The following is a 249256-nucleotide window of genomic DNA, read 5'->3' as shown; positions in this document are numbered from 1 at the left end:
TTGTTTATTTTCTACAGAGTTTTTGCTTGCCTTTGAAACAAACAAACAATCAACATTATCATATAACAAAAAGGACAATCTATAAAGCCTACACATGTCTCCGCTCAAGAATAAAAACTGATAAACGCGAATATCACAAGACCACATGATGCATTTCCCTAAGAAAAAATGACTCACTCAACTCACCTCATCAATGCAAGAACTTGACATTCTTCCCAACTTCAAAACTGTTTTCTCTAAAAAAAAACACTTCAAAACTCTTTAACCAGCGCTGAAATCATGTACATTACCCAAGTATATCAAGTCAGAAAGTATAAAAAGAGAACATAATTTCAAAGACCATAATAATCTGATTGTTCTTAAAAACAAAGTTAATGACTGTAAACAAAAAAATGGTGAATAAAAATATTTTCTTTGAATTCCAAAATTTAGAAGTATATAAATCAATAATCATCCAATATTCATTACAGAAAATTACAAAAAAAAAACAGACGTAATAACAAACGTAATAGCTCAATGTAAATCATCCACATTAACAAACGTAATAGCTCAATGTCTCTAACTGCTCTATAAAAAACAGCTCACGTACGTTCGAACTTATATATCTAACGACGTAAATTCCACCATCTCTTTCAAATATCCCATAATGTAAAATAATCAATACAACATGAAACTAAACAGTCCTTTTTTACAATACTATTCATATGTTAACCTCATCCAACCACGCTACTGAGCAAACCTTTCACGACTTATGTCTTTGTTATGTGCTTTTGTATAAAGGGGTGGTGATCGTTGGTGATTTCTCAATCATAAACTCATTCTATAACTATGGCTGTCGCCTTTTTATAAGACCACCAATATAGTAAAATAGAACATATATCCTTTTTAACAACAATAGAACATATATCTATACGATAAAATTTAGTAAACAAATTGCACTTGGTGAAATATTAATCAATAATTAAAATACACAATTTAATCTAAACTATATAATTTTAAAAAATAAAGATATAAATTATCAAAAACAGAGGAAATCCCACTTACTATGTTGTTTAGTTACATTTAAACTCAAGTCAACAAAAAGAAATAGAGAGAATTTCACAGAAATGTTTTCTATATTTTATCACCACACTCAAATTTAGGCCAGGTAAAAAAGTACCAACACATTCAAAGACAAATATATAAGAATGAAAAATAATTCATAATTTATGTATTGAATTTAAATTGTAGTGTCAAATATTTTTATTTTACTTACTTTTATAATAAAAATATAACAAACGCTAAAAATGTAAAAGAATCACATTAGTGAGATTTTTATTAATTTATCAAACCTTTGATTTCTAATAAGAACAACAGAAAAATAGTTAAAATTAAAATTATTTTTATTTTTGAGTAAACTGCATATTTTTACACATATATGAAAATACAATGTATCTTTTAATTGATCTTCACTGGTTTAACAAAGATTAATATAGACAAAGATAAGTTAATAACAACATCAATTACAATAACTGATGTTAAAACGATATTTTGTATCATTTATTAATAAGTGTCTCAAATTGATACCATTTGTTTTTCTGATACTATTTTTTTTTTGATAAATATAGTGTGATCCCAAAGGCTTTCTATGCCCAATGACTAATCACTACGAGATCCACGAAAATCTGTATTTTCTTGCTACTAAAGGCGTCCATGAGTTACCAAGAGGAATCGAAGCCAGGGCGGAAGCTCTAGCCGGATGACACGCACAGATCGACAAATGGTCCAAATTTTCACCATTTTATTTTAATTTTATGGAGCCATGTAGTGAGCACAAAGCAAGCTATTCTTTCGTCTTTTTATACTATTTATGTGATGTAATGTGATTTTTTTTTAGTAATATATCATATACATCTCTTGCAAATGGAAACCTAAAACACAAACCGAAAAATCATATAAAAATAATAACTTAGATCACAAGTAAAATATATCCCGCCCGTAGGACGGGCCGACCCTAGTTGTTTATATTTAGATTCATCTTTTGTTCTTATAGCGAGTGAAACTATTGAACTGAAAGATTTCTTTGAGTCCCGATAAAATTTGCGGCTATTGTTGATTAAATGTATAAGAGCAATTCCAACAATAGGAAACCACGTAAGTTTCTAGAAAAATAATATTAGTATTATAATTATTAAACTATGTTTAATTTTTTCTAAGCCAACAAAATCACTAATTTTTTCGTACATGGTGACATGTTTCTAGTTTTGTAAAACTTCTAGGACTAAAATTTTTGGTCTTTTTCCTCTTTATTTCATTATTTTCTTTTTTTTTTCTTAAATACTTAGAACTCTTCTTAATATTCATTGTTGGACCTCCTCTAAAAAGACTGATGAGGCAGTGGGTATATATTGAAACATATCCACTATATATTAATCATGGAGAATTACAACATGTTTTCATAGACATGTGTCATCATTATAAAGATTCTAAAAATCCGTAGAACATCAGATTGGTCTATATACAAAAAAATATTCATAATTATTTTCTTAAATAAAAACTACAGAATTACATAATATAATTAATATATATATGACAATTAATGATTATGAATAATACATATTTGATAACAGTTTTTGAATCCTTTTTTTTGTTTAATTTTATATTATTAAAAGAAATTAAAAAATCATATTAAGCATAGAATAATAAAATAGATTTTTTATATGTTATATTTTAATTTTTTAAACGACTATAAATTATAAAAATGGCAAAATTCCCACATTGAAAATTTTGTGATCAATGGTTTATTTTTTACTGTTCAAGTAAGATACAAATGATTATAAATCGTATGAATATGAAGTCTCATTAATAAATATTTATATTATATATATATATATTAATACCATTTAAATTAAATTATAAAAATATGTTAATTTCAAAATTTGCATTGAAAAATTATTGAGATCTTAATATTAGATGATAACTTATCGAGAGTCAATAGTAAACAAATCGTGAGCAGAAAACCTAGCCCCTTTAGTCACTATACAATCGATGTTGCCTATCTGGTTTTGGGGATTTGTGTCAAGCCACAAAACATGTTTTCTTTTGTGCATATGAAGTCCTAAAAATAATTACAATGAGCTGTAATACGTTAACTCTTCAGCAACGGTTGTACATTTAAGAGACCAACATTTGTAATCGTCATTTGCAATCGATAAAGATTGTAGTGTTCCAAAATATTAAAACAATTTAATGAACAAACATTAGTATAAAAAACTCATTCCGCGCATGTGTTCGAGTTATCATCTAGTATGCGTTATTGTGTTGAAAATGTATGTGGTTTGTCAATACTATTGTAATATAAGTTTGAACTTGTAACTACATACTATAACACTAAAACGGCCACTCAAGCGAGCCATTAAACGGCCACCCATGCGAGCCATTACATACTATACATTGTAAAATATCGTTTTATATTATTTAAAACATCCATAAAATAACAATTGTACAGACCTGCAGTATGTAAATGCCAATCAAATGTGTCTTTAAAAGTTTAAACTTCAAATCTAAAATATAACTTGAGTTTGATCCGCGCATCCGTGAAGCTTTTGATTCTTTTTTTATAAGTTGTTTAATGATATTTTTAAACACATAGTTTATTTGAATATTAAGATTTTGATTTTTACTTTTTTTTTATAAGTTGTTTAATGATATTTTTAAACTCTTACGAACCTACCAGGATCCGGAAGGATCTGACTCGAATCCCGTCTGAAAATTTATAATATTCGAATAGAGTTTAATTTTTAATTTTAAAACTCAAAAAACTCGATATAAAAAAATTTATACTTGAATGGTTACATGGATGCCCATACTAACTAATTCTATAAACAAATAAAAATTTATTTGTTAATCGGTTTGAATTCTTGTCACTAATAAATCAATTTCATTCAAACATCTTATATATTAAAACAGAAGTCACAACCTTAATTCATGTGTGATATTTTAAAAAATAGACTATTTACTAGAATTGGTCACATTACATTTTTCAATCATTAGTAATCTTGGTATTAAATAAGAAACGTTACTAATATAATCTGTTTTATTCCCCTAAAGATCGGAACCAACTTATCTCACAGTTATGTTTTAAGAAAACTACTATTCCTTTTGGTTTAACGCCAATTTGAATGATTAACATATATTACTCTTTCTTTTTTCTTGGACGACACATATATTACTTTTATCATACCCATATCAATGATAAAATAAAATCATTCTACGAAAACATATGAAAAAATCAAGATTACTTTTGTTTTTCAGTATGAATACTTTTGTTTTTTCAGTCAAAGACTATATAACTCTTTAACTCGTATTTGGACCGGGTTTATGATTGTAAGCGACACAAACAAAGATTATATGATTGTAAGCTTTGACCTTCTCAAATGTTTCCTATATTTTTCGAAACAGAATCAACTATAAGCGAATGAGGCATGAGGAGGTATGTGATTTAAATAAATACCTTAACGTATATTACTATATGCTATGATTGTTTTTTGAAAAGTTCTAAAACGTCAGAAGTATTTTCATTTTCCAGAAACTCCAACCGATATTCACTTCTGGAGGAGAGGAGAATTGGTTATTATGGTACCTGAATTTCGTCAAGCTGTTTTTTTTTTTTGCTTACTTATGGATTGGAGTTATTTTTATAAGTTCTTATGTTAATTTTGGACTTACCAGAAATTTTTATTAGGCTATCATAATTGGATTTAAATAATAGATGATCCATTGGATTTATAGATTGTATAAATTAAATAGATATAATTTAATGTTGTAATAGTATACCTTCATATGTTAATTATTTAAATATTTCTCGATGTTAACTTTTAAAATTATAAAGATTTTTTTAAATAACAAAAATCATCATTATCTAACAATAATTAATCTATACTACCTTAAACTAATGAAAACAAATTTAAAACAATATAGTTTATTTTAAAAATTAACAAAAACTAAATGTTTAATTATTTACTCGATAATATAAATCTATGAAGCTAAAAGTTTAATTTTTAAAAAAGTTTCTAAATTTGTGAAATGTTACAATATCTTTGAAGATGACAATAAAACAATATTTTACCAATCTTTATATATATAGTTATGATTTCAATAATGAAATAATAATCCAAAAAATATATATATAAGAAGATACAAATACATGTGAAAGTTTCAAACAATCTATTCAATAAAAAATATACAGTAAAATTATTATACTTTAAAAATTGATAGACAACTTTATATATATCATAATATATACCAATTTAGAATTAAAAACAAAATGTTTATAAAAAAAATAAATGAAAAATAAATCCGCGCTATTGCGCGGGTCGAGATCTAGTCTTATATATTAAAACTTGATTCATGTGTGATATTTTAAAAAATTGACCCTTTAGATATTTCATTTATTTTTTAATAACATTTCTTAATCATTAATGGATCATTTAATATAATATCAATCGAATATCATAACAACTCTATCCTATATATCAGCTCAATTTATGAAATGATACACGTATCACATAAAAGAAATTAAAATATGTCATCATATCATGAGTGAACTCCTAACTATGTCAAAACTATGTAGCACATATGAACATGTCGTGCTCTCTAATGACCATAGTTCATCACCTTAAGAAAATATTATAACAGAAATATTAAATCACCTAATAAATACATACAGAAGCATTATTAAAATGAATCACCTTAATTTTTTAAAAATCTCTGTTATCTTAAAATGAACTCCTTATGGTGTCACGACCTTCTAACAGATAAGAAGTTGTTGTGATCTCTAATTTGGATCTATCGTTCTTCACAAACGAATGAGGATTCAAATTTGTTTTTCAATACTTTCCAGTCCAATTACTAATGTACCTCAAATCAATGTAATATGAATTTTTTGTTTAATTAGTCTATCATAACATTGAAGTGTTGGATTTCCTAATACATGATTCATATTGATCATAACTTCATATAAGTTCATTTAAAAAAAACCCAATCGTACCTAACCGGTTCATAATAATGTTGACTATACGACCGATTCTAAATATATATATATATAACCTAAGCCACCAATTTTGAAAAACAAAAATCTGTTACAGTATAAGAATATACCTAAACAAAACGATTTATATGCCATAAACTTTTTATATTTGTTTATAAGTCAGCCATAAAATCCTCATAATGTATCTTAAATATATATTTTAACAGTAAATGATGAGCATAACTAAATCAAGTAAATCTTACCTATTAAAACATATCCATAAACGTGTTCTATTTTATTTTAAATTCACAAATCAGTTATTCTCAAATTCACATAATCAATCTATGCTTATTTACTTTTAATAAATCAAACCTACGGCAACTAAATTATTATGTTGTTACCATAAAATCCTCATTTTCATTTCCTTTTCTTTTTAAAGCATTCAAGCCTATGGTATTAGTTTTTATATTTGACACAAAAACCCAAATCCAAAGAAACAAACAGAATCCGATCAAAAAAAAGTAGTACTAAACCCGATTTTTTTTATTAAACATCCAAACTGGTTCAGATTTTTGGTATTTATAAAATCGAAATTAAACACGATCCAAAATATTTTAGATATCCGAAATAGATTTTTATATTTAAATATATTAATTATTTTTAGATTTAGTATATAAAACCGGTTTACTATATGGCTAACTAATCCACGCAATACTAAAACCGTACCCTTTTAATTACAGTTTACATAACCACCATAATTTATCTTTAAATTAAATTATCTTTTATATTTTGGTTAAGCACATGATGTTTGCAATATGGTTTGATTAGAATTATTTTCATATTTTGGTTTTGGTGTGTCTATACTACCGGTTAACCAGTTATACCAACATTAAACATATCTTAATCCTTACCCATTCTAATTTTCAAACCACTTACAAGTTGTGTGATCTAATTCAAAATTAATATGTTCTTCATTATAAATCCATATCAATCGTAAGTTTGATTCAAATTATATATTTTTTTCTTTTGGTTTTGATGTGACTATACTGTCGGTTAACCAGTTAAACCAACATTATACATATCTTAATCCTTACCCATACTAGATTTAAAACCATCTATAAGTTTTGTGATAAAATTCATTTTTTTCTTCTAAATAAACCTATACCGTTTTGAAACAGCTACAAAATTTGTGATCAAAGTCAAAAATATATGTTTCTCGAAAAGCAAGTATAATCATAAAATCAAATTAGTTGTAATATCTTTTAACTTGAAAAGCAAGTATATAGGAGCAAAATATCTCAATAGATACGATTTTTCTAGATTTCTTGCTTGAGACTTGCAACTTCTAATATTCTAACGATATATATCAAACATATGTGTTAGATTTCACTAATTGCCGTTATCTACTCAACAAATCTACTATATTTTCCATAACAACTAATACATAATATCGTACTATTTAATGTCTATTAATTATAGATTTCAAAGAATATACTCTCTACAATACCCTAACTATTTAATTTAACCATCTATAAATAACGATGCTAAGAATCATACTTTGAAATATTACAATATTTTCGAGGTAACAATAAAAAATATTTACCAATCTTTTTATATAGTTACGAGTTAAATAATGAAATAACAATCCAAAAAAATAAAATAAAAAAACCTGACGCATGTGACAGTTTGAAACATTTTATTCAATAAAAAACATATATGGTAAAATTATTATGTTTTAAAAAGTGATAAACACACTTTATATATATTATAATATATTTCAATTTAGAATTGTAAACAAAATGTTTATATAAAAAAAAATAGAAACAAACACCCGCGCGGTTGCGCGGGTCGAGATCTAGTGTAATATTAAACCATAAAATAAATGATGTCTAATTACTATAGTAAATAAAATTAATGAAGTAGCTAAAGAGAGTGAAAAAAATGAAAATGTGATAGAATACTTAAAATATGTAAATTATGTTTTATACTTTGTAATAAATATGTCGAATTAATTAGATAAACAATAAATGAAGTGATTAGAATTAGTTAAAAAATAAAAATTCTGTAAAAAACTAATTAAAAATAGATATATATTATTTTGTACTTCTTTTTTTATAAAATAGATTGTATTTGAAAATTGGTGATTCAAACTAAAGGCCTGAAAGTGTACTGGGCTAAGTAATTTTTCCTGGTCTTCAAAATTTATAGATACCTCCGAAACCAAATATCAAACACCGCATCCGAGATGTCATTGGCGTTTATAGGAGTATATATATTGCTAATTATTAAGTGCCCATATTCTACAAAATATAAACTCGAAGAAGACACTAATAAAATAAAAATAAACAAGTGACGTGTAATCTCCAACTCCCCACAATGGGAATCTGATAAAAGTAACTGTCAAAGATCTATGTTTCGTTTTTTTCTCATCTATACTTTTCCAGGAGTATCCAGCTTGATTTTGATGTGTATCGTAACGATGTTATCGAACAACGTGGGCCGTCCTTAACTCCTTTGTCAGCTCAACGCTGCTATTGTTCTCACCACATGGCTTACACATATCAGTAAACATGAGATTTCGTTGCTTCACAGCCTTCACTATTTGTATAACCAATAATAATATAGATAATGTTATTGAAAGACCTATCTCTTTCTTTTTGAAAGACATCGTTGCCCGACAAAACAAATTCGCATTATATAATAGGTTTACTAATGATTTTTAAAATCACCATCATTTCCCTACAAATTCGTTAGTGAAAACTGATATAAACGTTTGTATATTTTTTTTCTTACCAAAAACTATTATTTTAAATCACATTTTATATAAGATAATGTTGTTTTTTTTGATAAAATGTTAAATAATAATATTAAAGACAGAAAAGATATATGCTCTCGTTGAGATACCTAATATTCATCTTCATCTTCATCTTCATCTTCGAATTCCTTTTTTCGTTTTTATTCTCTTTTAAGAATATGAAAAGACGTATAATATGCACAAGTTGGTACTCATTATGATAGATGTATCTCCAAATTGATCAGATTATTAATTAGCTTTTTAGGGCATAGAATATTCTATTGATGCTCTTATCGGAGGACTACCTTTTCTATATATATAGATGAAAATTTTGATTAATCTTTGTTGTTTGTTATCACAGGCTAATAATCTGAATTCATGCGTACTGCACTAGTTTTTAATTCTGTTTTTTTTAAACAAAGGCTTGCTATTAAAATGCAGAAACCAAAATGCATAGCTATTGCTCTTTCAAGTCATACAGGTTAGTAAAGAATAAACATACAAGTTTAAGGTTACATTGTAAATAGCCTTAGCCTAGAAAGAGCATAACATGCTAAAGAGAAATAATATCAGATATATATGGACTGAGATAGAAGTATAATATTTCCGCTTTTGTAACCTTATAAATTTATTTTAGATTACAATTTTCATAAATCGGTCCAGCTCCAAAACATTTTCGTCAAATCATATTTAGCGTTTTAAATGATAGTAGAAAAGTATTATGGAACATTTTACAGGTTGTTTTAATCTTGTAATCTTACGAAATTCTTTGTTTAACTTAACTAGACTATATAATAAATAGTAAACTATTTTCTGGAGAAAAAATGTGAAAGTTTTGGTGACCACACACTTGGAAATCTAGTGTGGTGCGGATTCGAATTCAGATTAATTGGGAATCCACAGAAACCCTAACCATCCGACCACAGACGCGTGATTAAACTGTTTTGAATAATTTTTTCATAATGACTAGACCCCACCGCAAACAGTGCTCCAAATCCAAAAAAATTCCTTAGGATTTTTTCGGAGAGTTATAGTACCACCGCGCCGACAGATTAGGTTGTATATACTCGCTTTTATCATCAGGGATTCGTCATCTATTGTACAACATGGATTGTGATGATAGACAGGGCCGGGCCTGAGAAATTTTGGCCCAGAAGCAAACAAATTTTTTTGGACCATTATCTTTAAAAATCAGAAAAAGTGGCTAAAAAAGAGGTCTAGTTAATCGAACTCTGCACCTCTCATGCGCATCCCGGCGCTCTTACCAGTAGAACTAGTGTAACATTTACATAATTGTTGGCCTTTTAATTATATAGATCTTGTACGGCCCCAAGCACATGCTTTATGTGCCTCTACTCAGGCCCGGCCCTGATTATAGAAGTAGCTCATAAATCATGTTCCAGATAAGCTAGTTCTATATGGTAGAAAAAAAATCGTAAAGTAGCATCACAGATTCAACTCTGTGAAACTCAATCGCGCTCCACTTGATTGCCGGTCACTATCGAACTTAAAGGATCACACAGGCGAGTGTTCACCCGGTGTTCACCGCACCACTCCGTTAACGAGGAGTGGCCGCTATACCTCACCGGGGCCGGGATTGAACCGGCAATAGACTATGCCTTCAACGGATGAACTCACAAGCCGAGCCACCGTCTTTACAACGCGATCACCTAGCTTCTCTCTCACTGCGATACGTCTGAGTACTGATCTAACAAGATCCTAATCAGCTCAGCTCATTCTTATCCTAGTCTAACCGTCACACGTGCGTACACTCCACACGTGAAACTAACTAACTAGAGAGAGAACCGGTTCTAATTGATTACAAGCTTAACCGACTAAACCAACTTTAATCTAGCTATACAATTAGACATTAAACCAATCGATAGAAGCTTGACTATATCCAACAAATCTCCTCCTTAGGCAAGTCTTCACTCATCACACGCTTAGATGAATCCATGTTCATGACTCTGAACATAATGCTTTCAACAATCACATACCTGATCATTGTGCAGCTGTAACTGCTCCTCCTAGAAACTCTTCACCGAGCTCTTCCTTGAACTCTTTACCGAGCTCCTCCTTGAGTCCTTGACCGGACTCAATGCCTTATTGCTTCAGTCTTTAGTAACACGAAGCATCTTCAATGCTTCCATCATCTTGTACACGGGTAACACCTTTGTGAAGATGTCAGCAGGATTGTAAGCCGTTGCAATCTTCAAAACTTGTACTTCTCCCACTTTAATCAAGTCTCTGATAAAGTGATACTTCGTAGCCATGTGTTTGGTCCTCTCGTGAAACACTGCATTCTTGGATAATGCAATTGCGCTTTGGCTATCACAGTAAATCTCTACTGAGTTCTGAGGAAATCCCAACTCTTCTGCAAACCTCTTCAGCCATACACCTTCTTTCACTGCTTCTGACAACGCAATATATTCAGCTTCGGTTGTTGATAGTGCCACTACCTTCTGTAGGGACGATCTCCAGCTCACGGGGTTACCACCCGCAGTAAACACCATTCCTGTTGTTGATTTCGCATTATCCATGTCGCCGCCATAATCGGAATCACAATAACCGGTAACCACAAAATCTCCCTTTCGTATGAAGTTCAGATAAGTATCTGTGGAGCCTTTAATGTATCTCAGTACCCATTTAACAGCCTGCCAATGATCTTTGAGAGGTCGTGACATGAATCTACTGACCACTCCTACTACATATGCCAAGTCAGGACGTGTTCCTACCATCGAGTACATAATACTTCCCACTGCATTCTGATATGGCACTTTCTTCATACGCTCCTCCTGATCTCGCAACTCCTCATCTGTAGCTGCTTTTAGCGCAAAATGAGCTCCTAACGGTGTAGCTACCGTTTTACACTCCTCCATATTGAATTTACCCAATACTTTGCGCAAGTAATCTTCTTGAGAAACACTGAGCTTCCTGTTAACCCGATCTCGAGTGATCTCCATCCCTAAAATCTTTTTGGCGTCTCCCAAATCCTTCATTTCAAATTCCGCGCCCAAAACAGACTTTAACTTCTGAACTTCAGCTTTGTTGACGGAAGCTATGAGAATATCGTCCACATAAAGCAACATATAGACATATTCTCCCTGCTTGTTCTTCTGAAAGTAGACACATGAATCGTACTCACTTCTAGTATATCCCTTTGATCGTACGAAGTCATCAAACCTCTTGTTCCATTGTCTTGGACTCTGCTTTAGACCATATAACGATCTCTTTAGCTTACAGACTCTGTTCGGATATCTTTTGTCGACGAAACCCTCTGGTTGATCCATAACTATGAACTCATCCAAATTACCATGTAAAAATGCGGTTTTTACATCCATCTGCTGTAGCTCCATATCAAAGTGAGTGACAGCCGAGAGTATGAACCGTATAGAAACATGCTTAACCACCGGAGCAAAGATTTCTTGATAGTCTATTCCCTCTGTTTGGGAGTAGCCCTTTGCTACCAATCTAGCTTTATGTCTTGGCGGTTCCACTCCAGCTATTCCCGCCTTTCTCTTGAAGAGCCATCTGCAGCCAATTGTCCTCTGACCCTTAGGTCTATCTATGAGATCCCATGTCTCATTTGCTTCAAGAGACATCATCTCATCTTGAGCTGCTCCAGTCCATTTATCACTATCCGCATCCATCATGGCCTCTTTCCATGAACTTGGTTCTGTTAATGTATCTTCGGACATTAGACAGACTAAGCCAGCAAACTGATCCTCGCCATCAGTGATGTCACACTCATAGTCCATCAGTCTCGGTGGAGGTCTAGTTGATCTTCTGTCTCTATCTCTGGCCAGTTGGTACTGGTTTATGTCGGGTTCCTCTGGATCTTCCGCTCCAGCGGTGGTAGTCTCTGTTTCAACTTCTGTACTGTTATACTCCTTCTCAGTCTTCAGTACGTCGAAGTCTACTACTTGAGGAGCTGTTCTGGCATTCTCGATCTCAGCTGCCTCATTCTTAATGTCTTTGTAGACCTCTTCCTCTCTGAACACAACGTTTCTACTGATAACTACCTTTTTCTCTTCGAGTAGCCACACCTTAAAACCTTTAACTCCTTCAGGATAGCCAGTAAATATCCCTTTCTTGGCTCTTGGCAGGAGTTTTCCTTCAGAGGAATGAACATAAGCCAGACACCCAAACCTTCTCAAGTTACTAAGGTCAGGAACTTGAGACGTCCATTGTTCTTCAGGTATTCTGAACTCCAAAGCCGACGATGGGGATCTGTTGATTAGGTATACAGCAGTAGCTGCTGCTTCTGCCCAAAACTTCAACTCCATTCCGCTCTCGTTCAACATGCTTCGAACCTTGTTCATTATCGTCCTGTTAAGTCTTTCAGCAACACCATTTTGCTGCGGTGTGTATGTGCATGTACGATGTCTAACAATCCCATGCTCCTTACAAAACCCGTCGAATTGCTTGTTGCAGAATTCCAACCCATTGTCAGTTCTGAGTCTCTTGATCTTTCTCTCGCTTTGCGTTTCTACCATCTGCTTCCATGCTACAAAACTCTGAAACGCTTCATCTTTGAACCTTAGGAAGTATAGCCACACCTTTCTTGTACAATCGTCTGTGAATGAGACGAAGTACTGGCTCTTGCTTAGGCTCAATGGGACATTTGGTGATCCCCAGAGGTCAGAGTGTACGTAATCCAACTTATCTTTGGTTACGTGCTTCGCCTGGCTGAAGCTTACCTTGTGTGTTTTCCCAATCACACATGCTTCACAGAACTTCAAGCTCTCCACTTTGCTTTTACCAAATGATCCTTTCTTGTTAAGTATCTCCATACCCTTCTGCCCGAGGTGGCCAAGTCTGCTATGCCACATCTGAGTGTCACTGATCAGCTTGTCTGTAGTTGAAGCTGAACTGGTTTCACCTACGTACGATGACGATGTTCTGGCCTTAGAGGTGAGGATGTAGAGAGACTGTCTTCTTAGTCCTTTCATAAAGACTGTACACCCTTTGACAACTTTCAGGACTCCGTTTGCTGCCTTGAACTCGCAACCTTTTTCTTCAAGGGTTCCCATTGATATCAGATTCCTTGAAATCCCTGGCATGTATCTGACTTCGGTGAGTAGAAAAGTAGTTCCATCGTCATTTTGGAAGCGCACAGCTCCCACACCTTTGACTTCTACTACCGTATCATTCGCCATTCTCACTCTGCCTTGTCGCACTTCTTGTAGGTCAAGAAACACATCTCGTCTCGGTGTCATGTGAAACGAGCAACCCGTGTCAAGCACCCATTCATCGTAGTCTGCTACCACTGCATTAGCTTCATCCACTATCAGCCCTACCAAGTCCTTTGCGTCATCTTTTGCTAACGAAGCTTCCCCACTGTCTTGATCAGACTTCTGATTCTTGTTCCTTTCAAGCCATTTATGACACTGTCGCTTGAAATGTCCTTCTTTTCCGCATGACCAACACAGACGCTTCCCATCTTTGCTTTTTGATCTTGGCCTGAACTTGCTTTTACCTGCAAAACCATTTCTATTCCTACTCTCTGACCTGCCTCTAACATAGTTTCCTTCCCCATTCAACTTAGCTGTAGATGAGTCCTTATACTCCAATTCCTTAGACTTAGCAGCGCTAGCTATCTCATCTACACTAATAGCCTCTCTACTATACTTTAAGGTCTCTCTAAGGGAGTCATACCTGCTTGGCAGAGCGTTGAGTAGCAATATTGCTTGTACCTCTTCAGGTACTTCTATGTTGAGGTTGTTCAGGTCTGTGACAAGTTTGAGGAAGTCATCGACGTTCTGGTCAATAGTCTTTGCTTCTTGCATCTTGAATGAGTAGACTTTGAGTTGCGCGTGCACTCTGTTGGGAAGAGTCTTTGACATATACAGCTTGTCAAGAAGTTCCCATGCCTCCAGTGCTGTATTGCACTTATCGAGTTTCCTGAGAACATGATCTCCAACACTCATGAAGATGATGTTTAACGCCTTCTCATCTCGATCCAATCTTGCCGTTTCTTCAAGATCTTTCTTCTTCTTGGATTCTTCATCATCCTCATCTGTCTTCGTCGTCACTAAGTCTTGTGACTGTGGTGACAGAACGTCCTTTAAACCTTGGACACTTAGGTTAGCTAGCATCCTCTTCTTCCAGATCCCGAAGTCACCAGTCCCGTCGAACATCGTGATCTGGATCTGCATCTTCATCTTGTGAGTCGCCATCACAAGATTCGTCTACAACGCAGATTCACACTCCGCTCGCGATGTCGAAGCTCGCCGTTCTTGATCTTTGTAATCTTCAGCTCGATCTTCTTAACCTCCGGCTCTGATACCAATTTGTGAAACTCAATCGCGCTCCACTTGATTGCCGGTCACTATCGAACTTAAAGGATCACACAGGCGAGTGTTCACCCGGTGTTCACCGCACCACTCCGTTAACGAGGAGTGGCCGCTATACCTCACCGGGGCCGGGATTGAACCGGCAATAGACTATGCCTTCAACGGATGAACTCACAAGCCGAGCCACCGTCTTTACAACGCGATCACCTAGCTTCTCTCTCACTGCGATACGTCTGAGTACTGATCTAACAAGATCCTAATCAGCTCAGCTCATTCTTATCCTAGTCTAACCGTCACACGTGCGTACACTCCACACGTGAAACTAACTAACTAGAGAGAGAACCGGTTCTAATTGATTACAAGCTTAACCGACTAAACCAACTTTAATCTAGCTATACAATTAGACATTAAACCAATCGATAGAAGCTTGACTATATCCAACAAACTCATATTTCACTGGAGCACTGTAAAAAGTAAGTACACTTTTGACAAATTCATGAACAAAATTTTGGTGTTGTCATTGTTTATCCAACCAAACATAACTTAAACCCACATGTAAAAGGTTGAAATTGGTTATCAAAAAAAAAAGGGGTTGAAATCCACGTCACCAAATTCTTTTATACAACTCTCTCTCTCTTTGAGCCTAATTTTCCGGGTGTACCCATTAAGATATATCCATGACACACACGTTATGATGTATGCATGACTTCATCGCGAAAAGGAGAAGAACAAAGTCTAAAAACAACTTTGACCAACCCATTGGACGTTTATTCGAAGAGCAACTATACAATGTAGTTAATTAACACTAGACGCCCCGTGACACGAAAGCTATTGAGTGAAAGAAACCCCAGTTTCTTAATTCTTTATTAGTCTAGAATCATTTACAGCATCATGTACGTGTGAATACAAAATATCAAATAAAATAAAACCTTCATAGTTACAAGTTTATGTTTCAACTTCCACATACACATATTAAAATATCTTAGAACTGATCAAAGTGTTCTTAAACCACGTGCGAAGAAAATCAGAGAGAGAGGTGAGTTTGGATCCTATATTTTCATTTCTCAACCACAAAAGCATATACTATTTTCTTATATGATAATTGCTGCAGACTTTTTTTGTTTTGACTGATTTTGCTGCAGACTTGCAGTATATATATTCTCGTGTTGAATATACACAAACTGATCTGTTGTTCAAGCCTATCAAACTTTACAGTCTGGTTAATTAATCTAGAAAAAATCGAGATTATGCATTATCATCAGCTCGTGTTTGTTCCTGTCTTTCTCTCATTTGTAACGCTTTTTGACAAGGAAAATGTCCCGCCTAACTTATCTCATAAACAATGGACACGTGCCTTTTTGTCATAGTTTTCACTGAAAAACGCTTTACCGTGAAGTTGTGAACTTACCCATCATTCACTTACACGTGTCTTTTCTTTTTGATAAAAAAATTTGCATGCACCCATTGAAAACGAATAATATTTTCTTATTTACAGATATTATTTAACTAGGTGTTTTGTCCGCGATGCGGACTTAAACATTTTCATAATTTTTGAAAAGTTTTTTGTACACTATATTCATTATACTAAAATAAATTTTAAAATAACTTAATATTTTATTTTTAATTATATAACTAAAAAATTTTATTTGATTGATATTTAATTATGTAATTTGTGTTTTTAAATTTTTATTAAAATATTTTTTCAAATAACAATACAATATATATATATATATAAATTATCTTTTTTTTTAAATTGTATTTTTAGATTTTGGGTAATTCAATATTCTATTTTTAATTATATAATTAAGAATTTTATTTGATTAATATTTAGTTATATAATTCATGTTTTTAACTTTTTACTGAAAGACTTTTTCAGATAACAATACAATATATACATAAATTATCTCTTTTTTAAATTATATTTTCAGATTTTGGGTAATTCTTACTATTATTAATTTTAATAAATTATCTAATCAAATAAATTAAAATTTCGTTTTTATTTTTTTAATTTAGTTATACATTTTATTTGATTAATATTTAGTTATATAATTCATGTTTTTAACTTTTTACTAAAAAACTTTTTCAAATAACAATACAATATATATAGAAATTATCTCTCTTTTTAAATTATATTTTTAGATTTTGGATAATTCTTACTATTATTAATTTTAATCAATTATCTAATCAAATAAATTAAAATTTTATTTTTATTTTTTTAATTTAGTTATATATTTTATTCATTAAGGGTATAAACGTTATTAACCACTCTAACTTTTAACGTGAGAGGTCGATTCCAAAAATTTACTTCGCAAATAATAGTATAGATACTTTTCATATATTGACATATTGATGCAACTCACACAAGAAATTTACCGCGTAAAATAACAGGAAAATTAGAAGAGTCCTAATTTTGATTTTTTGAACGTATAAATAACTTGGAGTTTGTGTAAATAGTGATATCCTTAAGAGCATTTCTAATCCAAAACCTCATTTTAAGGAGAACAAAACTTTAAAATGAATATTCGAGGATTGGTTATTCCAACCATGAATCCTCAAAAAAATCTTTAAAAGTTTATTTATTTGCATTATATTTTTTGATATTAATAAAAGTTACTAATATTTATGAAAAAAATAACTATAAAAAAAGATAGTTTTGAGGTTGTGAATAGTGAAACTTTAAATTTAAAGTTTTACTATTCACAACCTTAAAATTTAAAGATTTGAGATTAGGTTAAAATGATACAAAACTTCAAATTTTGAGGATTTGAAGTTGAGTTGGAGATGTTCCGGTAATCGGAAACCTTTGACAAAACATTTTCAGAAACAGTAAATAACTAAATATCAAAGGCGCTATACAGTCACAGAAAGTATTAACTTAAGTTACCAATATTATATATCAACTTTCTTGCATAGGTTCAACGAACCCAAGTGATCGCATAAATCACAACGCTCTTATTGATCCACGTGTCTTGATAAGCTCAAAGGTGGGACCCATATTGAGGCCGCACGTTAACGAAGATTGGGCGGCGATGTTGGACTCTTCTGTATCTCTATGTCTATATAATACATGCGCAGACACAAGTAGCAGAGGTTCAAAAGTTCAACAAAATATCAAGAAATTGAAGATATTTTATTTATCGTTAAGAAAAGATAAATAAAAGAATGGGTATTCAAGAACTTGACCCGTTAGCCCAGCTAAGCTTACCACCGGGCTTCCGGTTTTACCCGACCGACGAAGAGTTGATGGTTGATTATCTGTGCAGAAAAGCCGCCGGTCACGACTTCTCTCTCCAGCTCATCGCCGAGATTGATCTCTACAAATTCGACGCGTGGGTTTTACCAAGTAAGTTACCTTAGCCGGCCCGGTTATGTTATAAAACCAGAGATAGTTTCCGTAGATGTATTATAAGTTATAACTAAGCTGTGTTGTTTGGTTTTCGTAGGTAAGGCGTTATTCGGAGAAAAAGAATGGTATTTCTTCAGCCCAAGGGACAGGAAGTATCCGAACGGGTCCAGACCCAACCGGGTTGCTGGATCCGGTTATTGGAAAGCAACCGGTACCGATAAGGTTATCTCGACCGAGGGAAGAAGAGTTGGTATAAAGAAAGCTTTGGTGTTTTACGTTGGAAAAGCACCAAAAGGTACCAAAACTAATTGGATCATGCATGAGTACCGTCTCATCGAACCCTCTCGCAGAAATGGAAGCACCAAGGTAAATTAAATAAAAGTATAATATTAATTGTTTTTATTGTATTTTTGTTTAATTTCAAATTTAAAACGTTTTTTATAATGATCATTTTCTAACTGTCCAGCTTGATGATTGGGTCCTTTGTCGAATATACAAGAAGCAATCAAGCGCGCAAAAACAAGCTTACGGTAATCTAATGACAAGTGCAAGTGAATACAGCAACAATGGTTCGTCCACGTCAACTTCATCGCACCAATACGACGACGTTCTTGAGTCCTTGCATGAAATAGACAACAGAAGTTTGGGTTATGCTGCCGGTTCATCACACACGATTCCTCATTATAATCGTAGACCGGGTTTAACCGAACAGAAAACCGGGTTTCTTGATTTAGCAAGGGAACAGAGTTATAATTGGACGAATTTTGGTGGACACAACTCGGTCCAGGAGCTAGGACGGAATCTTAACGTTCCAAGTCTCCGTTACGGCGACGGTGGTGGCTATTTACACGGTTTGAAGACAAACGAAGAAGACGATAAGACGCAGCAACAACAAGCTGAGGGGATTCCTCAGTTTAATAACTCGGGCGTGTTGGCTCATGATCAAAGTTTCAGTGTTGACCCGGTTAACGGGTTCGGGTACTCGGGTCAACAACCTAGTGGTTTCGGGTTTATGTGATTGTGTGTAATGGTAACGTAATCACAAAAAGAAAAATTATTATATTATTTTTGTGCGAATCAGACTAATTAGTTAATAGTGTGTAATTGGAATTCTTGGGGGTTAGCTTAGGTTCCACTTGTATATTCGTCTTCATTTGTCCTCAAAAATACAGTTTTGCAAACTTGTTACCTTGATTCTCATCATTTGTATTAATTAATTGATATTTTTATATAAAAAATTAGGATATTGATACATTTCGCTTCGTATTCATGAATTGATGACAAACAACAACAACAATATTCCTCCAGCTATATATAGCAACAATAGCATATTAACAACAAACATGGTTTAGATCGAAGTCGTTCATCGTTTATTATATCGTCGACAACATCAACTATAGAGTTTCAGTTTGTAAGCTTTCAGCCTTTCGCTGACGCGATTACGCAAAATATCCAAGTACATGACCAAATGTCTATGTTCACCAATGATGATGTTTTTCTAGCCTAAAGTCCACTGGTATAGTTTCTGAATATAAACATTTGGCAGAATGCAATTTCGCACGAGATAGTTGTGCATATATTCGTTTATGTATGATGACATATACCATGACGCAATGCTTGAAACAGTCATGTTACAGCTGTAGCCTGTAGGTCGAAAAGATTAAAAAGTGTTCAAAATTTGTTAGATAAACTGAATAATATCTAAATGGATGTGTATTGTTTAATGGGAATAGGAAAGTGATGGTTACAGATTATTAGATGACCAAATCCTAAAAGACCAATTGAATTATGGAGATAAGATTGGAACGGTTGGGGTTTCCCAAAGTAGCATGTGCCGATCAACATGTGCAGCTTATTTTGACCAGTTTGGGATCATTTCTTTCCTAAAATAGTAACAGTTCATACCGTACAAGTTTCAAACACAGCAACGCTTTTTACTCGTCTGAGCAGACGATTTCTCATTTTCATAATAAATTATCTATTTATTTACATAACTTAAAGAAATAGGGTAAATAATCCATTAAAAGGTATTGAATATTTTTCCTTAATATAAAATATATTTTTGGTTTAAGAATAGTGGACATTTAGTGAAAGATGAAAAATATTATTCAACAGAACCAGTTGCTTATAATAAATATCCAGTAAGTTGACTCTTGAATAGTTCATGGACTTTGAATAGAGGAATACAATTTCTTTCAATACTTCTCTAAATCTAATAACTATTGTATATTGTATAGTAGAAACTCCATAAATTAATATTCCATTAATTAATAAACATAGTAAAATATGAAACAGTTCAATAAGATAATAGTTTTTTAAAAAATTATATAAATATGTAATTCCAATATAAGGGTAAAATTAATAAGTAATGTATAAAAAGTTATATAAATATATAAAATATGTTTTATAATTATTTTTTTTATTCATGGTGAATTTTTTCTTTAACTTTTCTATTTTTCTAAATATATTGATATTATTTAATTATTTCGCACCTAAAAGTACATTGATATTTACCGTGCATATTTTCTATACATCAAATAAACGATGATAGATATATAAAATTTGTATCTATAAAATTTAATCAATACATATAACATATTTCAAAATATATAAATATAAATAAATAATATTTGTAAATTAATAATTTTACAAATTGATAAAATATCAATGTCTCAACATGATTAATTTATAGTTTTTACTATATATATATATATATATATATATTTGAGTAATATGTTTGAAAATTTCACTAACTCATTTAATATCCACGAATTCGTTATCAAGATGGTAAATCAATACAATATATATAGTTAACATGATAATAATTAAGATTGGTATATAGTAGTCCTCATATACAGTTAATTTATCAAAATTCATTGGCATTAATTTGAGGATTAAGGTATCTATTACTATTTTGGAAGTGGTTTATTTTCAGATCTGAAGGAAAAATTATATAAAAAAAAAACCATATGACTGTTGTTGGACGAAGCTCTACGCAACCCATTGGAAGAGCATATTCTATCGTATAGATACCTGAAAACGAAAGTTTTGAGTATAAATACTTTGTATCTAATTTGCTTAGAAAAGACTTCTGGTCCAAATTCAAGATTTTTTCGTCCGTTCAACCAACCATTCGTTCGACCATGCCACATAAAATTACAAGTTATAGATATGTATTTAGTTGTTTGAAAAAATATATGTATTTAGTTGGACCAAAAAAGTTATATGCAATTTAGTATGTTTATATAAGTATTAGGCCATGGGCCAAAACTTGGACCAGTTCGGCCTTTACATTAGTAATAATCTCATTAGTAATATGCTTTCTTGGGCCCTATGAATCGAAGCTCTGACAAACGCAAATTCTCTTATTTACCTGACTAGTTCGAACAGCGGTTGCGGTTGCGGCCGGTTGCACTTTTAAGAGATTTGTATAACTGGTACTATGGTTAAAAATTGGTGGGTTTGCGGGTGACTTATGATTTGTTAATTATCAAATGCGGTAACAGTCAAATAATAAATTAACAATATTTATATTTAATATAATTATAAAAATATCAAAAATCATAAAATTATAATAAATATAAAATTTATATTTAGAAAGTTATAATTTTAATTTTTAAAAAATTATTGAAATTGTTTCTATTATAAAATTTTATAATATTAATTAAAATATAATAGACATATTTTAATATTTTCATAATTTCAATTTTAATTTTTTTATTAAATATTTTTACTTTTGTATATATATTTTTTTTAAAAAAGAAATTTTTTTTACCATCCTGCAACCGCCCGCAACCGCAAACGCTAGCTAGAGCGAGCTTTTGAATTTATGAGATTCAGAACGATTTGAAGCGGTTTAGAGCGATTTAAGTGATTGTTGCAAACCGCCGATAACCGCTACCAACCGCAAAAGCTACGTTTGCGGGTGGTAGCGGGAAGAATGCAAAACATCTTGACGCCGAATATTTTCTTGAGAAATGGTTAGAAATACCATGTGTTAAGTACCACTTTTCAACAGTACCATCAATCAAAAAATATATTAACATTTGGGTTTAGACTTTAGTGATTATTGTTTAAGATTTAAGTTTTAGTAATTATTGTTTAGGGTTGGGATTGAGTTTATAAATACTTTAAAAATAAGCTTAGTGTTATTTTATCATAAATTTAAGGTATTTATGAAAATAATCATTTATTAATGGTAAATTTAAAAAGTGGTACCAAACTTATAATAAAATAAAAAATTTGCCTATTTTTTTATTGTCTCTCCTTGAGAGAGAGACTAGATTATTTTATTCAACTTATATTATAATTAAAAAAACATCCATATTGCAATTTTATCAGTGAGAATCAGTTTAGAGCACTGTTTTGAAACCGACACAGACACTCAACGGAACAATTTACTAGGACACTGGGTTATTGGGTCGACCTTAGGCGAAGAGCGGGTTAATAAATAAATTAATTTTGCTATATAATAATATATTAGCTATTGAAAAATATAAGAAATGTTTTAAGTTTTAAAAAACATTTGTAGAAATACTAACTTTAGTTTTCTTTATTTTTATTTTTATTTCACATACAAAATATCAAAAAAGAAAATTTAGACTATTTAACAATTTTGTAAGTTAAGAATTATGACATAGAGTAAAATGTATCAAGACTTAAATTCTATAAGTATTTAAATGTCAAATGGGAATAATAAAATAAAATTATAAATCCAAAATAAGCTAAAAATAAAACATAAAATTATAATTAGTTATCGATAACAAAATAAGATAATGTCAAATCACATTAACTAATTTTGTTAATAGATTTATAATCTACATGATCATATGATCTTTTTTATTTTTGAAAAAACAAAAAACCTAATTATTAATTATAATACAAAATAGATTCTAATAATGTAACCGAAAAATTCAAGAAAAAGTAATTAAAAGTTACATATTGGTTCAACCGATAGAAGGGTTCCTGATTTTAATGGGTATTTGTAGGTTTTTCTAGGTTTTTAAATAATAGATTTTTTCTAAAACGCAAACCGGATTACATATCGGGTCACCGAATTTACCGGTTCAACCGGGGTCTGGTCGGTTTCAAAACACTGCTTTAGATAGTGATAAATCAAAAAGGTTAAAAGACATGATAAAATTATTTGAGACACCTACAAGATTTCCAGGGTTCACTTGTTATTTTACATATTTCGTACACTAGTTTATATAATTGTCAGATAAGTCTATTTATATAAGTTAAAAGATATACAGTAGAACTTCTATAAAGTAATACTCGATAAATTAATAATTTCTATAAATTAATAAATTTCAACGGTCCTAACTTGGACCAGTTCAAAATTTGACACAAATTGATAAAATAATAATATAATATATTTTTAGAAAATTCTATGTAAATATATGACTCCATTAAAATTATAAATTAATAATTCATATGTATACATATTTTATATAAATAAAAACCTATTATTACATTGTTTATTTATATTCACAATGAAATTATCTTTATATTGTCTTAATATTTAATATATTTTTGATGAGATTTAGTAATATTATATCTAAAACTACATTTAAGTTGAGAAATTTCTTTAGATAGTCATTTTTAGTTTATTTTCACAAAAATAGACTTTCAAAGAGGAAAATGACCAAAAGAGATTTTATTGAAGGGTAAATATGCATTTATAACTTTGGGGTTAACTAATCTAAAACTTAGGGTTTAGAGTTAAAGAGTTGGATTTTGGGGATATGTTCAAATTTTAAAATTTTAAAAATAAATATTTAAATTTTCAAAATAAAAAAAAAGTTATTTTGGTCATTTTATTTTGAGACCTTTCTTGTGACAAAAACTTAAAAAGACTATACGAGAGAATTGCCTTTAAGTTCTATGCAATATATATTATATACAATAAATAATATAATAAAATTAATATAATTGTCAAATTTCAAAAACTAACAATTAATGTCTATACACTAAAATCAAATATTTTTCTTATCTTAGAATAAATATATATCTTAAAATAAAAATTTTAAATAAGGAAACTTTTGTAAATTATAATATTTTTATAAATTAATAAAATTTTAAAGTCATGATATTATTAATTTATAGAGGTTTTACTGTACGTACTTACTGAAATAAACTTATGATTCCCCCAGTTTGGGGAATATGTATATACATGCTTCTGAAGAAAGAACTTAATTATAAATTAAATATTCTCAAATATATGGAATATCTACATACATGCTTTAAAATATAATTTCAGACTATGTGCGACATCATTTTTCTAGCAAAGTTTTTTCTTTGACAAATGGCTTATTTTCTAGCAAAGTTTATAGAAGTTGTTATAAAAATGGAATTATATAATTAAATATTTAATCTAAATATGTTTTTACTTAACCTTAAAGTTATTTGACTATTTAAATTTCTTAAACATTTGTTCAAAATATCATCACTTCAGAGTAATCGCGCTCGTGCAATTTTGTAATGCAATATCTTATATATTTAACAATGACATTTGCGATAATATACATCAGTCCTAGACAACTTTTTAAAGTGTTTCAACCGTTGATTTTGTGACCTTCCGGTGTGTTGAGAAGGTCATTAATATTATTTAACAAAACATAAAATTGTGGAGGTCCTTAATCACTTTCCAGATTGAGCTTACAAACAAAAGCATAGAAAGAAGAAATTAAAGCAAAGTCTCATCAGAATCATGTCTTAATCTACTTGATTGATTCTTTCATTAGGTGTAATTAATCATAGCCATTAATATATATATATATATATATATAAAATCTAGATTCTAGACTATCTTCAACCAATGTTTACGTATGACTAGATTCTCTATCCGCGCTACGCGCGGAAAATGCTTTTACATATTATTTCGGTCAATTAATAGACTAAGAAATAGTTTATCTATAATATTTATAGATTTTTGTGTATTTTTAAAACAATTTAATGAATTTAGAATTTATAAATCAGAAAACTTCTAAAAGAATAAAACAAATGTATATAGATTGAGTTTTTTTAAGGTACATGTTGTTGCTTTTTGAACGTGACATTAGTCTTCTATGTAATATATGTTTGAGTATTTGTACTCCCTACACACAACTTCTCACCTATTTGCATTCTATACCCTATTTCCCTTCAATTTTTTTCCCCCCAATACTACCATTTTCCCCCAATTCAATGGTATCCCACTCTTTTTAGGGTATTGAGCTAATTTGCTCTATATGTTTTTATTAGCTTCTGAGTGGATTAATGTGACTATCTTAAGTAAAGTAAGAATAATATTTTATTTTAAATGTTGAGGTGAATAATAATTTCTGTAATGTTTTAAAAAATCAAACATGATAATGAAATTTATTTTCCATTCAGCTTTATATATGTTTAATTTGGATTAGTGATTGTTATCAAGTTAATTTATATTTCCTATTATATGCTTTGAAATTGTCAAAATTTATTATTTGGCCATTTCATATTAAGAAATGTATAAAAGTTCGATGTGAGATATTTCAAGATTAAAACATTTTTTGTAATTTTTCTTTCTATTTATATATTTTTTTTGTACTTCTAGAAAAGCAAACCTATAACGAAATATGTTTTTGTAATTAGTTTTTTTTTGTGTTAAATGTTTTTTTGTTATGTGTATTTTCTCAATAATATTAGGATGGACCTTTAAAATCAAAAACATTTTCTATTTTTAAATTTAAATAAGTAAACACAAAATTTATTTATAAAACAATCTAATAGGAATGTGTTTGTAAGTGGCTAGACATAACAGTTGATTGCAAGTTTCACCATAAGATGTATGAATGTATTTTGGGTATATTTTCTTAATAGAATTATTGTGGTTTCTTGGGTGATTTGAATGTTATGTGAAGATGATGTTAGAATGTATTACCATTTGTAAAAAAAATACTATAATGGGAATGCATGATATATACATCAAAAATCCTTAATATATGTTCTTAATTATATATATATACGTATATTATGTTTAGTTTTAAATTTTATATAAATTAAAAATATAATTAATAATTTATTTTTTTAATTTGATAGATTTATTGTTTACTATTTGCTTGAAAACAATTTTGGTAGCAAAAAAGTAGACTCATCTTGGTTCAAACTTATTCACGTATACATTGAAGTAATAAATTTGTGTGTTTATTTCCTCTTTATTTTTTCATTTTATAATCCTTATTTTTTTATTTTTTTCTTACTTCGTTGCAAATTGAAATTAGTTTTTTTTTATTTTATTTATTAATTATTACTATTTTATAGCTATACTTGGTAAATTTCTGAATATTTTATGTTTTATTTAATTGCATCATCAAAGATTAATACAATTCCTTATACTGCTTTATCACTAATTTTTTGCTTTTTTTTGATAATTTATATAGAAAAGGATATTATATATAATTTGTTAGAAATGTGTAAATTTAGAATTGGGCATGAGTTTGAAACAATGACATTATCTTGGCCAAATAAATCAATTTAATTTATCAATTTTCGTCTACAATTTTATTTGAATTGATCACATGTCAAAATAGAAATATGAGATCACAAATTTATAAAATAAGAATCTAAATTATGTAGGGAATAAAACATTTTGTGAAGTTTTAAAACAAAGAGAATAATAAAGAAAAACACTCTCTTTTAATCATTCCCATAACAATTTTACGAAAACATAAAGAAGACAAAGAGATCAACCATCTGTACTTATGCTACAAATTTCAACCTTGGTCACCGTTCTCATCATGAATTTGATTATACACAATGAAACGTAATTTAAAATGATCAACTACAAACCTATTCACTACCATCCTCACTCTCAATTTCATTATTAACCTCCGACACTGACTTGTTAGATTCTATCTTCATTTAAACATCCCTACTGAAAATCACAATGACTCAAATAACAACCAATCATTAGAATCTGAAAGAAGAAGAACAAATTATAATTTTGTGATTGTTGGCACTGGTGAAGCAAATTAAGAAACTATACCTTCAGTATTGGTATTAGGATTCAGCCACCTAAGCAAATTACAAACTATGAACCTTATCGGCTGATGGAGAAAGTTCCTTTATGATCAAGTAAACCGTTCTCTCCCAAACCAGTGTCTTTAGATTGGGAAAGCTTTGTAACAGAAAAGAAAACTTCTTTTGCTTCAACCTGCACATGAAGCAATATGAGGAACCATGTAAAATGTTTAATTCACTAATATATACAAATGTCGCTATACATTATTTTGTTCGGTAAGCATGTATCAGAGTTTCAAATGAATAAAACTGGAATCCGTGTAACGATAAAACATCATGGGTGAATGACTCCCCTTTGTCAATGAAATAGAGAAGTTTTGTGATGAACTACCAAATTTCATTTGGAAACATCTAATAAGATTCCATTTAAAGAAAGGGAGAATAACAAAAACAACAAAGAAGACGTAATACAAAGGATGTAGTGTTTACATGCGAGTACCTTGTAGTGTCTACTATGATTTGCTGCAGTTTCCACCCCCAGCGATAGAGGCTGGCTTCAAGTTGTCATGTTCATCTTCCTCCTTTTTGGCTTTGTAGATATGGCGTTGGTGGAATCTGTAGTATATCGACAGTAGCATAAGGCCACTGATCCCACTGGAGACAGTTATGTAAGACCATTCGAAAATACGGAGTTGGGTATTTTTTTTATTCAGTGAGCTGTGATTCACCCTATCCATAAAAACAAAAACAATGTGAGGCACATAATCATCAAAACACCAGTTTTATAAACATTTACAGAGCTTAGAAGACAACAAAACGTTAAAACAGTCACTGGCTTCTTCTTTTCTTCGGTGTAGAAAATGAATTTTCAAAGCCAAAATTAGCTGCAGGGAAAATAAATAAGACAAAGTAACATATATACACCATTGAGAGCAGTAACAATCAAATTTTATAAATCATATATATATTCTTATTTGAACTATTATATCACGTAAGCATATTATACCCAATTATAAAAAAGTAATATATAATAATATTAGTCTTACTGTATGTGCAACAACAAAAAAAAAAATAAGAAGCTTCAATAGTGAGAGTGAAATGATTAACGTACATACACTCAGGACAATGTAAGGCCCTTTGCTCCTTATCCTCCCTGCAAGCTTCTTCCCCATTTCCATAACCCTGAGAAAAATTCAGTGCTTCATATGCTACATGAAACACATTTTGTTAGTTGAGGAGAATAACAGACGTGGGTTTAGGGAAGCCACCATTGTTAACACTGGGCCACTGGCAAGTGGCAACACAAATATTGGAGAGGAGAACAGGTAAAAGGAATGTCTACAGAGTATATTCGAAAAGCTACCCATTGATCCGCCTTCTTGCTAGCATTTGAAGGTCAAACCTCTTTTAACTTCTCTTGATCTTCAAATGTTTTGAGAATTTCATTGTATTCCATGAATTTCTTGCACAGAACAGGAAGACAAAACAATGTATCAGTTGAGGCCAATACTTTATTCCGGAAAATGATACAGTTTTCATACTTTTTTATTCTAAAAAATCAAAAGGGAAAGTACTTTGCACACACACAACACAAACAATAGATTGGTCAGAACCAAGATTCACAGGATAGACAATCCACTAACCTCAATCCAATTCATCCTACGTAGTATCGATATCAGATCCACTCCCAGAATCCTAATTTGTATCATGTCTCTTGAGTGGCCATGGATATGATAAACTAAACCTCCTCGGAGTCGGCGAACTCTCAACCGTTTGTTGTCTGTCTTCCCCACTGGTCTGACCTCCATGAGTCATGAACTCGTATGACAAACATGGCACGAGTTATGAAGCTGCAACCATGTAAGCAAGCAAACTTGGTGGTAAACGATCACATCCTTATAAAATTAAGTCGGGGCTGTGGCGGTGGATTTCGCCGTTCCTATAGCTATGAATACTGTGGGGTTTGATTACCGGGTACGAAGAGTAGAGGAAGAGCAAGAGACTCTGAATTATTTATTTCTCATGGCCGTAGCTTTCAATTTTGGTTGAATTAAAGTTTGGAAGAAACGATTTTTATAGGAGAAGATAATAGGGAGGTGAAATGAGACCATAAAGAAAAGAGTAAAAGATAATTGATTGATAAAGGTGTTGCGTGTAACGGAGATTTCCAAGGATCCGAAACTGAGAAGAGAAAGTTTGTGAGCCATTTCCAGAAGTGGGTTTGACTGGGCCAAATATCATAAGCCCACACGAAAGTCTCGATAATTATCATTTTCGAACAAAGCTCATATGACATGGTAAAATAACTCTTTTCTATTGGTTGATTTTTTAGTCATATGTGGACAGTTTAGATGTTTATCTTATTCAACTTTTAGTATTGTATTGATTTACATCAGTTATACGTTTAATCCGTGTGTCCTCTCTGAGAAAATATATCATAGATGAAATACAATGATATATATATATATATATATATATATATATATATATATATATATATATATATATATATATATTGTTGACAGAACATAAACCATAATTATGTTTGTTCAAAATTAAGTGATTTGTAAATTGGTATTGATGATACAGCATAAAATTGTAAAAATGATGATTTAAACTATAAGAAATAGTGAAGAACTGTATTTGTCTTTTTAATAAAAATATCTTAATAAATACTTTGGATATATGCTGGAAAATGTACTTTATATATTGATTATAAGAACTAGATGCATATGTTTATTAGGAGAAAATGATGTAAGTATTGATAACATTAAGGTATTGGGCTTTCCTGTAAAACCTAAAAAATCTTTATAATTTAAAATTTGGGCAGACTAATGGGTTTATTGGGCCGATTAGTTGGTTTTTGCGCCGATTAACTGGATGCCGATTTTATTATCCGATTCGAAAAAAATCATGACGGATGATGTCCGAGTAGCATTTAGAAAAGCGCCTAGCCGGCGTTTTAAAACTGTGATATATATATATACTAGGGATAGCCCGCTTTACGGGCGGTTAGTAATTTAAAAAGTAACAGAATACATATAATTATTTGGTCAAAAAAAAGTATTGATAACATTTGTTATATGTATGCATGAGACGATAAAACATTTAACAAAAAAAGGACGATAAGACAGAACCGTGTTGGGATTTTGGGTGAAACCTTTAAAGGGGACGCCGGGAATCACTTCTATCTAATAACACATTGGGTTTACACTATATCTCCTTCTTTTTTTTTTGCGTTTACACTATATCTCTTTTCTCTTGCGTTTAATTCATATTGGTTTATTTAATGATGAGCAAATTAGCTCAATATACTGAAAAGAATGGGATACCATTGAATTGGGGAAAAATGGTAGTGATGAGGGAAAAAAATTGAAGGGAAATAAGATAGGAAGTGCAAATAAGGGGAAAGCTGTGTGTAGGGAGTACAAATACTCTTTAATGATTCAATTTGTTTTTTAAACTAAAACTAATCAGAGACTGATCAATGATCGTTACTTCAATGGAAAGTACAGAGTGGTCATGTGTTGTGTGGGTGATGAAGAACTTTAGCCTTCTCCATTGGAAGTTGATTACATAAATTTATCCCAGTTTTTAGTAAATTCTTCATTTAATCTCCAACTTTAGTCTAGTATATTCTTTTTTTTTCTACACGTTATAATTTATTATTGTGAACTTACAAACGAATAAAAATAAACGTTTAAAACTTTGAAATAAAGAAGAAAACAAGTAAAGAGAATATCATATTTTCTAGAGAAGCTGAATTAGGAACCCTAACCCGGCCCGCTTTTAGAACATACTTTTGGCACAGCTTAATCACTTTGGTGAACACAACACGTTGAAAATAATATACCGGAAAACTATATATATATATATATATATATATATAATATACCGGAAAATTATATATGATATATGCCTCGTTATATATATCTTTGAAGATTCTCATTTACCAGACTAATTGTCCTCATAAATTAGAACATCCAGCAAAGATCCAAATAAGATCGAGAGTATGTGAATGGATGCAGAGTTACCACCTTGGTTTACAGAGTCAATATGAATATGTAAATATTTGCTGTAAAAAAAAAAAGATCGAGAGTATATATATAGAGACATATATATATCCTTCCGATTTTTGAAATAGGATCCAAATTAAACAACAAGTTGAAAATAAAAACATTTAAATCATCTAAACTATTAAAACATAAGTACAAATTTGAATTGACCCCTTATTTTCTCTAAATATTCACAGTCAAATGTCACTGATAATTTTCTACACTTTTTCTAATTATTAAAACATCTCTAACCCAACTCTATTTTCCATTCTAAAATAGAGTTTATAGTAAAAATGCCCTAATAGTACTCTATTTTTCCATCTATAATAGAGTAAAAAATAGATTTACTCTATATATAGAGTAAAAAAAAAATTTCATCGCTCTATTTTTCATTTTAAAATAGAGTACCATTAAAGTATATTACAACACTATTACAAAGTTATTATATTTTAGAGTGAAAAATAGAATGAACCACTGAAGATAGTCAGTAAACTTTCACGCCATATTACAATAGGAAATAAATAACAAGCCCATTAATGTTTGGTTACCCACTAATATAATTTGTATTTTTTAAGACCATAAAATAGATTTCATCTTCATTGCGCCACAATCCTAGTCTCTGCATAAAATCATTTGTCTATATTAGTAAACCAAAAGTTTTAAATCAAGTGTCAACATCTAATTGAATTAACATTAAAATTCATTAGAAAAAAACTTTAGTAAATGTAATTGATGAGAACATCACTAAACCAGATTATATATGTAACATGAATTAGATACAATTTAAAAAACATTTGGTTTAAGTTTGTATTAATTGTAAATTTATTCAATTTCTTTTCAAACAAAAAAATCAACGATTTGATATATTTCCTATGGATTTAGTTGGACATAGAATTAAAACAAGAATTAATAATTTCCTATAGATAAGAAATCAACTATGTATTCCTAAAATAATTGAATATCTGACTAACTTAACATAACAAACCCCTAAATTAAGCTATCACATTAATAACAATAATATATATATACTTCAAAATCACACTTTACTATATTATACATTGTATATCTTTATCATATTCTTAAAATTTAAAATGCTATAGAATCTAATTAATTAATTAGATTGTCTACTGAATTCGCTACAAATTTTTTGTGTTCAAAATACATTAAACAAATATTTAATAGTGGCAATTTTTTTAAATAAATAAATAAATAAGTATATATAAATATATATATATATATTCAATCCTATTAAAAAAATTAAATTAGATAAATATTAAATTAAACATCCATGCGGGTTTACGGGTTAAAATCTAGTTCTAGTTAAGTTCTAAGGACCATGCATGTCTCTAAGATATATACTACGTGACCATCGACTAGCTAGAAACCTAATTCGTAACTAAAAATATAACTCAAAAGGTGTTGTGAACGATTGAGAGTCTAGATATCGTCTTGGCTGGCTCCGTAAGGAACTTTGGATGGCATCATATAGATCTATGTAATTACAATACAAGACATCATCACATACTAGAACCTTATAGTTTGAATGACTGTGAAACAAATAGAGGACAGTAAATACAATACAAAACTACAAATAGTTTTTTCTATGTTTAGGGAAGTGAAACCATCGGCAGAGTTCCAGATAATGCTTACAATCATATGACATAATATGTTTTTAAGCTAGGTAAAATAGTATCAAAATGTTTGATAATTGTCCGATGTTTGTGCTTGTCACGTAACATAAGACCGTGTAAATATGGAATTTAAGTTGGTTTAGATATTTTTGTAACTGGCATAAAAGTATTGTATCACATGGTGAACTGAAAGCTATTTTTACAAAAGCTTACACATTGGATCATTTGAAAGTAGGTCGTTTTTCTACGTATAGTTTTTCTTAATGGGGAAAGCATAAGATATAGTATAAAATTTTAAGTTAGGTTTACCCATATTATATACCTTATAGAAGGGTGAAATTTACCAACCTACATATGTTCTTGAAATAATCTCGTTTGTTCGAATCATCCTAGCATCTCGCTTATTAAGGGGTTTGAACATGTGTTTTCGCCCTATCCATGTTTCAGTCTATGCCTATCATATATAGTTTTGAGTATTGTGCTTGGACGATAAAATCGTTATAAATCTGGCTTATTTATCATTCCAAATTTTTATATGTTGATAACACTTGGAAATAGTTTCGCGTATTTGTTAAAGGTAACAGACAACATATTACAGTTTTCTTATGACTATGGGTTCGATAGTAAATAGATCGGGCGGGATGTGTGTGGGTTGTGTTGAGATTCTGAAAGTTAGAAAGAAAAAGGAGATGGTGTGCACCCATGTAAAGCACTAGAAATCTCTGTGAATGCAAATAGGATGTCTCTCGAGTATTGAATAATGATCTTGACTAAGAAATAATGTAATTAGATTAACTAATTAGAGGCAAGCATTTATTTGAGTTGGTACCGTGTGTAAAATATGGGCCACATTTCTCGTTTTTTTTAATGAGCATTTTTCGTTCTTTATTTTTTTCATTTTAAATCTAAGTGCTCCAAAAGACAAAAGTGGGGATATATGATTGTCTTTGTTTGATTATGAAAAAAGAAACAATTTCAGTTCATTGATAGTTTGTTGTAAAACACTTCATATATAATACAGAAATTAAAATGTATGAGGGACAAATTATAAATTAATTTGTATCAAAAGAACCAATACCACCATTTAATGTTATCAATTATTTTTTTAAAAAATATAACAGATTTTTTGAATATAACTATATATTTTAACTTTTTCAAAAAAATATTAATATTTTATTTTGTTTAGAAAATTATTTAACAATTTTTCTAGAAAATATATAAAATAATTTATTTTTGAGGATTTTGAAAACTCATGACATTTGTACTTTACTTTGGGACTCTTTAAGTTTTAAATTTTTGATTTAGAAAAAAAGGTAATGTAATACTTGTGATATTAAAGGTGGCCTCATTGGCTCATTTGTAAATTAAAAATTTAAATCTAAATCTTCACTTGATATATGTAAATTAGAACATAAATAAAATGTAAACTAGATTAACAAAAACAAAGGAAGTAAATTTTCAAAGAAATAAAAAACAGAGGAAGTAAATCAATTTTGAGGAACCGAGGACGTGGAAACCGAGGGGCAAGCGGATATAAGTGCTATTTCTTAACCTCTAAACTCGAAGTGAATGATCTGATTGTTTCTGGTTGATTAGTGTTCCCTTCTCTTTTGTAATCACTTGCTGAGATTGTATATGATTAAGTTCATAGCAAAAAAAAGATGTTAAATAAAATAATATTGCTATTAGTATTTACCAAACAAAACTATCTAATATTTTGAACTTGTAAGAATCTGAAGGTCCGATATCAAAACTGAAAAGTCATACGAAAACCCTTCCTAGAAAAATGATAAATCAAAATAAGTATGAAAAGTAATAAATATGTGCACACCATAAGTATTTTAGACTGTTGACAAACAAAAAAAATTTTAGACTTTTAGTGGTCGAGAAATATGCATGGTTATCTATAAACTATGCAGTCATAATTATTTTATGTGACGTTGGAAAATCAAGAAATATTGTTAGAATAAAGTAACAATAAAGTAATCGACCTAAAACTCACATGAAATGGGTCGATTTGTTTGTTTCCTAAAATTTAATTTTTATTAATTTTTTTCTGGTGGAGCGATTATCTCAATATCAAAAGCGTGACATATGACATCTGAAACGTAAAGCTTTTTTTTCCACACCCACCCGGCCATCTATTTCCACGTCATAAATTTGTTACCTTCTGTGGCGATAATATGGGTCCCATGTCTCGATTGCCACGTGTGAATATTTCTTCCACTAGGAATCATACGTGTCGAATTTTCATTGGAACAAAGGAGGCCACAGAAAAATTAATAAACTAACCTAATTTTGTTACAACTTGAAATTAGAAAATTCCTCAAACTTTTCTTCATTTTTCTTATATACTTTATCGTTAATAACTACTTATTATTATTACAGCAAGATATATCGATTATTGGACTTTGATGTGTTAATTGTAATTTGTCATCAACTAACGAAGAAAGCGATATATCTTACTATTTTTTGTATATCAATATATTTTTATTGCCCACGGTTTCGACGTTAATTACAGCTTCTTCTCCATTGCCGTAGTTCAGCCTATATTTTAACACAACCAAAATATCTAGTTCAATGGATACATTATAGTTATCATATAGTCGAATGACTAATATGTCCTCAGTATTTGGTTAATCTTGTAATTACACAGATTCGACATGATTAGTCAGGCTTTGTATATGTGTCGCATTGTCGCACATTAAGATTCTTTAGTGCCACCAAAGCACACTAAAATCGGCTGAAATATGGGGGAATATTGTACTTTTTGATTATCGCTAACATGAATTATGTGACTCTAAATTATTTCAGTATAACGTTAAAAAGCTTTTTTCCTGCCATTGTGTTAATACAATTGCCTTGATTATGTTTATTAACTAAGTTGTATTGTATATGCCTTTCTATGAAATCATTGTTGCTTTTTCATACTTCTTATCTACATTAACACAAATTGTAACAGTATTTTAAATTTCTAATATATCATTAAAAAGTTACACAATGTTTGCATGGGCTATAAATCTTTATACTCAAACCTTTGATGAATTTTGTAACTAATAACTAAATTTAGGTACATGCATCGTGTTAATAATAGTGAATTAAAATATATATGAAGTAAACATTAGGGTTTTTAGTGTGAAACTCTTTAACATAATTCAGACAAACTTTTTAACTAAAAATATAATAACAAAATTATCTGTTAATTTTTTAATCAATTAATTTTGTTTGTCGTTAAATCAAAACATGCATTTTAAATGATATGATGGTATATTTCAAATATTTTAAAAATAAAATATAAAATATTTTGGATTAAAAAAATTTCACCTAATAATCAATGTAAAACAACTCTTCAAAAGATCACAAAAAAAAACTCATACATTTCGAAAGCCAGTTCAAGAAAAAAAAAACTCTTCAAAATATATGTTTACTTTGCATTTTTACCCTAATCTCCGCGGGTGTATGTAAGAAAAAACATACGATTAGAACCCACAAATAAGCGTTTTATGTGGCCATTTAAAAGAATGGTAACGCTGACTCGGTGAAGCATTTTTCAGCACACCTTTCAGAAAGAAATATCTAGCAAAAAAAGAGAGAGAGGAAGAATCTCAGAGTAAATATTATATGAGCTTCTCCTACCATCATAACCAAATCATCCGACCACAGTGCTAGATTCTAAACGTAGAAGGAACTCGCCATGGAGAGCACCGATTCTTCCGGTGGTCCTCCACCGCCGCCGCAGCCTAACCTTCCTCCAGGATTCCGGTTTCACCCAACCGACGAAGAACTAGTCGTTCACTACCTTAAACGCAAAGCCGCCTCCGCTCCTTTACCTGTCGCCATCATCGCAGAAGTCGATCTCTACAAATTTGATCCATGGGAACTTCCAGGTACGTATAATCATCATCATCATTTCTTTTTTTTCTTGAATACCAGGAGCATCTGGGTCAAGGCCCATGCATAACCTCGCTACACCCGAAACCATAGCAGATAATATTAATTTCATTTAAAGCGTCACACAATCATGAGTCATCGTATCATGATCCAATTTTTACATCTTTTATTTTAAAACTTTTTTCTTCCTTCCTCCAGATATAATTTATTTGTGACGTGTGATCTAACTTTTTTTGTTTTGTTCTATAGCCAAGGCATCGTTTGGTGAGCAAGAATGGTACTTCTTCAGTCCTAGAGATCGGAAGTATCCGAACGGAGCTAGGCCGAACAGAGCGGCAACGTCAGGGTACTGGAAAGCGACGGGTACTGACAAACCGGTGCTAGCCTCTGACGGTAACCAAAAGGTCGGCGTGAAGAAGGCACTGGTCTTCTACAGTGGCAAACCTCCAAAAGGTATTAAAAGTGATTGGATCATGCATGAGTATCGTCTCATAGACAACAAACCAAACAACAGACCACCAGGCTGTGACTTCGGCAACAAGAAAAACTCCCTCCGGGTATGTAATAACATACTAGTAACTTAAAATAAAATAAAATTACTAGTAACTTCTTGATATTTCTTGATGATCTGATTATTAATTTAATATTTTTGGAATATTCTTATGTTAGCTTGATGATTGGGTGCTATGTCGCATCTACAAGAAGAACAACGCAGGTCGACATGTGGATAACGATAAGGATCATGACATGATCGATTACATCTTTAGAAAGATCCCTCCGTCATTATCAATGACGGCTGCTACCACCGGACTTCACCATAACGTCTCTAGGTCAATGAACTTTTTCCCCGGCGGCTACGGGATATTCCCCGACGGTGATCCGGGGCTTTACAACGGTAGTGGCATGATCAACAACAACATAGCAGTCTGCACCAACGGTGACGTCGTCGGTAACGGTTTGAATCATGCTTCTTCCTCTGGGCCGATGATGATGGCGAACCTGAAACGAGCTCTTCCGGTGCCGTTTTGGCCTGTAGCGGAGGAAGAGCAGGATGTATCTCCGAACAAACGTTTTCACGGCGGGGAAGGAGGAGGAGACTGTTCAAACATGTCTTCTTCCATGATGGAAGAGACACCACCGTTGATGCAACAACAAGGTGGTGTGTTAGGGGATGGGTTAACGACGTCGTATCAGTTAACTGGTTTAAACTGGTACTCCTCTTAAATCGATCTGTGTGTTCGCCGCCGGTGTGAAAAAAATTTCCGGTGACAGTGACGAATTGCAGAGTACAAATTTTATGATTGGTGGGGTCATTTGCATTGTGTAATTTGAGATTTTGTGTATGTATTTTGGGTTAATTAATTAATCATAGGGGATTTAGAGAGGGGGAGATGTGAGGCAAAGATCATATACAAACATAGGATTATGGAAAGAGTATACTGTTTTCTCAATTTAAATGTTGAAATGTAAAAATACACATACTTAGGTGTTTAAATATAGATCGTGTAGATGCATATAGTAATCTCAATGATATTTTGACCTTGTATTCTCTTTGTAAAAAGAAACAATAAAAATAAATAAAAGATAGTTGTGTTGTACCTTGTATTTTTCACGTTTGGAGTGTGTTTTGTAAATTTAATTGATGAAAAATAGTCTACATTTTATGTCAAACTATAAATTAAGCCATTGAATGAAGACTCTTATTACTTACTAATCACACTCTAAAAATTACTAAAATTTAATTATTTAGAAAACACACTCAACTATTATTAAATCATATTTTACAAAAAATAGCACGCTATATAAAAAATATAAATAATATTATTAAAAATAAAAATGTATTTATTTTATATCTGAGTTTATAATTTACTGATTATGATTTAGAATTTGGTATTTAAGGGATATAAATCAAAGTAGAATTTACCAATTTGTGTAATTTAACTTTTTGGTCACATGAATGCTATTTTGAAAAATTTATCATTCTATTTTGGATATTTTAAAATACTATTTTTGGAGTTTTACCTAATTATATATCTCTATTTAAATCGGTCATTGATTTATTGGTCAGTTTTATTAAAATGCTGGTGATAAATAAATATAAGGGTTGTATATTAATTTACCAAACAAAGTGAAAAAAAAAACTTAAATATATATTATTTAAAATTATAAGGTACTACATGTAGATTCTGAAAATGATACTTTTTCAGCACTTGTGATTTTTTTTTTTTTTAAATAGACTAGTTATCAGCACTTGTGATTATAGACTTATCTATGTCAAGCCCATCTGCCCATGACTTGCTTTATAAATTATATCCAAACTCTTTTGAAACGACGCAGGGGCCATGAATGTATATAGGCATTTATATAGACATTTTATTATTAAAAATAGTGAGGACCAATCTTATTTGGAAACATCCTGAACTAATAAAAAGTAATGATAAGTATCAACTACATAGTCTACATTGTGTAGATAAGGAATTTCAATAATTTATTGTAAAGCTATAAATACAATATAGTTTAATACGATGGCCATCTCACGTTGATTGTGATTTTTCTTTTTCTTTTCTATATATATTTTGTGTATCAATAAATTCATACCAAACAAATACTCAATTTTGTAAGAAATTATATCATCAACCCACAAAAAAGTATATTGTTTTAAACATAAAAAATTGCTTATGTTTTATGTAATAGTGTAGCTAGCAAGTAACCTACATATTTTTCCTTGGGATGCTTGTCATTAATTCTTAAAAAGGTCTCCAATAACGTCTAAAACGCAAATAAAAACAACCTATAACTAAATGATAGCTAGCTTATTATATTCATCTTACATTAACAGTAGTATTTTTTTTTACTGAATCATAATTAGTAATATGACTTTGAACAAACAACCACCTAGTTAAGAGTGTTTCCAAATATGTTCAGGTGCGAGTGTCATTTTTTTAAACATTATGGGTGTCATTTTCTTTTGTTCACAACTTTTTATTTTATCAACCAAGACTTAAATTTTGATCAGACATCTCCAAATATATTCTACTAACCATAGGTCATACAAGAAAGGTCGTGACTGATCAAAGATTTTGGTTGAAAGCTTTTGTGTGTGTTTGTAAATGAATTTATAAGCGCTAATTAATAGGAAGTAAGCATTCTTTGGACATGATTTTTGACATCCTTATTTAGCGATTATGTTTTGAATTCTTGTAAACCTTTTTGATATTCTTTGGACATATGACTTTACGGCAGGATACATGTAAAATGTTTTAAAGATATTTCAACGTTTAAGGATTTTGAAACACTTAGATAAAATTAGTATAAAAGATTATATAATAGGGATTTATGAATGCCTTTTTCAAAAAGAAAAAATATTATATAATAGGGGTTATTGGACAAGCCCTCTCCTTTGAATTTGAAATCCGAATATAATTAGACGTAAGCTAGCAAGCCTATGGAAAATTGGCTAGGATTATAATTCTGACGTGGCTAGCAAACCTAATGCACACGTTATGTGGGTTGGTGCATACCGCGGCTAGGTTTGATGTTTGAGAGCATGAGAGCAATGGTGTCTTTCTCTCATGCTATGCTACTCAAGCGCTGCACCTCATGACTCATGTGGTCCTTGTAAAGTATTTCATGGCACGCGTACCAAACGATAGAAAACTATAAGGCAAGGCCACCAACAGAGAAATAAGCTTCTAAGCATTGAACACAAAGTAAGCCAATCTGAAGAATATACTGTCCAAATCGTTTGTCTTCATGTTGTGACCTGAGTCGTCAACATCCATTGAACGAAAATTATATTTTGGTTTTCATTAGCTAGCCTCAATCACGTTAGACAGTATTCACAATTAACAAAAAAAATTGTAACTATACATAAAAAATTATATTTTTGTAAGATGCAAGCATGACCGGCTTAACATTGTTATGAGTCTTAGGACAAAATTTTTTTTTATCTTCTACGATTTATATTCAGTTAATGTTTAAAATATTTTTAAAATTTAATCATTAATATTTTGTATATTTTGTGATGAAAATATAACTATATACATATCAAATATTTTGGACCCTTTTTAATTTTATTTATTATATTATAATTTTTTATATAAAAATATAGATTTATAAAAAAAATTGAACCCCTTAACTATTAACATACCGGAGGGAAGGGGAGAAACAGTGGCTTGGACCCGGGGCGGTCACACCGCTTGTTCCCCTTTGTCAGCCGCCCTTGGATGCAAGTATTAGTGCCAATTTGAGAGATTTATTTACAAAATATAAATTCACAATAAACCATCCAGAAACTTATATATACATACATTTATAAAAGAGTTCGAAAAAAACTTACACTTATAAAATTAATTTTAATAGAGTAAGAACATCTCCAATGATCTTTTAAAATTTTCTCTATAATTTTCTCTAAAATAAAGTAATTTTAGTATAGAACAACTTTTGCTCTAATGGTGTAACTATAAAATAGAGTTACTGTATAATAGAGTGAAATATAGAGTAATGTTATTCTTTATTCCACTCTATTATAGAGTAACTCTATTATATAGTTACACCATTAGAGCATCCACAATGGATAACTTCATTTTCATCTTCAAATATTCATTTTCTTCAAAATGAAAAAAAATATGAAGTGACATATCTTCCAATAGTCTACTTCATTTTCTTTTTCAAAAAAGAATTTTTCAATTATATTCTTTCTCTAGTTTATCATTAATTATTAAAAGCACCTTATATTTTTTCATATTTAGTAATGTTTATTTGTTTTAATACTAATCCAACACAATAACTAATTAATATAAAGTAAATATTATCATAAAAGAAAATTAGCACACATACCATAAATAAATATGCAAAGAACACCAGATTTATGAAGAAGCACTAGATATATTTCTCCCTCGAGTGATCAATTAAAGAGTTTTGAAGTGAGAAATAAACTTTTTGATCCTTGATTCTTTGAAACCGAGCCAAAAAATCTTTGAATATACTATATGTTTTAGTATATTTAATGTTGTAATTAATTAAATGAAAATAAAAATGAATTTTAGAAATTAACAAGGATCATATTAATAAATATAGTTTATTTTATCAAAAAGTATGAACAAATAAAAGTTGAGGACCAGTTTACAAATTAAAATTTTCATCTTTAAAAAGTGAAGATGTAAATAGTATATCTTCAAATTTAAAGCAATCATGTGCATGCCTTTATTTTGAAGTAAGAAATTAAGTACTATTGAAACAATTTTTTATTCAAAATGAAACAAAAAAATTAAAAAAAAAGCACCATTTAAAATTGTCTTAGAGCAAAAGTTACTCTATAACAGAGTTGTTCTATTTTAAAGTAGATTATAGAAACAATTATAAAGGACCATTGGAAATGTCCTAACTTCTGGATCTTAATTCCACAACTCAAATTCGAAATGTTTTTAGATATTCTCATTAAAAAAATAGTACCAAAAGTAAATTGTATCGAAGATAAAAAAAAACACATTTATTAAATTGTTATATGCTATATACTTAAAAACCAAACAACGGTCGTATTGATTAGAAGATAACAGTCGTTAAATTGTTATATGCTATATGGTTAAAAACCAAACGACGATCGTATTGATTAGAAGGTAACAGTTGTTACATTTCCTTTTCATAGAACTAGTCGTCCACGAACTTTCAGAAAGTATGTAATTTTAAAAAATCAAAAAATTGTGTATTTAAGAAAAAGAGAACGAAAAGAGCATACGCTGTATGCATAAAAGAATACTAGAAGAAAGGGCCACCGATGGACCATATGCTTCTACATCAGCAAAAGGAATCATTATCTATAAACCAAGAAATTAAAAACGCCTTTAATTACATTCTCTTCTAGATAATAAGTAGTTAAGTACAAACCGCCTTTCAGATATTTTGACATCATTAGCACTTAATTTTGGAAAACATACAGTACAATATTTATTTCAGGTTACACTTGCCATACATTTTCCATACCCTTTTCTGTTTTTCTTAAGTATATCCTTCATGCTCAGTTGAAACGTTGAAATGTCTATTTTTTAATCTTATGAACAATATCTTGTTGCTTTCACATCATATGGGTTCTTAAAGAAAAACGATTGTGTAAGAGACTGAAAAAAAAAAGAAAGAAAGATGGTAAAGAGGCAAGAAAAATGCACAATGAAGATCGAAGACAGCTATCCATAGAAAAGCAAAACAGTCGTTATATATGTGGAGAAGATTAACTCAAATCCAATAAAAACATTTTGTCATAATGCGTTTACAATAGGATAAAATATTGCACCAAAAGAAAACACAACTAAAATACTTTGAAAACATTTGTAAACGGTAGAAAAGGTGAAGACAAAAGAGTAAAAGACAAGTAGACAACTAATTAAAGTAGCAGCATTAACTTTTAGTGTAATTGATTTCATAAACACAAATGTGATTTTTTAAAGATTTCATAAACACAAATGTGATTTTTTATAAATGAATGTTAAATTGTATTCATCAAAAAACATTTTATACATCAAGTACTACTTTTGAGTTTATGGTGTGAAAAACATAAATATAAAGAAAAATCTTCTAAACCTTTTTTTTATCTTCTAAAACCAAACTAAATGTTCATGTCCTCGCCGTATTTCCGATCATCTTGTCTTTGGAAGGTGGAGAGCCTATTCCTTACTGTTTTGTCGATGGTTTTAATGATCTGTGTTGCTGGTAATAGGCTTTTTCCATGCCTTCTACTATTCCTTTCTCTCTATATCATGTGTGTGGCTGTTTGAAATGTGTATCTCATGAGAAACAGTCGGACTTGATCTTGATGGTGGCTCAGCAGAAGTGTGATAATATCTTCCCAAGTCTCTGTGTAGTCAGCCTGCAGCAGCCCTTTCATAAGAGGATCTCAAACTTGACTTGAGAAAGGGCATGAGAAAAAAAGATAGGTTTCTTGTCTCCGTGTATTGACGACAAAGAACTCAAACTTGATCGAATTCTAATTTTTCATTCTATCACACGTGAATAGTCTATCTCAAATAGCTGTCCAGACATGAAAGGATTGCTTCGGAGTTGCGTACTTGAACCACACCACTTTACTCCAGCTTTGTAAGGGGAAGTCATCACGTATCTGAAGCCAAGTGTTTTTTGAAGAGAAAGAGTTCTTGAACTTGTCAACTCTACTACGCCATAAAGAAATGTCGTAACCTTGGTGATTGCCTAACCTGAGTTTGTCCAGTTCGTCCTCCAATTTGTTGAGCAAGCCTGTTCGATGATGGCGACAACGGTGAGTTGAGATCGCCTCTGCGACTGTCGCAGTTGCAGGAATACCAAGATCAATGTGGCCTCCAGTGCCAGTCAATTTCAAGAGTCTCCCCAAGTTACACCAATGGTCATGCCAAAATGAAGTAGAGACGTCAATTTTAACCTCAACCTGATGGAAATCCTTCGCTGCTTCTTGACTTTTTAGAATTTTTCTCCACATCCAAAAGTCTGTTGTTGAGCTTTCCTTTGCTGACCGTCATTTTGTGTGCGAACAGTGACAGCCCGAGATACCTTATAGGTAGTTGTCCTGCTGCAAATGGGAAGTTGGCTAGAATCGCTTGTTGGTTCTCTGTAGTGATGCCTGCCATATACAATGTATACTTCTCTACACTAATCTTCAGACTATATAACTTAGTAAACTCAATAAAAACTGAAAGGATTCCTTCAACTGACCTCTTATGTCCATCTGTAAATACCATTATGTCATTAGTCAAGCATAGGTGAGTCAAAGGAACATTCTTACATCTCGGGTGGTATCCAACTGTTCTATATGCTGCATCTTTATCAATCATTTGAGAGAGTACATTCATACAAATCACAAACAAGGAGGGAGATAGCACACATCCTTGCTTCAGACCTCTGTTACTGTTAAAGTATCCCGGCAACTCCCTATTTACCTGAACCCAAAAGGATGTTGTGGACACACATAAGCGAATCCAATGCACAAATTTCTCATGGAATCCGAGTGCCTCTAAAGAAGCGAACAAGAATGGCCATTGTACTGAATCAAAAGCTTCAGATACGTCTATCTTCATAGCACATCGTGGAGAGATCTCAGATTTATGATAATCTTTGACTAATTCAGTAGCTAAAAGAAAGTTCTCCATCAACAACCTATCTTTTACAAATGCTGACAGATTAGGGGCAATAAATTTTGGCATGATACTTTTAAGTCGATTAGCTAACAGCTCTGAAATCACTTTGTATAGAATATTGGAGCAGAAGATTGGTCAGTAGTCTTTCATTTTTTCGCCTTATCTATTTTTGGGATTAACCCGAGAATAGTGGAGTTGATACTTTTCGGTAAGAAGCCTCTAATAAAGAAGGATTGTACTGCCACTACAATATCTTCTCCGATGATTGGCCAAACTGCTTTGAAGAATTTTGTGATGTATCCATCATGTCCAGGAGATTTGTTTGATGGCATTTTAAACACTAATACAGTTGTGATATTTTTACTACTGCCACACACATATATGTGTGAATTAGAAGTTTATACGTGGATTAGTTCAATTAAATTCATAGATAAAAGTAAGGATAAGATATTAATGAAGGTAAATAAGTGTTGGTTGGTGGAGATGAATGGAAGGATGAAATACAGACAGATCGGGGAATATGAACTAACGCTGTCTTCAACTCTTTATTGGATACACATGGCCATCTTTTGACTACGATTGGAGTGAATTTTTAGAAACCTTTCATAATCCTATTTAATACAGTCATTTATTATTGTATAGAAGGATAACAAAACACTTATATTCACAATCTCAGAGATATTGAAGTCATCATCAGTCATTACAACAAAATGAGATTCATGGACGTCTTGCTTCAAAAATTTGAATATAAAACTAATATTACATTCGAATATGCCAGTATGCATTAAGTTTATGTTTTCTTTCTCTCTTTATTTTGTATTAAAATTAGCATTTATCCAAATTTGCAAATTATATTTATACAGTTGCATTCTGCTTCTGCCCCTACCACTGTCCTGGACGGAGGGACGGATGCAAATACCTTAAATCAGAATGACCCACAAAATGGTACAATTTGGAAGAAAACAAAAACTAGAGAGAAATCCAAAGATCAAAGTTGTGCAAAAAGCCCATTGTGTATCCATTAATGATGGAAGTGACAATACAAAGTATCAAAAACTACATGGACCCTCTTGTGGGAGTTTGGAAACTTTATGGACCTCACAAAACTTCTAAGTATGGTCGAGAATAGAATGGACCCAACAAAATCAAATTGCAAAGCTTTTTGGCGTTTGTGAGAGTATGTAAGTTAAGGACTTAGGAGTAACAAATAATTAAATAAGTAGAATTAGGCAAAAAAGCATGTTTCTATTGAGCATTGAATTTTCTCCAAGTATTCTTCCGTTGACCTGTTGGGGAAATTGATTTGGTCAAACTTAGACAAATTGAGGAGCATGCAGAATTTGAAAGTAGACCAACCTCTCCATCACACAAAAATGTAACCAAGTCAATGGTGTTATAGTTTTCTCCCAACTCCACGTAAGTATATAACACACAGAAGAAACTCATTCACACACACACAATTTCATAAAAACAAAACAAAAAACAGTTTTCTGCAAGTAAAGAGAGATTATAATCATTAGTAACTGATGCAGGCTGTGAGAAGGATCCCATCAGGAGAAGGTGCAGAGATGCGTGGAAGATCCGAGACGAACCGGGTCAGACGTAAGAGTCACGGGTCAAGTCTGAGAGTTCGACAGCCTTGCACGTGTTCAGGACGGCCTGGCTCTGCCAAGTGCGTGCGTCACGGGTTTTTGGTGCCAAGCGATGAGAAGCTTATGCGGAAGGCGAGTGATGGAAGCAGAGAGGTGTTGAGGAGAGCTTTAACGCCTCCGATCCGGCGGATGAATCTCCGGTGGTTGAATTTCCGGCCAACACCTAGCCGACTCTGTAAAATGTCTTCCGTTTGAGTTGAGTTTTTTTTTGTTTTATTGTAATTTGTAAATAAAAATGAGAACTTTTTATTACAGTAATGTTGGAACTCGAATAAGATTCAGACCCAATTGGCCAATCCGGTAAAAAGAAACTTGTACTCTGTTATGGGACAAGAAAGTGTTTACAACATCTTGTAGTACGGAAGAAGAATCAAGTGGATGAGCTGTTGTTCTGAGCAGGCAAAATAAGACGATCTTGGCCTTCGATTAGTTTAGCAGATTTGATGATATCTCCTGTCTTGATCTGCCCAAGAATATCTCTTCCTGCTGTTGTGTACCTGCACAATTTGTACCAAACATAAGCAACTTCAAATGCATCTTGCAAGTCTGAAAAATTCGAATAAGAAGGTTTTTTTAAATCGGTCTAGGCATTCAAAAATTGGTCTATGCACCCGCCTAATCAATATTCCTATATAAAGTGTATAGTTACCGCCTAGCAATTTCTTGAATATAACATACCCGAAAACCGAGAACTGCCCTTCATCAAATGATAAGCCTCCTAAGCCAGACTGCACAAGAAAGTAAAGGATCAAAAGCTAGCTCCTTTAGTCTCATATGGGATTAAAGAGTTGTGATGCGTACGTTTCTTTTATCGTATAGGTAGAAGAAGAATTGGTAAGGAGAAGAGTATTCCTCTGAGTTTTCGCTGTGGGCCATTGCAACAGCTCCATAAACTGATAAAGGAAGAACTGGTAGCTCTCCATCCTTTCCAATATAAAAAAATTAAGAAAGTAAAGTCAGCTTTTCAGGTTTTGATTTGGGAATAGAAGCGGTTTTTGTGTAATACCTGGACACTCAATGGAGTTCTGTAGAGAGGTTCGAACTGTCCAGAAGGCATTACTTCCAAGGGAACACTAACACTATCCACCTTACCACTCCCATCTTCTGTAATAACAGCTTGGTTCACCGTATTGAGTTTGGTTCCATCATATGCACCACTGGTTACCTGAATAACAGCTTGTTTTCAAGATCTAAGCGTACAGAGTACAGCCTCTTAGGTAGTGCTGGGCATTCGGGTTTCTGGTTTGAGTCAGGTCGGGTTATTCGTGTTGGGGTATGTAGGATCCATTTAGGAACCAAACATGGGTCGAGTTATTCGTGTTGGGGTATATAGGACCCATTTAGGAACCAAACATTTTTTGGTTCAGATCGGTTCGTGTTTCTATTTTTTTACAAAACCCGATACATAACCCAATTATAAATAGTTCCGGTTTGGTTCAGGTTTGACACAGAAAAAAACTTTAAAAAACCCGGAAAACCTGTAAACCCCAAAAAATTGGACAATTCAGGTTTTTTAAAAATGATTATCGATTTATAAATTATATTTTTATTATATTTAGGATATTCAGATACTCGTTCGGTTCCAGTTTGGTTTATGGGTTTTGGATAATATGCCCAGGACTACTCTTAGGTTTAATATGTGCAGCTAACTAAAGATTGAAGTTAGAGTAAACTACCTTACCAGTTTAGCGAAATTCCCTGCCGTTAAGGGAGCTGAATAACCATCTATAACAACCTGAATCCATCATATAAGCATGAGCATTGCCTTGTGAAAGAACAGTACTTTTTCATTTATAAGATTTGAACTTTTAATACCTGGATTGTAGCACTCTTTCTTTGATCTCCCCCAGCTTCTGCTTGAAATGTGGAACCATCAGGTTTCTCAATAGTGATTTCCACAGTGCCTCTTCCTGCTAACCTACAGTTTCCACATAAGAACTGTTTTATTAGCAGCTCATAAGAGGGATTTTAACTCAGGGAGACAGAAAATGAGACACACCTAGGGTAGTTCAAGTATTGCTGAGGAAGCAAAAATGACAAGCCAGATGCCTGCAACAAAACTTTTCAACATAAGGAACTAGATCTTGTGCTAAATGCCGTTTCAACCTTACTCAGAAGATAAGAGATCAGAAAAATTGTATGTACTTGTAATAACTCCATCTCCGCAACAGTGTCTAGTGATGATGCCAGGCGAATGGACACTTTATCAGGATCTTGATACCTAATTGATTCTATAAGTGCTTGAAGTCCACCCTTTCAAACAAAAGAACACACGGTTTAATACTTATTTATTACAAAAAACAAACGAACCTTTAACATAAGAACAGCCTATTGTAATGAGTGGCAAACAAAGAGAACGTTTAGTCTAACACCACCAGATCACCTTTCCACCACAAATTAATGTCCATCAACTTGAGAACAAAGCTGTGGTTTACCTTGCCGTCAACCAGAGATGCATACAGCTCTGAGCCCTTGTCTCTCAAGTCTGCTGGTATACTAGCCAATATTGAATCTTTATCGTCTATAGCCACCTGAAACAAATTGAAGGAGTTCAAACTTGTGCTAACTACTCTAGCAAACGTAACTCACAACTTAAGACAATAACATGTTCACCTTTAGAGCCTTCTTCACATTGCTCTCCATGGTACCATAAGGCTTTCTTTGAGGGATCCTAAGAAGATACGATATATCTTCCAACGAAGCCTAAGGAAACCCCACACAAAACAGCGTAACAAAATCAATAACCACCACAACTAACAGAATGTAAAGAGTCTAGTAGAGTGACAAGCCTGTATAGTCTTCATATTGGGATTAGCAGGAATGGCTCTTCTTAGTGCAAGTTCCCCACTCCTTGGAACTTTCGTGTCCGGAGAGTAAAGAACCGCCTCTGCAGGTGAGATGTAGGCAGAGTCTAGACCAAACAAGGGCAACGGAGACCACACTTGAGCTAGTATCAGGATCGTTGCAACTACTTTCTCCAGATTCTTTGTTCCAGCTCCTTCCAAAGGGTTCAACTTTGAATCGATTGAAGAAGGTTTATGTTCCTGCACTGCTGAAAACGAGTATTTAGAAAGCAAAGTTTGGAACTTTATAACGAACCCATGTGTGACATCTTTCTAGAGCTATGAACCCGACCTTATCGCCATAGTTCGTGGTTTGAGAATGCAAGCGCATGCGTAGATCTCTGGAAACGGTTCGGCTGAAGGGTAATTTGGGTTTTACGAAGAGTAAGCTGCGGTTAAGAGGCGGAGGGTGGAGAGATAGGATCCGGTGAGAGACAACGGTGGAAAGAGACAACGGAGAAGCCATTGATGGAGACGTGCAAGTGATTCAGAGAAGGATAGGGAAGGAGCAACGGTGAGGTTTCTTTCTGCTTGGCGCGCCTCATCTTCCAGACGCTTACGTGGAAGTATCTGTGTGGATACACGTTGTCTAGAATGAAATTCAGGAAACGGCGTGGTGTTCTATTATTCAGAGTACAGACGGCACTGCTTGTTGCATGGTGATTGAACAACTCGGCGTGTTTATGATTGTACGCTTTGCCGTGACCTTACGGAAAGTAAAGGCTTGGCCCAAACGTGGCCCAACTGGATTTGTTGTAATTAAATTTGAAATAATATGTAGGGGACAGATGTATCACATCGACGTGAAATAAAAGGACAAGACATTTAATGCCCAACCAATATTAATAAGACGACATTCTTGATAGTCACTCAACATTCAACATGGTCGATTTTTCTTTCCTTTTTTTACATTTTACATTGATTAGTTAGGTACTTCTCCCCACGACGTTGAACTGACTACTGACCAGCGTCAGAAACGCTAACGCAGAAATTAGAGCATCACAATACATTCGATAATAATAGTACTACTTTACTAGGATTATTTATATAAATACAAGATCAAAACGCAAACGTCGTGTCAGCGTTTCTGCCTCTTCAAGAAGCAGCTGGTTCCGCTTCGCCTCCCCAGACACTTCTACATACATTTTGATTTTTGTTTTTCTAGTTTAGACTGTAATTAATATAGTGTATATCACAATTATCTGTTTCGAACTTCCGGACTTGAACTACGTGCCGTCTTCTATATAAACGAATCGACACACAGCCGTTTTAAAATATCCACGTCATCATCTCCAATCGAGGCGGACTTCCCGGGGTCCAGCAACGAGTTCACTCGGTTTCCTGAAAGTCACGATGTGGCTTCCGGCCATAAACGCCGTAACTCGCTCGGAGACTCGGATATCCTCCATCTTCAGCTCATGGAGACGCCGCACGTACTCCGGCACGTGTAAGAGATCCCAAACCACGCACAAACCTCCAGGCTTCACGACTCTCACTATCTCCCCAAGCACCCTCATCCTCTCCGCCGCCGCCTCCACGGACTTCTGACCGTGCTCTTTCCCCACCGTGTGCACGAACACCGACGAGACCACCACGTCGAAGTAGTTATCCCCAAACGGCAACGTCCTCACGTCTCCTTCCCTGCACGTCACATACTCTTGCACACCTACACACACAATTAAAAATTACACAAACGAATCAGTAAAATTATTAATTAACTTTAGGTAAAAAAAAGTAATTAATTAATTGTACCTTCGAGTTTAGCTGTGCGGAGAGTGGAGAGAGTGGTGCGTTTGGAGCGGTCTAACCCGACGACCCGACCCGAGCTACCGGTTTTCTTGAGCTGCGTCGCGACGGCATTGAGTAAGATGCCGCGGCCGCAGCCGAGATCTAACGCCGTTTTGACGCAGGACCAGTCGCTGACGGAGCTGACCATGCGCTGAGCCATCTCGTACTGGAGCGGAACGTCGGAGTAGACGAAGTTAGCGGCGGCGAAGAGGAGACAGACCGCGGAGAGAGCGGTTACTGCGCCGGTGAAGCCAGCTGTTAGTCTGGAGGCGCCGGAGAGGAAGAAGGAGTCGAGGAAGAAGCAAATCTGGTCGAAGTAGATGAGGAAGAGGAGAGAGAGGAGGGAGAAGAAGAAGGCGTGGAAGAGGAGGAAGACGAGTGTCTGCCATTGTTGAATGCCGTAGATAGCGTAGATCTGAGTCCAGTCTCTGTTCCCGGCGGTTTTACCCATTTTATTCCGATGAAAACAAGATGTTTTCTCTTTAAGGAAACAAACAGATCTCAGGAGTTTGAATCTTAAGCTTTCGTATTAAAATAAAAAGGAATATTGAAGTTCCTGTGGTAAATGAGATGGATAAATTAGATCGAGGACGATAGAAGATATGATGTAGGGTAAGTTGGAAGAGTATCGTCACAATAACATGGTGGGAGAGTGAGCTTATGTAGCTGCGCTGCGGAAGGAGAAAAAAATAGAATTATGGAAAAGATTTTTTATTTTTCAACTTTTTGGTCCTTCTTTACCATATTCACGCGCTTTCTTTTTACCCTGTGCTTGTCGGTTTCTGCATTTTCAAACCAAGATTCTCATGTTAAATTTTCAGAAACCCGATAAGTCCAACCTTTAAAAATAAAAAATAAAAAATTGGATGTTGCTAACTGAGTGTCATTATTTAATATCGACCATGGAATGCATGTAGATTTTTCAATATTCGAATGTAATGTTTATTGTTATTTACTAGTACTAGTTTAGATTGTCTCATCAAAATCATTATTTCATTAACCTTTTTCTAATAATTAATTTCATTAAGATCTTTTTTTTGGGTAGAAAATTCATAAGATATATTTTGCGTTTTTCTTTTGTAAATACCTTATGACATGAGAATTAAAAACGTTATATACAGTTGTAAGATAAATATATTGCATGCGAGTTGGTTCATGATTTTGTCAATAACTTATTTACTTATTATATAACAAACGAAAGTTTAAATAAAAGTTGCTAAAATTTCTAGAATTGCAGTATATATTAGAAATTTTTAGATGTTTTAATAGAAATATCTTGAAAACAATTAGGAGTGTGATTGTTTTTGACTTTAGAGTAAATTTTTATTTTAAAAATAAATTTAGTCTAAATCCCACTAAAATTTTACCAGTCAAATATTTCATTTGTTCAATTTTAATTGTTGTTTTATACTTGAGGACACATTAAAAAAACATTTAGTTTTGTATATTACTAAATAAAAACATCATTAATAATACATCTAACAAAATTTTAACCAATAGAAAAACAGATTATAAAATAAAGCTAATAAATTTGCTTTGAAATTATAAAACAACGTTTATTTTAAAATAAAAATGTTATTATATAACGACAATTAAAATAAAACAGAGAAAGTATAAGATATTATTTTTAGTTTACTTTACTTACTATTTAAATGGAGAAAAACAAACATTAGGGATGTGACCGGTAGATTTTAAAGTAACTAAAAGAAATAAAAGTGGAGTAACTAGGAGGAAAAATAGCAGAGTAAAATACAAAGAAAACAAAACAAAATCAGGTGTAACTTATTTTTCACTTCAGAGACAGTGAGATAATAAAGTGTACTATATACCATCAATTAAACAGTTGTGAGAGTAAGCGAGATGAAAAATAATTTTGCTTGATTGGCAAACATATATATAAGTTGAAAAGAAAATAAAAATATTAACGCTAAATTTTTTTGATGGAAGTGCTTTCCAATCAGATACTAAGTTTACTCTACATTTTGCTAAAGTAAATATGTTTATGCTTTTTTGAGCTATTTTCCATTTATTTTTCTTGTTTTCTTTTCTGCTAGTTTTGTTTTCACTCATTTCCATTTTTTTCTTTTATTCTAGTTTACTTTATTATTACTAATCAACCCATGGATCTGGGCTTTCAGAGGATTGGATATTAGTTTTATGGAGGAACATTGCAGCAGTCGATCTGGAATCTTGGAACACAAGTGCATGCATGATAAGAAACATATCTACTAGAATTCCAATCTCACGTCGTCTCTGATTGGTAGCTCCACTGGCTTATCGCAAATCTTTTTTAATTTCTGTCAGGATTCTTGCAATTTAATAAGGGTGAGATATTTCTATAATACAAAAATATATTATCTTGAAGATGTATACATACTTCAAACTTTGTCTCCTTCCCCTGATTCTCATTTTAAAGCTCGAACGCGCTTGTTCTTTACACATGGACTCTTGTTCTTTTTTTTTTGAAATTTAAATGTTCTGTCTCGGTATTAGATAGATAATAGGATCTAATAAAGTATAAATTTCATAGGTTAAAAGTCTATTCGCTAGTTAGTGATCTGTTAATATGCGTACCAAACGAAACTTCAAAACAACCAGACAGTATGTTTTGACCCGTTGATGATATTCTTTCCTTTGTTCCATTATTGACAATATATTGTAAATCAGTATAGTTGGAAAATGACAGAATTACATGTTTAATGTTTTATAGATTAATAATCGAAACTATATTATATATGTTTACATGGTATTATTTAGTCTATTGAAAATCCTTACTAATAAAAGGAACATTTTGAGGCTCCATAGAGCGTCCACATCAGCAAAAAAAAACTTCTCTCAAAAGATGACACGTGGCATAAAATATAATTTTACACTTTAATATTACTAATTTTCGCAAATTATAAATAATATGTAAACATACATCATAAAAAATAGAAAAACTATATTAAACATAAGTAAGATTACCATTTTTCACTTGAAAAAAGATGGCTTATCTCCATAATGTAACATTACCATTTTATAAAAAAAAAAACATTATATATAATTTCGAAAATAATAAATATATGTAAACATACAACATAAAAATGGAAATACTACATTAAACATATGTAAGATTACCATTTTACATTTTTAATTTAAAAAAAATAATATGTAAACATACAACATAAAAATCCTTACTAATAAAAGAAACCTTTTGAGGCTCCATAGAGCGTCCACATCAGCAAAAAAAACTTCTCTCAAAAGATGACACGTGGCATAAAATATAGTTTTACACTTTAATATTACTAATTTTGCAAATTATAAATAATATGTAAACATACATCATAAAAAATAGAAAAACTACATTAAACATATGTAAGATTACCATTTTTCACTTGAAAAAAAGACGGCTTATCTCCATAATGTAACATTACCATTTTATAAAAAAAACAAAAAACATTATATATAATTTCGAAAATAATAAATATATGTAAACATACAACATAAAAAATGGAAATACTACATTAAACATATGTAAGATTACCATTTTACATTTTTAATTTAAAAAATAATAATATGTAAGCATACAACATAAAAATAGAAAAACTACATTAAACATATGTAAGATTACCATTTTTCACTAAAAAGAGACGGTTTATCTCCATAATGTAAAATTACTATTTTGTAAAAAAAACATTATATATAATTTCGAAAAGAATAAATAATATATAAACATACAACATAAAAAAAATGAAAATACTACATTAAAAATATGTAATATTACCATTTTACATTTAAAAATAACAATAATATGTAAACATACAACATAAAAAAAATAGAAAAACTACATTAAACATATGTAAGATTTTCATTTTTCACTAAAAAAAAGCGGCTTATCTCCATAATGTAACATTACCATTTTATAAAAAAAGAAAAAAAACATAAATATAACTATTTGACTATTTGTCCAACTTCTTCTATTAAACATTGCCGTTTTACATTAAAAATGTAAAAATACATTAAGATTTAAACATCTATCTTAAAATATAAAATATAGATATTAACTAAATATAAAGTATAAGAAAGAGAAAATACTCAATATATAGAAAAATAAATAATAAGTAAATTTTATAAATATATAAATATACGAATTATATATACAATAATAAGTACATGCACAATTTTTAAAAAATGGAAAGAGTACATTAAATATTAAACATCAATCTTAAAATGTAAAATATAGATATTAAGTAAATAGAAAGTATAAGAAAAAAAAATACACAACTTAAAAACAATGGAAAAAGTATATTAAGATTTAAACATCTATCTTCAAATATAAAATATAGATATTACGCAAATAGAAAGTATAAGAAAAGGAAATACACAATTTAAAAAATGGAAAAAGTACATTAGTATTTAAACATCTATCTTAAAATGTAAATCTATCTTAAATTATAAAATTATTAGTAAATAGAAAGTATAAGAAATAGAAATACACAATATAAAGAAAAATAAATAATAAGTAAATATATAATATAAGAAAATACCCAATTTAAAAAATGGAAAATTACATTAAGATTTAAAAATATATCTTAAAATTGAAAATATAGATATTACGTAAATAGAAAGTATAACAAATGGAAATATACAATTTAAAAAAAGGGAAAACCTACATTAAGATTTAAACATCTATCTTAAAATGTAAAATAGAGATATTAAGTAAATAAAAAGTACAAGAAATGGAAATACATATACAGGAAAATAAATAATAATTAAATAATATAAATATATAATATATGAATTATATCTATAATAATAAGTAAATACACAATTTTTTAAAAAATGGAAAAAGTTCATTAAGCATTAAACATCTATCTTAAAATGTAAAATATATGATAAAAGTAAATACACAATTTAAAAAAAGGAAAAAGTACATTAAGATTTAAATATCTATTTTAAAATATAAAATATAGATATTACGTAAATAAAAAATATAAGAAATGGAAATAAACATTTTAAAAAATGGAAAAAGTACATTAAGATTTAAACATCGATCTTAAAATGTACATCTATCTTAAAATGGTAGTAAATTATATAAAAATGAAAATACCTCATTAAACAAAAAAAAATTAAAAATGTATAGTTTTACATCAAGAAAGTCCCTATAAAACTCATTATTCCATCAACCTCACACTATCAAGGAAAACTTCAAAGCACTCGAGCAAAAAAATGGTTCTACCATCAACTCTTGCCATCCCAAAAACCTTTAATGACCTTGAAAGAGATTTTTTATAACAACAAACTTTTTGTTAGGTGGATTCATTGTTGGGAAACCCGCAACTTTCAAAAACCAAACTTATTCATGGGAATTGAATTGCTTTTCATAGACTCAAAGGTATTCTTACAAATTTAAATTAATCTAATCCATAATTTTATTGTTAATATTCGTACTAGCTCTTTCATGATCAAACCATTACAGTTAATAATCATTCAAGCGTTTATCCCGAAACACTTCCTTCCTCGCTGAATCAGGTATTGGTTCATGTTGGTTTAGTATTGTTTTTGGTTTATTAACCGGTTTAGGATGGTCCTATTGTAAATATAATTTAAGTTGGTTTAGCATATATTATGCTTAAAATAACTTAAATTAAATAATAGTAATATTATGCTTAAAATATAATTTTAGAGAGTTTTCAAATATAGTTTACAGAACATATAGGGGATGAATTTAATTTATTAAATTCGTTTATTACTTAAAACTAAGTTTTTTAAAAAACATACTGAGTTATAAATATGAGTACAACATGAAGACAAAAATATAAATATTTGATTTTCAAGATAAGAAATTCAGCTTTTATTCAGTTACTCAATATATAATATCTTAAATTTTTTTTTAAATATACATAATTTATATATATAGATTAATCTTTCAAACTTAAACTAATATATTATATATGAATAATGTTTTTAAATAAAAATAATTTCTGATTTAAAAAAAATAAAAACAACAAATGGTTATTTTCAAATAATGGATGTAATTTACATTATACTATCATTTAACAAGTATTAGATACTTTTTGATATATCATTATTTTCTATTTCCGGACAACAATAAATTGTTAAACATCAATATCATCTAGGTTAAGTATACGAACAACACAAATTCAAACATCACAAAAAATATTTACATAAACATTATAATACAATAATTTAATCAAAAAATACAATTAAAAAACAATATTCAAAAGAATAGTTATATACTTAATATTTGAAAATCAAAGATATTTTGCTAAAATTTTACTTACCTGGCCAAGGAGATCGTCCATCTTTTTACGGATCGATAGATTGTTGAGCATGTGGTCGAACCGAAAATACTCTGCAGTTTAATTAAATATCTAAAACATTTATTCAAATACTCAACAGATAGTTTTGCTAAATATGATAACTAGATAGCCAACAAAATTACAAAAAATATTTAAACAGTAAAAAATATGTTACTTTAACGTGTTAAAATTTAAAAATAAATTTTAATTATGACATGCATCTTAACATTTATATAAATATATATCATAAACTAAATATAAATAATTTAACAACTTAAATTAAAAAAAAATAAAAATCCCGGGCGTAGCCCGGGTTAATCCCTAGTATGAATATACAGTCTACAGACTACAATACAAATATAGAAGGAATAATGTAACGTCCCAAAACCCAAGTCCAAAAACTTTTTTGTGGACAGGCCCGCTCTGCGGCCCATTTGGATTAAAAACTCTAGGGTTCCTTGCTTCCCCTATAAAAGCAAGCCTCCACCCTTAGCCTTCCATCACAAATTTAGAAGCGAAGCCCTGCAGAGAAGTCCCGGAGATCAGAAACCCTAGCCGTCGTCTCCTTCCTTCTCTCTCCCTGCGCCGCCTCTCCTCTCTTTCTCTCTCTTCGCCGCGACTCTTCTCTCTCTCTCCTTGCCGCGCCTCTTTCTCTCTCTCGGACGACTCTCTCTCTCCTCGCCGTGAGCAGCCGCGAGTGGTGGGGGTAACCGTGTGGCGTCGTCGATCTCAGATCTCACCTCTCTTGCATCTCAGATCCATCCAGATCTAGGCTAAGGTGAGGTGTTCTACCCAGATCTGTTCTATGTTCTTTTATATTGTTGAATGGGTTGCTAGGATTGATTAGATCATGTTTGTTGTTAGGTTGATAGATCATATTGCATTACAACTCTCATACTGATTTAAGATTCTAAATAAAGTGGGTGTTGATGATTGATTGATTGTTTGATTGGTTGAAGACCTGTGGTCGTGATTGAGAGCTAGGATGGTTATAGAGAAATGAACGTAGGATCTTAAGAGAACGGTTAACCGGTCTGTTAGATGAATGATAGAAAATCTATGAGTGATTGTTGAATGAATTGAGTGTGACACCGAGAACGGGTGGCGTCTAAAAAGGAAAGTAAGAAAGAGTCTAAGGGTTTAAGGAAAAGGAAATGATAAGGAAAAAGGAAAGGTTAAATGATTGAAATACGAACCACCGAGGAACGGGTGGGGAGTATGGGAAATGAATAGAAAAGGAATACGAACCACCGAGGGACTGGTGGGGAGTATGGGAAAACGCGGCGGTCGTAGCGTTCAAAAACGGCAAGTAAGAATAGAGGCGCCGGTAAGATTGAGTCACGCCGAGTCTTGGCGGGAAGGGGTCGTAATACACTGCAAGGGGTATGGACTACATCCAAGGGAACCGGATGCCGGGTGTACCAGGGCAGGCGACCTCACAGGAACGCAGCAAGAAAGGGGAGGGTTGGTCCGCTTGAGCTGTGTAGGTCCTAGAGTTATAGGATGAATGGAGTCTTAAATAATAAACCGAATTGTGTGAATTGAGCGATGACTGAGTTCATTGTACTGCTTGTTTTTGTGAAATGAACTTTAATAGTTGGTTAAGAAATGTGTGTAGCGACTAGTCGGTTCTCGTTTCGCATTGAGCAGTATAAAAGCTCATGGGGGAGACTGGTCTAGAATCGCTTCACTGAGTATTAATACTCACCCCTCTTTTCCCTCTTCCATTCTTGCAGAACCATAAGTGGAAATGCCGACGGTAAGGAAGGAAATGCACCTGAAACTCATGGGACCAGAAACGGGACACACGGAGATGTCGAAAAAGTAGACATGTGTGTCCTAAACCCCGCGCCCTGGAACCCCGGTTGGAAATGGGGAGGGACGGGTGTTTCAATTGGTATCAGAGCCAGGTTAAGGTCCCTTAATACTAACTTAAGGGATCAGCATTTCCGAAATTGCCCATTTTCCTTTATGGTTCTGATTGACCGTCTTAGCTCATGTTGAAGGAGAATCCGAACAACTCAGAGTCTCCGGCAAAGATCCGATCAACAAAAAGTCCTCGTACCGCGGTGTAATGGAGTCTCAGAGGTTCAGGGATGGGTAACAAGGAGTTGTAAGGCAAGTATACAGAGGGATTAGTCGCCTAGCACGTCAAGTTAAGGGGGAATGGAAAGCCGGACATTCGAGCTGGAGGGAAGCGTCTCGCGGACGACACCGCCCCACACCGGGCCGGGGAGGCCTGGGAAGGAGAGACGGATGCAAGGCCGAGGCGTGCGCAGCTTCATGGAAGGATTAAACCCTGCAAAGAAAGGGACTTCGGGCATTCAGATATCACAGTGAAGCTTGTTCCCAGTAAAAAAAAAAAAAAAAAAAAAAAAAAAAAAAAAAGAAACATGGGCGTGGGTCCCACCACCAGGGCGTGGGCCCGCCGACGCGGAAGGAGCAAACCGGGGCGGCCAAGGGCGGACGGACGAGACAGTGGGAGAAAACCGATTTCAGATTATGGGGACTAGGCTGAGGATCATCTTGGGGTAAAAAAAAAAAGACGATGGAGGATCATCCTGGGGTAAAAAGGATGATGGAGGATCATCTTGGGGTAAAAAGGATGATGAGAGTCATCATGGAACAGAATGCAGAATGCTAATAAGGATATGGGATCTTCTTAGGGAAAAAGGGGTGACTGTAAAAAAAAAGATCATCTTGGGGCAAAAAGGGATGATAAGAACCACACCGGGAATATTGTCTGTTCAAGCAGCGCTAGTTTGAGAATTGATTGAAAACTGCCATCTATGCATGACTACTACTATGTTCTGATCAGGTCTTTGTTTTTACGCTGCAGGATGTCTTCACCAGTGCATCACGAGCTCGGAGAAAGACGCATGCGCTATGGACCAAAGGGGACAAGGGCTTACGCCCGCAAGCCCTACCGTGACGCTTGGGGCGATGTGGTACCTGCATTCTTCCCAGACGAAGAGGAAGTGGAGTTCGTGGAGCCGCCGAACGCCCCCATCCAGGAGACGACCGTGAGGCGTCGGATTCTGATGCCCCATTTCCAGCGGGCAGCCGAGTACAGGCGATTGTACCAGGGTCAGGGTACTTTCCAGTTTGCACCGAAAGTGGACATGACGCCGCCCACAAGGGGCCGAGGGCGCCCCAGGAAGACGGGGTCGACCAGGGAAGGTCCGGGACCGATCCGGATGGAGGACAGTGTACCAACGAGGAAGCGGGGACGCCCAAGGAGGATTCCGAGCATTGATGCAGAGAGTCTGAGGAGAATACCCGGAATATGTCAGTGTGGAACATTGACGCAGGCCAGGCAAGGACCGCGCTCAGTCCGGGAGTACACAGAGGAATTCCTGGAGTCAGCCAAAAGATGCAAGCCCAAGTCAGCGGAGGATTGGTGCCGGTGGTATACGGCAGGACTCCGCGAGGAGATTCGGGGCAAGCTGATTGGTGTGTTGGAACCATGGGAATTCGCCTTGGTGAACCGGATGGCCGGTCAGGCAATGGAGGCGGAACGGACACTTGCTCGTCGGGTCGTCGCCATCTCGAGCTCTGAGGAGGACGTAGAGGTGGAGGAGGATCCATCGGAGGACTCAGCATGGGAAGAGGAGCCGGCGTCATCGACGGGGAGTGGCCGTGTGGCTGGTCCTAAGACGGAAGGGGAGCAGAAGTCTCCAGTTCAAAGTGGCTAGCCGTGATTCCAGAGTCAGCTAGTAGGAGTAGGACATGGTTTTTCTTCTTTGGTTTTAGCTTTTCCTTTCTTGTTATAAGGGTATTCGCGGATTTTGGCGATACCTTGAGACCTATCTTTTTATTGTAGTCCTACTCCATTTCATTTATTAAATTCATTGTTGGTTTTAAATGATCTTGAGCAAGTAGGATGTCATTTCGTGCTTCCCTTGATTGTGTTTGAAAACTCCCCTCGGGTTTTGGATGTTAAGGTTTAAAGCCTGAAGATTGGAATTCGGGGCGAATTCCGATTAACAGGGGGAGAATTGTAACACCCCAAAACCCAAGTCCAAAAACTTTTTTGTGGACAGGCCCGCTCTGCGGCCCATTTGGATCAAAAACCCTAGGGTTCCTTGCTTCCCCTATAAAAGCAAGCCTCCACCCTTAGCCTTCCATCACAAATTTAGAAGCGAAGCCCTGCAGAGAAGTCCCGGAGATCAGAAACCCTAGCCGTCGTCTCCTTCCTTCTCTCTCCTTGCGCCGCCTCTCCTCTCTTTCTCTCTCTTCGCCGCGAATCTTCTCTCTCTCTCCTCGCCGCGCCTCTTTCTCTCTCTCGGACGACTCTCTCTCTCCTCGCCGTGAGCAGCCGCGAGTGGTGGGGGTAACCGTGTGGCGTCGTCGATCTCAGATCTCACCTCTCTTGCATCTCAGATCCATCCAGATCTAGGCTAAGGTGAGGTGTTCTACCCAGATCTGTTCTGTGTTCTTTTATATTGTTGAATGGGTTGCTAGGATTGATTAGATCCTGTTTGTTGTTAGGTTGATAGATCATATTGCATTACAACTCTCATACTGATTTAAGATTCTAAATAAACTATGTGTTGATGATTGATTGATTGTTTGATTGGTTGAAGACCTGTGGTCGTGATTGAGAGCTAGGATGGTTATAGAGAAATGAACGTAGGATCTTAAGAGAACGGTTAACCGGTCTGTTAGATGAATGATAGAAAATCTATGAGTGATTGTTGAATGAATTGAGTGTGACACCGAGAATGGGTGGCGTCTAAAAAGGAAAGTAAGAAAGAGTCTAAGGGTTTAAGGAAAAGGAAATGATAAGGAAAAAGGAAAGGTTAAATGATTGAAATACGAACCACCGAGGAACGGGTGGGGAGTATGGGAAATGAATAGAAAAGGAATACGAACCACCGAGGGACTGGTGGGGAGTATGGGAAAACGCGGCGGCCGTAGCGTTCAAAAACGGCAAGTAAGAATAGAGGCGCCGGTAAGATTGAGTCACGCCGAGTCTTGGCGGGAAGGGGTCGTAATACACTGCAAGGGGTATGGACTACATCCAAGGGAACCGGATGCCGGCTGTACCAGGGCAGGCGACCTCACAGGAACGCAGCAAGAAAGGGGAGGGTTGGTCCGCTTGAGCTGTGTAGGTCCTAGAGTTATAGGATGAATGGAGTCTTAAATAATAAACCGAATTGTGTGAATTGAGCGATGACTGAGTTCATTGTACTGCTTGTTTTTGTGAAATGAACTTTAATAGTTGGTTAAGAAATGTGTGTAGTGACTAGTCGGTTCTCGTTTCGCATTGAGCAGTATAAAAGCTCATGGGGGAGACTGGTCTAGAATCGCTTCACTGAGTATTAATACTCACCCCTCTTTTCCCTCTTCCATTCTTGCAGAACCATAAGTGGAAATGCCGACGGTAAGGAAGGAAATGCACCTGAAACTCATGGGACCAGAAACGGGACACACGGAGATGTCGGAAAAGTAGACATGTGTGTCCTAAACCCCGCGCCCTGGAACCCCGGTTGGAAATGGGGAGGGACGGGTGTTTCAATTGGTATCAGAGCCAGGTTAAGGTCCCTTAATACTAACTTAAGTGATCAGCATTTCCGAAATTGCCCATTTTCCTTTATGGTTCTGATTGACCGTCTTAGCTCATGTTGAAGGAGAATCCGAACAACTCAGAGTCTCCTGCAAAGATCCGATCAACAAAAAGTCCTCGTACCGCGGTGTAATGGAGTCTCAGAGGTTCAGGGATGGGTAACAAGGAGTTGTAAGGCAAGTATACAGAGGGATTAGTCGCCTAGCACGTCAAGTTAAGGGAGAATGGAAAGCCGGACATTCGAGCTGGAGGGAAGCGTCTCGCGGACGACACCGCCCCACACCGGGCCGGGGAGGCCTGGGAAGGAGAGACGGATGCAAGGCCGAGGCGTGCGCAGCTTCATGGAAGGATTAAACCCTGCAAAAAAAGGGACTTCGGGCATTCAGATATCACAGTGAAGCTTGTTCCCAGTAAAAAAAAAAAAAAAAAAAAAAAAAAAGAAACATGGGCGTGGGTCCCACCACCAGGGCGTGGGCCCGCCGACGCGGAAGGAGCAAACCGGGGCGGCCAAGGGCGGACGGACGAGACAGTGGGAGAAAACCGATTTCAGATTATGGGGACTAGGCTGAGGATCATCTTGGGGTAAAAAAAAAAAAGACGATGGAGGATCATCCTGGGGTAAAAAGGATGATGGAGGATCATCTTGGGGTAAAAAGGATGATGGAGAGTCATCATGGAACAGAATGCAGAATGCTAATAAGGATATGGGATCTTCTTAGGGAAAAAGGGGTGACTGTAAAAAAAAAAGATCATCTTGGGGCAAAAAGGGATGATAAGAACCACACCGGGAATATTGTCTGTTCAAGCAGCGCTAGTTTGAGAATTGATTGAAAACTGCCATCTATGCATGACTACTACTATGTTCTGATCAGGTCTTTGTTTTTACGCTGCAGGATGTCTTCACCAGTGCATCACGAGCTCGGAGAAAGACGCATGCGCTATGGACCAAAGGGGACAAGGGCTTACGCCCGCAAGCCCTACCGTGACGCTTGGGGCGATGTGGTACCTGCATTCTTCCCAGACGAAGAGGAAGTGGAGTTCGTGGAGCCGCCGAACGCCCCCATCCAGGAGACGACCGTGAGGCGTCGGATTCTGATGCCCCATTTCCAGCGGGCAGCCGAGTACAGGCGATTGTACCAGGGTCAGGGTACTTTCCAGTTTGCACCGAAAGTGGACATGATGCCGCCCACAAGGGGCCGAGGGCGCCCCAGGAAGACGGGGTCGACCAGGGAAGGTCCGGGACCGATCCGGATGGAGGACAGTGTACCAACGAGGAAGCGGGGACGCCCAAGGAGGATTCCGAGCATTGATGCAGAGAGTCTAAGGAGAATACCCGGAATATGTCAGTGTGGAACATTGACGCAGGCCAGGCAAGGACCGCGCTCAGTCCGGGAGTTGATGATTGATTGATTGTTTGATTGGTTGAAGACCTGTGGTCGTGATTGAGAGCTAGGATGGTTATAGAGAAATGAACGTAGGATCTTAAGAGAACGGTTAACCGGTCTGTTAGATGAATAATAGAAAATCTATGAGTGATTGTTGAATGAATTGAGTGTGACACCGAGAACGGGTGGCGTCTAAAAAGGAAAGTAAGAAAGAGTCTAAGAGTTTAAGGAAAAGGAAATGATAAGGAAAAAGGAAAGGTTAAATGATTGAAATACGAACCACCGAGGAACGGGTGGGGAGTATGGGAAATGAATAGAAAAGGAATACGAACCACCGAGGGACTGGTGGGGAGTATGGGAAAACGCGGCGGCCGTAGCGTTCAAAAACGGCAAGTAAGAATAGAGGCGCCGGTAAGATTGAGTCACGCCGAGTCTTGGCGGGAAGGGGTCGTAATACACTGCAAGGGGTATGGACTACATCCAAGGGAACCGGATGCCGGGTGTACCAGGGCAGGCGACCTCACAGGAACGCAGCAAGAAAGGGGAGGGTTGGTCCGCTTGAGCTGTGTAGGTCATAGAGTTATAGGATGAATGGAGTCTTAAATAATAAACCGAATTGTGTGAATTGAGCGATGACTTAGTTCATTGTACTGCTTGTTTTTGTGAAATGAACTTTAATAGTTGGTTAAGAAATGTGTGTAGCGACTAGTCGGTTCTCGTTTCGCATTGAGCAGTATAAAAGCTCATGGGGGAGACTGGTCTAGAATCGCTTCACTGAGTATTAATACTCACCCCTCTTTTCCCTCTTCCATTCTTGCAGAACCATAAGTGGAAATGCCGACGGTAAGGAAGGAAATGCACCTGAAACTCATGGGACCAGAAACGGGACACACGAAGATGTCGGAAAAGTAGACATGTGTGTCCTAAACCCCGCGCCCTGGAACCCCGGTTGGAAATGGGGAGGGACGGGTGTTTCAAATAAACTCATAAGTCTAAACAGAAAACCCTAATAACAATGTTATAGATATAAATTTTTATATTTTTTGAAGTACTAAAACAGACAAAATGATACGTACTATCTTCGAACACTTTCCGCCACATGCTATTAGTATTATACATTTTGTGAAGTGATGCAATAACTTATGGAAAATGGATAATATGAGAATGTGACAGTGTTAGATAGACTGTTCACGATCTTACAAAAACTTTCTATTAGAGAACATCCATTCGTGAGATTTTGATCAGAATCAGTGGTAAGTTTCAATCATCAAAAATAACCATACATCTGGCACTCTCATCACTTACCGGTCAACACGTGTGATTTTTCAATATTTGATTCTCCGTTAATCGTGGCATTGTTACGTGAAAAGACCCCTTGTTATTACGATCAGACAGCAACAAGAGATTCTTTTTCCATTTCATCTTTTTTCCACATGCCCTTTTAATAACACAGACCAGGAAAGATCATATGATAATATCGCTGATACGACAGATTGATTCAGTTTCAGACCGGGTCATCAACGAATTTTGTACATTGAACAAACCTTATTCTCGTTTCAAATGTTTTAAAACCAAGATTACCCGAATGTAGGGTTCAAAACCAAGATTACCCAAAGGTAGGGATGGGCGTTTTATCTATTAGTTTTGATTTGATTCGTCATTTGTTTCGATCCAATCCGAAAAAATACGGATATCTGTAAGTTTTCAAAGCAAATCAAGTATTAAAGATTAATATCTAAAAACAAGACAAATCATAAATATTAAAAAAATAAAGTTGGATATCTTATTCGCTCCAAATTTAATACAAATAGATGTATATGTATAATTAAATTTAAAATTTCAAATGTATAACTTTATATAATTATTAATTAACATATATTTTATTAATAAAATACTTATAAAATTATTAAATTAAGAAAGGAATATAAAATATTTATAAAAACTACAATTTTTCTAAACTTTTTATATTTTATAAAATAATTTAATTTTTAAAAACTTATGAAATATATAGTTTCACTATTTTTATTTTTATTTTATATTATGTAAAAGATATTGTTTAAAAATAAACTTGTTTTTCTAAAATTGTTTGTATTAAATAAAGTGAATGAAATATCCATAAATATTCTCAAATATCTCTAACTTTCTTGGATATCTGTATTTTTTTCGAAACAAATCAAATCGGAAAATTAGATATCCATAAAATACGAAGCAAATTTTAAATACTGAAAATTATGGTAATATTCGATCCTTTCTTATCCAAAGGGTAAGTTGGAACCGAACTCAAAATAGACCCATCCAAAAGTATGTTTATATTTTTTTATCTTGATGTAATTATCAACAACGCACTAATTGTCTTAAAAGGATACAAAGTAGATATATCATCACTGGTGAGTGTTTTTAAACATGCTTCCCGCTGATTATTCACACATAACATATACTAATATTATGCAAAAGAAGGTATTAAACTTTTAAAATTGGGGTCCTATGGTTTGACGAAAATCATTTTGCGAGTACTTTTAAACATGCTTCCCGCTGATTATTCACACTTAGAGAATATATTATGCAAAAGAAGGGAGAAAATTAAACTTAAAATATGGGGTCCAATTGTTGGACGAATAGTAAGCAAACGTAATATGAGTATGGGAAACAGAAGGGGAAGCATTACCCCACTGGCTTTATTAAATGCTCTTTTTGAATAACAAACACTATAGTCTAAAGTTTACATTCCTACTTGCTACAGCGTTATCTTTTCATAAAAAAAAAATACAAATATAAATCAACAAAAAGGGGCAATGAAATCTACTATAAATACAATTGCGGTATGGACCTTTGTACGTACTGTTATTATCACACGTATCAGTGCCCACTATTGAAACTTTAGCTAAATATATCGTCAGCAACATGGGATGCTGCATTAGGCAAAGCCGATCATTTTACATTTACATTTGTCATTGTTTATTTAGGTGATAGCTAACGAGAGTTCAAGAGACGTTTAAGTTTCTCTAGATCATTGTCGATTACCGTGATAACTAACAAGACTAAAACTGGTATGGTTGATTTGGCGAAAACAGGTTTAAATTCTCTCAGCGATCTTCATATGAATTACAAATTATGCACGCAGACGTAGTAATCAAACTGCTATAGAGCAGCTGAGCCAAGCTAGCACAAGCGGGATAAACCAACGGAGTCCATGAAAATAAGTTTAGAAGAAGTTAATTACCGTATTATTATAAAGGTTTACGTCAAACTATAGATATCATACGTTATTAAGAGATATGTATTTCACATTGGAAAATCAGTGGGACATTAAGTAATATATAAAGGGTTAGGGCTAATTTACTAATTGCCAATTGGTTTTGAGTTGGAAACCCATAATAAACCCGAATCTAACATGGTATCAGAGTCCAGATCTTAATAAGTTAAATCCCTAATTAATATTAACTCTATCCGACCGGATATATATGGCGTAATTGACTCGCTCGACCGAGTATAACTGTCTTAAAAAAAAGTTTCCTAGATTTCTGGCCGATAAGAACCATCATCTCGAGGAGGGGAACTAAGGATATGTATCTCACATTGAAAAATCAGTGGGACATTAAGTAATATATAAAGGATTAGAGCCGATCTACTAATTGTCAATTAGTTTTGAGTTGGAAGCCCATAATAAACTCGAATCTAACGTACGTAATGCTTCATGATTCATTAAAAAATAAGTTATATTACGTGCATGATGCGTCTTTTTTCTTTTCTTTTTTGCATATTCTTGTTTTCGCCAACCAGGTTGCCAGAATAGATCGAATAATTAAAATGTTTTAGCAGTTGAAATTCAAGTTAATTTTCTGAAGAGAAAATAGTTCGGCGGTGTGTGGGGGGACTTGGGACTAATCCTGGAGTGCGGTGAAATACTAAGAATATTTAAATAAAAAGATCGACCATTGACGAAGTGTCGGTGTTCTGTGTTCACATATGCGAGATGCCTCGTATCCTAGTGAAGTTCATTTCTTAAATCTTTTTTCTTTGGTCTATTTTTTTTCTTAAATCTTTTCAAAATGTCAATGACATTTCTTTTCTCTGTAATTTTGTATATAATGTGCAGCATTATCTAGACCGAAAAGAATACTCTTTTTATATTTAGGGATAACAATTTCCAGAACTATAGTTTTCATATCGCACCATTTAACATCGACCCCAAAAAAACATGCACCTTTTTGTGCTCAAGGATAAAAAAGAATATGAAATTGGAATCGAGACTAAACCCTATTATCTTTTTGTCAAAGCGTAGGAGATTACTAAAAATTTTGTACCGGCGCTATAATATTGTAACTTTGTAAGTTTTAAATAAATAAATAATATCCGTCAATCTCTAAACAGCATTAGAAATAATCTAAAAAGTCTTCAAGAGAATAGTTAACGAAGTAGCAACCTGATTAGTTGGTAGACGCACGCAGCGCGACCTAACACGTCGTTGACTTGTAGCTTTACTATCTCTCGACTTATTTTATCATTTGTCTGTCATTTGTATATAAATTATTATTACCTAACACTTTCTTGTCTCGACGTCAGAATTATCCATAGTCAAATACAAGTATATAAGTTACCAATCTGTTTTGATTAGTCTTGCACATAAGTACATAACTACTTGTGAGTTGTGATAATTTTGCTTCAAGAGCATTATGATGTTCTGCAGAGTATAAGTGATCATTTTATTTTTATCAATCGTGCATGTTAGTACATGATTATGTTCCTAATTATTATAGTGTAGGGCAGAGCCTACAAAACATACAGATTACATATTTGTTCTGTCGTTTTATTATATGCTCAATCCGTTGACTTTGAACGATGTAACCATTCATAACCTTGAAATTACATCTTCGCCTACATCTTCGGTGAAATCTTGGAAAAATCTTCTGAAAACTAAGACTTTGGGCTTACAGTAAGCTAGCCCAACTTTTAAAGAATGCATATTGAATATATTTAGGCCCATTTATATCTTCCTCAAGACCCATATTTAATTTCCGGCAAGGAAGACAAACAAATAACATACTCAACCTCCAACTATATTTCCCCACGGCCACGTGCCAAAAATCCACTGATTCATCAGTGACGTCTAGTGCCTTCACCTTCACGTAACAACAGAAATTAATCCAGTGAGGCATTATTGAAGTATGCAACTCTTTTTATTTCAAGCTACACAATCATATGTTAAAATCGAAAACTATATATAGAGATAATTGATTACTCCTTGGAAATAGGAATTAATAATAATCTGAACAAAAACATAATAAAATAAAATTGATGAATTCGGTTAGGAGTTGGAGGTTGTACGTATGTGTACGCATGTCAAAAACTCGTTAAAATATCATACAATTCTCTATATAATATAATGTCCCGACGCGTACTCTTAATTACTAACTTCTAGGCCAAACACGTGTGCATCACTAAAGCCATATCACGTCTTTTTTTTGTACATCTCCTACCTAACTGCATCATCAAGAAACACCAACAACTTTTGTTAGGACCGATTAATCACAAACCGGTGTGATTACAAGATTCACTGTCTTTGATTTCTGTATTTGAAGAAGGATATAGAGGATGGTGTGTTTCTGTTTCTTGGTGGACCAGAAGAGAAAGATGAAAGCAAGCAAACCAGCGGCGGGAATGTGTTCTCGGTGCGGTCGTGGTGCAAGAATCGCTGACATGAAGACTTCAACGAGGTTTTGTCTAATACCTATTTATTGCAGATCTTGGAGAGCCATCGTCTGCAGCTTTTGCGGCTCTGTTCTTAAATCCTACCGTTGATATTTCATTTACACCATTTTTATATCCCTCTTTTCCAGTTTTAGTGTCGTGTATTGGCCTGGGTTTTACAATGGGCTTATATTGTCGTATAATGGTAATGTTGTATTAAAAATGAGAATTTCAAACATATTTGATTTTCACCTGTAATTTGTAAAATTTAATTATTTTTACCAACCATAACAATTTGTTGGGAACGCGCTATTTACAGTGTAGCTATTTCGCATTTGTGCAAGACTAACGATCAAACAAATTAATGGAAGTCCGCCCTTAGGCGCCCTATCGGAAATTAATTAAGTTAGGTGATCTTGCTTAATACTACTGTTATACTTAATCTATTGGCCTTAGTGTAGATGTTCTGGACTTCAATATTCTTACAATGTTATTTATCAACAATAGCTTGAGCTGATACACGAAACTGAAGCCCCTTAAAACGCGGTACGTTTCACCCCAACCATCATATGAAACCAACACTCATTTATTGCCGAATGTAAGGATCATGCTTGAATTCATATACTCCCTCTGTTTTTAATTATAAGTAGTTTTAGTTAAAAGCACAAATATTTAGAAAGTTGTTATCTAAAAAAATATATCATTTAATCAATTAATTCAACCAATTATAAAAAGTTTAATATTATTTTATTGGTCACACAATATCCAATAAATGAAAAAGGTGCATTGAAATATATAAACTACTTATATTGTGAAACAAACTATTTTTGATAAAACAACCTACATTTAAAAACAGAGGGAGTATGATATAACTAAAATTATGTGTGTTTTCTAACTGACTGAACCATACAGCAGTATTCTTTTTCATCATCACAACCATATTAAAATTTCTAGCATTCAAAAATTTAAGTGACTATTCAATAATTTAACAAGGCTTTGTAAGCTATTGAATAGTTGACGAAGACATAACATGTAGCATAATGATTTTGGGCCGGTGGCATCATAGTGACATAGTGTCAATATTTTTGTTCAAACCCAACATATTGCATATTCTTGAGAAAAAGACTATTGAATAATTTGTGATAAAAAACACTATTTAATGGTTTTGTATAGGGATGGGCGTTCAGATACCTATTCGGGTTCGGTTCGGATCTATTCGTGTTTTGAGTTTTAGGGTTTAAAAATTTCAGCCCCATTCGAGTATTTCTAAATTTCGGTTCGGGTTCGGATAACTCATTTAAATTATTTTAAATTTTTTAAATATTCATTATATACTTAATTGTTTTCAAAATATATTAAACAAAATCATGTATTACATATAAATTTGTATATTGTATGTCAAAATACATAAAATTAACATATAAATTGGTTTGATTTGAATATTTGAATAGAAAATCAATAGATATTTCAAGTATTTTGGTGTTTTGAATATATTTTAGCTCTTTTAGACATTTACTTTTGACTATTTATGTATATTTTTAAGTATTTTAGACAACTTAAAAGTATCTTATATATTTTGAATGTTTTTAATATATATTAAATCTAAACATAAGTAATATATTTAGGTATATTAACATATTTCCGTTACATTCGGGTACCCGAGATACTTCGGTTCTGGTCAGGTTCGGTTCGGTTTTTTAGATACCAAAATTTTAAATTCATTCAGATATTTAATTAATTTCGATTCGGGTTCGGTATTACTTTTTTTTTTGGATCAGGTTCGGTTTGGTTCTTTGGATCCGGGTTTTTTGCCCAGCCTTAGTTTTGTAGTTTATTGTTTTTATAGATCCTCATGAAAATGAGGAGAAAAGAAACTCAACACACATTTTTAAGAAACTGGTTTTTGGGCTCTTTCTTCATCTCTTTCCGGCCATAGAACATCTCCAACGTAAAACTTCATTTTTTTCTTCAAAATGGAGTAAAAGTAAAAATTGAGTAAAATTGCTCTAAAACCTACTCTATTTCTCACTCTATAATGGAGTGATGAACAAACAAAAAATAGATTACTCCATTTATTGAGTAAATTTCATTATGAAATGAGATATGAAATTGGATATTGGAGCATTTTTTACTTTATATTCATTTTTACTTTGTTTTAGAGGAAGAAATAGAGCAGAGATGAAGATGCATTTAGCCACACTTTTTACCCTTTTACGCTTTAACACCAATAATATGCATCTTCTACTTTTACGTTATACATTTTATTTATTTAGTTGCTTGCCTTCAAGTATACGTTATTTCTATTTATTTATTTACTCCAAGTAAAAGAGATAGTAAAAAAGAATAACAGTTTCAGTTTTTTTAAAGAAAAATCTATTCACTTCTGATTATACAACGTCAATTCGAATGTAAATTTATCTAAGAAGACCAGTTTCATGACTTCATCTAAAGTCATTCATATGACTTACAGTAGCAATCAGTTAATTATCAGTATGCTAAAATAATTTCACATTAATCTTCTTATGCATCTATCTTTCTATGTATATCGATGCCTCTCTCTCTAACGCATTGGCAGGCCGACAAGGCGACAAAGAAAACGCTATTGGTAGAAGTGAAACTGGGTCCAATGGACGAAAAACTAAATATTTTTCCAACGTGGGACCTAAGCAAGTCTCTATACAAAAAAATAAAAGTAAGTCTTTCTATCGTGTCTTGAGGGGCAAAATGTAAGGACCAAATTAGTTTTGACACGGTCGGCATCATCAATAATAATGTTGTAATTAGTGAAAGATGCCTATATAGATGTGCAAGACATATCTTCAGACTTCAGCTAATTAATGGCTAATACACTCTTGTATTTTGTATTAATGACCGTGTTTCTATTGTTCAGTGTGTAGAAAATCTGGTGGGAAACTGCTAACAAACGGCGAGCTGAGTAACAATTTTAACCACTAAATATGTAAACATTGATTTAACGACCATTCACTTTTTTTTGTGTGTGTATACAATAGAAGTCTTTAATGTGCATACTTTTTTTTGCTTTAGATTACACGACAAAGGAATGGCTCGATAAAGCTTTTGAATCAGGAACTGCGTTACTTCGTATCGGGTTCGTTGAAAATCAAGAGTACTAAAAAAAAAAAAAAAAAAGTACTTTGAATCGTATTTTCTGCTATAGAAGACTAATACGCCAAGTTCACATATATTATATATGGTCTTCTCAATGTCTATACGTAAAGATAAAACAGTTATGTAATTAAAACTATAACAGCAAAAACGGCACATGTGTCGGCATATTCAACTTTGGTTTATATTCCAAGGCTAGTCCTCCTTTTGGTTTGGTATCCTTTAAATACATTTTATATCTCCTACGCCGTTAATTGTTTTTTTTTCTGTTTATATACGCTTTGGTAAGATACTAATATGCATGGAAATTTTCGAACATATCTTAGCACTTAGCAGTACATATATCTCTTCCTTAGTATCCGACGACTATTCATATAATAAAATATAAGATTTGAGTTAATTAAATATCTGCTCGATTATAGCGGCTAAACCGTCCGCTAAACACTCGTGCTTTCCTTTTATAGCATGTTGCCCATTTGTCGGACAATGTTTATATTTTAAAAAGGTTTTCTGATCATTATATATTTTATAGTTTTCAAAAATTTACTTCATTTTTAGTGAGACTGTAAGAATGAGATTTTTTTGAAGATGAAGTCTCTTTATTAGTAATTCTTCTTTTCGTGGAAAACGAAAGTTTTATATTTTTAATGAAATTTTAAAAGCATCACTGATAGACTTGAGCGTGTATCTCACACAAATGTTTTAGTTTTTAATTGAAATTTTAAAAGTAAAAAAGTTGGATCAATAAAGAGATGAGAAAATATCTCAATTATGTTTAGATCTTTCTGTATGAGAAACGATTTTCAATCTCTTTCCTCTTTTTTAAAAAAATATTTTAATTATATAGGCTTTTTTGAGAAACTGCAACTGAAATTGCCTTAAAGCTTACTAATATAGTTCCAAAGTCTTGATAATTTTATTTAATGTCTGATGAAACTGAATAAATATATCAACATTAGCACTACTAGTATACCTACCTTTAATTTGTTCTGTCATATCTTACTTAGATTATTTCGTGAAAATTTATTATGGCAATGTTTTTTAATTCCCCTTCATGATTTCCAACCAAATATCTCCTGATCCTGAATGTAGACAAGTAATTTATATTTTGTCTGCTTTATATGAACTGAAGTATTAAAAATACTGACAATAGAAAAGCGTTTGCGGTTTCATAATTTAGGTTACGCTGCTAATCGACGTGGGAACATACTTGCAGTTTATTTTCTATTTTGGTCGTCCATTTAATCAAAACTACACCTCTCTCATTTTATTTTGTTGGAAGATACGCTATGAATGTATAAGAGATTTAGAACATAATTATGACTCTCGAGACTTGTAATATTATACTTAATTAACCGAAAACATAAGCAACATAATATTAATCGTGGAGAATGACCTAACGTATAAGAAACATGAGACAGGTCACAATCAATATAAAAGTTTTCCAATCAAAACTCGAGTAGAAGCACATGAAATTTATATTATATACTTGAATTTTTTTATATTAATAGCATTTTTGTTATTACATACTCCAAGTTGAATGACAAACTTCCAGATTGCAAGCGGTGGTGTTTCTCGAGTCCGGGGGAAATTAAAGCATCATATATCACATTGATGCTACAAAATCGCATGTTTGGCTGCGCTGTCTAACTTGTTATTTTCTCATATATATGGGCAATTGTGTGAACTCGCTACATACTTAGATTAAGAGCATGATTATTAGAGGTTCTTAAGATGAGGTTCTTAACGGAATATAAGAATATGTCTCTTAATTTTTAATTAATAAAACTAAGAACCGGTTCTTAAACGTCATATTTAAAAACCAGTTCTTAGCATTTTTAGTTAAAAATTAAGAGACAGATTCTTATATTCCGCTAAGAACTCCACCTTTAAAACCTCCGATAATCATACTCTTAGATTTTGCTGAGTGAAATTTTGCTTATGCGTCAATTGGAGTCCGAATTTGAGTGCTCCAGTGTGGTCAGCTTTGCAGAAAATTCTTTACGAAGTGGCATGTTCACCGCTGAATGATAGAACTTGGATACTCAATGCTAAATCTATAAAAATAACTTGATGATACCAATGTCGTTTGTTAGTCATTGGAAATATTAAAATTAAACTAGAAATATGGGAATATTGACTCATCTCTCTCTTTATGTGGTTGTATTTCATATAATTTCACGTGGCCCAACCTGTTGCTGTTCATCAGTCAATCAAAGTTTCTAGACAAGAGGGAACCCACACACATACACACGGTCGATCAATTCTTTTCTATGCTCGTGTCCCTACATCTCTAAACTCCATCATTACTTCTTGTGTTTTACTGGTATGGTGAGCTAAAGATAGTTAGCAACAACCCAACAATGCGGGGCTATTAAGTTTGAACTAATTTCTAAACTAGTTTACTCCGCTCAAAGTCATTGGTTTGCGACAAACTTTAGAAATTAATACGTATTGCATGAAGAACTCAAACTTAATACACATGGTCGCCGTCTTAGAATTTTTCATGCAGACGACAAACAAGATTTCCAACAGATGTTTGGAATATGTACTAAATGAACGGATCCGATCCAATAGATTCAGGGAGCGACTGATTTTCTCGCTACCACCCGCAAATGCAGCTTTTGCGGTTGGTAGCGATTGTCGGCGGTTTGCAACAATCACTCAAATCGCTCTAAACCGCTTCAAACCGCTCCGAATCTCATAAATTCAAAAACTGGCTCCAGCTAGCGTTTGCAGTTGCGGACAGTTGCGGGAGGGTAAATTTTTTTTTTAAACAATATATATACAAAAGTAAAAATATTTAATAAAAAATTTAAAATTGAAATTATGAAAATATTAAAATATATCTATTATATTTTAATTAATATTATAAAATTTTATAATAAAAACAATTTCAATAAATTTTCAAAAATTAAAATTATAACTTTCTAAATATAAATTTTATATTTATTATAATTTTATGATTTTGGATATTTTATAATTATATTAAATGTAAATATTGTTAATTTATTATTTGAGTGTTACCGCATTAGGTAGTTAACCAGTCGTAAGTCATCCGCAAACGCACCAATTTTTAATCGCAATACCAGTCGTACAAATCTCTTAAAACTGCTAGAAACCGCAACCGCCCGCATCCACAAACTTCCACAACCGTAACTGCAACCGCTGCGTTTGAACCAGTCAGACCCTCAGTTTTACTCAAGTTTAGTCTAAAAACGCATACTAAACGCGTACTATATTTGCTACTATCCATAGAAAGTATATTTGGTGTATATGCTCTCCCCATGTGAGATTTATGCGCCCGGTGAGCCAATAAAAATCATTGCTGAAATACCTTAGATTATAGTTATAAGTAACGAACATATCCCAAAATGGTAGGATTTAATTTAATATTTCTATGCTCTTATTAGAAATGTGGACAAATAGACTAAACTTTATGATTCATTTCCACTATAAAATAAACTAACTTATTTTTAAAACAATACTGTAGTTGTGATTTACTAGTTAGAACGAGAATCTTTACAAAAGGAACACACATGGGATGTTAGCACTTAGCAGAAGGAGATTCGTATTCCAATCATCCAACGGTCAGAGAAAAATCACAAGAAAATTTCACAACCGTAGGATCTGTTCCCTTTAACCACTTTGTAATGCCGGTCTTAATTAATTTTGTAGAAAATTAGAAAACAACACCAAGCTTATGTCTCTCATGTGACCGACCACCGCATCCTCAGTTGACCTGTCTTTGCCCCACTTTGTCTCCCCACACAAACTGAAAAAGAAGACTTTAGATATCAAAGGACACCACCTGTTGATCTCTGATTGGTTTCTATCGGTTTGATCGTGTGAACCAACGAAGCAACATATAAAGCACGGCTCGGTAGTATGCCATTACTACAGCAAGAGAAGTGTGTATGAGAAGAAAGTTCTCGTATATCATAGTTATATTTTGACAAATAATTAAAAAGGTAAAACATGGAGAAAGGTGGAGTTGAGCATGAGATAACTGAGCTGAGATTGGGTCTTCCGGGGAGAGATGTGACGGAGAAGATGATGAAGAAGAGAGGCTTCACGGAGATGATCATGACGTCTTCTGGAAGTAACAGTGATGAAAGTGGTGTCGTTTCAGGTGGTGACGTGGAGAAAATTAATGAGTCACCCACGGCGAAAAGTCAGGTGGTGGGATGGCCGCCGGTTTGTTCTTACCGGAGGAAGAACAACTGTAAGGAAGCTTGGACGACAAAAGTGGGGTTAGGGTATGTGAAAGTGAGCATGGATGGCGTGCCTTACTTAAGGAAGATGGATCTTGGTTCGAGCCAAGGCTATGATGACTTAGCATTTGCTCTCGATAAGCTCTTTGGTGTCCGTGGCATTGGTTAGTAAATTAATATCTCTTTTTCACTTAAAGACTTAAAGTAGAGTGGTTAGATTATGTCGAACTGGAAGGAAACAAAATTTTATTATGAGAGATCGGATTAGGAACTAAAGTGTTTTCATACGTAATGTGGGAATGAAACTATTATAACTAGGTTAAATTCATCTTTTAACTAGGTTAAATCTTTTTAAACCAAAAAACTAAAATAACTAGGTTAATTAATACGTTGTGTTACCAATGTTGTTGAACTCTTCTATACGACTATATCACGAGAGTTTCATACTAAGCTGAGAATGGTCCTAAAAAAAATGGTCCTAGAAATCTCTGATTGGTGAATTTTCAGCTTTTGATGATCTGACTCATTTTAACTCCAAAACCGTTACATATATATCATCTGAAAACCTTGCAGAAAACTAGAATCTACTATTCATTTACATTTTACATCAGTTTTGGGTTAAAACTTAAAAGCAATCTCAAACTAGAGATCTTACACCAGAAAATTGGACATACAATTGAAATTTACATATATATATATATATATATATATATATATATATATATATATATCTCTGTGTGTGTGTGCAGGAGTGGCCTTGAAAGATGGTGATAACTGCGAATACGTTACCATATACGAAGATAAAGATGGGGATTGGATGCTCGCTGGAGATGTACCATGGGGGTATATATGTTCATATCTTTTGACTTAGATTATATCCCATTATAAACTTATATATGTCACAGTTTAAATTTACATGAGTTCGGATATTTTGATGTTTGCAGAATGTTCATAGAGTCATGCAAGAGGTTGAGGATTATGAAAAGATCGGATGCTACCGGGTTTGGTCTGCAGCCTAGAGGAGTAGACGAGTGATCTGATGACTTGAACAAGAAGCAAGTACCTGATTAATTATTTATCCTTAATATCAAGATTCTCTAGAACATTTTTCCTATTCATGTTATATATGTTATGGTTTGTATAATTATATTCAGAAAGACAGCTATATATATATCTTTATATACAATACTTGTTTCTTGATTGTGGAGTTAAGACATTATTCTGTTTAAAATTCACTGTTATTCAGATCCATATATATGCAGGAAACTTTATGTTACGTTTCAGTTTCCATTATTTGGGTTTTCTTGATATATAAATAAATAAATAAATAAATATATAATATATATATATATATATATATTACCTTCTAAATATGCTTATAATTCACATTTAAAGTTAAGATTTATTAATTTTTGGTTTAAACTTGTTCTTCTTACTTGTAACTATTTTTACGGTTGATAATAAAAAACTATTAAACTATCCACTCTTTTCTTGCTTATGATAGCCAACACAGACATGTCGACCTTTTTCCTTTCTTTATTTATTGTCTTTCTGTAGAACGTAACTAAATACTCAAGACTTATAGGAACTTATGATATTTAGATTCTGATACGAACCCATATGGTTTATTACAACTATGACCTATCTGTATTTTTGATTGGTAACGCCATGTGCACTGCATACCAGAAACAGCAAAAAATCAGCCCATCCCTCCCAATTTTATCTTTTGTTTGGGCCCAAACTAGTATGTCCATCCGATTTTTTTAAGCATACTGCGACAATGATTTAACTCACTGTAAGGAAATGCGTTATTTTACCACTGATTTACTTGGCTCCAATCTGATTTCTTGGTCAGTTTAAAGGGTCTAAAAATCAAGTGGGTTTCATTTCTCCTCCGTGACCTTGACATATTTCAGAAACAAGCCACTCGACTGCAATGTGACAATCTCTCAGCTATGTATCCCAGTGTTAATCCGGCTTTCTACAATCGATCCATACATTTTAATTTTTTTATGCATAATACCTCTCTACACAACAGAACAAGTTGCATTAGGACTCATTGAGACCAAAACACATTCCAACTCACCTACAGCTCGCATACATTTTCACCAAATCATTTCATTCACTAGCGGCCACTAGCGTCTTGTGATCTTATATTTAAATTTGGTGTGTCTCACTCCAAGTTTGGGGAATATGAGCAAACACCTCAATGGAAGTCCTAATGCTCAAAATCCCTCAAGCCCAAATACAACTAGACCAACATCTTTATCGGTGCTCAGAGCTAGACAATAACGTTTAAAATGTAAATCGATTCAAAAAAACAAGGTTAAACTAGTGAGTCCCAAATATGACTAGACCACACCACTTTGTAAATCTTGACTAATTTTTAGAGTAGGTGATACCAATTTTTCGTAATCTTTGGTCGAGATCATGTTAAAATTTCTTCTTCTACCCGATGGAAAAACTAATAAAGGATTTTTGAAAATTAGGGTTTATTACAAGCACAAGAGTCAACATGGCAAAGTAAAGGTAACAACAGACAAACTCAAGAGTAAATCAACAAGTGCACTGTAACACCCCAAAACCAGCCCAATTAAAATTTTTTTTTAATGCTATTGGGTCCTCTGCAGCCCAAATTGGAAAACCCTAGGGTTTTCCCTATCTCTTCCCCTATAAAAGCAAGCCTCCACTTCTTCTTTTCTCTCATCAGAAACTTGGAAGCGAAGCCCTGCAGAGAACTCCCGGAGATCAGAAGTCCTAGCCGCCTCTCTCTCTCTCTCTCTCTCCCCCGCGCCGTCTCTCTCCTCCTTCTCTCTCTCCCTCTTCGCCGCGCCTCCTTCTCTCTCTCTCGGCCGCGTCTCTCTCTCCTTGCCGTGAACAGCCGCGAGTGGTGGTGGTGGCCGTGTGGTGTCATAGACCTCAGATCCCGTTTCTCTTACCCTCTATTCTCAGATCCAAATCCAGATCTAGGCTAAGGTGAGGTGTTCTACCCAGATCTGTTCTATGTTCTTTTATATTGTTGAATGGGTTGCTAGGATCGATTAGATCCTGTTTGTTGTTAGGTTGATAGATCATATTGCATTAGAACTCTCGTACTGATTTAAGATTCTAAATAAACTGGTGTGTTGATGAATGATTGATTGTTTGATTGGTTGAAGACCTGTGGTCGTGATTGAGAGCTAGGATGGTTAGAAAGAAATGAACGTAGAATCTTAAGAGAACGGTTAACCGGTCTGTTAGATGAATAATAGAAAATCTATGAATGATTGTTGAATGGATTGAGTGTGACACCGAGAACGGGTGGCGTCTAAAAAGGAAAGTAAGAAAGGGTCTAAGGGTTTAAGGAAAAAGGAAATGATAAGGAAAAAGGAAAGGTTAAATGATTGAAATACGAACCACCGAGGAACGGGTGGGGAGTATGGGAAATGAATAGAAACGGAATACGAACCACCGAGGGACTGGTGGGGAGTATGGGAAAACGCGGCGGCCGTAGCGTTCAAAAACGGCAAGTAAGAATAGAGGCGCCTGTAAGATTGAGTCACACCGAGTCTTGGCGGGAAGGGGTCGTAATACACTGCAAGGGGTATGGACTACATCCAAGGGAACCGGATGCCGGGTGTACCAGGGCAGGCGACCTCACAGGAACGCAGCAAGAAAGGGGAGGGTTGGTCCGCTTGAGCTGTGTAGGTCCTAGAGTTATAGGATGAATGGAGTCTTAAATAATAAACCGAATTGTGTGAATTGAGCGATAACTGAGTTCATTGCACTGCTTGTTTTTGTGAAATGAACTTTAATAGTTGGTTAAGAAATGTGTGTAGCGACTAGTCGGTTCTCGTTTCGCATTGAGCAGTATAAAAGCTCATGGGGGAGACTGGTCTAGAATCGCTTCACTGAGTATTAATACTCACCCCTCTTTTCCCTCTTCCATTCTTGCAGAACTATAAGTGGAAATGCCGACGGTAAGGAAGGAAATGCACCTGAAACTCATGGGACCAGAAACAGGACACACGGAGATGTCGGAAAAGTAGACATGTGTGTCCTAAACCCCGCGCCCTGGAACCCCGGTTGGAAATGGGGAGGGACAGGTGTTTCAATTGGTATCAGAGCCAGGTTAAGGTCCCTTAATACTAACTTAAGGGATCAGTGTTTCCGCTATTGCCCATTTCCCTTATGGTTCTGATGGACCGCCTTAGTTAATGTTGAAGGAGAATTCGAACGGCTCAGAGTCTCCGGCCAAGATCAGATCAACCAAAAAGTCCTCGAACCGCAGTGTAGTGGAGTTTCAGAAGTTCAGGAATGCGTAACTAGGAGTTATAAGGCAAGTATACAGAGGGATTAGACGCCTAGCACGTCAGGCTAAGGGGGAATGGAAAGCCGGACATTCGAGCATGGGGGAAGCGTCTCGCGGGCAACACCGCCCCACACCGAGCCGGGGAGGCCGGGGAAGGAGAGTCAGACACAAGGTCGAGGCGTGCGCAGCTTCATGGAAGGATTAAATCCTGCAAAGAAATGGACTTCTGGCATTCAAATATCACAGTGAAGCTTGTTCCCAGTAGTAAAAAAAAAAAAAAAAAAAAAAAAAAAGGGAAACATGGGCGTGGGCCCCACCCCCAGGGCGTGGGCCGCCGACGCGGAAGGAGCAAACCGGGGCGGCCAAGGGCGGACGGACGAGACAGTGGGAGAAAACCGATTTCAGATTATGGGGACTAGGCTGAAGATCTTCTTAAGGAAAAAGGGGTGTCTGTAAAAAGGATCATCTTGGGGCAAAAAGGGATGATAAGAATCACACCGGAAATACTGTCTGTTTAAGCAGCGCTAGTTTGAGAATTGATTGAAAACTGCCATCTATGCATGACTACTACTATGTTCTGATCAGGTCTTTGTTTTTACGCTGCAGGATGTCGTCACCAGTGCATCACGAGCTCGGAGAAAGACGCATGCGCTATGGACCAAAGGGGACAAGGGCTTACGCCCGCAAGCCCTACTGTGACGCTTGGGGCGTTGTGGTACCTGCACTCTTCCCAGACGAAGAGGAAGTGGAGTTCGTGGAGCCGCCGAACGCCCCCATCCAGGAGACGACCGTGAGGCGTCGGATTCTGATGCCCCATTTACAGCGAGCAGCCGAGTACAGGCGACTGTACCAGGGTCAGGGGACTTTCCAGTTTGCACCTGAAGTGGACACGACACCGGCCACAAGGGGCCGAGGGCGCCCAAGGAAGACGGGACCGACCAGGGAAGGTCCGGGACCGGTCAGGATGGAAGACAGTGTACCAACAAGGAAACGTGGACGCCCAAGGAAGATTCCGAGCATTGATGCAGCGAGTCTGAGGAGCATAACCGGAATATGTCGGTGTGGAACATTGACGCAGGCCAGGCAAGGATCGCGCTCAGTCCGGGAGTACACAGAGGAATTCCTGGAGTCAGCCAAAAGATGCAAGCCCAAGACAGCGGAGGATTGGTGCCGGTGGTATACGGTAGGACTCCGCGAGGAGATTCAGGGCAAGCTGATTGGTGTGTTGGAACCATGGGAATTCGCCTTGGTGAACCGGATGGCCGGTCAGGCAATGGAGGCTGAACGGACACTTACTCGTCGGGTCGTCGCTATCTCGAGCTCTGAGGAGGACGTAGAGGTGGAAGAGGATCCATCGGAGGACTCAGAGTGGGAAGAGGAGCCGGCGTCGTCGACCGGGAGTGGCCGTGCGGCTGGTCCTAAGCCGGAAGGGGAGCAGAAGTCTCCAGTTCGTAGTGGCTAGTTGTGACTCCTGAGTTAACTAGTAGGAGTAGGACACGGTTTCCTTCATTTCCTCTGATTTTTAGCTTTTCATTCTTGTTATGAGGTTAATCGCGGATTTTGGCGATACCTTGAGACCTATTTATTCGTTGTAGTCCTACTCCATTTCATTTATTAAATTCATTGTTGGTTTTAAATGATCTTGAGCAAGTAGGACGTCTCTTTCGTGCTTCCCTTGATTGTGTTTGGAAACTCGCCCTTGTTTTGGAATGTTAAGTTCGAACTGAAGGTTTGGAATTCGGGACGAATTCCGAATAAGAGGGGGAGAATTGTAACACCCCAAAACCAGCCCAATTAAAATTTTTTTTTAATGCTATTGGGTCCTCTGCAGCCCAAATTGGAAAACCCTAGGGTTTTCCCTATCTCTTCCCCTATAAAAGCAAGCCTCCACTTCTTCTTTTCTCTCATCAGAAACTTGGAAGCGAAGCCCTGCAGAGAACTCCCGGAGATCAGAAGCCCTAGCCGCCTCTCTCTCTCTCTCTCTCTCCCCCGCGCCGTCTCTCTCCTCCTTCTCTCTCTCCCTCTTCGCCGCGCCTCCTTCTCTCTCTCTCGGCCGCGTCTCTCTCTCCTTGCCGTGAACAGCCGCGAGTGGTGGTGGTGGCCGTGTGGTGTCATAGACCTCAGATCCCGTTTCTCTTACCCTCTATTCTCAGATCCAAATCCAGATCTAGGCTAAGGTGAGGTGTTCTACCCAGATCTGTTCTATGTTCTTTTATATTGTTGAATGGGTTGCTAGGATCGATTAGATCCTGTTTGTTGTTAGGTTGATAGATCATATTGCATTAGAACTCTCGTACTGATTTAAGATTCTAAATAAACTGGTGTGTTGATGAATGATTGATTGTTTGATTGGTTGAAGACCTGTGGTCGTGATTGAGAGCTAGGATGGTTAGAAAGAAATGAACGTAGAATCTTAAGAGAACGGTTAACCGGTCTGTTAGATGAATAATAGAAAATCTATGAATGATTGTTGAATGGATTGAGTGTGACACCGAGAACGGGTGGCGTCTAAAAAGGAAAGTAAGAAAGGGTCTAAGGGTTTAAGGAAAAAGGAAATGATAAGGAAAAAGGAAAGGTTAAATGATTGAAATACGAACCACCGAGGAACGGGTGGGGAGTATGGGAAATGAATAGAAACGGAATACGAACCACCGAGGGACTGGTGGGGAGTATGGGAAAACGCGGCGGCCGTAGCGTTCAAAAACGGCAAGTAAGAATAGAGGCGCCGGTAAGATTGAGTCACGCTGAGTCTTGGCGGGAAGGGGTCGTAATACACTGCAAGGGGTATGGACTACATCCAAGGGAACCGGATGCCGGGTGTACCAGGGCAGGCGACCTCACAGGAACGCAGCAAGAAAGGGGAGGGTTGGTCCGCTTGAGCTGTGTAGGTCCTAGAGTTATAGGATGAATGGAGTCTTAAATAATAAACCGAATTGTGTGAATTGAGCGATGACTGAGTTCATTGCACTGCTTGTTTTTGTGAAATGAACTTTAATAGTTGGTTAAGAAATGTGTGTAGCGACTAGTCGGTTCTCGTTTCGCATTGAGCAGTATAAAAGCTCATGGGGGAGACTGGTCTAGAATCGCTTCACTGAGTATTAATACTCACCCCTCTTTTCCCTCTTCCATTCTTGCAGAACTATAAGTGGAAATGCCGACGGTAAGGAAGGAAATGCACCTGAAACTCATGGGACCAGAAACGGGACACACGGAGATGTCGGAAAAGTAGACATGTGTGTCCTAAACTCCGCGCCCTGGAACCCCGGTTGGAAATGGGGAGGGACGGGTGTTTCATGCACAATGATCAAATGAATTTTTAGAGGGTACAGTAAGCCTTGAGAGCAGACAGATCTCTCTTCGTGGTGTCTACGTAGGCAAACGTAAAGTAATCCTCAAAATTAAAAGGCTTATAGAGACGGGGATGTTCATCATCGACAATCTCCTCGGGCGCATTTATGATAAGTCCTTCTATAGGACGCAAGAACAGTCCAGCCACATACCGATCTTTTTCCCCGGTTATAACCACATGGTGAAGCGGAGGATGTACCATACCATTCAACAGTACCTGCAATTCATATACGTTAATTATATACATGTTGATCACATAATAAAGACAATAACGGATGAAACTTGAGATTCAAGGAAACATTGTTTTACATGAAGAGAAGCTCCAACCAAAACAAGGAAAGAGGAGTCTTGAGATGGCTTAGCTTTGATCCAATCTTCACCGTCTTTAGTTTTTATCTCCAAGCCATCTACTACGTCATTTTGGCAAAGTATGGTGAGGAAATGTCTATCGATATGAGAGTCAATACCTATATACTCGTCTGTATTATCGTCAAGTCCTTTGTATTTGAATAATTGAAAGCGATTCTTCGCCGAGTTTAAATGCTTCTCTACATATTTCTCGAGCCCGAAACTTTCCAAGACCATTGTCCTCACCTTCACGTTTAGTTCTATTAACTTCTCCGCAAACGAATGAACAGTATTGCTGAAATATATCGCAAATTTTAGTATTTTTATGATCGATTAGATACAACTATTTTTGACAAGTTATATATTATTTAAGAAAACCACACACACATATATATATATATATATATATATATATATATATATAATATACTAGATTTTGACCCGCACGATTTTTTTATAAACAAAGTTTGATGTAAATTATAATTTTATGATGTTGTACATTATTATGTAACAAAATTTTATTATATTGAAGCAGATAATTTGTTTAAAATTAAATAATTTATATATTATTTTATATGAGATTCTGTATGAAATTATCTAATTTATACAACGTAACAACTATTTTTGTATTTTTTCGGCATTTGAATGTTTTTTCATGCTTCAGATACTTTTGAAGTTTTAGGTGCTTTGAGTATTTTTCGGGTTCTAAATACTCGAACTGAACCAGATCCACTATGTACCAAAAAATTATAGAGTACTCAAAATTATAAGTATTTTAGAGATATTTAAATTATGAATCCAAACTGGCCAGATTCAAAAAAAAATCGGCCCGAGCCTAAACCGAAAAAATTTCAGATATTTAGTTAGGTCAAAATATGTAGGACTCAAAGGATCCAAACCCAAAAGGGACTGACCCGCATCCGATCCAAAGATCCAAATTGGTGTAAATTAAGATTTATTTGGTATATTTTACCTAATTTAATAGTATTTAAACTTATCTTAAATAATTTTTTTTATATATATTCTTATAAATAATTTTTTTTATATATATTCTTATATATATATATATATTTGTTTTGACAGCTGATTTTCTTAAATGTTTTTATCAGATTTGATTTTATAAATATTTAGAACTATATAATGTAAAATGACATAGTATAATATGTTGTATGATATATGCTAACTCATTTTAATATTGATATCTAAATATTATAGGTCTATTATTGAGCATAAGATAGTGTCTATTATTATTGAATAAAAGTAATAATGATTGGTGATAAAACAATTAGAAAAAATTTCTATAGTAATTGAATAAAAATAATAACTTTTAACTATTGATGTATATTTATCATATATGTTTATAGTGATAGTCATTTATTTTTATTATAATCATTCTAAACTATATCAAAAATTGAAGTTATATTATCAATTTTTTTTTGTGTTTATCACCAAATTATATTTACCAATATACACAGACAATAAACAGTACATACCTTATAATGGTTAGTAAAACTTGTAATATTATAGTAGTGTATAAAAAGTTGTACGATGAATTGAAGTTAAGAAGTGTGCTGTGCATAACTAATAATTAGAAAAAAAATGATATAAGTTATGTAAGATTACATAGGATTTGTTGTATGTAATTTGTTAGGTTGGTGGGTCCCATTATCTGAGGTTATATTGAGGTTAGATTGTATATTTAATAATAACTAGATTTTGACCCGCGCTTGAAAGCGCGAGGTTTTTTAAAACTATATACATAGTTTTATATGAATTAGTATTTCGGATTGTTGTACATTATTATGTTACGAAATCATATTATATTGAAGCAGATAATCTTAAAAAATTATAAATTAGGTTATTTAGTTTTTTGTATATACATTTTTATGTAACTCTTTCTAAGTCTATGCATTTTATCTGATCCAAAACAACCGAGATCTACCCGAAAATATAAGTTCGGTTCGGGTCCATGGGAAATGTACCTATTGGTTATTTTATAAAACCCGTAGGTTTTGACTTTGTTCCAATCAGACATGCGACTCGATCGGATACCAAAAGTACTCAGATTATTTTTGTATATTAGGTATGTTTGGGTGTTTCATATATCTTTTGGTATTACAAATATTCTTTTAAGTTTCAGGTTTGGGTTTCCGGTTATAGTTTCAGGGTTTAGGTAGAATTTCAAAATTTTAAGAACATATTTAGGGTAATCAGATTAAATTTTAGACATTTTTGGTTTCGCGGATCAGATTTTGAGTTAAATCAGGACTTTTCGAGTATTTGAATATATTTCGAGTATTTACTGGTTTTCATGTACTTTTTGGGTTTCATATATTTTCAGGTTTACTGGTACTTGGAGTCCTAGATATCCAAACCTACCAGGATCCACTATATACCTGAAAATTATATGTATTTTACCTGGATCCACTACAAACCTACCTAGATTCACTATATACCTGAAAATTATATGTATTTTACGACTATTTAAATTATGGATCCAAACCAACTCATACCCGAAAGAAACCGATCCAAATCGAAACCAAAAAAAAATTGACATCACCAAAAAATTATTATATTTTAGATTCTCAATAAATATAGCTTAAAATATTTATAATATTTATGATGCTTAATATATGGGAGTAATGATAATAGATCCTTATTAAACGGGAAGAAATGCTATAATAGCTATCGTGATTTATCACATTTACCGTTCATGATATATATAGAAGTTAGATGAAAATATGGAACGCATAAGTTATGATCTTTTACGAATCGGGATATGTTGTTACGCAAAAGGCTTAAAAATATCTTCTAGGATATTAAAACACTAATTCTTAACTTGGCTGTATACATATTCCACAAACATTAGAATACTATGATAATTAATATACATAGCAGTACGTATAGTAAACCGGTTTGGGTATTATCAACATATACTATGTTATAAATATGTTTATTCTAAAATTAATATATGTTTGGTTTAAACATATTCGTTCGTGAATGGGGATGTTCTTATATATGGCTTGAATCTCAATTTCAAAATTAAATTGGAAGTCAGTTCGATCCAAAACGGAATTGACGTTTTATCATATGTTACAACACATCACATGTACAATTAGGAATTATATATTACAAATTTATAAGTGCTACGAAAATGTCATTTTATCATAGTATATTATGGATAATATAAACCTCAAACTATATGTAAATAGTGTTCAAGAAAGCTTTACATTCATTAAAGTATTTCATGGTGTTTTCAATTTCGTATATAGGTGTTGTGATAATATACGTATGTAATATATATGGTTTGAGTAAACCACTAAATTTGATATGTATCTCATGTTACCTTATATTGTTAGAAAAATATTAGGTAAGACCAAAAAATAATTAACTAATAAATAGGTCCAACAACCTTGTATAAGTAGATTTTTTCATAATGATTCCCTTTTAATAGTATAGATTAGTATATGATATGTCAAAAATATAGGAAATTTAAATAAATTTAATGGTTCAACCTAGACTATTTGAAAGTAGATAAAAAATGCTTATGTTTTAATAGTATTGATTAACTTACAAGTATAAACTGAAAACATTATTTAGTTTCTACACAAATATTGTATTATATATATATGTCAGTATGACATTCACATCTCCTAAACATTATTTGTGAAGTAACTTTAAAAAATTGCTTATATATGTCCTCACAACATTTATTTTCAAAAAAGATGATATGACATGAACAAGTTTTAGTGATAACTTTTTTTTGTTTTTGGTAAAATTCCTAAATAAGATAATAGCTAAATTTGGTGTATATATATTTTTGGTAAGATTCCTAAAATAAGATAATAGATCATCTGGTTACATACCGAAAATTTTAAATCGAAATACATAATTATGTTACAATAGTCAAATTAATACAATTACAAGTATAAGAAAAATTAAATTTTAACTTAGTATAAAAGTTAACAATTTTATAAAATATTTATCTATTATCAAAATTAATTCGAATTTAATTTTAACAAACATAAATTGTGATACTTTTGACTAAAATTCAATTTATGTGGAGAAAGAGACGAGACTAGAGACCATCTTTATTTTTCCTGTCCATATTCATACACAGTTTGGGAAGTGCTTGCACGCCGGCTTGTTGGAAATGGAATCAATCCAGATTGGCAGTGGACCATTACTCGACTGCAGCGTATGAGCGATAAGAGATTGGATACCATACTTGCAAGAATGTTATTCCAGAGTACAGTCTATCATGTATGGAGGGAGAGGAATGCTAGGCGCCACCAACAGCCTGGTATGAGTACTGATCAGATGAGAAGAAGGATTGACAAAGCCATGAGAAATAGGATTGTCTCCCTTCGATATAAACCGGACCACAAATACGGAGGACTATTAACGCGATGGTTCGAGGCCACTCTCTAGATCAGATCATTCTTTATTTATCATACCATAGCATAGAGGAAACTTAGTTCAATATTTTTACCTTGTACATAACATTATTTTCTGATAGATCAATAAATTTTAAATTTCATCAAAAAAAAATTCAATTTATGTATAATAAAATATTTAAAATTATATTTAGATCATTAATCATCATATAATTAAAGAAGATTAATTGAGTTTCCAGATTTGTAAATTTATTTAAATAAAAATTATAAAAAGTGCTCATATATTACCACCACATTCATTATCTTGAAAATATCATATCTTAGTGTATAAGAAAATTTATGTTTTAACTTATGATAAAATTAACAAATTTTGTATAAATATCAATATTTTCAAAATTACTTGTACGTTTATTTTTTCTATCGTTTATTATTTTATATAAAAAGACAAACTAGATAATTTTGGTTAAAATTCAAAAATTTATTTATATTTATATTTTAAAATAGAATTATATTCATATATTAGCATAGATGATTAATCGATTTTAAATTTTAAATTTAAATTAATAAAAAATTAAAACAATTTAGTTTTGAACTTTTAATATTGCGTGTACGACGTAGGAAACCATTTACTTTTAGTTTTCTATATATTGATGTACATACTCTATATATTAATTTATGTTTACTATTTCAAAAATTCCATAAATAAATGTTAAATTGTGACAAAACTTAGGAAACATACTAAACTATGTAAGAAGTGAACCTGAAGGTGCTGTTCCCTTGAGGCCAAACCTTGTGAGTCAAGTCAATGACAACGTCAGGATTATCTACACCGTCAATGCCCATGCCTTCGTATAAAGGCATACCCGGAGCTTGACCAGAGTATGAGTATCCAGTGTTACGATTAATCTCTGACTTAATTTGCACTCAGTTTGGTCTCCAATGGCAAATCAAAAACTTCCTGCGAGGCCTCGAACACAGCCTTACGTAGCTCCACTGAAGCTCCATTGAACAAGGCCTCGAAACATCCGAAGTCTTCTAGGGCTTTTCGGACTTGGGCTCTAACCGAGTCCCACTCGGGAGTTTCCGGTTTGAGGTTTGGAACCGAGAAGTCAATGACCGGGAGAGAAAGGGGAAGACATAGGGGTTTTGAACTTATCGTCATTATCTTAAGAGTTTAGGTTGTCTTTTGTGTTCTGTCCAGGTTTAAAGACTCCGCTTCGTGTTATATAGAGATTTCAAAGTCAAGTCAGTGGAGTACAATCACATTGTTCTTTAGGGGTTGACAAAGTTATCCGTTTCGATTCAATGGCCTCTTGTGCAGCCGAACTGCTGAAGATACGACGATGAACCATGTATTATACTTCAGTGTCATCCAGTGCATAAACGTGGCCACTATCCAAAAAAAATTTTATACCAAAATTGTTTCTAATATTCTTGGTTTATTCGTATTTAGGTATTATTTTTAAATGAATCTTAGTAAACTGTACCAAAATGTTTGTTTGTATGCTTTTTCAATATGTAAAAACGAGACGAGATGAAGTCCACTTTTGACAATTCTACTTTCACCATAATTTGTATAATCTAAAAGACATTTCTCCATTAATTTGTATAATCTGATTTTTCAATATTCGAAAGACCTTTTAATATATTAGCATTAATAAATATTCAGGCAAACTATCGAACTAAAGGGATTTTTGCCTTACTATAAAATAATTAAGAGTGTAGTTTGTGTTTGTGTTATGTGAAGATTTAGAAGATGTTCTTCGCTATTGTGTCGTGAGAGATTAATAAAGAGACTCTTCTTAATATTATGAACATTTTAAATATGAAAGACTATTTAGAACTCTTTACAAATTTAACAATTTTTTTACTTTTAAAATCAACTAACTCTACATAAATTATATTCACATAAGTGTAATGGGCTACACGTACAACGCCATTGTTTGTAATTGTCAGGTGCCGTGTGAACGGGTCCTATTAAATAACAATTAAGAGTTAATTAAACAGAAACAAGTGAAAAAATCAAATTAGATAAATGGCAATTGCTTAACTTATTTAAATAAAATGTTTTGCTGTCACCATTTCCACTTGATAACCAGATTTATGTTAAAAGAAAAAAATGTCTTGCTGTGTAAAGTGTGGTCTTCGTTAAAACAAGGCGACCAATTAAAAGTTGACTATATAGACGAAGTAAATAATGGTCCACCATCTCACATCGCCAGCACACCAACCTTAGTTTAATTCTAGAGACATTGCCTCGGTTAGACGGTTACCCTTTCTTGGTTTTTGTTTTTTTTTGAAACACTACCCTTTCTCGGTTAAAATGCAAACTTATGTATCTCTTCCAAACACAGTAAAACTCTATAAATTAATAATGTTAAGACGATAATATTTATTAATTTTGTAATTCATTTTTTTAGATTTTTAGATTTTAAAATATAATTTTTACAAACTAAGAAAAATATTTGATTTACCGTATATACATTAATTAAAATTTTGAAATGCAACTTTCATATCGATTTTATTATATGATTTAGTGTATATATTATAAATTTAAATGTGGTTTTATATCCAACTTTACTAAATATTATTAAAATATTTTAAATAATAAAAAATATAAAGATAATTCTATTATAAATAAAATAATGATACAGTGATTTGTTTGTATTTATATAAAATGTATATATATATATATAAATAAATTATTAATTTATGATTTTAATGAGATCATATATTACATAAGTTTTTCTAAAATATTATTATCTTATTATTGATTTGTGTCATATTTTGGATTATCCCAATTTGAAACCAAAGAAATTTAGTAATTTACTGTATTTATTAATTTAATGAATATCAATTTATAGAGTTTCTATTTATATTATGACTATCGAATTTTGTATTATAGCCACATGTGATTTGCTAGAGGGTCCATTTCATAGGTTTTTTTCTACATTACCAGAAAAAGTAAAAAATACATCTTCCAAACATAACTTTCTTAAAGCTTAATATTATGAACAGGTAAACCCAATTTAAATAAGAAAATTGGGCTTATTGACCCAAAAAACACAAATTTGATATTCAAAAAAAACTAAAAAAACAGAAATTCACTAACTACCCAAAACCGCATGTTCTCTCCTATTTTCTCCTCCTATCTCTCTCTACACTCTCTCTATAAATCTAATTTCAATTTTTTTTTTGTTATTTGGCAAATAAGCCCATTTAAATATGCATAAAAATCCACCTTTAGTACACTTACAAAAAAAAATTGTAATAACCACTTCACCTTTCTAAAACTCAAAAAGTTCTGCAAGGTAAAAAAATATCAATAAAGCTTTCACAAAATTAACATGGCAGTGGTGTGTTTTTATGCTAACTCTTGGTTGGGAGCAATCTTTCTTTTCTTATTCTTTATTGTAAGACTATTTTATTGTAAGACTATCGTATGATATATAATGATTTTGCTTTTTAGCGGTTTTTAATTTTCTTTCACAAAGTTGATTTGTGTTGGATTTCTCTGTATCTGGAAACCACGCGTCTGTGGTCGGATGGTCAAGGCGTTCCGTGGATCTCTAAAAGGATCCGAGTTCGAATCTGCACTACACCAGATTTCCACACGCGTGGCCACCGGAGCTTTCACATTCTCTCTCCGGGAAATGGTTTACCATTTTTTTTTCTCTGTATGTGGAAGATATCATTCACCATTCTACAACTCATTTATTATGATATGCAAACCGAACATTAAAAAAAAGAGCCAACAACATTTATCATTGTTCCATTAAAGAGGAGGAGAGTGGATTCAATGTCGCATATAGCTGTTATCACAAGGCGGTTTCCATGCTTACCTGACATGATTTTGTAAAATTCTCTTTTTCGGCCGTTGTTTGAGGTCATTTTTTTCTTGTCTGAAACATAATTCACATTCCCAAAAAGCTTCTATTTTTTTCTCTTAGGTCAAACACAAAAGCTAGAGAAAAACAGCTAATCTTGTTCTCTCTTTGCAACGACGGCTAATCAAGGAAGCTCAAGGACCCGATAGCTTACGCAAAGATATGTCGCGACTTTAATGTGTTTTTGTACAGAAAGGGACCTCCTTTCACCTTCATGCCTTACATTCTTCATCAACACAACGAGGTAATCTAATCAAAATTAATACATTAACCCAAAACAAAAAAAATTATATGTTATGTGAAAAAATGATCCTTATATATGATGTATGTTGCTTGTTCTGAAGAGCCCAAGACGTAGAGAAGTAGATTAGATGTTTCCAGTAATTGATCAAAAAGCAAGACCAATAACGAAACCAAAGATTTTCCTAAGTCTCATGTGGAAATAACTTAATCATCTAGGGTAAGGGCTTGTTCTATCACCACACAATGAATGAAATTGCTACACAAAAAAAAAACAGAGTGATAAACAGTGTTTTGTTGGTTTCTAACCTTTATTTTGAGATGTTTACTGAGTCATAGTATGTGGTTCCGAGTCTTTTAATTCTTTATCGATTCTTTTCAGGTATTAGGTTGATTTGGAGCATAAGATGTCGAATTGGGTGTAAATGAGCAAATAAAGATGCAGAACTATGCAGATGCATAAAAAAGTTTAGATTTGGATATGGGTGACATTCCATAGTACCAATGAGCTCAACTTTTGATACAAAATAAGAGCTTGAGTCAGCTTTCCAAAGCCGCCGGTTTGAGATCGATTCATCAAAATTTCTGTGTGTATTATTGAAGACTGCTCTGTCTGCCGCTTCAATACTAGAAAAAAGGGAAATTTCTGTTTTCTTATTTTGGTTTGGTTAACCCAAATTTCGACCAGCACGAAAATAAAATTTATATTTGCTATTTTCATCCATTTTTTAAGCAAATGCTTTTTCTACTCTTGTTATACTTTTGCTTTGGAGATTTGTAAGCTTTGGGGAGACATTCTATACTCTTTATAGAGAAGATTTCTGAACCCCCTTATTGATTTTATTGCCATGATTTTCCCAGCGATTCGTTGTGCTATGATTTATAAATCTGAGTAGTTCATTAGTTAGGTTTACGGGTTTACGGGAATTCTTGGATTGATGATTATGATTTGTTAAAATAGGGAATAATCTATTAGTTTCTTCATCTAGGTTGATCTTAAAGGTTGAACTTGACTATACACCTTAATCCTGATTCATAGGTTGTTTTATGCGCCGAATGAACGAACTTAGATGAGCAAAATATTTTTAGTCAATGGAAGTTGATGTTAGAGAGTTTCGTGAACATATCAAACTTGATCTTATTGCATGTTTAGAATCTGAAATTCAATGGAAGTTAGTCTCTAAGATTTTAACACATATGGTTTAGTACCGCATAAGTAGGCTGGTCTAATTAAGTGATTTAAGTCCTAGAACGGTTCTTAATACATTCCATGTTAACAATCATATCTTCTAATCTATGCTGAGATTTCCAAAACCTGACGTATTTTATTTATAAGCTTAAATCGTTCTTTGCTTTCTATTTTTACATTATTGCAACTGGACTACAAACAAACTTTTTTTTTATCTTTTTTTTTTAATCTTTTACTCTTTTATCTTAGTTTGACTCAATTCTTGAAGAATTGTTGTGTAACCTTGGTCTATGCGAATTCGATCCCTAAATATTATTACTTGCTTCGCACTTACAGTCTGAATTTAGTGGTTAAAACCTGATCACATCAGTTTTGTAGCAATCCGGAACTGATCTGGCTGTTATTATGATTGATCCCTATGAGAATGTTCTTTACTTCCACGCTGACTCAGCTTCTCCTCTCGCTTGGGGTTTAATTTGATCATTGCTTCCCTTGCTCAAGTAAACAACACACATCCTCAGTTTTATCTCCTTTTAAGGTTCATGTTTTGTTGTCTGATTGATTAAAAGCTTATGAATTCGTGCCATTTAATCTTTGGTACTCGAGATCATGTTTAAATTTCTTCCTCTCATGTAATCGATGTAAATAATAATACTAATGGAGCTTCTGAAAGTTAGGTTTTATTACAAGCTCAAGAGTCAACATGGCAACCTAAAGGTAACAACAGACCAACTCAAGAGCAAACCAACAAGTGCACAATGATCAAATGAGGCAAAGTTTTATTTATTTGCAAAGGCATCACGAATTTTCAAAGGGCACAATAAGCCTTGAGAGCAGGCAGATCTCTCTTCTTGGTGTCTATGTAGGTAAACTTAAAGTAATCCTCAAAATTAAAAGGCTTATAAAGACGAGGATGTTCATCATCAACAATCTCCTCAGGCGCATTAATAATAAGTCCTTCTTTAGGACGCAAGAACAGTCCAGCCACATATCGATCTTTTTTCCCGGTTATAACCACATGGTGAAGCGGAGGATGTACCCTACCGTTCAACAGTACCTGCAAAACCCATACGTATTATATATATGTCAATCACATAATCAAATTGTGTAACTTGAGACTCAAGGAAACTTGATTTTACATGAAGAGAAGCTCCAACCATAACAAGGTAAGAAGAGTCTTGAGATGGCTTAGCTTTGAACCACTCTTCACCGTCTTTGGCTCTGATCTCCAAGCCATCTACTACGTCATTCTGGCAAAGTATTGTGAGGAAATGTCTATCGATGTGAGTGTCAATACCTACATCCTCTTCTGTATTATCGTCAAGTCCTTTGTATTTGAATAAATGAAAGCGGTTCTTTGCTGAGGTAAGATGTTCCTCTACGTATTTCTCAAGCCCGAAACTTTCCATGAGCATTGTCCTCACCTTCACGTTTAGCTCTATTAACTTCTCCGCAAACGACTGAACAGTATTGCTGAAATATACCCGTAAATCTTAGTATTTTTTTTATATTTGATACGATACAACTATTTTGACGAGTTTTAAATTATTAAAGCAAATCATATATACACATATATTTTTTACATATTAAATCAAATATTACATCTTGCTATGACATATATAGGGTCTGACTGGTGACCATTCGGGAATCAATAGGAACGAATAAAAAAAAAATGTACGGAAACAAAATATCAGGAATGAAAATGAATGGTTGTTCCTTATCAAATTTAACAAGGAATAATTTTGTTCTTAAATTCTCTACAAAAAAAAGAATGAAAGGGAATGAGAAGGAATTATTATTCCTTGTAAATGATGATTTTTTTTAGGAACGTTAGGGAATGCATTATTCCTCACTGTTCCCTGATCACCATTCATAACCTCTCATAAGGTTTTTGAAAATATAATAAATGCTTTCAAAGCAAACAAAACAAAAACAGGGAGATTGCTTCTTATAAATGATTGGCTAAGAGATAAACAATATTTTGAAACATATTTATAAATATATTAAATTACAAGTAGAGAATTGAAACACATAATTTGTTTATAAACAATTATATCCCATGCTATTGACCTTACTTATTACTAAAATTTATCCATATATTATGTGCATCCACTACAAGAAAACATCGGGATACTGAGGGAAAAAATCGTCGGTATGTCGTCGGAATAACGTTATTCCGAGGACATACCGACGAAAAAAGTCCTCGGAAATAACTCCTCGGAAATTCATAATTCCTCGGAATTCCGTCGGAATTTTCCGACGGAATTCCGAGGAAACAAAATTCCGAGGAAACTCCGAGGACACAATGTTCGTCGGAAGGTTCCTCGGAAAATACCGAAGGAATTCCGATGGTCCAATCCTCGGAAGTTTCGACGAAATATTTCTCGGAATATTTATCGGAAAATTCCGAGGGAAGAAAGTTCCTCGGAAAATTCCGAGGAACATTTGTTCCTCGGAAAATTCCGAGGAACTTTCTTCCCTCGGAATTTTCCGAGGGAATTGAGTTTCTCGGAAAATTCCGAGGAATCCTTTCCCTCAGACAATTCCGAGGAACTTAATGTTCGTCGGAATTTACCGAGGGATAAAAGTTCCTCGGAATTATCCGAGGACCTCCATTCCCTCGGAATTTTGAAAAAAATTATTTTTTTAAAAAATTTATTTTTTTAAAAATTATTTTTTTTTGGAAAAAAATTAAAATTTTTAAAATTTAAAATTAAAATTGAATAAAACATAAAATAAAACATAGTAGATAATATTCAAATTTAAATAAAACATTCAGAGTTTTTGGAAAAAAAAAAACTACGGGTCTTGAATGTTCGGGAACGTCTCGTTCGGGTACATCCTCTTCATCATGTCCATCATCTGCTCGTTCAGCCTCTTCTGGGTCTCATAGCCCGCCTGTTGAGCTGCCATCTGAGCCTCCAACGCAGATATCCGATCATCCTTGTCCTTCAGCTGAGCCGTAAGAACTTCTGGATCAACATACGCATGTGGTGCAGAAGAAGGAGCAGCCGACCGGGAGCGACGACCCAAACCGACCAAACGTCCCTTTTTCTTTGGAACCGACTGAAATATAAATAAAACGAAGTTAAGATAATTTAAATTGATGATAAAATAAAAATCAAGAAATAATTAAATTGAACTTTTAAAAAAAAAAACTTACCGATTCAACGATTTCGTTGATTCGAACCCGAGACAAGTTGGTCGAGGCCGTCGAATCGTCATCATCGGTTTGAAGCTGAGACACTTCGTCATACACCTGAGTCTGGACCAGGTCGACCACGTCCCTCACAAGACCATCATCAATCTGGCCGGTCTTCTTGTTGGTATACGCCCTTTTCATAAGGGCGAGATCATCAACTGGGTGGCCTTCATTTTCTTCCGCCTTGAAAAAAAATAAATTAGACAAACATTAGAGATTTGAAAATGCAAAAAAAATAAAATTCTGAAACTTAAATAATTGAAGAAAAAGCGGTTGAGCTTACCATGCGATCCGCCAGAGTGGCAATAGATTGAGCACCCAAGTTATGCTTGTAGATGCCCTTTCCTTTACGGTCGCTCCTGCGGTTGTTGGAGTTGGTGGAAGAAGTTTCTTTCGTCTCTTCTTTATCCCAATGCGCACACAACTCCTTCCAGACCGTGCCGTTCATCGACTTTGGGACCTTTTAATTTAAAAAAAAAAGTTTAATAATTTTAAAAATAGTTTAATAAATTAAAAATTGTTAATAAATTAAAAACTACCTTGTTTACTTCCCACTTCTTCTTCCACTCGTACATCTGCTTCCCATAGTTGTCCATAACTTTATGGACAAAATGGTGATAGATAGAGAGCGTATCATCGGCATTCCAGTTGAATTCTTGCTGAAATAGTTTAAAAATAGTTTTTAAGCACAAAAATATAATAGTTTAAAAATTACAAAAATCGTCGTTTTAATAAATAAAAAATAGTTTAATAATTAAAAAAATAATTTAATAATTACAAAAATAAGTTTTAATAATATTTAAAATGTCTAATAAATATATAAATTAGTTTAATAATTACAAAAATAAGTTTTAATAATATTTAAAATGTCTAATAAATATAGAAAATAGTTTAATAATTACAAAAAATAGTTTTAATAATATAAAAAATATAATTTAAAAATTAGAATACTTACCGCAAACTGCTGAAACCACAGATGCTGCTTCTCGACAGGGAAGTGAGTGAAAGTCGGATGTCCGCTGTCGAGGGCCGAGTACATCATACGGTTGATCCATGCGCTGATCCCGTTCCCGGATCGGTTGAACCTAACAAAAAAAATAAATTATTAATAAAAAAATAGTTTAAAAATTAAAAATAGTTTAAAAAATAAAAGTTTAAATTACCATGTTTGACCATGTCCATGTGGATACTCAGTGAGATAGGGAAGATGGTCACGACCGGGCTGTCGAACCAACTCCGCAACCCTCATCACTCCCAGAGGACCAGGTGCAGCAGCGGGACCAGGAGCGGGTAATGGAGAGGGAGATGTTTGGTATGAGCTGTGGGGCGAAACGGAATCCTGAACATGGCTGGAAGAACCCCGAGACTGGCTCCCCATACCACCCCGGCTACGACGCTGGCGAGGCCGGATCTGATCATCATTAGACCTGTAAATTAAAAAAAAACATATTTAAAAATTAGTTCTAATAATTTTAATTAAAAAAAACAGTTTAAATTAAAAATAGTTTAAAAACATAGTTTTTAATCACAAAAATATAAATAGTTTAATAATTAATAAAAAAAGTTTTAATAAATAAAAAATACTTTAAAAATTTTAAAAATGTTTAATAAATATATAAATTTATATTTTACATATAAAATACAAAAAAAATGTTTTTAAATATTATATAAATGATTTTTAATCTTAAAAAAGTTTTATAGATTTTAAAAATGTTTAATAAATTTATAAATCATTTTTAATTACAAAAAAAAGTTTTAATAAATAAAAAATAGTTTAAAAATTTTAAAAATGTTTAATAAATATATAAATTTATATTTTACATATAAAATACAAAAAAATGTTTTTAAATATTATATAAATGATTTTTAATCTTAAAAAAAGTTTTATAGATTTTAAAAATGTTTAATAAATTTATAAATGAATTTAAAATGCAAAAATAGATTTTATATACAAAAAACGTTTTCAATATATAATTATATAATTTCAAATTCGATTTTTATAACCACAAAATTGATAAAAACTAAAAAAAAAATTCAAATCAAGTGAAATACATAATCAAACTCCATTTTACACAAATCTACCATTCACCCTAACAAAATCTATAAATCTCATTCCAAAATCATCAAATCTACTTAAAAACCATACAAATCTAACCTAAAAGAGTGGGATAGGGTTCTTACATGATTATGGGGGAGGATTAGGGGAGAATCGCCGGAAAAACGGGAGAGAGAACGGTGGAATCGCCGGAAATCGCCGGAATCGCGAGAGGAGATGTGCAGCGGCGCGGAGAGAAAGAGAGAAATGGGGAAGAAGATCGGGCTCGCCCTAATCTTATGAGGCGTCCGACGGAAAATATCCGTCGGAATTTCCTCGGAAATATTTTATACTTCCGTCGGAATTTCCTCGGAATTCTATGATTCAATTTTCCCGAAATATTTGGCGGCTTCGTTTACCCGGTTAGATGAAAATATTCCGACGAATCCAGTTTCCTCGGAATACCCTCGGTAATCTCCGAGGAAATTCTGAGGAACCAGGGTTTGGGGTTTTAAAACATCGATTATTTTCGCCGTATTTCATTTCTTATACAATTATAATGCATACCATTGAGGATTCTTTGTATAGATGATCATAAACCATGAAATAACACAATTTCAAAAATAATTCTAAGTATTCCCTTTACCGTTTATTAAAGTGTATAAGTGTTTCTCTTACGTTGTGTGGTTTTCGTTCATGCAATCGTAAAAGTGTTTGTTATTGGATAAAACACCAAAGTTCATAGTTCCAAACATCATAATCTGGTTATGACACTTAATGAAGGTTATATACGTGTTATTCAATCCGTAAAACGTTGTTTTCGATTTAAAACCCCCAGTTCCTCGGATTTTCCTCGGAATATACCGAGGAGATTCCGAGGAAATCCTTATGTTCGTCGGAATTTCCTCGGAATATACCGAGGAGATTCCGAGGAAAAAGAATCTATAATCAAATCCCCATCTCCTCGGAATTTCCTCGGTATTTTCCGAGGAAATTCCGACAAACATAAAGAGTTCCTCGGAATTTCCTCGGAATTTTCCGACAGAATTCCGAGGAACTTGGGGTTTTCAATCGAGAAGATCTATTCCGAGGAAATTCCGAGGAAAACCTATCTGTCCTCGGAATTTCCTCGAAATTTTCCTTTAAAAAAAAAAAAAAAAAAGGTCGAGGCTAGTCTTCTTCCGAGTCGTCATCACCAGATGAATCTGAATCTGGATCTTGGTGAAACTCTCCAATCACTGGTTCATCCTCTTCGTGAACGGCGGCTTCTTCTCCGAAGTCAGTTAAATCGACTACAAGGCCAACTCCACCTAAATCTTCTGCTGCACTTAAGTTGCCGGATGTGCTTGGTTGTAGTGGGTCTTCCAGCTCAGAACTTCCCTGAACTCGGCCTCTCGGGTTGAGTCTTGTAACAGTAACCCATGGATCATCTCTGTTCCTTACCCGGGGGTACTTGATATAACAAACCTGATCGGCCTGAGAAGCAAGAATGAAAGGATCATAATATTGCAGCTTCCGTCTTGAATTTACTGATGTAACACCAAATGCATCTGTTCTCACACCTCGATCTGGAGTGTTGTCGTGCCAGTCACAATAGAAAACAGTACAGCGCAATCCAACCATGCCCAAATACTTGATTTCCAAAATCTCATTTATGTGTCCGTAGTATACATCATCTCCTGATGCAGAACAAACACCAGCATCGTAAGTCGTACTCGAACGTCTCCTCTTCTGAGTTGTGAATGCATATCCTCGAGTACAAAATCTCGGATATGACTTCACAACAAAGTTTGGTCCAACGACCATCTCGCGTATCCAATCGTCAAATGTTTCACCTCTGGCCAAACCATCACTCACATAGGTAAACATCCATCCACCAAATTCTCTCTGCTTCATTTCTTCTAGTTCGTCCTCTGTGGCGTATCTATATTCTAACCGCTTTTCTGCCATGAAAATCCTTTCATATTGAAGAACATCTTCGCAGTTGGTGAGTAAATATGTTTGCAAATGACTGCGCTCCTGATCAGTAAGTCGACGGTCTTTTGGTTTTCCGCTAAGTCGTCCAACGTCTGTGAAAATGTCTGGAACCTTCCAATGATATGTTGCCCGTTCGCCTCTATCATCATGCCGAGCAGGTCTTCTGTTTTTGGTCTGAACTTCTGCTGGAAAGTAGTACTCGGCAAAGTTTGAAGTTTCTTCATTGATCATCTGTGCGACTATAGACCCTTCCACCCTACTTAAATTTTTCACCATCTTCTTCAAATGGAACATATACCGCTCATACAGATACATCCATCTATACTGCACAGGACCACCAAGCTCCAATTCTCTTACCAGGTGAATAACAAGATGCTCCATAACATCAAAAAATGAGGGAGGAAATATCTTCTCAAGGTTGCACTGAATCACAGCTATGTTAGTCTTCAAATTTTCAATACCTTCAAGAGTCACTGATCTTGTGCATAAATCGCGGAAGAAACCACTTATCCCTGCAATTGCTTCATGAACATTTCGTGGTAATAGTTCCTTGAAGGCAAACGGAAGGAGACGCTGCATCATTACATGGCAATCATGGCTTTTCAAGCCAGTAAACTTTCCTTCCTTTCTGTCGATACAGTTACGCAAATTAGATGCGTAACCGTCTGGAAATTCCACATCGTTTGAAATCCAATCAAAGAACGCATCCTTTCCCGCTGCATCAAGTCGGTATATGGGAAAAGGAGCCCTACCACTCTCATCAACATGAAGTTCTGAACGAGCACATATATCGACTAAATCCAGTCTTGACTTCAAATTATCCTTTGTTTTACCTTGAACATTAAGGATCGTGTTCATCAGGTTGTCAAAAAAGTTCTTCTCGATATGCATGACATCTAAATTATGCCTTAGTAGATGATCCTCCCAGTATGGCAGATCCCAAAAAATACTTTTTTTGTGCCAGTTATGTAGGTTTCCAACACCATCTACCGGAAAATGCTCATGTCCACCGACGTCTGGCGTTCTTTCTGCACCAAAATCTCTAAGTTGTGTCTTCAAATCTTTCCCACGAATTTCCGGAGGTGGACTGTCAAACACCCTCTTGTTCTTCGTAAACAAATTCCTACTTCTACGATATGGATGATCTGGTGGTAGAAATCTCCTGTGACAGTCAAACCAACACGTTTTCCTTCCGTGTTTTAGTTGGAAAGCATCAGTGTTATCTTGACAATATGGACATGATAGCCTTCCATGCGTTGTCCATCCAGATAACATACCATATGCTGGAAAATCACTTATTGTCCACATTAGTACTGCCCGCATTTGAAAGTTTTCTTTATACGAAACATCGTATGTTTCAGCACCTTGAGTCCATAGTTGTTGCAACTCATATATTAGTGGCTGAAGAAACACATCAAGTGATCTCTTAGGATGCTCTGGTCCGGGAACGAGAATCGAGAGGAACAAAAACTCTCGTCGCAAGCACAAGTTTGGGGGTAGGTTGTATGGTGTAAGAATGACTGGCCATAGAGAATACTGTCTTCCACTCTTGCCAAACGGGCTGAAACCATCAGTACATAATCCAAGGTAGACATTTCTTCTCTCATACGCAAAGTCGGGATACTTTGATTGGAAATGCTTCCACGCTTTTGCATCTGAAGGATGTCTGATCTCACCATCTGTTGAGTGCTCCGCATGCCATCTCATTGGTTGCGCTGTGCGTTCAGACAGATACAGCCTCTGCAACCTTTCCGTCAAAGGCAAATACCACATCCTTTTATATGGTACTGGAATTCTTCCACTCGTATCTTTATAACGAGGCTTCCCACAAAATTTGCATGAAACCCGCTGTTCATCCGCCCTCCAATAAATCATGCAGTTGTCTCTGCATACATCTATTACCTGATACGATAAACCAAGACCAGCTACGAGTTTCTGAACCTCGTAGTATGAGCCAGGAGCTACATTATCTTCAGGTAGAATACCTTTTACATAATCAGCAATCGCATCCACACAGTCTTCAGCCAAATTATAATCCGTCTTAATGCCCATCAATCTTGTAGCAGATGATAAAGCTGAATGACCATCTCTGCAACCTTCGTACAATGGTTGCTTTCCAGCATCCAACATATCATAAAATCTCCTAGCTTCGGCATTGGGTAAATCTTCCCCTCTAAAATGATCATTTACCATCTGCTCAGTACCTACACCGTAATCTACATCCGTTCTAATTGGATCTTCTAATCTAACCGGTGGCTGAGGTTCGCTAGTACTACCAAGTTCATAATCAGTTTCTCCATGATGATACCAAATTTTGTAACTTCGTGTAAACCCACTCAAATATAAATGAGTCCAAACATCCCATTCTTTAATAACTTTTTTATTTTTACAATTAGAGCAAGGACATCTTAACATACCTGTTTTTGCTTCCGGTTGTCGGTGAACTAACCCCATGAATTCGGTTATACCTTGTTGGTATTCTTCCGTAAGCAATCTCGTGTTCGGATCCAAATGAGGTCGATCGATCCAAGAACGAAAATAATTGGAAGAAGACATGTTTTTTATGAATCAAATTCGTGTGTAAAGAAAGTGAGAGGGAGGATGAAGATATGGTGTGAATGAAGAGGAAGAGGGGTGCTTGTATTTATAGGTGAAATCCTGCCGACGGTCCGAGGAAATTCCGACGGAATTCCGAGGCAAACGGCTAGTTCGTCGGAATTTCCTCGGAATTTTTAAAATCCCCCAACGGCTCTCCAACGGCTCTCTAACGTCTATAATATTTCCTCGGAATTCATCGGTTTTTTCCGAGGAATACTAGTTTCCTCGGTATTCCGTCGGAATATTCCGACGAAATGTGTTTTCCTCGGAATTCCGTCGGAATATTCCGACGGAATTCCGAGGAAGCAAAATTTTGTATTTCCTCGGAATTGCCTCGGAAATGCCTCGGTATATTCCGAGGAATTCATTTTCCGTCGGATCGTCCGTCAGAATACCGCTGTTTTCTTGTAGTGATCCTTTATGTATGTTAATTTAAATTTACCATTTCAAAACTATTTCCATAAATAAATGTTAAACTGTGATAAAACTTCGTTGGTCATGAACAAAACCGTATAAGAAGGGAACCTGAAGGTGATGTTCCCTTGAGGCCAAACCTTGTGAGTCAACTTATTGACAACCTCAGGATTATCTACATCGTCAAAGCCCATGCCTTCGAATAAAGGCATACCCGAAACCTGACCAGAGTATCCATTGTTACGATTCTTCTCTGACTTTGCACTCAGTTTGGTCTCCAATGGTAAATCAAAAACTTCCTGTGAGGCCTCGAACACAGCCTTACGTAGCTCCACTGAAGCTCCATCGAACAAGGCCTCGAAACATCCGAAATCTTCTAGGGCTTTTCGGACTTGGGCTCTAACCGAGTCCCACTGGGGAGTTTCCGGTTTGAGGTTTGGAACCGAGAAGTCAATGACCGGGAGAGAAAGGGGAAGACATTGGGGTTTTGAACTTATCGTCATTGTCTTTCTTCAAGAGTTAAGAATGAAGAGTGTAGTTTGTCTTTTGTGTTCTGTCAAGTTTTAAAAACTCGCTTCGTGTTATATTATAGAGACAGAAAGTCAGATCAATGGAGTACAATCGCATTGTTTTCACATGTCATGAACCACGGGTCTTGTTAAATAATAAAGTTAAGGGTACCCTACAATTCATTTCTATTTATAAGGATAACCATGAAAATATTGAAATTAGGTAAATTGACAACGATGTGAGTTAGTATCACACTATTAAATAGCGTAACCGTTTGAAAAAAAAAAATATAGCGTAAACGTTTCTACTATGCTTTTATTTTATTCTCGAGTGAAATTTAATTAGATATTTCAATATGAATGCATTTTCAGAAAATACAGCCATATAGAGATATTTGGTGCTTTTGTTTTTTTTGGTGCTTTTGTTCCAGACAAAATTTATCATTACCTCATTCCAATTAAAAGCTATGTATTTATTTTTTAATTTCTGTTTATATAATAATTTTATAATATAAGCTAATTCTTAGCCCTGAAAAGAATTTTCGCGCCGATGCGGATCAATTCTTGTTCCAATTTAAAAAAGAAATTGATAAAAGGCTTCCAAATAAATAAATAGAAAGTTATCGCGTTGTTTGTCGATTTCTATTTATTTATTGTTATTATATACTGAGCTACCTAAACTTTCTGACATGAAATAAATTTGGTTTTGTCAATAATTAAACGCTCTATTTATTTTAAGAAAAGACCCTTCATAATTTAGATTTATAATGTCTCCTTGTGTAAATTGTGGTATTGATTAGAATAAGTGGATGATTCGATCAAAGTGGAATATAGACAAAATAAACAACGGTACACCGCACATGGGACACAAGTCGTCTCACATGCCCAGCGATGGCTAACGCTATTATCAAAAACACCCGGTTCGCTCTCGATGCCGTGCAGCTAAACTGCTGATACTAGATAGGCATGATACCGAGAAAAATTGCACGATCCGCAAAGTTAAGTGACAGAATGATAATAACATGTAGTGGAAAGAAATTACACATGTTGAAATAATTAAATAAAAAGTGTCTAAATTTTATTTATAAATTTATTTTTGTTTACTTAGTTTATGTCTATTTCATTGTTATCTGGCTGACATTTCAACAAATTTTGATGCTGAACTTATTTAAGCAAAATGCCCTTTTGTAAGTGTATAACTGCCTAAGAGATAACTGTCTAAAATAAGGCACTCATGACCGGAAAGAAATTACACATGTTAAAATAATTTAAATAAACTAAAAGTGTCTTATTTTAATTTTGTTGACTTAGTTTCTGTCTATTTCATTGTTTATCTGGCTGACACCTTAACAAATTTTGATGCTTAACTTATTTAAGCAAAATGCCCTTTTATAAGTGTATAACTGCCTAAGAGATAACTGTCTAAAATAAGGCGAGCAATTAAAAGTTGTTGAAAAAAAATATATAGACGAAAGTAATTTAATGGTCCACCATCTCAGATGGCCAGCGCACTGCACACCACCCCGCTCTTTAATGCCCTATTTATGCAACTGTGGATGGCTTATTTGGAGACTTGTATAAGCTAACTTTAGAAACTTTCCAAGTTCCATAATATTTTACAGAAGCAAAACTCATATATATCTTCTAATGAATAAGCCAAGTATTGACGTCTACTAAGATTCGTATTAGCCACATAATCTTTTGCTAGAGGGTCCACCTGTTCATAAGCACTACCTAAAAACACATCTTCTAAACATGACAGTTATCTCTAAGGCAATGGATACTTAAGACTTGGAGTCTTGAATACATAAAGGGCACATCCTTGATGGACCAACTATATCAAAATTACAAGTGGCTGAATACAAAGCTGAATCCTATGACAAAGCAAGCCCAATTTACTTAATATTTTTTAAACATTCCACCTGTAATACATTTACTTAAATAATCAGTTCACCTTTCCATTTCACCTTTTTAAAAATTCAAAAAGATCCGCAGGTAAGAAAACTATTGAAGTTCTTTTTTTCACAAGAAATATCATCAACAACGTCAATAAGAGCCAACAACATATATGCTTGTTCCATTAAAGAGGAGGAGCGTGGATCCGACGTGGCATATAGCCGTTAATCACAAGCCGTTCCCATGTTTACCTGGCACGACCTTTTAAAATTTTTTTTTTTCCCACAACATAATTTTATTATTTTCGGACAAATTAACGGACAGAAAATCCGACCGTTGTTTGAGTTTATCTTCTTCTTGTCCGAAACAGAAATCACATTCCCAAAAAGCTTCTAGGAGTATTTTTTTTTTGTTTTGCTTTCTCTTAGCTCAGACACAAACCATAGAGAGAAACAGTTAATCTTGTCCTCTCTTTACAACGTCGATGTTGAGCGATTATGGTATAACGGAGGAAGACATGGTAATCGAGGAAGCTCAGGGCTACCCTATAGCTTACGCAAAGATCTGTCGCGACTTCGATTCTTCTCCGTACAAAAATGGCCCTCCTTTCACCTTCACGCCGTACATTCTGCAACACAACGAGGTAATCTAACCGAATCAATTCATTAGCCAAAACGAAATAAACTAACCTGTTATGTGAATGATGTGTGTTGTTTGTTTGTTCTGAAGATCTCAAGATGCAGAGAAGTAGATAAGATGTTCCCTGTAATTGATCCGAAAGCAAGACCAACAACGAAACCTAAGATCTTCTTAAGTCTCCTATGGAAACAACTTAATCATCTAGGGTAAGGACTTGTTTCTCTCATCACACAGTGAATGAGATTGTTATACTAAGTAACACTAGACTCATTTGGTTGTGTAGCAATGCCGGGTTCGATCCGGCTGTTATTCGGATTGATCCGTATGGGAATGTTCTCTACTTCCACGCTGACTCAGCTTCTCCTCTCGCTTGGGGTTTTGATCATTGGTTCCCTCTCTCAAGTAAACAACAACACATCCTCCTCAAGTTTTATCTCTTTTAAGGCTCATGTTTTATTGTCTGATTTATTAAAAAGCTTTTGAGTTTTTCTAGGAGGAGGTTTAACAGTACCAAGCAACTTAAGGATCGTGCAATGGCAAGCACGCAAGAACAAAAAGGACAAACTTGAGTTCTTAGTACCATGGTGGGATCTTCAAGTCGGCATTTCAGTGAATCAGTTCCTGTCTATTTTCGCTGCTTCGAGTTCTGATTTCAAGAGGAGAGCGTTTTCGTTCTTGTTCAAAGAAGGTGAAAGCGAGGAACTTAACGGCTCGCAAACCGTTGACTCACATCGTTTCCCTCAGCATTTTATTGAGTCAAAGGAGAAGTTTGGTCTTGCTTCAGCTGCAGTTGTTGTCTCTAGAAGAGATCCTTATGACCCTTCACTAGTGTTGAGGTCTCTTGATTACAATCGTCAAACACCCGGTTAGTAACTACACTCAATTCTGTTTCAAAATGATTAATTTGGTAGAAAAACATTCTTTTTTTTTCTTACATTTCTAATGCAACTTTTTTTAGGAACTATTTTTTTAATGCATTTTCAATAGTTTTATAATCAAAACTTCAAAGAAACTATTTTTTATTGAATTTTAATGGTCTAAAAATTATGGGAAATAGTTTTATAATCAAAATTTAAGATATATTTTTAATTTTTATTTTAATATGTATGAAAACTCCAAAAACATACATCATTTTGAAACGGATTGAGTAACTAGTACTACTTTGGGTTATAGATAGTTAAATACAAAGTTCTCTATTGCTATACTGCAGCAAGGAAGATGAGAGTGGGTGCAACGAAAGAGAATGAGACTCCAGACTTGATGAAGAATCCGTATCAAGCCATTGTTGCTGCTAGGGACTCACTGAGACACCGAGAGGAAGCGCAGAATATGAGAGTCGAGATGAAGAAGTTAGATGAAGAAATGAATGATTTGAAAAGAAAGAACAGCGAAGAGCAGCTTACTATACAGGAGCTGGAGAGTGAGCTGATTAAGCGGAGAAGAAGGGCTGAAAAGGGGAGGAGATTGGCAGAAGCTCAATGCTCGTATAGGAATACACTTGAGAAGATGATCCGTGATGCTATGCACCAGTAAGTGATGTTTTGATCTTCTCTATACAACTATGATATGTTTAGCTTAATGTTCTTTAACTTCTGTTTTGTTTTGGTATAGGAGTGTTGTATATAAGGAGCAAGTGAGGTTAAACCAGGCTGCAAGTAGTGCGCTTATGGCGAGATTAGAGGCGCAGAAGGCGATTTGTGATGGTTCGGAGAAAGAGCTTCACAAGAAGTTTAAAGAGAGACAGGAGCTGGAGAATCAAGTGAGGCCTGAACTGGAGAAAGCAAGGAAAAGATCAAGAACTTTGCTGAGTAATGAAGATGAACTGTTGCTAGATGATAATGATAAAGACAAGAAGTTGTCTTTGTATCTTCCTGGAACAAGTGAAGAAGAGCATAAAGCAGCACCTTCTGAGGCTGATACTCAGAAGCATGGGGAGATAGAAGAGGTGGAAGAGGAACAGAAAATTCAAGAAGTGTCTGAGAAGTCTCTGGCTGCGTTAGAAGAGAAGAAAGGCAGTAGAAGCTTCAGAGTTTTGAAGGAAGAAGAGAGTGAGGAAGATGAGGAAAGCAGGAGAGAGCGAGGGAAAGGAAACGTTGAGAAATGGCTCCACATATTACTGGAGAACAACGGCAAAACCACCAATCCACAGGATCTTCAAGCTGAAAGAAGCAAAAAGATTGATGAACTGATAGAGAAACTGGATCACAAGTTCCCTCTACTTGACAAGGTTAGTGAAGAAGATGTGTTGGACTTGCAGTTGCTGCAGGCTGTGGAGGCAAACAATAACAACAACACAAACAAGGTGGAAACAAGAGCTGAAAGCTCACGTAGAAGCAGAACGAGTTTTGATTTGAAGAACACACCAGAGAAGAGTGGGAGAGACAAAGTGGTGAAGCGATCAGAGAGTGCTAGAGCTTTCAGAAGGATTCCATCGTCTCCTTCACTCATCTTTGGAATGAAAAAGGGACTTGACTGCGTCAGGAAGAAGCCAGTGGTTTCAGGTCATGACGACGAGAGTGAATATCTCGTTAAGAACAACTTCATCAAGTCATCTCTCCAAACAATCAAACGAGCTGTCAAATTCTAGACCACATTTTCATTACATTACATGCATGTATGGAGTTTGTTGATTGATACATTGTTTGTGTACAAAAAGACTTCCTCTATGTGTAATAACAGCTTGTTGTGTTGTTTTCCCTGATACCAGTGCTGTCTCATATATTATTTATAGACCATGTTTTTTTTTTTTGAATTATACAGAGGTATCCTGGCCCCACAGAAATGATCCAGATTAGTCATGTGATGCCATGTGTCAGTCCCTGGTGATGCCGAAATATTAATTTCCCAGTGGCCGGGATTCGAACCCGGTGGCGGTACTCACAGCTGTAAGCCCTTTACCACTAGAGCTAGAAGCCCCGGTTTTTTTTTTTTGAATTATACAGAGGTATTCTGGCCTCACATAAGTGATCCAGCTAGTCACGTGATGCCATGTGTCGGTCCTCTATCCCTGGCGATGCCGAAATGTTAATTTCCCAGTGGCCGGGATTCGAACCCATGTGACGGTACTCACAACTGTAAACCCTTTACCACTAGAGCTAGAAGCCCCGGTTTATAGACCATGTTCAAGAAAATATTAACTGTAAATCTAACTATGTAATAATATCTCTAAAATATATAGTTTTAAAAGTTAAAGATCTATATATATATGTTTAACTGTTCTTTTGAAATTATAAATTCGAAATTTAGAGCTATATCTAACATTTAAAATTTTAGACTCTATTTTACATATTTATTATTTAAAAAATATATATATATATAATTTTAAAAAAAATTAACATTCAGACCATGTTTGATCGTTCCACTTGTATTTGCTATTAGACGACACTGACTAAGACATAGATTTTCTCCACCTTGAAGGTGTTCTTCCTTTGACAAGCCTCGTCTTCATATTCCCAGGAGTTTGAGGTTCAAACCCTTCACCATTCTCACAGTTAGTCATCTCTTCAACGCTAACACTTCCTCTAATAGAAGGCACTAACCCTAGCCTCTTCCACCTGAAAAACCCTTTACTCCCACCACTCTTCTTCTCCAATAGCCTCTCAACCTGCAAATGCATGGCACTGCACTCGCTCTGCAGCCTCGCCACATCTTCTCTAAGCCTCTTTATCTCTGCTTGCTGAACATTCATCTCGCGTTTAGACAAGCACCTCGCTCCTGAGCCTCCTTGCTCAAAGTAATGTGAGCCAGAAGGGTTTGTTGGACTCCTCGTCAAGCTACCACTCCAGTCAACGTGACGGCTTAGCTTTGTCTGCTCAGTGAACAACACTCTGATGATTGATCTTACTGGTAGACGATCGTTCTGAGCCGCGTGGAGAGCTGCTTCTGGTGATAGCTTTCTGCTATCGATGAGTCTGCAAAGTTCTTTCCTTTCTTGCTTCAAAACCTGAGGATGAGCCTGTAATTGAATTTCAAGATTGAGTGAGTCTCAAGAAATGAATCTCCATTCCAAAGTTTTAATACTAGACAAATCTCCAAAATAATACTTTTAAAAAGTTTTTCCTATAAATAACACCCAATGACCCAATGATAAAAATTTACAAAATAGCATCCTTTTGATTAGAAAAAAATCTAAATTACTCTAACTCTTAAACCTAATCCCACCTCCACCCTCATCATCCCATAAATACCAATGTTCATATAGAAGATTATTATTTAAATGGATGTTTTTTTTTACTGTCTAGACCAATTTTAAAAAAAAAAATTGTTTTGAAAAATCAAATATTTATCCGATTTGAGGATTAGGCGGATGTATAGGCGCCATCTAAACCGATATTTAAAGCATTGCTATATACTAAATTCTAAGTCTAAATCCACGTATAAAATATTTATTATTATTATTATTATTTAAATAAATTTTATTTTGGGTATTTGTTTTTTTGCGTGTTGATTTTATCATTAAAAACATGATTTAGTGCTATTAATTGTATTTTTCTTAATACTTTATTACCTTGAGGTATGTATCAATGGCGCGGTACAAGCCATCCTCCGTGGTACGAGCATAGCTAGGCAGAGCTTCAATAAGGGATATAAACTCCCGTAGAGTCAAGCCACCGTCAAGGGCGGCTTCAGCCAAGTATGAGTCGACAAGCTTAGCCACTTTAACCAGAGCAGCGCCGGTTTTAACACCTTCACTATCCAAGCCAACGAACTTCTTCACGAGACGAGTCACGAGCTCAACGTCAAGCAAAGTCCCAGACGTGTGGCTGAAGGAAGGTATCATAAGCTCCTTGAGCGAGGCTTGGTCCAGCTGCCACGCCACTCTGTTCTCGAGCTCCGTTAAGTAGTTCGCATTGGCTCCGACCATCTTCGCCGTCCTGAGTAGACGGAGGAGGAAGTTGCAAGGAACGGAGTCTTTCTCCGGCGGGAGGATTCCGATAAGGGTCTCGACGAAAAAACGTTTTTTCATTACAGAAGCCGTGACGCTTTCTGTCGGTGGTGGTGTCGCGATGGCGGAGACGTTGCCGGAGAGATCAGGGAGCCATTTGGAAGCGTAATGAGCGATGATGGAACCGATGAGGTCTGGTCGGATGCCTTTGGATTTGATGCCGGTGATGGTCTTGACGAAGTAGTTCATGTCTTGGATACAAGCTTCGTCGAACCAAGTGTAGTACTCCAAGTCTCCGGCGAACTTTTCTTGGTCATGATGCGGCGGTTGGTTGCCGTGGGTGGTGACGGGTTCCGGCGAAGGTGCTTTCTTCATTACGGCTCGTGTTCTGTTCCACCGTGAGCTCGAAGTTCAGTGTAGTGGTGTGGTTTTTTTATATAGAAAGAGAAGTTTATGGTCCTTTTACATTTTCCTATGTTTTTCAGCTTGAAAGGCTCTCTTCACAGAGCGTAATCATGACTTGGCGCAAGACTCCTAAATAAAGAAACAAAGTTTTGGATTAATGTACCATTAATTTTCATTTTCTTAAAATATTGATTCCACTAATCACTGTTCTATGGAGTATAATCAAATCAAACATGATTTTAAGATAATTAAAAGTCTTATTAATGTTCTTTTTCTTTTTGGTCGGCAATATAAAGTACGTACATGATCTTAATGTTAGAGGATTGAGAGCCTGTGGAGGAAGATAGAGATAAGAGAAGGATGAAGACAAAATCAACCCCTCTTGATTTGCCTCAAATATATAAAAATATGTAATATTACAAAGGGAATATAATTGAATGCACAGATGTGTCCTTATTCTCTAGTCTCTACGATGATAATGGTAATTTTATGCTAGTGATGTCGACATATATTACAAGATACAATAAACGAGTTTTACAGTATCAGATTGATTTTTCGAGTGTGGTGTCAAGTAAACTTCATGCACTTCAGTTAAGTTTGGTTTTAGTCTAAAACAAGAATTACTTAAAAATGAATAAATGATCATCGTTTGACGATTTTCTTTTCAAACAGTTACTGTTTTGGGTATGTTATGTAAAAAAGTAAAAAACTAACTCAAACAGTTTATAACACATGAAGTACATTCATGAATGACTGCAAGTTTGACTGTGAAAAGAAACTAACGAGATAAGATTATAGTATGTATGGAGCTAAAAAGGACAAATAAATCATAGTCTCTCTGTTTCGATTGTTTGTAATGTAGTATCCTTCTCTCCATGTGGTATATGAATGGTCCCGTTTTAGAATAATCGTGACAATGCAGCTTGTCCTAGCACAACCATACGTACATGGCAAAGTTAAGATTCTCTCTATCTAGCTTTTCTGTTTGTTCTCATTGCGCACTCACATTACGAGTGTGAGAACACACCGACCGATTTGTCTCATTTAAAGGTCTGGGCTTTGATATTCTTTGGGGTTTGGCCCACTTAAATTGATTTACTTGTTTAGACATATGTTCATATACAAAGTTTTTGTTCAAATGCTGCGTCTCCTGACACAGAAATATACAAGCATTAACCATGATGATAAAGTGAGACTTTAAAGGCTTGAACGGGGTGTATATATAATAATGGTGACACCTTTGTGCAGCCATCTAATGGGATACAGGGCATATCTTTGCAAGGATCAAACAAGATGTACTTGGCACTCTTTAGTGAAGATGTTCTACAGGGGCACTCAGGTATGCAATTGCTACAAGACGAGTATGCCAAAGCTAGCTAGATCCGGTAGCGATACTTACTGGGTGTGTTATCTTGGCAGCCAAACCTCAGCCATAGTTGTCAAAAATGTACTGGCTAATCATGATCATGACCATAGTTGTTGCCCCAGAAAACGTCAGAGAAATCGCCCAGGAAGGATGAGTATTTGTTCAGGTTAGGGAATTGCTGAGTGCGTGAAATCTCACAAGCATTACGGATTGATACTAATAAGGACACTTGCCTTTTTCAAAATTTAGCTCAAAGTTTTGCAAATTTTTATGACCATCTCTTGGTCTTTTACTTTACAGAGCCAAAATCTTAATTCTTATGTTTTAAATTGAACGCCTGCACAAGAATCTAATACAGATAACTTCAAAGGTAGCCAGAACTCTACCGGTGGTTTGCCACTTGGTAGTGCTCGGCGGAAAGCAAGTGCAAAGACTCTTCCCTTAGCAACACAATCAATTGTCTTTTGCTTTCTTAAGAAGATGAACAATGATGACAAAAGAGAGCGTTTTGTGGAAAATACATATTGTTGTTGGAGATGAACCAAGGGTAAAACAAGCGGTACTCAACATAAGCTTACAAGCTCTTATGAAGTAGTGAACAACAACAGCTTAGCTTATGAAGAAGTGGAATATGTACAAACATGGTGTGGTAGTATCAACCAAAGGTTTTCTCACTGCTGTAGCACATGTAAACGAATCCATCTTCGTCTTTGTAAGTCTCGTAGATGGAATCCATCAGAGCAGCTGCAGATATTTATAGAGAGAGAGAGGTTAATAAAAGAAAAAAAAACAAACAAGTTTTTGAGGCAAGCAAAGCAAGAAACGCTTACCAGTTTGAGGGAGAGTGTTGTTGACGAAGACGAATAAGGCTTTACCAGGAGACAAGTGTAATCTAGCACTCAAGATGTAGATGAATTGTCCAACCGACATATCTCGTGGAACCAGAAACCTAAAACACAACAACAACAACTTAACTCAACATCATCTCTTCCAGACACACAAATAAAAGAAAAGAAAAGATTCAGATTTGAAATTAAGTTACTTCTTTTTCTCGATTGCAGGCAGATCGGTTTTAGAATACTTCTCAGCAATTACCTGCAAAAAAACATTTGAATTCCAAAATTAATTTCAGAGAATTAATTGAATTGAATTGAATACGAAATATATGAAGAAATAAATATCGTTCGGAATAAGAGAAGAGAAGGTTAGAATAGAGTTTACAGGAATCCGAGTAGGGTACTTGGCGATGATCTCCCTCGATTCCGCGAGCCTTTCATCTGCAACGGTAAAAGAGACGAGGTGAATTCAATAAACCAGGAAGAAACCATTAGCAGATCGAAATCGAATCGTAAAATAGCCACGAACCCAACGTCAATTCTTCCTTGAATGATTTCATCTTTGATTAGTCACCACCGCTGATTTTCTCTTCGTCGTGCCGCTTCTGCGTTTTACCCTTTTTATCGGAAGAGACGAACTCAAAACGATTAAAATTATAATTGTTATTTAAGTGTAGTCACTATTGTCAATGAACAACAAGCGGGGATAGCTCAGTTGGGAGAGCGTCAGACTGAAGATCTGAAGGTCGCGTGTTCGATCCACGCTCACCGCACAATTCTTTTTTTTTTGAATTTTTCAAACCGGTTTTCTACTTTGGTTTAACTTGATTCGATTCGGTTTGCTTCTCCTAATATCGCATGTATTCGAATACAGATCAATACATTGGGCTTATTAAAATATTTAGCAGGCCAGTTTCTGACAATCCTCTTTGCAAACTAATGAACACCTTTTCCACATCTCTAATTTTCCTAAAATTACACAACCATAACTTGATAAGAAATTTTTGATTTGAATTAAAACGAATCCTCAAGTTTCTTATCCTCTAAGCTTAGCAGAAGAATTACAATAAAAACACTTAGGACAACTAAACAATGGTCATCACTCGTCAAGTAAAGCAGACACTGGACTCTTTCTAAACGGATCAACATGAGCAAGCTTCGCAGCAAGACTCTTGTTCGGGAACACATTATCCACCTTCATCCTCTCATTCATCCCATAAGCAGGCGTTTTAGCATTCACATAAGCCAAAAGCACAGTCTCATACTGCATTAGCTGAGCTGCATACCCTGCCCTCTTCATCCTCATGAAAACCTTCTCCGCGTTATGAACATTCCCTCTCTTCGCGTACTCCTCGAGTATCACCATGTAAGAAATAAACAACGGTCTCATCTTGTTATCCTTCGTCGCTTTGTTCAATATCATCTCAGCTTTTCCAACTTCCCCTGCTTTGATGTAAAGCTTCACAAGCGCGTGCCATGTCGAAGGGCCGATCTTGACCCCTGCACTAGCAATTCTTTTGACAAGGTTTTTGCCTTTCGTCAGCATCTTGTTCTCAGTGTATATCTCCATGAGAGAAAAGTACGGCAGCATGGGGACGAGTTTGTACTTCTCCACGAGTTTATCAAACACCGCCTCTGCTTCCTCGATCTCCTTCAGCTTTCCCCACGCTTTGATAGCAGCGATACTATTATCATACCTCAACGCTTGTTCAACGAACCTACTCAGCCTTCTCACGTTCTCCTTGTCTCCTATCTCTGCGTAAAGAGGGAGCAACGAACGGCACACCCATGGAGCTTGGTCCAGTCCTTCCCCTTCAATCTCCTTCATAACTTCCTCTGCTCGCTCTTTACGCCCCGCTCTTATGTAGTACCTAGCCACTGCAGCTTGTATCTCAGGATCTAGCTTAATGCCTTCCTCCTTCATCGTCTCCACTAGCTTCTCCATTCCAGCTATGTCCCCGGATAAACCTTTACTGTTGATTAGGAACTGATAGGTTCCGCGAGTGGGCTTGATGTTTTCTTTCTCCATGAGTAGCAAAACATCAGGTATCTTCTTCCTGTCGTGCTTGCTGTAGAGGAGAAGCAGCTGGTTGCAAGCGAACACGCTCGTTGGGAACTTGAGTTCTCTCATTTTGTTGAAAAGGTCTTCCGCTCTTTTCACGTGGAGCTTAAGGACACAGTTTGCAAGCAGCGTTCTGTAGACTACTTCCCCTCTGGAAGATTCTGGAATATCATTCAGAAAGGCTTCAGCTTTTTGCAAACTATGCACCTTAGCCACCAAATCCAACTGAGAGGCGTAGTTTGCTTCTGTGAACTCGAACTGTGTGTTAGCTCGCAGCCACTCCCACAGCTGCAAACACATAGCGTAGGATCTGCGTTTACGCAGGTTGTGAACAGCGAGAGAAACCTCTGCTTGACTCAAATCTTTGCCTTCTTTAACCCACTGTTCAAGAACATGCTTCACTGATTTATACGCAACAATGGAGTCATACAGCTCACATCGTCCTCTGGTCTTTTTAGCTTTCCCCTTGTTTGAATGCTCCACTTCAACTTCAAGATCATCATCACACGCTTCTGAGTCACTACCAAGCTCAGAATCGAATACAGAATCATCTTCAACTCCCTCTGCTACATCCCTAGAAACAGGAAAGGCCTCCTTCTCTTCCTCATCTCCTTTAACATCAGCTACAGAGGAGAGCTTGTTGATGCCAATGAAGCGTGAGAACACATCTCTAACGGAATAGCGTCTGACTAAACCTTGTGATTGGTTGCTAAAATTCAATCCAGATGCTCTGAAAACACTTTCTTTGGTACCAGTTGGTATCTCTAGCTTACTAACAGCACCAAACGAAGAAAGCGCAAGACTAAATCTTGAACTCCTAAAAAGACACAGTTAATAGAAAAAAAAAATTTAAATCAAAATCACACACTAAAGAAATGAACAAAGCTAAGTAAATAAGCTTTTTATACCTTCGCAGGATCTTCGAAATCGAATACATAACTTCCTTCAATCGAGGCTAATACGTTGAACGCGGAAATAGAAACGGCGTTTGAGAGAGAGAGAGAGAGAGTTGAAGCTTACAGTACGACGGAGTTTTACCGGCGGAGATAGAAGCGACAAAATAACCTTTAGGGTTTAATGCCAGCTGGCCTGCCTAGGGTTTATAGCCCTCTCTGAGAGAGTTTGCTCATTTTCCTTTCCAAACGTGTGAGGTAGTTAAAGGGTATATTGGTCAAATGTCCAATAAGCGCATCTTTGGTGCCAAATCTTATATGTATACAAATGTTTCAAATAAAAGTAACCAATCAAACGATATTCGTTGAAATTATTCAAACCGAGGTCATGCATTACCCAATGGTCTTCTCTGCGTGTGTGTTTATATCTTTTTTTCTTTTTTTTTGAACACTCTGTGTGTGTTTTTTTATCTCAACTCAAGGTTTTAAGATTATATCCATAATTACAGCTCATAAATTATGTACATTAAAGAGATATTAAAGTAAAAAAAATAAAAGATGGGATTAGTTAAAGTTAAATAGCTTAGTTCCTCTTCCTCCATGTTTATATAAGGAAAGACAGAGACGTTGAGTCAGAGAAAACAGAGTCATCAAAAGATGATTAAAACTTACTAATTACAGTAAATTAATTCGTAATTAAGTTATTCCAGAAATTTCCATGAAGCATCATCGTTAGGCTCTTTGTTTCTTTTCTCAGTACATACAAAACCTCCAAAAATCCATGTTTGCTCTCTCCGGTGACCTAAAATCGCCGGAATAAAAGCTCATCTACCTAGTTTTCACGTCGTTTTCACATTCTCACTTTGATCGGCCGCCCATAACCAGCTCACCAGCTTTCCGGTGAGCTTCCTTCTCCCTCTCCCTCCTCTGGTTTCGAAATCGCTGCTTCTTTAGGGATTTTAAGAAACGTTGAGCTGTTTCCGAAGTACCACGCAACGATTTTTGCAGATTTATCGTCACTGTTTCATCTATTTGCACCGTTTCTAGGTCGAAGAATCCTACTCTCGATCGGTTTACACAGTAATCGTCTGGGACATTGTCATCTTCTAGAAGAGCCATAGGATCTGTTTCGTGGCTATGAAACGTTTTGAGTTGTGAAATCAATTCGTAATTATTTTTTCTTTTTTTTTTAACAATATTTGTTCATGGTCTTCTTCTCTCTAGGAGGATTTGTTTTATGTTGCAACCAAAGAGTAACCGTGGAGAAGAGCAACACCCTGACTTCAAGTGGGGAGATAAGAAAGCTGTGGGACGGACCGATAAAAGCGTTAGCTTTTACGAATCCTTTACCTTTGAGGACATCGAGTACCGTCTCTTCGACTGTGCTTACTTTCAGATCCATGGTCAGTGCGAGACCTCTATCGGGAAGCTTATCAGGATGTATGAGACTTCATCAGGCGAGAAGAAAGTCAAGGTCCTTTGGTTTTTCCGACCTATGGACATCCGCAGCTACTTGAGAGATTATGTGCCGCAGTGGGATGAGCTGTTTCTCGCTTGTGGTGATGACCCTGGGGTTTACAATATCAACGATGTGGTGAGTTTCCATCTCCTTACCTCTTCTTATTAATTGGTGATGATATGGTTACTCTATATGTAAGATCTTGTCTGTTTTTTGTTGGTGTAGGATACGATCTTGGGGAAGTGCAGTGTTGTATGCTTATCAGATGACAGAAGGAACCCATTACCAACAAGAAGGGAGTTGAGGGATGCTCGCTATGTTTTCTCCCGCACCTTCGATACAAAACGGAAGATTATATCAGCGGACTTTGCAGATGCAATAGCTGGAATTAGAGGTTTGTTGTTCAATAACTAATGCTCTTCGGATGTGGAACTAACGAAAGGTAATTTTACTTTCAACTGCCTCTGATAATGCAGTTGAGAAGTTCTTCAACCAGAGAATAGATACGGACCCTCTAAAACGCCCAAACTCAAGCGCAGATCCGGTGAAATCTTTTCGTTCAGAGTCGCGGTTGGAGAAAAACTACGACAGAGATGGAAAGCTGACGTGTAGAACAAGCCCAGTAAAGAAAGGTTGATCCTTTTTTCCTATCTTTTCAACCCTTGTTATAATGTCATTTATAGTTGTGCAATAGACAGAACAGAATGACACTTAACCTTTCATTGTGCCAGAAATGTCGGCTGATCGTGTACATGTGAAGAAATACCCTCCTGTCAATACTGATATTACGTCAAGGGGTCTGAAAACCAAAACCGCACCATTGGGGAGTCCACTTCGCTCAGGTTCATCGGGTGATCACAAACCTGCTAAAAGGAGGAAGCTTGTACTCAATACTCCAGATTCAGATTGTTTCCCTGAACCAGGAGAGAAGAAAGTCACCAAAAATCCGCCTCTTGTAGATAAAGCTCCAAGTCAGACAAGTGTAATTGCTGATATTACGTCAAGAGGTCTGAAAACCAAAACCACACCATTGGGGAGTCCACTTGGCTCAGTTTCATCAGGTGATCACAAACCTTCTAAAACGAGGAAGCTTGTACTCAATACTCCAGATTCAGATTGCTTCCCTGAACCTGGAGAGAAGAAACTCACCAAAAATCCGCCTATTGTAGACAAAGCTCCAAGTCAGACAATTGTAAGTATTGTCTCTATTTCAGTGGAGTAGCTAAGAGAAACGTTAACGATGTAACATCACAAACTTTTGTGAAATGAACTAGTTATTTTCTTCTTATGACATAGATTGTTCATAGTCTATATTTTGATAGTATTCACTCATGAAATTTATTTTCTCCTTTTATCTGCCTTACAGGGTAGAAGCAGCTGGTACAAGAGACTAGTAAGTTCTTTGACGCCTTAACTATGGCTTTTCCTCTCACGTTGGCCAGATGTATTACAATAATGTTTTTGCGTCAGAGAAGAATCTGAAACAATGTTTTACAAGCTGATGGCTTTCATGACACGAAACCAGGCGAAGGAAATTAATATTGAAGTTCACAGAAAACTATATATACTAAACACTGGTTTTTTCATTTAACACTGCTATATATATTTTCCCCAGAATTTTGAGGAGGAACTAAAAAGAGCTATTGAAACAGAAAGGTTGGTCTTGTTTGAAAACCTGGAACCATCATACACATCGATTGAGGTGGAGGTATGCGGTCCTACATTGAAAATAAGGACATAATCTATTATATAAATGACATCACTACATCCATGATCTTAGGTTGTTCTGAAAAAATGGGTATGCAAACGATTCCATTGTTATTTAGTTCATGATGAATGTTGCTAAAAGAGCTTTCATCTTGACGTGGCATATTAGGAATCTCACTCAATTAGTTTTGAGATAGAGATCTCGATGGTATACATTTGTTGCCATATTTTCTAGAATGATATTTGAGAACTATTGTTTCAGCATCCTAGACAATGTTTATGCAAAAGATTTCAAAATACAGTGACACTCATCGCCGTTTGATTATATTGTTGCGTGCAGAATCTTTGTAGGCAAGCTCTCAAGGAACGAGTTGATGCAAAGATGATCCCAGCAAGTCTTGTTTCCAATCCACATATTGGTATGCCTGCTTTAAACCTACCTTAAAGTTCCGACATTATTAAAGAAAAGAAAAATAAGCGGCAAGGACAACAAAGCTAACTGCATTTTCTAATTAGGGAGAGCTCTCGTGATTTTTTACACCAAAAAGGCAGCTGATAATGCTATATCCCGGTTAACCAGAGAGTGCCTGATGTTAGATGACCAGAGGTTGCTATGTCACGTTCTATCTCTCACAGATGCGCAAATTTCATCAATCCTTTTTCTTTCCTTTTTCTTCTTATATGATCCTTTTTTGTAGGCCTCTAGTGGGTAGCAGAGATTTCCCAAAGGAAGTCGGAGAATGTGGAAGCTTTACTGGACATCAGAGGCTGGTGGATAGGGCTCTGATGTCGATTTCTAAAGTAAGGTGTTGCAATTGTCATGTCAAAACGTTTTTTGCTTTCTTTTTGAACATTGTCTCCAAAGTAGCAAACCATGGTCTCACACAGCTTTGTTTTTGTTTAAAAGAGAAATGCCGTTTCTACAGCACACTGCACGCAGCCAAACCACATTGTACACGAGCTGGCGGTGGAATGGAAAGCCCTGCATGCAAAGTCAGAAGGGAAGTGGAAGAGGTTACTAGAGGTATTTTCTTTCTTCTCTTTTCACACATGTTTTTACATCAATTACAATCTTTCTTAGTTTCTTTCTTCATCCATTACAGGAACAAGCGAAGGAAATTAACATCATCTTCACAAGAAAAACCCCTAAAAACGTCAGAGGATAGGAGTAAGATGCAAGCCCATTGTCCCAGCAGCATAAAGAGATCACATGTTCGAATTTGGGTTAAGGTTTTTGGAACTTAAGTTAATGCCCCTTTTGTGTCTTTAGGTGGCATTAACTTAATACTCTCACCCGCTCTGATGCTGATTTCGGAATTAGGACATAGGGGTACATAAACGATTTGGCAGCTTCTGACGTTGTTCAAACTATATTGCCAAAAGGAAAACACTACCCGAGTATATCCATCGACCTTTGCAAATAGTTAGTTAATGAGTCAAGTCCCCTCTGAACTTGTTTTTCTTCTTTTCTGGCTGTTTTAGTATGAACACACCCAAAAACGTTAATCAGAAACACCCAAAACAATAAAACGAGAGAAACAAACACGTTAAGTTTAAACAATAAAATTTATACTACAGTAGATTGTATACTGAAGTTTATTGCGAGAGAAGGGTTAAAGAAAATAATCATAATATGTTTAATGATGAAATATTTTCATACATTGTTGTTGAAAAAATATTTTAATACATTTATAAGAGAAAAATAAATGTTTTTGTATAGATATTAACTTTACCCAAATCTTAAACTACAACCTTTTCTCCTACAATTATCAATTGGTACAACAGTATCATAATCATATAAGCATATACATCACTCAGATTTTGGTTCTCTTATAAATTAAATTGTGTACATAAAAGTTAAAAAATATTTTAATTTAAATATTATATCTTAGGATATACCAATAAATATTATTTTATTAGAGGTTTATTAAATATATAATTTATTTTAAATATGAATTCAGACTGAATTTGTTACTATATTTTCATATAGTTTAAAGCGTATAAACAATTTGTAAAAAAAACGCAATTTCTCGAATAATAGTTTAGGTAATTAATTTAGTAGATGTATAAAATCATCACTATCACTCACTGTGTATCCTGTAGTTTGACACGTGCGTAATGTAAATACGCGTTAATTTCAAATAAGAGTGACCAATTCCAATTTAGAAATATTCAGTTTCTCCCAAAGTGCCGGCCACTAAAAAAAAGGAGCATCGGAGAAGAAGAAAAACGTTCGCTGAGGTGTGACCTGAGATCACAAAACAAACAATCTCTACTCGACCATTCATCACACCATGTGGAGAAGAATCGTATCCTCTCATCTCAAAGCCCTAGTCGCCGATGTCGCCGCTGCTTCTCCTCGTCGTTCAATAGCCACCACCACCGCGAGACCCGTTCACTTCCATCGCGCTGACAGTCCCGCTTCTTCTTCTTCTTCCGTCGCCCCTCGCTGTTTCAGCTCCGAATCAGGTGGTATATCAATTGCTATATAGTTTTTACATTTTTAGATCTCCTCGCCGCCTCCTTGTGATTCTGTTTATGCTGCGATTCGATGCAAATATCGCCGTATTATCATCTCAATCGCTTCACCACTGTTCTATCTTAATTAATGCTCACGTCGTTGTTAATCCAAGTTTTTTTTTTGTGTGGTGAGTGACTGTTATTATCCTTTTACTTTGCAGTAGAGACAATAGCGAAGAAGAAGGTGGAGGATGTTATGCCCATTGCAACTGGGCACGAGAAGGAGGAGCTTGAAGCTGAACTTGAGGTGCTTCCTTCCTCGTGTTTTTTGTTTTGTTCTTTAGTTGAATAAATCAGATTATTGTTTTCTTGGATGCAGGGGAGGAGGCTGCTTGACATTGACTTCCCCGAAGGTCCTTTTGGAACTAAGGTTTGTTATATTTCTATTTAAACACATTGTTCTCGACTCTAACTGTCTCTATCTTGATCTTATTCACACCGCCTAGTTTTACACCACATCAGTGTTTCTAACCATCATATATTTAGATTCACACTAACTCGGGGTAGCTAAACATTTAATCCAGTTTAGCTTATTTCATTGATCTCATTGATCAAAATATTTACTGATAAAATTATATTGAGTCCGGTTAAGTTTATTCACTCATATCCATCGCCCAGCACTGTCTTGCGTGCAGCTATCACTTCTGTTATGTCCACTTTAATCTTGTCAATTGTCAAATTACTAAAATCATTTAGGAGTGCAGAATATATTGCATGCTGCATAACACAATTGACATTTTTCATGTCATTCATCTCTTGAGTGAGTAGCATTCATTTTTCGTATGGCTAACATTTGATGTTTGTCATCTTATTGATACCCTAATTGTATTTACCCTTAGGAAGCTCCTGCTATAGTAAATTCCTACTATGACAAGCGTATTGTGGGATGCCCTGGTGGTGAGGGCGGTAAGTTCACCTCATCATTGAATGTATCTAACAAACCAAAGGATACTCTATCTATGAATGAGTTGTCTGATAGACATTCCAATTGAAAACTGCAGAGGATGAACACGACGTTGTGTGGTTCTGGCTGGAGAAAGGAAAGTCTTTTGAATGCCCGGTTTGCACTCAGTACTTTGAGGTAAGTTAAAACTCGTATCAGCTAATGGTAAACACACAGTCATGCCTCAGACAGATCTCTAAAAGGATTAGATCAAGAGCTATTTATGAAAATATTGAATTGGTTAAAATGCATGTGTTGCAGCTAGAAGTGGTTGGTCCAGGTGGACCTCCTGATGGTCACGGTGATGAAGACGATGAGCATCACCACTACTGATTCCAGCTTCTCAATTAGCCGCAAGTTTTACATTTTGTTATCATATATTTTTTTACAGTTATTTATCGAAATAAAAAAAAATCCAAACGTTGGTGAAACATAGTTGAAAAATGTTTTTGATCGTTTTAGAACAACACACATGATCGAAGTTTATAAATGCAAAGTACTATAGCCTATTTATATATTTAAGATCAAAAGCTGACACATTCAAGATTTTATCTAATTCAGGTTCTAACGTTCGAACCCTGGCTAGGCAGCATTACCATTTATACAGAACAAGTAAAAGCGATTGACACGTGCGTAGTTTTTCTCACGTACGAGTTAAAAAAGAGTGAGGAGACTTTCTTTTTTTTTTTTTCCGTCCCAAAAGTCAACAAACTGAGAAAGCAGCATCGCATCGGTGAGAAGAGATTCCAGATTCGCTCGCTAATAATATTTGGAGTCGGGAGGGGTGACCTGAGATATTCACGACACACAACAAATAATCATGTGGAGAAGAATCGTCTCCTCTGGACTCAAAACCCTAGCCTCCGATGTCGCCGCTGCTTCTCCTCGTCGATCCGTAGCCACCACCGCCGTGAGACCCTTGAGGTTCTATCTCGCATCCAATCCCGCTTCTTCTTCCGTTATCTCTCGTCATTTCAGCTCCGAATCAGGTATCGCTGCTACACTTTTTCCAGATCTCGCTGTATAATAATCATTAGGTATCGTTCGCTGTTATCTCTTATATATATTCATAAAAATTTGTATTGGTCTCTGAGATTGTTAATGCGTTACCTAACAGAACCAAATTAATGTCGCTATTGAATTTAAGTTTATGATCTCTAGTATTGGACTCTGTCTACCTAATTTGATACTATTAGAGAGTGAATGACTTTTAATACCTTTGCAGTGGAGACCGTTGGGAAGAAGAAGGTGGAGGATGTTATGCCCATTGCTACTGGACATGAAAAGGAGGAGCTTGAAGCGGAACTTGAGGTGATTCTCTCCATGAGTATGACAGTGTGTGCTTTACCGCAGCTTCACCTGTGATCATGTTGTTACCCCTTTGAATGTTTCTGAGCTCTTCACTTGACTAAATCAATCTTTTTTTCTTCTTTTTTTTTATTTATGCAGGGGAGGAGGCTGCTTGACATTGATTTCCCTGAAGGTCCTTTTGGAACTAAGGTTTGTTTACTGTCTACTTTTTAAGATATTGTCTCCAAATTTCACGTTACGTCGTCATTAGAGCTCGTAAACAAACCAACAGTGCTTCATTTAAGTCTAGTGTGGTAAATGGTTAGCCTAGTTTAGGTTTTTTAGTGATCATCATACATCCGGTGACTTATATCTCATCCAAATTGAATTGGATTGAGTCCCGCTGGTTTACTGACTGACCCTTATGGCTCTCAACTTGCACCAAGCACATTTACTTTCCCCATGTCTAATTGAATCTTGTCTAACTTTAACGCCATCCTTTCTTCATATTATCTGTTCATGTATTTGATACATATATGCTGACCAAATTTTGATTTCTCAGGAAGCTCCTGCTATCGTAAAGTCCTACTATGACAAGCGAATTGTGGGATGCCCTGGTGGTGAAGGCGGTAAGTTTATCCATTCTTCACTCTTTAGTGGTCATAAAATGATGAGAAGAGGCATAAAATGGATGGTTTTCTCGTTAATTATTTGCCTCATTGCAAGATTTTGATGTAACAATATGTTTTTCATCGTATGACACATCTACTGACCATCGATTTGGTCTGATCAACTGCAGAGGATGAACACGATGTTGTGTGGTTCTGGCTGGAGAAAGGAAAGTCTTTTGAATGCCCCGTTTGCACTCAGTACTTTGAGGTAAGTTAAAACTCGAATTAGCTTGCTCTAAATGGTAAATAAATAGTCATAGCTCAGACGAGTCTGTAAAAGGATGATAAGAGCAAGAACTCGTTGAAATTTGAATATTGAATCGGTTAAAATGTATGTGATGCAGCTGGAAGTGGTTGGTCCAGGTGGACCTCCCGATGGTCACGGTGATGAAGACGATGAGCACCACCACTGATTCCGGCTTCTCCCTTGCTGCGAGTTTTGCTTTTTTTTTTTTTAATTATTTTTTACTGGAATAAAAAACATATGCTGCTGGTGAGACAGTTAAAAATGTTTTTGATCCTTTTGGAACAACACTTCGGTATCGGAAGTTGTCAAAATGCCTAAAAATGTTTTACTTTTGTACCAATTCTTGAATCAGAATCATTCTTGCCTTTTGCATATTATTATATACTCTTACCCTTTTAATTTTGTGGTTCGATGTCTTTTCATATTGGACGTTTTGATCGTGTCCTTGATTCCTTGTGAACGGCCATATAATTCAATATATTATCATCGAAACATCGATTTTCTTCCAACCTTGTTGATTAATTGGTTTAACACTAATTACTCATACAATGCACCTACGTGTTATTTTTTCATTTTATGTAATACTTGTATACAAGTAATAATGTGAATAGAATTTATCAAATCATAACAAATATGTTAGAATAATAATTATATAATTTTATACATTAAAAAATTAAATATAATCAAGATATATATGTATTTATATATTGCCGGATCGGATCAGATATCCGCTTCCCAAAATTTTAATATTTGTGATTTGCTTTGATTTTAACGGTTATTGACTTTTAGTATTTGCTTTGCTTCGAAAGTTTACGGATATCTGAAATTTTCGGATCGAATTGAAACGCATAGCGAATCGAATCAAATTTAAATGCCCAACCCTAACTGTATATGTATCCTGTGTAGTTTTGGCACATGCGTAATCTCGCTTCTTCTTCTTCTTCTTCTTCCGTCATCCCTCGCTGTTTCAGCTCCGAATCAGGTGGTATATCAATTGCTATATAGTTTCTACATTTTCAGATCTCCTCGCCTCCTTGTGATTCTGTTTCCACTGGGATTCGATGCAATTATCGCCGTATTATTGTCTCAATCGCTTCACCACTGTTCTATCTTAATTAATGCTCACGTCGTTGTTAATCAATTTTTTTTGTGTGGTGAGTGACTGTTATTATCCTTGCAGTAGAGACAATAGCGAAGAAGAAGGTGGAGGATGTTATGCCCATTGCAATTGGGCACGAAAAGGAGGAGATTGAAGCTGAACTTGAGGTGCTTCCTCATGTTTTTTTTGTTTTTCTCTTTAGTTGAATAAATCAGATTATTGTTTTCTTGGATGCAGGGGAGGAGGCTGCTTGACATTGACTTCCCCGAAGGTCCTTTTGGAACTAAGGTTTGTTATATCTCGCGACTCTCACTCTCACTGTCTCTATCTTAATCTTATTCTCACCGCCTAGTTTTAAACCACATCAGTGTTTGTGTTTCTAACCATCATATATTTAGACTCACACAGAACTCGGGGTAGCTGAACATTTAATCCAGTTTAGCTATATTTCATTGATCTCATAGATCAAAGTATTTACTGATAAAATTATATTGAGTCCAGTTAAGTTTATTTACCCATATCCATCGCCCAGCACTGTTTTGCATGCAGCTATCACTTCTGTTATGTCCACTTTAAACTTGTCAGTTGTCAAATTAAACTCTTGATATTACTTTTGTCATATTTATTCTTGTGAACAATGTACTTGGATAAATAAAACTCTTTTGAGTTGTATATGGGGTTTTGGTGAGTTCCAACAAGTCTTCGAGCTGTGTTTTGTCAGTTTACCTTGGTCCACTGCCTATGATGCCTTATATCCATCGATTGTAACATGAAACATGTCCAAGCGTCTGTAGATGATGATACTCAATTTCTTAGCATTCCTCGGTATCTTTTCTGAATTACTAAAATTATTTAGGAGTGCGGAATATTGCCACCCTGCATAACACAATTGACATTTTTCATGTCATTCATCTCTTGAGTGAGTAGCATTCATTTTTCGTATGGCTAACATTTGATATTTGTCATCTTATTGATACCCTAATTGTATTTACCCTTAGGAAGCTCCTGCTATAGTAAAGTCCTACTATGACAAGCGTATTGTGGGATGCCTTGGTGGTGAGGACGATAAGTTCACCTCATCATTGAATGTATCTAACAAAGGGAAAAGGATACTATACTATCTATGAATGAGTTGTCTGATAGACATTCCTATTAAAAACTGCAGAGGATGAACACGACGTTGTGTGGTTCTGGCTGGAGAAAGGAAAGTCTTTTCAATGCCCGGTTTGCACACAGTACTTTGAGGTAAGTTAAAAACGCGTATCAGCTTTGCTCTAAATGGTAAACACACAGTCATGGTGGCTTAGACAAATCTCTAAAAGGCTTAAGATCAAGAGCTATTTATGAAATATTGAATTGGTTAAAATGCATGTGTTGCAGCTAGAAGTGGTTGGTCCAGGTGGTCCTCCTGATGGTCACGGTGATGAAGACGATGAGCATCACCACTGATTCCAGCTTTAGCCGCGAGTTTTACATTTTGTTTTCATATTGTTTTTACAGTTATTTATCGGAATAAAAGAAAATTCCACCGTTGGTGAAACATAGTTGAAAAATGTTTTTGATCGTTTTAGAACAACACACATTATCGAAGTTTATAAATGCAAAGTACTATAGCCTATTTATATATTGGGACTATAATGGAATAAACCCTCAACTATTGACATATCCATATTTAAATCCTCAAGTATTTTTACAATGAAATAAATCCTTAAGTAAATTCTGTTAGAAAAATCGACCCACCGTTTTAACTGATGTTTAAACTCAAACACTGTTTTTGCTTTTTACCATTTGAATAAAAAAACGACAAGGCTTAGCACATAAACAACAAGTTTTATTTAAAGCACACATAGTTTGGTTGCTAGCAGTATTTTTACACCTGACTTGGCAAACTCATGAGTTATCCGATAAGTAATCCAATTTGGGTTTTAAAAAATATTTATTATTTAAAAGTTTGATAAATTCTGTAAAAAAATCATTAAACCCCGCAATTCCGCTATCAGTTAAACCACCAGACAAACTTAGTAAAAAAAAATTAGATTTTTTTTTAATTTATATTATTAAAATCTGTGTTGTGTTCCAAACCAAAAAGTAGGTTTTCATTTTTTATTAGATGATATGATTTGGTATCATTTTCTTTTTGTTATCAATAACTTATTACAATTTTTATGTTTTACTTTTAGTTTATTTGAGATTTAACTCTTAACTTGTTACAAACATTGTAATTTCAATTATTTTTAAATATTTTTACGAGAAATGAAAATTAAAAAGAAAACAAATATTTTGTAGTTTTTGATAAAATTCTTGCATGTATATTATTTTAGTAGATGCATTATTGTTTTTTTTTTTGTTTTTAATGCATTTTTATTTTTTTTATTTTAAATAGTATAAAGAAGAAAAAATGTTAGGTTATAAACGTTTGTACAGACGGAAGTCTAACTTTTTGTAACAGATTTTACTTAAGGATTTGTTCCATTAAAAAAATACTTGAGGGTTTAAATATGAATGTATAAATAGTTGAGAGTTTACAAAAATAGTTGAGGGTTTATATATTTAAGATCAAAAGCTGACACATTCAAGATTTTATCTAATGCAGGTTCTAACGTTCGAACCCTGGCTAGGCAGCATTACCATTTATACAGAACAAGTAAAAGCGATTGACACGTGCGTAGTATTTCTCACGTACGAGTTAAAAAAGAGTGAAGAGACTTTTTTTTTTTTTTTCCGTCCCAAAGCATCGCATCAGTGAGAAGAGATTAGAGATTCCAGATTCGGTCGCTAATAATATTTGGAGTTGGGAGGGGTGACCTGAGATTCACGACGCAAAACAAATCATCATGTGGAGAAGAATCGTTTCCTCTGGTCTCAAAACCCTAGCCTCCGATTTCGCCGCTGCTTCTCCTCGTCGATCCGTAGCCACCACCGCCGTGAGACCCTTGAGGTTCTATCTCGCATCCAATTCCCTTTTCCCTCGCCATTTCAGCTCCGAATCAGGTTATATTTCGTTGCTACACTTTTTCCAGATCTCTTCAGCCTAAGCAGTGGATTCAGATTTAAAATCTGTATTGGTCTCTGAGATTGTTAATGCGTTACCAAATTAATACTCTCATGTCGCTACTGAATTTAAGTTTGTGATTGGACTCTGTCTACCTAATTTGTTAGTATTTGAGATTGAATGACTTTTATTAACTTTGCAGTGGAGACCGTTGGGAAGAAGAAGGTGGAGGATGTTATGCCCATTGCAACCGGACATGAAAAGGAGGAGCTTGAAGCTGAACTTGAGGTGATTCTCTCTTTGCATTTTACCATATACACACAGTGTGTGCTTTACCGCAGCTTCACCTGTGATCAATCTTGACTTTTTCATTGTTTTCTTGAATGCAGGGGAGGAGGCTGCTTGACATTGACTTCCCTGAAGGTCCTTTTGGAACTAAGGTTTCTTTACTGTCTACTTTTTAAGATATTAGAGCTCGTAAACAACAAACCAACAATGCTTCCTTTAAGTCTAGTGTGGTAAATGGTTAGTCTACTTTAGTGATCATCAAACATCCCGTGACTTATATCTAGGGCTGGGCAAATAAACCGAACCCGAAAATCCGAACCGAACCCGATCCGATAAAAATGAATCCGAACCGATCCGAACTCGAAATAAATACCGAATGGATCCTGTTTTTTTGGTATTTTGGGTTATGGGTATTATCCGAACTGGACCCGGACCTAAATGGATATCCGATAGAACCCGAAACATTTAAAATCACAAAAAGAACTTCTACCAAATATGATCTTAATTCTTAATATGTATCCAAAATACTTTAAGATATTATTGAACTTCTAAAATAATTATATGTTACATGAAGGTTGGTGGTGGAATGTGGCGGTTGATGCCTGAAGTTTTTAGATTTTGGTTTTGTTTTTATTGAATAATGTTTCTCATTTCATGAGAACTTATTTTTTGTTTTATGATTTCATTTATCTGGTTTTTTTCTATCACTAATTATGTTTATCTTTCGCTTGATTTTGAATGATCATGTTTGATGTTTTTTCTTATTTTTGTATCGATTTTATTTATGTTTTGGCTATTAAAATATGTACAAATCATGTTTTTAAAATCCGAAGAACCGATTTCATTTATGTTTTAGTTACAAAATAGGTACAAATCATGTATTTTTAAACCGAAGAACCGATTGGGACCCGAACCCGAAAGTACAATGGGTTATACCGGTTCTTTGAAGATTTACTAACCCCGACCCGAACCCGATAGAACCCGAACCGGTCCCGAACCGAACTTTTATATAACCCGAATGGGGTTGATTTTGATAAACCCGAAAAACCGAAACCCGAATGGCTAAAACCGAAACCCGATGGGGACCCCGAATGCCCATGCCTACTTATATCTCATCCAAATTGAATTAGTATTAGTTCCATGAGTGAGGCACTAGTTTGGATTTGAATCATATATGGGATTTAAATGGTCCATTCAACAAGTCTTTAAGCTGTGTTTGTTAGTTTACCATGGTCCACTGCACATGATGCATATGTTCATGATGATGGCGAAAATTTTCGTATGTCACATACAGCATCTGGCTGGTGTCTATGGATCATGGAGATTTTGGTTTAAGAATCATTTCTCGGAATAACTGAAAATCATAGGCTTATATGATTGATGAACTGCGCATGATGTGTGACTGTATAACACAATTTGAGACATTTGATCTTTTTCATTTATTGTGTCATTTTATTTTCGATTGAGCAGCATTCATTGTCGGTTGTCTACCGTTTGATACATATATATGCTGACCAAATTTTGATTTCTCAGGAAGCTCCTGCTATCGTAAAGTCCTACTATGACAAGCGAATTGTGGGATGCCCTGGTGGTGAAGGCGGTAAGTTTATCCATTCTTCACTCTTTAGTGGTCATAAAATGATGAGAAGAGGCATAAAATGGATGGTTTTCTCGTTAATTATTTGCCTCATTGCAAGATTTTGATGTAACAATATGTTTTTCATCGTATGACACATCTACTAACCATCGATTTGCTCTGATCAACTGCAGAGGATGAACACGATGTTGTGTGGTTCTGGCTGGAGAAAGGAAAGTCTTTTGAATGCCCCGTTTGCACTCAGTACTTTGAGGTAAGTTAAAACTCGAATTAGCTTGCTCTAAATGGTAAATAAATAGTCATAGCTCAGACGAGTCTGTAAAAAGATGATAAGAGCAAGAACTCGTTGAAATTTGAATATTGAATCGGTTAAAATATATGTGATGCAGCTGGAAGTGGTTGGTCCAGGTGGACCTCCCGATGGTCACGGTGATGAAGACGATGAGCACCACCACTGATTCCGGCTTCTCCCTTGCTGCGAGTTTTGCTTTTTTTTTTTATTATTTTTTACTGCAATAAAAAACATATGCTGCTGGGTGAGACAGTTAAAAATGTTTTTGATCCTTTTGGAACAACACTTCGGTATCGGAAGTTGTCAAAATGCCTAAAAATGTTTTACTTTTGTACCAATTCTTGAATCAGAATCAGTCTTGCCTTTTGCATATTATTATATACTCTTACCCTTTTAATTTTGTGGTTCGATGCCTTTTCATATTGGACGTTTTGATCGTGTCCTTGATTCCTTGTGAACGGCCATACAATTCAATATATTATCGAAACATCGATTTTCTTCCAACCTTGTTGATTAATTGGTTTAACACTAATTACTCATACAATGCACCTACGTGTTACTTTTTCATTTTATATCTATAAAATAAACACGGCGGCCAAGAGCGGTGACCGGTGGAGGTTAACATCAAGGCGGCTTTTATTCTCTCGCTATCTTTCGATTCTTTCCTAACGTTTTCTTCTTAAATTATCTTCACAAATGGCTAAAAAAAACTTAAAAACCAAATTAATTGAACTTGATTTACCGAAAGTGAAAGTATCAGATTGTTAATATTTGAAAATTGCGTCAGTTCTTATTCATTCCATATGCCTTTTTATTGTCATATCATTATATGTTCACAATGAAAAGACCACGCATAAACCTAAACAAAAGCTAATTAGCAATAAAATAGAAATAAAAACGACAAAAGGACAATGTTTTCAAAAAAATGCGCGAGGAATATATTCCAAAAAATACAAAAGAGTCTTGATTTTTTTTTAAAGGAAACAAACTATAAAGAAGAAAGAACGTCGGAGTTCAATATTCTGTTTCTACTTAAGAGTCTAAGACAAATCACCAAATAAACAGTTATTCTCTAATCTCTATTGATGTTCGACACAGCTTGCCCTCGCTACGAACCTCTCGTCTTCAGAGCTCAGACATGCATGCATGCATAGTATAAACATCTAAATATATATATTTTTTAAATTAGCATACATGCATATTATAAAAGTGTATAAATATATGTTTCTTGCGTGAAATTACTATGGTAGAGAAATCATATTATGCCTTGAGAAGTATGAGACAATTTTACCTTTCACAAATTAAATAATAAAATTAAGCACGTATATTTTGTTTGCTGACTAATATAAACGTGTTATAAATATTCCTTTCATATTTATATCCATTGTTATTTGTTTTGCTATGGATACTAGATATATAGCTAGATTTAAGAGTTGTACATGATAGATTATTGTTTTTAAACAGATGTAAAAATAAATATAACAAAAGGAGTGTTGTCGATAAATCGACGTAGTTTCTATATCATAATACAGTGTTAAAATTGTAGAACAAGACATGACTACCCGTTTATTGGACGTTTACTTTACTTTATAACATCTCTAGTGCTGAAAAGTTATGCCTAGTACTATTTGCCGATATAATTACACTATCGTAACGATATCAGATGCCGCTTGTCCCCAATTAGAGTATTATAAAACTTGTACATTGCCTGCAAAAAGATAAATGCAATATGATTAATTATGTTAAATACTTTATCCCCTACAATTAACATATTCAATGTCTTATCCATACAGTAGCAGGACATTTCATCCTTCACTAACCCTTTCACTTGCTAGTTGCTAATTGCTATGACAATAACTTGTGAGCATTTATACTCCTAGAAACTTAGCAAGGCATCTCGCGTCTTGTCTTATGTATTTATTAATTAAAAAAGGGGTATAAATGACTCCCTTAAATTAATTACGGTAGCAGAGGTATAGCATATATACTATCACTGATCGAATACTATAAATAACATCATAAATGCTCCTTCTGGTCGATGTGCTCGATAATAATAATTAATATTTGTACTTTATTTGGAAATGGAATATTTAAATTGGTACAAACAAATTATATAATATGTAGAGAAGGGAAAAGGGATACAAGTTTTGTCTGAAAATATGCTGTTACAAATGAAAACCAAATAGAATTTTAAGTTGTCGAATACAATATTTTTTTTAAATGATCGAACTTCATAGTAGTGCTGGAAGCATCCACTGTATTGTTTTATGTCAATTGATAAGAAAATCATAATGTAAATATGTTTAAATTAACTTTTTAATATTGGTTGACTATTCACCACCAATTGAAGTTGTTTCTTAATGAAAGCGGTGGGTCACTAAAAGAGTTGACTAACCAAAAGCTAAATACAAGTTAAAAAAAGGACCGCGAGAATATGGCTTGCTTACAAAAGTTGTTGACCTTTGTTAAAAGTTTTGTAATGTGGTGCGTCATTATAAAGAAATATGTCAAGTAACAGTTCAAAGTTCAAACTAATGGATAGATCTAAAACATTATTTCCATTCTATGTTTGTTACATAAGTTACTATTGTTTAACTAATTTTCAAATAAAATACTTGCATGCACCTTAAATATCACAATAAAATTACTCAGCCATTGAAATACCATATCTGATACTCGGTAATAAATCATTCAATTTCTATTACCAGTTAACTTTAACTAGTCAAATAGTTAAGAGGTAACGTTGATCAAAAAAAAAAGTTTAAGTGGTAACAGTTGGTATTTTCTTTACGAAAGATATATAGTAATCATACCATGAAATCTATGGAGATCTTTGTGGTAGAGATGGAAAACGAGACAAAAGTCAATTATTACGCGTATGCTATGTGACGTATCCAATATCCATCTGACCATGCCCATTTCCAGTGAACTTTTTTGGTTTTGAAATTTAGCATGATCTTTTTCTGGCTCCATGCTTTTTAATGTAACGTGTTAAATTGTTAGTGGGCGGTTTCGTTTCAATATATAAAACCGTATTTAGGAATAGAGAAAAAGACTAAAATAGCACTAAACCAAGTTTTTGTTCCCAAAGTAGCACTCAAGGCTCAAAGTCACAAAAATAGGTTTCATTAAAGAGGTAATGTACATTTATACCCCTAGGGTTAATTAATCCAAACCTTAGGGTTTAGAGTTAAGGGGTGGGGTTTTGGAATTAGGGTTTAAAATTTTATAAATAATAAATAATAAAATAAAAAATAAAAATTTTAAAAACAGTTTCAAAAAGTATTTTTAAATTATAAAAATAAAATCTGAAAAAAAATAAAAAAAATTGAAATTTTTTTTTAAAAGAAAAATTATAAAAATTTCGAATCTGAAAACATATAATCTGAAACTATATAAAAAAAAAGTTTTATTTTTTTTATTTTTATTTTTTTTATTTTTATTTTTATTTTTTTTATTTATTTTAGTTTGTTTATTTAATTTTAAACCAAGGGTATTATAGATATTTTACCCTTTAATGAATGTCATTTTTGTGACTTTCTCCTTCTAGTGCTATTTTTGAGACATAAACTTCAAAAGGTGCTATTATTGACAATTGCCCTTTAGAATATGATCGGCTACATTGCTTCAAATATAGTATAAGTGAATTGCTTAGAGTCTCAGACGGTCAGACCCATTGCGATTTTATCATCATGTAGGTCACACTCCCACTAAAGTTGTTTTTCTTTTCTAATTTATTTTATTAATATAACGTAGATAAATACTAATTAACCTCACCTAATATACAATTACACGTGTGTAAAATACAAATTTTAATAATTTTCGAACCCATAAAAATTTCCACTGTTCAGAACACTAGCACTCTTTTAAAGTCAAGAAATATGAGGATCTTGATAATTCAAGTGGACCAAACGTACTAAACACCAGAAAATGTCAATGTCTAAGAAAACAACTGCATTAATGCATAACTATAGAGATGGATAGAAGAAACTTTTAAGAATATTTTATAAGTTTTAACAAAAGATAAAACTCTTAACAAAATCAATGTAATGTTATTATCGTTGGCGTGTTACCATCCAATATTCAAACCCGCATGCGATCTGAGATGCATGTTACTGAAAAAACTTGTTAACAACAAAAGGACCCTAGAAAAAGACGCAATGAGACAAAACTTATACAAAACACTACTATATTAGAAGAGCTGGCCAAATATAATGTAAATGTTTAGGTTATAATATGCATTTAGATATAATAAACTGTTGTTAATACAATCTTTTATCTATATATTAAGAAAAATGACTGTGGGTGAAAAATGAAAATAGTGGCCAGGATAACTCTACAGTGTCAAACAAAAGAGAGTAATGAAAAGAAGCGTTGAAGGAGATGAGAAAAGATCAAAGGCTTTTTTGATTTTATCGCTTCCCGCACATGAAGTCCAGGTTGGTCACTGATGTTTCCTACGCATCATCATTACACTCAGTGCTTTCAGATTTTACAAATCCAAGAACCCTATAAAAACCTTAAATGTAATCTCCTTGTCCACTGTGTAATTTTAATCCTTTTTATCTGAGAAAGTTTCAGCTTTCTGGTTAATGCGTATCCATCAATCTTCTCACTTTCATTTTTTTCATTAAACAAATGATTGAACAAGAAGATTTTTCTTTTAACCTTTTTTTTTTGGCTCATTCTTCTTTTCTTTTTCAGTTTTGGATTATAACCTCATGTTTCTAGTAATATACTTATGTTATATGTATATAGAATTAATATTCTTTTACGCGGTAGAGTTTATTTTCCCTCCACTGTCCACAAAAGCATTGATTCTCTCTTTTTGCAGCTACCTCTGCTCTGGTTTTGATTTTGATTCCTTCTGTTCCCAAAAATATTTATTTCTTAGTTTTAAATATATATAAAAAAGAAAGAAATTTTGCATGTATGGTTTCTCTGGCCTTCTCTTAGGCCAAGTCCAACCACACGGTAAAACAGCAAAATAGTGCATTGATTTGATGTTTCCTCTCTCCAACCCAACGGTATATCAAACTGCATTTTAGTGTCATTTTCCTTTTTGCTACAGTGACACACCATATTTGGTGCAACACTGTAGCAGACGGCAAAAGTTTTTTTTTTGTTTTTTTTTTGTTAAAACTGTTTATTTATGTATTGTTTAATTATATTTGATTTGTATGATTAGTTTATAATTGAATGAATTTTTTTAAGTTATATCACCATTGTTTTGTTATATTTTAATTGTTATAAATATTAGGGTGTATAAAACAAATATAAAATTAAATTTTAAATACATAACAAAGTTTAATTCAAACATTTGTAGTTGGAATATTATAATATTTAGATCTAGTATGTTATAATTTAACTTTTGCTTGTGTGTTTAATTAATTAATATAACAGTATGTATTAATAATAATGTTATTATATAATGTAAATACACTTAAATATAATTATTATTTTAGTTACAATTTTAATATTAGTTAATATATTTTAGTCATAAAACTATTAATATTTATCAAAATTATTAAAAATAAAAGAATTTGATTAATAATAAAATAATGAAGAATATTCCTTTTTAGTGTAACATTTGGTGTTGTGGTTGGAGACACAAAAACATTTAGTGCTAAAACTACACTAAAATAGTGTAATTTTGACACTAAAATGGTGTCATGGGTTGGAGATGCCCTTAGTAGTAGCTTTTGTGTAGCTGGTGCACACATTTAACCTCCCATAGTGAATGATTCTGATTCACATCTCCTTTCCTTTTTATTCCTTCTCCTCTCCTCTCAACATCACCTCAAAACTTCTCTATAAATAAGCATCCCCCTCCCTAACCTTCTCTTATATTTTCCATCATCGTGTGTGTTTATGACATTTGAAAACTCTCCACCAAAAAAATCGTAGTGAAAAACAAAACAGTCCATTGAACAACAATGAGCTATTCTCATCAAAGCATGGGTTCTGGTCAGTTTCTACTTCTTTTTTTTACTCTATATTATGTAATATTTAATGCGTTGTTACTGTATGCTAGTCATAACTCTGTTTTTGAGATTACTCTTCTTCAATATGTTTCTGGCAAAATATTTGTAGGCAGTAGAAGTGGAAGAGGATATGAGTTTGGAAGGACTTATGTTGTGAGGCCTAAAGGAAAACACCAAGCTACTATTGTTTGGTTGCACGGTCTTGGAGACAATGGCTCAAGGTAATATAATAATCTCTCACTTGCCTTGTACTTATGATCAAAAATCTCCACTTCTTGAATCTTGAGGCAAGTCAGTATGCCTAAACAAATGCTCAAAATGACTTGTAACAGAATCTAACTGTGTCTATGTTCTCTCTGCAGCTCGTCTCAGCTCTTGGAGAGTCTGCCTCTTCCAAACGTAAGGGATCCATGAAAACAAACACATTTGGAAGTACTTTCATGTATTACTTAACTCTCATTGAATGGTTTCTGATAAAAAAGATTATATGCTATGCACAGATAAAATGGATTTGTCCAACTGCTCCTTCGCGTCCTGTTTCACTTCTTGGCGGATTCCCTTGCACTGCATGTAAGATCATTCAACTTCTCTAAACTTCAAAAAACAGTCTTCGAAAGAGATAGCTAAACTATAGAAACCAAACTCTTTTGCTTCTCAGGGTTTGACGTAGGAGAAATTTCTGAGGATCTTCAAGATGATATAGAAGGCTTAGATGCTTCAGCTGCACATATTGCTAACCTCTTGTCAACTGAACCAACAGATGGTAAGAGAAGCAAAGAGTTTCAACATCACAGTCTCTAGCTTAACTTGATAATGTTGTTTGTTTGTTTCAGTCAAAGTTGGGATAGGAGGTTTCAGCATGGGTGCAGCAATAGCTCTCTACTCCACAACGTGCTATGCTCTTGGACGTTATGGAACCGGACATCCTTATACTATAAACCTACGAGCTACTGTAGGACTTAGTGGTTGGCTTCCTGGTTGGAGGTATTTATTTTATTCTCTACAACCACTTCATGTCACTAGTTTATACATTGACTAAATATTTAAAACGTTACATATAACAATGCAGGAGCTTAAGGAGCAAAATAGAAAGTTCTAATGAGGCTGCAAGACGTGCTGCATCAGTACCAGTTATACTTGCTCATGGAACTTGTATGCACACATCATTCTGTAATATAAAGTTGGATTTTACTGTTTCAAGATAGAATCTGATTTTTGTTTACTCTGGATATGTTATTTGGTTGCAGCGGATGATGTAGTTCCTTACAGATTTGGAGAAAAATCTGCGCATTCACTTGCTATGTCTGGATTCCGACAAGTTGTTTTCAAACCATATGAAGGGTACGTGTTATAACATCTATACCAAGTTGCTACTGTTTTGGTCTGAGATTCTAAGGTTTATTGTGATTGTGTAGGCTTGGTCACTACACAGTTCCTAAGGAAATGGATGAGGTCGTTCAGTGGCTCGCTTCAAGGCTTGGTCTTGAGGGATGGCGTTAAGCTCCAAAAGCATCTCTATATCTATATTTTTATACATGGTGTTAGAACATAGTATATGTAATGGATGGGTTTCTTGGGGGTATACGGCATTTTCTGTTTCAAACTGTTTTGTATTTTACTTTTGCACTTGTGCTCTTGGATTTTTGGTTATAAATAATGAAATAAACGTTTGTTCATACCAAGATTCAAAAGATTTTGAGTTTCTTGTGACATTATTGCCAAAAACAAAAACATAATAATTTCATTCAAATCAAATCGAATCAACTCAAAACCTCTAAAAGTTTATTGAGACTTTTGGTTTCCAGAGACGTCTTTAAGCTTTTCCTCAAGTTCACCTTCCTGGAATTGTACAAAAGGACTTGAGATCATAAGCCAAGACAATGGAAAATAAAATAAGACACTTAAAAAGAGTATGCTCATTAACCTTGTGCATGTTAAGGATGATGTCTGAGCCTCCAATAAACTCTCCCTTGATGAAGATCTGTGGAAACGTAGGCCAATGGCTGCACAGAAGAAAGTTTCACGAATCAGATCCAAGCCTATGTAGATCAAATAAATTTCCCATACATCTTGCTAGATACATAAAGCATTACGGAACACATGACAGAACAAGAAGGTAATTATAAGACACCATTGAGAATGAGACTACACAGCTCTCTATATGAAGCATAATCTGACCTGAAGGATTTGACAGCATTTTTCAATTCTTGATCTTCAAGAATGTTTCTAGCACCAATAGGAACATCTGAACGTTACACCAGAAATCACATAACGTTAGATCTCAGAGCTTCAAACGAAAAAGTAAGGCTTCAAAAATGTCATGTACAAAACTTACTATACTGTTGCAGAACTCTTACAGCTAGTGAGCTAAACCCACACTGAGGAGCTTCCGGAACTCCTTTCATGTAGATCATAACAGGATTCTCCTTCACATCCTATAACAATCCAAAAAGCTAAACACCATCAGCAAAACAACTCTAACCAGATGCAAATTTCAAAAACAAAACATCAAATCCAAAAAAGCTCCAAGCTTACATTCTCAACGATATCCTTTAGCGAGTCTGTAGAACCAGAAGGGACTTTCTGTGCAGGCTTGAAATCATCATGCGTGTCTGAATCGCTGGGCACTGTGGAGGAGTATCTCATCATCCCATGTTGGTAGACAGATGCAGATGCCTGCACAAAGAAACCATGTAATAAAACCGTTAAATATCGTTGTAAATTAAAGATTCGAACAGGCAAAAGATACAAACAGCTCACGTAGTGTTTACCTAATCAGGTAGTAATCTTATTTTTTTACTCCAAATATAGAGTAAAAAGACAAGAATACTGTATATCATTGGAGCAAATCCAATTCTATAATAGAGTTACTTTATTTTAGAGTGAAATATAGAGAAAATTATAGTGTAGCATTGGAGATGGTCTAACAGTTAGAATCATAACCCAAAAGGCATTTACTCAAAGAGATGAAAAAAGAAACCCAATTAGATATATAAAAAACTAACCAATCTGGTAGAACGAAGAGTCTGAAGGCTTGTGATTCCTTTAAGAAACTTGCTCGACAAAGCAGCGGCCATCTCTAGATCAAGCAGAGATTGATTTCTTCAGATTCACAACAAAAAGTTTCGAGCTTCTGATCTATACGATATCGAGAACGGGGAAAGGGAAGAAGTCAGAGAGGAAAGTTAACGACTTTCACCGGAATTTTTCAGAAAATTTAAAATAGGAACATGGAAGAACCGAGAGAAGCTATCTTACCTGCTTTGCAACTGTCGCGACCGCTTCTCAATCGAGTGTGACCGAACCAGAACGACAACGTGTCGTCGTTAGTCATAACCTAAGGTGTTATACGGTGTCGTTTATGGTGGTGGTCCGGATCTCGTTCTTGTTTTTTGCTTCGGTTTTCTCCGGTTTAGGAAAAAAATCATTATCAAATTTAATTTAATGGTAAACAAATTGTCTGGTTCTGTAATTTATAAACAAGAAAACAAAGTTACATCTGGTGGACATTGTTATATTATAAAGGTTAAAATCTTTGATGAAGGTAATCTCTTTGAATTTTTGTAAGATTGTTGAAAGTTGTTTGTTTAATCACAAAATCTTCTATACTTATATGAAACAAAACATTCCTTTTGTTTTGTATCTTTCTGTTCTTACGTTCTAGTTTGATATCGTCTTCGTCACGGTCTCACGGACCAAGATTCACATCCTTCATAATATAGTGATGGTTTTCAACGTAACTTTTAAACAAGCTTAACTCATACAAATCAAAACAATATATGAGAGGAATGTGAGAAGAGTTGGTGAGGCATCGCAGCCAGTTACTTGTCTGATCGCAAAGCTTGATAAGCTTATTAGAAACAGAATATCTTCACTGAAAAGGAGGGTAAGAGGAAAATATGAGAAGATGATGGGGGATTGGTTTGACAGAGGCTAGTGGAGTTTAGGAGTTATAGAAGCATATTTCTTTCGGTTTTCATTTATGTCATTGAATATGGTAGCAGATAAAATTCTGTAGAAGGTTTTTTTTATTTGAATAAATTTAAAAAATTTTCAAAAAAATTTTTTTTCCTAAGATCAATAAAACTGGTTAGGTTTAAACATATAAGTTGATTACAGTTCTAATTAATGCTTGAGATCCCTTATATATTAAAAGGGATGCATTGCATTTAATGCGTTCACATTACATTTGCCACGTGTCGATTAGATAGCCCTTCTCACAATTTGTTTCCTTATATGCTTTAATTCTAAAACACACGAGATAAAAGTAATGCAACACCAAAAACTGCGTCTTTGTTAACTTTTTAGAGAAGTTGCAAAAATGTAATACATAAGATACATTAATTATAAAGACTCTTTTTTCGTTCTTTGACTTCAATGGAAACGGAGAGGGTGAAGCGGAAGCTCGGCGGAGGTGGCGTGGCAGAGACAACGACGTCTACGGTCATCAATTTCTTCTCAGACTCTCTTTCCCATGAACTCGCCTGTCAATCTCTCTCTCTCTATGGTTTTATATTTTTTAGGGTACGGAAAGGGTTGCGTTGTGGTGGTGGTACGGTGGTGATGCTTACGCATCTGCTCACCGGAGAGTGAAGACAAAGCTTAATGGTGGTGCGAGTGATGATGACGATGAAATTTGGATTTTGATTTAGGTTTAATTTGTTTTCGACTTACTGCTTTTTTTGGCTTATGTTTAGTGTTTCTTTCAATTTTGGTTTAGTTCTGTAAAATTATTTGAATATATAATAATTTAAAGTGTTTATGTGTAAGTTACGAAAGAATAATCTAATAACATATATACACAAGCTTTCTGATATTTCAAGAACCTTGAGTTTGATTGAAATGTAAATATCAGATTAAATGTGAGAGTTTGTTAGCCCGTAGCTATGTTTTGAAAGAGTGATATTTTACATATTTTGAAGATAAATTGTTTCATACTCGCAAATATATTCATGTTACAGCTAATTCGATATATTGGAATTGAGTGTGATAATACATTGAAAGTTTGAAACGTACGTAACCGATTCTTTTTTGAAACAAAACAAAGAACTCTAAAATAACACTTTTAACCAGTGTTTTGAAACCCGACCCGGATCCGCGATTGAACCAGTAAATTCGGTGACCCAGAAAAAAATCTGCTTTGGGTTTTGTGAAAAACTCAATATTTAGAAACCCACAAAAACCCGCAGAAACTCACTAAAACTCGGAACCTGATAGCGGTTGAACCGCCGGTTGAACCAATAAATAACTTTTACCTTTTTTTAAGTTTTTAGATAATGTTTATATTCTAAGTTTCCAATTAAGAAGTTAGGTGCTGACAAAAAAAAAGAAGTTAGGTTTTCCCTTTTCAGTTTTATATTTGTGATTTTTAGATTTTGATGAAGATTTCATTATGTCACCTGAAGAAAATGAAGTGAACGATAGTAGAGAGAACCAAAATTAGTTGATGTGATTTGATGTTAGGTTATTTCTGTTACTGACAATTTATTACAATGATCTTTCACTTTGAGTTTATTTTGAATTTGAAGTTTAATTTATTATTCAAATTAGAAATATAAATATTTATGAATTTTATATCTTAAATTTTTTTAGATGTCATAACTTTTACTTTGTTACAGAAAATTTTAAATAGTCTAAACTATTTTTTGACATTTTGTATGTAAAATGAAAATAAAAATAGAAAAACTTAAGTTAAGTATTTTCTAAATACCTTTTAAACATAAAATATATACATATCCAAACTATTATTTTATGTTTTAAAAAATATTTAGAAAATATTAAACTTTAGTTTCTATATTTTTATTTTCATAGCTAATATATTATTATATAATAAAATTAATTTATTTATTAACCTAAGATTCACCCGCAGTCGACCCAGTGACCCATTGACCCGGTAAGTCCTTTTAACATAATGAGAAAAAAGGTTTTTGGATAAGCTTTAAGAAGTAAGAACATGCTAACGTTTATTATGGTTGTTAATGTCAACATTGTCACATTAAAAGATACAAAAGCTGGTAATACCACTCCGAGGTTGACTTAAATAATAATCAAACTTATTTTAAGTTTTTGACACTATTTACGATGATGCTGGTGAATTTTTCTGATCACTTAATAAAAAATTTGAATTTTCTATTTTTTATAACTTATAGTATGTCGCCCTTATTTATTAGCTATTGATAATATAATAAGTTTGAAACACTCATATACTGAAGCCAATGAATTTTTCGATGGAGGATTATCTACACCGAATTTTATAGAAAAATGATGTATCTTTCAATTACTAATTGCTTAAGATATTTATTATATATTTATTTAAAAAATGAAGATGATCGCATTAAATCTAACTGATTGTATCAGGTAAGATATCAAGTTTTTTACATAAAGTTTGCAATAATCGATATATATTCCAACTGCAATCTATCACCGAAAGAAAGAAAAATGAAAATCAGTTTAATCGAACAAACCAAAATAAATACAGCTTCCGAATAGTTGTTATATTTTAAAAGAGTTAAATCTAAAAAAATCCAACCTAAAACCAAATCGATGTCCACACTAAACAGATTTAATATCTTCTTATCTTATAAATATTAAAATTAATAATTTTATTCCGCGCAAGGCGCGGGTTATCACCTAGTCCATTAGATAAAGTGGATAATGGTATGGAATTAATAACTGTTTATTTAAAACAAGAATACAAATTGGACGATACAAAAGTTGCAATGGGATCAAATCTAAACTTATTGGCTGGAAATTAGAAGTCTCCAGGATCACCGTCACAACAAAAGATGCATGAGGGAATCACAAACACAAGGACACGACAGAGATAACAAACAAAGACACTGAAAAGTCAAAAGACCAAACAAGACATTATAGAAACAAAAGAAAAGACACGTTCATAATTCTCTTGCTATCATCACTTCCTCTGATAAGTATGATGAGTAGGATCAGTGGTCCGAGTAGTACCAGTAGTGGTCGTAGTTGTGCCTGGATAATGTTCCTTGTCTTCTTCCTCCGTAGCCATCCCAAAAGTGTGTTTCACCGCATCAGCTGCACCCATCGCCATCTGCTTCACTTGCTCACCTGTCTGGCTCAAGAACCCACCGGTCTTGTCTCTACCGGCTTCAGCCGTCTCTTTCGTGTACTGAGCCGCTTCTTGAGCCGTCTCCTTTGTGTACTGAGCAGCGTTTTGAGCCTTCTGCTTTATGGCTTCTCCTGTCTCGGACATGTAACTTCCGGTTTTGTCCTTCGTCTCATGGGCCTTTTCTTGGGCCGTCTTAGCAGCTTGAGATGTCTTGTCTTTTGCTGCTTGGGTCGTCTCATGAGCCTTTTGCTGGGTCGTTTGGGCAGCTTGAGAGGTCTTGTCTTTTGTTGCCTGTGTTGTTTCATGCGCCTTTTGCTGCGTCGTTTGGGCAGCTTGAGATGTCTTCTCTTTCGCTGCCTGGGCCGTCTCCTGAGCCTTTTGTTGGGCTGTTTGGGCCGTTTGGGAAGTCTTGTCCCTGCCTTCCTCAGCCTTGTCCCTCATCGCTCCCATAGCTTGTCCTGTCTTCTCCTGTTATTACACAACCAAATCATCTTTAGAACTTGAAAAGAGAATAAGATACATATATAGATATGTAGACGTATTATATTATTAGTACCTGAGTCTTGCCTCTGGTTTCACCAGCTTTGTAGCTCTGTTGGTTAGACGCCATTTTTCTTTTCTTCAAATGAGCAAATATGAAATGAAAGTTAAAGCTTTTTCTTAAAGTGTTTGTTGCTGTGTAGAAAATGTGTATTGTCTCTCCAAACCATCGAGACATTTATAGTGTGTCTTGGTCGGTTTGAGAACAAGGCACGTGTTGGCATAGAAGACACGTGTATAGCTGCGTGGTGTGTTGAGATTAAAAGCTAATTAAATTAGTGAGTATGGGTGTTGTAGTTTGCCAGTGTTTAGTATGCGGTTTCTCGATCTTGTACGTGTTATCCTGTGTGGTTGCGACACGTTATGGTTAACTGAAGATGCTTGCTACGTGTCAACACCATAAGTGTGGCGCCGCATGTTATAATATCAATATGGCTATGTTAAGTTTTGACCATTTGTATCGGTTGTTACATGCATGTTTCCGTGACATTGTCAAATAATCAAACATCACTTGGTCACCAGTTCGCTGAAATCGAAACTTAAAATATAGAAGTATCCAGACAACTTCGAGGTTTTTTTTTTTTTTTTTTTTTTCCATCTATTATTATTATTATTATAAAAAGAGTCCAACAGAACCAAACCCCATACAACCATTACAGCGAAAGACCAAGATGGACCTAAAACCTAAAAAAAAAACCAACAAAAGGAGCGTCTAAAATCCCGGCCCAACAAAGCCCAAAAAAGATGCCACCGTCCCAAACGACAGCACAACGGCCCACGTGTTGAGACCTCAACTGCGAGGCACACGTGTCGCCAAACCCCTTCTCCTGCCTCCATCGCCGGAGGGAACATGCAACTCATCACCGGAAACCATACCCGACATCGCGACCACCATCCACGGCTGAGCTCTTCTCCGGAGAGCTTCCATCGAACCACTTCGAGAGCTCATCCTGAGCCACCAAGCCGCCAATCACGGGATTAAAGTAATCCCACACCTCCTCTTGTTTGATGTCAACACCATCGAAGAGAAACATTCGATCTATTCGAGATCTCTTCAGAGGGAACTAAACCAAGAGCACATAAATCACGAGCAAAGCTGAAGTCACACCCTTGAGGAAAGGGGTGATAATCAAAGCCAACGGCGCTAGGCTCGGAGCCTCCACACCTCGGAATCGTAAGCCGGCGAGAAACGGAGCCAAGGAAGCCTCCTTCTCCCGGAAACAGAACTAGCGAAGCCTGCGTAAGAACTAAAGAGCAAACGGCTTCCCGGATTCAAAGCCCAAGAAACAAGAATCAAAAGCAAAGATAGAGCACCGGCGAAAGCTTCAACACTCATCTCACAGAGGAGAGAGAGAAGTCCCGGTCTCCGTCTTACTAAAGTTTTTTGAATTGAATTGATCTCATCTACTTCGAGGTTTAGTTTGAACTATGTATTCACATCCACATATAATTAATTAGCCTTGTTATACGTGTGACAACTAGCCAATGAAAATACTTACCATGTTTAATCGAATGAGGATACAATGCTTTTCTATAAATTATATAAATACTCTATCAGGTACGTGAGAAATAGACGCGCGCAAACGAAAAATTACCAAACGTGGTAACATTCGAGTGACGCCACTACTTATGATATATACGATAACGGTAAAAAAGAGATGAGTCCTTCAACCATGTATCAAACACAAACCAGCACCAGTAGCCGGCTAGTAAATTTAAACAAGCTAGAGAATCGAACAAATATAATATCTTCTACTTCACCTGGATTGGTACAAATGAAGAATATGAACTGAAACATAAACATGAGAACAAATGAAGAATATGACACATGGGTATATTCATACTTAAGAAGAACTCTTAACAAAAGTAGTGAAAATCCCAACTCTGGAGCTAGACTAGGGCTCAAGATCCAAACTCTTCCTAGTTTTAAAAAAAAACATGTGAAAATATATTTTATACGAATTTATGGACAATTTATTTAAGATTTATATTTTAATCTAACAAAGAATTCATGACAAAAGGCAGAAACAAAAATTGAAAATTGAAAAATGAGAAATTTTCTTAGATAGTCTTTTAAAATTTATTTTCACAAAAAAAAGACACAATAAAAAAATAACTAAAATATGTTTTACTGAAGGTTAACTATTTATTATGATCTTACATTTATGATATGAGAAAGATTACGTCTAGCTCCAGATCCAAACTCTTCCTAGTTTAAAAAAACATGTGAAAATATATTTTATACGAATTTATGGACAATTTATTTAAGATTTATATTTTAATCTAACAAAGAATTCATGACAAAAGGCAGAAACAAAAATTGAAAATTGAAAAATGAGAAATTTTCTTAGATAGTCTTTTAAAATTTATTTTCACAAAAAAAAGACACAATAAAAAAATAACTAAAATATGTTTTACTGAAGGTTAACTATTTATTATGATCTTACATTTATGATATGAGAAAGATTACATAGACGATTCGACAACCGACAATACTATCTGTCTTATGAAGACCTACGTCTAACTGCAATCACCTGAGTCGTCCTATGAAGATCCACGTCTGACCAGATTTACTTGCACCATGTTGAAGATCTATTATAAGTCTTTCTTCCGTAGTCTGCATAATTGTGTAATAAATCGCTCTATCCGGGACTTGAAATCTGGATTTCCTGTAATCTGCAAATAAATTGCATAGTCTGGGATTTGAACCCCAGATTTGGATGTAGAAACTTTTAAACCTTAACCATTAGGCTATGGTGCTTTCAGGTTAACTAATTTAAGATTTAGGTTTTAGAGTTAAGGGGTTGGGTTTTGGAGATGGATTCAAAATTTTAAAAATAAAAAGTAAAATTAAAATTTTCAAAATAAAAAATGTTATTTTGGTCATTTTATATTTTTAGAACTATTTTTGTGATAAAAACTTTAAAATGATCTTTTGAGAGAATTGACCTTGAAAGTTTATGTAATCGAAATTTAATAATCTAAACTATTAAAACAGAAGTACAATTAGTATTTAACCCTAAGTTTTTCTCAATAATTACAAGTGAATGCCACTCTATTTTTAATTGACAAATAAATTTACAAAAACTAATATATAAATTTCCATAAAAATCGTAAGTGAGATTCCCTAATATTTAGCTATTACACCAACTTAAAAGATTGCAATCTTTCATTTCCTAAAAAAGTCTATAATATAAACGCAAAAATCCTAAATATTCTATTAGAGACAAAATATGCTATATAGTAGGTACATACGTAATATTTTCATTATATCATTTCATTAAAGTATTTGAGAAAAGTTATAATTGCTATGGTTTTTTGTACGTGAAATTGGTAAATGCAAACATAATTTATTCTTTATTATTTAATTTCTTTTCATCATAAATATTTTAGCGTGTGCACTTATGAAATACAAAAAACCATACTAAATCATATAATAAAGTCAAAATCATATGTAAATGTAACTTATGTTTAATAATCTAAATACAAAAATCCATACTAAAATCATATGTAAATATAACTTAGTTTTAATAATAAAAATACAAAAATCCATACCAATATCATATAGTATAAATTATTTATCATTTAAAATTTTTAAATTTCATAGTTACATTCAAATTTTCAATTTTAATAATCTATTTCTTATAAAATTAATGCTGCAAATATATATAATTAAATGAAAACTATCCAACTTATATTTTGGAAAATATTTATTTATTTTATTATTTCAAATAGTTAATGTGCTAACACTATATACTACAATCATATAAAAAATATTGATCCATATTGTTGTTCATTTGCTTATATATGGTAGATTTAGTTATTTACAAACGAAAAAAAACTTTACTCACATCAAAATGAAAAAAACATAGCATATTCTTTTTTAGATTTTGCTTTATTAGTATACAAGAAACGAGATATAAAATGAAAATTTGAAACAAATAAATTCTATTTACAAATGCAAATTTTACAATTATTGTATTTATAAATGACTGAATTTACAATTTTTATATTTAGTATGATTATTGTTATTTTATTTACCATTATTCAAGTAAAACAATACCGTTGTATATTAAATGAATATAATACCCGCACAGACGTGCGGGTTAAATTCTAGTTTATTATTTATTTGTGTTACAATAGTAACATTTTATATTTTGTAAAAACCATATTCATGGGCTATTTGGTCAAATTAATGGGCTAGAAAGCCCAAACCAAATAAAAAATCCACCTTCCGTGATTAGCTGTACAAAGAACACTGGTTGTATCGAACGAGCTAATCCAACCAACAAGGGGCGTTCACCTCAATTTTTTTTTGATTTTAATAGTCTTCCTCGAATCATCTTCCTCGTTCGTATCGTTTTCCCACTGGTTTCATAATCTCATCCCTCTCTGCCTTACATTCTCTGTCTCGGATCCTTGCCTCCCTCCATGGCTTCCTGTAAGTTTCTCGTACCTGTCTTTTGCTGTCTTGTCCATATCACATGGGTTCTTGTTCCAACATTCAAAACTTGGAGTATTTTTTAGTATTAGAATGATATTCATCGAAAAAATTGGAACCTTTGGGACTTCATTTGAACAGTTAGATTTGATTATCATGTGAAAGTTGAAGCTTTTCTCTTTAGTCTTACTACTCAATGGCTATGAGATTCAAATTTGCTTCCTTTTTACATTCAATAAAGCTTTAATCTAATTTGTTAATTGTCATCTGTAACATAATTAAATAAGAACAATTTGTTTCTTTAAATCCCATCAATAATACACTGTAGTGTTAGGCACCATTGCCATGAGTGTTAATATTATTTCAACCTCGGTGTCTTTTTCAGGTAGCCTGGCAGTTCCTAAGATTAAAATCTCAGCAGCAGTAGACCTCAGTTTAGTAAGATCTGGGAGGTTTCAGATACCATGCAATCAAAGAGTGTTGTTGATTGGTCAAAGGCCGGTTAAGTACTTGAGTCTCAGGGCAACTCTTGGTTCTGTCCAAGCGTCTACTGTCACAGCTGCTGAATCTGCAGGTACATTTGTTGGTCTCTCTATGTTGTATGATCTTTTTTTACTGTTTATATGTCTTGAACACCGAGTGGTTCACATTGTGCATAGAGTTTTATTTCTCCTTAAAATGTTTTCTGATTTAAACATTTTTATACCGACAGCAACTGTAGAAGTAGAAGATACTGAGACGACGAAGCCATCTCCGTTGAACGCTCAGCTCGTTCCCAAGCCCTCTGAGGTGAGAATTTTTGATTTTTTTCAGCAAATTTGAAGATGTCATCTTTAATGAGTAGAACATGATTTATGTGAATGTACTTGCACAATTAACACATTATGCATTTGGTTTGATTTCTTTATTGGATTTTGTAGGTGGAAGCTCTTGTCACTGAGATATGCGATTCCTCATCAATTGCAGAGTTTGAACTGAAAGTAAGGGCTCTGTACTTATGTTATTGCTCTTTTGATTAGTAGTGCTCAGCTAAGTTCTTTTAAAGGATCCTCATCTAATATCTTCATTTGCATATGCTAATAGCTGGGGGGTTTCCGCCTATATGTAGCGAGGAACTTAGCTGACAACAACAGTAGTCCACCACAACCTCAGCCAATTCCTGCTGCCGTGGCTGCAAGTGCAACCACTGAGAGTGTTGATTCGAATGGATCAGCTTCCTCTACTTCACTGGCTATCACAAAACCAACATCCTCAGCTGCTGATCAGGGTTTGGTGATTCTCCAATCTCCAAAGGTAAGAGACCACACAACTTAAAAAGCTAAATAAATGTCAGAAAGTCACCAAATCTAAATGGTGTGGGGGGGATATGCAGGTAGGGTTCTTCAGGAGATCCAAAACCATAAAGGGTAAACGCACTCCTTCGTCATGTAAAGAGGTAAGAGACCAATCTTCTTGAGCTAGGAGAGAGTGATTGATTTTTTATGTGGAGACCGCTCATTAGTCTTGTCTTTGCTTTTTGTTTACACTTGACAGAAAGACCAAGTGAAAGAAGGTCAAGTTCTGTGCTATATTGAACAGCTCGGTGGCCAATTTCCAATCGAGGTTATTTCAATTTCTGATATATTAATCATCTAATATCTCTTGCTTTTCACCAAGTCTGTTAACATTGCTTCTCTCTGTTTCTTGATCAATCTTTCAGTCTGATGTTACCGGCGAGGTTGTCAAAATACTCAGAGAGGATGGAGGCAAGTCTTTCTTCTTATTATTCTTTAACCTTTCTTAATACTCTTTGCCTAATGATTTTTTTATTGTTTTCTAATTTCAAAACAGAGCCTGTAGGATACAATGATGCTCTCATATCAATCCTTCCTTCCTTTCCTGGGATCAAGAAGCTTCAGTAGTACTAGAACCAAACCTGAGCTTGGTTTTATGTTGTGAAACTGTGCCTTGTGTATGTTTTTTTTATAACAAAATAAAACTTCATTCACATCTCTGTGTTTCTGTTTGTCTGAAAGTTCTTTTTTTACTGTTTTATTCTGTTCTTTTTTTAATATAAACAAAAACATTATGATACTTTTTTCTTTCTTAATACATAGACTGTCACACACACACGATACGAATAGTTCAAAGATCTCTCGGGTTAAAAACGATATAGGTGATGATTTCTACTAAGCATTGCTGTTACTGACAGTTGATTCCAACCGTTTGGAGAAGAAGCTGCTTTCTGAATTTCTGTATAAATGCCTCTGCACTTTCGTTGATGTCACGTTCTTTCACTGCCCGCTTCTTCGCCGCCGGAATATTCTCCACCATCACCGCTCTCTTTGGATATTCTCCGGCTTTCCTCAGCTCGTAGGTTGATGATATGTAAGACGAAGACATTTGATGAGAGTAAAACGTTGCTTGCTTCTTGGTGGGTGTTTCTACAACAATAAGACTTGTTGCTTAAATGAAAATTTATCTGAAGACATATATAGATATGTATGTGTGTGTGAAGATGGCTCTAGATACAATAAACGTTTGATAGAATAAACTTTTTTGGATTAGGATAACCATTGTTGTAATAATTAATGAAACCTAAGATACGCATGTGTTTGTGTAGAACACGTTTATTTAGCAGAAAATATTCTACTTTCGAAGTACTAATCTTCTTTACTGTTGTTTAAAAGTTCTTTAAGAAATATTTCATGTATTATTCTTCTTCCTCACTGTCTCAAGAATCACTACTTCACTATTAAACATTGAAAAATCTTTTTTTTTCACGAGTTAACATGAATTGGTAAATTGATAAGTGATGTGCCGTGATGAAGACAACATAAGGTATAAAGTAAGGGCAGTGATGAAGACAGCATATCTTATGAATTATGATTATGAATAATATTGTTTTTATATATGAGTTGATAATATCGTTAGGAAGGATACAATAATGGCATAAATAGCTGCCTAACTGTAGCTTTAGACAAAACATATATCGTTCACTAGATAATAGATATTTAGGGTCTAGAATAAAAATTTTAAAGGCTAAAAAGATTAATAATACATGTGACCTATAGGTAAAAGAGAAATTATCCATATATGTAAAACTAGGGGTCGGCCCGCCCTACGGGCGGGATTTTATTTGAATATATATTAATTTTATAAATTATTTTAAAAATACTCTAAAACTAAAATGACTCTACAAAATAGATAAATAATAAATATAGATCATATTGCTTTTTTAAAAATACTCTAAAACTAAAAGGACTTTACAAAATAGACAAATAATAAATATAGATCATATTGATTTTTTTTTAAATACTCTATAACTAAAATGACTCTACAAAATAGACAAATAATAAATATAGATCATATTGATTTTTTTAATAGAGATTTTCTGTCTGAGTTTAAAGTGAGGTAACATTCGCTATCTTCTATTTTATAGAGAATACAAAATTAGCAGAAAATCAGAAAAATTAATGATTTATATTTATTTTTATTGCTGTTATTTCACTTTAATATTATAAAATAAAATCTAAGGTATGAATGAAAATACTCTATTTATTTATAGAATTTCAAATTTTATTTCTTTACACTAATTAGTTTTTACATACTAATAAATTAATTCACCTTCTAGCTAAATCAATTGAAAATTATAATACGGGTTAGCCCGTAGGACAGGTAGGTAAATAATTGTATATATATATATAATTTAAAATTTTATTGGATATTTACAAATATAAAGTAATAACTCAGAAGCATCTCAACGCATGTTCGGAGTCTCCTAAAAAAAAATGTTCTCGGCAATCAGTCCATCTGCTCTAACCCTGTCCAGACTTGAAGGCCCACAGAGGTCAGAGCTGTTGATGCAACCAAGACATGAAAGTAACTTATCCCCATTAGGAACTATAACAGCTTCGCCACTCAAACGTAGTGCACCAGAATCTCAACTCCAGCTTGACGCTCTGTTCTGTCTCGGGCCTTCTTCTATGAGATTCCTCTCTGTCTCAGCAGCCTCCCTCTTCCTGTTTCTGTCTCTCACTCTCACTGATATCTAATGCTTTTTTGGAGTAATGCTTAATAGCAGTTTTTCGAGTCCGTGTACGCAGCATTATCCATCTCTTTATCCTTGAAACCTTTCTGCTTCCTCTCCTTCTGTTTTCCAAACTCCGGTTCCAGTTCTGTTTCTTCTCTACCTCAGGCTCTTTCACAACTATCTCATCCTCCTGAGCCTCAGCTTTATCATCCTCCTGAGTCATGAACTGAACGTTGCACAAAATATGAAGAGCTTGCATCATCCTCTAGTCTTTTTTTACCAAGGATCAAGAAGTTGCTGGTTAAGATAGATTTTGTTTATTGTTCAAAAGTAATACAACACTGAAGAATTATTCTAATTGTGTTGGGTCTATACTATAATTTTAGCGATCAAACCTATGCCTTATAAAACACAATTGGAATAAGGTTTCTATTAATTCACAAAGACTATACCTTTCCCATCTCTAGATGAACAGCATGACGATTTGATCTTGACAGCAGGACGATTTTTGATCTAAGAGATTTCTTCATCGTCAATCTCCATGGCGGTGGAGTAATGCTTGATGGCAGTTTCAAAGTCCTTTTTCACGGCATTCCCCATCTCCTTGTCTACACCCATAAGCTTGAAACCGTGCTTCATGTTTCTTTGCTTCCCAGAAAGGCGAACCTCGACAGTGGAGGTACAACAGGCAGCCTCCAAAACAGCGAGGACAACAGCAGAGTTAGCCTTTTTGGAAAGTTTAGAAAGCTGGTGATTGAAAAGATTGAACTGGTGATTTTGTGGGGATAGAACATGCTCTTTTATAGTCGAAGATTCACAGAAAAGAAGTAATGAGGATGCATTCAATGAGGAATCGTGACAGGTTTTGCAAGCTATAGTTAATGTCTACGTTAAAGACAACTCTTCGATTGAGTCTCATTCCGTAACGCCTCCATTTGTCGTGGCCGGTAAGATGATCAGACTGTTTCTTCGACGGTGAGAAGCTTTGATTGTGTAGAAGGAGTTACCTAGAGAAGAATTTTTAATTATTAGAAAAGCCGATGTTATGTTCTATCCAGGCCCGAACCTATTACCAGTTTATCACAAATGGAAGCCCAGCAAAAACACACACAAATCACAAAATTTTGCAAAACGAAAAAAGAACTCGGAACCTCTTCTAGTTAAAACACGTGTCAGCACCTCCTTTCACTATTTACTGACGTGGCAAGAGGAGAAGAGAGTTGAGTTCTTCTTTATAGTATAAGATGTTAAATAATACAAAAACGATAGGGGGTCGATGGGTCCCACAAGGGGCCCTCAGTAACGCAAGTTGCATATTGGGCTTACTATCCTCTCTCGGCCCAATGCTGAGAGGGTTTATTCCGGTTAACAAGTTCCACCGCCGTCTCCCTCAAAATCGTCGTGATTCGCATTTCTCCATCACTCTGACTCGACTGATTTGTATCTTCCTCTCCCACTGGTAAAAACACCCTCTCTCTTTCCGAGCCCTCCTCATCTCTCATTTTCACTTTTATTTAGCTTTGAGAATTGCAATACTCTTGCGTGTTCGTGGGATACGAATTTGATGCTATTTAGCAGAGAATTTAAACGAAAGCTTGTTTCTTTTTTGTGTGGTTGTAAGTAATAAACGGAGATGCGAGGGATATCGAGTAGATCATCACTTTATTCATTGACCCGATCGCTGCTTTCGCACGTCCGTCACGGGTTCACACCTGGTGGACTCTGCCGGGAAACTCCTGCCCTTGGTTCACTGTGGTCTGCCCTTCAAAGCCGCGGCGTTAAAGTTAACGCCATTCAGGTTACGTTTCTAACGCCGTTTGAAGTTTCTACTACTCATTAAGCGAGTTCTTGCCTCATTTTGTTTCTTGTCGGAATTAAAAAGTGGAAAACTTAGTTCTAATTCTTAAGTAATGAGTGTGTAAACTCCATGTATGTTGTTGTGTTTTGGTTTCTCTTCTCACTCTTGAGTTCTTTTTTTTTTGTTTTCAGTTAAGGCCAGGGAACGTTATTGAACGAACAGGTTGGGTTTCTGTTTGAGATTTTCTCCTTTTCGCTATAACAACGTTTGTGGATAGATATGAATGAATCTAACTCAATTTGGTTGGATCGTTGGACTTTCAGGTCGTACTTTCCGGGTTAGTCTTTTGTACATTTTTTTTTTCATTTTTTCAGTCTATTAGTTGTTCTACGCCAATGAGAAACAAACACGAGTTATCTTTCGTGCTATAGGTTGTAGAATCAGAGCATAAACAACAAGGCAGAGGAGGAGCCTCCATTCAGGTTTGCATTTTGAAATGTGATTTATCATATTATCTGTGAAAGGACCGATTTAGGAATGCAGAAACAGATCATGTTGAACATTTCAAGCTGATGAGGCGCGTAGCTTGGTGTTTGATATAGTTTTGTTATTGGGAAACAGGTAGAGCTTCGCGATGTTGACAATGGGAGCAAGCTTAACCTGCGGTTTGGACCTGAGGAGTCCGTTGAGAGTACGCTGCTTATTCCAATTAACATTTAAAGCCTAGCGTAACTATATTAAATATTATTTTGGTGTGATATTGATTTTTGGATCAATCTATTACTGCAGAGGTTTTTGTTCAGGAGAAATCGTTCACATGTTTATATACTGAGGGAGATACTGCATTCCTGATTGAGTGAGTCCTCCTCACCTGTTTCGTAGATTTTATACATTTTGTAGGATCATGAGTTGTAAAATATGATTGCTTATTCGACAGGCCCGATACGTTTGAACAAGTTGAGGTGCCATTGGACATATTTGGCAAAGCTGCTGTATATTTAAAAGGTTTGGTAGCAACATCACTCCACTTTGTTTGTTTTGCTTGAAACCATTTGCATGTTCTATAACTGCTAACGTATTCTGTTGATTCTGTCCTTCCCTTTGATATATGTTCGTGTGTTGACAGAGGAAATGAGAGTCCAGTTGCAGCTGTATGATGGAAGAGCTTTATCTGCATCTGTCCCTAAGCATGTCACATGCACTATCCAAGAAACTCAACTTCCCATGAAAGGCTTAACCTCAGCTCCTCGGTATGTCTCTTAAAGATCAGGAACGCTTGTCGCTTTACATATTATTGATTCTCACAATGTACGATTGTCTTTCTCCAACATGACGAATCAAACTGCAGTTACAAGAGAGCTCTCCTGGATAATGGTTCTACTATTCAAGTAAAATCTCTCCTTCCATGCAAGTTACAGCGATTCAAGTTATTTTACCCTGTGATCAAGAAACTAGTCTGATTGCTCTAACTACCATTGGTTCCTCAGGTACCATCTTATCTGGAGGCAGGTGAAAAGATTGTGATAAACACCGAGGATGATTCTTTTGTCAAGAGGTAAATCAAGCCAACTCTTTAATTTAGTGCCAAGATGTTCATTGCTGTTATATAATTGCTTAACAGTCTTCTTCCTGCGTTTTTTTTGTTTGTTACAGAGACAACAAATAAAACGACTTGCATAGTCAAATGGGGCTGTCTCTTATGGAGGAAGTTTTATGTTGAGAAGCGTTTTAATAGAAAGATTAAGATGCTAATGTTACTGTTGTTATTCGAGTTCTCATAATAATATATTAACACTTCCTTTCATTTAGGTGTTACAATTTCTATACGAAAATTTACAGTCTTGTAAAACATGAGTGTCTTGTAAAAGCGAGAGGGCTTTGATCAAAACTTAGAAAGTTGATTGCTGATTAGTGTCAACCTCTATCTCTCCTTTATCTACCAATGTGTAACTCAACTTCTTCAATCCAAGTTTTAGAGACGAACATTTTTAAACTACATGGTTGACTATACTAGCTGTAATACCCAAAAAAAAGAAGAAAAGTAAAGCGATAAATCAAACAGATCTTAATAAAACTCATACAAAACTAAACTGGGCAATACTTCCTTTGTCTTCTCCGATCAACTATCAAATGGTTTCGTTGCCAGTGAAGCCACTCTTCGTCGTCGTTTTGACCTTTTCTCTCCTCCTCGCCGTGATCCTGCTATCTCCGTCGCCTCAGTTCGTGAACACTCCACTCTCCTCGAGTTCTCTGCTGTAAGTGAGTCTATAGATTTCGTGGTCTTGGATCAAACCTAAACCAATTGTAAAATGTTAGATATTTAGCTGGGTAACACTCGATCGATGGTTCTTGAAGATAGGCCCTACATGATGATACTAAAATTAGCTTAAAGTTTCCAACTTTATCCTGATATAGGGACCAAAAAATTCGAACTTGTCTCTTTATTGGCTTGTGTTTGTAGAGATATATAACTTGAGGTTTTGTCATTTGCTTCAGTGATTTTGATATATGGAGTGTCAAGAGGATGGCAGAGTGGCGTCCTTGCAAATGGTGGTTACATGGACATCTCACTCGTATGTGACTCCTTTTCTCTATCCTTTTCAAGTAGTAGCTTTGTTCAGTAACAGCGACTCCTGTGTTAGATCTGAGTGTGAAGATATAAGTAGCTTTAGATGGTTTGTTCAGATTCTTTGTATATTGTTTAGAAAGAAAGGCATATTGCTTGTTGTATTGGCTGAAGCTCTCTGTTTGTTTGTTTATATTCTGAGTCCAAAGAATACTTTTGAACGGCTTTCATTGCAGACATCTGCTTTGGTTTTTTGTTCAGCTCTACCTGCTAAAAGCAATGGATTCATCCGCATTGATTGCTTTGGCGGCCTCAATCAGATGCGACGCGATGTATGTTTTTGAACCAACTGCAATTTCTTACTTTGTATACATAATGTAATCATTGATCATGTGATGCTTGCAGTTGTGTGATGGTGTTGGAATCGCTCGTCTATTAAATGCCACGCTTGTTTTACCCAAATTTGAGGTAGCTGCCTATTGGAATGAGTCAAGGTAGTGTAACCTCTTTACCTCTTTTAAGCTTCTTTAGTTTGGTATCACTCTTTTAAGCTTCTTTAGTTTGGTATCACTTTTGTAAACAAGATGTTTTTTGCTGCAGTGGATTTGGAGATGTGTTTGATGTAGACTACTTCATTCAAAAGTTGAATGGCTTTATTAAAGTTGTCAAGGATCTTCCCACAGATATATCATCAAAAGAGCCATTCAGAGTAGACTGTAGCAAAAGGAAAGGTCAATTCGATTACAGAGAAACCATTCTCCCACTATTACTAGAACATCATTACATCTCTCTAACACCTGCAATGAGCCAGCGCAGGGACAGGTACATGTTTTTTTCTGGTCACACACTATGGAATCTTATTAGTTTCTCATTCTCAGCATTTGCGTGGTTACGTTTCAGGTACCCCCAATACGCAAAAGCCACCCTCTGTCAAGCTTGTTACTCAGCTCTACGCCTCACTACCTCCTTGGAGAAGAAAGCCCTCGAGCTTCTAGATGCCATACCCAAACCTTTTCTGTCGCTTCACCTCAGATTCGAGCCTGACATGGTAGCATACAGCAGATGCGAATACCCGAACCTATCCCCTTCCTCGCTTGCTGCTATCAAAGCTGCTGGAGGAGAAGACAAAAAACCATGGACAGGAGAGATAGCTCAGAGCTGGAGAAAGCGAGGCAAGTGCCCTTTGACTCCTAACGAAACAGCGTTGATGCTTCAGTCACTGAGAATCCCAACGAGCACAAACATATACTTAGCAGCGGGAGACGGTCTGATGGAGATGGAAGGTTTCACATCGGTTTACACAAAAGTGTTCACCAAGTCTGATCTTCTAAACCGTGAAGATTTCACAAGAATGCATGGGAACACAAAGGCTGCGTTGGATTATTATGTTTCCATCAACAGCGATGCCTATGTAGCTACTTACTTTGGAAACATGGATAAGATGGTTGCAGCCATGCGAGCTTATAAAGGGATGCATAAGACCCTGTTCTTGAGTAGGAAGGCGTTTGCAGAGCTGACTTCTCAGAGACTTGAAGAGGAAGAGCTGAAGAAAGCTCTTTGGGAGGTTCATAGGAATGATTTTGAAATTGGCAGAGGATCTGCCTTGCCTGACTGTTTCTGTGAATTCAAGCTGTAATTTTCAGACACAAGCTATAGTATTTTTTTTTTGCACTGAGTGGAAGTCACAGACAAGAATACTGTTAAAGAAAACTGTCACAAAAACTATATAAATTATAAAAATAGCTTATAAGAATCTAAGGTTCAATTATGAACTTTGTTTTGTTATTCGGTTTAAGGACATGAAACTACAAAAGATGATGAGGGTTGCACTTGCAGAAGCCACTTCTCCACCACCATAGATTCGTCTTTATGTATGTTGTTTCAGTCTTTGGATGTTATAACGAGCAGACCCATTGCACCAATGAGTAAATACTGAAAGAAGAGAGTATAAACAAAGAGCTTATTGCGAGTCAAAATCCATAAACATATATTATAAACGCAGGTCTATGTAAGAAGATTGTACCTTGATGATAGGCTTTTCTGTCATGATAATAGTCACCCATCCAACATAAGGCAAGAACCTGATAAAAAAAAAAAACGAAAATGAAAATCATTTACTACTATTTGACCTTATAGTGTGCCAGCTTCAGTGAGATCATGCGGTTTGTTCTTTGTTTCACAATCTCTGGGAGGTTTAGAGTACTTACCCAACAGCTCTGCCCATTATATGGTGGCGATGAAGCCACATTTGTCCGTCAGCGTAGAGATCAATGTCATCCACATCATTGTTGTCACCTGGAAAAAAGCAAAAGGTGGTGTCAAAATGGATAGACACAGTTTACTGTAAATGGGTTTTAACATTCAAACAAAGAAAAAACTAGGCACCTTTTGTTAGAACATCAACTTTTCCAGTAGTTTTCCTCTCATGAACCTGTAGTGTGATAGTAATATCTTAATACTATACTCACTTCAATCTTTAGAAAGTGTGTTAAAGAAAAGAACATTACTTCAATGACACGATGGACGATGGGTATATCACGACCCTGAAAGAAGAAGAAGCATTATCAAGACAAGTTAAACCAATAAGGAGACAGGAAAGTGGGAGAGACTTACATCAATTTTGAAAACAACAATCTCGCCTGTTCTAATGGGGTCCTTGGTCATGCGCAAGAGCAATATATCCCCCTGTCACATTGTACCTCGAAACTGATTATAAACTGATCATATCAAAATAGCAGGAGCCAAAAAGGAACCAAAGATAGAGAAACACATACTCTCTGAAAGCCAGGTTCCATGCTTCCAGAGAGAACAACAACTACAGGAGATTCAGTGCCAGTCACACACATCATAGCCTTCCATATTATCAATGCCGACGTCACGATCATACCTAACAACCAATAAAAAAAGGTAACGCCTTTATTCATCTATCAAGACAACAACCAATAAAAACCAATAATGTCTGATTGATATGGTGATATGGAAACGAACCGAGTGTGACGGCTTGAGTGAGAAGCTGACGGATCTTGATAGATTTGATGGAATCCACTGTTTCTCCGATCCAACCCATTATTCTTCCTTCCCTTCCCTTTAATTTTCAGTCGCAATGATTCAGATCCGCGGAAGAAGTTTCTTTCTTTCTCCTCGCGCGTTTCAGTTGAGAACAAGGAAACAAATCGGTTTATATATTGGTTACCAATGCCAGTCAAACCGGTCTAATTATTAAAAATGTTTTTAACTTTAAACCGGTTTTGTCTTGGTCCACAATTGACCCAGTTTCATCTCTGATACAGAGAGGAAAAGGTTAACCCTAACTTAAATTTGGGCGTTACATCAAAAATCATTTGTAGAAAGTTGAAGAGAAATGACGACACTTTCGGATCTTCCACCAGATTTGGTTAAGGAGATCCTCTCTAGGGTTCCGCTGAGGTCTCTGAGAAGTGTCCGATATACTTGCAAACAATGGAACATTTTATCCAAAGATGGGACGTTTTTAAAGAAGCTGATCAAGCAACAGCAAGGGAAGAGGACTATCTGGCGATTGTGTTGATAAAGTTCTCTAGTCTTTTTTTATTTAATGAGAGCATCAATGTACACAGTTTATTTCCATACTGCCATCATTTTGTTAATTTGGTTTGGTTTCTTCTGCCATCATGGCTCTTTGAACATGATTTACCCTAATTAATAATCTGTTTCCGATCTTTCTCTATGTAATAAGAAATGGTTGGTCACTTCTCTTTTTCTAAGCAACTCCTCTGCTTTCGCTCATCTCATTGTGTAAGAACATTTTGTATGGTTAGCACTAGCAAGTAAGTAAGCATTACAGCATATAGGTTATTGCAATACATTTGTGGAGTTTCTGGCAGTGTTAAGCCAAGTTATCTCTGATGCTGGTTCTACATTCAGTCAGTGCCGGTTCTATATGAGTGCCGAAGGCGCAACAGCACCGGGTCCACCAATTTCAAGGGCCCATAATATATAGATTTATGTTTATTAACTTTTAATATATACTAGATCTTTTATCCGCGCTACGCGCGGATTATTTGGGTATAATTAAGTTTTTATTTAATTAATTAATTTATATTTATTTTAATAATTTATATTGTAATTTGTAAAGTGATTTTTTACCTCTGAACTCTCATACTTAAATTTAAATCAGCTTAAAGATTTATTATCCTTAATAAATAAATAGATCTGTTAGTATATAATTAACAATTAATTAAAAAGAAATTTTATTGATTTGAGAATTATCATTGTCTTAAAATAATTTATATTTTGTTATAAAATATTCATATCTTAAATAAATAATTAGGTTTGTTATTATACTATCGTAATTTATAATGAATTGTTATTTGGTAATCATCATTATATAAAAATAATTTATATTGTGTTGTCCAAAATAATAGTTTACATCATAATTTTTAAAAACAAAAGAGATATATCTCCTTATATATATTGTATATAATTGTATATATACATAAGTGTTTTTAATATTCTTACACAATAAAAGTATAATTTTATTATAATAAATATTTTTGTGATATGTAAAAAATTGATATAATTTCATTTTTTTACTAAATATTTCAAATGCATGAGTATTTTTAAATTGTTTTTATGTGATAAAATATTTTTTCTTTGATAAAAAACCCTATATGTTTGATTTAATATTAAATATTCTGAACATATGTAAATAATTTATTCTAGTGATATTTGAATTGATAATATATTTATTTATATGCAATTATTGTGTTTACAATCAGTGTACCATTGCAACCAAACTCTTTCTTGAGGTCCTTAAGTATCTTGCTGTAAAAAAAATATGAACCTAATAATGGAATCAGTTGAACCTCCTAGACCAACAGTCTAAGCCATGTTAAATTTGCATGATGCTACGTGGTTGCTCAAAACCAAAACCTTTAATGATTAGAACACAATTTTTTCTTAAAAAATCTATTCGTGAATGCATTTGTAAATGTAAACTGCAAGACTTAAAACAACCAAATTCGTAAAAGCTTCAAATCCAACAAAACTAAGATACTCAAACATCAAACTTAAGGTAAAAACATTATGCAGAGACAATAAGAAAGATAGTTCAATGTTGCAAACACAAAGTCTGAGATTAAAAAAAAACAAAGCATAGAGTCTTAGTAATCATAAAACCACGATTCAACACATCCTAGCCACATCTGGCTCGCTTGGGGTCTTCTGCCTCGACCTTATCAGCAGCCCTCTTCACAATCCCAACGCATGTGGAAGGTTCACCATCAGCAACTCCATTCTGCAGAGTTCCTTGGGCTTCAGCTTCTTGATCTTCTGGGGTGAGAACCTTTGTCACAGTCAAAGCTTGGGTCTTGCCTGTCAAATTGTGATCTGATACTTTCACAATGAATTTTCGAGTCTGTCCAATGGTATCGATAAGAGCCTGAGGTACCGGAACCAAGTGGTCATCTCCTACATTCTCATTAGCCTAATATACATTAAACAACTGTCACTATATATATCTAGCTATCTTGGAGAATATAGATTCAAATAACATAAGCACACAGGGTTGTAATTACCTCGAAATAACTTGCAACCAACTCTGAAGCTTTTCTTCCGGATAACTCATGTCCAGCATCACCGAGGAGCACAAAAGACGCCTGATCCTCATTATCATACACAGAGATCTTGGCCAGGTACCTGTGTCATGTGCAGAGTTATAATGAGTGCATTAAAGTATAAGAATAAGTACAGCTGAGTCACTTACTGTGGAACACCAACAATGTCGGGTTTCCCACATTTTTTACACATAAGGGTGGTAGGCCCTTTGGTTGCCTTAGTGTGGCACACACCACATCCTATGTAATACCAGGATGAACCGTGCACCACATCAGCAACAGTTGCTATGCACTCAAACCAAGCAACCTGCAAGATGCGAAACAATTAATTAAGAGATTAAGACTATCATATTGAAGGCGTTAATCATTGATATTGTATAACCTTGGCATCTTCCTGCTGAATATAGAATAAGAGCTCGCCTATGGTCATTGTCTCAGTCTTAGTGACAACGTCTGCGTTAACTCTGTTGGCAACAGATAAGTTCGCGTTCATCCTGAAGCCAACACCCAAACATCAAATACAATGTGGAATACAACGGCCAAAATTTAAATATAGAATGCTTACCAAGTGAGATACTCTTCGGTTATTTGAACATCTTTGTCCAAGAAAACACGTGATGGCGTCATAGAAGAGAGAGCGAGGGTACCTATAACAGATCCATTGTTATAATACATATGCAAAGTTATAATGTAAATGAGATGTATAAATATATATATGTCTAATATTTGCTATCTCGGAACCTAGCGGTTACTCATATGTATATGTATATGTCCAAAAGCAGCTCTACTACCAAAGCTAACCTAACCAGATAAGGCTTCTTGACCCTCTTGTGTCCTGCTTAAAAATTAAAAAGGTTGATAATACGGACCTCCAAATCGTTTCGGGTTTAAAGTAGTGACCAAAACAACACGTGCGGTTCCTCCAGATGCTTTAAATTTCTCACTAAAATCCGAGGCAGCCTTGTCCCATAGGTATAACTTCATCACCGGACCACTATAACATACAAAACACATGTGTTAAGAGAGACAACATATGAATATGGAAAAAATAGATTAGCTTACTCATGTGTTTGAACATGGAGCAAGACGCGGCGAGATGAAGCTATCTCGGCATCATCTAGCATGAGACTATCACTTAGAACCTGTCCATTCACAAGCTTGATGTGGCCAACATAATCTGCAAGATAAAATAAACAAACTCAATGCTTTATATATCATAAACCCAAAAATGTAGCCTAGAATTGTAAGTGTTGATCAAAACATTATCCTAGACAAAGAATGCTGAACATACTTGATCGATTTAAACACATTATATAACATGGGGAGCTTACCATAAAGATCCCCTCTCAAGTCGCAGGCAGCATCGAACTCCTCATATCCATGGATCCGGAACCGGTCCTCAAGGAAACAAACCGGACTGTCCGTTAGATCAGAGAGGACAGAAGTCGATGAGAATGTGATGGTGAAACTTGGTTCCGCAACACGATACAAATTCTTGTTGTGAGAACCGAAAAAACTGTTGAGTCTGTAAAGGCCACCAGCTCTCATGTGTGGCAAATAAGTGTCTATCCTCCCAGCTGGGATGAAACCCTGGATGACAGTCTCCTGTTATCATCAGTAAAGAAATTAAATCAGAAATGCTAGACAGGAAATCATAGAAACGCATCAACAACAAAGTTATAGTTACTGTACTATCAATAAAAGCAAACACTTGCTGTAAATTATCTAAAATGTTCATCAGTCAAAGTTTTAATGGAATATGTTCTCTTTTTTTATTAGCAAAACTAAACTGCCAAAGTGAGACCAAGAAACCAAAATCATAAATTATTTTCTAATCATAAAGTCTCTGCCAAAGTAAAGTCTAGAACGATAAGTTTCAATTTCTAAACTAAACTGTAATCAAGATTTTGGGTTATACCTCTTGGTCGATGAGAAGCATCTCGAGACCGATAAGCACCTTTGACACAACATTTCGAGCTTCCCAAAAATGGATCAACCGGAACCTCAACTCGCCGTCATGAGGTCCGTATTTCACATCTTTGAAAGCCACCACTTCGGCCGAGACAATAGCTTTTCCCTTAACGCGGGAAGAGACAGCAGATTTGCCTCTAACACCTGAGGAGACACCAGCCTTCGTGCTGTGAATGATCGCACCTGCATAGGAATACGAACGTTACCATCATCAAAAAAGGGAACTAAAAATCCACAATTTCACATGCGTTTCTATTTACCCTTATCTACTAAAAACAATTATTTTGCTCATCTCATTGTTTTAAACCTCATAGCTTCAGATTCTCTATTTTTTTTATACTGGTAATCAGACGGACATTATAATCTCATAATGAAACGATAAGGGTTCTTACCATTGGGGTTCTTCGACATAGGTACGCCGATCAAGACGCCGGAAGAGACAGCAGTTTTGCCGCTGAGTTTGGTCAGACCGGAAGTGACCGACGCTTCGCCTTTGTCTCGCTTCGAGTGGAGATCGCCTATTGAGTGGTTGGATGAGACATGGGGTGTTCCGATGGGTTTGATCGGTCCGGGAGAGGAGTCAGACTCGACGCCTTTTGGTTTCTCGGAGATGGAACTTCCGTTGGAACTCATTGCAACTAAGCTTAATCGGAATAAGACTCGTATCAAGAGTTGTATAAACAAAAGAAGGAGAAAATGCGGATTAAGAGTTATATAAACAAAATCTGAAGGAGAAAAGCAAAACGAATCCATAAATGAGAGTAAAGAGAGAACGAAGTGGAGTTGTATTGATTGTTTAGGGTCAGATCGTGAAACGGATCAAAGAAGAAGAAGAGGAAAAGCAAAAGGGATTAGGAATCGACAAAGGAGATGAAGAATCGACAAAGGGACGAAGATTCGATTTAGGTTAATAGGATTTGAGAGACGCGTAAGGGAGAGGTCGAAATGGTTTGGTCGCTGGCTGGGTCTGTCTATGGTCTAATGGGCTAGGTTCGAATGTTTTAAAAATCACGGTAAGTCGAAGCCCAAGAAAATCAACACATATTTGACATAGTCGAAGCCCAAGAAAATCAACACATATTTGACATGGCAAAAACACCCTCTCTAATTGGTTGATTAAAATTGCCTACGTGGACAGCTTGGTTGAGGAGGATATCTCCCTTTTATTACTTATCTGATGGTAGCTGTGGATCTGTTGTAATCAAAAAGGCCCAACTGTTTATTAAATAACAACACGTGACCCACCAAACCAATAACATAATTATATAATTGAAAAAAAAACTGGTCTGAGGTCTTTCTTCTCGTCTCAGCCGTCCGTAAAGATGGAGAATCTCAATTTTCAAGATCTGAAGGTAACTAAAAATCCATTGAACAAAGCTTTTATCTATTATCCTAATTTGTTTAGCGGTTTGAAACTACTTAATTTTCTTTTGTAAATAGATAATTTTTTTAATTATATCAATCTGAATTATCTCCTTCTATTTTTCTCTCCTTTTGTTTCAAGTTCTCTGTTCGACAAAAAAAAAAATTCAGGGCATTTAAAAGATTGGAGTTGTCATCATTTTCTTATTTCTTCCATCTTCATACCAGTCCAGGTTTCCATCTTCATACCAGTCCAGGTTCTATTGTTTTATTCTTTAATTAGTAAATATTAGATTAATAGAATTGTTAATTTAAATATGGGTCCATCTGGTCATGCTAAAAGACAAAAAAAGAATATATAGAAAATTTCATTAGATCACAAAAAGGATCTATGGATAAATTTATTGTGAAAGAAACACATGAAAAAGAAAAAAATGATGAAATTAATATTGGTGATTCTTGTAATGTTAATATTGGTGAATCTAGTTCTCATGAAAAAAACAATAACATAGATAATACACAAGTATTGAATACTTTTAAAATCCTTGAAAAAGAAAATGTTGGTGCTGCTAGTTTTCTTGATATATATGATCCAAGAAATTGGAACATGCTTGACGAAAAAAATGAAAGAAATATTAGCAGTAGATGGACCAAAAAGAGATTTGTCAATTGTAAAAGGTCCTAAAAACAAGGTTCATAGAAGATTTGTTTCATCTTGCTACACTAGAGAATTGCCTAATGGAGAAACAAGTGATAGAAAATGGCTAGTTTATTCTAAAGAATTAGATAAAGTTTTTTGTTTTTGTTGTAAAATTTTTAAAAAAGGTATTAAAAAAAGTCAGCTAGCAAAAGATGGTCTTTCAGATTGGTCTCATTTACTTCTTAGATTAAAAGAGCATGAAAAAAGTAAGGAACATATGCTTAACATGAGTGCTTGGATTGAATTAAGACATTGATTAAAAAAAATGAAACTATTGATAAAGTTGCTCAAGAACAATTTAAGAAAGAAAAAGAATATTGGAAAAATGTATTAATAAGGATTATTGCTATTGTGAAATATCTTGCTAAGCATAATTTGGCATTTCGTGGAACACATGAAAAGTTATATGAAAATAGTAATGGTAATTTTTTAGGATTAATAGAGATGTTAGCAGAATTTGATAGTGTTATAAAAGAACATGTTTATCGAATTACAAGTGGTAGTATTCATCATCATTATCTTGGTCATATCTAAGAGCATTTATGTCACAAGAAAGATTAAGTGTATTAGTTTTAATAGCAATTGAGACTAGTTTTTTGGAAGAATTAGATGTTAAGTCTTTGATTGATGATTTTGCTTCAAAGCATGTAAATAGAATGGCTTTATTTGGTTGAGTGATTATGAGAGAAGTTTTCAAGAATAAGTACTTGTTTTGTTTGTTTTTTTTTAATTGTAACAGTTATGGTTATTTGTTCTCTGTATTTGAACTTAAGACAAAAATATGGATGCACTTTTGTCTCTGATTTTTATTAGTAAAAAGTTTATTTGGGGTCCTTTTTTGAATGATAGCACCAGGTCAATATAGGGACTGAGCCGGGCCTGCATTCAGTCTTGGTTGAGGTTCGAGATACTGTTGGTTGTTTGCAAGCAGTCTAAAGGTTCTGACCCTCAACCCAATACAATAACCACCTGTATATCAGCGTGTGTCTTTACATCCCAGCCCAATCACTATCGCTATATACTCTTTTTTTTTTTTTTTGAATAAAATGTTAAATTTGATTCAAATAAAAAATGTACTTTTTTACAGCAAGAGCCACTTTAGCATATTAAAATTGCAAACAAAAAACCTAATAAAGAATCAAGCTTGTATAGCTCCAATCCAAAGTTGGAAAGCACAATCAAGTCTCCTGTCTTGTGCTCGAATGGACATAATTCTGTTCTTGACCAGTCTGTCAATCATGGCAAAGAGAACTGCAGGAGATCGCGGCCTCTCACCATGCCTGCGGCAGTTTCTTTCACGCCAAATCATGTAGATTGTAGCTTGAAAAACGTAACGAACAAGGAAGCTTCTGGTTCGATCCAGGTTTGGTTTCTGTATGAAGCGTACGACATCCATCCACTCTTCTGAGTAACCATTTCCCATAAAAACATTCATCAGCTTGTACCATAGTGATGAGGAGTAATCGCAGCCAAAAAATAGATGGTTTCTCGTTTCCAGCTGCTGCATACATAGAACACAGGTCCCATCAATCCCAGCGTTCCAGGCGACCATCCTATCTCCTGTAGTGAGCCGATTGCGAATAGCTAGCCAAGTACAGAACCTGTGCTTTGGTGTAGCATGAGTGAACCAGATTCCTCTGTGCCAAGAGACCTTTTCTTTTTTAGTTCTGATGTGATTCCAAGTTTCTGAAGTAAGAAACTGATCTTTGTAAATATCTTGTTTCCCTTTCCAAAGGACAACATCCTCCTCTTCAGAACGAGATAAACACTGGAGCTGGTTCTCAATTTGAATCAGACCCGCTGAGCGGTGGACTCTTCTTCTACGTTTTGTCCTCGCAGTATGCACCGTGTCATGTTGCCGTATTCCCGTATCGATCTGACCCCTTGTTCCCAACATATCCATCAAGCAGCCTAAAGGAGACCACTGGTCATACCAGAAAGATGTCCCTTTCCCATTATAAACTTCAACTTTACAGAACTCCCGAGCCAGCCCTCGAACTTTCAAAAATTTTCGCCACATCCATGAACCTTTTTGATCATTATCTTTGACAGACCAAATAGACTCATTCTTAAGGAGTGTGGAGTGAATCCATCTGACCCAGAGTGATGATTTGTTAGAGATTAACCTCCAGAAGAGCTTTAGGATGGTAACATTGTTCATATCTTTTAATGAACGGAGACCAAGCCCACCTTCTTCTCTTGGGCGACAAACCTCTTCCCAACACAACTTTGCTTTCCGAGGGTTAAGTTCACTACCTGACCATAGGAAGGCCGAACAGATCTTGTCAATTTCTCGAATACACGCCTTCGGTAGACGAAAAGCTGATAACCAGAAACTGGAAATGCTCCATATAACTGAGCCAAGAAGCTCAAGTCGACCAGCATAAGATAAGTACCGGTTTTTCCAGGATCCTATTCGCGTTCTTATTGTCTCGATAAGAGGCTGGTAATCAGTAGTATTCATACTTTTGGTGGTTAGTGGTAAGCCCAAGTAGTTTATCTGTTTTGAAATGAAATTTATTCTCCAGCTCCATCTGGATGTCTTCTGTTACCCCTCCCAAGTACATGGTCGACTTTTCCATACTAATTCTCAGGCCTGAATATTTTGCAAACTTGTCAAACACGTCAACTATTCCTTCTACAGATCGCACTTTCCCATCTGTGACTACCATAAGATCATCTGCAAACGTCAGGTGGGTCAGGTTTAGACTTTTGCAGCAAGGATGATAGCCAAAATTTTGAGTGCTTGCCGCCTTGTCTAGAAGTTTAGATAGAACATCCATAACAATGACGAACAGGTACGGAGAAAGAGAGCATCCCTGTCGAAGTCCCCTCTTGCTCTGGAAATAACCAGACAGCTCTCCATTAACTTGAACTGAGAAAGATGGCGTTGATATGCATAAAGAGATCCAGTGAATGAACTGATGAGGAAAGTTCATAGCTCTGAGAGTATTAAGGAGGAAAGGCCATTGGACAGAGTCAAAAGCCTTGGAGATATCAATCTTGATGGCACATCGAGATGATATATTGTCCTTATGGTAATCCTTGACAATTTCAGTAGCGAGCAGGAGATTTTCAATCAAGAGTCTCTCACTAACAAAAGCTGACTGGTTTGCTGAGATAAACTGGGGGAGAAGACGCTTTAGTCGATTCGCAATAATCTTCGATATGACTTTGTAGAGAACATTACAGCAAGAGATCGGTCTGTAGTCCTTCATTTCAGTAGCTTCTGTTTTTTTCGGAATCAAAGCTAATATGGTTGAATTCACTCCCTTGGGAAGGAATCCTTTCACAAAGAACGCCTGAACTGCAATAACAAACTCAGAGCCAATGATATCCCATGTTGCTTTATAGAACTCCGCATTGAACCCATCAGGTCCCGGCGACTTATTGCTAGGCATAGAGAAGAGCACATCTTTTATCTCATCATGCGTTACTGTCTGCACCAGACTTCCTGCATCCTGATCCGAACATCTAAAAGAGAGGAGATCCTGCATCTGTGAGACATCCATTCCCGTGTAATCCTCAGGTTGATATTGGAGGAATTCTCGGAAAAAACTCTCTGCTTCCTCCTTGATACCATTATCATCATTCACTAACCTTCCATCTCGACAACGGATCTCTCTAATCCCATTAATTGCTTCTCGGGTAGCAATGGCTCTATGATAAGTCTTGTTGTTTTGATCCCCAATTTTCAGCCAATGTAATTTTGCCCTTTGCTTGAGGAAGTTTTCTTCAAGTCCAGCAACAAATTCCCATCGTGCGAACGCTTCACTCTCCAGTTCTTGATTTTGAGTCGTCGGGAACTCAAGATTTTGTTCCTGTTTTTTACATAGATCCTCGTGAGCTTCTCTAGATTTTTTGACCAAGTTTCCCATTCTTTCTTTGGCCAGGGTTATGATTACTGGTTTCAGTCTCTTGAGCTTTTTTGAAAAACGAAACAAGGATGATGTTGAGAGGAATATTGGTTCTGTTTCTGCCCAGAACGTTTTCACCGTGGGCAAAAACTCTTCAATGGTAGTGACTGCATTCACAAACTTAAACGGCTTACGCTTTATGCGATTCTCTGGCACTGCAAGATGGATACGGCATCGCAAGTGGTCAGAGCAGCCACCAGCTTCAAAAACAGAGTAAGCCTGAGGAAACTTTTGGTTCCATGCATCATTAACGAGCACACGATCCAGATTCTTCGATATAAGATCATTTCCTCTTTTATTACTCCAAGTAAAAAGAGGACCATGGTACGCCATATCTACCAAGGAACAATGATTAACCATGTCCTGAAACCTCCTCATTCCCATGGTTACTGCTGGAGAGCTATCAAACTTTGAATGCTCAGCCATATCTAAAGTTTCATTAAAATCCCCAAGAATTATCCAAGGCTTAGGTCCAATAATTGGAGAGTTATGATGATCACATAAGTCTTTCCACAACCCCTTCCTTTCCTCTGCTGTGTTTGATGCATAGACAAAGGAGCAAAAGAACTCCTCCTGCATCGATTCAAGTTTAACCGAACAAGTGACCAGTTGACTACTCTTGTAAAAAAGAGTAAGTCTCACATTGTTCTTCCATATTATCCAGATCCTACCCAAACGATGATGCTCATAGTTTGTTAGAATCGACCAATCTCTGAATATAGATCCCATCAAAAGTGGAACTCTACCTTCTTTTACTTTTGTTTCAATCAAACAACCAAAATCAAACTGCCTCTCCTCCAGCCACTTCTTTATTACGGAATGCTTAATAGATTTATTTAAACCGCGGACATTCCAAAAGAAGCACGACATATCAATGGTTTTTGGAAGAACGTTTCCTGCTTGTGCCATTAGGTTTGATATTCCTAGACACAGCAGACTGAGAGCTTACACGAAGTGTTACTCTCGCTGGTCGGGCTGGCTTTGAAACCTTCCCGTCCTTTTTTGGTTGCAGGTTCTCACCATCGTGTTGCAGAATTTCTCCCTCCTCTGCATCATCCACTAGGTTACCTGTAGATAAATTTCCATCTTTCACCACTGATTCCTGAGTTGTGCTTTGCGCATCATCATCATCATCATCTGCTTCTGCTAATAGTTGAAACCGGGATGGAGAGATTACTGTTTGAGCATCATGCTTCTCTACTGATCTTCCAACTTTGCCTGGCGAAACATTCGACCAGTCTTTCTCTGTCTCCATGCTTACGTCAACCTCATAGTTTGCTTTGTCACGTAAACCACCTTGCAGTTCGCAGCTTCCACTTTTTCCCACAGTAGGTTCCTCATCTTCCACTGATTTATCTATTTGTTTTTCAACTTCTCTTCCCGTGACAGCCTCAGAAATTGTCTCTACCTCCTCCACCACCTTAGGACGGCACAATCTCTCAACTGTTTTCTCCCTTTGAGGTTCCCTTTCCTTACCCTGTTCAGTTCCTTCCTCTGTTTCATTCATTATTTTTTTGCTGCATTCTTTGTCCTTATGTCCCCATTTCGCGCAAAGAGAGCACTTAATAGGATTCCAAGGATAGGTGAACTTTACATCAGCATTAATCCCAGACTTGGAACGGAACCGATAACCTGATGGCAGTGGTTTTGTCATGTTCGCATTCACAAACACCTTGGCCTCCTCGAAGTTTGAACATAACTCTGTTTCTGGATGTAATCTCACCGGTTTCCCGATAGAGCTGGCTATAAAGCCAAGTCCCTTCCAAGAATACATGCTATATGGAACGTTTTTCATTGTAACCCACATGGGTACAATCTTCACCTCAGTTTCTTCATTCTCTTTTTCTGTCAGTGGAGCCCATTTAGAGAGTATCATCGGGATGCCCGCAATATTCCACACTCCACGCCGCAGGACACGGATCCTAGTTTGCTGATCACAGATCCTGAACTTCACCGTTCTTTCGTTCACGGCATACACATCGATCTTAACATTTTTATTTCCTAGAGGCCATATCTTGTTAACAAGAATATGGATCTTAGCCACGTGAGGAGCAGGATCCAGGAACCTTCCTTCAAGAAAATCCTCCCACAAGGGAACTGTATTGACGAGAAGATCATCAGGTATCTCTACCGTCTGAGTACCGTCTACATCTTCAACTTTAACGTCGTGGCTCATCAGAACATGTTTCTGTTGAACCGCTTTTACAAATGACTTTTTACCAAACTGCATAGCCTGACTTGTAGCCTCATCTGCGACCTTCAGAGGTGAGCCCTCCGGTACCGGCGCCGCCATAGAGCGAGCCGTATGGCCGTCACACCTTGAAAAATCTCAAAACCCTAAAATCTCCTACAGAATCACCCTCAGAGCTATTTTAGGAAACTCGACGGCAGCTATTTAATCATATACTCGGAGAGTTGAGTCAAAGTTTTTGTTAAAAAGAATCTTAAGAGTTCCTTTAATATACCAGAGAATCCACTTTAGGAGATTGAAATCAGGTCAGGACGCGTGAGAGTGGGATACTGTAACTTTTCCGCCAAACTTCTGAAATAGGAGAACAATTCTGGTGGGATAGCTTCTCGTTCAAGTTGTAAAAATAATGGAGTACGCATTGGTGAATAGTGGTTCCATTGCAGCAGTCACCAAAAGTAACAAAAAATAGATTACGCTTAAACTAACCAAAAATTAGAAATCAAACAGCTGAAGAAGCAAGGACTCGTAAGAAATCAAAGTAGAACGTTAACCTAACTACCACTCTCGTATTACTAATTTACTATAAACTGGGCTGGCCCATACGAAGAGACGGCCCAGTTTCATTCACAGCCGGCAGAGAATCTGTAACAGAAGAGAAAAGCAGCAGACTTTACTTTCGTTAAAAGACACGATGACGATGATCTCCAAGCTTTCGACGGAGCTAGTCGAGGAGATCCTCTCAAGGGTTCCGATGACATCTATGAGATCAGTCCGATGCACTTGCAGAAACTGGAACACTATTTGCAAAGACGCGACCTTTACAAAGAAGCACCTTTCTCAGACAAGAACAAGCAAAGGCGAGATTTTGACGGTCGTGATGATGAACTGTAGTCTTCATCTGATGAGGGTCAATCTCCAAAGAGGAGGACTTGATCATCCAACGATAAAAACTACATGTAAACTCATTAGCCTCGACGATTCATATTAACACAAGACAGCCCAAGTCCAAGACAATACCAACAAGCCCAATACTATGATGTAAACCCATGTGTGTTAGGGTTCCTTTGCAATTGAATTAGTAGTATAAATAGAGTTGTTATGTAATGAAGAATGCAACTTTGGCTGCGCTTTCAAGCAGCCTCTCTTCTCATCTTTATGAATCATCAATACAACTCTCGAATCTCTTGCAGACAACCCAAAGTCTTGCCCTTTCTGTTCTTTATATTTCAATAAAGCTCATTGAGCTATCTTAGTTTATGTTTCAATAAAACACAACTCTATCTAGTTCTCAAATGTTCTCATGGTATCAGAGCTTCAGTCGGTTCATGGGTATTATATCTTTTCCTAGAGCTTCCACTTACTGTCTGAATCAAGGGAAGAAAAGCTTTCTCTTTTCAGTCAAGCCTCTGCCTTTTATGGTTCAAAGTCCAAGTGCAGTGTCTGAAGAATAAAAAGAAGGTTTTGTTTCTTTTCAATGACAAAACAAAACTAGAAGAAGCCTTCTCAACAACAATGAACTTCTAAAGATGTATACACGACTTCAGACAGGGCAGAGAAGAATAAAGACTTAGCCAGCTTCGTCACCACTTATCCATGGTAGTTTCTTTGTTCTTTTCTATTGAGACATAACAAAGGATAAAAAAAAAAAAAAAAGAATTTTGTGGGTTAGGTTGAGTTGCTGGCTAGTTTAGATTTTTAGGTTAAGATAGGCTGGGAACAGGAAAGCCGAACTAAATATGCTAGTTTTGGGTTGATAACGATTAAATCGTGGCTGCAAGTTCCTGATTTTCAAGAAGGCTCACAAGGTGCTTGATAAAATGCCACAGAGAAAGTTAGAATGGTTTAGTAGCAGTTTATAGTTGGCTAATGGATAGGAGTTAGCAAGTTATAAGGATAGCTTGTGGGAACATTCCCATTTGCTTGGTGATGGATACAGAGGAACCAAGAATTGTGTGATGAACAATGGTGAAAGAATACCTCTGAGAGACTATACTAAACTCTCCAAGTCAAAGATACCTCTGAGGGAGTCATGATAGATCTCCAAGTATACACCAAAAGCTCTCATCTGGTTCAGCAGTCTACTGTATGATACATCGTCATGTTTCGACTGATCATGCCTCCTCCAAAGCCAAATTCATGTGGATTCAAACTTGTCAGCTTTGTGTTCACCCGCTGCCAAGTTTGCGGGGGAGTATTAACACAAGACAGCCCAAGTCCAAGACAATACCAACAAGCCCAATACTATGATGTAAACCCATGTGTGTTAGGGTTCCTTTGCAATTGAATTAGTAGTATAAATAGAGTTGTTATGTAATGAAGAATGCAACTTTGGCTGCGCTTTCAAGCAGCCTCTCTCGAGTGTGTCACTGCGACGGTTTGTTGCTATGCACAACCGAAGCCTACTCATGGCTCGCCGTTTGGAACCCTTTCACAAGTCAAACTCGGTGGATTTGCGTTGAGCCTATATCAATTCGCCACAGGAAGATTTGGTACTCTCATGCTCTCGGGTACGAGAAAGGCAAGTCGTGCCGCGTCTATAAGATCTTGAGATTTGCTGGAAATGTTCACGAAGTCTATACGTTGAAGAGCTCTGATTCTTGGAGGGCTCTTGATGTTAGTCCAGACTGGGATATAGGTTACGATAACCACGGCGTTTCCTTTCAAGGAAACACGTACTGGTACGCTAAGGTAGCAGGAGGAGTAGGTTTCTTGCTCTGTTTCGATTTCACGGGAGAGAGATTCGGACAGCTTCTGCCTCTGCCGTTTGAGTGTTTTTCAGAAGATTCTGTGATTCTGTCTAGTGTTGGAGGAGAGCAGCAGCAGCTTGCGGTTTTGTTTCAGCATCGTGAGACGTTTGAGATGGAGGTTTGGGTTACGACTAAGGTTGAGCCTGATGCTGTGTCGTGGAGCATGTTCTTTGCGGTTGATATGGGGCCATTGACTGGGTTTAGGTTTAACACTGGTGGGAGTTTCGTCGTAGACGAGGAGAATGCAGCTGTGGTTGTCTTTGATGAAGGTAAGAATGTGGAGAAACCGACTCGCAACACAGCTTACATCGTTGGGTTTGGAGAGAGTAGTTACTTCAGGGAAGTTGATTTAGGGAAGATTACATCAGGGAAAGAGGGTTTTCCGCATGCGTGCTCCTATGTTCCAAGTTCAGTGCAAACTTCATGAGAACCAATGGCATATATATTGATTTGGTTTGTTGAAGTTAAGTATATTTTGATCTCTTCTAATTGTCTTCGAATGCATATATGATTTGTCAACCAGTTTTAGTGGAAAGAAGTGTGTAGTATAATGTGTGGTATGCTTTGAATAACCAAACTATCTTGATAACATTTTTACTCGTGCTCTATGCTCCTACTGAATAAATGGCTTGATGTGTTTGCTTAAACTAAGACTATTCAAACGTTTGAGTGGTGTAAGTCATGTGTTATTTGTGAATCAGAGAGGATTGTTGCAGCTGGAGAGAAATTGATAACGCTTAATATTTCACACATTGCTGTCGCTACAATTTAATTATTTGAATGGAATTGTGACGAGTTTGGTCTTGGCTATGTCTTTCGTCCTGAACTCTTTCTTTATAACAAGATCAACCAAGTAATTTCGAGCTTCTCTTAGTGCCATGCTTTCAGTGGGTAAGCGGATCGGCTGGCGGGATGCTAATATTACTATAACTAGGCTGGACACTTTGGTTCAAAAACTGCGGGTTTCGTTCCGGTTGATCCGTCGCTGAGCAGGTGTGGGTCATGATTTTTGTATGTGTGGCGAATGCAGATGAGCTCCCTCGAAAATAAAGAAATTAAACTTGATGTTGAGTTGGACGCTGCGGCAGTGTCTTCTTATTTTTATTTTTAAGAATGGAAAGTGATTGAAAGGTAAGCAACCATTATTTTGCTACATTTGCCCACATGTTGTTAATAGTTTTCCATTTTTGCAAATTAGGATATAGTTTGTGACAACCTAATTTGATCATTGATTTAATGCTTGCCGAGTATTATCAGACTTCATCCACAAGTTTTTTTTTTCAAATTAAAAGAAAAGAAGATTTACAAAATATGGGAAATACCCGCTCGTTTGAATCCCACTATATAAAAGGGACTAATTTTGGATGTTATAAAGGATGCCACATAGACAAAATATTCTCATCCATTCATTCTGCCACGTCACTGGCAACCCAGACCAACAAATCGTAATTGCAGCCCAGCTAACCAAACCATTAATCTCAAGTAATCGTCATACAAGCACCGTGATGCCTTCTCTCCTATATCGTGACAGCTCTGCTCCTCTCCGCCTATCTTTTTCTGCGTCTCTACTCTTCTCTGACTCTCTCCATTCCACATCTGTTTTTTTTTCTCTTTCCTCAGATTCCACTCTCGCGAGATCTCTGCTCATGTCTCTCCATCTCCACTACCGGCTCTGTCAATTGTAACAGATCCCATCCTCCTTTTTAGATCTACAAATAATTAACTTTCTCATCATCTCTCTTATGTGTGGCTTTGATTTTGTTGCAGGTTGAAGAATCGAAGGGTGGAGACGAACCAATGGAGCGATGTGGTGATGACAGAGGAAGAGGGGATTCAGTTTCTAATGGTGGACGCTCGTCACAGATCTTTTGCAGGTTAGATTGTAGATAGTTAAAACTATGTATGAATTTTGATTGGTCAATATTTAAAAAAAAAAAAAATTGTTGTTGGTTTGATGTATGTGAGGAGGTGGGATGTAATCAGTTTCAGACCGTTGCATTTTCGACTGATGGGATTGCGACAATACCTACCATGAGGAAACTGAATCTCATTTGGGTCACTTCGAGAATGCACATTGAGATCTACAGATATCCAGCTTGGTATTGTTTTTTTCATTTTTGCTCTGTATGTTTGATGACAACAAATGGATTGAATTTTTGAAAACTTTGGTTACAGGGGTGATGTGGTTGAGATAGAGACATGGTGTCAGAGTGAAGGAAGGATCGGGACAAGGCGTGATTGGATTCTTAAGGACATTGCTAACGCTGAAGTCACTGGCCGTGCTACTAGGTTTCCTTCTCATCATTTTTTGCTTTCTCCATTGGTTTGTGCAATGGAATTAAATTTTCTTATGTTAAAGATATAACTTTCAGTTACTTGGATTTATGTTAAAGATATAATTTTCATTTCCGAGCACTTGATGTTCTGTCCTAAAGAACCCAGGTAAAAGGAACTTTATGTCCAGGTCAATGCAATGCTTGCTGGTCAATCATATCGTTATATTCATGAAATGCCCACTACTATGTTTTATGTATATCTTTGTAGATTAGCATTTCCTGAGGAGGAAAATAACAGAAGCTTGAAGAAAATCCCCACACTCGAAGATCTAGCCAAGTACTCAATCATTGGACTAAAGGTATAAAATAGAAAAATAATATTCTTTGTAGGAATCAACATTCCTAGAGGACTTTATAATCATGTTTCTTTGCAGCCAAGACGAGCTGATCTCGACATGAACCATCATGTCAATAATTTCACCTATATTGGATGGATTCTTGAGGTTAGTGTCATCATCAGGTTCTTTTTAAAATAATAACTTCAGTAATCACCATATGACTTTGTTTTCTGATATTGTCAGAGCATACTCAAGAGATTGTAGACACGCATGAACTTTGGATTACAGACGAGAATGTCAGCAAGACGATGTGGTGGATTCACTCACCACCTCAAAGAATGGCTCTGCAACATCAGGCACACAAAGCCACAACGATAGCCAGTTCTTATCTGGAGATGGTCAGGAGATCAACTGTGGGACAACCCTGTGGAGAAAGAAGCCCTCCAGATAGACAATCCCTAAGCCATTACGAGTCAAGGACCAATCATTTTCACATAAACCTCTTTGGTTATTTGATTAAACAAGTTACATGACTGATAACAGATTCTGCCTATTACAAAGTCTGATAAATTTCAAATAATGTGAGTAAATAAATAGAAAACAGAGAATTGGTAAAATATAAACAGAGTAAAGATACGTTGAAAGTTATGTCAAAGCTTCTCAGTTAATCTAATCATGAAAGAGTTTACCGCAGAAGCATCTAAGACGATCCATGATGACTCAAACAGCTCATGATAGTAATCAGCTCTACTCTCTTGAGCTGCTTTTCTAAATGCATTACCAAACGCATAAGATATGTTGTCTATGTTCTCCAAACCACGATCATATCGTGTCTTTCCCAAGTGAATTATGATCTTCAGGGTATAGAAATGAGAGAAGATCTATCAAGAATCTTGGAAATCAATATACTGGGATATATAACATTTATTATGATCTTCAGCTTTCGTCTCTTTAAAATTTTCCAACTACCTGTGTTTTTCCTATTTTGAACTTTGTTTTGTTTTTCCTTGCATTTTACGGCAAACTACCTCCCACCAAAAGGATAGTGACTAAGATTTTATATATCGTTGATGAAGCCTTGCATATTGAAAATGTTCAAAACTAAATGCATCTGTACATGTTTACGTAGAAATATGGAACTCATGTAAACATTGCATAAACGTCCACTCTGTATACATGCCTTTTGTGGAACTTATTATAAATGAAAGTAAGCCCAAATTTTAAACGTAAATTATTAATTAGCCTGACTGTAACCCACTACATTTCACACACAACCACAATACCAAGACAAAAACATCGCTCTTCAAAACCAATCTCAGAACTCTTATTATATAGGTCAGAGCATCTTCATATTTAGAACACCAACTACACAATCTTCATTTCCTCCTCAGATATAGACAACACAACAACAATGTGCACAACCCCGGGGGCTCAGCTCCTAGTATATATAATAAAGGAAACTATCATCAACTTGATATCAAGCTGTCTCATCATCAAATTAACACAACAACTCCCCTCTCACACATGCTTCCACTGTTCCACAGGTCTAAAGGAACAACCGTTTTAAGCATTTCCCGACAGCCCACGACCATCTTATTTCATGGGCCAACTCAAATTAAGAAGTCCATCACTATTTAATCCCCTATGATTAATACCTGCAACCCTAACAACTCTTTGACGCGAGCAAATGGAATCTGAGGGAGTGTCGTTACCGTTGATCCACGAGCATCCTATGATTCCTTGGAATGATCTGAGAAAAGGTGATTGTTGTCGACGATTCGAATCTCTGAGTGCTGGCTACTACTGTAAAATCTGCGATACTTTCGTGCACAAGAAATGTGGCGACGAGATCTCTGAATTCATCGACCACCCATCTCACCCCAAGCACACTCTCTGGCGTCGATGTAGACCAGGTAACAAATGTGGTTTATGTGGAAGAACGATTTTGAATCTGCAATATAGCTGCCAGATGTGTGACTTCAATATAGATCTACACTGTGTCAAGCACCCGCCACCTTATTTTATTGACAATTTCGAGACACACCCCCCACAAGCTCACACTTCTCATAATATACGACTTTATGTTCGAATGTTACGCTAAATGCGGGAAGGCTATTTATTTACGAATGTGAGGAATGTTACGTAGTTTTCCATGTGGATTGTGTATGGCATCCACCAGTACCTCTAAAGCATCCAACAGAGGTAAACCACTCTTACCACTCCTTGCATCCCCTTAAGCTCCTCACGGGTGAACCACCGGACTATTCTGATGGAAAATGCCGTCTTTGCGGAGTAAGGATTGATAAAGAAATGTTTTATCATTGTTTGTATTGTAACTTCACCTTGGATATGCGTTGTGTTTTGAACCCACCAACTCAATCTCTCGTGGATTTGAAAGCTCATGATCACCAACTCACCCTTCTTCCAAGACTCGATTCTTTTACTTGTAATGCTTGCGGACTGAAGGGAGATCGAAGCCCTTATGCATGCTTTCATTGTGGTTTCATGATCCACCAAGAATGTCTTGGCCTTCCACGGCTCATTAACATCAACCGACACGATCACCGTATTTCTCGTACTTCAGTTCTTGGAGTTGTGAATTCTGTGTGCGGATTTTGTCGCAAGAAGGTGGACTGGACCTGTGGGGGGTTTTCTTGTCAGAGATGTCCTAACTATGTAATTCATTCTAAATGTGCTACCAGAAAAGATGTGTGGAACGGAAAAGAACTCGAAGGAGTATCTGAAGAAGAAGAAGATATAGAACCGTATGTGGTAATTGATGACAACACAATACAACATTTTAGCCACAAAGAGCATCACCTTAGATTCCATGAGAGTAATATTATGTATGAGGAGAAGAAGTGGTGCAGCGCATGCTCTCGTCCCATTGGTCTTCAATCCTTTTATGAATGTATGGATTGTGATTTTTCTCTCCATCAGAACTGTGCTAAATGTCCTAAAAAGAGATGGCATGTGCTACACAATGAAAGGCTCACCTTAGTTACAAACATGGAGATACATGTCTTCCCTTGTAATGGATGCAAGAGAATGTCCGCTGGTTTCAGGTTCAAGCACGGGGACAAGAATTTAGATGTCTTGTGCGGTTCAGTTTCTGAGCCATTTGTCCATCCAAGTCATCCCCACCATCCCTTATATTACATTCCAATGGAAAAAGAGGATCTATGCAGTGGCTGCAACAGCTGGGAATATTGTGTGCTCAGGTGCATTGAAGGTGATTGTGGATATGAATTGTGCTTCAAATGTGCCACTCTACCACAAGTGGTAAAACATATAGTAGACGATCAGCCTCTCCAACTATGCTATGGCGAAGAAGAGGCAAGTGGTAAATACTGGTGTGACATTTGTGAAAAAGAAACCAATTCAAACAACTGGTTCTACACATGTAAAGATCACTTGGCTAGTTTGCATACAAAATGTGTGCTCGGAGACTTTGCAGGGCTCATGCCAAGAAGCGTAGTAACGTTTTGGGGCATATCATTTGCGGTGGTGCTCAATAATAGTGTAACTCGTCCATTTTGCAGGGAGTGTAAGTCCCGTTGCATGTACCCTATCAACCTCAAGTTTCTTGGAACCTCAGAGACATACATTTGCTCTAATGACTGTGCATTTTCGTTTTGTTCTCCTTTCTTTCGAAAGATTCAGTGAGATAAAGTATGCCATGGAGGCAAGATGTTTATTTCGTTTCTTATATTCTTCCTTGGATAAGTTCACTATCTTTATGAGTTGGTCCCCCAAATGTATGTATCCTATTCATAAGATTTGTTAGGTCTTTCATATTTTTCTGAAACAGTGTTAACGGTCAAACATATCACTATTTTTATTCACAAACCATGATGAGTTTATCAGATTTTTTTTGCATAAACTATTATAGCCTTCTTCGACCTGCCGATGTAGAAGAACATGCATCTTAAGTTAATGACCATGGAAATTGCAAAGAACATGACCTATCAGCACATACATACACGGTATCATCAGACCTATCAGTTTTATTGTTAGTATAGCAAATATTGATTTTGATAAAATAAGATTGTACTTCTTATCCACGAGACCATCCGTAAATAGTCTGTGCTCTATCTCTGGTACCTTAGTGCCAGAAAGCTCGGAACGATCCTCCAACGTTCTGGTAAAGCCCATACACTTTTTCATGCTGACTTTATGATTAGATAGCTGTGGAAACTATAGATGCATTCTGATGGTGACATACGAGGCACGTTAACGAACTCTACTACGAGCAACCCGAAGCAAAACTGCCTGAGCTCAAACGGTTTGTTTTCAACAGGAGCTCTAAATATACTCTTACTATGGCTATTCAGGATGCCTTTCTATATGTGTGAATATGCGTGCTGTGTGGGGAACGCCGAGCGTTACCAGAGTATAGCACTCCTTTCGTACGTTCTCACAGCTTCCATTGGCGAAGTTTTAGTGCTACAGACTTTGGTCCAAACTGGCTGTATTTCAAGCTCAAGATATTGAAGACTGTCTGTTCAGATGGTTTTTCTCCACTAAAGGTCCACCAAACTTGACGAAGAGTCAGAAAGGGCTTTAGTGTCTTAATTGTCCAAAGCTATTCCAGTCTGGCCTAAGACATACTGGTCATGCTCTCGGGTACGAGAAAGACAAGTGGTGCCGCGTCTATAAGATCTTGAGATTTGCTGGAAATGTTCACGAAATCTATGCGTTGAAGAGCTCTGATTCTTGGAGGGTTCTTGATGTTAGTCCAGACTGGGATATAGGTTATGACAACCACGGCGTTTCATTGAAAGGAAACACGTACTGGTACGCTAAGGTAGCAAGAGTAGGTTTCTTGCTCTGTTTCGATTTCACGAGAGAGAGATTCGGACAGCTTCTGCCTCTGCCGTTTGAGTGTTTTTCAGAAGATGCTGTGATTCTGTCTAGTGTTGGAGAAGAGCAGCAGCAGCTTGCAGTTTTGTTTCAGCATCGTGAGACGTTTGAGATGGAGGTTTGGGTTACGACTAATGTTGAGCCTGATGCTGTGTCTTGGAGCATGTTCTTTGCGGTTGATATGGGGCCGTTGACTGGTTTTAGGTTTAACACTGGTGGGAGTTTCGTCGTAGACGAGGAGAATGCAGCTGTGGTTGTTTTTGATGAAGGTAAGAATGTGGAGAAACCGACTCGCAACGCAGCTTACATCGTTGGATTTGGAGAGAGTAGTTACTTCAGGGAAGTTGATTTAGGGAAGATTACAACAGGGAAAGAGGGTTTTCCGCATGCTTGCTCCTATGTTCCAAGTTCAGTGCAAACTTCATGCGAACCAATGGCATATATATATATATATATATTGATTTGGTTTGTTGAAGTTAGTATATTTTGATCTCTTCTAATCACCTTCGAATGCATATATGATTTGTCAACTAATTTTAGTGGAAGGAAGTGTGTATTATAATGTGTGGTATGCTTTGAATAACCAACCTATCTTGATAAGACTGAGGGATTGGTGAGATGGCCTATCTTAAATTTGCAGTAATTTTATGTTTATGACAGGTTTCTTGATTAATACAAAATGAAAATAGTTCAACAACAGTCTAGGTCATTAGTCTATTACTACATGATTATCCAGTCAAAACAAATAGTTAAAGTAATAAACTAGATATAACCACTCTTAACACCATAGACTTTTATCAAATTTTAATACTATGTGCACGAGCACCTACGAGATCACCACGCCGAAGAGCTATCCCCAAACGGCAATGTATTCTCGGCATTAAGAACTAGTATCATCATGAATGTGGCTGCGTTTCTACCAATATGCAAGATTATACTGTTCTAATTCGAACCCATATGCAGACTTATACTTTCTAAACTAATGATCTCAGAACTTATACATTCGAAACTAATTATGAACCAAACAAGGATTATACTATTCCATTTCAGACACAATACGCAAACTTTCACTTTCCAGTCTAATAATCAAATGACAATAGCTTACATATCCGAAAGAATGTCTTGTAATGCAACGCCAACATTAAGCAAAAATCATCGCACGAGATGAATGATGCAAATAACAAACTATTTTTCAGACATGAATTTAGAAGATAAAGGGAAAATTGTTGGATATTTAATCCATGAAGCAAATCATCCTAACTAAAGCATGATGCCAGCCTTCTTCTCTTGTTAATCGTGTCCCGGCCTCTGGATTGAGTTTTCTCGTGTCTATGGGTCAAAAAGGAAAGTTTCTAGATAAAAAATATATTTACATATTTCACGATATAGAATGATTTAACATAGATTTCAACCATAATTACCTATAAAAAGATCTAAAAGAAGGGACGGCCAATTATTCACTTCGGACACATAAACATGCAGTTAGAACTATGATATTTACTCCATTACGTTGTACTTCTGCTGTAATTATCAACTAGATCTCGACCCGCACAACCGTGCGGATTTCTTATTTCTATACTAAAATATTTTTGTTTATATAACAAAATTTATCAATAACTTAATGTAATTTATTGTTATATATATTATGTAATTCTATAATAACTATGTTTACGTGACTTATATATTATTACTATAAATTTTGTATTTTTGTAACAAAAATTATTTGGAAAACTTTATTATGTAACAATATTACTTTACATACTTTTTATTTAAAATTTAAAATTTATATGAAAGAAAATTAAATTGGATCTATATAGTAGAGAAGAAATTTTTTGAGATACTGTAAAGAATTTTTTTAAAAGAAATACTATAATACATTGTACTTCAAAATAAGTTTGTCGTAAACATCATATTTGAGAAATACACTAAGTTGGATAAAATATATTCTTTTAATTTGAAATAAAAATGAATCTTTCTAACAAAATCTTTGTAATTTTTATTTTTAAAATTAATCAGCTGAAATTGTTATTATCATTGAATATATAATTATAATACTCTGTATAATTTTAAATTTTCATATATAAATCAAAACTAAAGTAAACTTTAATTTCTAATTATAGTTTATGATAAATAATTTAAAATTAATTACTTTTGTATATACAATTTAAAATAATTCTGAAAATGTTTTTAAAAGATTTTGTTTAGAACTTTCTTTTAAAAAATCATTTGTATTCAATTATATAGATAAATTCTATAATATTATAATTACTTCATGTAAAATTTAATAAAATTTTAAGGAGTGGTCCAAATTAAAACCAGTATATGGTTGAATCCATAGAAATGTATTTTAAATTATTATATATTTATCAGTACATTTTTGTTAACACAATATCTTAATAAATATTGATACATGTATAATGTATAACATAAATAATAATAATAACATGATTTTTTATTCGATTTTATTATTTGCATGGTGTAATTCTAACATGATTTTATTTGCATACTAAATATTAATTATTATTATTACTAATTAGATCATATGCAGGTATTAACTCTAGAATAATTAAATGTTATTATTATTATGTATATTATAAATGGTTATATGCAACTATAATTATATATTGATGGAATAAATATATTTTCGAAATTATCCATATCTAATAACATTTTGATGAAATAAAAAGAGAATTAAATATCTTGTTAGGATATTGTTATGAAAATACAAAAAATAAATAATGTAAACAACTTTCTAGAAATGATCCATTCAAAATATCACACATTAAATAAGTTATGACTTCTCTTTTAATAGTATAGATAATAACTACATTGGATCTCTTGTTCCTATTTTACTTCATGTGTTTCGTAATATTATGAAAATTCCTACTTTAACCCTAACATATAGAAGGATTTTAATTGTTTTCTTATTAATAACATTACTTCATAGAAATCAAATTTATGTTTCTCTATTTTTACCCAAACCTTATGTATATTATGAATTAGATTTCTATTTTTGACAAAGTACGAACGATTCTAATGCATTAACATATCAAATAAGTAAAAAAAAAAATCTAAATTATGCCACCTCCTCTAATCGAAATTAAAGGAGGTAAATAGCTTAAAATAGCTATATTGTAACATAGGATACATTTGTTTTCTTATATCTATAAATAATTTCTTGTTTCTTTCTTATTATTGAAACAAAATCAATTTTCTGATAAAAAAATCACAATCAATTCATTTAATTTCCAAGGATGAAAAAATCTCTTATATTTTCATTTAATGTTCTAACTTTTATCATCATTCTTACACTAGGTTTGTGTTTATGTGAATACTTTTGTAATACAGTATATATTTAATTTATTCCTAAAAAAAAATTCACAATATCTTTATTTTGTTGTTTCTTACAACGTATTACTATTTTTAATAGGCTAAGTTGTTTTAAAGACTTCTGTTATAGTTCATTTTCACTATGAAATTGCATAACATCTAAACCTACAAAATTTAGATACATTAGTTTTGTAGTAAATCTAGGAAACTGATATCCGAAAACTATTTTTTTGTTATTTCTTCGCCTAATTTGGATAATTCCTTAACTTTAAACACATGGACTATTTTAATATATTTGTCCAGAATGAATCAACAAAAATATTTTTCTTGATTAGTTCAAATTCAAAATTTCCTGAGTTAATAAATATGAAAATTTATAGTTTTTCTTTTAAGAAATGAAATATCTGTAATTTAACATGTAAATTTATATGATACTTTCAGATATCTTTATATCTGATTGTTATAATTCTAATGCCTCAAATAGTTAATTATTTAAAAATCAATAAAAGTTATTTAAAATATTTTATTAGTATTTGAATATTTGCTAAAAATATCTTTCGTTACATAAATTGATATTACATTTTATATACATCAGTGGCAGGAGCGATGGGGAATATAGGGCAAGGGAGTACAAATAAACGAGTATGGTGTCCCATATATCTAGATAACCAAAAACCTGGTAGTTGTCTCAACAAGCATGCTTGCCTATCTGCGTGTAAGACCAAGATAGGAGGGACACAAGAAGTAAGGACTTCTTGCTTCTCAGGCAACAAATGCACATGCCAAGTCCGTTGTCCTAATGTTTATTATTGACAATATATTTATAATAAATTATGATCGGGTATGTGGTACAGTAATAAGTTGTCAAATTATGCAAGTGTCAAATTATATATTTCTGTACGGCGCTATCAATAGTTCAAGTCATTTATTGGAGGAAATGGGCTTAGAGGGCGAGTGCGGTAGAGTTAGTTGAGCGCTATTAAGCATTCGTAGTGTGTGTTGTTCTGTCTTTTTGCTGAATTCGAGTTTAGTTCTTTCCCAACCTGGACCTAGAGGACAGTCCTTGAGCGGGATTGTTTCTGTTTCTAGGAGTAAAGCAAGTTGTGCAGGCAGCCGTTGAATCTGCTTCCTATTAGTGTTGTGTTCCTTGTGTTCTAGTTTCTCGGGTCTCTCCTTTCAAGCCCGTCTCGGTTCAACCTTCCATCCGGATACTACAAGTTTGTATCGATACTTGAAGTCATGTTCGCTCCAAAGCAGAACGGTTTCAAGTTCGATTGATTTCTGCTTCCATGTTTTTTACTTTTTGTTGCCTTGGAAGTATGTCTTAGAGGATTTACAGTTTGTTCATTACATTTTGTAAACCTCACCAGTTTATTTCTGAAATGATATTTACAATTTAGCACAAAAAAATGGGCTTGGGGAAAAGATACTATGCTTGAGCTCCCGAACCGTACGTGAGCTGCCTTGTACGTCCTTTCCCAATAAAATTGATCATTTACGGGTGTAGTAAATGACAAAATATACTGGAAAATATTAATTAGAATTATTAACATCTAAATTTTCTACTATATTAATGTTGAATAACTTCATGTGGAATGATAGGGGTGGGCATTCGGGTATCCGTTCGGGTTCGGGTCGGGTATTTCGGATTTTCGGGTATTTCGGTATAGAGGTCTAGAACCCGTTCGGGTATTTCTGTACTTCGGGTCGGGTTCGGGTATTTTTAGTTCGGATTCGGTTATTTCGGATCGGGTTCGGATATTTAGATTTTGAAAAAAAATATTAAAATTTTCATTTCTCAAGTTTATTGTATTTAAAAATATAACTTTTAGTTAACTAATTTTTTATTTTTAATAGATTGAATGGTTAATAGATTTGGTCATAACATTTTAAAACTAAAAAGGCACTAATTTAGTTATTTTTTTTTTGATTTTGGATATAACCTTTTGTTAATTTTTGAAATAAAAAACTTGACATGCATTTTAAGTGAGTAGCAAATCATTTTTTTCCGGAATTGTATGTATATCATATGAACTTAAATTATGTGTAGTATCAATATAAATATTTTATATAAAATGAGAGATATAAACTAGAAACATAAGGTTAATTATACATATGTTCGGTTATCTTAGGATATCCATTCGGGTTCGGGTATTATCCGTTCGGGTTCGGGTATCCAATCTCGCCTTATTCAATACTCGTTCGGGTATTTTGCTACTTCGGTTCGGATTTCGGTTCGGTTTTTTTGGATCGGGTTCGGGTGCCACTTCGGATATCGGGTAAAGTGCCCACCCCTATGGAATGATATCATTGTGAAGAGAGAGATAGTAGAACAAAAGGAGAGACCATTGGTTTTGCACAGTTGCAACCATTGTGCATTACGATAAATCATTATAACACTTAGTCCTCTTTATAAGAAGTTAATTGTGGACATTGACAAACCACAAACATAAAATCACAACAATTGTAAACAAACTAAAAAGAAAGAGATCCATTGTTAAATGATCATCAAAGATTTTTAAATAAACACATACAAAGAATTCCTTTTGTTATTTTTTGTATCTTAATCTAATTAATTTAGTTAATTTATTTGCATTAGTTTAATATAATAAAAGCTGATGTTTTATAATAAAAAACACTCTCAAACATTTGATCTCTATTATATAAAAGGAACTAAATTGAAGCAATTATAGGTGTGCCACATAGGACAAAATATTCATAACCAATCATTTGTTTATGTCATCAAGGATGTTAAGCTGTTGAGCCACGAATCTGTGCTACGTAATAGGCCCATTAATTTTAATGACAATTTGTTTTACTTTCTTCTTCCTCTAACCTAAGTTGTCACGGCATCTACAGATCCTCCAAAACTCATCGTCTTCCCATCTCCTCTGTATATCTCTATTATATAAAACGAACTAAATTGAAGCAATTCTAGATGTGCCACATAGGACAAAATATTCATAACCAATCATTTGTTCATGCCATCAAGGATGTTAAGCTGTTAAGCCACGAATATGTGCTACGTAATAGGCCCATTAATTTTAATGACAGTTTGTTTTACTTTCTTCTTCCTCTAACCTAAGTTGTCACGGCATCTACAGACCCTCCAAAACTCATCGTCTTTCCATCTCCTCTGTATAACGCCTTCGACGACAACAATGATGAATCAAAGCTATCCTCCAGACAAATCGGCGTGTAACTCTCCACATCCCTCCTCTTGCTCAATGATATCAATGCCTCTTATGAGTTGATGAGAATATGAAGATTGAAGAGAGAACGTTGAGGAAAATTAAGCAAGTAATTACACTTAGACTTATGTTCACTGACAAATCCCTGTCAAAGCAAATCAAGTTTCTACGCAGATTTATGACATGGTGTTTCTTCGTATGAGTCTAGCTCAAGGCATCAATCAGATATGTAATTAGGTTGTGTGTATTGAAGAATTGAAGCTTTACTCTTTTGTTTTGATTTTAATAGATAAGATAGTTCTATTACGATTTCAAGACATATTTTGTATACAACCAATAAAATTGCACCTTACTTTTTAGGTAAGATTTGCTCGTACACAAATAAACATATATGTTACCTGGTTTATTATCAGTCACCATTTTCAGTCCAATGCAATCATTTTTATATAATTAATAGGCAAAACCGTCTGTGGATACGTAAAGGGTTCTAACGAGGCATCTAATGAATCTAAGGTTATAGAAAAACATGGATGAGCTGACATGATGAAGAGTTTTGCTCAAGTTTGCGGGATCAAAACTTCTTCTAAAAGATATACGTACGTATTATTTGTATAACTAGGTACTGAAAATATGAAAAAATGTCAGTATACAGAAACAAATGCTGTAAAATTCCGAGATAAAAAAATTTATATTAATATGCCTATGATCAATAAACAAAACTTTCAAAATAAAAACAATAAAATTTGTATGTATACAAGAGAAAACAACAAAACATACATTTAATCGTTAAATGTCATAAATTTGAATAGTATTGTTTTAACATGAAAACTCAAATATTGAAACAACACAACATATATACACTCGCCAAATATCATACTATACATTACTATGAACTGAAAACCAATCAAACAAATCTGTTAACTATGAGCAATAAATCAATCAATTTAATATTGTCAAAAATCACAAATAAAATCAACCAATTCTTAGCCATATTTGTGATTTTTGGTATAAAATAATGTAAATTAAACTTTAAATATTTTTTTTTTTTGAAAATTAAATTAAAAATTTATAAGATACTATACACGCGGAAAATGAATCTAGTAACTTTAATAGTTAGCTAATAACATGCCGTGAGAACTCTGTCTAATCGTTTTGTGGTATTATCTTGGCAAGATCATGAACTAAAAGATCAATTGTACATATATTGTGTAACAATGATAAAGCTTTCACGCCACGTGTGATATTACATAAACTGAATGGGCCCACTTTAAGAGCCCAATGTTGGCCCAGTGTCATTTCAAGGTGCTTTCTTGCCGGCAGGAGACTTTTCGAAGCAACCTTGTCTGAAAATGAACAATCTTTCAAAGGACTTGTTGGAGGATATCCTCTCTAGGGTTCCGAAGACATCTCTGATAAAACTCCGATCTACTTGCAAAAAGTGGAACACTTTGTCCAAAGATGAGACCTTTACAAAGAAGCATCTTGCTCAATCACCACCAAGAACAAGTAAAGGTGAGATTTTGGCGATCGTATTGATTAACTGCAGTCTTCGTTTGATGAGCGTCAATCTCAATGACTGCGATCATCCATCGATAAAGCTTACAGGTACTCTCATTAGCCTGAACAGTTCAGATAAACTCGATATCACTCAGGTATATCACTGCGAGGGTTTACTGTTATGCGTCACTGAAGACTACACAAGGCTCGTGCTTTGGAACCCTTATACAGGGGAAGCTCGGTGGATATCCGTTGACCATAGTAAGTATGCTCATGCTCTCGGATTCGAAGAGGGCAACTCGTGCCGTGCGTATAAAGTCTTGAGATTTGCTCATCGTGTGCATGAGATATACTATGTAAGCTCTGATTCTTGGAGGGTTCTTGATGTCACTCCAGACTGGAAGATGGAAGTGGACGGTGAGTCTAATTCTAATAACTATGGCGTGTCTCTGAAGGGAAACGTGTACTGGTTTGCTCAAGACAAGGAAGCAGGAGGAAACGTTCCCGGTTTTTTACTCTGTTTTGATTTCACAACAGAGAGGTTTGCTCCGCGTTTGCCTCTGCCGTTTGAGTCTTACTTTGAAGATGAGGTGACTCTATCTAGTGTTGGAGAAGAGCAGCTTGCTGTGTTGTTTCAGAACTTGCATACGTATGAGATGGAGGTATGGGTTACGACCAAGATTGAGCCTGATGGGGTGTCTTGGAGCAAGTTCTTGGCGGTGGATATGTCGCCACTCACTTGGTTTCAGTTCTTTAGTGGTGGGAGTTTCCTTATTGATGAGGAGAGGAGAGTCGTAGTAGTTTTTGATGGAGATAAAAATGTGTCGGAAACTAGTCGTAACACAGCTTACTTCATTGGAGAAGATGATTACTTTAAGGAAGTTGATCTTGGAGAAGTTACTACATGCGAAGTGTTCCCTCATGCCTTCTCTTATGTTCCAAGTTCAGTGCAGATCAACCAAACTACATGAGAACCACATGACGGTAAATGGAATGATCCAAGTTCTTTATATATTATCTAAGTCCATTACATATTTCCAATGTGGGATCTTGATCTTTTCAACAGATTTGAACAAACGTGATTTTCATTTCTAGTTTTCTGTAGTCTGAAGAAGTATGTCTTTGCTGTGCAGAAGAATATTAAAACTTTGAGTGGTGTAACTCATGTGTTTAGTTTAGGTGTGTATCTGAGTCTGAGACATGTTGCAGTTGCCAGAGAAGTTGATAAGAGGCTTTACATTTCAAACATTATTGTCACTACAATATAACCGGAAATTATTGTTTTTACACAAATAATGCCTTGAATCTAGGTTATGACAATAATGAAAACCAATTAATTTATCATATTGATCTTTGATTAACCTAAAACATAATTAAAACCAAAAGAGATTAATTAATGAAGTTAATACGACACTATATACTCCTAAATGTTTTCCTCCGCTTCCATAAACCCATATTACCCATAACGGATCTTGCGACGGTCGTGTATCTGGCTGCCCTGATTGCTGCGGCAACATACAAGCTTGTTCCGGCAGTGTCCCCCAATCTGTGGAAAGTGCTAAACACTCCAAACCTGGTACCGCAAGTGTTGTCACACCGCCTCTCACGTTTAAACACTGTCCTTGCGCTACTTGTCCCATTCCTGACGATGCCGTTTCTATTTTCACATCTTTCAGAAAAATCTCTGTGCATGGTGCTCTCGTGCTGCACCTAAAGTTAACACCGTACTCTGATCTGGACGTCCCCACGAAGTTACTATACACAACTTTGCTCACTTCCACCGCCGAGGACTAAAGAAAGTTACATTTTTTTCATAAATAACAATCTTAAGGTCGATATGTATACAAATACAATCTTTGTTGATTTGTGGTACGTACCTTATCATCAGTGGATTTATCAGAATCTCCATGTTTGTAATGCTGATCGATAATGATTGGATTCTCGACATTATCTAGAGTAATTCCATTGAAAGTAATCCTTCTTGCGTATCCAGATCCTCCCTGTGAATATTACCATAATATTTCTTCTAAAATAACAATTAAAGAAAGTTACCAAATGAGATTAATAAGAAGCTTAACGTACCGGCCAGGTTTTGATCCTAGCTCCATTCATAGTTCCTCTAAAGTTACAGTTTTGGACACATATATCCTCCACTGAAGCTACCCCTTCATCTTTTCCTAAGCTTCCTATGCTATATGTTTCACATGGTTTAAATAAATATTTCAATGAACATTTTCTGTAGAATCTTATAACTGATTAACCTTATTCCATGGCCTGGTCCGCAATCTATACCGGAGATTCTGATGTTAGCCGTCCCCGAGTTTATAGCAATGCAATCGTCACCTATAATAATTGCAGAGTCCTTTTCATAACGAACCGATAATGTATAAAGGATCAGCACACTGCCAATGACTATTGAGCGCATTACTAGAGGAGGTAGTACGTAGCGTGTTGCATGAAGCTAGAGCTATATTAGAGTTCGTATATTGATTGCTTGAACTTGAAATGGAAATGGAATATACATGGGAAGATAAATGGACGTTTTCAGTTAAGTAAAAAAAAGAATTGTTTGAAAAGAAAGTTTGTCACTAAGGAAAAAGGAAGTTTTGCTTAAAAGGAAAATGAAGATTAACAAGGAGTTTTGAAGATCTTTATTTGAGAAAGAAAGCCATGAAATCTATCTAGTATAACTAGGTTGGAAGAGCTTTGTATGGGGTTAACACAAAAAAAAAATCTTAGCAAAGAGATTTTTATTAGTTTTATGGTTAGTAAAACATAAAGGGCTAGAGAGAAGATCATGTGTTAGATCATAGAAACTGTGAAGCTAGTGTTTTCCTGATTAATTAAGACTTATAAGTTTACTTGAAAGAAATTGATCCAAAAAAAAAGTTTACTTAAAAGAGATCTTGTAAAGACATTTATTTGGTGAGAAATTCTTTGTGTTCATCTGTCGTACGTAATACTTCTTGATACAGTACTCGTACGACTTTATATCATACTCATTTTGCACTTTCAGTGACATTATTGGATGTAAAAATCGAGGGACCGTCTACTTTGACATATAAATATAGATTGTGTTTATACAGCTACCGAAATTTTATATTATTTATGATTTTGGAGTTTACACAAATCTCCAAGAAAGAGTTTGAGAGACAGTTTCATACCAGTGGCGATTACGCAGTCTTGGATGACAACATTGGATGAAGCGGCTATATCGATGCCATCGGTGTTAGGACTTGATTCTGGTGCATTTATCCGGAGATTTGAGATGGTTACATCGTTGCAACCGTTTATGTGAATGTGTGCCATCGCACTATCTACGTGAGTTAAGCCACGAAGTCTAAGATTGTTGCAGTTCTTGAACTTCAATCCCTACTCTCGCAACAAAAAAAATTTGGTTCAAAATAAACAAAAAGAAAATTTGGAAAGGAAAAAAGAAAGCTCTAACGATGAACTACTTACGGTTGGTCTAGAACTGCCTTTGTGTTGCCACCAGCTCGAACCCTGGCCGTTTATTTTGCCGTTACCATCAACCACAAGCCCTTCTATGTCTGAGAAGAGAATCCATTGGTTTTTGTCTCCTTTCCAATCCCCTCTACTCGATGCAACGAGAGTGCCCAAGATCTTCAATTAAATCAGTAGATTCGTTATCAATGTTAACGATAATAATATACTAAAAAACAGGAGAAAGACAGAGTACCTGAACAGCAATAGGGGTCGATTTGCAAGAACCTTGAAACTTCAAGGGCTGTAACATAAATGACATTCCTGCCGGAACGATAAGCTGCCCATCTCCGGTCCCGCTACAAACAGCTTCCCAGGCTTTCAAGAACGCCTTCCAAGAAAAAAAAACAAGATTCTTAACACTATGATATTTTTGTATATAATGAACAAATATTTTTATCAACATTACGACTACGAATCTATGTTTTACCTGAGAATCGTCTGTAACTCCATCTCCAACAGCTCCATGTTGAGTAACATCCAAAGCTTTCGAATATGCGAAGAACTTGAGAATGAACACTGAAAAGTTTAAGAACCAAGTCTTCGTCTGCATAGGTTTTGAAGAGAATGAGTTAAATCGTGAGCAAAACCAATGTATTTACTAATTAAATCATACATTGTTAAAAGCCAGTGCTTTAACTTAGACAGACAAAAGAAGATGCTAAAGACGTTACCATGTTAAGCGGATATTTCCCGACAGTAGCAGACAATATACGTATATGAAATGGAATGGATAAGTGAATACGTATATGTACATTTAAATCATATATATAATGAGAAAGTTTTCTATTTTCTAAGAACATCTTTAATATATATCTCTATATTTTCTTCTAGAACATAGTTTTTTATTATAGAGGTGGATTTGCTTTAATATATGTCAGTTCATTTAGGAAAATATAGAAGATGTCTCTCTATTTACGGATGAAAACAATATTTTTTTATATTATCCCTTAAAATATATATATTTTCCTTTAAAAATAGAGGAATTCTATCATATATGCATACATTGGAAAAAGTCAACATGTATAGTAAAATTTCTCTATTTTAGAAAAAAATATAGAGATAAAATCAGAGGTGATTGGAGATGGTCTAAGTCTATCCAGATCAGTAATTTTCTTAAAACTAAAAATTAAATCTATTAAAATAACCATTTGATAATATATACCACATATTTTTTTCCAACTAAAATAAAAATGAAATTAATTTAAAAATTATTAAAAATTATGAAGTATATTATAACAATAATAGTTAACTAACAATATTAAGCATAATAATATAAAATGATTTATGCATGGTAATAAAATCTTCTTGCTAAAAAAGGTAATAAAATCTTCAATTTCCAACAAATAATTTATAGAGAAATTTCCTAGGATATTCTTTTTAAGTTTTTGTCACAAAAAAACTTTCAATGAAGAAAATGATCCAAATAAGTTTTATTAAAGGATAAAAATGTATTTTACCTTAGGGTTAACTAATCTAGACTTAGGGTTTAGAGTTAAGGGGTGGAGTTTTGAGGATAAAGTTTCAAATTAAAAAAAATTAAAAATTAAAATTTTCAAAATAAAAAAGGGTTTTTTGGTCATTTTCTTTCTTAATGTCTATTTTTGTGACAAAAACTTAAAAAGAGATATTTGAGATAATTGCCCTAATTTATACAACGAATGAGTTTTCTCTCCTCTAAAGCTATTCACATCAACAATTTCTTAAAACTACATAAAATTCTATTAAAATAATTATTTAATACATTAATAGATCTTGGTTTGGCTTGATTTTCAAGGAACACTAGAGCTTGACCCCCCCTGTGGGTGTTAGTTTTTTTTATAAATGAATATTTATTTCTATAAGTAATAATATATATTTTAAAATTTATCAGTTTAATTTTTTTAATATGATATTTCTAAACACAATAATTTTATAGTTTACATTGAGTAGTTTTATTTTATCATGTAAACCCTTAATTATATCATCCATTTCTTTAGAATATGACATGTAAAGTCACACAAATGTATTTTTATTTTTTATGGATCAAAATTCTATGAGAATATATAATAAACTGTTGTATAAACTGTTTTATGGATCAAAATTTTATGATTATATATAATAAAATTGTTGTATACTATTTATTATGTATATGTGGAATTAGTAAAATAGTTACTATATAATGTATATAATTACGAAATGTATATATGGAATTAATTATTTTCAAACATACATATGTATAATAAAATAGGAAAAGACAAAGAATACTAAAAGCTAGGTTTATTAATTATTGTTGCCATATTTTAGTTAGAATTTGATTTTGGAAATGTATTAGTTAAAGAGGAAAAAACAAAAAATCCTAAAATGTAAGTTAATTAATAATTTCAGTGGCATGTCATTGTAAATAAATTGAAAAACTAAAGACTATTTTATTTTTGTACTTCTATTTTAATAAGATGGATGGTTCAAACACAACATATCATTTTTTTGCTAAGAAAACATAACATATATAAATATAGACTATATAGTAAATAAACTTTACCTTTAAACACATCTTCTATAGCATGCTGTAATTTATGTGACAGTCTATTCCAACAAAACTTCTATCACAAACTAGATTGATATGTATGTGAATGCATATCATACTATTAATTGAGAACACGCATAAGTAAAAACGTTATAATTTTATTGGCTGCACTATTTTCCAATAGTGACTCAGTTATTTCCTAATATTGACATGACATTAAACCTCTCTAAACTCGCTAGAATGACTTAAACGCCCTAAATAGTTTGTCATTACCGTTTTGTCATTCTCGGTTTCTCTTAAATCTATTATATGGTTATCTTAATCAAAACTCTCTCAATTATTATCTTCTAATGTCGGTTTGGTCCTTAACTATTTTGTCAAACTATATTGTATGGTCTCCGATCATATGCTTTTGAACATTATGGTCTAATAGTCTCCCATAGCTACTCTCACCTCACATATTATTGTGAGTCTAATTCTAATAACTATGGCGTGTCTTTGAAGGGAAACGTGTGCTGGTTTTCTCAAGACAAGGAAGCAGGAGGAGACGTTCCCCGTTTTTTACTCTGTTTTGATTTCACAGCAGAGAGGTTTGTTCCGCGTCTGCCTTTGCCGTTTGAGTCTTACTTTGAAGATGAGGTGACTCTATCTAGTGTTAGAGCATCTTGCTGTGTTGTTTCAGAACTTGCATACGTATGAGATGGAGGTATGGGTTACGACCAAGATTGAGACCAATGGGGTGTCTTGGAGCAAGTTCTTAGCGGTGGATATGTCGCCACTCACTTGGTTTCAGTTCTTTAGTGGTGGGAGTTTTCTTATTGATGAGGAGAAGAGAGTTGTAGTTGTTTCGATGGAGATAAAAATGAATCGGAAACTAATCGCAACACAGCTTATTTCGTTGGGGAAAATGATTACTTAAAGTAAGTTGATCTTGAAGAAGTTACTACATGTGAACAGTTCCCGCATGCCTTCTCTTATGTTCCAAGTTTAGTGCAGATCAACCAAACTGCATGAGAATCGTGGCATGTTCATCGTTCCCTTTACAATACCTTTTGGGTTTATTTCCTTATTCCAACTTTTTTTTTTCATTTTCGGTTTTGAACAAGATTTGCAGACGATTAGTAACATGTTTCTCATCTCTTGTAATGTTATTGTATGCTGTATGGAAAAGTAAACAAATTTGTTGTCAGTTATGTTTCGTTAAACATGTAAGACCATCTCCAATGCTACACTATAATTTTCTCTATATTTCACTCTAAAATAGAGTAACTCTATTATAGAGTTGGATTTGCTCCAATGGTTCACTCTATAATAGAGTTACTCTATAATAGAGTGAAATATAGAGTAATCTTATTTTTTTACTCCAAATATAGAGTGAAAAAACAAGAATACTCTATATTTCACTCTATTATAGAGTAACTCTATTATAGAGTGAACCATTGGAGCAAATCCAACTCTATAATAGAGTTACTCTATTTTAGTGTAAATTATAGAGAAAAAAATAGAGTTCCCTTGGAGATGCTCTAAATAACTCTGATTCTAAGCAATATTTTGTGTTCCTAATCAGATTTCTGACACTAGTTCTAAAAATCAGTGTAGCCCCTAGCCGGTAAATTGGATTTAAACGAAACATTTTTTCTTGAATAATCTTTTAACAAATTGGTCTAGGCGTCCACCTAATTAATAATCCACTATAAAATACTTAGTTACCGACTAGCTATGTCTTGAACATTATGTTAGGTGGACCTGTTTTGATCCAAACCAAACTGATTCATATCACAACCAATTTGAAAGTCATACTAACCGACCTATATCAAATCAGAAACTATTTTTAATGCACCTTATAACACAAGTAATGCTTGAATCTAGGTTGTGACAATAACAAAAACCAATTAATTTATCATCTCAACCCACTGAATATGTTTTTGAAACCTTTGACTAACCTAAAACATAACTAAAACCAAAAGAGATTAATGAAGTTAACACGACCCCATATACTCCTAATCGTTCTCCTCTGCTTCCATAAACCCATAATGGATCTTGCAACGGTCGTGTGTTCGGTTGCACTGATTGCTGCGGCAACATACAAGCTTGTTCCGGCATTGTCCCCCATGACAACATATCTGTAGAAAGTGCTAAACACTCTAAACCTGGTACCGCAAGTGTAGACACACCACCTCTCACGTTTAAACACTGTCCTTGCGCTACTTGTCCCATTCCTGACGATGCCGTTTCTATTTTCACATCTTTCAGAAAAATCTCTGTGCATGGTGCTCTCGTGCTGCACCTAAAGTTAACACCGTACTCTGATCTGGACGTCCCCACGAAGTTACTATACACAACTTTGCTCACTTCCACCGCCGAGGACTAAAGAAAGTTACAAAGTAAAATACATTTTCTCATAAAAACAATCTTAAGTACAATGTATACATCTTTGTTGATTGTATACGTACCTTATCATCTGTGGACTTATCAGAATCTCCATTGTTGTAATGCTGATCGATTATGATAGGATTCTCGACATTATCTAGAGTAATTCCATTGAAAGTAATCCTTCTTGCGTAACCAGATCCTCCCTGTGAATATTACCATTATGTTTTATCCAAAATAAAGTTACAAAAAATTACTAAATGAGATTAGTAAGAAACTTAACGTACCGGCCAGGTTTTGATCCTAGCTCCATTCATAGTTCCTCTAAAGTTACAGTTTTGGACGCATACATCCTCCACTGAAGCTATCTCTCCATCTTTTCCTAAGCTTCCTATGCTATAATTTTTCAAAGTTACATGGTTTAATAATATAAATATTTTAATGAACATTTTCTAAGTAGAATCTTATAACTGGTTAACCTTATTCCATGGCCTGGTCCGCAATCTATACCGGATATTCTGATGTTAGCCGTCCCCGAGTTAATCGCAATGCAATCGTCACCTATAATAATTACAAAGTCCTTTTCATAACGAAACGATAATGTATAAACGATCAGCACACTGCCAATGACATTATTGGATGTAACAATCGAGGGACCGTCTACTTTGACATATAAATATATTTTGCGTTCATACAACGTCCCTGGTTTTTAAATTATTTTCTGATTTTGGAATTTACACAAATCTCCAAAAATAGTTTGAGTGACAGTTTCATACCAGTGGCGATTACGCAATCCTGGATGATAACGTTAGATGAAACCGCTACATCGATGCCATCGGTGTTAGGACTTGATTCAGGTGCATTTATCCGGAGATTTGAGATGGTTACATCGTTGCAACCGTTTATGTGAATGTGTGCCATCGCACTATCTACGTGAGTTAAGCCACTAAGTCTAAGATTGTTGCAGCTCTTGAACTTCAATGCCTACTCTCACAACAAAAGGTTTTGGTACAAAAAAAAACCAAAAAGAGTTTGGAAAGGATTAAAAAAAAGCCGCTTACGGTTGGTCTAGAACTGCCTTTGTGTTCCCACCAGCTCGAACCCTGGCCGTTTATTTCGCCGTTACCTTCAACCACAAGCCCTTCTATGTCTGAGAAGAGAATCCATTGATCTTTGTCTCCTTTCCATTTTCCTCTACTTGATGCAACAAGATTGCCCAAAATCTTCAATTAAATCAGTAGATTCGTTACTAATGTGAAAAGAAAATAATGTATTATTTAAAAAAGCATGGAAAAAACAGAGTACCTGAACAACAATAGGGGTCGATTTGCAAGAACCCTCAAACTTCAAGGGCTGCAACATAAATGCCATTCCTGCCGGAATGATAAGCTGCCCATCTCCTGCCCCGCCACAGACATCTTCCCAGGCTTTCAAGAACGCCTTCCAAGAAAAAAGGAAAAACAAGATTCTTAACATTACGATATTTTTGGAAACAATGAGCAAAGATTTTATTTACATTACGTCTACGAATCTGTCTTTTACCTGAGAATCGTCTGTAACTCCATCTCCAACAGCTCCATATTGAGTAACATCCAAAGCTTTCGAATATGTGAAGATCTGGAGGATGAACACTGAGAAAATCAAGATCGAAGTCTTCTTCTGCATATGTTTTGAAGAAGAATAGTTAAATAGTGAGCAAAACCAATGTATTTACTAATTAAAACAACTATGGTTTAAAGCCAATGCTTTCATTTAGACAGACAAAAGAAGATGCTAAACACTTTACCATGTTAAGCGGATACTTTCGACAGTAGCAGACAATATGTGTAAGGGAATGAAATGGAATGGATAGGCGAATACGTATATGTGTACTTTAATTTATTAACAAGAGACATGATAACATTTAAAGTTCAAATAAATTACTGATTTGCATGGGGAGTAGGAGTGGCACTGTAATTATTTATAATAAAAATTATTTCAAAATCGACAATTGTATCTCTATTACAAAATTGAATAAATGCATTCTTTGCATTTTTTTTCAGCTCCTTTGGGTTGGGTTGGTTTGGTTTGGTTTAGTTTGATTTTCAAGGAACATGTTCAAATATAAGAAAGCTGAAGAGCAGATAAACTTTACCTTTAAGCGCATCGTCTATATCTCTTATATGCCGTAATTTACGTGACAGACCATTCTAACGAAACTTCTATACACAAACTAGATTGATATGTGAATGCATATAATGATATAAATAGTATCTCAAGCAACTTGCGTTCGCTTTCTTTTTGTTATTGTCTATTTTTGACTTCGTGTTTTGCTTTTAATTACTTTTGGGTTAGCTTCTGTATGGGTATTTTCTATATTCCACTTTTCCATTTTTTTATTTTACTTTTTAAAAAGGAAAATACCAAAGTAATGCTGATTAAAGTTAAAAAGAGGTTTGTAAAATTTTGTACTGTTACTGTTATGAAAGGTTAACATTATTTACGAGTTGAATTTTTTAAAATAATCTTGCTTCGCCAATATACAGGCCTAAACACAAGTGTCAGGTTGTTATCAGAATGTTAGATCACCAGGCCCAATGGTAGCCCACATGACAACATCGGGAGTTGCACCTACTTCCCCAAGCGTTTATTAAAATCTTCGATTTTTTTTCTTGGGCACCTCAAAATCTGATCTCTAGAATATTTTATTTATGTAAGAGATCCCTGTCTTTGAAATTAAAAACAAACCAGAACGCACACCCGTACCGGTGTATTTTTTTTAATGAATACTAGATTTTGATCTGCGCTTTCAAAGCGCAGGTTTATTTTTTTTTTTTTAATTGACAAATATTTAGTAAATATCACATTTTCATATATTTGTGTTTTATTTTATAAAAGACTTAAAAATTTTATCTTTATTTATCGTATTTCATTTTAAATGACTATTTATGTTTAAAAAATTAAACTTTATTTTTTTAATGAATTAAGTTGGTATAACTCTGATAAATTAATTTTATCATGGAGTTAATATTTTAATGAAAAAATTATATACTTTTAATAAAGATTTATATTTTTCAATAAAAAATTCAATTATTTTTATGAATGCTTAAATTATATTAAGAAAAGAAAAAAATAATAATTAAGAATAGTTGAAAAAAAATATTTGAACTTAGACTCAATTGCCCAAAGGAAAAAAAAAGTGAGAATTGAATCTGATTTTTTAATAGGTCCAAATGGCCCAAGAGAGATTTGATGTGGACTGGATCTAAAAATAATGACCCAATATAGATTTGTTATTAATATTACTTAATTGCCCTTAATGAAACATGCAATGTTAGTGAAGGAAAGGGCAGTCTAAGGTAATTATGACAATATGATCCTGCTTTAATAGTATAGATGATGTTATTTGTTTTTATGTCACTATTTAGAGTTGGACAAAAAACTCGAATTCGAAAAATCGAACCGATCCCAATCTGAATATGTAGTACTAAATCCGAACTGGAATTGATTAAATATCCGAATTATTGAAAATTTTGGTATTTGAAGAACTGAAACCTAATCTGATCCGAACCGAAATATTTTGTGTATCCAAAATAGATTTATATACTTATATATATTATTTATTTTTAGATTTAATATATATAAAAAAATCCAGAATATATATGATACTTTTAAGTTCGTATAAATGCTGAAAATATATACAAATAATTAAACGTAAATATCTTAAATAGTTAAAAATACTCAAAACTCCAAAAATACTTAAATCATTATTAATTCTCTATCCAAATAATTAAACCAAACCTATTTAAATTGGTTATCCAAATCCGAACCAAATCCTGAAAAATCTGAACTGAACACGAAATCCTAAAAAGACCTGAAAACGAACCTGAACGCCCACCCCTAATCACTATTATATATATATATATATATATATATATATATATATATATATATATATATATAGATATATCATATATGTGTCATCATAGGTTATAAAATACGTGTTATCATATAATTAATCGTATTTTATACGTACCATCAAATAATTTTTCTTATAATTAATAATATTTTATACGTACAATCATATAAATAATCAAATATATTATATTTTAAAATTTAATATGAAATATAAAAACCATAATTTAAGTTGGTGTTTGAAACTCGGCTTTGTATTATATTTTTATTATATATATTGAAAACATTTTTATAATAGTTCTTGAAAATATGTTAGTAAAAATCAAATTTTGAATATATGTATATTTTTGAATGAATTTTTGATATAAATAAATTTTAAATTATTATTTTGATTTGAATATATATATCAAGTAACATAGACCCATTACTTTTTAATATAATGTAATGGACTTTCAATTTTTTTAGTAGTATAAGCCTATTATTTTTTTTAACTTACTGCAATCCATGTTTCCAAACAGTACTATTTTTTTAACTATTATCCATATTGCCAAACAATTTCAATGTGTACTTCAATTTTAATAATATAGACTAGAGCTTGACCCGCGCATCCGCGCAGGTGTTAGTTTTTTGATAAATGAATATTTATTTGTATAAGTGATAATATATATTTTAAAATTTACCCGTTTAATTTTTTTTTAATATGACATTTATAAACACAATAATTTTATAGTTTATATTGAGTAGTTTTATTTTATCATGTAAACCCTTAATTATATCATCCATTTATTTAGAATACGACCTGTAAAATCACACAAATGTATTTTTATTTTTTATGGATCAAAATTTTATGATTATATATAATAAAATTATTGTATAAACTGTTTTTATGGATCAAAATTTTATGATTATGTATAATGAAATTGTTGTATACTATTTATTATGTATATGTGGAATTAGTAAAATAATTACCGTATAATGTATGTAATTACGAAATGTATATATGGAATTAATTATTTTCAAATACACATATGTATAATAAAAAGGAAAAGACAAAAAATATTAAAAGTTAGGTTTATTAATTATTGTTGCCATGATTTTTTAGTTAGAATTTGATTTTGGAAATACATTAATTGAAGAGAAAAGACAAAAATCCTAAAAGATATGTTAATTAATAACTTCAGTGGCATGCCATTGTAAATATAGTGGAAAACTAAGGGATAATCTAATTTTGTACTCCTATTTTAATAGATTAGATATGAAATATAAAAACCATAATTTAAGTTGGTGTTTGAAACTCGGCTTTGTATTATATTTTTATTATATATATTGAAAACATTTTTATAATAGTTCTTGAAAATATGTTAGTAAAAATCAAATTTTGAATATATGTATATTTTTGAATGAATTTTTGATATAAATAAATTTTAAATTATTATTTTGATTTGAATATATATATCAAGTAACATAGACCCATTACTTTTTAATATAATGTAATGGACTTTCAATTTTTTTAGTAGTATAAGCCTATTATTTTTTTTAACTTACTGCAATCCATGTTTCCAAACAGTACTATTTTTTTAACTATTATCCATATTGCCAAACAATTTCAATGTGTACTTCAATTTTAATAATATAGACTAGAGCTTGACCCGCGCATCCGCGCAGGTGTTAGTTTTTTGATAAATGAATATTTATTTGTATAAGTGATAATATATATTTTAAAATTTACCCGTTTAATTTTTTTTTAATATGACATTTATAAACACAATAATTTTATAGTTTATATTGAGTAGTTTTATTTTATCATGTAAACCCTTAATTATATCATCCATTTATTTAGAATACGACCTGTAAAATCACACAAATGTATTTTTATTTTTTATGGATCAAAATTTTATGATTATATATAATAAAATTATTGTATAAACTGTTTTTATGGATCAAAATTTTATGATTATGTATAATGAAATTGTTGTATACTATTTATTATGTATATGTGGAATTAGTAAAATAATTACCGTATAATGTATGTAATTACGAAATGTATATATGGAATTAATTATTTTCAAATACACATATGTATAATAAAAAGGAAAAGACAAAAAATATTAAAAGTTAGGTTTATTAATTATTGTTGCCATGATTTTTTAGTTAGAATTTGATTTTGGAAATACATTAATTGAAGAGAAAAGACAAAAATCCTAAAAGATATGTTAATTAATAACTTCAGTGGCATGCCATTGTAAATATAGTGGAAAACTAAGGGATAATCTAATTTTGTACTCCTATTTTAATAGATTAGATGCAGTTCATATCTGAAATATAGATGCAGTTCATATCTGAAACACAAAAATAAATGGGTCTAGAGGGGCTTTTATGGCCACAAGTTTAGCCCAAACATCACAGAGAATGCACGTACTATATAAGACCCTAAAACTGGTGCAAAAGAGGGCCTAAAAGTGTTAAAATCCGGACTCATCCTATATATTGCCTGGGATGAGAAAAAGACATCGCCATTGTCGGCAAGCGGGGGGGGGGGGACATAGTCCATGTTTTAAAAAAACATGATTAGTCTAATTAGTAATTGTCTTTCGGAAGAAAATGATTTAATTGTTTTCCTTTTTATATGATGAATGATGATGATATACTGTTAATGCAAAGAGTGTAATTATCTACAGTATTATAGAATTAGGATGAATAGATATCTATAACAATTCGACCACGAACAAATTTCTCCGCAACAGAATTACACAACTGTACGTAAATGACGGACATACTAAACAATTTCACATGTAACATACATGATCGTGATTCACATACCTTATGACTTATATGAATTATGCTAAAGTTACGATAAAGTCGCATTCAAAGTCAGCAAACTAATTGACAATTCTGAGAATGTAAGCCAACTAACTGCTTACTTTATTGAGAAATCGTAAAAGTTGTGAATGTAAAAGAATGCGAAAATGATGTAATGAAACTTTATAGTTTGGTTGAGATGGCTGTAGAATAGTATCATCCCCTTTTTTACATGTGAGATAATAATTCGCAATCCACTAAGTTATCACGAGAATCAATGATGAAGAGTTAAACTAATAGTAGTGGTTCAATTAACACGTTGTACTTGTACCCAAAGAGAAAATCAGATCATAAAGTTCATTGGACGGTGAAGATCCAGCTTGGGAAACGGCGTCGTGGCATTTGGATGCAGAACGTTGGGAGCACGATTTGGATATTTTGTCCCAATCGAGTCAGGGATATATTACAGCTTTGAATATTTTGATATTTCTTCCCGAAACTAAAATTTTGTAATAATCACTAACTCTACCATTTTCTCCCTTTTGAACCTTTATTATAAGATTTTACATTTTATCCCTAAGTAGTTTTTTTGTGTGTTTTAACATTGAGTTACTTACAGTGAATGAAATTAACCAAATTATGCGAAACATAATTTAATCGTTGATAATTGGCTAAAACCACAAACTGAGACTCATATATATGTAAAAATAAGGACCTAATTGTGAAACTAAGAAACTTTTTAGGGCCGAAAGAGAAAAAGGTTTTTTTCTTAGTACGGGTGGGGTCTTGTGAAGGTGAGAAAGTCATCAAAAGTTATGTAACAAAATAAAGAAATGAGGGCCCACGCGTTCACATCATGACCATGAAAGTATCAAAAGATTTTCATTAAATATTCAGCAGCTCCCCACCCTCTTAAAATAGAGCTTTTCTCTAATCACGGATCAGATCCCGAACTCTTCGTCTTCCTCCCTCTGACCACCGACTCCGATCTCGCAGTTAGTCTCTCTCTGTCTCTGTGAATCTCACCCGCTTGTTTATAGGATTACAAATCTTTTAGAGTTGAAGCAGATAACACTGTTCTGGTCTGATTATGATTTGTTATAAATATATTGTTTGGATACAAAAATAACGATCGGGTTGAGTTTTGTGTTCGATGATCGTTGACTATTGACTTTTAACGATATCAGTGACTTTTGTTTCACAATTTTGAATCTCCTTGCATTTCGCTTGTCTTTTTGACTCCAGATCTTGAAGTTCCTCGGATCTCGCTTTATTATTTTCTTGTACAATCAAACATGATGCGTTATACAAAATGATTGTTGGTGCAGGTGATAAAATGGCGCAGCATCTGTTGCATGGGACTTTGCACGCTACGATCTATGAAGTTGATGACCTCCACACTGGTGGACTCAGGTCCGGCTTCTTCGGCAAGGTAAATAATACCTTTCCTTGTCTTTTTTTTTTTCTTCACATTTATTCTCCTTTTTTTTTTTTTTTTTTTTGATCCTTTGTTCTTAAGTCATTCCTTTGGTCTCTCCCACGTGGAGATGGATATTCTCCTTTTAAGTGAAAAGATCATATATTTGACTAGTGTAATAATAGGCATTCAAATGAATGTTGATGCTTATTATTCTTGAAGTTGTCACTCTATAGTTAATCTTTAACCTTTTTAAAAAAAAAAAAACAGATTCTGGCAAATGTAGAAGAGACCATTGGTGTTGGCAAAGGAGAAACACAGCTATACGCAACGATCGATCTCCAAAGAGCCAGAGTTGGTCGAACAAGAAAGATCAAGGACGAAGCCAAGAACCCAAAATGGTACGAGTCCTTCCACATCTACTGCGCCCACTTGGCCTCCGACATCATCTTCACCGTCAAGGACGACAACCCCATAGGCGCCACCCTCATCGGTAGAGCCTACGTCCCCGTCGACCAAATCCTCCACGGCGAGGAAGTCGACCAGTGGGTTGAGATATTAGACAACGACAGAAACCCCATCCCCGGAGGGTCCAAGATCCACGTGAAGCTCCAGTACTTCGGCGTCGAGGCGGATCGTAACTGGAACCAAGGCATCAAGAGCGCTAAGTTCCCTGGAGTGCCTTACACGTTCTTCTCCCAGAGGCAGGGGTGCAAAGTCTCTCTCTACCAAGACGCTCACATTCCTGATAACTTCGTCCCGAGGATCCCTCTCGCTGGAGGGAAGAACTACGAGCCTCAGAGGTGCTGGGAGGATATTTTCGACGCGATAAGCAACGCGCAGCACATGATCTACATCACTGGATGGTCTGTGTATACTGAGATTGCCTTGGTTAGAGACTCCAGGAGGCCAAAGCCTGGAGGTGACATGACGGTTGGCGAGCTTCTTAAAAAGAAGGCTAGCGAAGGTGTTAGGGTTCTTCTCCTTGTGTGGGACGATAGAACATCCGTCGATGTGTTGAAGAAAGACGGTCTCATGGCTACTCATGATGAAGAAACGGAGAACTTCTTCAGAGGAAGCGACGTTCATTGTATTCTCTGTCCTCGTAACCCTGATGACGGTGGCAGCATAGTGCAGAACTTGCAGGTCTCAGCCATGTTCACGCACCATCAGAAGATCGTTGTTGTGGACAGCGAGATGCCGAGCCAAGGAGGTTCGCAGATGAGGAGGATCGTTAGTTTTGTCGGTGGGATTGATCTATGTGATGGACGTTACGACACTCCATTCCACTCCTTGTTCAGGACGTTGGACACGGTCCACCATGATGACTTCCACCAGCCTAACTTCACCGGCGCCGCCATCACCAAAGGCGGGCCGAGGGAGCCTTGGCACGACATCCACTCTCGCCTCGAAGGTCCCATTGCTTGGGATGTTTTGTACAACTTCGAGCAGAGGTGGAGCAAGCAAGGTGGTAAAGACATTTTGGTGAAGCTGAGGGAGCTTAGTGATATCATCATCACACCTTCTCCAGTTATGTTCCAAGAGGATCACGACGTGTGGAACGTGCAGCTGTTTAGATCCATCGACGGTGGAGCTGCTGCTGGGTTCCCCGAGTCGCCTGAAGCGGCTGCTGAAGCTGGTCTTGTGAGTGGTAAGGATAACATCATTGATAGAAGCATCCAAGATGCTTACATTCACGCTATCCGTCGCGCGAAAGACTTCATCTACATTGAGAATCAGTACTTCCTTGGAAGCTCCTTTGCTTGGGCAGCTGATGGTATCACTCCTGAGGACATCAACGCTCTTCACTTGATCCCAAAGGAGCTGTCCTTAAAGATCGTGAGCAAGATTGAGAAAGGAGAGAAGTTTAGAGTGTATGTTGTGGTGCCGATGTGGCCAGAAGGTCTTCCGGAGAGTGCATCAGTGCAAGCTATATTGGATTGGCAGAGGAGGACCATGCAGATGATGTATAAGGATATTGTTCAGGCTCTGAGGGCCCAGGGCTTAGAGGAAGATCCTAGAAACTATCTGACGTTCTTCTGTCTTGGAAACCGTGAGGTTAAGAAAGAGGGAGAGTATGAGCCTGCAGAGAGACCAGACGCTGACTCGAGCTATATGAGGGCACAAGAAGCACGTCGCTTCATGATCTACGTCCACACCAAAATGATGATTGGTAAGTTTACTACTCCATTTAAAAAGAAAAGCAAATCTCATTAATAGCACATTTTTAATTTTTGTCATAAAAATAACTCTTAAAAATGAATATTCTTCAAAATAGTATTTTATTAATCAATAAAAATAAAAGTACTAAATTACTTTACATTCTAAACCATAATGCTAATCTCACTCTTTAAATATTAAACTCTAAACTTTAACCAATAAACACAAACTCAACTTTAAAAAAATAAAAATGATTTTAAAATTTTTAATGTTAATCTGGTGATTTTCCTTTATTTTTCTTGAAAAACTTGATTTGGTGCATGTGTGACTCACTGGACGTCTCATTTTGCAGTTGACGATGAATATATTATCATTGGATCTGCTAACATCAACCAGAGGTCGATGGATGGTGCAAGGGACTCTGAGATAGCAATGGGAGGCTACCAACCACATCAATTGTCGCATAGACAACCAGCTCGTGGACAGATCCATGGGTTCCGCATGTCACTCTGGTACGAACACCTAGGAATGCTCGATGAGACCTTCCTCGATCCATCAAGCGTGGAATGCATTGAGAAAGTTAACCGCATTTCTGACAAGTATTGGGACTTATACTCGAGCGAGTCACTCGAACATGACCTTCCCGGTCACTTGCTACGCTACCCTGTTGATGTAGACGCTGAAGGTGACGTCACTGAGTTTCCCGGATTTGAGTTCTTCCCTGACACAAAGGCTCGTATCCTTGGAACCAAATCTGACTACTTGCCTCCAATCCTTACAACCTAGGTTTCACTTGGGTATGTCTTAACAATGAACTTCTCTGTCTTTGAATAATCTGAGTGTCTGTGTCTACTTTTAGAACTAATAAGTTGGTCGTTGGTGTGGTATGTTGCATTTTCACCCCTTTGGTTTTTAAATTCGTGCAATGACATGGTGAGAGTGTTAGCTTTGTGATCTTTATTTACCTTCTTTTTGTTTGTTATGCATCTTTGAACTTATGAACCTTATATTTGATATTTGTTTTTTTATTAATTGAACATCGGTGTCAATCGTGTGTTTCACATTACAATGTAGAGGTAGTTAGTAGTAGTTGGTCGTGTTCAAATAGCTTTACCTTAGGAAGTTTCGTAAGACTTCTTCTCGAGTAGTTCTTACTATATACGGAAGTTTCTTAGTTTTAAAACATGGTGGAACCTTATTGGTTGAATGCTAGAACTAGAGATATTGACAAAAGGACAGGACACGTGTGTGAAGTCCTCAGTAACCCTCACATCAACTTTAATTAAACTGCTTAGGTTCATTCGATATTGTCTGATAGATACGTCTTTGCGAACAGGTCAGTGGTTTACATTCATCCAAGCTAAACACAACCTCACATTCTGTCGACAAGCTTTCCAAAAATTATGTTACTGTACAATTTGCGTTTTTTTTTCTGAATATTTTTTAAATATCGGTCCAAGTAATACATACTTATCATTTACTGGATAATAGACAAACAAGATGATGAATTGAATTTTTACATTTATTTGTCTGTAATTCACCGAATCACGGAAAACTAATTAAGTCACAGAAAATTTTAAATTTGTGGCGGAATAATGAATTTTATATGGTATTCACTTTGTTATAAGAAAAAATAGATATCAATAATTAAACTAATTATTACAAAATATTAATATAATTAAAATTTAATAAAACTATTTTAATTCTTATTATAAAATATGTAGCTTATCTTTCAATATGTTTTAATAATAGATTGACATTCTACATTATTACAAAAAGAAATCTTGTATAATTTTATTTACAACATAACTATTTATCATTAAAAATTTATTGTTATTTATTTAAAATTTAAATTGGTAATAGATTCTAGTTTAATAATATTAAAATGTTGATTTTTTAAAAAATTTACTAAAACTCAATTTTCTTTGTATTTTTGTTAGCAAAAATGTAAATCTGTGTGTTTTGCATTTTTTCTTTCATTCCACATCTTTTGTTGCTTGGTAAAATATTTTGCGTTTAAGATGTTATTCTGCAAAGTTACCAATCAGGACCATAACCTTTTCTACAATGGGTTTTCTTTTTCACAAAACTAAGAATAATTGTTGCAAATTCCGAGTTGATTTTCTCTAGAATACAAATTGTTTCTTTTTTGACCAAAAACAGTCTTACTCATATTATTTTCCTTTTCCCCACTAGGATATGTGAGTAACGAAGCACTAAAATCCAATTATTTTCCAACTTTTATTTATTTTCTATTAAATTTTCTCCACTGCTATATTTGTATAAGTATAGAAGAAGAGATCAAGAGAGTCAAGAGAAGAGAATCCTACCACAGAGTTTCAACAGTTGGTTTAAGTTACAAGTCTAACAAAGCTAGGGCTGTCAATTGGTTGGGTGCCCATGGGTGTGACCCAGTCCAGACTGTGTTGGGTGGGTGTTGGGTGAACCCATAACTTAATGGTCCAGTTGGGCTACAAAACCGAATTTGCCCATGGATAGTTTGGGCCAAACCAATTGGTCACTGGGTTAACCCAATACATTAAAAAATTAGGTTTTTTAATTTTGGGGAAAAATCAGATTTTTCCATTTTACGATTCCCCGATGAAAAATCTTCTTCTCGCGATGAAAGATTCTTGAGGCTTCTCTGCATCTCGATTCGTCTTCTCCAACCATGATTTCTCTGGCCTGAACCAGATTTCTCCATTCTCTGCATCTGACTTCTTCTTCTCGCGATTTCAGGTATGGTTCCTAAGTTTTAGCTTCGATCTCGGTTTAACTCGTCATCCATCGTGTTCTGTGTTGTGGGTTTTAGTTTCGATCCTTTGATCTCGGATTATCTCTTCATCCATCTCAAGTTTTAGCTTTGATTTTATTTTTTGGTTTTTTTCTTAAAATCACTTCAAAAGCTTCGTTCTGATTTAGTTTTTTTTTTTCTCTAGTTCTGATGATAATGGTATGATTTTTCTGATGATAAATTGATAATGGTATGCTGTGATTTATTCCTCTCCAGCTTGCTTTAGTTCATGACCGTTGTTCCTTCTCAAGGCGTTGAGAACGTTGGAGTATCAACGTTGGAGTTTTGGAGTTTTGAGAAGTTGCTGAATCAGACCCTCTTAAGCTAATCAACAGTTGACGATGGTTTTAGGCAAACAAATAGTAAATTCTTAAGTGGTCAAAGAAATCAACCAAGTAAGCTAATTAATCCTTCAACAAAATATGTTAAATAATTAATATAATGATTGTGATTGATTTCTATGTTCATGTTTCTATGTTCACAGTTTGCTAGTATTATTATGTGTATCTTTTATAGATTGTCTTCACTTGAGTCAGTCTCGTTATTGTTGTGGGTTTTCTATGTTCATGTTTCTGTGTTCACAGTTTGCTAGTATTATTATGTGTATCTTTTATAGATTGTCTTCACTTGCTAGTAGCTACTGTACTGTTCCTTTCTCATTTAAATATTTTGCTGTTTCAGAAAATGGAAGCGATAGACTTGAATGATGATGGTCAGAATGATTTGATGGATGAAGATATAGAAGATCATGAAGTTATTGAGATTTCAGAGGCTAACAGAGGCACGCCACCAAGACATGCTCAGTCACGCCGTAGAGCTAGGTTGTGGTTAAAGTTTACTATAATTGGAGGACAGCGGCCTGATGGTAAAACCACAGAGTGGAGAAGGAAAAAGAGGAAGAGAGTGGAGAGTCCACAGACTTGACTAGAGATAGTGGAGAGAAGGTACTATCTTGTGCTTGTTATGGATAAGATATTGAAATGCCTTGAGTTTGAGTTTGTATGTTGATGAATCTTGTTTCTCGATTTTCAGGCATAGCGGAATAACAACTGAGATGATGGATGGAAGTTACAACAACCGTTAGAGATATTCAGGTTCATGAGCTCCATTTTTAACTTTTGTTTACATACAAGTTATGAGGCTTGAGTTGAAGACTTGCTTCAGGTTCACACTGAGCTTTTATTCTTTTGCTTGTGTTGATAAGTTTAGTTGTAGACTAGTATACCTGAAAAGATAAGAGCACAGTTGGTAAGTTTAAGTGGTCAATGTTTCTCTGTAGGCTGAGAATCAAAAAATAAAAATGTTTCATATTTCAGAAACGAGTTAGAGATATTCAAGTTTCATGAGCTCCTTTTTTAACTTTTATCTACATACAACAATCATATGCTTTCATGTGTCTTCTTTTGTGTTAAACATGTGTTGCTTTAGTAGCTTGAACCGTAGGTGTTGAACCTTCTTTTTTTCCTTTTTGCAGGCTGAGGACAAGTAGAGAAGCTGGAAGCTGAGAAGAAGTGAATCAATAAATCAGAGAGTTATATTTTTTTTTTTACATAAAACAGAGCTATCAAAACCTTAAAATTGTATCCACATTTTTTTACATCATATTTGTATTAGAGGTGAACAAATACAAATTAAACATTCAGCAGATTTGAGAGATAATTTTTTTTACATTAAATTGGGCTTAAACAGAATTGCTAATCATGGGAAAGCTTGGGTTGGCCATATGGGTGTTGGGTTAAGTTGGGTGTGGGCTAGATAGGGTGTGGGCTAGATGTGGGTGTGGGTGTCTTGAGACCAAGAAAAACAAATACCCATTGGGCATACCCATTTGGGTGTGGTCCAACCCAACTGACACCCCTAAACAAAGCCTCTTCACACATACACACGTCTCTCCCAAGTCCCAACAACCAATCATCTCCATCAGCTCAGCCTAACTTCTCGTTTCCGTTGGTTTTCTTGAAAACTCTCTCTCTCTATTTCTGAATATCTTCAAACTAGCCGCCGGTTCAAGAAACTTCAGGAAGATGTCTTCCATGTTGGGTTGTTCTAGTGGCACCGTAGCGATCGCAACCGCCATGGTTTTCTCAAGCACTGCTCTGTTTCTCGCGATGGCTCGACAGTTCCATGGGAAGATTCATGATCAAACTCCACCACCGATACTCCGTTCATGTCTATCTTCAGGTACGTACGATCTTTCTCTCTCGGACTCGGGAAGTTTATGTTTGATTTTTTAACCGGGAGAATAAGTTTCTTTCTTTCTTGGGAAGCAGAGGAAACGAAGAAGCAGAGGAAGAAGAAGAGAGTTCGCTTCGCGGGGAATGTGAAAGATACGAAAGGGAACGGGAAAGAGTACCGGAAGAGGGAATTGAGCAGGAGAACCGTACCGGAGCCAGTGACTAAACCGGGGAAGACCGGTTCAGTTTGTGGAATATCAACGATGCCAGCGAACCGGATGGCTCTGTATCATGGGATTCTCAGAGACAGAGATCACAGGACTCAATGCTCTTATTGACTTTTCTTCTTGACCAAACAAGTCGATAGATTTTGGTTTGCAGATTTTTCTGTAACATACTTTTTCTTGGTAAATTCAGAATAGTAGTAGGTGGCCTTTATGCTCTTCTTTTTTGATTCATAGTAGTAGACTAGTAGTTGGCCTTCTTGTTCTCTACTTTTCTAATTGTTTTTGTTATAAAATCAAAGTGACGATGTAAATAAGTGTCCTGTAATATATATATTTGATACTGATCGTTGTAAAACTTGTATGTTTGCTAAACTTGTATTGATTGTGTTAAAAATTATAATCAATAATCACATAGAGAAGGTAACAAAACAGGTCTTCTATTTTTCAGTTAAAAAAAAATTGTAACATTTCTTTTTATTTTCTTTTAGCTTAAAATATAAAATTTTGAAACAACTAAACATTTATGTTTTTCTATAATTATAGCAATACAACATCGTTTGTGTTAGTGTTTTATTCACATTTGATTTATAGACGTAAATTAATATTATTAGATTTGAGTTGATATACTTTTATTTGTTAAAAATAATTGAAGAATTATATTATCCATGAAAGACTTATTATTAAAAAAAAAAATCTTTTGGCTTCATTCTTAATTATCTGATTAATGTTATATTTGCTAAAATAATATTTTGTTTGCATCTAATAAGAATACTTTATTTGAATTTTCACTAATTGTCCGATAATTATTACTATTTATAATTATCTTAAAAAGAAAAAAAAAAGAAAAGGAAAATCAGGTCAAAATTTATCGCTGAGGAAAATATGGCGACAGCTTTGTTCAACACGACCAGAAGCTCTAACCTCTACCACCACCACTCAGTTCTCCCTCCGTTCTCCCAACGGTTTCACCTCCACCGTCAAAATTTCTTCTTTCTAGCGACTCCTCGCTGCTTACGCCGTCTCGCCGTCGTTGGTGGCCCTCCATCTCCTCCGAGTCCTGATCCGCCTCCGCCTGAGAACACCACTCAGCTCGAAGGTTCAACTCTTGTTTCCAATTTAACGCCTGCCTTTGAATTAGTTTCCTTAGTCTTTCTTTGCATCCAATTGTCACTTAAAAAGTTGTTTCTTTTTTGTCGGGAGATTCAGTACTTTGGATGGTTGATGCTTATGTGGGTTTACTTTAACTATATTGTCTTTGTGATTGTTACTTGCTATTGGCTTGTTTCATGATTTTATCGTGTTTGTTTGTTCAGCAACTAGTCCTTATGTGTGTTGAATAGATATGTGTGTTTGTTTTGCAACTAGTACATATATGTTAATGTTGAATAGCTTTTTGGTGATCCTTTAGCCGCATATAAAACTATAATGGAAATAGAAAAGAAAAATAAAATGAAATCTCTTTTTTTCTTTAATCATGTTTGAACATAATATGGATAGGTGTTGTGGGAGCTGTGACAAGGGTTGAAGACCGCGTAAAGATCTTCCTGGCAGTACTGATTTGGATGTCTCTCTTCTTCTGGGTTACAGTGGTCGATGGGATGGGTAAAGGAAAAGGGAAGAAGGGTTCTCGTTTCAAATAATTGCTCATCATCATCATCATTAATATTCCACACTGTAAATTTATTGTCTCGGGAGATCAAAATTATCTATAGAAATTCTCCCCAAGTAAAGCATATTTCTTGTAGATCAGTCATTCAGATGATAGGATCCAATAATATACATTATAAATTTATAATTTGGTAACATGATTCTCTTGTGGTATCGTAGTTTTCATTCATTTTTCGTTGCTCTATACTGTACATGATAATAATTTGATTAATTTCTCACCAGATGGTTTTGCATCTATTCAAGTCATGGTTAATCAATTTCTCTCAATCTTTTGACTTAAATATCCTTGTTTATTTCTGTATTTAATTTTATATGAACAAACTACAAACGAGCCACCAGTGTTTATTTATTTGCTATAGACTTCCACCCTGCTGTATTGAGCTATAGGACGGTATGAACTGATATTTATGGACCTGAAATTGTAAACCTTAACGATTTCTTTTCCGGCTCCAAATCAAGTATATATGTTTTTTACACCAAAACAGAAGGTCTTTGGGGGTATTTGGCACGTGCATTCCATGACCACCACCAAGTGATATAAAGTATAGTATACACCGAGGCGACGACGTGCACTTACCACCATTTTTATAAGGACTTTAACGTGTCATTACCATAAGAAGATAGAAGAAAGCAAAGTGACTTTATCATGCGTCATTGGTTTGGTACGTACGAGAAATCATACGAAAGCCATACATGTCAATACAGAGAGAAACAAGCAGAGCCTACAACTAACAACATCCCTAATTCTTTTCTTCTCCAGTGGTAACTATTTTCTGTTGCTAAATTCGACAAGAGTAGCTTTGTGAAATTGTTAAATCTTTTTTTTGGTGGCAGGTTTTTCTGAATTTTCTTTTGCCTCTGTTTTTAAGGGATTGCAACAACAACAAAAAATGGGTACAGACGATGAAATTGTATCTGTGGAGCTACCAGCACCTTCTTCATGGAAGAAATTGGTTTGTTTCCTCTACTAATTTTTTTTGGGGTTAATTAAAGAATAAAAGCCCCTAGAATTTGAGGATGTATAATGTGAAATGCAATTTATCAATATCATTTACTTACGAAACAAGTGATTTTTCTTTGTCTTTACTCTTCTATGCCTTCCAAAGACCTGAAAAAAGAAGGTAGCTATTGGTAGAGAATTGTTAGTATAGATATTGATTGGGTGCAATTTTTTTGATAAAAAAAAAGATATTGATTGGGTGAATTCAAATGCTATTAGACGTGACACTAAAACACACACATTTTACATTTGTTTCATCTACTTTTTCTTCTTTGTTCTGATGGATGTTAAGACTTTTCTTGTAATGTCTGTTTAAATCCACACTATGGGGTCGTCTTTAGCAATTTACTCTCAAACATCCTTCTAACTTGCTAGTGAAGTCAAAAGGTTACTTTTTTTTCTTTCTCTTTTTGCAGTTTTCCCCAACAAAGTGAAGAAAACAGAGATTGTGTTTGTTTCTCCAACGGGCGAAGAGATCAGTAACAGAAAGCAGCTGGAGCAGTACCTCAAGTCCCACCCTGGAATCCCTGGGAGCGCAAAGTTTGATTGGACCACTAGTGGGACACCTAGGAGGAGATCTGCAAGGATCAGTGAGAAGACTAAGTCAACTCCCTCACCAGATAAAGAGCCACCCAAGAAACGAGGTCGGACTAAATCTTCAGGGTCAAAGAAAGATACAGATGAAGGTGATAAACCAAAGGGAGGGGTGGAAAACTCTAATGTGCAAGAAGAAGATTCTGAAATGACTCATCCAAAGGAGAAGGGGAATGTAACTGTTAAGGATAGCTTTGGTGAAATTGAGAAGGCAGACGACATGGTGTCAGAGGAGAAAGACAAAATGTCATGAGCAGAAGCTATTCAATAGCCTTGCACTGCTCTGCTTCTGTAAGCTTATCAAACTGTAAGTCAGTTGTTTCTCTATTAAATCTATTGAAGTATCTGTTTTACCTTTTCCTTTCATGCTACTCTCTTTTTGTATCGAATCAATGATTATCTTGAGGGTGTATTATGTGTATGCATGTTCTCTTAGGATGTAACAGACTATCTTGAGGATAGTTAATTAACTCTTCTGTAAAACTATAGCAATCCCTATGCTTATTCTACTGTTGCAGTCTTTAGTTTCCTTTTTACTTTTTTTCTCATGGACAACCAATGTTATAAGATAACCCAGATCAAAGATCATCAAACTGGTTGATCTTTAAAAGTACTTTTGATTTTAGTCCAATCTTTATCCGAAAGTCAAACAATGGTGACAAGTTTGCCTTAAAAAAAAGGAGAAAGCAAGAAGAAGACTGAAGAGCAAAAAGTAAAAACAGTTTTACTTTGAAGGTAAAGTAAGAATCTAATGCAAAGAAAGACCCACAACTTATCTTGATTCCTTCCTTTTGCATGGTCCCCGTGACAAAAGTTTAGAATCTTACTATTAATTAATGGACAACACATACTAGTATAAACTCTTCTTGTTTCCGTATTAAGTGCACTGTTTAAAGCATAAATCATTCAAAAATGAAACATTCATGTATGGTTTGCTCTTCTTTATTTCCCTCGCTTTTCTTTGTCTCCTCTATCTTCTCTTCACAAAGGGCCGTAGCATTCATCGGAACATACGGTGTAAACTACGGTCGCATAGCGGACAATCTCCCGTCTCCTCTAGCAGTAGTAACTTTCCTTAAAGCAGCAAAGATCAGAAACATACGTATCTACGACGCTGATCACTCCGTCCTCACAGCATTTCGTAACACAGGGATCGAGATCATTGTTGGCTTAGGCAATGAGTTTCTCAAGGACATTAGTGTTGGAGAAGACCGAGCAATGAATTGGGTTAAAGAAAACGTCGAGCCTTTCATACGTAGCGGTACTATAATTAGCGGTATAGCTGTGGGAAACGAGATTTTAGGTGGCACCACTGTAGAGCTTTGGGAAGTTCTCTTACCTGCGGCCAAGAATGTTTACTCCGCTCTTCGTCGTCTTGGACTTCCCACTAGGGTCGAGGTACGTTACATTATAATCTTGTACTAAACCAAACAAGTTAAAGTCTTTATCTTCTTGGAACAAAAATTTTAAACGTTTTCTAATTTTATATTATCGTTTTTATATTTCATGATTTTCAATTAGGATTTTTGTGGTCCTACATATCTTTTCTAGTCTCGAACTTGCTTATTTGCTTTTTATAGGTGTCGAGTCCACACTCGGAGGCTGTGTTTGCGAACTCGTATCCACCGTCGGCTTGCACGTTTAGGGATGATGTGGTGCCGTTTATGAAGCCGTTGTTAGCGTTTTTCTGGCAGATAGGGTCACCGTTCTACATTAACGCATACCCTTTTCTAGCTTATAAATCGGATCCGAGCCATATTGACCTCAACTACGCCCTCTTCGAGCACAGCGATGGCATCTATGACGCCAAAACTAAGCTTCGTTACGATAACATGTTCGATGCTATGGTTGATGCTTCTTATGCTGCTCTCGAGAAAGCTGGCTTCCCAAAAGTGCCGGTAAAGTATTTCTTATCACTATACATATTTAATTTATGTTTGGGATTGCTTAAAAAATGCCATGTTTTCATATTAACTACTCATTTATTTTTCTAGTTAATTTAATCTTGTATTTTGAAAGAAGATACACTGGCATAAACACTATGTAAACCTTTGAGGCTTTGACTAGTTTTTTTTTTGTTTCTGTTTAAATGTTTAACACAACTTTTATTTATAAATGTAAATGTCAAACGCAAATTCTTTTTGATAACAAGACTAACGTTATCAAAACAAGACTAACGTTGTGAACTTGATTTAGGGTATGACTGGTTTTCCCGCTACCACCCGCAAACGCAGCTTTTGCGGTTGGTAGCGGTTGCTGGCGTTTTGCAACAATCGCTCAAACCGCTTTAAACCGTTCCAAAGCGCTCCAAATCGCTCTGAACCTCATAAATTCAAAAGCTGGTTCCAGCTAGCGTTTGCGGTTGCGGGCGTTTGCGGGAGGACAAAAAAAAATTAATTTTTTTCCAAAACAATATAAATACAAAAATAAAAAATTCAATAAAAAAATTAAATTGAAATTATAAAAATGCTAAAATATATCAATTAAATTTTAATTAATATTATAAAACTTTAAAATAAAAATATTTTCTATATTTTTTAAAAAAATTAAACTATAACTTTCTAAATATAAATTTTATATTTATTATAATATTATTATTTTTGATATTTTTATAATTGTATAAAATGTAAATATTGTTAATTTATTATTTAACTGCTGCTGCATTTGGTAGTTAACCAGTCATAAGTATCCCGCAAACGCACCAATTTCTAACCGCAGAACCAGTCGTACAAATCTCTTAAAACCGCTAGAAACCGCAACCACCCGCATCCGCAAACTCCCGCAACCGCAACCGCAACCGCTGCGGTTGAACCAGTCAGGCCCTTAATCATTCTATTATGCATGCAGGTCATTGTTTCAGACACCGGATGGGCATCAAAAGGGGACGCAGATGAAGCCGGAGCAACGGTGAAGAACGCGAGAACATATAATCGGAATCTTAGAAAACGGCTGAATAAGCGAAAAGGCACGCCGCACAGACCAGACATGGTGGCGAGAGCTTACGTGTTTGCTCTATTCAACGAGAATCTGAAACCGGGTTCCACTTCCGAGAGAAACTTCGGCCTTTTTAAACCTGATGGTAGTATTGCCTACGACATTGGTTTCACCGGACTCAAGTACTCTTCTGCCACACGGTCTCGATTTGGTACGTCCTTGAACGCTCTTGTTTCGGCATGTGTTTTCATGTTTCTAGTTCTTCACCGTTTGTTACCCTTGTAGTGAGAGTTATGTTTTCAAAGATTTATAATTAACGATTACCAAAAAAAAAAATTCTAATTAACCCCTTTGGTTTAGAGAGATGTATTATTTTTAAACCCCGTAAATTCTTGATTTTTTCGATATACCTCCTAACTTTTCAGTGTTAATATAAGAACTTACTGTAATTACATGTGCATGTGTTTATTCATAGTGTAAGGATTATGGCTACGTGCAAGTATCTCTATATAACTAATTGTGCACTTACGAAAGCATGAAAATTTTGATTACGATAACGAATCATATATATTTATAGTGGCCAGTGGGAGCAAGTAGTCAGTATATATCTTCTCTCTTTATTAGATTCCCATATTAGTAATTATTTTATCGAATCTTTATTCGTCCACCTTCTATTTATGATTTAATAAACTTAGGCACTCTCTGATCTTATGTCAACTGACACCTACAAATGGTAATATATATTCACGAATCACAAGACTCATGTATAAAAATTCCACTTGCCTACACATATGTACATTACACGTTACGTGGTTAAGCAAAGATTAGTATACGTCGATAGGTCGGTATTGCAGCTAACACCATGTATTAATTAAGCTTATAAGCTTTTACAACATATGGTCAAATTGTTAATTCTTTACAACGCAACTGAAACTCTCGAGATCTACAAAGTTTTTTGAACAATTTCTGATATGATGCATGTATATATGAATTAAAAAGAAGACACGAACTTTGTAACATCAACATATAGTCAACAAAGTTCACGAGACAGAGACTATATATTATGTAACGTAACAACATTAATGACTGACATTACAAACAACCTCAAATGTCCAAATCCAAAGATTTGACAAAACCCAAGGATTAGATTCGATTGGTTTAAACCGGAACAAAGACTTGACGAGGTGAAAGTGAGAGAGATAGAGAGAAACTAATCCTCGACAAAAGGGTGTACTTGCTCATCACCAATCTCAACGGGATCATCACCGTTGATCTGGTCAAGCACGAGGACCAAACCCATCGCGAAAGCGCCGTCGAAACCGGGTTTGATCTCGAGAGTGAACACATCTCGTCCAAGCATCACGTTCGTTGACATGTCCACTTTGCGTTTGATCTCTGCCACGGTTCGCTTCTCCGTGTCGTATATGAGACAGCTTCGCAAGGAGAAGTCGCCGTCTATGGTGTACTCTTTTCCGCTTTCGTCGTATACTTCTACTTCCATCGTGCACCGTCCGATTATCGACGATCTCCGAACGCTGAAGATCGGTTTCTGACCGTCCGATCTCTCCCCGAGAAAACCTTCCCACCTCTGATGCAGAGTAGGTCTCTGTTCATCAAAAATCGAGTTAACTCAGTAATTGGTATAGCGACTGACTTAGAACTCGACTAAAACAATCAGTTTATTAGATTATATGTAGCTCAAAACAATTCTTTTAGATCCTTTTCTAACCAAAAATAATAATATTCATCGAAGTTAGACCAATAATTCAAGATTATCAAGAACAAGAAACGATACGCATTCAATAAAACTTCTTTACAATTATATAATCCACCAGAGAGAGACGATATATGGATCAACTTAATATAATAATTAATTAAATGGTTTTTAACCTTGCTTTTAACGGTGAGGAGACACTTTCCGGTGGCGTCCATGAGGACAAACTCGTCGTTATCTCTACCGTAGGAATCGACCCTAAAGATGATATCGCCGTTACAGTCGTAGGCGGTGAAACCATCGCCGGTGTGGAAGAGAGATGTTTTGCAGACGGTAAGTGGTTTGTCTTCATCGTATAGATAAGCTTTGTCCACCACAACTCTTCTTTCTCCCATCTTCTTTTCTTCTTTTGGAGCCTTCTTCTCTTCAACTAATTCCATTTTTTAATATTTGGTGTGTGGCCTTGTGGGTGTGCGGAAGTTAGATTTTGTAATTTGATTAGCGAATGATTATGATATGGACACTCTCTCCTCCTCCTTCCCAAGGATTCTATTTATACACATACACAGACGCGCGTGACGCGTATATTTATTTTGACGATAAAATATCTATTACGTACTATTTATATTAGTCTCCTTCCGAAAGCCTATTGGGCAGAAATTAAAAGTCGTATATATGTAATTTTTTATTATTATTTGATAACATGAGATGGCTTGAAATTTTTTGTTTTTTTGACTAAATTCAAATCATATTCTAGATGTGTTTACATGTCTCTTTTAATATTCAGTATTAAATATAAAATTATTATCATCAATTTAAAATTAATTAAAATATTTCTTATTCTTTATATAAAAATATTAGTTTTTTACAAATTTTATATTAACTTTAACACTTAGATATAATGTTTTATTGGTATCTCAAACTGAATTCCAATTGAAAACTGAATAATTTTGTACACCATCCAATAATTAGATTAACAAACAAATTTTAATATTTATTAAATTTAAATGTATCATAAAATTTAATTTAAAGTTATTTAACAATAAGTAAATTGGTATTCACTTTTTATGCTAGTTTTAAATATATATATATGGTGCGAGACCATAATATGCAGTAGCATAAAAATAACGAATGTTCATAACAAGATGTGCTAAAAAAAGAGAAGAAAAGTTCATTACAAGTTTGTATATGGATAGTTTTAACAACGTTGTTTAATGTGTTTTTAGTCGACATATGTTATTTATTCACACAGCCACTTTATTATTGTAAATTTGTAAATGATGACTTAATAAATACACACTTTACGTATGGTTGTCTTTACTGAGAAAAAAAAAGAAACTGGAAATTGATGGATGTGGTGAGTGCATATTTCTAAATCAGAATCTATATTATTGTGAGATCTATTTGTACGTCGATACTTTTTATTAAAGTTAAGAAATAATGAATCAAAGAAACATCAACAATGGCCCAAATCCAAGCATAGACCATTTTAGACAAACACGTCTGATTGAGTGATTAGACAGGCACGTAGTCTAGTTAGTGTGAAAAACATACAAAATCACCATCGCCTTGAGTTTCGTTAATACGTAGACAATTACATGATTTACATTTTGTATACCTTTTGAGAATTTAAATAATTATCTTAAATCTGTATGAATCTATAAAATTTAAAATTCTTCTATACAACTAAATTTCAGAGTTAATAACCGATTATGTTTATATGTATACCTACTATAAATGTCTTCTATGTTTTCGTTTACTACATTGTGAAAGTTCAAAACCACGCACGCGATATGATTTTGGGTGGTACGGTGGGTTCGGAAAGATTCTAAACGTTTTAAAGTTTGAAATCTACCCATTTAGATTCATTTATATATACTAGAGATTTTTTCCGCGCTTCGCGCGGATTGTCTTATAAATTTATTTTATTTATAATATTATTTATCGGTTTTTTTTTACATTAACTTCTTGTTTTTCCAATATTAGTTTTTCTTAATTTAAATTTATATGTTTATAATTTTTCTTGTTGTAGATGAAGAATTATATATTTTATTGATGATTTTTTTGTATGTGACATAAACTTTTTGAAATTTTAAAATAATGTTATATATAGTACGATTAACACATTAAAGAAGAGAAACATATTCAGGTACATTTTACACAGGTTTTATATGCGTAATTTTAAACATTATATATGTATATATTATAAGTTTGAAACATGTAAATGCTTTCTAAAGTTAAATACTTGTTCTGAGTTTACATAACTTATCGAAAGTTTTATCTCTTTTTAAAATCAAATCACAGAAAAAAAACATCAAAAAGTCAGTATAGATGGGTTTTTTGGGCTTTTAAATTAACACTGAAAAATTACATGAATCAGATAACAACAGTTTTATAAACAACTGGATAAAATTTGACAGAGCCAAAGATTTTCACACAATATGTTCTTTCTTCTTCAAATTGCGAAGAGCCTATAGGCACAAGAAAAAAAATCATAATTTTTGTTTTCACTTATATAACATTTTTTCTCCTTTACACACGGAGTTTATTACACTGTTATAAGCAATGGAGAACTCTATTCATATAAGATTCACATCTATGCATTTTGACAAAGAAGAATTTTAGCCATCTTTAGTTTCAGAATGGACCAACTTCAGTCATATACACTATATTTTCTCTATGATTCAAATCTTATGATTTTTATATATGTGCAGATTTTCATATGAAAAAGCACGCACGCCATCTATCATTCAACCTATTACTTTTTCCAAAGTAAATACTATAATCCTCGTTTGGTTAGCTCCACAAATTAATCTGTTTGGATCAGTTTACTAAAAAATATATATACTAATGTTAGAAAAGAATATAAACACTATCAACAACAAATATTGGCACAAGTTTGGATTTGCTGCTGAAGTTTGGATTTCTCCTCCGGCTGATCTACACTCTGTTGCAGCCTGGATCAATCAACCTCGCGTCAACGCAGATACGCATGCTACTCCAGTCATCAAGCTCTATTTTCAGTCAGCCATCTACCTGCTGTGGAAAGAGCGTAATGCTCGTGTGTTCACTGCTGTCTCCTCACCTTCATCAGTCATCCTTGCCTCTCTTGACCGTATGATGCGTGACCGTCTCCTCTCTTACCTGGAAAGTTCTTCTTTCTCCTCTTCTCTACTTCTTTTTATCTTTCTTGTATAAGACTTCCTTAAGGCTTTTTTTACTTTGAGTTGTTGTTGATTGTTTTTGTTTCCTTGCTGTAATAAGTTGTTTAAAAACAATAGTGTAACCTTTCAAAAATTGATAATCTTAGCATCTTACCAAAAAAATAACAAATATTGACTTATTTATGTGAATATGTATTTTATTTTAAATCTTTATAGTGGACGAAGAAAACACCATAATTTGTACAACAAATTTTCTTAGATTCACGTCATCATACTCACCATTTTACCATTTTAATTACATAATTTTAGATGAGCTTCTTCACCTTCCCCGATTATTTTTGCTTTATTTATAACTACAATATAAAGTTATAAACTATATATATTATAAATTAATAATTTATTTATCCTTGAAGTCTAACGATTAAAAATAGAACATAATTCAATATAGATATATGATTCTATTAGTAAATTAGTAGTTACAAATTTGAAATTTTTAGAAATATCAAAAGTTGTATGTTAGTTAATTATCTTATAAATGACATTTATTTCTAATTTTTTTTGGATGAGAATATTTTGGCTGAGGTGGATAGTCTCAAAAACTTTGAATTTAGTCCCTTTTATATAGTAGGATGTGTAATTAGATAATGTGAGTATCTAACTTTTATATAAAATTCTTAAGACTTATCTATTGTCGATGAGCCAGCCTCTAGATGATTAATCAGAGGCTTTCGCGGTTTGGAGAACTTAAAAAAAACTTAAATCTTTTTTTTCAATACTTATCTTAAAAAAGCGTCAAAGATGATTGCGCCCAAAAAAAAAAAAAAATACTCAGTTGAATAAACTAATGTCTGATGCGTACAACGAAGCATCAAATCTCTTGATATTCTCCATAATCTTGAATTAGAGTATATACACATTGTTAACACTTAATATGCATACACGCACCACTAACATGTTTTTGTCTGAAAACTAGAATTATTTTAGTAACGAGAGAATCTCATAGTCTTTTATATCTATATTCTCTTCATTTCATTTTTAAGTGTCATTTTAAATTTGTGTATGCAGTTTTTTTTGTATATTTTCCAAATAAAATATCATTAACTATATACATTTAATCATATGTTTGACCAATCCAAAATAAAATAAAAAATATAAATAATTATATAGCATAGAAAATCGATAAATTTTGCATTAAAATTCCATAACAATAATTATTTTGTATCAAAAGTTTTACTTTACAACAACATTGATTATAAAAATTAGGGAACATTTCTTTTGGTCGTCTAAAATATCAAACTTGACATATAAAAATTAGGGAACATTTCATTTGGTCGTCTAAAATATCAAACTTAAAATATAAAAAGAACTTAACAACATGTTGGTACAAAATTAAAGTAAAGCCCAACAAAGAGAGAAAACAAAGAAAAAAAATAATAAGGCAAAGACTTTGCGTAAACGTAGCTCTCGAAACTCAATACTCATCGTTTTCGTATGAATTTTTGTAGACCAAACAATCTTCCTTCCACAGTTCACAAAATAAAAACAATACCTCCTTCGAAATCTCTGCCTCTTATAGAACTCATCTCTGACGCTTATGTCAACTGAAACTGGCGTCCCTCTCCGTCGCAGATCTACCTCTCTTAACGGATACCACTCTAACGACGTCTCCTTTGACGGAACCGTCCCATTAATGGAACACAACATTGTTAAGAAAACAGACGACGGCTACGCCAATGGAGGAGGAAAGGCGTCGTTTATGACATGGATGGCGCGTGACGCTATCTACGTGGCGAGAGTCCATTGGATACCGTGTGTGTTCGCGGTTGGAGTTCTCTTCTTCATGGGCGTCGAGTATACGCTTCAGATGATTCCCGCGAGGTCTGAGCCGTTCGATATTGGGTTTGTGGTCACGCGCTCTCTGAACCGCGTCTTGGCAAATTCACCGGGTCTTAACACCGTTTTAGCCGCACTAAACACGGTATGCAGAGAGAGAGATTAACTTAGGGGTTAAAACAACTATTAAATGATTTATCATCAATTCCCCATGCCTCACCTAACTTTTTTTTTTCTTTATCATTTAAATCGTAAGTAATAAATTATTGAATTAGTCAAATAAATTAAATTGTGGTAGTGATGGGAAACAAATCTCAGATCTTTTCCTTTATTTTGTGAGTAATTAATTCTCCAGCTGGAATATTGCTGTCAACTGTAAACATCAACATGCAATGGAATTTCCTAAGAGTGGAATAATGGTGTTAGTAGATAAACTAGTGGACACAAATGTATTTAATGTAATCGCTTTGTTTAGTAGTTAAGTCTAATCTTCTTTTTAACAACTGCCATTTTGTTTGTTTGTTTCTTTATAACGAAATAGTTGCACTATAGTAGTATAATAGAATGCTTTATAACTTTAAAGTTAAAACCCATTAAAAAGTAACACATGGGTGATATGGAGACGTGATCACATGCAATGCAAAGTGATTGGATAGATTTGACTTTTGTACTTTTTAACTATTTAAAACTTTTGTTTGGATGGTGGTGGGAGACAGGTGTTCGTAGGGATGCAAACTACGTATATTGTATGGACATGGTTGATGGAAGGAAGACCACGAGCCACCATCTCGGCTTGCTTCATGTTTACTTGTCGCGGTATCCTTGGTTACTCTACTCAGCTCCCTCTCCCTCAGGTCCCCAATCTTTACATCTCACTCTCTTTGAAAATTATATATTATATTAATAACCAAATGATATTGTAACAAATAGATGAATTATGCAAAGTCGCCAAATATTGTTGGGCGTGTGATTTTCTCCCTTGGCCACTACCGTATAGGAATCAGGTTGTAACTTTATATGAATATATAGTATATACCCAAATGTTTTGATAACCTGGACTCTAATTAAAGATTAATATCTCACAAAACAATTAGTTTATGAATTTTATGTTCATTTTGAATAGGGTTAAGATATTTAGTATGATGTCAAATACAGTAGTATATTGAAAACGATAGTATTTAATTTGAAATAAAAGGAGTAATTTGATTATAAGCAAGAGGGTAATTGTAGTGGTTTGTATTTACTTCTTTAACTTGCGGGAGTTAGGTTAATTAATTAGTAGTATCATCATAATTAGGCATTACTATGTCTCGTTGCGGTTAACATGTTGTATTAAAAAGTGTCAAAAGCATCACTAATTATTTGACTTTTCTTACAGGAGTTTTTAGGATCAGGAGTCGATTTTCCTGTGGGAAACGTCTCATTCTTCCTTTTCTACTCGGGTCACGTCGCCGGTTCGATGATAGCATCCTTAGACATGAGGAGAATGCAGAGGTTGAGACTAGCAATGCTTTTTGACATCCTCAATGTATTACAATCGATACGGCTGCTCGGGACGAGAGGACATTACACCATCGATCTTGCGGTCGGAGTTGGCGCTGGGATTCTCTTTGACTCGTTGGCCGGGAAGTACGAAGAGATGATGAGCAAAAGACACAATTTAGGCAATGGTTTTAGTTTGATTTCTAAAGACTCGCTAGACAATTAATTTTGTTTTCTTTTTAAATGTTTTGTTGGACTTGAACATATTGAATTTAATTGATGTCCAGTGAATTAAATTTATTTTCTTTCCGATGATTCTGACTGAAAAGGATTAGATAGCAGTTTAACCTAACTAAACTGTACGTTGTTGTGAAGTTATAGGTGTTTCTTATGGTATTTCTACAACTATTTCATTCAAGTCAATGTTATTGTTAGGAGTTACAGGTGGGGTGAGTCTTCCAAAACTCATTGGCTCTACCACGTAGTGAACTTTGAATGTACTTCTTCACTATTTTTAGTGAGCATGTGTCTTGTTTTCCATTGGTAGGTGAAGTGGATTTCGTATAAGTTAACGGGACAGGTACACCGATCCATGATCATTATTCATTAATAGTTTGGTCGAGGGAAAGCAATAGATCATACTTTATTTACTGTCTTTTGGTTGTTCAGAAGTTTCCCCAATGTATGTTAGTTCAACTAATAAATAGATCAACATGTTAACATTCTAAATAGTCGGTGGCTAAAAAGAGTCAGATATTTTAAGTATCAAGCTCTTTTATAACTAAATAAAAATCAATAACATTTCAGTTACTACATGTATACAAACATGCTATTAAATACTAAAGCCAAACATATCTGTGTGTATATATTTACATGAATAAAGATGAGTTCTATTCATCAGAATCAGATAACTCTAGGGGGCAAGAGCCATCATCAACATTAGCCAATGGGTTGAAATGTTCTGAATTTGTATCCATGCACCCAGGAACAAGGTCCAGATTGCATCTATCTCCCTGAAATATGTTAGAAACCTTAAATATGTTAAAAGTATATCTAACAAATGAATTATAGTGTATGTATATAGTTGGTGGGATACATACTCCTTCGACCGTTAAGTTGGCAATCATTGTACACCGTGTCGCAACTATGTTCGAGTCAGGAAATATTGCTCTCTCACAGGCTCCATCTTGGCTCAACTCTTTAGCTAGACCCTACTTGCACCAATTGATAAATATAATGAGTATGTATAATTTTTTGGTGAAGCACAAATAAATGAATACTAAATTGTACGTGCAATACCTCATTGAAGAACTCAATAGGTTTGTTTTGCCATCGCTTGGGGACTTGGAACTGAAGTCTGTATGGACCATCCCAATCGACACCATTGGTGAACGAGAATATCAAATTCACAGCTGAAAATGATTCATACGAACAACGAAAATGTCAAATTATACTACTTATAACTATTTTATCACATAAGAATTAGTAGTGCTCTGGTTTTGATTTATATTAAAACGAACCGTGCTTAGGAATGCAAATCTGCATAGTGTAAATGGGAGAATCGGCTTTGCCTCGGTCTTTCTTAAGCATTGCTCTTGGTTCTCCACCACACATGATTGGTTGGTTAAATCCTCCTGCACCATTATTAACCAACTGAATCATTCTTTCCATTTTTATTAGTGCACATGACTGGTCTATGTAATTAATTATAGGACTAAACACCATAGACGAGCTTAATTAACAGCGTCAACTCATTGGGATAAAGTTCAAATACAAGTTAATCAGATAGTATGAGAAACTCACCGTTGAAAGCAACCCCATAGTCCTCGTTAGGAGTGAGTTTGGTTGCAGCTGGATTGTAGAACAGTTTCAACTTTTCACCCTATTTCAAGAAATAAGTTTTGAGTCAACGAGCCTTAAAGGTGAAGTTAAGTAGTTAACGGTGAAAAAATGGCTAGAGAAACTTACTGCGGTTGGAGGAAGACCGTTCATGGTTTTCCAGAACACAGGAGCTGTCCCCATCTCGAACATTGCCCATGAAGGAAGCTTATATCTACACAAATTAATCAACCATCAAATAAGTTAATCTATACTTTTATTCTTATATCAACCAAACGAACAAGAAGACATACTCTTTGATCTCTTCGAGGGGTGCAAGAGTGGTGGCAACAGCTTTTACTTGCAGCTCAAGTTTCCTCCTTGGAAATCTCCTCTGTATTGGACTAACCGTTGAACTGTACACTATACATATTATCCAAAAAACCTTCAAATTTTACATGCTACAGAGCATCTAGTATACAGATTAACAACAAAGGAGTACAAAAATACTTACAAAAACTGCGTTTAGAGGATAAAGGCTGAGAAGGAGATACAAAAACGGCGGTGTTAGCAGCTGCAGCCATGGGAACCAATCTGATGAGAAACTCTTTAGAATTTGATGAATAAAGAAGCAATTGATATATAGTTTGAAGATAACGGTTTATTTACCACCACAGATACAAAATATCTTTTACAGATTTTTTTCCCTTAGCATATGAAAACAAAAGACTTTGAAGTCGCATAGAGACAAATATCTTGTTTGAATTGTCGGAATTGGAATTTTCTTGAATAGATAAGGAATGGGCCAAAATAAAAGAAAGCCCATTTAAGCATAATCTATCTAAGCCCAACTTAGGAAATTCAGAATTGTATCCATAAACAAACTACTGGGGCGATTTGTTAAGTTACCAAGAACATCAAGGACTAATTCAGTAAAACCAAAAAGAGAAGATCCGTGGTTTAGTTCAGTGCCCCAAATAGGCAAATCCAAATCCCTAGACCACCTTATCTTCTCTCTTAAGCCACAAAGACGAGATCTTTGGACACGTCTCTGTCACTACAACAACACAACAGCTTGTGAACATACAAAAAAGACCGACCCTGATTCTATACATTACATACATATTATATATGTAGAGGGTTTAACTACTCTCATCTTCTCCTTCTCTCGGCTCTCACGTCAACCAATGGCGTCTCTTCTTACCTCTCCCTTAACAAAGCCCAAACCTTTCTTCCTCTCTTCCCCTCCACGACCTCTAACCGCACCGCCGCCGTTGCATCTCGCCGGAATCTCACTCACCCACAACCAAAAGCTCGCTCCTTTCAAGCTCCCGAGTCTCGTCTCCTCCGCGTTTAAGAAGAGAGATGTCGCCGCATCTGCTGCAGCTGCCTCGGGGACGGGAGATGATTACAGAAGGATAATGCTTTCGGATGTGATGGTGAAGAAGAAGACGGACAAAGCGGTTTGGTGGGAGAGAGAGTGGACTTCGATGGATTTTGGCGCTGTTGCTGTGGTTGTCTCGATGCATTTGCTTAGCCTCTTGGCTCCGTTTCAGTTTAACTGGAGAGCTGTTTCGGTTGCTTTTGTGCTTTATATCGTGACGGGTCTTCTGGGGATTACTCTGTCGTTTCATAGGAATCTTACTCATAGAAGCTTCAAGCTTCCTAAGTGGCTTGAGTACTTGTTTGCTTATTGTGGAGCTCAGGCTCTCCAGGTGAGTTTAGTTTGTCCTCTGTATTGTGAATGGCGTGTTGAGTTGTGTAATTGATGATGTGTTGTTTTCTTCAGGGGCATCCGATTGATTGGGTGAGTACGCATAGGTACCATCATCAGTTCTGTGATTCGGATAAAGATCCTCATAGCCCACTTGAAGGGTTTTGGTTTAGTCACATGAATTGGATGTTTGATACCAATACTATCACGCAAAGGGTAAGTATATTTTTTTGTTCTCATGTTTGTTTATCTGTGATTCAGCAATCTGATGTTTTTTTTCTTTCAAGGTTGGAGAGCCTAATAATGTTGGGGACTTGGAGAAGCAGCCGTTCTATCAGTTCCTTAAAGACACCTACATTTGGCATCCGGTGGCTCTAGCGGCTGCTCTATACGCAATGGGTGGCTTCCCCTTCATCGTTTGGGGAATGGTATGTTACCTTGCATTTTGAATTCATCTCCGTTAATTTCAAGAACGAGATATAGATTAGGACTATGATGTGTGTGTTTTAGCTTGGTGAATACAGAACAAATCCACCACTTTTTGTGTGTGGCTGTTAGTCAATTTGGTGGGCCAATCTCCTCCATTTGATCAACATCTTAGACAAGTTGCTTTTTTTGTCTTGTCATTTAGTGCAACTTAGGTTATTGACCTTAGGCCACGCAAGTTGTATTAATTTAATAAAGCAGAGAACCACAAGTAAACATATCTGATCTATCTCTCTGGCTCATACTCTTCTCGTGAGTGGGACTGAATTTGATTTTTGCTTGTATTTAGATACAAAACACCATTTGTGCATGCTAAAAGTGTAAACTACATTTGCAATTTCGTAAACGGCACATGAAAAAACTTAGTTTACCTTTAACCTTTATGTCTCATCCCTTCCAAGTCTAATCTTTTTTTGTTTTTGGTTTATTATTTGCAGGGTGTAAGAATAGTATGGGTATATCATATAACTTGGCTAGTGAACTCAGCTTGTCACGTTTGGGGAAACCAAGCTTGGAACACTGGAGACTTGTCTAAAAACAACTGGTAAAAAAGTCATCATACATCAAATCCTTAGCAACCTGATCCATTGCGATATACATATCTTTATATCTAATTTTATTATGATTTTTTTTCAGGTGGGTAGCAGCTCTAGCTTTTGGAGAAGGATGGCACAACAATCACCATGCTTTCGAGTTCTCTGCTCGACATGGCCTTGAATGGTGGCAATTTGATATGACTTGGTACGTCGTTAGGTTCCTCCAAGCTATTGGCTTAGCAACCGAGGTTAAGCTCCCATCAGAAGCTCAGAAACAACGAATGGCACTTACCAGTGATTCATCGTAAAACTATGTCATCATGACCGGAAATCAAAACACTGTTGTACGTTTCGAGCTATGAAAATTAACGAGGTTTTGTCTTTTTGGTGTTTTTACATATAATGGTATATATATCTATAATTGTATGTGACAAAACGGATTATGAATCTCAAGTATCTATTATTACATTCAGTACACAAGAAACAAAATAAAATGATGACAAAATATTCACATTCAAAATAATTTAAGAGATTTTAAAACAAATATAAAAACTAAAACCTGAAACTTCAAATATTTAGATATACTTCTAAACTTAATGCTTATAATTAAAAAAAGTTAGATTTATTAAAAGTTTAGACTACATCACTAATTTATCAAGTATCCAGTTAATATATTTTTAATTAACAGAACCTGAAAATTCCCAAAATAATTTGAGACTGACACCGCATCTAAGCAACAGTCTATGTTGAATCGACTAACTACGAGTGGAGGTAACTAGTCACAAGTATCATTCTCATCATTGAATTCACGCTATGTTCATAGTTAAGGTCTTGCATGAACTTCAATATCTCCATTACGTGTAGTTCTCTAACCCATTTAAATGGCTAGATGGTTAATTGTTTACCATGGTCACTGGCTTCTATTATGTTAAGTGTAAATCAGACCTAATTCGAGAGTTTAGAATGCATAGGTACCTTAATGTACGAAAGAAAATATTTACTAAAAAGTTAAAACTGATACGTAAAGAATCTAGACCCACGCAGGCAGGTACTCATAGTCTCATACCGCAACTGGACTTCCAAAAGTACCAGCGCTCTCTCCTCCATTATATGCTGAGTACAGAGTACCTCTTACCATCGTGTCGATCTTATAGTTGGTTCGTACTGTTTGTTGGAACTATTTTTTGAACATTATGAATAATGTATTCATATGTCAAAAAAAGAAGTTTTATTTGAATGAGAAATGGAGGTCTAATGTGTGTGATTTGAAAAACTTGTATAAAGAAGCAAATACACACATTGGATATTTGAACTTGGATTTGGGTTTTTTGATTTGTTAGTTGGACTTCATGTTCATTGACTTATTCTTATAAACCAAATATATGTTGATCTTTTATATTGATAAAATATAAAAAAGAAATCCATTTTAAAGTATATTATTTTGTTTGAATTGGTCAAAACAATAATAATTTTATTCTTTAATTTCTTGGTCAAAATGTGGAATAAATTCACATAATAATGACAAGAATTAAAAACTCCATTAGTGCACTATGGAGGTTTCATTTTTGTGTTGAAAAATGAAACTTGTGCTTCTCATTATATTTCTATATAAAGGCTTGTGAGCCATTTAGAAAACACACACATTCATACAATCAAGAAACATTTCTCCCACTCAGAATAGTTATGCTAGTATTTTTTTTTATTTTGAGTCTGAGAGTACATCACAGAAATAGGTTCGATAGATTCTGTTTTTCGGTGATGGTAAACAGAAACAATGCTGCAGTTGTATCTTGGGAATCTGAGCGCCATAAAACCGTCACACTACGGGGCGTTTAAAGATTTAAGGAAAGAGATTAACTATCTCGACTCTGCAATTCTTCTTTATTTTTATATTTTGGTATTGAAATTTTAGTTTATGTTCTTATTATTCTTTACAAATATCAGTTGTCCTATGGTAGTAAAATAAGGTTCCTACACTCTTAAATCTTTAAATATTGTTTATGCTTTTGCACTAACAATACTGATATTTGTTAAAAGTTATTGTTTTTTTTTAAGAACAGGTTAATCGACGGCCTCGAAACAAAATCTGGATTTGTGTTTTCTTCAACCAGCTTTTGAGATTGTGTAAAGCTTGTGTTCTTGAGCTAACATTATTTTTTGCAGGATCGGTTGAATTATTTAAAATAATTCTCCTGCACTTACGTGTTTCGGTTGTGATTTGCATGATTTATTGGTTATTAGTTTTATTCCTGTTCAGTCAATAGCAGTGATCGATCTTGTTTTCAGCACTAATGATAGTAACACTGGTTTAAGTTTTATGAAACTAGTCAACAGGTGCTGATCGTGGGTTCTAGCAATCGAACGGGAAGATAAATTGCAGGTTGTGGTGTTTGATTATTGATTATATTAAATTGCAAAATTTGATGATTTAAAAAAAAAATTATGTCAGTTTTTTATCATTTTCAATATGTTTTTTGAAAAGAAAAAGAGAAAAAAAAAACTGATGTAGATTTTATATCCAACCGTTACAAATTGCAAAGGAAAAAGGTTTATTGCTTTTGGTCAAAGATATGTTTTAACTATTGATATTTAATTAGTAAAACAATATGTGGAATAAAACGTTTTTCTGGATTACTTATTGTGGAGTTGTTGTTTAAACTTTATTAGTCATATGTTTGGTATTGAGTAGTATATTAATCTGGGTTTGGTTTCTAGTGAACAAACCCATATGACAATATAGCTAAACCAAAGTGATTAATAAAATCTCGATTTTTAAGAGATCGAATGATATATATATGGAAATAGATTTAGTGAGTCGACGCCCCAAATTAAGTTTGGGAGAGGTCTGCCACATATAAATCATTTGCCATAGGAAATAAAATGTTTGTTGATATTGGTCATAAACATTTATATTTCATCAATGCTTAAATGCAAGTTACAAGAAGATTGACCATGTAAAAACAATGATAATTTTCAGACCAATATGATTGAAACTGACATGTGTATTGTAGTTTATAAAGTCAATATGGTTGAAAATAATCATATATAATGGTGGTTTTGATGACACAAATAATATCTTGTGTATATTTGCTAAAAAAGCAAAATATGTGTTTGGAAAAGATCCAAAACATACAAGTTAGATTTATAAATCAACTTGAGAGAACTATGAAAATAGTTGTATGTAAAATGTGAATTTCTAAGAATGAAACACATTTTTTCAAGAAAATTGTAATAATTTTTGAAATTGCTTTTAATTCATTTAAATCTAAAGGAGTTGTAGATTAATTTTCTAAACTCTTAAGAGATGTTAAATGTAATTATGCATGTTTTGAGCTATCTCAAGAAATGTGGGGGAAGCTTTGCTTACCATATAAAGTCGTTGGCAAGAGGTCATATGAACTTAGTGATAGTTATCACAATATAATTTTTTTATTAAAAAAAAAAAAAACAAGCTAGTGTCATACACTGAGTTTTGTGTATAATGGTTAATTGTATCTTGAATAAAAGATGACAAAAATCATTAGACAATTGATCTCCACTAATCTCAAGAGATTATGTTCACTATGGTGACAACCTAGGATCCTTTAATTAAAGGTGTGTCATGAGATCAAATTGTTATATCATCAAAAGGAATGGGTCGCCTGTGAATTAAGATGAGGTTTCGCGGTAACTCTACCTAACTGACTGGAGATCCCAAGAAATAGGTTCAAGGAGACAACTAAGTGAAACTAAGTCTGTCCAAAGCACTGTAAGACTTCGGTCTATACCCAGTTCCTATGATGATTAAACAGTCCTACATGTAAAGAATACAGGATAAGCATTAGCTTTTAATGATTTGTGTCCATAGCTTTGAGATATGAATGGAGTAGTACATGATACTCCTCTAAACAAAGTTAATGGCAAATCACCTTGTGAGTGTGAAATGGGGCCGTTTCTAGGAGAATGAAGGAAAGGCTATATTCTCCAAGTTCACTCATGATTAACCAAGACTGTTCACGGCCAAAATGAACACAATAGAGAACCTAGTTCTGTGAGAGAATGAAGCTGTGTTATGGCTATTGTCTAGGTTTACACCAAAGCCCGGGAGGTTCAAGACATCATGGCCACCTCCTGGCCGAGTAAATCCGATAGCTATTAACAATGACTGGTTCAAGGCTGAAAAATTGCTACCAACTCATCATGCAGTGGATTTTTCGTTTGTACTCTCAAAAGTCCTTAGTTAGGTCTTGTCGAGTCTTTTCTAGGAAGTTGAGTCTTGTCTAGAAAGTCTGTCGAGTCGTCTAGTGTCTAGAGTCATTTCTATTCATGTGGAGGATTGTTGGAACTATTTTTTGAACATTATGAATAATGTATTCATATGTCAAAAAAAGAAGTTTTATTTGAATGAGAAATGGAGGTCTAATGTGTGTGATTTGAAAAACTTGTATAAAGAAGCAAATACACACATTGGATATTTGAACTTGGATTTGGGTTTTTTGATTTGTTAGTTGGACTTCATGTTCATTGACTTATTCTTATAAACCAAATATATGTTGATCTTTTATATTGATAAAATATAAAAAAGAAATCCATTTTAAAGTATATTATTTTGTTTGAATTGGTCAAAACAATAATAATTTTATTCTTTAATTTCTTGGTCAAAATGTGGAATAAATTCACATAATAATGACAAGAATTAAAAACTCCATTAGTGCACTATGGAGGTTTCATTTTTGTGTTGAAAAATGAAACTTGTGCTTCTCATTATATTTCTATATAAAGGCTTGTGAGCCATTTAGAAAACACACACATTCATACAATCAAGAAACATTTCTCCCACTCAGAATAGTTATGCTAGTATTTTTTTTATTTTGAGTCTGAGAGTACATCACAGAAATAGGTTCGATAGATTCTGTTTTTCGGTGATGGTAAACATAAACAATGCTGCAGTTGTATCTTGGGAATCTGAGCGCCATAAAACCGTCACACTACGGGGCGTTTAAAGATTTAAGGAAAGAGATTAACTATCTCGACTCTGCAATTCTTCTTTATTTTTATATTTTGGTATTGAAATTTTAGTTTATGTTCTTATTATTCTTTACAAATATCAGTTGTCCTATGGTAGTAAAATAAGGTTCCTACACTGTTTTGATTATTTAGGCGGTAAGGAACACGTGGCAGTGATCACTTGTACCTTTTTGTTCGTTGAATGCATACTCTCATATAACTCATCAACCGACAACCGTTACTACGTGAGTGAGACGTGCCATCAGCACAACCGTTCTTTTTTTATTTTACTGCAAATAATTAACTGGAGATGAATGATATATCATATATGTTCAAACTAATGTGGCATTTACTGGTAAAATTTAAGTCACTTCCAGAATTATCAGTATATATAGTAGCACATGAGTATGCATGTACATGCATCAAATTTGACAACCAAAACCCATGGCGTATCTATCTACAACTCTCAAAGCGGTTTCTCCTTTTTCACCAGTTGTTAAAAAACATAACCCCAATAGTAATAATAATAGTGCTTTGCTCGCTTATCACACACCCAACCCTACATCCAAACAAGGACGTTCCGTGATTCACAAGGAACAGATGTTCGTGGCTGTTCACGGTGTACCAGTTCTGGTTGAGAGTTCCTGGAGACTTCCCATGTCGGATGTTGTGGTGGTGAGAAAGAAGAGTGCATTTTTGGAAAGGAGTTGGAATTCTAGGGACGTGAGAAAGCTAGTCAGAGTCGTTGGGGTTCATTTGCTAAGCCTCTTGGCTCCATTTCACTTCAACTGGTCAGCCTTTAAGCTTTGCCTTTGGCTCAGTCTGTGTTGGATAAGCTTGAAATAACTTGAGAAGCAAGTTTACTAAAACTATTGAGTTATAGTTATCTAGAGAGAATAGGAAATATTTAAGTTATGTTTATCCTAATGAGATTAGGACAATTATAGTGTTATATAAGGAGATGTAAGTATGTTGCATAACTTAAGAGTTGTGATTGAGAACTTAAGGTTTTGAGTGAGTTTCCTTAAGGTGATTAATAAGAGAGTTGGTCTTATTGATTGTGTTTACATAAGAGTGATCGTGAGACCTTGAAACTAGATTTGGTATCAGAGCCATGGGTGACATCGTTGTGGCAACATGGAAACCTAAAGAAGGAGGAACTTCGATACAATGTCCTATGCTTAGCACATCAAACTATACTGTGTGAACTGTAAGGATGAAGATGGCACTGAAAGTACACAAAGCTTGGGAGGTTATAGAGACGGAGACTCCTGATACTGAGAAGAATAACTTAGCAATGGCTCTGTTGTTTCAGTCAATACCAGAGAGCCTCGTACCGCAGGTAGCCGAACTTGAAACAGCAAAACAAGTGTGGGAAGCTATTAAAACTAGGCATGTAGGAGCAGAACGTGTGAGGGAAGCTAGACTGCAAACATTAATATCTGAATTTGATCGGTTACGTATGAAAGAAACAGAGAGCATTGATGACTTTGGAGGAAGGCTATCAGAATTGACATCTAAATCAGCTGCTTTAGGAACTACAATTGAAGAAGCCAAGATCGTTAAGAAGTTTCTATCAAGTCTACCTCGCACAAAGTATATACAAATTGTCGCCTCCCTGGAGCAAGTACTTGATCTCAATAAGACAAGCTTTGAAGACATCTTTGGACGCTTAAAAGCTTACGAAGAACGTATTCGTGAAGAGACTTCAGAAGAAGATGACAAAGGAAAACTGTTGTATACAAATAATGAAGGACAAACAAACCAAGCAGTTAAACCCCAAGGTGACTACTCTTCTCAATGGGGAAATCGAGACTATAACGAATCATATAGAGGAAGAGGTCGAGGAGGACGCTCTTACAGAGGCAGAGGCCGTGGTCGTTATAATGGAGGAAGAGGATATAATGGAGGAAACTACAATGGAGGAAGAGAAGGAGTTAGAGACGCGTCGCACATAACTTGTTACAGGTGTGATAAGGTTGGACACTTCGTTGCGCAGTGTCCAGAGCTCTTGCTGAAGCTACAAGAGACTCAAGAAGGAGACAACACAGAAGCACAAGAAGCCAACGAGCTCATGATGCACGAGATCGTGTTTTCGAACGAGAAGAAAGTGTTGCCTGAAAAATACGAGAGCAAAGATAAAGGAGTAAACGTTTAGTATCTTGATAATGGAGCCTCAAACCATATGACTGGAGATGTGAGGTACTTCTCTAAACTCGATAACACGATCTCCGGGAAGGTACGCTTTGGAGATGACTCTAGAATAGACATCAAAGGCAAAGGCACAATCTCCTTTACTGATATGAACGGAGATGCAAGACAGATGACTGATGTTTACTTTATACCGGATTTAAGAAGTAACATCATAAGTTTGGGGCAAGCAACAGAAGCTGGCTGTGACATAAGGCTTCGAGGAGAATTACTAACAATGCATGATCAGTCTGGAAAGCTACTAGTCACTGCCAAGAGGTCTAGAAATAGGCTATACAAGGTTCATATGGGTCTTAAAAGCGGAGCGTGTCTCTACTTGAGTGCAGAAACGGAAACAAATAGATGGCATGAGAGATTGGGGCATATAAACTCAGAGACTATACGGAACATGATGTTGAAAGAGCTTGCACTAGGATTACCAAAGGGATTCATTGCGAAGAAAGTGTGCGGATCTTGTCTACTTGGGAAGCACGCAGGGCAAACTTTCCCAAAGGCCACTTCACACCGAGCAACAAAGGTGCTAGAGCTACATCACGGAGATCTTTGCGGTCCTATAGCACCAATGACACACGGTGGAAATATATATATATATTTGTGGTCATCGACGATCACACAAGGTATATGTGGTCGATACTATTAAAACAGAAGAGTGACGCCTTTTGCAAGTTTAAAAGACTAAGAAGTCTAGTTGAAAGTGAGACGGGTGAGAAGATACAAACTTTCAGAACTGATAGAGGGGGAGAGTTTGTGAATCATGAGTTTAATAGCTACTGTGTGGTGCGGGGATAAGACGACATCTTACTGCACCCTACACACCTCAACAGAACGGTGTGGTCGAGCGAAGAAATCGAACGTTAATGGAGATGGCAAGGAGTTTACTCAAACACATGTCAATGCCTAACTATTTGGGGAGAAGCAATCAGGCATGCTACATATCTGATTAACCGTGTAGCTACAAGAGTGTTGAATGATCAAACGCCATATGAGATGTTGCGAAGTAAGAAACCAAATATAAGTCATCTAAAAGTTTTTGGATGTATAGGATACGCGATGTGGGAACCGAAATTCGCACTGTCGATTTCCGTTTAAATAAGGAAACTAAGAAAACCCTAGTTTCCCAGAGGACCCGGATATCTGTTAATTACCACACGTCAAGCAATCAGAACACGAGAATAACAACGATAAAAATAAGAAATCGAAAAGAGAGCAAAGTAGATCTTATTCCGAATCTGCGTATGAGCGTTACAACAAGGTATAAGCCTGGGCTCGAGAGCTGTCGGCGAGATTCCTAGTTCTAGCAACCCTAAGACGGCTAAACCTAATTGAGTCGCAGCTCGAAATAACAAAAACGGAAAGTTGCCTAAATCGCTCTAAGTGCTAAGTTTTCTCTGAAAAAGTTCTCCTCTCTGCTCCTCGCCTAGGACTCCTTATATACTAGCTCCAAGGTCGGTTTACGCTTTTACTCTTCTGCCCTTAAGCCGTCATATAAAAATGGAGATATTCCATTTTTCCCGATCTTCACAATTATCTTCAAAACTTCCGTATTTATCCGCGGAAACTTGACATTTATCCTTCCTCGTGGGCCAAGCGCGAACCATGCTGTGGTTCACGGGCTTTGGTTAAGAAAAATCGTAGGATGGGCCTCGAGTCGTGTTTTAGGTCCCTTTGGGCCGTCTTCCGACTCGACACGTTTACTACGAGTTTTCCGCGGTTTCTAATCCGCGAAGTTTGATCGATGAATTAGAATAACGGGAAACATGGACTGAGCTTGCTACGGTCTTCGGGAGATAGCATTCGAAGGTTTGACGAGAATGCAAGGACTGGTGTCGTATCGATGTTCGGAAAGGTTCAATCGCTACACAGCGACCGAACTTTGGCTCGAGCCCGGTCGCTATGTAGCGACCGAGCGAAACGAGTGCTCGGTCGCTACGTAGCGACCGAGCTTCGGCTTGAGCTCGGTCGCTACGTAGCGACCGAGCGAGACGATCGCTCGGTCGCTACGTAGCGACCGAGCGGGACGATCGCTCGGTCGCTACGTAGCGACCGAGCTTGGCTGAGCTCGGTCGCTACGTAGCGACCGAGCGGGACGATCGCTCGGTCGCTACGTAGCGACCGAGCTTTGCCCGAGCTCGGTCGCTACGTAGCGACCGAGCGGGACGATCGCTCGGTCGCTACGTAGCGACCGAGCTTGGCTGAGCTCGGTCGCTACGTAGCGACCGAGCGGGACGATCGCTCGGTCGCTACGTAGCGACCGAGCTTTGGCTCGAGCTCGGTCGCTACGTAGCGACCGAGCGGGACGATCGCTCGGTCGCTACGTAGCGACCGAGCTTGGCTGAGCTCGGTCGCTACGTAGCGACCGAGCGGGACGATCGTTCGGTTTGAATCCCAAAGAATACTTCTTCGTAGAAATAACCTCGTATAGGTTATTTTTACGAAAATTACATCCCTTCTTTTACTAACTCTTTCGGAAATACGATCTCTGAGGATTTTCGGGTGGTAATTCCGTCGTAACCGTTTTTGACCCCAACAGTTAGCCCCCAGCCCGTTAGGATCATGCATGGGGGGATCCTAGCGTGCGGTTAGGCATGTTTGGCAAGTTAGGCGTGATGGATGGAATTAATATGCGAAAGTCCGAGCTTGAATAGTAAATCCTCATGTCTTATAAGAAGAGAGGTAACTTGTTCCATAATTTTTTCACTTTCTTGTTTTTCTCTAAGATCTTTCAAAAAAAAACTTTCTATCTTTCTCTCCACCCTTTTCCTCTATTCTCTTAAGAGAAGTGTAAAGATGTCGAGCAAGAAAAAGATTGCGAAAAAAGGGTCTTCGTCCGCGAGTCCTTACGAAGAGCTCGTCGTTCCGAAGATGGAGTTCGTGCCTCACTCGGTGCATCCTGCCGAGAACGAGGCATGGTGGGTTGCTCATTACGGCTCGTTGATCCCTCCCAAGGAGAAGCCATTCCCGGTCCTGGTCCATCGTGGAGTCGAGGGAAAGGACGCAAGTAGGACCACTGACGAGTTTCTCGCGACGATGCGGTCGTTCTACCGCATCCCGGATGTTGTGGAGTTCCGGGTTCCCTGCCGCGGGGAATGTGCTAACAACCCCCCGGAGGGTTACTTTACTTGTTATGAGGTGTTCATAGTGCGTTGTCGCCTCTGGTTCCCCATACCCGAAATTCTCGTCCGAGTGTTGGACCGTTTTGAAGTCGCGATAAGTCAGTTGACACCCCTTGCCATTCAGCACCTTATTGGGATCTTGATCCTAAGCTATGAGCATGGCCTTTCCCTTTCCGTCGATCATTATGAAGCGCTTTTGAGGCTTCAACTTGTCAAGGATACGGATAAGCATAGGTTTGTCCCTCGGAAATTTATGTCGGTGGTTAAGAAGTTCATTTCGAACTTCAACTCGTGGAAGAAGTTCTTTTTCTTTGTTCGTTTGGACGCTGCGTCCGTCGAAGAGAGTTGCATTCCACTGTTCCGGAGGTTGCCGAACAATCGTCCCTTCATCAATCCTCTTGCTCCGTTCCCTGAGGACATTATCGCGGTGAGGGATCTTCTCAGGAATGGTCCCTTCTTCTGGACTTCTTTCACGCCGAGAAGGGTTCGGAAGGCACTGAAATTTGTGCAACCTGGTCCAGCTTTGGACGCGGATACGGGAAGCGACTCCGAACCCGACGACCAGAATCCCGTCGAAGCTCCGACAGCTGCGCCGGAGTCGAGCTCTTGGAAGGGAAAAGATGTCGATCTTGGCGACATAGAGTTTTCGATGGACGACTCTATGCTTCCAGGATGGGATCCGAACCTTGCTTACGGCGACGGAAGCGGTTCGAGCGAGGCCCCCATTCCGGACTTCGATGATTTCTTTGCTGGGCTGCCATCGGGTTTCGATGCTCCTCCTCCTACGAAAGAATCGGCGAGGCCGAGAGTCGTTGCGGAAGGATCTCGCATCATCAATGGGGTTAGTTTTTTTTTGGGAATTTTTTAGTGATTATCCTATGTATGGATTTGTAACACGCCCATTGATTTTGCAGGGCCTGAGCTTGCTGGGCTCGGCCATCGAGGCGGGTCATAGAGAAGCCATGGTCTACCGCTTCAAGGCGGAGAAAGCGGAGCGGGATCTCGCCCGCGTGCAAGGCGAGATGCTGGAGCGAGAGGCACAGCTTACTCGTGATCATGCGCGGGCTGTTCGCAGAGCGGAGAGGAAAGGCAAAAGAGAGATCGTCGAGGTGATGAAGACTCGCGCATCTCAGTTCCAGGTTGAGTACGGGAACCTTAAGAATGCCTTTACCTCGGTGGGCGACTTTCGCGAGTGCCGTGGTTCGGTCGGAAGTCTTTGGAGGACGCAAGCCGACGACTATGTGTTTGAAGAGGAAATGAGCTTGATGAAGAGTGGGATGAGTGACCGTGCCCACGCTGAGGCGCTTATCCCTCCGATCGACGAGAGGATTCAAGGGTTCTGGGATTCCATCCCGGTTTCTCCTGATACCGAGGAGGTCCCGATCGATTTTCACGATGGTGGCGAGGAAGTGGATCGTCCTGCGGATGCGTTTGGTGCTTCGTTGTCCGGGGACTTCGACTTTGGATTATGAGGGATGGATCAGTTATCCTTGTTTTCGGCCGAATGTGGCCCTTTGAATTTGGATTTCGTTTAGGCCAAGATGGCCG

The 249256-nt window shown here is 35.1% G+C and overlaps 42 protein-coding genes, 3 long non-coding RNA genes, 1 other non-coding gene and 2 pseudogenes across 67 annotated transcripts; 30 read left to right on the top strand and 18 right to left on the bottom strand.

Annotated features, from left to right (window-relative positions):
• Window positions 1-18259: 18259 nt before the first annotated feature.
• LOC106402878 (NAC domain-containing protein 55-like) lies at window positions 18260-19461 on the top strand. The gene is given in 3 exon segments (NM_001315826.1): window positions 18260-18440; window positions 18541-18809; window positions 18910-19461. Coding segments are annotated over 3 exon segments (1002 nt in total).
• A 7618-nt stretch (window positions 19462-27079) lies between these two features.
• On the bottom strand, window positions 27080-29564 carry LOC125609041. 6 transcript variants are annotated; one of them, XR_007339544.1, is made up of 5 exons: window positions 29069-29550; window positions 28537-28887; window positions 27925-28154; window positions 27451-27618; window positions 27080-27339 (listed from the first exon to the last, which is right to left on the bottom strand). It is a non-coding gene; the product is annotated as an uncharacterized LOC125609041 (long non-coding RNA). The 6 variants fall into 6 exon arrangements; XR_007339543.1 differs by lacking the exon at window positions 27080-27339 and having other exon boundaries at window positions 27353-27618; window positions 29069-29275; window positions 29397-29551; XR_007339545.1 differs by lacking the exon at window positions 27080-27339 and having other exon boundaries at window positions 27353-27618; window positions 27925-28309; window positions 28541-28887; window positions 29069-29564.
• A 7241-nt stretch (window positions 29565-36805) lies between these two features.
• Window positions 36806-38406, top strand: LOC106402521 (NAC transcription factor 56). The gene is given in 3 exon segments (NM_001316214.1): window positions 36806-36998; window positions 37252-37559; window positions 37672-38406. Coding segments are annotated over 3 exon segments (1056 nt in total). The 3' UTR covers window positions 38227-38406.
• A 5611-nt stretch (window positions 38407-44017) lies between these two features.
• On the bottom strand, window positions 44018-45062 carry LOC111215940. The gene is made up of 4 exons (XM_022720185.1): window positions 44925-45062; window positions 44701-44713; window positions 44539-44608; window positions 44018-44444 (listed from the first exon to the last, which is right to left on the bottom strand). The coding sequence occupies exons 1-4, from the start codon at window positions 45060-45062 to the stop codon at window positions 44018-44020; spliced, it is 648 nt and encodes a 215-aa protein (XP_022575906.1).
• Window positions 45063-46426: 1364 nt separating this feature from the next.
• LOC106406648 lies at window positions 46427-47070 on the top strand. Its single transcript, XM_013847344.3, has one exon. It carries the CDS (start codon window positions 46649-46651, stop codon window positions 46967-46969), a length of 321 nt encoding a protein of 106 aa, XP_013702798.1. The 5' UTR covers window positions 46427-46648; the 3' UTR covers window positions 46970-47070.
• LOC106406249 (peptidyl-prolyl cis-trans isomerase CYP37, chloroplastic) lies at window positions 47005-50170 on the bottom strand. 2 transcript variants are annotated; one of them, XM_013846874.3, is made up of 12 exons: window positions 49910-50170; window positions 49564-49818; window positions 49388-49477; window positions 49210-49305; window positions 48920-49027; window positions 48774-48823; window positions 48590-48692; window positions 48456-48509; window positions 47781-47939; window positions 47576-47698; window positions 47453-47502; window positions 47005-47271 (listed from the first exon to the last, which is right to left on the bottom strand). In XM_013846874.3, the coding sequence occupies exons 1-12, from the start codon at window positions 50081-50083 to the stop codon at window positions 47145-47147; spliced, it is 1389 nt and encodes a 462-aa protein (XP_013702328.1). In that variant the 5' UTR covers window positions 50084-50170; the 3' UTR covers window positions 47005-47144. The 2 variants fall into 2 exon arrangements, with proteins under 2 accessions (XP_013702328.1, XP_022575401.1); XM_022719680.2 differs by having other exon boundaries at window positions 49564-49823; window positions 49910-50148.
• Window positions 50171-50608: 438 nt separating this feature from the next.
• LOC106402381 lies at window positions 50609-52067 on the bottom strand. The gene is made up of 2 exons (XM_013843097.3): window positions 51370-52067; window positions 50609-51283 (listed from the first exon to the last, which is right to left on the bottom strand). The coding sequence occupies exons 1-2, from the start codon at window positions 51854-51856 to the stop codon at window positions 50904-50906; spliced, it is 867 nt and encodes a 288-aa protein (XP_013698551.1). The 5' UTR covers window positions 51857-52067; the 3' UTR covers window positions 50609-50903.
• Window positions 52068-70046: 17979 nt separating this feature from the next.
• BNAA05G24000D lies at window positions 70047-70661 on the top strand. The gene has a single exon (XM_013843561.3). It carries the CDS (start codon window positions 70254-70256, stop codon window positions 70458-70460), a length of 207 nt encoding a protein of 68 aa, XP_013699015.1. The 5' UTR covers window positions 70047-70253; the 3' UTR covers window positions 70461-70661.
• Window positions 70662-77361: 6700 nt separating this feature from the next.
• On the top strand, window positions 77362-78965 carry LOC106434010 (auxin-responsive protein IAA19-like). The gene is made up of 3 exons (XM_013874848.3): window positions 77362-77853; window positions 78439-78532; window positions 78634-78965. Exons 1-3 carry the CDS (start codon window positions 77454-77456, stop codon window positions 78722-78724), a joined length of 585 nt encoding a protein of 194 aa, XP_013730302.1. The 5' UTR covers window positions 77362-77453; the 3' UTR covers window positions 78725-78965.
• Window positions 78966-85264: 6299 nt separating this feature from the next.
• Window positions 85265-91447, bottom strand: LOC106359095 (annotated as a pseudogene).
• A 1380-nt stretch (window positions 91448-92827) lies between these two features.
• LOC125609040 lies at window positions 92828-95064 on the top strand. The gene is made up of 2 exons (XR_007339540.1): window positions 92828-94204; window positions 94583-95064. It is a non-coding gene; the product is annotated as an uncharacterized LOC125609040 (long non-coding RNA).
• Window positions 95065-96148: 1084 nt separating this feature from the next.
• On the bottom strand, window positions 96149-107976 carry LOC106359094 (probable 2-oxoglutarate-dependent dioxygenase AOP1). Of its 2 annotated transcripts, none has more exons than XM_048779817.1 (3): window positions 105727-107976; window positions 96547-96862; window positions 96149-96446 (listed from the first exon to the last, which is right to left on the bottom strand). In XM_048779817.1, the coding sequence occupies exons 1-3, from the start codon at window positions 106116-106118 to the stop codon at window positions 96198-96200; spliced, it is 957 nt and encodes a 318-aa protein (XP_048635774.1). In that variant the 5' UTR covers window positions 106119-107976; the 3' UTR covers window positions 96149-96197. The 2 variants fall into 2 exon arrangements, with proteins under 2 accessions (XP_048635774.1, XP_048635773.1); XM_048779816.1 differs by having other exon boundaries at window positions 96529-96862; window positions 105727-106371.
• Window positions 107977-108282: 306 nt separating this feature from the next.
• LOC106405981 (trichohyalin) lies at window positions 108283-111360 on the top strand. The gene is made up of 6 exons (XM_013846550.3): window positions 108283-108663; window positions 108750-108865; window positions 108943-109061; window positions 109153-109524; window positions 109870-110188; window positions 110271-111360. The coding sequence occupies exons 1-6, from the start codon at window positions 108505-108507 to the stop codon at window positions 111244-111246; spliced, it is 2061 nt and encodes a 686-aa protein (XP_013702004.1). The 5' UTR covers window positions 108283-108504; the 3' UTR covers window positions 111247-111360.
• A 591-nt stretch (window positions 111361-111951) lies between these two features.
• On the bottom strand, window positions 111952-114124 carry LOC106405982 (coleoptile phototropism protein 1). Its single transcript, XM_013846551.3, has 2 exons — window positions 113167-114124; window positions 111952-112614 (listed from the first exon to the last, which is right to left on the bottom strand). Exons 1-2 carry the CDS (start codon window positions 113917-113919, stop codon window positions 112048-112050), a joined length of 1320 nt encoding a protein of 439 aa, XP_013702005.1. The 5' UTR covers window positions 113920-114124; the 3' UTR covers window positions 111952-112047.
• A 1632-nt stretch (window positions 114125-115756) lies between these two features.
• Window positions 115757-116804, bottom strand: LOC106404501 (autophagy-related protein 8i). The gene is made up of 5 exons (XM_013845227.3): window positions 116681-116804; window positions 116537-116592; window positions 116358-116410; window positions 116146-116264; window positions 115757-116059 (listed from the first exon to the last, which is right to left on the bottom strand). Exons 1-5 carry the CDS (start codon window positions 116709-116711, stop codon window positions 115971-115973), a joined length of 348 nt encoding a protein of 115 aa, XP_013700681.1. The 5' UTR covers window positions 116712-116804; the 3' UTR covers window positions 115757-115970.
• A 47-nt stretch (window positions 116805-116851) lies between these two features.
• Window positions 116852-116924, top strand: TRNAF-GAA. Its single transcript has one exon. It is a non-coding gene; the product is annotated as a tRNA-Phe (tRNA).
• Window positions 116925-117141: 217 nt separating this feature from the next.
• Window positions 117142-119403, bottom strand: LOC106403073 (pentatricopeptide repeat-containing protein At3g15590, mitochondrial-like). The gene is made up of 2 exons (XM_013843922.3): window positions 119122-119403; window positions 117142-119030 (listed from the first exon to the last, which is right to left on the bottom strand). Exons 1-2 carry the CDS (start codon window positions 119148-119150, stop codon window positions 117251-117253), a joined length of 1809 nt encoding a protein of 602 aa, XP_013699376.2. The 5' UTR covers window positions 119151-119403; the 3' UTR covers window positions 117142-117250.
• A 210-nt stretch (window positions 119404-119613) lies between these two features.
• Window positions 119614-123679, top strand: LOC106405558 (protein ANTI-SILENCING 1). 3 transcript variants are annotated; one of them, XM_013846079.3, is made up of 12 exons: window positions 119614-120006; window positions 120331-120700; window positions 120791-120959; window positions 121042-121197; window positions 121297-121757; window positions 121932-121958; window positions 122181-122273; window positions 122613-122691; window positions 122789-122879; window positions 122971-123078; window positions 123180-123296; window positions 123376-123679. In XM_013846079.3, the coding sequence occupies exons 2-11, from the start codon at window positions 120344-120346 to the stop codon at window positions 123292-123294; spliced, it is 1656 nt and encodes a 551-aa protein (XP_013701533.1). In that variant the 5' UTR covers window positions 119614-120006; window positions 120331-120343; the 3' UTR covers window positions 123295-123296; window positions 123376-123679. The 3 variants fall into 3 exon arrangements, with proteins under 3 accessions (XP_013701533.1, XP_022575399.1, XP_013701532.1); XM_013846078.3 differs by having other exon boundaries at window positions 119696-120006; window positions 122971-123073; window positions 123376-123675; XM_022719678.2 differs by lacking the exon at window positions 122181-122273 and having other exon boundaries at window positions 119682-120006; window positions 122971-123073; window positions 123376-123677.
• A 754-nt stretch (window positions 123680-124433) lies between these two features.
• On the top strand, window positions 124434-126190 carry LOC106406036 (cytochrome c oxidase subunit 5b-1, mitochondrial-like). Of its 2 annotated transcripts, none has more exons than XM_013846624.3 (6): window positions 124434-124741; window positions 124957-125039; window positions 125112-125162; window positions 125632-125698; window positions 125794-125873; window positions 125997-126190. In XM_013846624.3, exons 1-6 carry the CDS (start codon window positions 124567-124569, stop codon window positions 126066-126068), a joined length of 528 nt encoding a protein of 175 aa, XP_013702078.2. In that variant the 5' UTR covers window positions 124434-124566; the 3' UTR covers window positions 126069-126190. The 2 variants fall into 2 exon arrangements, with proteins under 2 accessions (XP_013702078.2, XP_013702077.2); XM_013846623.3 differs by having other exon boundaries at window positions 124436-124741; window positions 124954-125039.
• An 82-nt stretch (window positions 126191-126272) lies between these two features.
• On the top strand, window positions 126273-128342 carry LOC106406037 (cytochrome c oxidase subunit 5b-1, mitochondrial). The gene is made up of 6 exons (XM_048779812.1): window positions 126273-126724; window positions 126961-127046; window positions 127185-127235; window positions 127588-127654; window positions 127825-127904; window positions 128041-128342. Exons 1-6 carry the CDS (start codon window positions 126556-126558, stop codon window positions 128107-128109), a joined length of 522 nt encoding a protein of 173 aa, XP_048635769.1. The 5' UTR covers window positions 126273-126555; the 3' UTR covers window positions 128110-128342.
• Window positions 128343-128653: 311 nt separating this feature from the next.
• Window positions 128654-130699, top strand: LOC111198230 (cytochrome c oxidase subunit 5b-1, mitochondrial-like). Of its 2 annotated transcripts, none has more exons than XM_048779815.1 (6): window positions 128654-128925; window positions 129127-129209; window positions 129280-129330; window positions 130041-130098; window positions 130208-130287; window positions 130423-130699. In XM_048779815.1, the coding sequence occupies exons 1-6, from the start codon at window positions 128859-128861 to the stop codon at window positions 130489-130491; spliced, it is 408 nt and encodes a 135-aa protein (XP_048635772.1). In that variant the 5' UTR covers window positions 128654-128858; the 3' UTR covers window positions 130492-130699. The 2 variants fall into 2 exon arrangements, with proteins under 2 accessions (XP_048635772.1, XP_048635771.1); XM_048779814.1 differs by having other exon boundaries at window positions 128692-128925; window positions 129124-129209.
• Window positions 130700-131712: 1013 nt separating this feature from the next.
• Window positions 131713-134608, top strand: LOC106406038 (cytochrome c oxidase subunit 5b-1, mitochondrial). The gene is made up of 6 exons (XM_048779813.1): window positions 131713-132033; window positions 132237-132322; window positions 132424-132474; window positions 133856-133922; window positions 134093-134172; window positions 134309-134608. Exons 1-6 carry the CDS (start codon window positions 131877-131879, stop codon window positions 134375-134377), a joined length of 510 nt encoding a protein of 169 aa, XP_048635770.1. The 5' UTR covers window positions 131713-131876; the 3' UTR covers window positions 134378-134608.
• A 4559-nt stretch (window positions 134609-139167) lies between these two features.
• LOC106397127 (acyl-protein thioesterase 2) lies at window positions 139168-141871 on the top strand. The gene is made up of 9 exons (XM_013837684.3): window positions 139168-140178; window positions 140305-140416; window positions 140558-140594; window positions 140696-140765; window positions 140854-140958; window positions 141029-141179; window positions 141265-141347; window positions 141443-141536; window positions 141611-141871. Exons 1-9 carry the CDS (start codon window positions 140148-140150, stop codon window positions 141693-141695), a joined length of 768 nt encoding a protein of 255 aa, XP_013693138.2. The 5' UTR covers window positions 139168-140147; the 3' UTR covers window positions 141696-141871.
• LOC125609039 (monothiol glutaredoxin-S15, mitochondrial) lies at window positions 141850-143529 on the bottom strand. Of its 2 annotated transcripts, none has more exons than XM_048779811.1 (7): window positions 143436-143529; window positions 143201-143333; window positions 142731-142871; window positions 142531-142630; window positions 142374-142440; window positions 142120-142198; window positions 141850-142034 (listed from the first exon to the last, which is right to left on the bottom strand). In XM_048779811.1, the coding sequence occupies exons 2-7, from the start codon at window positions 143270-143272 to the stop codon at window positions 141978-141980; spliced, it is 516 nt and encodes a 171-aa protein (XP_048635768.1). In that variant the 5' UTR covers window positions 143273-143333; window positions 143436-143529; the 3' UTR covers window positions 141850-141977. The 2 variants fall into 2 exon arrangements, with proteins under 2 accessions (XP_048635768.1, XP_048635767.1); XM_048779810.1 differs by having other exon boundaries at window positions 143454-143528.
• A 3326-nt stretch (window positions 143530-146855) lies between these two features.
• Window positions 146856-147990, bottom strand: LOC106403035 (late embryogenesis abundant protein 76-like). Of its 2 annotated transcripts, NM_001316221.1 has the most exon segments (4): window positions 146954-147089; window positions 147092-147116; window positions 147119-147744; window positions 147833-147930. In NM_001316221.1, coding segments are annotated over 4 exon segments (801 nt in total). In that variant the 5' UTR covers window positions 147887-147930; the 3' UTR covers window positions 146954-146993.
• A 4065-nt stretch (window positions 147991-152055) lies between these two features.
• LOC106402395 (biotin carboxyl carrier protein of acetyl-CoA carboxylase-like) lies at window positions 152056-154366 on the top strand. The gene is made up of 9 exons (XM_048779809.1): window positions 152056-152257; window positions 152643-152831; window positions 152970-153046; window positions 153178-153237; window positions 153341-153550; window positions 153630-153692; window positions 153791-153859; window positions 153957-154002; window positions 154088-154366. The coding sequence occupies exons 1-9, from the start codon at window positions 152248-152250 to the stop codon at window positions 154156-154158; spliced, it is 795 nt and encodes a 264-aa protein (XP_048635766.1). The 5' UTR covers window positions 152056-152247; the 3' UTR covers window positions 154159-154366.
• A 3220-nt stretch (window positions 154367-157586) lies between these two features.
• Window positions 157587-159978, top strand: LOC106406659 (elongation factor P). Of its 2 annotated transcripts, XM_013847357.3 has the most exons (12): window positions 157587-157728; window positions 157891-158067; window positions 158259-158289; window positions 158391-158404; window positions 158499-158549; window positions 158689-158758; window positions 158857-158923; window positions 159005-159072; window positions 159194-159317; window positions 159416-159455; window positions 159555-159622; window positions 159721-159978. In XM_013847357.3, the coding sequence occupies exons 2-12, from the start codon at window positions 157903-157905 to the stop codon at window positions 159731-159733; spliced, it is 711 nt and encodes a 236-aa protein (XP_013702811.1). In that variant the 5' UTR covers window positions 157587-157728; window positions 157891-157902; the 3' UTR covers window positions 159734-159978. The 2 variants fall into 2 exon arrangements, with proteins under 2 accessions (XP_013702811.1, XP_022575392.1); XM_022719671.2 differs by lacking the exon at window positions 157587-157728 and having other exon boundaries at window positions 157745-158067.
• A 20-nt stretch (window positions 159979-159998) lies between these two features.
• LOC106406657 (O-fucosyltransferase 13-like) lies at window positions 159999-162418 on the top strand. Of its 4 annotated transcripts, none has more exons than XM_013847353.3 (6): window positions 159999-160322; window positions 160564-160640; window positions 160895-160965; window positions 161039-161127; window positions 161234-161455; window positions 161534-162418. In XM_013847353.3, exons 1-6 carry the CDS (start codon window positions 160198-160200, stop codon window positions 162267-162269), a joined length of 1320 nt encoding a protein of 439 aa, XP_013702807.1. In that variant the 5' UTR covers window positions 159999-160197; the 3' UTR covers window positions 162270-162418. The 4 variants fall into 4 exon arrangements, with proteins under 4 accessions (XP_013702807.1, XP_013702810.1, XP_013702809.1 ...); XM_013847356.3 differs by having other exon boundaries at window positions 160091-160322; window positions 160870-160965; XM_013847355.3 differs by having other exon boundaries at window positions 160115-160326.
• LOC106406660 (signal peptidase complex catalytic subunit SEC11C) lies at window positions 162316-163858 on the bottom strand. The gene is made up of 8 exons (XM_013847358.2): window positions 163622-163858; window positions 163408-163520; window positions 163247-163318; window positions 163141-163176; window positions 163019-163064; window positions 162841-162928; window positions 162657-162714; window positions 162316-162565 (listed from the first exon to the last, which is right to left on the bottom strand). Exons 1-8 carry the CDS (start codon window positions 163698-163700, stop codon window positions 162515-162517), a joined length of 543 nt encoding a protein of 180 aa, XP_013702812.1. The 5' UTR covers window positions 163701-163858; the 3' UTR covers window positions 162316-162514.
• Window positions 163859-165674: 1816 nt separating this feature from the next.
• Window positions 165675-168871, bottom strand: LOC111199240. The gene is made up of 10 exons (XM_048779808.1): window positions 168591-168871; window positions 168146-168381; window positions 167559-167832; window positions 167290-167404; window positions 167097-167221; window positions 166793-166874; window positions 166610-166721; window positions 166377-166534; window positions 166189-166309; window positions 165675-166097 (listed from the first exon to the last, which is right to left on the bottom strand). Exons 1-10 carry the CDS (start codon window positions 168829-168831, stop codon window positions 165807-165809), a joined length of 1755 nt encoding a protein of 584 aa, XP_048635765.1. The 5' UTR covers window positions 168832-168871; the 3' UTR covers window positions 165675-165806.
• Window positions 168872-169451: 580 nt separating this feature from the next.
• Window positions 169452-185574, top strand: LOC106385627 (annotated as a pseudogene).
• On the bottom strand, window positions 175088-176470 carry LOC125608689 (the record flags this gene model as incomplete). The annotated part of the gene is made up of 1 exon (XM_048779136.1): window positions 175088-176470. A coding segment is annotated over exon 1 (1383 nt), but the record flags the coding sequence as incomplete, so codon positions are not given.
• LOC125608688 (putative F-box protein At3g17620) lies at window positions 178682-179542 on the top strand. The gene has a single exon (XM_048779135.1). The coding sequence runs from the start codon at window positions 178682-178684 to the stop codon at window positions 179540-179542; it is 861 nt and encodes a 286-aa protein (XP_048635092.1).
• LOC125575256 (oleoyl-acyl carrier protein thioesterase 1, chloroplastic-like) lies at window positions 181147-182180 on the top strand. The gene is made up of 5 exons (XM_048779134.1): window positions 181147-181214; window positions 181291-181404; window positions 181660-181750; window positions 181826-181911; window positions 182018-182180. Exons 1-5 carry the CDS (start codon window positions 181147-181149, stop codon window positions 182178-182180), a joined length of 522 nt encoding a protein of 173 aa, XP_048635091.1.
• Window positions 185575-185932: 358 nt separating the features above from the next.
• Window positions 185933-187265, top strand: LOC106430547 (putative F-box protein At3g17620). The gene is made up of 3 exons (XM_048779133.1): window positions 185933-186014; window positions 186064-186122; window positions 186297-187265. The coding sequence occupies exons 1-3, from the start codon at window positions 185933-185935 to the stop codon at window positions 187080-187082; spliced, it is 927 nt and encodes a 308-aa protein (XP_048635090.1). The 3' UTR covers window positions 187083-187265.
• Window positions 187266-189801: 2536 nt separating this feature from the next.
• Window positions 189802-190547, top strand: LOC111216081. Its single transcript, XR_002664809.1, has 2 exons — window positions 189802-189907; window positions 190518-190547. It is a non-coding gene; the product is annotated as an uncharacterized LOC111216081 (long non-coding RNA).
• Window positions 190548-194437: 3890 nt separating this feature from the next.
• On the top strand, window positions 194438-195858 carry LOC106405746 (putative F-box protein At3g17620). Its single transcript, XM_048779807.1, has one exon. The coding sequence runs from the start codon at window positions 194463-194465 to the stop codon at window positions 195579-195581; it is 1119 nt and encodes a 372-aa protein (XP_048635764.1). The 5' UTR covers window positions 194438-194462; the 3' UTR covers window positions 195582-195858.
• An 83-nt stretch (window positions 195859-195941) lies between these two features.
• Window positions 195942-198938, bottom strand: LOC106405745 (probable polygalacturonase At3g15720). 2 transcript variants are annotated; one of them, XM_048779806.1, is made up of 9 exons: window positions 198789-198917; window positions 198545-198661; window positions 198311-198445; window positions 198073-198234; window positions 197775-197982; window positions 196872-196953; window positions 196693-196801; window positions 196488-196610; window positions 195942-196400 (listed from the first exon to the last, which is right to left on the bottom strand). In XM_048779806.1, exons 1-9 carry the CDS (start codon window positions 198915-198917, stop codon window positions 195984-195986), a joined length of 1482 nt encoding a protein of 493 aa, XP_048635763.1. In that variant the 3' UTR covers window positions 195942-195983. The 2 variants fall into 2 exon arrangements, with proteins under 2 accessions (XP_048635763.1, XP_013701735.2); XM_013846281.3 differs by having other exon boundaries at window positions 198545-198938.
• Window positions 198939-202431: 3493 nt separating this feature from the next.
• On the bottom strand, window positions 202432-205207 carry LOC106403999 (probable polygalacturonase At3g15720). 2 transcript variants are annotated; one of them, XM_048779804.1, is made up of 9 exons: window positions 205125-205207; window positions 204533-204649; window positions 204296-204430; window positions 204052-204213; window positions 203767-203974; window positions 203470-203551; window positions 203278-203386; window positions 203074-203196; window positions 202432-202987 (listed from the first exon to the last, which is right to left on the bottom strand). In XM_048779804.1, the coding sequence occupies exons 1-9, from the start codon at window positions 205134-205136 to the stop codon at window positions 202559-202561; spliced, it is 1377 nt and encodes a 458-aa protein (XP_048635761.1). In that variant the 5' UTR covers window positions 205137-205207; the 3' UTR covers window positions 202432-202558. The 2 variants fall into 2 exon arrangements, with proteins under 2 accessions (XP_048635761.1, XP_048635762.1); XM_048779805.1 differs by lacking the exon at window positions 205125-205207 and adding an exon at window positions 204777-204920.
• A 5210-nt stretch (window positions 205208-210417) lies between these two features.
• LOC106405744 (phospholipase D alpha 1) lies at window positions 210418-214292 on the top strand. The gene is made up of 4 exons (XM_013846280.3): window positions 210418-210678; window positions 211012-211115; window positions 211371-213273; window positions 213613-214292. The coding sequence occupies exons 2-4, from the start codon at window positions 211020-211022 to the stop codon at window positions 214044-214046; spliced, it is 2433 nt and encodes an 810-aa protein (XP_013701734.1). The 5' UTR covers window positions 210418-210678; window positions 211012-211019; the 3' UTR covers window positions 214047-214292.
• A 950-nt stretch (window positions 214293-215242) lies between these two features.
• LOC106403029 lies at window positions 215243-218801 on the top strand. 3 transcript variants are annotated; one of them, XM_013843867.3, is made up of 6 exons: window positions 215282-215999; window positions 216271-216449; window positions 216736-216998; window positions 217087-217148; window positions 217529-218235; window positions 218325-218801. In XM_013843867.3, exons 5-6 carry the CDS (start codon window positions 218079-218081, stop codon window positions 218564-218566), a joined length of 399 nt encoding a protein of 132 aa, XP_013699321.1. In that variant the 5' UTR covers window positions 215282-215999; window positions 216271-216449; window positions 216736-216998; window positions 217087-217148; window positions 217529-218078; the 3' UTR covers window positions 218567-218801. The 3 variants fall into 3 exon arrangements, 2 of the variants coding, with proteins under 2 accessions (XP_013699321.1, XP_013699322.1); XM_013843868.3 differs by having other exon boundaries at window positions 217087-217218; XR_007339539.1 differs by lacking the exon at window positions 218325-218801 and having other exon boundaries at window positions 215243-215999; window positions 217529-217701.
• A 485-nt stretch (window positions 218802-219286) lies between these two features.
• LOC125609038 lies at window positions 219287-220263 on the top strand. The gene is made up of 2 exons (XM_048779803.1): window positions 219287-219551; window positions 219953-220263. The coding sequence occupies exons 1-2, from the start codon at window positions 219338-219340 to the stop codon at window positions 220093-220095; spliced, it is 357 nt and encodes a 118-aa protein (XP_048635760.1). The 5' UTR covers window positions 219287-219337; the 3' UTR covers window positions 220096-220263.
• Window positions 220264-220905: 642 nt separating this feature from the next.
• Window positions 220906-222545, top strand: LOC125609037 (methyl-CpG-binding domain-containing protein 11-like). The gene is made up of 2 exons (XM_048779801.1): window positions 220906-221076; window positions 221540-222545. Exons 1-2 carry the CDS (start codon window positions 221064-221066, stop codon window positions 221968-221970), a joined length of 444 nt encoding a protein of 147 aa, XP_048635758.1. The 5' UTR covers window positions 220906-221063; the 3' UTR covers window positions 221971-222545.
• Window positions 222546-222605: 60 nt separating this feature from the next.
• Window positions 222606-225847, top strand: LOC125609036 (glucan endo-1,3-beta-glucosidase 14-like). The gene is made up of 3 exons (XM_048779800.1): window positions 222606-223115; window positions 223298-223615; window positions 224565-225847. The coding sequence occupies exons 1-3, from the start codon at window positions 222630-222632 to the stop codon at window positions 224934-224936; spliced, it is 1176 nt and encodes a 391-aa protein (XP_048635757.1). The 5' UTR covers window positions 222606-222629; the 3' UTR covers window positions 224937-225847.
• LOC106452242 (protein LURP-one-related 12) lies at window positions 225643-226955 on the bottom strand. Its single transcript, XM_013894302.3, has 2 exons — window positions 226542-226955; window positions 225643-226257 (listed from the first exon to the last, which is right to left on the bottom strand). Exons 1-2 carry the CDS (start codon window positions 226803-226805, stop codon window positions 225862-225864), a joined length of 660 nt encoding a protein of 219 aa, XP_013749756.1. The 5' UTR covers window positions 226806-226955; the 3' UTR covers window positions 225643-225861.
• A 4016-nt stretch (window positions 226956-230971) lies between these two features.
• Window positions 230972-233159, top strand: LOC125609034 (phosphatidylcholine:diacylglycerol cholinephosphotransferase 1-like). Its single transcript, XM_048779798.1, has 3 exons — window positions 230972-231507; window positions 232079-232216; window positions 232741-233159. The coding sequence occupies exons 1-3, from the start codon at window positions 231124-231126 to the stop codon at window positions 233068-233070; spliced, it is 852 nt and encodes a 283-aa protein (XP_048635755.1). The 5' UTR covers window positions 230972-231123; the 3' UTR covers window positions 233071-233159.
• Window positions 233160-233600: 441 nt separating this feature from the next.
• On the bottom strand, window positions 233601-235381 carry LOC125609035 (protein POST-ILLUMINATION CHLOROPHYLL FLUORESCENCE INCREASE, chloroplastic). The gene is made up of 8 exons (XM_048779799.1): window positions 235177-235381; window positions 234977-235085; window positions 234813-234897; window positions 234648-234726; window positions 234365-234478; window positions 234144-234256; window positions 233945-234055; window positions 233601-233857 (listed from the first exon to the last, which is right to left on the bottom strand). The coding sequence occupies exons 1-8, from the start codon at window positions 235244-235246 to the stop codon at window positions 233735-233737; spliced, it is 804 nt and encodes a 267-aa protein (XP_048635756.1). The 5' UTR covers window positions 235247-235381; the 3' UTR covers window positions 233601-233734.
• Window positions 235382-235674: 293 nt separating this feature from the next.
• Window positions 235675-237870, top strand: LOC106406041 (palmitoyl-monogalactosyldiacylglycerol delta-7 desaturase, chloroplastic). The gene is made up of 5 exons (XM_013846634.3): window positions 235675-236377; window positions 236452-236592; window positions 236664-236804; window positions 237300-237406; window positions 237499-237870. The coding sequence occupies exons 1-5, from the start codon at window positions 235850-235852 to the stop codon at window positions 237704-237706; spliced, it is 1125 nt and encodes a 374-aa protein (XP_013702088.2). The 5' UTR covers window positions 235675-235849; the 3' UTR covers window positions 237707-237870.
• Window positions 237871-249256: the final 11386 nt, after the last annotated feature.

This window comes from Brassica napus, chromosome A5, assembly GCF_020379485.1.
Source record: "Brassica napus cultivar Da-Ae chromosome A5, Da-Ae, whole genome shotgun sequence".
NCBI lineage: Eukaryota > Viridiplantae > Streptophyta > Magnoliopsida > Brassicales > Brassicaceae > Brassica > Brassica napus.
This window is presented reverse-complemented; position numbering and strand designations above follow the sequence as displayed.

Excerpts from the sequence above, each read along its gene's own strand:
- LOC111215940 (XM_022720185.1), bottom strand. The coding sequence starts at position 45,062 with ATGAAGATAGACGTATCTGAAGCTTTTGATTCAGTACAATGGCCATTC. Across the intron at positions 44,445-44,538 it reads GCAGGACAACTACCTATAAG|TCAAGAAGCAGCGAAGGATT; the intron begins GTATCTCGGGCT and ends AATTCTAAAAAG.
- LOC106406648 (XM_013847344.3), top strand. The coding sequence starts at position 46,649 with ATGCAGGCTGTGAGAAGGATCCCATCAGGAGAAGGTGCAGAGATGCGT.
- LOC106406249 (XM_013846874.3), bottom strand. The coding sequence starts at position 50,083 with ATGGCTTCTCCGTTGTCTCTTTCCACCGTTGTCTCTCACCGGATCCTA. Across the intron at positions 47,940-48,455 it reads CAGGGAATTTCGCTAAACTG|GTAACCAGTGGTGCATATGA; the intron begins GTAAGGTAGTTT and ends GCTGTTATTCAG. Across the intron at positions 47,699-47,780 it reads GAACTCCATTGAGTGTCCAG|GATGGAGAGCTACCAGTTCT; the intron begins GTATTACACAAA and ends TATATTGGAAAG.
- LOC106402381 (XM_013843097.3), bottom strand. The coding sequence starts at position 51,856 with ATGGGTAAAACCGCCGGGAACAGAGACTGGACTCAGATCTACGCTATC. Across the intron at positions 51,284-51,369 it reads CCGCACAGCTAAACTCGAAG|GTGTGCAAGAGTATGTGACG; the intron begins GTACAATTAATT and ends TTGTGTGTGTAG.
- BNAA05G24000D (XM_013843561.3), top strand. The coding sequence starts at position 70,254 with ATGGTGTGTTTCTGTTTCTTGGTGGACCAGAAGAGAAAGATGAAAGCA.
- LOC106434010 (XM_013874848.3), top strand. The coding sequence starts at position 77,454 with ATGGAGAAAGGTGGAGTTGAGCATGAGATAACTGAGCTGAGATTGGGT. Across the intron at positions 77,854-78,438 it reads CTTTGGTGTCCGTGGCATTG|GAGTGGCCTTGAAAGATGGT; the intron begins GTTAGTAAATTA and ends GTGTGTGTGCAG. Across the intron at positions 78,533-78,633 it reads GCTGGAGATGTACCATGGGG|AATGTTCATAGAGTCATGCA; the intron begins GTATATATGTTC and ends TGATGTTTGCAG.
- LOC106359094 (XM_048779816.1), bottom strand. The coding sequence starts at position 106,118 with ATGACGATAAGTTCAAAACCCCAATGTCTTCCCCTTTCTCTCCCGGTC. Across the intron at positions 96,863-105,726 it reads CAAGGGAACATCACCTTCAG|CAATACTGTTCAGTCGTTTG; the intron begins GTTCCCTTCTTA and ends GGTATATTTCAG. Across the intron at positions 96,447-96,528 it reads TGGTTGGAGCTTCTCTTCAT|GTACTGTTGAACGGTAGGGT; the intron begins GTAAAATCAAGT and ends TGGGTTTTGCAG.
- LOC106405981 (XM_013846550.3), top strand. The coding sequence starts at position 108,505 with ATGTTGAGCGATTATGGTATAACGGAGGAAGACATGGTAATCGAGGAA. Across the intron at positions 108,866-108,942 it reads AAACAACTTAATCATCTAGG|CAATGCCGGGTTCGATCCGG; the intron begins GTAAGGACTTGT and ends TTGGTTGTGTAG. Across the intron at positions 110,189-110,270 it reads ATCCGTGATGCTATGCACCA|GAGTGTTGTATATAAGGAGC; the intron begins GTAAGTGATGTT and ends GTTTTGGTATAG.
- LOC106405982 (XM_013846551.3), bottom strand. The coding sequence starts at position 113,919 with ATGAAGAAAGCACCTTCGCCGGAACCCGTCACCACCCACGGCAACCAA. Across the intron at positions 112,615-113,166 it reads CCATTGATACATACCTCAAG|GCTCATCCTCAGGTTTTGAA; the intron begins GTAATAAAGTAT and ends ATTCAATTACAG.
- LOC106404501 (XM_013845227.3), bottom strand. The coding sequence starts at position 116,711 with ATGAAATCATTCAAGGAAGAATTGACGTTGG. Across the intron at positions 116,593-116,680 it reads CAAGGAAGAATTGACGTTGG|ATGAAAGGCTCGCGGAATCG; the intron begins GTTCGTGGCTAT and ends TTACCGTTGCAG. Across the intron at positions 116,265-116,357 it reads CCTGCAATCGAGAAAAAGAA|GTTTCTGGTTCCACGAGATA; the intron begins GTAACTTAATTT and ends GTTGTGTTTTAG.
- LOC106403073 (XM_013843922.3), bottom strand. The coding sequence starts at position 119,150 with ATGTATTCGATTTCGAAGATCCTGCGAAG. Across the intron at positions 119,031-119,121 it reads ATTTCGAAGATCCTGCGAAG|GAGTTCAAGATTTAGTCTTG; the intron begins GTATAAAAAGCT and ends GTGTCTTTTTAG.
- LOC106405558 (XM_013846078.3), top strand. The coding sequence starts at position 120,344 with ATGTTGCAACCAAAGAGTAACCGTGGAGAAGAGCAACACCCTGACTTC. Across the intron at positions 121,198-121,296 it reads AACAAGCCCAGTAAAGAAAG|AAATGTCGGCTGATCGTGTA; the intron begins GTTGATCCTTTT and ends TCATTGTGCCAG. Across the intron at positions 122,880-122,970 it reads CTGATGTTAGATGACCAGAG|GCCTCTAGTGGGTAGCAGAG; the intron begins GTTGCTATGTCA and ends CCTTTTTTGTAG.
- LOC106406036 (XM_013846623.3), top strand. The coding sequence starts at position 124,567 with ATGTGGAGAAGAATCGTATCCTCTCATCTCAAAGCCCTAGTCGCCGAT. Across the intron at positions 125,163-125,631 it reads AAGGTCCTTTTGGAACTAAG|GAAGCTCCTGCTATAGTAAA; the intron begins GTTTGTTATATT and ends ATTTACCCTTAG. Across the intron at positions 125,699-125,793 it reads ATGCCCTGGTGGTGAGGGCG|AGGATGAACACGACGTTGTG; the intron begins GTAAGTTCACCT and ends TGAAAACTGCAG.
- LOC106406037 (XM_048779812.1), top strand. The coding sequence starts at position 126,556 with ATGTGGAGAAGAATCGTCTCCTCTGGACTCAAAACCCTAGCCTCCGAT. Across the intron at positions 127,047-127,184 it reads AGCTTGAAGCGGAACTTGAG|GGGAGGAGGCTGCTTGACAT; the intron begins GTGATTCTCTCC and ends TTATTTATGCAG. Across the intron at positions 127,236-127,587 it reads AAGGTCCTTTTGGAACTAAG|GAAGCTCCTGCTATCGTAAA; the intron begins GTTTGTTTACTG and ends TTGATTTCTCAG.
- LOC111198230 (XM_048779814.1), top strand. The coding sequence starts at position 128,859 with ATGCGTAATCTCGCTTCTTCTTCTTCTTCTTCTTCCGTCATCCCTCGC. Across the intron at positions 128,926-129,123 it reads CTGTTTCAGCTCCGAATCAG|TAGAGACAATAGCGAAGAAG; the intron begins GTGGTATATCAA and ends TTATCCTTGCAG. Across the intron at positions 129,210-129,279 it reads AGATTGAAGCTGAACTTGAG|GGGAGGAGGCTGCTTGACAT; the intron begins GTGCTTCCTCAT and ends TCTTGGATGCAG.
- LOC106406038 (XM_048779813.1), top strand. The coding sequence starts at position 131,877 with ATGTGGAGAAGAATCGTTTCCTCTGGTCTCAAAACCCTAGCCTCCGAT. Across the intron at positions 133,923-134,092 it reads ATGCCCTGGTGGTGAAGGCG|AGGATGAACACGATGTTGTG; the intron begins GTAAGTTTATCC and ends GATCAACTGCAG. Across the intron at positions 134,173-134,308 it reads TTTGCACTCAGTACTTTGAG|CTGGAAGTGGTTGGTCCAGG; the intron begins GTAAGTTAAAAC and ends TATGTGATGCAG.
- LOC106397127 (XM_013837684.3), top strand. The coding sequence starts at position 140,148 with ATGAGCTATTCTCATCAAAGCATGGGTTCTG. Across the intron at positions 140,766-140,853 it reads CGGATTCCCTTGCACTGCAT|GGTTTGACGTAGGAGAAATT; the intron begins GTAAGATCATTC and ends TTTGCTTCTCAG. Across the intron at positions 140,959-141,028 it reads GTCAACTGAACCAACAGATG|TCAAAGTTGGGATAGGAGGT; the intron begins GTAAGAGAAGCA and ends TGTTTGTTTCAG.
- LOC125609039 (XM_048779811.1), bottom strand. The coding sequence starts at position 143,272 with ATGGCCGCTGCTTTGTCGAGCAAGTTTCTTAAAGGAATCACAAGCCTT. Across the intron at positions 142,631-142,730 it reads TAAAGGATATCGTTGAGAAT|GATGTGAAGGAGAATCCTGT; the intron begins GTAAGCTTGGAG and ends GGATTGTTATAG. Across the intron at positions 142,199-142,373 it reads AATGCTGTCAAATCCTTCAG|CCATTGGCCTACGTTTCCAC; the intron begins GTCAGATTATGC and ends TCTTCTGTGCAG.
- LOC106403035 (XM_013843875.3), bottom strand. The coding sequence starts at position 147,886 with ATGGCGTCTAACCAACAGAGCTACAAAGCTGGTGAAACCAGAGGCAAG. Across the intron at positions 147,745-147,832 it reads AAACCAGAGGCAAGACTCAG|GAGAAGACAGGACAAGCTAT; the intron begins GTACTAATAATA and ends GTGTAATAACAG.
- LOC106402395 (XM_048779809.1), top strand. Across the intron at positions 153,693-153,790 it reads CTCCTTCGTCATGTAAAGAG|AAAGACCAAGTGAAAGAAGG; the intron begins GTAAGAGACCAA and ends TACACTTGACAG. Across the intron at positions 153,860-153,956 it reads GTGGCCAATTTCCAATCGAG|TCTGATGTTACCGGCGAGGT; the intron begins GTTATTTCAATT and ends TCAATCTTTCAG.
- LOC106406659 (XM_013847357.3), top strand. The coding sequence starts at position 157,903 with ATGCGAGGGATATCGAGTAGATCATCACTTTATTCATTGACCCGATCG. Across the intron at positions 158,759-158,856 it reads ACCTGAGGAGTCCGTTGAGA|AGGTTTTTGTTCAGGAGAAA; the intron begins GTACGCTGCTTA and ends CTATTACTGCAG. Across the intron at positions 158,924-159,004 it reads GATACTGCATTCCTGATTGA|GCCCGATACGTTTGAACAAG; the intron begins GTGAGTCCTCCT and ends CTTATTCGACAG.
- LOC106406657 (XM_013847353.3), top strand. The coding sequence starts at position 160,198 with ATGGTTTCGTTGCCAGTGAAGCCACTCTTCGTCGTCGTTTTGACCTTT. Across the intron at positions 160,641-160,894 it reads GTTACATGGACATCTCACTC|CTCTACCTGCTAAAAGCAAT; the intron begins GTATGTGACTCC and ends TTTTTTGTTCAG. Across the intron at positions 160,966-161,038 it reads TCAATCAGATGCGACGCGAT|TTGTGTGATGGTGTTGGAAT; the intron begins GTATGTTTTTGA and ends TGATGCTTGCAG.
- LOC106406660 (XM_013847358.2), bottom strand. The coding sequence starts at position 163,700 with ATGGGTTGGATCGGAGAAACAGTGGATTCCATCAAATCTATCAAGATC. Across the intron at positions 163,177-163,246 it reads TTGTTGTTTTCAAAATTGAT|GGTCGTGATATACCCATCGT; the intron begins GTAAGTCTCTCC and ends TTCTTCTTTCAG. Across the intron at positions 162,929-163,018 it reads AGTTGATGTTCTAACAAAAG|GTGACAACAATGATGTGGAT; the intron begins GTGCCTAGTTTT and ends GCTTTTTTCCAG.
- LOC111199240 (XM_048779808.1), bottom strand. The coding sequence starts at position 168,831 with ATGAGTTCCAACGGAAGTTCCATCTCCGAGAAACCAAAAGGCGTCGAG. Across the intron at positions 167,405-167,558 it reads CTTGAGAGGGGATCTTTATG|ATTATGTTGGCCACATCAAG; the intron begins GTAAGCTCCCCA and ends TTTATCTTGCAG. Across the intron at positions 166,875-167,096 it reads AAACCCGAAACGATTTGGAG|GTACCCTCGCTCTCTCTTCT; the intron begins GTCCGTATTATC and ends GATCTGTTATAG.
- LOC125608688 (XM_048779135.1), top strand. The coding sequence starts at position 178,682 with ATGAAGAATGCAACTTTGGCTGCGCTTTCAAGCAGCCTCTCTCGAGTG.
- LOC125575256 (XM_048779134.1), top strand. The coding sequence starts at position 181,147 with ATGAGGAAACTGAATCTCATTTGGGTCACTTCGAGAATGCACATTGAG. Across the intron at positions 181,405-181,659 it reads GTCACTGGCCGTGCTACTAG|ATTAGCATTTCCTGAGGAGG; the intron begins GTTTCCTTCTCA and ends ATATCTTTGTAG. Across the intron at positions 181,912-182,017 it reads GAGGTTAGTGTCATCATCAG|ACGAGAATGTCAGCAAGACG; the intron begins GTTCTTTTTAAA and ends TTTGGATTACAG.
- LOC106430547 (XM_048779133.1), top strand. The coding sequence starts at position 185,933 with ATGCATTCTGATGGTGACATACGAGGCACGTTAACGAACTCTACTACG. Across the intron at positions 186,015-186,063 it reads AAACTGCCTGAGCTCAAACG|GATGCCTTTCTATATGTGTG; the intron begins GTTTGTTTTCAA and ends ATGGCTATTCAG. Across the intron at positions 186,123-186,296 it reads GAACGCCGAGCGTTACCAGA|TGTCTTAATTGTCCAAAGCT; the intron begins GTATAGCACTCC and ends AAAGGGCTTTAG.
- LOC106405746 (XM_048779807.1), top strand. The coding sequence starts at position 194,463 with ATGAACAATCTTTCAAAGGACTTGTTGGAGGATATCCTCTCTAGGGTT.
- LOC106405745 (XM_048779806.1), bottom strand. The coding sequence starts at position 198,917 with ATGTTCTTAGAAAATAGAAAACTTTCTCATTATATATATGATTTAAAT. Across the intron at positions 197,983-198,072 it reads AAGGCAGTTCTAGACCAACC|GGATTGAAGTTCAAGAACTG; the intron begins GTAAGTAGTTCA and ends TTGCGAGAGTAG. Across the intron at positions 196,802-196,871 it reads GGACCAGGCCATGGAATAAG|CATAGGAAGCTTAGGAAAAG; the intron begins GTTAATCAGTTA and ends TGAAACATATAG.
- LOC106403999 (XM_048779804.1), bottom strand. Across the intron at positions 204,431-204,532 it reads GAGTTACAGACGATTCTCAG|GCGTTCTTGAAAGCCTGGGA; the intron begins GTAAAAGACAGA and ends TTTTCTTGGAAG. Across the intron at positions 202,988-203,073 it reads ATAAGTCCACAGATGATAAG|TCCTCGGCGGTGGAAGTGAG; the intron begins GTACGTATACAA and ends AACTTTCTTTAG.
- LOC106405744 (XM_013846280.3), top strand. The coding sequence starts at position 211,020 with ATGGCGCAGCATCTGTTGCATGGGACTTTGCACGCTACGATCTATGAA. Across the intron at positions 211,116-211,370 it reads GGTCCGGCTTCTTCGGCAAG|ATTCTGGCAAATGTAGAAGA; the intron begins GTAAATAATACC and ends AAAAAAAAACAG. Across the intron at positions 213,274-213,612 it reads CCACACCAAAATGATGATTG|TTGACGATGAATATATTATC; the intron begins GTAAGTTTACTA and ends CTCATTTTGCAG.
- LOC106403029 (XM_013843867.3), top strand. The coding sequence starts at position 218,079 with ATGTCTTCCATGTTGGGTTGTTCTAGTGGCACCGTAGCGATCGCAACC. Across the intron at positions 218,236-218,324 it reads CCGTTCATGTCTATCTTCAG|AGGAAACGAAGAAGCAGAGG; the intron begins GTACGTACGATC and ends CTTGGGAAGCAG.
- LOC125609038 (XM_048779803.1), top strand. The coding sequence starts at position 219,338 with ATGGCGACAGCTTTGTTCAACACGACCAGAAGCTCTAACCTCTACCAC. Across the intron at positions 219,552-219,952 it reads GAACACCACTCAGCTCGAAG|GTGTTGTGGGAGCTGTGACA; the intron begins GTTCAACTCTTG and ends TAATATGGATAG.
- LOC125609036 (XM_048779800.1), top strand. The coding sequence starts at position 222,630 with ATGAAACATTCATGTATGGTTTGCTCTTCTTTATTTCCCTCGCTTTTC. Across the intron at positions 223,116-223,297 it reads GACTTCCCACTAGGGTCGAG|GTGTCGAGTCCACACTCGGA; the intron begins GTACGTTACATT and ends TGCTTTTTATAG. Across the intron at positions 223,616-224,564 it reads CTGGCTTCCCAAAAGTGCCG|GTCATTGTTTCAGACACCGG; the intron begins GTAAAGTATTTC and ends TTATGCATGCAG.
- LOC106452242 (XM_013894302.3), bottom strand. The coding sequence starts at position 226,805 with ATGGAATTAGTTGAAGAGAAGAAGGCTCCAAAAGAAGAAAAGAAGATG. Across the intron at positions 226,258-226,541 it reads TCCTCACCGTTAAAAGCAAG|AGACCTACTCTGCATCAGAG; the intron begins GTTAAAAACCAT and ends TTTGATGAACAG.
- LOC125609034 (XM_048779798.1), top strand. The coding sequence starts at position 231,124 with ATGTCAACTGAAACTGGCGTCCCTCTCCGTCGCAGATCTACCTCTCTT. Across the intron at positions 231,508-232,078 it reads TTTTAGCCGCACTAAACACG|GTGTTCGTAGGGATGCAAAC; the intron begins GTATGCAGAGAG and ends GGTGGGAGACAG. Across the intron at positions 232,217-232,740 it reads CTCAGCTCCCTCTCCCTCAG|GAGTTTTTAGGATCAGGAGT; the intron begins GTCCCCAATCTT and ends CTTTTCTTACAG.
- LOC125609035 (XM_048779799.1), bottom strand. The coding sequence starts at position 235,246 with ATGGCTGCAGCTGCTAACACCGCCGTTTTTGTATCTCCTTCTCAGCCT. Across the intron at positions 234,898-234,976 it reads CCCCTCGAAGAGATCAAAGA|ATATAAGCTTCCTTCATGGG; the intron begins GTATGTCTTCTT and ends TAATTTGTGTAG. Across the intron at positions 234,479-234,647 it reads CTATGGGGTTGCTTTCAACG|GAGGATTTAACCAACCAATC; the intron begins GTGAGTTTCTCA and ends ATAATGGTGCAG.
- LOC106406041 (XM_013846634.3), top strand. The coding sequence starts at position 235,850 with ATGGCGTCTCTTCTTACCTCTCCCTTAACAAAGCCCAAACCTTTCTTC. Across the intron at positions 236,593-236,663 it reads CCAATACTATCACGCAAAGG|GTTGGAGAGCCTAATAATGT; the intron begins GTAAGTATATTT and ends TTTTCTTTCAAG. Across the intron at positions 237,407-237,498 it reads GACTTGTCTAAAAACAACTG|GTGGGTAGCAGCTCTAGCTT; the intron begins GTAAAAAAGTCA and ends ATTTTTTTTCAG.